The 288,358-nt window shown below is 46.1% G+C and overlaps 2 protein-coding genes across 7 annotated transcripts; one reads left to right on the forward strand and one right to left on the reverse strand.

Annotated features, from left to right (window-relative positions):
* The first annotated feature begins 70,334 nt into the window (after nt 1–70,334).
* On the forward strand, nt 70,335–84,431 carry LOC146859473 (uncharacterized). 2 transcript variants are annotated; one of them, XR_014980127.1, is made up of 2 exons: nt 70,335–70,471; nt 80,433–84,431. XR_014980127.1 is itself a non-coding variant. In XM_085650206.1 (2 exons), exon 2 carries the CDS (start codon nt 80,566–80,568, stop codon nt 81,598–81,600), a length of 1,035 nt encoding a protein of 344 aa, XP_085506332.1. In that variant the 5' UTR covers nt 70,337–72,035; nt 80,433–80,565; the 3' UTR covers nt 81,601–84,431. The 2 variants fall into 2 exon arrangements, 1 of the variants encoding a protein (XP_085506332.1); XM_085650206.1 differs by having other exon boundaries at nt 70,337–72,035.
* An 18,346-nt stretch (nt 84,432–102,777) lies between these two features.
* Nucleotides 102,778–235,408, reverse strand: LOC146859474 (uncharacterized). 5 transcript variants are annotated; one of them, XM_085650195.1, is made up of 9 exons: nt 235,162–235,335; nt 221,570–221,696; nt 208,959–209,069; nt 203,640–203,741; nt 141,999–142,112; nt 125,480–125,590; nt 116,305–116,415; nt 114,413–114,523; nt 102,778–107,151 (listed from the first exon to the last, which is right to left on the reverse strand). In XM_085650195.1, exons 1-9 carry the CDS (start codon nt 235,201–235,203, stop codon nt 106,424–106,426), a joined length of 1,557 nt encoding a protein of 518 aa, XP_085506321.1. In that variant the 5' UTR covers nt 235,204–235,335; the 3' UTR covers nt 102,778–106,423. The 5 variants fall into 5 exon arrangements, with proteins under 5 accessions (XP_085506321.1, XP_085506323.1, XP_085506322.1 ...); XM_085650197.1 differs by lacking the exon at nt 141,999–142,112 and having other exon boundaries at nt 235,162–235,341; XM_085650196.1 differs by lacking the exon at nt 114,413–114,523.
* Nucleotides 235,409–288,358: the final 52,950 nt, after the last annotated feature.

Genomic DNA, 288,358 nt, shown 5'->3' on the forward strand with positions numbered 1-288,358 from the left:
TCTTTCTCTGTCTCTTCCTCTCTCTCTCATTCTTTCTTTCTCTCTCTCTCTCTTCCTCTGTCTCAATCTTTCTCTATCTCTCTTCCTCTCTCTCACATTGTTTCTCTCTTTCTCTCTCTCTTCCTTTTATCTCACTCTTTCTCTCTCTCTTCTTCTCTCTCTCACTCTTTCTCTGTCTTCCTCTTTCTCTCTCTCTTCTTCTCTCTCTCACTCTTTCTCTCTTTCTCTGTCTTCCTCTCTCTCTCTCTTTCTTTCTCTCTCTCTCACTCTTTCTCTCTCTCTCCTTTGCTGGACGCATGACGCACCATCTTATCTTTCTTTTTTGTCTTGCAGGCTGTGATTTACAAATTCACTTGTATCTACTCATACATTACTGATTCCATACTATGTTTCAGATGACTAAGCTTGAGGGCTGCCCTATATCCCGGCACGTGGTTGGAGACATATCGGTGGCACGGAGGTGAGCTGCGAACATTTTCTCCAGTGTCAACACTCCCTCTCCGTCTCTTCCTTTCTCTCTCTCACACTTTCTCTCTTTCTCTGTCTCTTACTCTCTCTCATTCTTTCTTTCTCTCTTCCTCTCTCCCACTCTTTCTCTCTCTCTCCCTCTCTCTCACTCTCTCTCTCTCTTCCTCTCTCTCACACTGTTTCTCTCTTTCTTTCCTCCTTGTATCTTACTCTTTCTCTCTTTTTCTCTCACTCTTTCTCCTCGTCTCTCTCTCTCACTCTTTCTCTCTTTGTCTATCTTCCTCTCTCTCACTATTTCTCTCTTCCTCTCTCTCTTCCTCACTCTCACTCTTTCTCTCTCTTTCTCTCTCTCACACTGTTTCTCTCTTTCTCTCTTCCTTGAAACAGAGAATTACGCATGTGCAGTTGTATGTACTCTGCAATAACTAATTCTATACTATCTTTCAGATCACTAAACTTGAGGGTGCACTATGTCCCGGCACGTGGTTGGAGACACACCTGTGACACAAATGTGAGCTGAAAAGATTTTCTCCAGTGTTAACACTCCCTCTCTGTCTCTTCCTTTCTGTCACTCACACTCACACTCTTTCTCTCTCTCACTCTCTATCTCTTCCTTTCTCTCTCTCACACTATCTCTTTCTCTGTCTCTTCCTCTCTCTCTCATTCTTTCTTTCTCTCTCTCTTCTTCTGTCTCACTCTTTCTCTCTCTCTCTTCCTCTCTCACACACTGTTTCTCTCTTTCTCTCTCTTCCTTGTATCTCACTCTTTCTCTCTCTCTTCCTTGTATCTCACTCTTTCTCTCGTTCTCTCTGTCTTCCTCTCTCTCTAACTCTTTCTCGGTCTTCCTCTCTCTCTCACTCTTTCTTTCTTTCTCTCTCTCTTCCTCTCTCTCACTCTTTCTCTCTCTCTCTCCTTTGCTGGACGCATGACGCACCATCTTATCTTTATTTTTTGTCTTGCAGTCTGTGATTCATAAATTGTGCACTTGTATGTACTCATCCATTACTGATTCCATACAATGTTTCCGATGACTAAGCTTGAGGGCTGCCCTATATTCCGGCAGGTGGTTGGAGACATACCGGTGGCACAAAAGTGAGCTATGAAGATTTTCTCCAGTGTCAACACTCCCTCTCCATCTCTTCCTTTCTCTCTCTCACACTTTCTCTCTTTCTCTGTCTCTTACTCCCTCTCTCATTCTTTCTTTCTTTCTTTCTCTCTTCCTCTCTCTCCCTCTCTGTCACTCTTTCTCTCTCTCTCTTCCTCTCTCTCACACTGTTTCTCTCTTTCTCTCTTTCTTTCTTCCTTGTATCTTACTCTTTCTCTCTTTTTCTCTCACTCTTTCTCCTCCTCTCTCTCTCACTCTTTCTCTCTTTGTCTGTCTTCCTCCCTCTCACTATTTCTCCCTTCCTCTCTCACTTTCTCTCTCTCTTCCTCACTCTCACTCTTTCTCTCTCTCTCTTCCTCTCTCTCACACTGTTTCTCTCTTTCTCTCTTCCTTGAAACAGAGGATTACGCGTGTGCAGTTGTATGTACTCTGCAATAACTAAATCTATACTATCTTTCAGATCACTAAACTTGAGGGTGCACAATGTCCCGGCACGTGGTTGGAGACACACCTTTGACACAAAGGTGAGCTGCGAAGATTTTCTCCAGTGTCAACGCTCCCTCTCCATCTCTTCCTTTCTCTCTCTCACACTTTCTCTCTTTCTCTGTCTCTTCCTCTCTCTCTCTCTCTCTCATTCTTTCTTTCTCTCTTCCTCTCTCTCACTCTTTCTCTCTCTCCCTCTCTCACTGTCTCTCTCTTCCTCTCGCTCTCTTTATCTCTCTCCCTCTTCCTCTCTCTCACACTGTTTCTCTCTTTATCTCTCTCTCTTCCTCTCTCTCACACTGTTTCTCTTGTTGTCTTCCTCTCTGTCTCACTCTTTCTCTCTTTGTCTGGCTTCCTCTCTCTCACTCTTTATCTCTTCCTCTCTCACTCTTTCTCTCTCTCTACCTCTCTCTCACACTGATGCTTTCTTTCTCTCTTCTTCGTATCTTACTCGTTCTCTCTTTCTCTGTCTTCCTCTCTCTCACTGTTTCTCTCTTCCTTCTAGCTCACTGTTTCTCTCTTTCTCTCTCTCACTCTTTCTCTCTCTATCTTCCTCTGTCTCACTCTTTCTCTCTCTGTCTTCCTCTCTCACACACTGTTTCTCTTTCTCTCTTCCTTGTATCTTACACTTTCTTTCTTTCTCTCTCTTACTCTATCTCTCTTTCTCTGTCTTCCTCTCTCTCTCACTCTTTCTCTCTTTCTCTGTCTTCCTCTCTCTTTCACTCTTTCTCTCCTCCTCTCTATCGCTTCCTCTCTCTCACTCTTTCTCTCTCTCTCCCTATCTCCTTTGCTGGATGCATGATGCACCATCTTATCTTTCTTTTTGTCTTGCAGGCTGTGAATCACAAATGGACCAGCGATGACACGTCACAGCTGTACAAAGTTGTATTTGTTGTTGTTTTGTTTTAATAAAATGTTTTATATGTAAATCTATACATGGCGAAGATTCTTATTTCTCCAACCTCACAAGCATCTTTTTATTAATAGTTTGTAGAGGGACACTTCCGGGCCCAAGAAGGTTGCTGGGGGTATGCTGGTAATGTGGGAAGAGGATGCGTTACCTGCTAATGTGGGGAGACACAGAGTGAAAGGGGTATCTCTCACAGAAAGAGCTCCGATATGTTTTCAGAAATGCCTCGGACAGATGCCAGCTGACGGACTGAATCACAAAATGGCTTTTCAATGCTCATATAGTGTGACTTATGAACAGTTCGTACCCAGGCTTGCAGAGGGACAACTGCGACCCGTCCACTAGAGGCACAGCAGTGTACTAGCTCACAAAGGTAGACGGCTGCGAGCCGACGGACTGACTTCTAAAGGCATAGTTGCGAAGTGGTGATGTTAGGCACAGGGAGCGTGAAAGGGTTATCTTCCTACTGGTGTCTTGGAGTAGAAGTCATGCTGTCTGGCGCTCACCTGTTTCTCCTTTATTGTTAATAAATCTTAAACTTTCTGTTGTAATGACAACTAGTCTTCCACGTGCGCCTGTCCTCGGGCGCTATTTCTGTTCAATCACCACTTCACATTCTGGCGTTCTCGTCTGCTCTGCTCAAACTGTTTACGTTGGCAGTTACGACGAGAGCACCAGAATGAGCGGTTGTGGGTTGTTTCTTCTCCCATGCATTTTCTACAAATAAACACTTTTAAAAGTGCAGCGATTTCCGGATCCTCATTTCTACACCTTCACTGCGTCCAAATCATCATTACACAGAGCTCCGCTATATTAAATTGCCCCCGGAACCTTTCTTTTATATTTTCACTCGATGCGAGGCACAAGATGGCTGCTAACAGTTCCTGGTTTGAAGTGTTAGCAGCCAATCAGAGGACACTTCCTGCTTTGTAGTATTAGCAGCCAATCAGAGGCAAGCTCGTGCTCGGGAGTTAGTGTCGTGGTCAGGTATGAACGAGTGCCACTAACCTGACAGCCGGATACAGCAGGAACGATGCTAGGTAATCTCCTCCCCTCAGAAGTGACACCTGCGCGCAGCGTATATATATGCGGCACAGATAACACTCCTACCGGGGAAGGGAAAAAAGGGACAAAGGAAACAAAAACAGAGTTGTCGCCTGTACTGCGGACCCACTTGGCAGGAAGGATGAGGTCTTACTTCAGCTCCTCCCTCCAGTCCCTGCAATGAGAACACAACACACATTCAGCAGGTTCTACAATCAGGCGCTTTCCCAACCTCCTCCCACCTCCTCAGACTATAGCTCACAATGTGTATCCGCAAGGAAGCAGTCGTAGAAACAGGCGAGTTCTTATGATCAATAACGCATCACTAAACTTAAACAACAGTCTTGAATAAGGAAGTTGCTGGATACTTATCCATTTACGCCAAGTCGGCAAGTCTTGCACCGACGTTGTCGGTCTTCCAACGTTGTCGGTCTTCCAGCTGAAATCCAGCGCTATCATAAGCGCACCATGTGATGAACGTTCCCTCCTGTACCAAGGTTAACGGCACTCTGGCAAGGGGGACGCCGACGGCAACCAGGGATGCGTGCGGGGGAGGAGCGCGACAGTGTCGCGTTGGGAGAGTATCCGGCAGGAATTAGCTGTCTTTAATGTTCACTCCCCCCTGGGGCATAGCCACCGGTATGCCCGTAAAGACTGAGGTGTGGGGACGCAGGTTTGTGAACAACAGAAGGTTCACCCAGCCTCCTTCCGAAGTTTGGGCGGTGGAGGTAGCGGAGTAGTGGCTGGTGCAGGGAGCATGCGCAGCGCTCTCCTACTGTTCGAAGAGCCTGCTGCGAGTTCCGCAGGGGAGAGAGCGTTTCTCTGCTTCCCGTCGGGTCAAGGGTGCGCGGAGATATACCGCCTTCCAGGGAAAGTGTGGCGGATTCAGCAGGGTGCAGGTATCGCGGTTCTCCCGTGCTGCGGGGGAGTCTCTGTGGTGCGAAGCAGGGTGCGGGTGATTGCAGGCTTCCGCGCCGCAGTTCTTTCCTGGTTGGCTCAAGGTAAACAGCGTACTTGAAGCGAAGCTTCTCGGCATAGATTCGGAACTGGTAAACAGCGTACTTGAGGCGAAGCTTCTCGGCATAGATTCGGAACTTGAGTGTCAAGCACCGCCTTGCGTGGGGGCGGGGCTTATATACTGAAGGCATTTGTTCCCAGTGCACTGTGGGAGTTGTAGTGTACCGGCCCCTCAGTCATACGCATTCACGCCATTCCTGCTCTACGGCGCCCCCTCTGCTGGGCCATGACAGTACCCCCTCTCAATGTCCGACGTCTCGGCGGACCTCCTGGCTTAGAAGGGTGTTGGATATGGAAACGTCTCACTAACCCGGGGCAATGTAGGTTATTCTTTGGTTCCCAGGACCTGTCTTCCTGCCCATAACCCTTCCACTCTATTAGATAGTGGATCTGACCTCGTAGGATCTTGGAGTCTAGAATAGCCTGCACCTCATATTCATCCTCCCCTTCTACCTCTATTGCAGGAGGCCTATCGGGAAGTCGTGTGCTGGCACGGCATGGTTTCAGAAGGGACACATGAATTACGGGGTGGATATGCCATGAGGGGGGCAGAGTGAGTTTCATGGCCACAGGATTGATGATTTTGCTGATAGGGTACGGACCTATGTATTTGGGAGCTAGTCTACTATTTCCCTTGAGTCTCAGATGTTTTGTGCTCAACCAGACCTTATCACCGACAGAGTATGCGGGTTCAGGTGTCCGTTTTTTATCAGCCTGCGATTTATCTCGTACTCGGGCTTCCTCGAGATGTGTCTTAGCTGTGTCCAACACGGTTTTGAGGTGTGCATGATGTTCTTGAATCGAAGGGAGTCTTGAGATGAGGGGATTGACGAAAGGTAGCATGTTGGGATGGAAACCAAAAATACAAAAGAACGGAGAGCATCCCAAGGAGGAATGGGTGGCATTATTGTATGCAAACTCAGCTGTCCATAGGAGTGTACTCCATTCCTCTGCGTGTATCAGGGTGAAGCATCTGAGATATTGCTCTAAGGTTTGATTGAGCCTTTATGTTTTCCCATCCGTTTGGGGGTGATAACTAGAAGATAGTCTTGCGTCCACTTTCATTATAGCACACAGTTCTTTCCAGAATTTGGAAGTGAATTGGGTCCCTCGGTCCGTGATGATGACAGCAGGTATTCCATGTAGTTTAATCACTTGTTGGAGGAAGACGGAGGCAACTTCTGCTGCCGTGGGTAACTTGGGGAGGGCAATGAAGTGCCCCATCTTGGTTAGATGGTCTACAATCACCAGGATGGTATTGTTTTTACAGCTGGGCGGCATTTCCACTATAAAATCCATGGATATGGTGTGCCAAGGAGCCGGGGGCGTGGGAATGGGTCTAAGAAGACCGCTGGGTCTTTGGTGAGATGCCTTTGCCTGAGTGCACACGGCACAGTCTGCCACATAGGTGGCGGTGTCTTGGTGTAATGTCTCCCACCAGAAATAGCGTGACACCGCTTGTTCTGTTTTTTGTCTTCCGACATGACCGGCTAAAGTAGTGTCGTGGACCCAGTGTAAAGCTTGTTCTCTCAACGACTTACTGGGAACATACAGTTTATCGTCTTGAAATAGTAGCCCATCCATGTCTTTTCTCCGATGAGGCCCTTCCTGGACCCAGGCGGCTCTATCCATAGCCATCACCTGTCTTTTTACTTCGGAAAGGAAGAGCTGGGTAGAGATTGCAGCCGTGGACATCGTCGGGAAGGACGCCTTGTGCAAAATGATAGGAGGCTCTTCCTCTGTCTCAGGGACTGAAGGACCCTCGTGCACGGGCCTCGACAAGGCATCTGCCTTTCCATTTTGTGGTCCTGGTCGATATTTAATGAGGAAATCGAAATCCGCGAAAAACAGGGACCATCTTAGCTGTCGAGGGGTTAAAGCCCTAGCACTCTTCAAAAACAATAAGTTTCTGTGATCCGTATAGATTTCAACGGTGTGCTTAGCCCCTAGCAGATAGTGTCTCCACTCCTCACAGGCTCGTTTTATGGCCAACAGCTCCTTGTCAGTGGTGCTGTAATTGATTTCACAGCTTGTCAATTTCTTCGAAAAGAAGGCAACAGGGTGGAGTTGCCCGGTGTCCGGATGTCTTTGAGACAGGATTCCTCCTAACGCGTAATAGGACGCGTCTGTTTCCAGTATAAAGGGCAGTTGGGCATCCGGATGTCTCAGAATCGGGGCCCTGGAAAAACATCTTTTTAGTTCTTGGAAGGCTTCTTCTGCTTCCGCTGTCCAATTGAAGGAAACTCCTTTCTTCAGTAGATAGGTCATGGGTTGGATGGGGGTAGAGAAGTTCTGTATAAACCTTCTATAGAAGTTTGCAAACCCCAAGAAACTCTGTAAGGCCTTAATGCTAGAAGGGGAATTCCACTCTTGAATGGCCCGCGTATTCTTTGTATCCATGCACACCCCATTGGGCCCAATGACATACCCCAAGAATTCCACCTCCTGAGTGTGAAAGAATCATTTTTCTAGTTTGGCATACAGTGAGGAGTTCTGGAGCCTCTCCAATACCGCTGCTACGTGGCGCTTGTGCTCCTCTAACGAAGCTGAGTAGATGAGGATATCATCAATGTAGACGATGCAGGATACATCTAAGAGGCCCCTCAATACCTCATCCATGAAGTATTGGAAGGCGGCAGGGGCATTACAAAGACCAAAGGGCATGACTTGGTACTCGTATAGGCCAAACTTTGTTCTGAATGCCGTCTTCCATTCATCCCCCTGCCGCACTCTGACCAGATGATACGCTCCCCGGAGATCCAGTTTCGTAAAGAATTTGGCTCCTTTCAATTGATCCAGAAGTACCGGAATGAGGGGAAGGGGATACCTGTTCTTCTTGGTAATCCTGTTTAGGGCTCGATAGTCTATGCAGGCCCGCAATCCTCCTTCACGCTTCGGAATGAAAAATAAAGGAGATGACGCAGGGGAGGAGGAATGTCTAATAAATCCGTTGGCCAGTAACGAACTAAGATATTGCTGTAGGTAGGTGGTTTCCGCTTCCGTCAGAGCGTAAATGCGGCTACACGGGATACTGGCCCCTGGTTCCAAGTCAATGACGCAATCATAGGCCCTGTGCTGAGGTAGTTTATTGGCTTCTTGTTCATCGAACACGTCTTGATACTTGTGGTATTCGGGGGGTACCTGTGACGTACAGCCTATATTGGGGGAGCTACTTCCGCTAGCCAAGAATGCTGCAGGGTTGTCTTTCTTTGCCGGTTCTTCCTTTTGACAGAGAGTGCAGTGTTCTTTACAATACGTTGAATTCAGGGATACTGTGCGTGCGGCCCATTGAATGAGAGGGTCATGGAGGGTTAGCCAGGGCATCCCCAATATCAAGGTAAACTGAGGGGCGTCGATCAGATCAAATTGGATGGCTTCACGATGGTTCTCACCTATGGTCATCGTGAGAGTTTGTGTGTGATACTCCACTGGTCCAGAGGTTAAATCTGTGCCATCCACGGCTTTTACCATCTCGGGGATAGACTTTTTTACAGTTCAAAACCCCGTTTCTTTTGCGTATGTCTGATCCATAAAGTTACCGGTTGCACCGGAATCAAGTAAGGCGTGAACTGAGACCACTCCGACCTCCGTAGCTGCTAGTTCCACGCATACGTTCATATGAGCTACTGCACTTTGGATCGTATTGACGAGGGCAGGACAGACCTCTCTCTCTCCGGGCCTCAAACAAGGGGTCTGGTTCTTGTCTGAGCTTACTAGTTTTCCGACGGTTCAAACAGGGTGTCTGTGGTGTTCACTTTTTGTGGGCTTTTTACGTCTTTGTAAGGGGCCCGGGTTCTGGCCTTGCATTCCTTTATGAAATGCCCGGATTTTCCACAATAGAGGCACAGACGTAGCTTCCGCCGTCTCTCCCTTTCTTCTTGGTTTAGTGGGCCACGAATACCACTTATTTGCATGGGTTCTACCCCGTCCATAACCGGGGTAGGAGCGGTGTTAATAGTTCGAGGTCGCGGGGTGGTATAACGGGTTTCCATGCGGGTTTTATCCCCTCGCCGTTCTTGTAAGCGATGATCTAATTGGACTGTGAGGTCGATGAGTTCATCACAAGAAGTGGGGAGATGCACCACCTGTGCGAGGACATCTTTCAATTCGCCTCGTAACCCCTGATAGTATAAGGATGTGCGCTTCTCCTGAGGCCAATCTGTTTCGGAAACCAGTCTATTAAACGAGGTGATGTAAGTCAATAGTTCTTGATTCCCCTGTTTCAGGGTGATTAGTTCTCGGTCTAGGGAGAGGGAATGGGCCTTCCGGTCAAACAATTTGCGCATTTCCTCGCAGAAGGAGTCAAAATCTCTCAGAGCCGGGTCATTTCTTTCTATAAGCGGGAAGGACCCGCTGGCAGCGTCTCCTCCTAGATAGGACATTACAAAGGCGGTTTTGGTCTGGTCATCTGGAAATACAGCAGGTTTGCACATGAAATGTAGTTTGCATTGCCCCATGAAATTACCAAATTTCTTAGGGTCCCCAAAGAAGCGTTCAGGGGGGGCTAACGGCAAGTGTGCGGCCTGAATAACCTGGATGGTAGCAGGACCCCCGGCACCCCCGTCTGTCTGTGAGGCATGCCCTGCATGGGAACTGCTAGTGTGAGGCGGGGGTAGGGTCCATTGCCTAATGTACTGCGCTCCTCTCTGCGTGCTGGGACTTGGGCGAGATAGCCCAGCTACCTCCCGTCGCATCGTGCTCATCTCACTACGCAGTTCTAGCGCATCCCCCGAAACGCATCTACTTCCATCCTGAGGGCGGTCAGGGTCTCTAATACTGACGTGAGGACGGTGCTAGTGTCCATCGTTCGGGCTGTATAAATCCGTGGGCTTGACACTCTGTCGTGGTCAGGTATGAACGAGTGCCACTAACCTGACAGCCGGATACAGCAGGAACAATGCTAGGTAATCTCCTCCCCTCAGAAGTGACACCTGCTCGCAGCGTATATATATGCGGCACAGATAACACTCCTACCGGGGAAGGGAAAAAAGGGACAAAGGAAACAAAAACAGAGTTGTCGCCTGTACTGCGGACCCACTTGGCAGGAAGGATGAGGTCTTACTTCAGCTCCTCCCTCCAGTCCCTGCAATGAGAACACAACACACATTCAGCAGGTTCTACAATCAGGCGCTTTCCCAACCTCCTCCCACCTCCTCAGACTATAGCTCACAATGTGTATCCGCAAGGAAGCAGTCGTAGAAACAGGCGAGTTCTTATGATCAATAACGCATCACTAAACTTATACAACAGTCTTGAATAAGGAAGTTGCTGGATACTTATCCATTTACGCCAAGTCGGCAAGTCTTGCACCGACGTTGTCGGTCTTCCAACGTTGTCGGTCTTCCAGCTGAAATCCAGCGCTATCATAAGCGCACCATGTGATGAACGTTCCCTCCTGTACCGTGGAGAGGTGTGGCTCACTGATTAGAGGCGGCAGATCCGCAAGCAGAGAATCGGCCAGGGACCAGGGTTCAATTCCCGACGCGGCAGGGTCGTGGACCAGGGTCAAAACGGACTCGATAATTCTCGCCTCGGTACCTACTCTAACCAGGAACACACTCGGCAACTCTGGGCATTAGCTTGCCTCATCTCCACAACGGCCCCCCACATTCGCCGGGGATGCCTGGTTTCACCTTGGAGATACCCCGGAGGGACCATCTCACAGGGATAGCCAGGACGGGTTCCCCAGCGGTCTACAGCGCCACGACGCCTCAGGGCAGCAGTGCGCTTTACAAGAAACATACATTTACATTTACATTTACCAAGGTTAACGGCACTCTGGCAAGGGGGACGCCGACGGCAACCAGGGATGCGTGCGGGGGAGGAGCGCGACAGTGTCGCGTTGGGAGAGTATCCGGCAGGAATTAGCTGTCTTTAATGTTCACTCCCCCCTGGGGCATAGCCACCGGTATGCCCGTAAAGAATGAGGTGTGGGGACGCAGGTTTGTGAACAACAGAAGGTTCACCCAGCCTCCTTCCGAAGTTTGGGCGGTGGAGGTAGCGGAGTAGTTGCTGGTGCAGGGAGCATGCGCAGCGCTCTCCTACTGTTTGAAGAGCCTGCTGCGAGTTCCGCAGGGGAGAGAGCGTTTCTCTGCTTCCCGTCGGGTCAAGGGTGCGCGGAGATATACCGCCTTCCAGGGAAAGTGTGGCGGATTCGGCAGGGTGCAGGTATCGCGGTTCTCCCGCGCTGCGGGGGAGTCTCTGTGGTGCGAAGCAGGGTGCGGGTGATTGCAGGCTTCCGCGCCGCAGTTCTTTCCTGGTTGGCTCAAGGTAAACAGCGTACTTGAAGCGAAGCTTCTCGGCATAGATTCGGAACTGGTAAACAGCGTACTTGAGGCGAAGCTTCTCGGCATAGATTCGGAACTTGAGTGTCAAGCACCGCCTTGCGTGGGGGCGGGGCTTATATACTGAAGGCATTTGTTCCCAGTGCACTGTGGGAGTTGTAGTGTACCGGCCCCTCAGTCATACGCATTCACGCCATTCCTGCTCTACGGCGCCCCCTCTGCTGGGCCATGACAGTTAGACACCGACCAGATATATATTTTATGTTTTTCCTTTAATATCTCAAAAACTACTGAATGGATTTACACCATTTCTACAAAACTGTGCTTTCTGGACCAAGACTTTTCTCCCTGCCAAATTTGGCGTAATTCCGTTCAGCAGTTTGACCTGTAGCCTTGTCTAAAGTTTCCTATGGAGAATGCATTAAGAAATCACGTTTTGACACCCCCCTTTTTTCTCAGCCCCCCCTTGACCAATCACCCCTACACTTTCAAGATAGGAGCTGATCAAAAAAGAGAAACTTTTTGGAAAATTTCGTAAAGAATCGTCAAACGATGCCAAAGTTATACGCAGATGGAGGGCTCCAGGAGGGGGGGCGCGCAACCCCCCTCCCAACATGAGTGTAACCCCGAGACTGCGGGGACCCCAGCGGGCCCCCACTATTATTTTTTAAGAAATGCCCCCGGGACCTAGCCAACCCCGGGGTCTCATTAAAATAAAACACAGGAACCTTCAACCCCAGCGCGAATTGCGCCGATTGTATTTTATGTTTTTTTTACCCTGGAGGTCCATCTGGGACTCCCTGAGCAGGCCTAGGGGGTCAGGGTGTTTCTACCCTGCCCCCTTCTCTTCTTTTCTACCTTTGTTTCTCTGTTTTCTAGCGACTCGCTTCTACCGAGCCTCAGGATGGCTGCCAACACTTCCTGGTTTGGAGTGTTGACAGCCAATCACAGTGAAGCTCGTGCACGGGACTTAGGCCCCGCCCAGATATCGAAACTTTTATTTTTCTAATTTCTCAGCAACTACTGAACAGATTTATACCATTTAAAAAAAAGGTCGCATTCTGACCCACGCACTATCTTGTGCCAAATTTGGGGTAATTCCATTCAGTAGTTTCAGCTGTAGCCTTGCACAAAGTTTCCTATGGGAAATAGATTTTTTGACTCTTATTTTTCTAATTTCTCAAAAACTACTGAACGGATATTTACCATTTAAAAAAAAGGTTGCTTTCTGAACCAAGCTCTACCTTTCTGGCAAATTTGGGGTAATTCCGTTCAGCAGTTCGTTCAGCCCCCCCCCTAGACAAATCACCCCCAAACTTGCAGGATAGGAGCTGACCTGGATAGACTTTTTTTGGGGAGAATTTCGCAAAGATTCGTCAAACGACGCCAAAGTTATTAGCAAATCAAAAAATGCTTTTCCCATGCAAACCAGGTTGTAACTATAACTACCTACTGGTGACCGCCAGTAGGTAATATATATACATACATATATACATAAATCTGAGTTGCCGTTTTCGTGAGCCGCACTCCAGGCTGTAATCGCTGATACACACAGGTGCATCACCTTTCTCTGCCAACGTGTTTCGGGCACACGCCCTTCTTCCCAGGCAGTTCAGACAAGAAGAGGCACACGCCGGCTGGCAGTTAAATTCCCTTTAATAAAATTGCTCTCAGGTGAGTTTCTGCAAAGAATTATGGGACTGGTAGTCTCTATAATACCCAAGTGGGTTGGTACCAAGAATTATCTTAAAAACAAAAAGTTAGTATTTTGCTGAGGCTGCAGTGCGTGTCTCTGTCCTCCGCACCTGTAATAACACCAGAAACAGCCGCTCACCATAAGGCTGCCCCAATAAGCAGCCAGGGACCCACAACGATAACGTGAGGGTGCATGCTCGTCACCCCGGCTGGTCCACATTATCCATAAATCTGACTTGCTGTTTTCGTGAACTGCACTCCAGGCTGTAAACGCTGATACACACAGGTGCATCCTGTCACGACACGTGCCTCACCTTTCCCTGCCGACGCGTTTCGGGCACACGCACTTCTTCCCAGGCAGTTCAGACAAGAAAAGGCACACACTGGCTGCCAGTTAAATTCCCTTTAATAAAATTGCTCTCAGGTGAGATTCTGCAAAGAATTATGGGACTGGTGGTCTCTATAATAGCCAAGTGGGTTGGTGCCAAGAATTATCTTAAAAACACAAAGCTCGAATTTTGCTGAGGCTGCAGTGCGTGTCTCTGTCCTCCGCACCTGTAATCACACCAGCAACAGCACGCTCACCATAAGGCTGCCCCAATAAGCAGCTAGGGACCCACAAAGATAACGTAAGGGTGCATGCTCGTGGACCCGGCCGGACCACATTATCCATAAATCTGAGTTGCCGTTTTCGTGAGCCGCACTCCAGGCTGTAATTGCTGATACACACAGGCGCATCCTGTCAGGACGCGCGCATCACCTTTCTCTGCTGATGCATTTCGGGCACACGCCCTTCTTCCCAGGCAGTTCAGACAAGATTAGGCACACGCTAGCTGCCAGTTAAATTCCCTTTAATAAAATTGCTCTCAGGTGAGTTTCTGAAAAGAAGTATGGGACTGGTAGTCTCTATAATACCCAAGTGGGTTGGTGCCAAGAATTATCATAAAAACAGAAAGGGGCAGATTTATGAAGCCCTTGCGCCTCATTTACGCCGCCGTTGCGTCACTTTTGTGACGCAGCAGTGGCGCAAATCCTGCGCCATGGTGCGGGGTATTTATAACGTGACGCATCTGGGAGATGCGTCACGTTGTAAAGCCCTGCGCCACATGTAGGCGTTCCAGGGCAGGTGGGGGCGTTCCGGCGCAGGAACGCCTCCTAAAAGTAACTGAGTGAAATCTACAAGATTTCACTCAGTCACTTTTGAGCCCATGCTGCGTCAAAACCCTGCGCCTGCTTGAAGCAGGCGTAAGGATTGACGCAGCATTGTGCAGATAGGGCACCCCCGAGCCTTGCTGGAGCTGCGTCGCGCTTGCGTCGCAACTCCAGCAATGCGCCACTTTTACGGCACAGATGCGTGACGCATCTGTGCCGTTTTTGCCCCATGATGCGCGCATCCATGATGGCGGAGCTGGGGCGCAAAATAACTGGCGCATCCCTGCTGATATGCAGGGATGCGTCAGTTATTATAAATATGCCCCAAAGTTCGTATTTTGCTGAGGCTGCAGTGCGTGTCTCTGTCCTCCGCACCTGTAATCATACCAGCAACAGCCCGCTCACCATAAGGCTGCCCCAATAAGCAGCCAGGGACCCACAAGGATAACGTGAAGGTGCATGCTCGTCACCCCGGCCGGTCCACATTATCCATAAATCTGACTTGCTGTTTTCGTGAACTGCACTCCAGGCTGTAATCGCTGATACACACAGGCGCATCGAGGATTAAAGCGTGAGCCCACCCTGTGTGTCTTATGCTGTGAAGTCATGTGCCCTGGCCGCTGCAGTACAGTTGTGGAAGTAGTGTCAGCATGTGTTTATATCTACTAGGATGAACTACTGACCTGTAGTGGTGTGAAAGTCCTGGGGACGGAAAATATGTGAGGTATTGTCTAGAGTCTCATGGAAGGAGGAAGTGTTGGCCGCCATTTTGTGATTCCGTTGAAGCGAGTAAGGGGCAAAAAGGGTGAAAAAAGTGGGGGGAAATAGGAGGGTAGGAGCACTGTAACCTCTGTGGTGTGTTTAGGGTGTGCTATAGAGGGGGTGCGAAGTGAACTAATCATACCTACCGGTGTGAAAGTGCTAGGCTACAAAAATTAAGTGAAGTATTGCCTAGAGTGTGATGCTGCTAAGGTGAGGTGGTGCGGGACTCGGGAATTAGAGCGTGAGTCTAAATTGTGTGTCTTATGCTGTGAAGTAATATGCCGTGGCCGCTGCCGTACAGCTGTGGAAGTTGTGTCAGCATGTGTTTATAACTACTAGAATGAACTACTGACCCGTACTGGTCAGAAAGTTCTGGGGTACGGAAAATATGTGAGGTAGTGTGTAGAGTCTCATGCTGCTAAGCTGAGCTGCTGCCGGACTCGGGATGAAAGCGTGAGACCAAACTGTGTGTCATATGCTGTGAAGTCCTGTGCTCTTGCCGCTGTGCCACATCTGTGCAAGTAGTGTCAGCATGTAGTTATAGCTACTTGGAGGAACTTTTGTTTCGAACATTGTAACTTGTGTATGGTGCTTAGGGGGTGTTATATAGGGAGTGCGAAGGTAAATTTGTGTGTATGAAATGAATTTGGTATTTGGAAAGTGGAAAGCACTGACTCCTACGGGTCTGATGGCGCTGGGGGCGTAAGATGAGGTGCTGCTGGAGTTGGGAATAAAGCTGATGAACTACTGACCCCTATTGTGAAGTTTTAACATGCACGTGCCGTTGAATGTTCGATAAAATGTTGCAAAAGTATATCGTTAGGTTAAAAAAAAAAAAAGAACTTTTAACCTGCAGGTGTCGTAGAAGGTTCCAGAAAGTATGGTGATAAAATAGGTTGAACTTGTGACCTGTATGTGGCGCGGAATAATAAGTAGCTTTTTGGAAGGAAAATTAAAAATTAACCAATGGAGGTAAGTTTTGGAATGTCGTTGAGAATTAAGTATTCTGATTTGTTCTTTACATGTATTTATGTGTGGAGCGACAGAGAAATTGTGCCATTCCTGGTTTCATTCTTGATGAAGTTGGAGCTTTACATGTACTATGTGAGAAAGAGAGAATTGTATGCGTGTGTCATTTGAAATCTGGATAACAACTACAAAGGTGAGTTAGAAATGAACAAGGTGTGTTATGTGTTTTATAGTATTGATTAAGTATTTGAGGTGATGTTTTTAATTTTGAAAGTTTTTTTATTTCAAAGTAATTTAGTGTTAGTAAAGTGTGGTGTTTGATATTGGTTATGAAATATGCATAAAATTTGAGCTGTTGTTATATACGTATTTTATATATGTTTAGGAATTTATCACAGAGAAGAAGTGTAGTTTGTCATCTTTATAGCACTGTATTGTTTTGAAAATGAGGAACAGCGTTAATTTGAGTCTGTAATGTATTTGGGGAGATAAAGAAAATGTTGCACGTTTGCAACTGATACTTTTTGTGGAAATAGTCGGGTGGGGGTTGGCGGTAGGAGGCGTATGTGTTATTAAGTTAAATGCGATAAAATGAAATGCAGAAATGTTATGTGGCAGGTTGTGGTCTTATTTTTGACACTGAGAGGTAGGTTTGAATGTAAGTCAGGGTAGGTTGTTGTACAATGGGGCCGTGTTCAGTGTTTGGAGATTACATGGAGAGGAGACGGAGATAGGAAAAGTGATCTGTTCCTTTTATATGTACGCATAGTTTGAATCATGTGATCCTAAATTGAGATAAATATGAATATGGTTTCTGGTTTGCATTTGGGTACAGTGAATAGTTTTTAGGTCTCGCCTGACCCATCGCATGCGCTGGTCTGGCAAGACTTATTGAGAGGGCTCCAAAAAGTGCTACCAGGCCAGCCTAGAGCTACAGTGCATGTGCGCGGGCGCGCGCGCCGCGCTTTGCCGCGATTACTTTCAGTTTCGCGGCCGCTTTGATGTTTAATCACGATCGCGATCACTTTCGCGGCTGCAGGGCCGCTTGGCATAGCCAATAGGTCTCGCTTTTGGGACCTTATAAGTATTTAGGTATGCAACTGTTGCATGGCTAAATACTTATAAGGTCCCAAAGGCGAGACCTATTGGCTATGCCAATGCTTGTTGTAGTTTCTGACTAGTAAATAATAAAAAGGTAGATATACTAAAATATATGGTAGTAAGCATATTAATTATTGTTTGTTCTTATAGAGTAGAAGTAGTTGGGGAGTGCTTCTTTAGAAGAGATGTTTTATAAATGAGAGATAAAAAAATGTAAATGTGCGGTATGTTTTCTGTATGAGTTTGTTGACATTAGAGAACTACATGATACTATTTGTCAGGCTGTGTCGCTGTGGCGGATATATGTAGGTGTTGAAGTGGTTCGTGTTTTACTGATGGTGAGCTTCACTATCCCTTTTGAGACACTCGCCAATTTATTCATTCCATTTAATATCTTTAATATAGATACAGTAAAGGGACTGTATATCAAAAGTTTGGGAATTAGAACTTTGTTTACTCTCCCCATGCCCTCCTATACACTCTACAGAGTGTTTAAACGACTTTCGTAAATAGATGTCTAGCTAGTAAAGGTGGTGTAGTTCGACTGGGCCCATTTATAAATCGTGCTATGGGATGGTTTATGTTTTACCCGCCAATTTGCATGTTTGAATACTTTTTGCTGATAAGTGTTCCGGCAGACACCTGTTAAAATATACGTCGTATATGGGTATAGTGGCGCTACTGGGAATGGTGGGGGTTTCTGTTTGATTTCGTATGGTTAAGCAGGGGCGGGTGGGTGTGGGGGAGGTGGTTATGTTATGTTATGTCCATTTGTAATGCGCTCGGCTACTCGTGAGTGTCCCGGCGCGAAATCCAAGGGGTATAGGAAGGGACCATCATACAAAGAGATGTGTTTTAAGCTTCTTTTTAAACGCCACAAGGTCTTGAGCGGAGCGAAGAATGAATGGAAGTGCATTCCAGGCCATGCTAGATTTAACCACGAGGGAACAGCCCCCCACCCTCTGGAGCTTGAAACGAGGAACATGGGCAAAGCACAGGGACGAAGAGCGCAAGGCCCGCGAAGGGACATAAAAGGAAAAGCGCCTCTGAAGATAAAGTGGACCATGACCATGGAGGGCACGGTGGGCCAGGACCAAGAGTTTGAACTTGACCCTAGCTGCCACAGGCAGCCAGTGAAGAGAGCGCAGATGGAGAGCAACACTCTTCCTTGACGAAATGCCCAGAAGCAATCTGGCCGCCATGTTCTGGACCACCTGTAGTTTCTTAAGCAGGTAGCCAGGAACCCCGGCATAAAGAGCATTGTCGTAGTCCAATCGAGAGAGAATCAGCACACAGGTGACAGTTTCTCTAGCAGCCTGCGGAAGGAGTGGAAAACAATTCCTAAGAGTTTTTAGAAGGCCAAAGCAGCAGCTAGCAGTTTTCTTGATGTGAGTAGAAAAGGAGAGATTCTCATCGAACCAGACTCCCAAGTTCTTAGCGGGCTGGCCCGAGGACAGGGGTAGTGGAAAGTCGTGCAGCCACAACTGCTCACGAAAGTCAGCGGGAAATTTGCTAAAAAGCAAAATCTCAGATTTTTGTTCATTGCACTTAAGCTGTGCATCCGCCAACCAATTGAAGATGGAACGAAGGCAATGTTGCGCCGCAAGGAGTCTGATGTTTTATCCCAGGTGAACAGCAACTCGGTGTCATCCGCATAGGCCAATACCTTAGCCCCAAGATCTTCTGCCAGATGGATCAATGGCGTAACATAAATGTTAAAGAGCAGAGGGCTAAGGGAAGATCCCTGCGGGACTCCAGTAGTGACCGAATGGAGAGAGGAGTAAAAAGGAGGGAGCCAAATCTGCTCAACCCGCTCCTCCAGGAAAGACCTAAGCCAGCCCCAGACAGCCCCTGACACTCCAACCTCTGCGAGACGGGCCAAAAGAAGAGCATGTGGGACCGTATCGAATGCCGCTGAGAGGTCCAGCAGAATTAAAGCTGCCCTTCCCCCGGCATCGAGGCACTCCCGAATAGCCTCCACCACCTCGACCAAAACAGTCTCGGTGCTGTGAGCAGCTCGAAATCCTGATTGAGCTGAATGCAGAAGTGCCTCGGTCTCCACAAATTCTGGTAATTGCTTATTGACCACCTTCTCACAGACTTTGGCAATGGCTGGTAGAAGAGAGATGGGCCGATAGTTGCCTGGATCAAGAGGATCCAAAGAAGGCTTTTTGAGAAGGGGTAGAATCTTCGCCTGCTTCCAACCCTGAGGAACAACCGCTGACTGAAGGGACAGAGTGATGATAGAGTTAACTTTTAGGTTGTTGCTGATTGAAACACAGAATATAGTAACGTGCAGATGTCGAGCTACTAAAGGTGATCTAGTACCACTGGGAGCACGTATAAAACAGCATATGGCATGGGATATGTTTTAGTCGCAAATTTGCATGTTTTAATAAGTTTTGCTGGTGAGCATTTCGGGAGACATCTGTTGAAATTAAGCCTCTGTTTGGCTATAGTGGCGATTCTACGTTTGCTGGGGCTCTTTCTTTTATTGCGTAAAGTTAAGCAAGGGCGGGGGTTGAGGTGGTGTAGTGGTACTGTGACTATTTATAAACCGTCTTATGGTATGGTGTATGTTTGAGTTGCAAAATTGCAGGTTTTAATAGGTTTTGCTGATGAGCGTTCCGGCAGACACCTGTTGACATTAAGTCTATGGATGGCTATAGTGGTGGTAACAGGAGTGCTGGGGCTGGTTGTTTGATTTCGTAAGGTTAAGCAAGGGATGGGTGGGGGAGGTGCGTATGTTGCTGATTATAAGACAGATATTTGTAACGTGGGCATGTGCAGTTATTAAAGGTAATGTAGTTTCACTGGGCCCATTTATAAACAGTGCTATGGGATGGTTTATGTTTTACCCGCCAATTTGCATGTTTGAATGGTTTTGCTGATAAGTGTTCCGGTAAACACATGTTAAAATTAAGCCTGTGTATGGGTATAGTGGCGCTACTAGGAATGGGGGGTTTCTGTTTGATTTCGTACTGTTAACCAAGGGCGTGGGTGGGTGTGGGGGAGGTAGTTACGTTGCTGTTTGAAATACAGAATCTAGTAACGTGGAGATGTGGCACTACTAAAGGTGATGTAGTACCACTGGCAGCACTTATAAAGCGCCCTATGGCATGGTATATGTTTTACCCGCATATTTGCATGTTTTAATACGGTTTGCTGATGAGCTTTTCAGGAGACATCTGTTGAAGCTAAGGCTGTGCATGGCTATAGTGGCGCTTCTACGTTTGCTTGGGCTCTTTCTTTTATTGCATAAAGTTAAGCAAGGGCGGGTGTTGAGGTGGTGTAGTGGTACTGTGACTATTTATAAACCGTCTTATGGTATGGTGTATGTTTGAGTTACAAAATTGTAAGTTTTAATAGCTTTTGCTGATGAGTGTTCTGGCAGACGCCTGTTGACATTAAGTCTATCTATGGCTATAGTGGTGGTAACGGGAGTACAGGGGCTTGTTGTTTAATTTCGTAAGGTTAAGCATGGGTATGGGTGGGGGTGCGGGATGTGCGTATGTTGCTGATTATAAGACGGACATTTGTAACATGGGCATGTGTAGTTAGTAAAGGTAATATAGTTTGAGTGGGCCTATTTATTAACCGTACTATGGTTTTGTTTATGTTTTTACCGTGAATTTGCATGTTTGAATACTTTTTGTTGATAAGTGTTCCGGGACACACCTGTTAAAATTAAGCCTGTGTATGGGTATAGTGGCGCTACAAGGAATGGTGGGGGTTTCTGTTTGATTTCGTACGGTTAAGGAAGGGCGGGTGTGGGGAAGGTGGGTATGTTTCTGATTAAAACACAGAATTTAGTAACGTGCAGATGTCGAGCTCCTGAAGGTGATGTAGTACCACTGGCAGGACTTATAAAGTACCCTATGGCATGGTATATGTTTTACCCACAAATTTGTATGTTTCAATACACTTTGTTCATGAGCGTTCCGGTAGACAGTTGTTGAAATTAAGTTCTTGTATTGGTATAGTGTGTTTACTAGGTCTGGTGTGGCTCTTTCTTTAATTTTGTGAAGTTGAGGAAGGATGGGGAAGAGGGTGGTGCGGTGGCAGTGTGCCCATTTATGAATCGCTTAATGGTATGGTATATGTTTTTCTGTCAAATTCCCATGTTTTAATACGTTTTGGTGATGAGTGTTCCAGCAGACAGGTACAGAAATTACACAACATTTCTGTGGATAAGACATCGTCGTGCTGATAGACACTCTTGTACCGTGGTAGAAGGCTGATAGCGTTGATGGAAAATTATGAAACTTGGTGCCATTGTAGATTTTAATGGAAGGTTACACTATTTGTTTGTTACTATGGTGTAGTTAGGGTTCTAAGTGGGAGAAGAAAAGGTGGGGGTGCTCTAAAAGGGGGGTCCAAAGCTCTTAAAGGGGTGTGGGCTATGCAAGTTGGGGCGTGGTCTAAATCAAGATAAGTATCATTGTGTGCTTTAGAAAATCCTCTCCAATTATCGTAGGTTCAGAAAAAAAACTTGTTTAAAGGATTTCCCTTTCTTCTACAACATGGGTAACCCTGCATGATGTCTCCAGTTCTCAGTAGTGAGCAAAATAAGCATGCGTACATCGATGTGCATGCTGTCACTGAAGTGTAATAATTTTTTTTTTTAAATTGACTATCTTTGAGAGGGCCGAAAATAGAGCCTGGTAGAGAGTCGTTTGGAGGCTGCCTGAAAATAAGTGCCGGTCCCCAGACCCAGCCCAATTAAAGTGCACTATCCATGCATCCTAAGCACTGCGCCATTCAACAATCTTTTAATTGATGGATATATTCCTACTTATATAGATACATAAATCTGTTCGTCTGCTTATCTTAAGCATCTATGAGCGCACTCACCTATAGTAAGCACTGTGCTATTCATGCAGCGATACGCCTATATATGCATAGATATATCTGGCCCAGAATCAATCCTAAGCATTTATCAGCCCACCCGTCTTATCGTAAGTACTGGTCTTTGCATTCATTCATCCTTCCATCCATGCATACATTGATACATTGATCTATGTATCTATCCATTGATGCATCTGGCCATGCATCCACTCGCCCTTTATTCAACAATACGTTCTTATTTCCGTACATCGTCCGCCCCCGATCTTAAATATGATGTATTATACTCATCCAGCTACCCTCTTAAGGTGTTGAAAAGGCTTGCGAAAAGCATTGACAGGCAGATTTTTTAATAAAGAATAACAAAACTTTGAGTTACTCTTTGTGGAGCATACTTCAACACACCTTCTCTGGTAGTGTTTTAAACAAAGGTACATCTAGCGAAAGAAATGTAAAGGAGCTTTTAAGTGTAATACGTTAATATAGAAACATAATGTTTTGTCTAGTTGTTTATAGGTACACTGTTTTATAGTGGCCGTAACTTTCAGATACTGAATACCTGTACTTCTTATATTTGAGAAAGTATACCAGAGAGCTAATTTGTGGTGGTTAGAACCTTGAGTTATATATTTCCATGTGAAGTACAGTATAGGAATATAAAAGTAATTGGAAAGCTTTTATGTTCATATTAAAGAGGGGGGTGAGAACTTAGTGAGGCAGGCAAAGTGTGTGTTTTTGTAGCACTAAAACAAGACTGTGTGTAAGGTGAGAGCAGGTTCGTGCTGGACTTGCCTTGTTGTGGTCATTTGCAGAGGCGCAACCAGAGGGAAATTTCGGGGGAGCCTAATTCTTTCAGCAATAGGCAGGGTGGGTATGTAGGGGTTGTAAAAAGGGGTGAAAAAGAACAGAGTCTCCTTTACAAAAAAATGATGTTTTGAAGACCGGTGAAGTACTCGGGTGCGGCTCTGTGTGTGCGCCCAGGAAGCTGTGTCAGAGAGTCCGGGGCAAGGCGCGTTGCACGCCTGGTGGTCTGTCTGCTAATCACCCCACGATGATGTTGCTGGTGCATTGCAAAAAGAGAAGGGAAATACAGAGAGAAAATGGCTCTCTTTAAAGGATTTCCCTTCTCCTACAATGCAAGTAACTTGGCATGATGTCTGCACTTCTAAGTAGTGAGCAATGTGCATGCTCTCACATTGTCACTGTAGTGCAATAAAGAAACAAAAAACGGATTGCGTTTGTGAGGTCAGAAAATAGAGCCCTATAAAGACCCGTTTCGAGGCTCCCAAAAATAAAGTGCTGTTGGTCACATCCCCACAGACACCCCCTCAAGTTAAAGCCCTGGGTGCAGTGTTATGTTTGCGAAGTTGTTGATAAAATTGTTAGGTAATAATGGAAATTTTTATGTGTGCTGTTTGGTTGATAATATCATTCTAAGTACATAGATTAAAATTTTTTAAAATACTATTTATAAAGTTGTGTGCGGTGGGTTGCAGAGAAAGTGGTGTGGGGTGTGGCGGAGAGGTGAAAAGTATGAGGTAGTGCAGTTATATATAAATTGTAAAGGAGTATGTAAATAATTAAATAAATACTTGCTGTATGTTCTATGGCACTACTTGTCATCCTAGTACTCATCTGTCTTGCTCCATCACGTTGCAGCACTGGGTCTGGAAGTTGTTAGTGGAACTTTTGCAATTGTATGTTATTATTTTAACATAGTGAAGAAATGTGAAAAATAATTGAATCTATTTTTTGTTTTTCTGAAAATTATTTCGTTGGGATTGAAATTTGGAAATGCCTAGAAGAAGTGAAAAAAAAGAAAAGAGAAGAAAATTGACGAAAAGGAACGATCTTGAAGTCGAAAAAATGTGAGAAATAGAGAAACTGTTTTTTTGAGTAAAAGCAAAAGACAATTTTTGAGAAAAATATTACGAACATTAAATGAGAAAAACATCACACAAAGCAAAAAGAAGAATTTTTCAAGTAAGATGAAGAAGTGTTCAATTTCAAATACGAGGAAAAGGAAAGATGATAAAGAAATAGTATCTGGTACTTGGAGACAAAAACTATTTCATGAAATTCGTCAGAGACTTTTTCGATCTAGAGTGATTCAGAATTTATTGAAAACATGCTGCACATATAAAAGAAGAATGTTCCAATTCAAAGAGAAGCAGCGTATTGAAAGTATAGTGGATACTGCTTTCAATTTGAAACAGAAGTTGTTCATTTTGATTTTAAAGAGATTGAAAATATTGGATAAAATAGTCAAAGTATTGAAAGACAAAAGTAGAAAAAAAAGACTTGTGAACAGAACCAACTTTTGTAAAATCTTTAGTGGACATTGGAGACATACTTCTAGTACTGAGCCTTTTTTTAATGAGGAAAGTTACTTCCAGGAAAATAGTTTATCATCTGCAGTTGATACTGGAGGTCGTTGCTACGAAGTTCAGGATGGTGTTCCTCTTCCAAAGGAGGAAATGGTTGGTGAAAGTGCAGAAGAGTTAATAGCTGAAGAAGTGCAAGGGAAACGTCCACGAACTCCTGTAGCTAAGTGGAGTTGTAGTAGCATTTGTAGTATTCGACTGGAATCCATTGATATAATGAAAAATTTGCTACGAGAATATACCCAGAAAAGTATAAAAGAGAAGATTAAGTTGTTAAAAGGACTAGATCCATGTAATGTAAGAAAATATACTGAGAAGTATGGGCAATCTCTGGCTTGTCTTTCAAGAAAGGTTTTTAAAAGTGTTTTTCATCATTTGAGGATATTACCAGTACACCATTCACAAATGCGGAACTTTGTAAAGAAACTGTACTATGTAAAAAGTCCTGCATTAAGTTTAAGTGAACTGAATGGAAGTCTTTTATATGGTTCTTTATCAGATGTTCAAAAAAAGTGTAATGATATTGAAATGCAATATTTTGGTTCAGAAGAGCAGTTCATAGAAAGTGAAAGTTTGACAATTACAGATGTTGAGGGAGATGAGAAAGTGATTAACACTGATCAGTTTGAAGAAGAAATTGGAAAGTTTAATGTGGTGTGCTCTGAAATACCAAACTATGTTTGTGTTTGTTGTCGATGTACTCATTATAAAAGTCAAAGTAGGAATGTTGATTTGTATTTGAAAAGTGAAAAGGAGAAGAATGGTAAGTGGGAAGAATTTGCAACTTACTTGTTTGTTGAAGGTCGATTTGAGTTAGGTAGTGATCAACGTATATGTAAATATTGTTACAACAAATTAGAAGAGAACAAAATGCCTGCTAGAGCAGTGCATAATAAGTTGGAGTTCATAGCTATTACGGCGGAGCTGGCCAAATTTAATACATATGAGTCGGTTCTAATTCAATTCATTAATCTTTTTCAAACTATAATTCGGATGGAGCCTAAAACAAGTAAACTGCCACCAACGGACTTGCAAAGAGGGCTGAAAGGAAGAGTGGTGTACTTACCTTTGGATTTTAAGAAAAACATTGAAACTATTGCTGGAGAGAAAGAGGTAGATGAGGCAGTAGTTATTTTAGTAAATAGTGTACCCACAAAGAGTCGGAAAATATGGCAAGAATTTGTGGATGTTAATAAAGTTGAAAAGGCTACCTTATATCTTATAGAGAGCAATATTTATTACGAAAATGTAAATGTGGATTAACAGGTAATACGTTTAGAAGATGATTTTGAAATTTCAAGTGGTCAAATAGAGAAAGTGGACAAGTCAAGGACTGAAGAGATTTATGAACATTATACAATATGTCCTTTGCATTCAAAAGAAGTGATAGGAAGTAGCATTGAGTTATTTCAAATGAAAAAAGCACAGGGAACTCCAATGAGTGTATGGGAGAAAAGCTTGGAAGCTCGTTGTTTTCCACAGTTGTTTCCTACTGGAGAAGGTGGACGATATGATGACCGACCTGTACGGATTCCAGCTTCAGAAGATAGGTCAACAAGATTATATTCTGAAAATCCTAGATTTCGACAGTGCATTCCATACATATTTCACCTTTTGTTTGAAAGTGATCTGTCTTCTCTCTCGTATGCAGTGAATCATATACTTAAAACTGGAGTTCATGAAGCACTTCTTTCTGCGAAAGAATTTGTGGAGAAAGTTCAAGACACAGATGAAAATTTAGAAGCACAGTTAATCAATTTGAAGGCATGTCAACGTGGAACAAATGAGTATTGGTATCGTCGTCATGGAGAACTCAAGTGTATGTTACGGAACCTAGGTACACCAACATGGTTTGTCACACTTAGCTGTACAGAGTATGCATAGGAAGATTTGCTTGAGTTTTTAAGAGAAGCGAATTCTAATATAAAAAATGTTGAAATAAAGACTCTTGGTGAACTGTGTTCATTGGATCCTGTAAATGCGTGCAGATATTTTAATCATAAGTTTCAAGGTATGATGTGTTTTATCTGTAATAAAAAGAATCCACCTCTTGGAGAGTTACCGATTTCTTTTGGAGAAAGGAGTACCAAGCAAGAGGTGCACCTCATATACATATGCTACTATGGGTCAAGGATGCACCTAAATTTGGAACTGATTCTGATGAAACAGTATTGTCTTTCATCGAACAGTATGTGACATGTGAGATTCCAAGAGAAGGAGGAGATAGAAGCTTGAGACAGCAAGTTTTACGTTTCCAAAGTCACCGTTGTGGAAAGTACTGCAGAAGAAAATACAAGTTTAAAGGAAAATTTTACACCAAATGTCGGTTTGGTTTTCCCTGTCCAGTCATTTGTAAAGGAAGAGTAAATTCTTTTTTTTCTTCTGCGAGGCACACAATAACTTGGAAATCTCCAAAGAATACCTACAACTTAAAAAGAACAGAAGTGTCAAAGTATATCAATGACTACAATCCAGTCATTTTAAAAATGTGGAATGCGACATGGGCATCCAGTATGTTGCGGATAACTCAATTGCTGTTGCACGTTATGTTACATCGTAAATAACAAAATCTGAAAAAACAGAGATGAAACAAATGTGGGAAGAAATTGCACAAGAGAATAGTCTTAGCAAAAAATTGTACAGCTTTAGTTTGAAAATGCTTTCCCACAGAGAAATTGGATCGTATGAATGTTCAGACCGCTTGTGTTCTTCAAGTTTATATTCAAGGTCACGAGGAATCATTTGGGTAAGTTTAGGTTTTGCCTGCAAATCAAATAGAGTGTTGAAATCACTGGAAGAAATTGAGCAATTAGCAGCAAATGAGCCAGATAGTACAGACATTCTTAAAACTAATATGGAAAAGGAGTCAACATCTGGAACAGCTACGTCTGTATGAAGTACTTCAACATTACAGCTTCAAAAGAAATGTTAAAGAGAATTTAAAAGAAGGAAAGTTTGCAGTAGTTGGATGTCATGGTTGTTTAGTAAAACATGCAACGGGTAATCTTATAAACCACAAGAAACTTAGTTGTAAAACTCCAGATAAGCGAGAATTTTACTATTTAGCACTTCTGCAGCTGTTTAAACCATGGTGTAGCGAAAGTGAATTACTTGGAGAGTTTGACTGCTACGAATATTCTTTTAATGCTTGTAAAGATAGCATTCAATGCCCAATTTTCCCTGCATATTTAAAAATGTTGAATGATGAAGTTGAACAGGAAAAGACTATTATAGCTGATGAAAGTTCTCAAGATAGTCAAAGTAGTGGTCCATGTAGTCAAGATCCTCTTGGACAACCAATGCTGGAAAATGAAGCAGCGATTGCTATGCATGAAGTCGAAATTGCAAAGCAACAAGCACACGAGGAGAATATAACATTGGAAAAGTTAGAACAAGTAAATGTTGAACAGAAAGAAATATATGTGCAAGTGAGAGAACGGATAGAACATGGTTTGTTGTATGAAAAAAAGAAAGTCTGTGTTCATCTTTTAAACCTCTTCTGATGTACATCAGTGGTCAAGCTGGAACAGGTAAAAGTTTTTTAATTAAAGTTTTGACCAGTAATCTTCAAAAAACTACTGGTTCACATTTATGTTGTGTGGTAACAGATTCAACTGGATTAGCTGCACATAATGTTAAAGGAGTTACTTTGCATAGATTATTGATGTTACCGGTGGAGCATGATAATAAATTACAATATCAGAAGTTGTATGGAGAAGCTTCTTATGAAGTGTCAAGAGTGCTGAAGAAAATGAAACTTTTAATAATTGATGAGGTGAGCATGGTCTCCAACTTAATGCTTGCTTTTGTACACTTAAGAATGCAACAGGTATTAAAAACAGATTACGACGTTCTCTTTGGAGGAAACATTTAATTGTATATGGAGATCTGCTACATCTAAACCCTGTAAAAGGAGAACCAGTGTTTAAAACTCTTCTACATGAAGACACTAAGAAATCTTTGGGAAGTATTGGAAATGTGAATCTGTGGTTACATTTTGAATATAAAGAACTCACTCAGAATATGCGACAAGCAAGAGATGAAGATTATGGAAACATTCTAAAAGATGTAAGAATTGGTGTTCTAAGCAAACATGGTAAACAAGCTTTTCAAAGTCGTCTACTAAAGAACGTGTACAAATGAAAACACATCAGCAGAAGTAATGTACAAGAAAATGAAAGCAAAAAAGACTATAGTTTGCTTAATGCATACAGTGGAAGAGTGTTATACATTTAATAGAGAGCTTATGAAATTGGAAAATCAAGAAATAGTTCACATTGAAGCTATTGATAAAATAGAGCATCAAGGAATAACAATTGGTGTTTCAGAAAAACTGCAGACTAAATTGGATTCTTTGGAAAAGTCTGTATCAAAAACTGCTGGGTTAGAAAAAGTTTTAGATGTATGTTTAAACTGTCGGGTAATTTTGAAGCGTAATCTGAATGTAGAAGAAGGTTTAGTGAATGGAGCAATGGGGAAAGTTGTTGATTTTGTGAAATATCAAAATAGAAATGGAATTGAATTTTTGAAAGTTAAATTTGATCAGATTGCAGAGGTAAGACAGATTGCACGTTCTGCCACACTTTTTTTGCTTGTAAAAGACTTGTATGTCCGTAGAAAACAGTTTCCCTTCTGTTTAGCATATGCAATAACTATTCACAAATCAAAAGGTTTAAGTGTAGATAATGCTTTGGTAAATGTTGGAAAAACTGTGTTTGAAGAGGGAATGGTATATGTTGCATTATCTCGAGTTAGAACGTTGTCTGGTTTGTATTTAATTGATTTTGATGAGAACAAGGTTAGTGCTGATGTTATTTGTGTAAGATAATATAATCGTTTGAGAAGGCTTCATGCTCCCCATTTCCTATTTATGAGAAACGTGTTGTGTGTTCAAAACGCAAATATGTTGAAGAGTTAACTATGGTTGAAAAGCAGAAAGAAAATCAACAGAATAGAAAAGATGTAAAGAAGCAGAAAATAAAAACAAGTGATGATGTTGTTGGATACCAATTAGAAAATGCTTATGGTGTCAACTGCTATGGTAATGTCATTCTAAATGTTATATTCTATCTTGAAGATGTTTGTGGTGAAATTATGGAAAGTCAGGAAAAAACTTTATGTTCTGTACTCTACACTTTATTTCAAGAATTGAGAACTGATAGAAGTAAGATTCATTCTGCTTCTGGTATTCGCCAACTGTTCGATACATGTACTGGATCTTTAACATTCAGTGCTAATATACAGCAAGATGCACAAGAATTTCTGATGGTTATGCTTGGAGTATTAGAAGATGAAGGAATTCAGATTGAGAGTTTATTTGGACTAAGTTACAAATGGGAACATAAATGTGAAGAGTGTTCGTTAACTTCAAGTACTATAGTTGACAGAGAACGATTTTTATATTTAACAATACCTGACTGCAAATCTGTACCATTGCAAAATTGTGGTTCCAGACAACGGCGGACACAATGACCGCACTTCCCTGTGTTGTTCCCTTTTTGCAAACACATATAGGTTGAGCGTGCACAAAACTGCTCCAGCACTCGCAGTCGTTGAGTGCCAACTGCTATGCAGAAAAGTGAGAGAATAGGAATTGTGGAGTGGTGCACTGCTCGTTATCATGACAATGGTGGTCAATTAGTCAAAGAGCCTTGATGTTAGTAAGTCTTTAGTGATTCTTTATTTTCAAAAAGAGGTTGCCTGCCAAAGCGTTTCGTTCATGAACTGAACTTCTTCAGGGCATGTGTTAGCATTCTATGTTGATCAGAGCAGTAAAATAGTAAGTATTTCGCGCTGGGGGGACCACCTTGGTAAGGGCCTGTATGCGCATAATCTGGAATGCGGACTGAAAGTCAAGCGGACAGCTCGACTTTCAGCCCGCAATACAGATTATGCGCATACAGGCCCTTACCAAGGTGGCCCCCCCAGCGAGGAATACTTACTATTTTACTGCTCTGATCAACATAGAATGGTAACACATGCCCTGAAGAAGTTCAGTTCATGAACGAAATGCTTTGGCTGGCAACCTCTTTTTGAAAATAAAGAATCACTAAAGACTTACTAACATCAAGGCTCATTGACTAATTGACCACCATTGTCACGATAACGAGCAGTGCACCACTCCACAAATCCTAAAATCTGTACCATTTTCCAAATTAGTAAAAGAAGCTGATCATGAGATGGTGTGTTCTCGTTGTAAATCAAGAATGCTATCTGAATTATGCCTACAAAGATATGGAAAATATTTGATTATAATGCTGCAACGCTGTCGACCAAATGGAAGAAAAGTGGAAACCAAAATTAAAATTTTTGTTGCTAATCAAGTATGTATTTCTGGAAGAACTTTTGGAACAGTTGCTATTGTTTTCCATGCTGGAAGTACTACTACAAGTGGACATTATACAGTTTATTTAAAGTGTAATAATGGTTGGAGTCACTGTAATGATACACACTTGGAAATGAAACCGAGATTGCCTTATGAATTACCCAACTCATACTTAATTTTTCTGAAACAAAGATTTTAGATACACTATTCAGCTTTAATGGGAAGGTGTATAGATCTTTAAGGAATTCATACTGGATGCTTTCAATGCGAAATTTTTGAAATATTATCTGGCGTATTGGGAAAATGTGCAGAGAAACTACGTAAGATCTTGAAGGAATTCATATTGGATGCTTTCAAAGTAAACATTTTTATACATTATCTGGCGTATTGGGTAAATTTGAAGCCAATCTACGAAGTAAAGGTAAGCTTTGAACAATTGAAGTACTATTGGATGTGTTATTTGTGTTGATTTTGTATTATATTTGAGAGAATTAGGGTTTTTATTTTTTTTAACAATCTAGTTGATTGTTTTTTTCCCCTGCTGTTTATGATGAAATTACACTGGCAGCACTGTGAATAGTGAAGTTAGGTAGTAGCTGATGACAGCAAAAAAAGGGAGAAAAATTGTTATCTGAATGTTAAATTGTTTTGTATTATTTAAAAACTCATTGTAATTTGTGAAATGTATTACGTTACGTAGCACTTTTGCAGTTTATTTTATGTAGTTGAAAAGTTAGAAAAAATAGTATTAATGACAAATACACAATAGTAGTTCGATATTTAAAAAACCTTTGAAATTCATTGAAAAAACCATAGGTTTCAGAGACGTTATACTTAGAAATTAGCATTTAAAAAACCTTCCAAATTCACTGAAAAAAACCCATAGGTTTCAGGCACGTTATAGTTAGAAATGAGCATTTAAAAAAACTTTGAAATTCACTGAAAAAACCATAGGTTTCAGGCATGTTATAGTTAGAAATTAGCATTTAAAAAACCTTAGCAATTCACTGAAAAAACCATAGGTTTCAGGGTCGTTATAGTTAGAAATTATCATTTAAAAAAACCTTAGAAATTCACTGAAAAACCCATAGGTTTCAGGGACGTTATAGTTAGTTGGACATTTCACGTATATAAAACCAGAGAAATTCGCCTGTTATAGATAGTTGAGCTAACTATAACTCGTGCCCCCGCAATGCACTGCTGATGACGTCACATATTACATCACTCATGACATGGTGAGTGACATCACAGATGACATCACTGATGACATCTCAAATGACATCACTGATGACACCACTGATGACATCATCCACGTGAAAATCAGATGCACCCTAATATAACACTTGATACACCAAGTCTAGAATACAGACTATAATTTTTAAAACCGTGAACACACCAATACCACTTAGTGCATATCCACTCTCTAATGTGTAGGTCTACACACATCCATTCATTCACCTATACACGCACTCATACATACAGTCAGCCATCAATACAGCATTATCATATTCAGTCACATATCTCTACAGACACTCACACACTGCCTCCCATTCTTAGAGTTAGTCACACACCTAGTCAGTAATGGAAATAATCAATAACACTTTCATTTACTCACCTGTACAGTTATACACATACCACATCACTTATTTAAACATATACTAACACATACCTACACTCTAATACAATAACTAATACAAGGACACACTGATCCATACAGGCACTCTCACAATCACTAATTCTCACATATATACATTTATAAAGTCCAACACTCATATAAACTGCCTTACACTTATGGAGTTACTCACATATACCACTGAGGCATCCATTCACTCACGAGACACTCATACACACACTCACTCAGCCATACAGACCTTCATAGATACAGACTTGAACACATATACCTAGTGAGTTAGCCTCTCACACATCTATGCAGAGAGTCACACCCCCCCCCCACCCACCCACGCAGACACTCAGGTACTCATACAGGTACTCAGACAAGCAATGAATAGCTCATATAGATCCTCATTTAGTTGCTAACCAAACCATGGAACTGCTTACACACCAACTAACAACCTAAACTGTGTGAATGTCTATATCAGTCGCTAACACATGCATTAAGCAAGACACAATTAATTAGTCACTTATACAGTTAGTCACACACATACTTAATCATCCATCCTGAGTCTTATACACTCATTCATTCTTCAATACACCTTGGCATATATATATATTTATAAAACATATTCAAACTTTACAGAAACACACATTCACTGGATGATGTCATCAGTGATGTCATACGTTAACGTTACGTTAAAATTATTTGTAACGCGCACTATCACCATCGGTTTCTTGGCGCTCATTGACAGGTAACGTGATCCAGGATGAGAGGGTTAGTCATATGCGGATTGAAAAAGCAGGGTTTTTAAAAGTCTGCGGAAACAGTCGTACTTTGGGCAGAGACGGAGTGAAGGTGGCAGGGAGTTCCAGGTGGAGGGGGCCTGGACACAAAAGCTCAAGCCACCGTGCTTTTTTCTTTTGAATTTGGGGACCTCAAGGAGATTAAATGATCCTGAGCGAAGAACTCTAGAAGGGATATGACGGGTCAAGCCCGAAGAAATGAACGCGGGGGCTGCATCCGAGAGGGCCTTGAAGGTAGAACATGCCAGTTTGAAAGTGCAACGTTTGGAAATAGGGAGCCAATGCAGACTACGGAGGAGGGGAGTGACGTGCTGATGTTTGGGCTGGCGGAAACTCAGCCGGGCAGCTTGATTCTGCACCAGCTGTAGTCGGTGAAGGTGGCATGCAGGAATTCCCGCGTACAGCATGTTGGCATAGTCGAGCCTGGAGGTGATGAGTGCAATGACAACTTGGATCAGGGCTTCTTTGGTGAGAAACCTGCTGATCTTGCGGATCCGCCTGAGGTGAAAGAAGCAGGCTGAGGTGACCGCGTTGATTTGCGGTCTCATCGAAAGATCTTCAGAAATGATCACCCCCAGGCTTTTGACTGAGCTCACAGGAGTGGGTGCAGTCCCCAGAGATGTTGGCCAGAAGGTGGAATTCCATGGGTGATTGGGGCCTCCTACCAGGACGAGCTCAGTTTTGGTAGGGTTCAGCTTTAAGTGGCTGTGGTACATCCACTCCGCAATGGTCAGCATGGTGGACTGGAAGTTAAGACGGGAGGAAGGAAGGGAGTCTATGGGAAAAATGAACTGGAGGTCGTCCGCGTAGTTAAAAATTGTGACCGGGGAGTTGCGGAGGGAAGCTAAGAGGGGTTGGAGATACAAATTAAAAAGAAAAGGGGATAGTGCAGAGCCCTGTGGGACGCCGCATTTGAGATGTCATCAGTGATTTCCTCAGTGATGTCACTGACCATGTCATGAGTGATGTAATAAGTGACATCATCAGCAGTGCATTGCAGGGGCACGAGTTATAGTTAGCTCAACTAACTATAACAGGCAAATTTCTCTGGTTTTATAGAAGTCAAATGTCCAACTAACTATAACGTCCCTGAAACCTATGGTTTTTTCAGTGAATATATATATATATAGCGTGTTGGGGGAGAGAGAGAAGTGACAGCATGTGGTAAATATATCAGGGAGCCTGTAAGTTGCACGTTACTGGTACTAATCACAAGGACATGTCTCAGCCTCAGGCCATTTTTACTGCATCCTTCACTAACTGTCTGCGGGACATGCTGCACAGTGTTGAGAGTCTGTTTCTGCAGCATGGTGATTCTATGTCAGGACCGGAGGCGAGGATTATGCATTACTTTCTTCACTCTTTATTAACAGCATTTTCAAAGATAACGTAAAAAAACACATCAAAACTACAACTCCCATGAACACCGGGCGTAACCATGGTCACCAACAGTCCAATCATGTCACGTTCCGACAGTCCATATATTATAATCAGCAGCATAGTCCTTCCTCTTTCTTGCGCTTGGGGTAGGTGAGCGTTCTCCGCTCGTGCCCCCTTCTTCCCCAACCCTCGCCTGACACAGCGTGTAGGAGAGTAGGATCTGCTTTTTGCTGGTGTTTCACTGTTTTTCGACTTTAGTCTGGCTGGGACCCTACTATTTAGGGCCCCAGCCTAGCTGCTTCCTCTCTAAATTGATTGCATGTACTTTAGGTACACCACAGATTGGATCCTGAGGTACCCTTGTAAGTCCCTAGTATATGGTATACTATGTACCCAAGGCATAGGTACCCCAGAGGCCTACCAGTGGCTGAAGCATGTATTATGCCACCCCTGGAAAGCCCTCCAAAATGACACCACTGGTCTGCTACTGCAGCTTGGGTAAGGTGGTGCATGCACCCCTTACTGAGGTATAGGTTCACTATACCTCACCTATCACTGCACATACAAACCTATCAGTCACCCCTATGGCAGGCCTTATCAATCCTGAAGGCAGGGTGCTTGGTTATATGTGACAGGGTGCCCAGGCATGAGCTGAGCCCCTCTGCAGCCTTCGGAGTCTCTTCTCTGGGGTTCTCAGTGGTGCAGCCTGATGGTTGTATGACTTTACAACGCATTCCGTTGTAACACATGCCATTATCACGCATGAGTTACAATGCGAATGCCATCCCCACGCATATCCTTTACCACGAAAATGCCTTTTACACGCATACTTTTACAACGATTTTCGTTGTTAAAATGTGCATTTTAATGTCATTTTCATGTTAAAGGATATCACCCTAAAAATGTACCCTTTAAATTTACCCCTGCTCGACACCACCCCCCCATTCCTCCTTACCTCTCCTCTCCTCGATGTTCCTTGGTGACGTTGCACGTCGTTAAGAGGAAGCGGAAGTGTCCTTCCGTTTCCTTTAACGATGCCGATTGCCTCCACATCTTTTTCTTTAAATGACGGAAACAGGTGCGTTTTTTTAAATTTTATTTTGGGGGTGCCCCCCCAAGCTCCCTTTTTTAATCCCACGCTTTTTTGGGGGGGAGACCCCCACACCCCCTTTTTTTTTCTTTTAACTTTAGCACACATGCCTTCACTACTCACGTACTAAATGTATGCATGGTAAAGGCTATTCGTTGTAACCAAGCGTTGCGTTGTAATGCATGCGTGGTTATGGTTATGCGTGGAAACGGCCGCGTTGTAGTGGCCGTTTCCTAGCCTGACCATATACTCATAAGTGCATTATATCTAAAACGGTTAATGCTAACTTTGGACTGGCTGCACGGAAACATATCGTGTTTGATGTCAAACACCTTGGAATCATACCCCCACATCAATTCCTGATGTGAGGATTTCATCCCAATCCCACTCTTCTAGAGGGAGAGACATGGCAGTACTGATATACTCGGTAGAAACTTAACAGAACCCTGGCATCACAAAATGGATGCTGCAGCCACAGACACGGGTCCGGCCTCCTGCTGCTGACCGAAACTCCGGCAGGGGAGGCCCAGACAATAGGTTTCCTGTCACAGGGAGGTGTAACCACCTCCCAGACAGGATGATGTGTATTGGGGCTGGGTGGGAGCCCTCTCAGAGTGCTTTGAACTCCTGCACTGGGGGCACATTTGGTGTCCCTGGTAATAGTCCAGCTCAAACCAGTTCAGGGGCTTCCAGGCCCTGCTCTGGCATGAAACTGGACCAAGGAAATGGGTGTAGCCACCCCTCTTTCCAAACCCTCCCATAGGTGGGTCCCCAGAGTTAGTCCAACCCCTTCCTTATGTATAAGGAAGGAAACTCTGTAACCAGAACTTTAGATATCCCTGGACGAAACTCTGAAGCTGAATCCTGGAACTTCGATGCTCTACTAAAGACTAGAGGACTGAAGAAATCACCCTTGGGGTCAAGGAGTGACTCCCCTGCTTGGCAGGCACCTACGAAGCATTTTGCCGGTCTGCATCTCTGAAGCTCCCGCCGGACTCCAAAGTATTTGCAGCCCAGGAAGAGGATTTTCAGACATCTCTGAGGCCGACCCGAGTCCCCAGCAAAGCGACTCCCCAGCAAAGCTGAGACCTGCAGCTCTCGTGAGTAGCGTGGAACCGGAAATCCTGGTCACCGTGCATTTTTGCAAGTGCATTGACTTCTCAACGTCTCTTGAAGTCGTACTTGGGGTTACTTGTAGCCCTCACCTCGAGCAGAGAATCCACCAGAGATTGTCAGCCTAGTCACCCCGAGTGACCCATGGGCCGCCATTTTGTGTTTCCTCTCGAGGCTCCTTTGCGATCCCTGGTCTGTCGACTGGTGGGTCCATGAGAAGGCAAGTTTGATTTTCCTTGGGCTTCTCTGGATGCTCCAGACGTGCCCTGACTCCCTACCAAGTGGTGAGTCCCTCAGACCTTGCTGGTCTGCACCGAAGCATCTTTCTCTTTTCTGCGTGGGTTGCTGTTGCCAAGGCTTGTTGTGTCCAATCCGGGCACCACTGCTGCAGCACTCGACATCCTTCATGGGACAGCTCAAATCCAGCTCCTGGTTGTCCTCAACGCCTCCTGGTCCTCTTGGCTGAAGAGTCAAGCTTCACCTTCTTCACCTGAAACACCGGACATCGGTGGGCATTCGTCTATCATGCCCCTGGTCACTGGCAAGTGACCCAGACTCTGTCCCCTCTGCTTTCAGGCTCTTCACATCTTCAATCCAGACTTGGATCTCTTCGGACACTTGGCATCTTCCCAGCAGCAGCACTTCTTTGCCAGCTCCCATTGAAAACGATGACACGACGCGATACCATTTGACACCTATGCGCCCGGCTTCCCTGGGTGAGGTAACAGGAGTACTCCAGTGCTCCCGTGGGTGTTGACCCTAGAACTTCCTAAGTTCCAACGGGTTTGGTCCTAGTCCACCTCTAAGTGTCCTTAATCTTTAAAAATCTAACCGCGACTTTCCCCTTAGAAGCTACACACTGCACACGGCCCCCGTGGGTCCTCTGTGTCACTTCCTTGGGTGGTTCCTTGGGGTCCCAGCGATTCTACAGGCTCTAGGCCTTGTGCCTTGTTAAGTCATGGTTCTTATACCACTATTTTAGCATATGGTTTGGCTCGCCCCTAGGGCCTGATGTATATTTGTGCTATTTTACTGTAATATTTGAAGTGTAACTTATGTGTTTTGACCTCTAGCCTCATAAAGAGACTAGGAGGGTGTGTTTAGAAATAAATACATATATTTTATATATATATATATATACCTGGTGTGGTTGTCTTTCATTTAGCCATTCAAGAGATTATAGACTGGAAAAACAAGCTGCTTTACATTCCTTCAAGACTTAGCCTGAAGGCTGCTCTCCATAACTACCACTAGGATAGCTTTCAATAGAGGTTGTCTTTAACTTATCATCAATAAGGGGTTGTTTGGACTGGTACAGGGTCCCCACTATAATTAATGGACAGCATATACCAGGCCAACTTCTCACACCGCGCTGCAGTTGGATTGAAGGGCATAGCTCATTATTATTATTAAAACGTGCTAGTTCTGTCTCAGAACATCATTTCTCTTCACACTCTGCTCTTGGCAGTTTAGGTATTTTTTGGTTGACTTCTGCTACTGCCCCGAGCAGAGCCTCTCATAAGGAGCACCGGCGAGGGGGCTGCCCACTATACCAAACGGGTGTATTTTTCTGTATTCAGTGCTCCTGCCCTCCGTTGATATGCAGGCCCAGAGAGACCACGATTATGCGCGCTCACATTCCTTGGCGGAGGATAGGGCCCCCCCTCATCGCATTCCTGCAGGTGTGGACAATCTGCTTTCTAAGGCCACTGCGCAGGCTTTGGCCCCCCTGCAGGACAGCGTTGATAAGTTGTCGGCCCATGTCTTCAAGGGCACAGGAATACTGGGAGACAGGGGGCTGGGCCTAGTGGGGTGACTCCGTCTCGCCCACATAAGGCTAGTTAGCACGATGCGGGGCACCTTGAAGGCTTCAGTCGGCTGACTGAAGTCTTTCTCAAGAGTGCGCAAACACTTAAAGAAGCACCCTGCCGGGAGGAAGAGCTACCCGGGATTAACAGCGATGAGGTTGCCCCAACACTGGGGAGGGCGATTTTGAGGCCAATGAGGGCTCCTTGGTGGAGACTCAGGATTCGGGCTGGTTTTGGCACCCATAATCCTCCTACTCCGAGGCTGGGGACAGGGAGGGTGCCCCTCCTGACATGTTTGACCCTACGGGTATTTTCAGGCCAAGCTCTGCGGATTGGGTCCCATACAAGAAAGTGGCCGACTATGTGGGTAATAAAATCAGACAACCACTTACTCAGGAGGTGAGGGCCGGCCTCAGGTCAGAATGCCCCCGACCATCTCTAGCTGACAAGGTCACAGCTACGCCAGAGATAGATCCGAAGTTGTGCACCTTCTTTAGTAAATACATAAGGGATCCCAAGAAGGGGATAGATAGATCATGGAGGGCCTGTCAAGACAAGCTCCTAGATGTAGTGGGACCACTAACTAAAATCATAGAGCTGGCAGAGCAGTACAGGGAATCAGGTCAACCCCTTATCAGGGACGACGTTGCGGGATGGGTGCAGAGAGCGATGTGTCTTTTGGGCAATGCAAACTGTGCCCTCTCCGCAGAACGTCGCCGCTCTCTTCTCTTGAAGATAAATCCTAAGTTAGGGGAACTCTCTTCTTCAGAGGCAGGTCCTGTGGCCCAGGGCTCACTTTCTGGCGATCCCTTCGTCAAGGAGCGGCAAAGGTTTTTTTCGACGTTCTCAGCTCTTGACAAGGCGCAGGCGCGATGAAGAAAATCTTCCCAGGAAAGGTTTTTGGAGTGCCTAGAAGAGGCAGGGGTCGCTCTTCCGGCCTCCAGTCCTACCAAGGCCCTAACAGAGCCCAGGCAAGAAGAAATAATGGCTGGCAGGATGGTCGACAAGGAACGTTCTACCCCTCCCGGGGTGGCAAAGGCAAGAACCGGGGCCGCGGAGGGGCCCACAACAGCTCCAGCGGATATAGTGGTAAGCACCAGTCCTTTATGTCCTTGTCGCTTAGGAGGGAGAATAAGCATGTTTTCTCACAAATGGGCAGAGATCTCCTCAGACCCTTGGGTTTTGGAGACGGTAAGGGGGTGTCAGGGCTTGATTCTCTAATTAACCACACAGGAGCAGAATGAAGCCTTTTCCCAACTCTCCCCTCAATACTTTTCCGCCAGGTTATTCTACAATCCTTTGCGGGTAAGTACTAAGGGGGGAAAGGGGAATTGGATAAAGAAGAGACTGCCCTGTTTTCTTCTTGAGATCTCTGTCTCTGCCTCAATCTTCCTTCTTCTTGTAGGCTGCAAGTAAAAACATTACTAAGTACAATTGCTCACCATCCTTAAAGTTTTTTAATATTTTCTCAAGTCTTTATGCATAAGAAATTAGTAAGGAATTTTTGTCTTACCAGATGTCTTCTATGGGCTTGCCTCTCTTCTTATGTATGTTGATTGAAAGAATGTTTTGTTTCTATTTTGTTTTAACAGGTTGTACTGGATATCTTGATTCTATTCCTCCAGGAGAGAGAACAAAGGTAAGTGTTCATTCACCTCTTGTCACTTTCTAACTTCCTTCCAAAATCTTCTTCACTAAGGTAAGTTGATAGTTTATCGAGTTAGGATGCTCTGGTTCTCAATGACTGGATCCAACACTAGACAAATTGATCTCTTTTGTTAATGTGATTGGTAAGTTTCTTTTATTTCTTTTCCTGTATTCCTGTTCACTTAACTCTCCTATGGATGAACCCCATTATACTCAGATAATTTTAACTAGTCTGGAATATCTGTAGCTATCAAGTTCTACAGGGTGAAATAGATTATATGACTTGCGTAATTATTTCTAGTTGATTTTGACTAATTACTGTGCCGGCTTATCTGCGCTACCTCAGATTCTTGCAATGACTGGTTGTATATTAGCGAGTTGTTCACTATCTTTGAGGAATGTAATTAGTTTGATTATACACTACTTTTCTTTAGGTTGCGCATAGAGGGCATACCGGAACACTACTATTTTTGCCCTGCGCCTTCACAAGAAAAGCGTACTGGCTGTTCGCTGGGTAGCGTCGCCTTTCTAATTCGAACGCTACTCTTTTGGTCTTGCGTGATATTTTCCTATTGAATTTCTAGTCACGTCTTACTTCAGTTCTCAGAGCATGCGTGGACTTTGAACACTAACCTGAAGGTTTTCGAAGAGACGGGAACCGACGCAGGATGACCGACGGCCTCCGGTACGCTCCCTGACTAAACTTTTATCCGACGACTATGAGGTAGGTCTCACTCGGGAGAAGCTCTCGGTGAAGTGCGCCTCGGAACGTTAGCGCGCGCTTCACCTGATTAGCTCAAAACACAAGGAAAGAACTAGACTGCTAGACAACGAGTGTGCTGGCGGCCATCTTAGATGTCCAACGTTGCCAGCACACTCCACAACTAATCTTTGGGCAAGACCGCTGGGGGAAAGAAGTGGAAGTGATAGCCACCACAGGGCTGCGAGGAGGAAACCTCCCATGAGCCCTGACAGGGGGTTTCAAATAGTGTTTTCGGAACCCCGGTACAATCCGTCAGACCTTAGCCACTGTTTTTTCTGCTCAGGACGAATTAAAAATTTGCGAACATTTGTGACAAGAATTTTCAATTCTATTAAGGACACGGAGGCGAGGATTATGCTTCTCATTCTTTGCATTTATTTTTTACAGCAGCCAGTAAAAAAACACTTATTCAGAAAGCTACAGTACCCATGAGCACCTAGTGCCCCATAACAACCATAGAGAGTATCCATATATAAGCCATGTCCGAGGCCACCACGTCCTCTTTTTTTGGTGAACGTAGAACAGTTAAGTCTGACAAATTAAGAACTCAATCCGGGAGAACCTTTCTTTGATGATGAAGGAACCCTTCACGAACCAAGGCATCCGGGAGCCCAACAGGGCTAAACTTCTGAACCTGGGGATTCGATCCACCATATGCGATCAACCACTGGATAGCCATGTCAAAGATCAAACTGGATAGACACTCCAAGAATTCCAGCGTTTAAATTTCTTCACGCTTTATTTGTTATCCGTTCCAGCAATAGAAAAGAAATTCCGTAAAACCCATACCCAATCTGATTTCGTAGTCATCACAATCAGACATACGGGGGGAAAGAATACAACATAATCATTATACAATATTATTACAATACAGATATTTAATATAAATACACATATTCTGGGTGGGATAATACTCGCCTCCGTGTCCCTATTAGAATTGAAAATTCTTGTCACAAATGTTCGTAAATTTTTTATTCTATGTCAGGACCGGAAGCTCCGATTATGCTTGTTCAAAGCTTAGCCACCACCATTAACACTACATCCACAATAGGTTTATAATAGAATGACTTGAAGGTGGTCTCAGTTGACCAATCAGCTGCATTCATTATATCAGAAAGACTGACCCCCAGAGAAAAAGACTTGGACGCCATAGCCCCTCAGAACGGGCACCATACTTAGATACATCAATGCCTGCTTCGCTCATGAGCCAACGCACCCATCTAGACAAGGTGGCCGGGGTCACTGGACGAAAGGGCTTCTGCAATGCAATCAGTAACTGACCCTTCATATCCGAACTAAATTCAGTTGTACTTACCTCGTACGCCTTCAGACATTGAACCACACAAAGCTTAGGATTGTCGTCAAAAGCAGATAAGACACTGCAGAAGTATTGCACTTAGTACGTTTTGATATAGCAAATGTGACCTCTTCAGGTGAGAATCTACGACCTGCTAGATCCAGAGCTCGGACGTCTGAAACCTTTTTGCATGAAACCAGACTTAATAACATGGTGAGTTTGGCAGAAAGTTGTTTTCATGACAGGTATTTGTTGGCGGGCCAGGTTTCCAAGAACTGCAAGACTATAGATACGTCCCATAGAAACGAATATCTAGGGCAAGGGGGTTTTACCATCCGAATACCTCTAAGCAGTTTTCATACCAGGGGATGCTCACCAACTGGTTTGCCATCCACTGGAACATGCCCTGCTGAGATGGCCGACCAGAAGTTATTTACTGTTCTGTAATCTAGGCCAGAAGTTGCCAGGGTGGCAAGAAAATTTACGACTAGAGAGACATTCGCTCTAGTGGGATCCACTTTCTGTTGAGAACACCAGCTAACCCATCTGTTCCATGCTGATGAGTACCGTTTATGGGTGTTAAAGGACCATGCCTCACTAATGAATTTGTGATTGTCTCTCGAAAGTCCCGGGACCTCACATCTGTCCCTGAAACCCGCCATGCTACCAGGGGAAGTTGTCCTGACTATCAATGGGTGTGGAGCCTTTTGAGGGTCCAGCAACAGATTCCATCTCTGAGGGAGGAGAATCAGCACAGCACAAGACATCTCTAGAAGGACAGGGAACCAAGCTTGCGCCCTCCACAACAGGATGATTAAGATTATGTCACGATTCCCTGGCCGGGTGTTACGCTAGCTGTGATCGCGTATATCCGGCCAGGAACTACATTCCCCAGACTGCCCAGAGGGACGCGACGTGCACACGTAGGGGCGGAGCCGGGACCCGGAAACGGGATATAAGGCGGCTGAGTCCCGGGCGGCGTTGCCGATTATTCCTCTCCGTGGTTGTTCCAGTGCCAGTAAGGAGGTCTTCGTCTCCGTGGTAGCGGTAAGAAGGTTCTGGAGAGTGATTCTCTCGGAACCGCCGTGTCCTACGCCTTTGGTCCGGCAACGGACATTCCTAGTTCCCAGTTCTCCTCTGTTGGCTGTAACGGGCTATCCAGCCGTTACGTGCAGAGGGGATTCGTCGCCCATAGAGGCGCGTGGGTTACCTTCTCCCTGTTGGAAAAAGGCCAACTCGAGGTCCTTTATTGCAGGGAGGGTGTGGTGCCCGCGAGTTATCTTCATTCTGTATAACGCCTTGATTTGTGAGCGTGCAGTGAGCAGTGCCTTTTGTATACTGGAAAGAGACAGGCAATTTCGTATAAACAAGTTGTTGGTGAGCGTGCAGTGTGCATTGCCTTTTGAACTTTGGGAAGTGCAGTGCATACCGGAGCGACCGCTCAACGCAGTGAGTGTGGGTGTGTGAATAGACTTACGAAGTGAGGAAGAAACACACCACCTTGAAAAAGAATTTACTTTCCGTCATCATCATCCTTAAGTTTAGTATATAGAGAGAGTGAGAGTGTGGTTGGTAATCACACAACTGTTGTGGCCAGTGACGGCGACCTCAGAGTTCCCTTATTTCACAAAGCTCCAGGTGGGGCCATATACCTGCATAAGCGTGCTCCGATATTGTGCAGGAGTGTTGTTTTCTCTTTTATTCATTTCCTCAGGAACGAACAAGAAAACCTTGTAGAGAACCCTGGCTTCCTGGGTCTGATTGCTACCTTTCCACATTGGAGATTTCTGTGAATGTGTTCCAGGCTGCCTTTTCTTTTCTTTACAGGTAGGAACAGAGACGTAGAAGGGTTGAGTGTAGTAGAAAGGGGGATTGGAAGTAGGAAGAAAGACTTTGCTGTTTGGGTGTTATATTGTTTCTTTCTTTCTCTACACAGGTCTCCCTCCCCGCAGTCCCCATCCTTTCCTTCCCCCGCTCAATTGCCCCAAGAGTCTGTGTATTCTACATGTGCCAGACTTGGGTCGATTCAGAGGTGGGCACCCATAGAGCATCGACACAGCCCTGAGGACTCGGATTTGGAAGGCACGACAGATTAACTCTGCTTGTTGATGCCGGGTCTGAGCCAGTACCCTGGGGATCATCATAAACGGAAGGAATGCCTAGCACAGGGCCGGGGCCAGTTCTGGAGAAATGCGTTCAAGGCTATCGCCCCCAGATCTGGGCGCCAACTATAGAAGTTTGGAAGTTGCCTGTTGAGTTGAGATGCGAATAGATCCAACTGGCATGGGCCCCAAAGTTGGTCCAGATATCGGAAAACTTGTGGGTGAAGTCTCCAATCGCTGAAATCTTGGCGATATCGAGAGTACCAATCAGCCACTTCGTTGTTGTGTCCTGGGAGATAATCTGCTGCTACTGAAAGTCTGTGAAGCAGGCAGTAGTGCCAAAAATCCTTGGCAATCTCCGCCAGAACTCGGGACCTCGGCCCTCCGAGTTTGTTCACATAACGAACCGCAGACACGTTGTCCATGCGCAGCAGGATACAACAGTCTGTCTTCTGAGGTGAAAGTCTGCGGATCGCAAATGAGCCTGCCAGCAGCTCCAAACAATTGATGTGTAGTGAGAGTTCCTCTTGTGACCAACGGCCCCCTGTGGATAGCGAACCGCACCAGGCTCCCCAGCCCCAATGGCTGGCATCCGACTCGATCACTACCTCGGTAGTAGTCCCGAAGATGGCCCTGCCATTCCACGACTCCAAGTGGTCCAGCTACCACAGCATTTCCAACCTCGCTTCCCCTGAGAGGAGAATCAGTTCCGCAAATCCAAGACCTTTGCAGAGATGCTGAACCTTCAGTCTCTGGAGTGCGCAATAGTGCAGAGGACCCGGGAAGATGGCCTGATTCAAAGAGGCCAGTAGACCCACTAACCGGGCCACTGACCGCAAGTATACAATCTGCCTGCTCAGAATCAATCTCAATTCTTTCTTGATCGATCTGATCTTTTGGGATGGAAGGAGAAGCTAGCAGCGCCGTGAATCAATCTGAAAACCCAGGAACTCGATAGATTGTGCTGGAGATAGAATTGACTTCTGAGGATTCACAACAAATCCCAGACTCTGTAGCAGGTCGATTTACCATTCTAGGTGCGTAATCACAAGCCGATGTCAGCGAGCCATGATGATGATGTCATCCAGGTATACGATTAGTCGAACCCCGCGTGCCCTCAATGATTCTACCACCGGGCGGAGGAGTTTCGTGAAGCACCACTTTGTACTCGTAACAGGTGCCCTGCCAAAGGAACTGAAGAAAACGCCGGTGTGGGGCGTAGATGGGAACGGATAGGTGCGCATCTTTTAGGTCTAGACAGACCATCCAATCGCCTTCCTGAAGAAGGTCGCGCAAAATAAAAATATGGATTCCCTCCATCTTGAAGTGTCGGTAAATTACCCATCCCTTGAACTCTTTGAGGTTTAGGACTAACCTGGACCCGTCCTCCTTCTTCTGGACCAGGAAGATATTGCTGATAAAGCCCCGGGGGTGAATCTGTGTGGCGACTATGGCCCCTTTCCTCAGAAGAGAAAGTATCTCTGCTGTGATAAAACTCTGCTCTTGTTGGGAAAAATATATTGGGAGAGGGAGAGATTCCTAAATGGGGGTATCGTACAGCTCCAGTTTGAAACCCTGTACCGTCTCCAAGATTCATGCGTCTTGAGATATCGTCTGCCATGCCTGTAGGAAAAATTTGATTCTTCCCCGCAACACTACCTCCGAACACAAGATCAGCCTCACCTGCATTTCCGGCATCGTGCTGGTTGCCCTGATTGCCTCCGAACCGGCCCTTCCGGAAACGGTTCTTTGCCCTCCGGGTTGGATAGAAGGAGGAGTTGTTTGAGTAGTTGGGGTCCTGGTACACTCCTCTCTGCTAGTGACGCTGACCGTGTGAGGCGTTCTGGTTGTACCCCCGGTCAGACCATCGCCCTCTGTATCATCCAGCCCTGCCGAAAACTGGCCGGAAGGCACGCTTGAGGGATCCCCGTGCCTTGTCTAAGCCACTGAAGGTGGCCACAAACTTGGTCAATTCCTTCAGGAAAGGTTGTCCTAATAAGCGGCCTCCGAGGAGGGCAATTCAGCCAGCTTGGGGTCAAGCTTCAGAAGGATGGAACGTCATCTCTCGCTTGACATGGCGTAGTTAGCGTTGCCCAGTTTGCACCCATCGGATCAGCTCAATGAGAAAATTTGACAGACTCTGGCATCACGAGACGACCGACATCGATCGGACGATCCTGCACTGCGCCCTCAGATTGAAACGTTTGGGCAGGCCAACTACGGTGGCCTTCTACTGGATTTTTCCTGGAAGAGACAAGCGAGTTACTCCCCCTTTGTCATTTGTATGCCATTCCGTTCTTTCCACTGTGGAGCCCACGCGCCCATTTGACCATGTTTACCCCGCCGTGAGTCTCTTTCACAATGCCCCACCTCCTCCTCATCACCCCTTTGTCGTGAGGAAGACCCCCATTAAGGTTTCTCAGCTACCTACGACACTGTGGGGTCGAAACGTCGACAGCTTTCAAACTGGCCAGCTTGCGCTTCAGCACAATATGTTTACGGAGGCTTTCAAGCATGGTTATGTAAACTCATGACATCTGTTGCATTTGTTGCATTTACTGTGGCTCACTGAGAAGCCGTGTATCGATTCCGTTTGATGAGGATCACGAGACCTGCACTATATATTACCTATCCATTTGCACTCTAAATCCCCAGCACTCTCCCTCCTTCCCCATCACTTCCAACTTAACTCTTTTGGGGCACTAATGCTATTAGAACAAGTGATACAATCTGTATGAATAATGTATCTGCGGGTTCATTGTGATTAAATAACAGTGGAGCATCATCTATTGTTTTTTTTGTTTTTCTGTTTATGTTTTCATAATTTACTTTACTATTTTGTTTCTTGGTTGAATAAATGCGTACTGGGACAATTTTCTCATTGTACCACTATATACCCAGGTCCCAGCGACACTATTTGGGTTTACCCTTTTTCGGTAACGCATCGGATCAGCTCGTCAGGATCTATCACCATCGCTGACTCATTTGCCCTAAAACCTAGTTCTAAAATCTTTGTTAGTGGGCCCGATAAATCTAATAATTTATCCTGACAGGACCTGCATGCCCGATCAAGGCCCTCCTTAGGTTCTTTGGCGTACTTCTTTCAGTACGTCAGCATGCTGGGGTCCACTTCGGGGATTTCTGCCACCTTTGCCGCCAGGTCAGGTCGTGGGCATTCCGACCGTAGTCGTGCCCTGACGTCTTTATCGAAGGCCTGCCGGCACTGCGTCTGAACGTAATCCCCCACCTCCTGTGGCGGGAGCTATGCTGTTGAGTTAGGGTGGACAATCTCCACTGGGTCGAAGGTTAGGAGTTTGGGTTGGGTTGGGCGGGCGTCTCCAAGTGATGCTCCTTTTTAGATTTCTTGGCCCATCTAGGGGCCTCCGCCTGCTCGGAGTCTTGATCTGAGAAAGTGTTCCCTTCATCTTGTTCGTAAGATTCTGAGGTCCCTGCCTCTTTAACAGGGGTAGTATAAGCGTGGTCATTCGCCATGGCCCTGGCGAGCCTCGCAAAATTGTCTGCATGCGGATTGGTTACCTTTTTGCCACTAGATTTAGGACTTGAGCCTGTGTTGGGGAGCCAGCCCTGCTGCCGGGCGTAGCTACATAGGTGGCGCTTCAGGGGTTCAATATTTATTCGATATATTTACTCATCTCTATAGTGCTGAATCACCCCAATGGGTATCTCTGCGCTTAGGATGGTGGGCTGCAGCCAAACCCAAGGGACTCAGAAAAGAAAGGTTTTTAAAAGCTTCCTGAATTGAGGGAGGCTCTGGCAATCGCGAAGCTGGAGGGGCAGTTTGTTCCAGAAAGTAGGGGCAAGATGTGTAAATGCTTTGCCACCCTTGCAAGCCTTTTTAATTCTAGGAGTGCAAAGAAGTCGCTTGGATCCTGATCCGAGGGGTCGCGGGGGAGTGTACCTGGCAAGTTTGTCAGACAAGTAGGAAGGCCCCTGACCATTAAGGGCTTTACAAACAATGCAGCCGTTCTTGTATTTCACACGCTTTCTCACAGTGAGGCAGTGGAGTTTGTTAATAAGTGGAATAGAAGCCGTTCTGGGGGGGGGCGTTTGCTACTAGTCGGCAGCCGTATTCTGTACAACTTGTAACTTGTTTAAGGGAGCCTCGTTAGCCGAGACTAACAGGGCATTACAATAGTCCAGACGGCTTAATTCTAGGGCTTGCATCAATGTGTTTTTTGTAGAGGAAGGTAACAGAGGGAAGACTCTTCTGAGTAAACTAACTGAGTGTGTGGAATCAGGTGCCAGCAGTGGTAGTGGCGTAAGCATAGAGTGTGAGGTTCTGGTCGATCCAGATTCCTAAATTCTTGACCACTTCTTTAGGACAGGGGGCCGTGCCCAGCTCCTCTGGCCACCACCTGGGAGTCCTGCTTATGGCTGCTCCTCCAAACAACATGATCTCCGATTTCTCGGCATTAAGTTGGAGGAAGTTGGTCTTCATCCAGGCAGCAATGGTCTTCATGCCCTCAGAAAAGATGAATTGGATATCAGGGCTGGTTTTATCAAAGGTGAGGGGGAGCTCAATAGCCCTCACTAGGGCTGTATTAACAGATTGTTGAACCCCTGCATCCAGAGCTTCCACCAGGTCTTGCTCCACAGAACCAGATGGTTCTAACTCGTAATATTCTTCCTCAAAGAAGAATTCAGCCATGGTGACTAGGTGTTAAAGACAGTCGCAACAGTGCGCAGGACTTTATTTATCTGAGGGAAGAACCCACAATCAAGGATCCCATGAGGGAAGTTCAAGAGGGATAGGTACATCCCCGGCAAGCCAAGCTGTAATAAGGCAATTATTTGGTGGAGGGAGGCTTGCCAAACCTCTCTGGGCAAAGCCTATGCTTAACTATGCAGCCCCCAGCAGATACAATGCAGCGGGCGTCAGCGAGAGCTTGAGACGAGCTAAAATGATTTCAAAACTGAGCGCTGTTTCTGTGCTCTGTGACAGCCTGAAACTGACAATAATAATGCCACAAAACGGCCACCGCGCATGCACAGTGCCGGCCGCTCGTCACAGCAAAAAGAGGATTGCGCGACTGCCTGATGCGTGACCAAGACCGAGCGCGCAAAGCAGACCGCCAACACTGGGACACAAATCCAATCGAAGCAATGACAAAAAACAATCTGCCAGGTGAAAATGCACTTAATATCTAATGCGCAAAGCCGAATCAGCAGTACAAAGTGTAAACACAGCAAGCGGTAACAACCTTAACCCATAAGCTACCCTACCACAAGAGTAACAGTAATAAGGGAAAGATACTTAACAAGCAGCAAAGAAAGAGGACGTGGTGGTTTTGGACATTGCTTATATATGGATACTCTCTAAGGTTGTTATGGGGCACTAGGTGCTCATGGGTACTGTAGTTTTCCGGATAAGTGTTTTTTAATTGGCTGCTGTAAAAAATAAATGCAAAGAATGAGAAGCATAATTGGAGGTTCCGGTCCTGACATAGAATCACTCTTAGATCGGGAGGTCCAGGATTCTATTACAGGACCGGAGGCTTCGGATTATGCTATCTCTCTCTTTACTGTAAAACAAACAGCAACCAATAAGAACATTGTTTACATTAAAACTAACATTCCCAAAATGCTTAGCGTGTGTTCCATAATGGCCATAGAGACTAGCCCTATATATGAGTCTTGCTTCGTGAGCACTTCCTCTTTCTTTGCTGCCCGCAGCCAAGATAAGTGCTTCGTTTTTTCTTATGCCAATATCTCTGATAATATTCATGATGTATTTCGCTAAATGAGTTTATTGCTTTACGCTGATGCATATATACTTTGTCTAACCTTGTTAATCTTGTTGAAATTGGTTTGAGTGCTGCAGCGCTTGTGTGAATTGGTAGCGCTTGTTTCTTGTTGTAGCGCGTACTTCAATTTGAGCCTGTTTGAGTGCAGTAACGTTTGTGTGCCACAGTCTCGAACTGTGGCGGGAGCTGCACTTCCGCCGCGCACCCCCGTCCAACTATCCTGCTTTCCCTCATTGCCATTCACCGCAAGTCCCTGTAGAGGACGCGGCCCCTTCCCTTGTTCAGGCCCGCGTTTCAGAAATGTCAGCCGGGAGCGCGTAGCCCAATTGGGCTCCTTTTGGGCTCCATGTAGCCCAAACTCAGTTTTTTCTCCACGCGCGCTCATTTTGAAGTAAGTTTTCAGCACTGGTTGTCTCCTGAGTCCCGTTGCTGGCGCCTATCCAAGGCTGGTTATAATTTGGAGGGCCCAAGCATTGTGCAGGCTTTTATATCCATATTTTTTGGCTGGTGACGCATTTAGTGAGCTGCATAATACTAATTACAACTTTGCTGAGGAGCATACTTGAAATTTAAATTCAGTTGCACGCAGGGTGGCTCCCCCTTGACTGATCCCTTTGAGATTTTTGATATTCATTTTCAATTATTTCTCTTTTGTGATGGAAGACTGGGCCTATTTTGAGGAGGACGAATACGGGTACTATGAGGAGGCGCATGCAACTCCTCTGGAAGACAACCTTGAGGATGCTTTGGATTCATCTGTGCAGCAGTCTGTGAGTAAAGCAGTGGAAGTGGCAGTTCCCCAGACCTGGCGCTAAATCTAAGTCTTTGACAGCAAGTTGGCCGCATGCCCAAGCTTTAACTAAGTTGCCCCAGCCTTCCGCAAGTGACCATCAGTACGCGGAGACGGCTGGACCCAGTCATTCTTCATCCAGCAGGGTTTACAACACGACAACGGATACGGATAATGATACTGATTCTACAGGGAAAACCATCTCCCCTAAAAAGAAAAAAGCTAAGAGGCATTCTAGCGAACCCCAGTCAACGTCCATGTACCAATTTACGACTCCTTTTGATTTTAATCCATTGGACATTATCCATCCTAGGTCGTCAGATTGGGCTCCTCCACCGGAGGTCTCAGATTATCTACACCAAAACCTCAGATGTAGCTTTGATAGAGAAGCCAGAAAGCGGCTACGATCTGAGTATCCACACCCAGACGTCCCAGACAAGGTGGTGGAAACACCAGACATAGATCCCAACATGTTGGCATTTCTGAAGAAGTTTGCCAAAGATCCTAAAAAAGGTATTGCTAGAGCCTGGCGCGGATGCCAAGACAAGCTCTTGGATACCGCTGGTCCTCTAGCAAAAATCTTGGAGTTGGCATTGGTAACCAAAGAAACCGGAGCTCCCATCGATCCTGACATCCTTGCGGGATGGACACAGCGCGGTATTTGTTTCTTAGGAAACGCTAACTGTGCCATCTCCACCGAGCGGAGGAAATCGATGCTCATGAGAATGGATAATAACCTAACCGAACTTGCAGCAGCAGAACCCGGTCCGTTGGCAGAAGGGTTGCTATTCGGTGACAAATTTGTAAAGGATATTCCAAGTATGTGGGGACCTTCACCTCCCTAGATAAAGCCCAGACCAGCATTAAGCGAGTATTTCAAACTGGCCTTTTTGGACGGGCCGGGCGAGGCAGTGGCCGCTTTAAAGGCTGTCCTTACTATCAAGGCCCTACCAGAGGAGGATATGGCCGCGGTCGAGGGGACTTTCAAGACACCACCAGGGGTGGCACCTTTTATCCCTCCAGACGCCAAAACCGACGCAGATTTCATCGTGGCGGTCCAACAGGGAATTTCCAACCCCAAATTACAGCAGGTGAGCCCAATGTCTCTATTATCTTGTGCTCTGGGGGGTCGAGTTCGACAGTTTCTGCACAATTGGTCACAGATAACTCAGGACTCCTGAGTACTGCAGACGGTGCAGGGTTTCCGCATAGATTTTTGCCAAACACCATTGCAAAGTGTACCTCCCCCTCTTCTGTATTTTTCCCAACTAGACATGACTTTTATAGATCAAGAAATAGAAGAATTGCTGTAAAAACACGCGGTGGCCTACTGCGAGTACAAACCTGGGGGTTTCTGCAGCAACGTCTTCTTAGGTTATTGTTTAGTCCTCAATCTGAAGGATTTCAATTGTTTTGTCCTCTACAGGCACTTCAAGATAGAGGGAATCCATGTTTTAGCAGACATTTTGAGGCAAGGGGACTGGCTGGTCCGCCTAGACCTCAAAGATGCCTACCTGACAGTTCCAATTTTTCCCCCACATCGGAGATTCTTACAATTCCTATGGCGAGGCAGATGACTGGAATACTTGATCCTGCCTTTCGGTCTTTCCTCAGCTCCTTGGTGTTTTACCAAGCTGATGAAACCAGTCATCGCGCTCCTACGGGAGCAGGGTATTCGTCTGATAATATATCTCGACGATATCTTGATCATAGCTCCCTCCGAGGAACTAGCGAGCTAACATCTTCACAAGACAATGACGCTCTTGGAAAATTTGGGGTTTGGGATAAACAGGATGAAATCGGTTCTGAATACAACCCAGTCGATAGAATTTCTGGGGTTTGTAATCAATTCCCAATCATCCCAGCTACTCTTACCCAAACACAAACTGAGAGATCTCAAGAGGGAACTGCGAAAGACGCTGGATTCCCAGATGATGTCACTCCGAGCGATTGCACGGTTAGTGGGTCTATTAGCCTCCTCTATACAGGCGATATTTTCCAGACCCCTTCATTACCGAGCCCTTCAGCGCCTCAAAATACGGCATCTTCAGAAGGGCCTCTCTCTCACGAACCAGATTCCCCTCACGGAGGATGCCCGAGAAGAGATCAGGTGGTGGTTAGCACATGCAGAAGCCTGGAACGGGCGAGCAATCTTCAGATCTCGCCCGGAGATAGTGATAGAATCGGACGCCAGTCGGTCGGGCTGGGGAGTCCGATGTGGGACCATCACAACAGGGGGCAGATGGTCACTTCAGGAATTAGAGTTACACATCAATTGTCTAGAGCTCCTGGCGGCATCGTTTGCGATTCGCACACTCTCCCCCAAGAAAGTTTCTTGCTGTATTCTTTTACGGATGGACAATATCTCAGCAGTGAGATATATAAACAAGTTAGGGGGCACCAGATCCCCGATGTTGGCGTAGATCGCCAAAGACTTCTGGCATTACTTCCTAGCCCATCAAATAACGGCGATAGCGGAATACCTTCCGGGCAGAGACAATGCAATAGCGGATTGGAACTCTCGTCACTGGAAAGACTACAGCGACTGGAAGCTTTATCCGTTGCTCTTCCAAATGACTCAGTCAATTTGGGGTCCGCTCCACATAGATCTGTTTGCTTCCAGACTGAATCGTCAGCTGGAGACATTCTTCAGTTGGAGACCGGATCCGTTGGCGACGGCCACGGATGCGTTCACACAGGATTGGTCAATGTCCCTCAATTATGCATTTCCACCCTTTGACCTGATTCCCAGGGTGACCAATCAGATTGTTCTACAATCGGCGGACGTTGTGTTGATAACTCTGATCTGGAAGTCGCAGCCTTGGTTCCCAGTACTTCTGGAACTAGTGTGCGACTTCCCTCTCCTATTTCCGTCTTTTCTGACGATGCTCCAGGACCCTCAGGGGGAGTTGCAACCTCTAGTTCTCGAGGGACAACTACACCTGATGGCCTGGAGGCTTTCAGGCAACAGTGGTCATTGCCAGGACTTTCGAAGGAAGCTTCAGAGTTCATCCATCAGGCCTGGGCTCCTTCCACCAGAAAACGTTATTCTTCCGCATGGAGAGTATGGTTTGGTTGGTGCCTAGAGAGGCACCTGGATCCTGTGGAGGCAGAACTCTCCCAAATTGTGAATTTTCTTTCCAAAAAGGCGGCAGATGTTTTATCTTACAGATCAGTCAATAACTTCCGGTCAGCCATCTCAGCAGGTCATACGCAATTAGACGGCAGACCAGTGATTTGTAAACTCCTGAAAGGAATACGTGTAGCGAATCCACCTAAAATTCTTCTTTATGGGATGTTTCTAAAGTACTAAATCTGTTTGACACATGGCCTGATAATGCAAGTTTATCAAGGAAACAATTGTCCGCTAAGCTGGCTATGCTCCTTTGTTTATCTGCTTGTAGACGTGTTTCTGATATTAGAGTGTTGGATCTGGAGGGTAGGATCTTTTCTCTTGAGGGAGTTGTTCTGCTTGGGTTTTCGGATCAGATAGAACCCGCTCATCAGAGCCCCTCTAACCCAGCCAGAACGTTACCCTCTCCCTAGGGCCTATTCACAACAAGTAACCACAGATATATATATATATACCACCTAAGGACAGGGAATTCCTACTATATATATATATATATATATATATATATATATACATACATATATATATATATATATATATATATATATATATATACACATATATCTAGACCTCTTATAATACAAGTGGCGGCCTCGCGATCCCAGACGGACCCAGGACTTCCTACCCAGACGGCAGCCTTAGCCTCGCGGTCCCAGACGGACCCAGGACTTCCTACCCAGACGGCAGCCTCAGCCTCGCGGTCCCAGACGGACCCAGGACTTCCTACCCGGACGGCAGCCTCAGCCTCGCGGTCCCAGACGGACCCAGGACTTCCTACCCAGATGGCAGCCTCAGCCTCGCGGTCCCAGACGGACCCAGGACTTCCTACCCAGACGGCAGCCTCAGCCTCGCGGTCCCAGACGGACCCAGGACTTCCTACCCAGACGGCAGCCTCAGCCTCGCGGTCCCTGACGGACCCAGGACTTCCTACCCAGACGGCAGCCTCAGCCTCGCGGTCCCAGACGGACCCAGGACTTCCTACCCAGACGGCAGCCTCAGCACAAGTTCATCCTATGATTACCATAACATACAACTATTTATCAGATTACACAAGAACTGCCAGTTTGAGCACAACCTGTTCTCTGGTTCGAGGGGCTCCTCTCTCCCTTATTCAGTTACCACTTACCTGATCAGGGTTAACATCTGTTCATGTCAAGTCACAGCTGACTAGAAGAATAGGCTACCCTCTTATACAAGAACACGCAGCACATGTTGATTCACTACAAACTGGATACTTTATTACTCATTACACATACAATCACATAACATTACGATATAACACATAACCTGCAAGGAAAAGTGTAAGATTAAGTTGTACACTCTAATAAGAAAGGGTCGACATCACCTTAGTAGTATGTAGCCTGCACTCAGTGGTCATCTAGGCTCCCTTCTCGTCTGTGCCTCGGCTCGCCTGGAATCACCCTTCTCCGAGTCACTGGGACCTCTTCCTTATCGGCTACTCTCTCCTCTCTGGCTATTCTGTTAGGAAAGCATCTGTCTCTCGATTCTTCTCCGCCTTCAAGATGGCGTCTGTCTTCCCTGGAATAAGTAGTAGCTCTACTGCTAACGGCTAGATGCCGCCTACGGACTGAACATGTAACTGCCTCAGACTTTCACTAATATAGAGGTGCATTTCCTCATGGAAAATTCCGGCCCGTAACCTGCCGCCCACCAAATTCTTGTACCTCCCCGTACCAAGGACACGTTCCCAGCCGGCCGGCCTGATGTAGTGTCTTCGGCATGAAGAAAAATACAATCCTTCGATAAGGGCCGGCCTGAACCGGTTCTCTCCAAGCGAATAACACCTCATAACTAAAACATTACCCTTAACCTAGAATCATCTCAAGCTGCCGGAGCAGGAAGAAAGATGGAGTCTCTCCCGTTTGAGGCCTACCAGGCCTGAATTCAGCACGGCTCCATGAAATACCCTCACTACAGGACAGGTTATCCCTAATACTAACGAATCTATCCCCTAGGATATGTGTGCAAGCCCTGATCTATGGGGAAGAACACAGGATCATGTCGAAGTGCCTAGTAAATAGGCTCCATTCACTACTCTAACCCTTAGACTTGGATGGTAAGAGACTGTAGTCACACTAGTCACCCTTTAACACAAAAAGGCCGGGAAAATCGAGCAGTCCATTTCACCCTTGACTTCAGTCTATTATACATTCATTAAACAGAACTAACATCGGTGGAAGAATAATATGAAACAAAACTAACTGATCTATGTCTAGTACCAAGTGTGCAGAATTGAAGTAGTGAAGGAATACACTGAATAAAGCAACAGATAGAAATCAAAACAGCGATAGTAATCAGAATACCTCCTAATATTTGACGTAACAGATATAAATCAGGTAACCAATTAAAGAGCCAGTCAAACCAGCCCTGGTCAATGTGTTTTCTAACTTCTTCCGTCAAGTCATGTAACTTGTCAATATGAGCGCGAATGGATTGTGTATGATCAGACAAGTTAAAACAACAAAGACCCTCAAAATAGGAACAATCGTGTCCATGTTTAAGCAAAAGATAATCAATGGCCGCTCGATTTTGCAAGATGGCTCTGCGTTCACCCTGGGCGTCTAATAGCATGTCAGACAGGACTGTAGAAGTATGATTAATGGATTTTACCATCCAGCAGGCCATTTTCCCAATAGATTTGGCATTATAAACCGCCAAAGCAGGAACACCAATAATTGAAATAGCCAGGCTAAGGTATTCAGACTTGGAATATAAATGCAAGGACGAGTCACAATCCTCCTGTAACATCATTGCATCTCGAATCACACGAGAATTGGCATTCGGATGTGACGAGAACATCAGTAAACTGAGTCTCGTAATGGCACAAGCGCCTCCAGAAATATTTGCGGGGACATATGGCCAGGAAGTATTACCACATGAGAAAAGCCATCCGGCAGGTAGTAACATCGTGCGATAATGACTGGGGGTAACTACCAAGCTCTTGCAAGTCATATTGTTCTGGACAGAAGCACATGTTTTCGGTGTCCTTTGAAAGCACAAAGTTCGCTCATGAAGGGTAAAGGAAGTAGCACCTTTCAATTTTAGACGCAGACATTCAGAAATTGCATTAGGATTACACGTAAGGAAAAAACACAAATCTCCTTGTGTTATATTATAGGTAACTATTTGGGACTGGATGGGGGTATCTGGTCTGGTAGTACATAAGGGGCAATACGCATGGGTGGCAAAATCGCCCAGAAGAACATTGGGGCGAGCCTTTGAAATGTTGAAAATATGAGTCAAAGTTTCTAGCGAAGCAGGGACAGCAACCAGACAGGTTGCCAAGATGTCGTGTACAGATCTCATCGGTGTCAAACAGAAGTGAGGGGCATCAGTCACCCTTTTTGCCAGTAATGTCCAAAAGTTCGATGACGAATCCCACGCAGCGAAGGAGCGCGACACTCGGGTGCGTAAATCATCCCGGGTTGATGGGATCCCTCCTCTCTCGTCGAACCAACCCGAAAATAGTCCGACGCCGACACATCCTGCAGCAACAGTCCAAAGAATGATCTGAAAGAGAATCAAATACAGGCATTATTCATTCTCGTAAGTAACATTTGTCAGCCGGGACCGCTTCCCAGCTATCTTTCCCTGGTCTCATAACTAAAATGGTATTGTCGTGACCGGTGGCAATGACCTCTGCTTGTTCAGGGGGATTCTTAGGCGACTGCACCCAAACCCTGGCCCCAGGGTTATCTGTGGAGCCAAAACCTTTCTGGCCTCGTACAGTTAGCAAAGTTGGGGCAGTGCCTTTTGTGATCTCTCCACTGAAAACAGGCATTATGAGTAATTGAGCCACTCGGTCAGTTTGATGTATCAGTAAGTCAACCTCACTGCTGTTCAGTAGGAGCACCTTAATCTCTCCCTGATAATCACTGTCAATGATTCCTCCAAGCACCTGAATGCCTTTTACAGCCAGCCCCGATCTAGGGGCGATTAATCCGAAATTCCCGGGTGGTATATGAACACCAACACCGGTCGCGATGATGACCCGATCTTTACCTTTTATAACGGTGTCATCCATGGCATGCAAGTCTAAACCCGCCGACCCTGGGGTCGCTCTACATGGAGCCAAAGCTCCGGGAGTAATTTCCCAGTACATCACAGTCTCTCTGATTTCATTTGGCTGAGCATTAACATTCGGAGGAAACAAACGCATAAGTGGAGATTCAGCATTTAGAAAAGGACGGTTATTCAAAATTAATAGCGCTTGGGGCAAAAAGTCTCGCCAATTCTTATACTTGTCATCTGTCAATTTGCGCAGTTGCTCCTTCAGCAGACCATTCAATCTCTCCACAAGACCCGAGGCCTGTGGATAATATGGGATATGAAATACCCAGTCAATATTGTTTTCCACACAGAATTCCTGTACCAATCTTCCACGAAAATGGGATGCATTATCAGATTGAATTTGGAATGGCACACCATAATACATCATAATCAATTCCAATGTTTTAATGGTATTCAATTGGGTAGCTTGCTTACAGGGAAGGGCTACCAACAGGCCACTGTATGTATCAACAATAGTGCAAACATATTGACAATTTCTACTCATGGGAAGTGGACCGATGTAATCAATCTGCCAAATTTGAGCGGGCAGTTTCCCGCGATGTAAATGACCTTTAACAATTTGGGGCACTTTGCGCTGTCTGATATGCTAACAAACGGGACAATGTAAAATAACATTTTTGATTAAATCTAGGGGAATATAAATTCCTCGATCAGCAGCCCACCTGCTAGTGGCTTTCTCTCCAAAATGTCCTGCCTTCTGGTGGGCCCATTTTGCCAATCCCGCAATATCAGAATCTTGCCTGTCCGCCACTGCCTCAGCAATTTTAGATTTCTCATCTGCAATGTTATGAAAAGAAAACATTTGTCAAGAGAATCTATCGGGGTGTGAGCATCCACATGGAAGATTGTAACAGTACTCTGTGGGAGCATCTCCCAAATCTCCTGCCATAATTCTTTTCCCCACAATTCTTTTGAATGCAATTTCCAATTATGGGAATGCCAAGTCGGTAACCAAACTGCCAATCCATTGGCAGTAGACCAAGAATCGGTAAAAATATGACATGTGCCAGGTAACTCTTGTTTCAAAACTTGATAAACAGCATAAAGTTCAGCAAATTGACTGCTCTTCCCTTCACCAGTTGTGCTCAGCAGTTTTTGTGTAATCGGATTATAGGACACCGCCTTCCAGTGCCGTTTCGTCCCTATGAACCTTGCTGAACCATCCGTAAACCAGACATGGTTTCTGTCCTCTGCGGACAAATCATCAAAAGGTCTACCCCACTTGACCGGAGACTCCTGTACTAAAGGTACGGAACATTCACTCTCAGTCTCAGTCGATGGCGCTCGCGCCACCTGCTCATGTAAAGATGCAACTCCTTTTTGTCCCACACGCGCCCTGTCTTGTATATACCATTTCCATTTAATCACACTTGCCTCTTGAGCATGTCCAATTCGGTGAGTTTTCGGCGAACTCATAACCCACTGCATGATAGGAATTTCAGGTCGCAAAACTATATCATGTCCCAAAGTCAATTGCTCGGTATCCACCAGAGCCCAATAACATGCAAGTAACTGTTTTTCAAAAGGTGTATAACGCTCACCAGCATCAGGTAACTTTTTGGTCCAGAAACCTAACGGTACTCTACTCCTGCCTTGCTTCTGCCACAAACTCCAATTCGCATAAAGGCCCTGTACAGACACATTTAAATCCACATCACCATCACGTACGGGCCATAAATCCAAAGCATGCTGAATTGCCTCTTTTGCTAGGTTGAACGCATCTTGCTGTGGTTTATCCCATTCAAATGCATTCTTTTTACGAGTGACACGGTACAAGGGGGCTAATATTTGACTCAAATGAGGAATATGCTGACGCCAAAAACCAAACAAACCAATGAAGCTTTGGGCTTCTTTCCTATTCCTCGGAACTGCAAAATCAAGAATTTTCTGTTTAACCTGAGGGATCACTTCACGGTGTCCTTCATGCCAATTAATACCCAAACATTTTACAGCCTGGGACGTGCCTTGTAATTTATCCGGGTTGATTTCCCAACCTTTCTCACGCAGGCACTCAATGACTCTGTCCAATTGGGTCTGAACTTCCTCTTGTGTTTCGCCTTGGATCAAAACATCATCAATATAATGACACATCTGAATTTGTGGATGAACCGGTACCTCAGCCAAATGCTCTGCCACCAGCCGGTGACATATCGTAGGACTATGCACATAGCCCTGAGGAAGACTTCTAAACGTCATCTGACGCCCATTCCACGTAAAACTGAACTGTTCCTGACACTCAGGGGCAATCGGAATCGAAAAGAAAGCATTAGCAATATCAATGGACGCATACCATGTACCTGGATGTTTTTGTATTCTTTCAATTAAAGTAATGACATCCGGTACTGCAACAGTCAAAGAGGGTGTGTGTTTGTTCAATTCTCGATAATCAACAGTCATGCGCCAAGAATTATCACTCTTACGTACAGGCCAAACAGGATTATTCCAAGCAGAAGTAACTGGGGTTATAACACCTGCATCCACCAACTCCTGAATAGTGGTACTAATCTCCTCATGACCACCTGGAATACGATACTGCTTCTGACAGACCACTTTTGTCGCCTGAGGAACTTTTATGGGGGGCATTCTTAAACGACCAACCCGTATAGGCCTAGACGATATATAATGCGTAGTTCCAAATTGGTAACATCCATCATCTAAATGCAAAGTCATTCCTTTCAAAATATCAATTCCAATTATGAATTCTAAGAGTGGCACCACTAGTACAGAGTATTCTTTTCTAGGGATTCTACCTATTCTCATTTCAAGTAAAGTTTGAACTGCAGGAGTTTCCTTTCCACCTAATCCGGTAATTGTAAAAGGCTGACCTGTAAACTTCTTTGATTTTCCATGAATAAGAGTGGCCTCCGCTCCTGTATCTACCAATGCTCGGGCCCTTTGGATATTACGATGTCTCCAATAAATTTCAATATCTACATAGGGTCTATTATCTCTGTGAGCCCATCTGTGTACTGGAGCTTGACCTATTTCCTAGTCATGCTTACTGCATTCTGTGTACCAGGATAAATCAGGATAAAGACTCTCACGTTTCTTAGGTATCGGTACCTCCTGTTCATATCCATTCCCAGTACGAAATGGATTTGTGTCTTCTGCATTGTACTGCGGGTTTCGATCGGCCAAACTATGACGATCCTCTCTCCTCCTCAACTCAGGGGATTGATCCCTATCATCTCTACGTCTGCTGTAAACATAATCATTTCTCCCCCTTTCTCTTACCTCCTCTCTCTCTCCGTCTCTCTCACGACGGGGGGACATATCACGTACATAACGTTGATCATCGCGACGAACAGAGCGCCCACGGCGGTCGTCATCACCGCTACCGTCAGAACCACCACGATCACACTCAGTCGTCCGAACACGCCGGGCACCCTCCTTCCGATCCAAGCCACGTTTGCGAAACAACTCCCACAAACGAGCAGTAGTCTCACCGTCAATGTCCTCCCTCCGCACACCATCGGCCAGAAGACCAGAAAAGATATCACGTCTAGTAAGTTTATTGTCACCAGGAGTACGAGTGTCAGGCCGGGACTGACGTTCAGGTTTAAACCACTCACCCAACTCACCGAGTTGGCGTACCGATTCCAGTACCGTAGATAACACGTTACCAGTTTGATTAATCAATAAAGTCATCATGACCTGCTTATAGGCAACAGGGGAAGAACGAATGATACGATTCCGCACAGAAGATGTCAACAAACCATCAAGCAACCTGTCAGCAGTACCCAGAAAAATTGCCGTTTTCATCACCTCCTCTTTGAGACGTTGTGCAGCGTCGCGCAAAGTATACCACGGTTTGTCATTCACAGGCCAATCAGACTCAGTAGGATACTTTTGATTACAACCCTCAGTCGCCAATTGAAGTAAAGAAATTTGACCACCACCATTATAGTTACGAAAATGATCCTGTACAGTAGAATCCGAACTCAAGGAACAAAACTTCAAACAATCGCCATTATCTAACATAATGCCAGCAGCGCCCAGTTCATAAAGGCGCACCATCCATGTGAGCAAGGTCTCACCAGTTCGCTGCCGAAATCGCTGCAAAATATCACTAATTTCTTGTTGAGTAAAGTCCTCTAAAGAGTCTAAAGAAACACCCTGCGGAGCAGCGGGAGACTGCTGCAACTTCCGACGAAAAACTGGATGCGCCGAGACCGCGGGATGAGCATCACAAGGAGCTCGACCAGTACACGTAGAGGAACAATCAGTGGAAGAAGCATCGACCCCGCTCGAAGGACGAGCGCAATCACGGGGTGCACCATCAGAGGCGCAAGAAGCAGACTTACAAGCACGGCCGGAGCGAGAGGACTCGCGCTTGGCAGACTCCTCACCCGAGGAAGGAGAATCACTCGAGTTCCAGATATTACCATCCCATTCATCAGGATTCCAATCCAGTCCGGCTTTCGCCACGACCAGACGCACCTTTCGCGTCGAAACCCGACCACGCCGATTCTTGTATTTATAACGAGCAATTCGCACAGCCGCTCTCTCGGCAATAGTCTGGTACGTCTCAAGTTTGTCAACGAGCAACTTATTTTGACACCGTAACAAAGTATGAGCATTCTGAATCTCAACAAAGTTCGCTTCCAAATCCTTATGCAATTTCTGCAACTTCAACAACCTCTCATGGAGAAGCCTGTACGCAGACAGAACAATCCAACCTCTGCGCCCTAAAATGGGAAGCTCATCACCCTTAGATACCGGCGCCTTCTGTAGGCAAGTAATCACATTAGCCGGCTCCGCCAGCTCCAAAGAAGAATTCCAATTCTCACTCAAACCAGTAGAATCAGCCCACTCACGGGCTAAGGCTTCATAAGGCGTTGAATCCCATCCGGGAATATCAACGGGCAACTTAAAAGTAGATTTAGATTTTCTAGAAAACATCGTGAAAAAGAAAGAAGAAAAGAAAGAAAAAGAAAAGAAAGAAGAAGAAAAGCTAGACACACAAGTATACCACAAAGAATATACAAACCAAACCACGCACACGCCGAAAGCAAACACGATACAACACGACGCACACAGGTTTCGAAAACGGTTCGTGACGCCAAATGTTCTGCTTGGGTTTTCGGATCAGATAGAACCCGCTCATCAGAGCCCCTCTAACCCAGCCAGAACGTTACCCTCTCCCTAGGGCCTATTCACAACAAGTAACCACAGATATATATATATATATACCACCTAAGGACAGGGAATTCCTACTATATATATATATATATACATACATATATATATATATATATATATACACATATATCTAGACCTCTTATAATACAAGTGGCGGCCTCGCGATCCCAGACGGACCCAGGACTTCCTACCCAGACGGCAGCCTTAGCCTCCCGGTCCCAGACGGACCCAGGACTTCCTACCCAGACGGCAGCCTCAGCCTCGCGGTCCCAGACGGACCCAGGACTTCCTACCCGGACGGCAGCCTCAGCCTCGCGGTCCCAGACGGACCCAGGACTTCCTACCCAGACGGCAGCCTCAGCCTCGCGGTCCCAGACGGACCCAGGACTTCCTACCCAGGCGGCAGCCTCAGCCTCGCGGTCCCAGACGGACCCAGGACTTCCTACCCAGACGGCAGCCTCAGCCTCGCGGTCCCAGACGGACCCAGGACTTCCTACCCAGACGGCAGCCTCAGCCTCGCGGTCCCAGACGGACCCAGGACTTCCTACCCAGACGGCAGCCTCAGCACAAGTTCATCCTATGATTACCATAACATACAACTATTTATCAGATTACACAAGAACTGCCAGTTTGAGCACAACCTGTTCTCTGGTTCGAGGGGCTCCTCTCTCCCTTATTCAGTTACCACTTACCTGATCAGGGTTAACATCTGTTCATGTCAAGTCACAGCTGACTAGAAGAATAGGCTACCCTCTTATACAAGAACACGCAGCACATGTTGATTCACTACAAACTGGATACTTTATTACTCATTACACATACAATCACATAACATTACGATATAACACATAACCTGCAAGGAAAAGTGTAAGATTAAGTTGTACACTCTAATAAGAAAGGGTCGACATCACCTTAGTAGTATGTAGCCTGCACTCAGTGGTCATCTAGGCTCCCTTCTCGTCTGTGCCTCGGCTCGCCTGGAATCACCCTTCTCCGAGTCACTGGGACCTCTTCCTTATCGGCTACTCTCTCCTCTCAGGCTATTCTGTTAGGAAAGCATCTGTCTCTCGATTCTTCTCCGCCTTCAAGATGGCGTCTGTCTTCCCTGGAATAAGTAGTAGCTCTACTGCTAACGGCTAGATGCCGCCTACGAACTGAACATGCAACTGCCTCAGACTTTCACTAATATAGAGGTGCATTTCCTCATGGAAAATTCCGGCCCGTAACCTGCCGCCCACCAAATTCTTGTACCTCCCCGTACCAAGGACACGTTCCCAGCCGGCCGGCCTGATGTAGTGTCTTCGGCATGAAGAAAAATACAATCCTTCGATAAGGGCCGGCCTGAACCGGTTCTCTCCAAGCGAATAACACCTCATAACTAAAACATTACCCTTAACCTAGAATCATCTCAAGCTGCCGGAGCAGGAAGAAAGATGGAGTCTCTCCCGTTTGAGGCCTACCAGGCCTGAATTCAGCACGGCTCCATGAAATACCCTCACTACAGGACAGGTTATCCCTAATACTAACGAATCTATCCCCTAGGATATGTGTGCAAGCCCTGATCTATGGGGAAGAACACAGGATCATGTCGAAGTGCCTAGTAAATAGGCTCCATTCACTACTCTAACCCTTAGACTTGGATGGTAAGAGACTGAAGTCACACTAGTCACCCTTTAACACAAAAAGGCCGGGAAAATCGAGCAGTACAGGAGTGTCTTTTGTGATTAAGGCACGTACAAAAACCTTTTCTAAATTATTTGATTACAATGCTTTTCCATCAAATGCTAAATTGTGTGTAGTGAATTGCCTCAAAGCATATGAAGAATGTACCTGGTCCGTCAGGCCGGTAGGTTGTTCAATATTGTTAATAGCTTTGCAGAAGCCATTCAAGCCTCTTACCTCTGCTACGATTGCCAGGTGGCTCAGATTTATTATGTCAGAGGCGGGTGTAGAGTTGGAGGGCGCTAGGCCCACATACTCATAGAATGATCACACAGACACAGATAGTATGGGTGGATAACTGGCCCAAAATGCAACACAATAACAATGACTTCCACGTAGTCTCTTCCACTGCTGGCCAACCGCTTACGAGGGTATCCTTGCAGCCGGGACCACTAGTTCTCCTTGGCACCATGTCAGGGCGCCCTGTGGATCTAGTCTTTCTTGGACTCGTAGCGTGGAAGTGTGCTCTACAGTCTCTCTCTTCCCGTTCCACATACAGTGAAGGTGAAGATGGAATGATGGTGGATCAGTTATGTGTTGTTTTCCACTGTACAGCCCTGGGTGAAGTACTTTATCCAGCTGGTGATTCTCTACCTCCAACGGGATTTGCAGTTGCAGGACGTCCCTCTCACAGATGCCCCTCTCTCGTGGATGTTCCCTCTCACCGGACGACCCTGAGGCCTTTTGCTGCCAGGCTTCCACTGGACCAGTGGACTTCCGCCGTGTCGCTCCAATCAGGTTGAAGGAGTCGCTACAGGTCACCTCTGCGTGTCCTATGTTCCACCTGAAAGGGTGTTGTTGGCACTTGCTCCTTTGCATGCTACCTTCGTCCTCCTGGGATTCTCAGAGCGAGCTTCAAAACAGTCCATCTCTTGTGTCGGGACCCGCTGCCACTGGTGTCCCAGAGGCCTCTGCCCCTTGGATATCCACGGTCCTGTGTCCGTTCCATCCCAGAGGTGGTTGTTACCAATGGACCGGCCTGCTCGCCTCTGTCGTCACCGGGTGATCTTGGGATTCGCAAGTAGATGTGTACTTCCAGTGATACTGATGTTTTCCAGGCATCGTGTTCCGATGTTCCTGCACCTTTTTCAATTTTGTCTTCAGGTGTTCCCCTTCTGGTTTGTGTGTTGACCTGTCACGCACACCTCTTTACTCTTCTCCTCTGCTTCTCTTCTTTCGCCATGGCATTTTGCCACTCAAGTTCTGTCTTCTCTTGCTTTCCTTCACGACGCGGTCTGGTCGTCTCTCATGCTGGTCTGCCCTAACCAGGCCTCTCCGTGTAGCATGCACTCCACACGTGTCTCCCTGGTCTTGTCCTCCCCTAGGACACTATCTTCACCTCGATCTATGACTGGACCTGCCGTCGCTACGTTCTTTCGTTTCATTAGTTCTGACTTCTAGTACGTCTTTAAACTTCTCTTCTGTCACTTCCTGGTCCTCTTCACGGACCTGTCCTCGGTCGTTCACTTCACGGACCTCTTGTCAGATCTCTTCCCTCTCTCTGACCTCTTCGCAGGTCACTTCGCTCTCTGACCTCTTGTAGGTCGGCGTCGCCCTTGCGACCATCTGGTAGGTCGGCTTCTTCCTCTTTGTGACCATTTGGCAGGTCGGCTACTTCCTCCTTGCGACCAACTGACAGGTCGGCTTCTTCCTCCTTGCGACCATCTGGCAGGTCGTCTTCTTCCTCCTTGCGACCATCTGACAGGTCGGCTTCTTCCTCCTTGTGACCATCTGGCAGGTCGGCTTCTTCCTCCTTGCGACCAACTAGCTGGTCGGCTTCTTCCTCCTTGTGACCAACTAGCTGGTCGGCTTCTTCCTCCTTGCGACCAACTGACAGGTCGGCTTCTTCCTCCTTACGACCAACTGCCTGGTCGGCTTCTTCCTTCTTGCGGGTACTCGTGCTTCTGGTGGTCTGCTCGACCACTTCTTCTCCTTCGCTCCGCAGTCTCATTGCTTTGGCGCGCTTCTGACTGCGCCCTTCGGTCCCTTTAGAATCTTGCTGCTTTGGGCTGTTGTCTTAGCTTCCGCCCAGCGTCTGTGTGCAGTGCTTCACTGTCATCTTTACTGCTGCAGTGACCACTTCTCGCCAGTGGGCGTCACCACGTTCCTTCACTCGCACCTTATCAGCTTGTCCTTTGAAAGCCTTACCGGGACACATGCGGGGGTCTGCCCCCCTATCCGCTTATGCAGTCGCACATTTCCTCGTATCATCTGTACTGTTCCTGGTGTGTTACTCTTTCCTTCGTGTATTGGGAATGCTGTAAGGTTTGTGTTCATATGTGTTTTGATTAGCAGTGCTTTCTTCTATTTATACTTTCCTTGGAGGCAGCTACCTGCCAGCAGGTTGGCTCTCCGCTGGTTAACCCCTCTCTGTGGGTCACCAACAGCCTAACTGGGCTGCAGGTCCACTTCCTCTACGTGGCAGGTCATGCTGCCTCTGTTACTCAGCACTGTACACTGTCAAAAGGGTAAACTCCTTGTGAGCGCAGTGGGGGTCGAATCTAGTTGACTGCAGTCCCCTATTCAATGACTGTCTATTTGTCTCATGTTGCCACTCAATCCCAGTGTTGCTCACTTTTTATGTGTGTGGGTGCAGTGGCGATAGATGGCCACTAGATGGCACTGCAGGGTTTCTGAGGCAGTCCACGGTTGTTCTCTTTCGGTTCCTGGAATCTCCGTGGGTTCCATGTTGCTCTTCATTACTCTGCCTATCTGGGCATCGGCTAGGCAGGGGATGAGAGTGCTCCATCGGCGATTTCTGCGCCGCTATGCCTCCCTCGCACCGCTCCTCCAAGGCTGTAGATTTATCCCGGTAAGTCTCCTTAAATCCGTCGCGCCACTCGCAGCAGGCCTCTTTCTCCACAGGCTGCGCAGGGGGGGTGCTGATGCCGCTCTGATCAGCCGCGGGCAGCACGCATTCTTCCTTCTGCTCCCCCTCCCACCCACAGCAGCTTCGTTCAGTTCTCTCGCTGCACGGGGTGGGGGTCGGAGCTACAGCCGGGCACACAGCCGCCTTACCGGCTAATGTTCACCTTTTTGCCGCCTCGCAGCCGCCAGCTCTCTTTGCCACGGGGTGCGCGCTGGGGCTGGCGTCACTGCCGATGACTCTCCGGATTTTTTAGCATTACACCCGCACGGGCTCACCTCATGCCCCGCGGGCTTTCACGTTGTTCATACGCGGGGTGGGCTCCCGCTCTGATTCCTGGACAGGGCCGCGGCAGGTCGATAGCACCAGTCACGCCACGGCTTTGCTGGTGCTCTCCCTTTCGCCCACACCCGAGGCAGTTGCCATAGCCTCTTTCTCTCACCGCGCTCACCGCCTGCTTGGCCGGTGGTTGCGGCCGATGCGGGTGGGCTACGATCGGCTCGCACTTCTCACATGGCTCCTCCATGCCCCGCGGGCTGTCAGGCACCTCGTCACAGGGGCGGTTTTACAGAAGGCACATGAGGTGCAGGGTGGTCTCCCGACCTCCTCACCTTCACCCCGGGGCACTTCACACGCCCCGCAGGTCTTCACTGGATGGGCTCCCGAACACCTCACATGCCTGGGGCTCTTCACATGCCCCGCAGGCGATCAGGCTCTTCTCTCGCCTACTCACTGGGGGGTGCCCCTCACACGGGTAGCTCTCTCACCCTTTTCCACAGCTTCTGGGCTGCTGCACGCTTGAGCACAGCCCCCTCGTCGCCAATGTAGAGTTGGAGGGCGCTAGGCCCACATACTCATAAAATGATCACACAGACACAGATAGTATGGGTGGATAACTGGCCCAGAGCACGTGCGCTCGGCCATTTTTATTCTCAGGTTCACCTGACTGGTGACGCCTGTGGTGGGTGGGTGTTCAGTGTGTGGTACAGCAGGGTGCATCACTAGAATGCTGAACGGACGATCACTACAGCGGGCATTGAGACAGAGTTGTTTGGAGCGCACTTAGTCAGAGGCGCCATGGCCTCAAAGTCTTTTATGCTTGGTACCAGTATCCATGATATCATGAAAGCGGCTGATTGGTCGTCTAGTTCTACGTTTAAGCAGTTTTATTATAAACCTGTGGGCAATGTTGCTTCTGTGGTTTTAGATAAGCGTTAAACTAGCATAACCTGAAGCCTCCGGTCCTGTAATAGAATAAAAAATGTGCTAGCATTCGCGTCAAGAATTTTCAATTCTATTAAGGACACGGAGGCGAGGATTATCCCGCCCACATTGCAATTTATAGTGTTATTGCCATGTTCACCCTCTCTGTGACAAAGGTTAAGGCAGTTATTACGATTCTCACTTCTATTTCAGGTGCTGACCAGAAAGGCAAATAATCTATCGTTTGCAGCTTAATGGACGACTTGTTCTACTGTCTCCAGGATTACTAAGGATGTATTTGTTTCACGGTTCCAGTTGATGTTCTGTTTCCAAAAATCATCTGTGGATGATGGACACTTTAAGTTTGGACACTGCTCGTTGGGCAAAGAAAGAGGAAGTGCTCACGGGGCAAGACTCATATATAGGGCTAGTCTCTATGGTTGTTATGGAACACACGTTAAGCATTCTGGGAATGTTAGTTTTAATCAGACATGCCAACCCTCCCGATTCAGGCGGGAGACTACCGATTTCAAAGCTAGTCTCCCGCCTCCCGATTCAAGCATCCAGAAACCCGGTTCCACGGGGTTTCAGCTGACAGGGCTTCTTGGTATTGTGCAACGTGCTAATTCTTCCAGCAATAGTCAGAGTGGGGATGCGGAGGCTCTAGAAGGGGTGAAAAACCAACAAAGCCTCGTTAACAAGCGAATGGTCTTTAAAAGACCTGTGAAGTACCTGGGGTCGCTGTTTCAGCCCGGGTTGCCACACACGGGGGGGATGGGAGGGGGTGAGAGTGTTGGTGTATGCACTGCCAGCAACCTGCCAGGCCAGTGCACAACACTTGCATCACCCTCTCTCTTCCTGCCATTGCGCTCCATGAAGAAAAACATGTGCATTTGCGTTTCAAATGTCCGATCCTGCAGCAGCACACTTCCAAAGCCCATACATGACAGTAACCCGATTCAAGGCCCCATTTTCCCGATTTTTTCTAAAAAAATCTCCCACTTTGCTCCTCTGAAATGTATGTTGGCATGTATGGTTTTAATATAAAAAAAATACTTATTGGCTGCTGTTTGTTTTACAGTAAAGAGAGAGATAGCATAATCCTCGCCTCCGTGTCCCTAATAGAATTGAAAATTCTTGAACCGATGCTAGCCTAGCAAATTTATTTATTTCCAGTACCCGTCTTCGAAGTATGCGCAATAGTGAGTACGGATACAGAGCGTGCGCAGTGTTGTAATTGTCTTTAGAATACGGGCAGGGTGCTGCAGTCTCCGGAACATGCGCATTGTCGCGCGCCAGTCTGCGGAGCATGCGCAGTGTGTTGTATATGTCTCCGGAACATGGTGTTGACTACGTCTCTCCTGAGAATGCGCACTGTCTTGCGTCTGCCTCCGGAGCATGCGCAGTGTGTTGTAGGTGTCTCCGGATGCGCATTGTCGCGCGTCTGCCTCCGGAGCATGCGCAGTGCGCCTGAAGCGTCGCCCTCATGTCGGCACTGTGAGTAGGGCTGGCCCGCCCCTCCCGGCTCGCGTGTCCCGCGCCCTCGCTGCCCGGTGCCGCTCCCTGTCCCGGTGGCTGCAGCAGTGCCCCAGCACGGTAAGTGCCCTCCCTCCGGTGTTAGGACGCAGGAGCGCCGGTGCCGTTAGGAGCTACGGTGCGTTCTTAGGGCGGATGTGAGGGGTGAAGCAGCGCGTGCAGGGCCCGTGCCTGGCAGCAGCACCTCAGGTCTCCAGCCTCGGTGCAGCCTCCGTGCTGCCCGCTGCGCCCTGGGCCGGCCCTGTCCGCTGCTGCAGCCTCCGTGCACCCTCACTGCTGCCCGCTGCTCCCTGAGCCGGCCCCTGCACCGGTCCCTGCACCCTCACTGCTGCCCGCTGCTCCCTGGGCCGGCCCCTGCAGCCTCGGTGCACCCTCCGTGCTGCCCGCTGCTCCCTGGGCCGGCCCTGTCCGCTGCTGCAGCCTCCGTGCACCCTCACTGTTTCCCGCTGCTCCCTGAGCCGGCCCCTGCACCGGTCCCTGCACCCTCCGTGCTGCCGCTGCTCACTGGGCCGGCCCCTGCAGCCTCGGTGCACCCTCCGTGCACCCTCCGTGCTGCCGCTGCTCCCTGGGCTGGTCTCTGAGCTCCCTCTCGGTTACGGGTGGTTGCTCCTCCTTGTGGACTCTGAGAGGCACATCGAATGCCCATCGATAGTATAGGGGTGAGGTGCTGCTTCCCTCCAGTGATGAATCGGAACTGTAATGTTCCATGTCCACTAATAGCCTCAGGCTGGTCCCTAAAGCTTATTCGCACATTGCACTGCAGATGTCCGGAGGAGACCTGTCCAAACATGTCCATGGCTGAATGTTGTGATGACATCTGTCAAACGAAAATGAGAGAGAATAACTGAAAGGCACTGAAAGAGTGGGGAACAAAAACAAACGAGGAGGCCTGTTTGAATAAATGGAGTAGCTGGGCCATTACACCCTGGAATAGCATGGAGCACTTGTGTAAGGTACACAGAGTTTATCATCAACAGTCTTACAGTCTTCCTGCAGCCTTCCAAACCTCAAAATACTGATTGCACACAGTTTAGTCAACCACCATCCTTATTAACTCCTAAAACATGCAAAACAGCAGTACCATGCACTTGATCTGGCACCCACGAAAATGTCTAGGCCAGATTGTCCCACTCCGAGAGAAACCTGCTCTTGATCTTTTTGACCTCACCAGCTACCAGCCCACCACTCACCAACTATTCATCAGCATTATCATTGAAATAACAATCTTTGTTGTACTCTCAGATCACATCACTGCTTACCATCTCCTGCAAGAGTACTAGTCTGGCTTCAGGTCATGCAACATGGATACCACTACTTTAAACACCATAGACCAGGCCCTCTTCAGCACAGATGATGACTTTTGCCTCTTGGCAGCTGACTTCAACACGGTCGAGCACCCAACCCATGACATCTTGAATCTGATTTACAGCTAATGTCCTTCACTGGTTCTTTTACTTTCTTTTTAACCAATACCAGTTTGTTGACCTAGGTGCCGCCACTACCCCAAAAATCCATATCCTGTCCAAATCCCCTAGGGTTCCACACGATCCCCTGCAATCTTCAAACTCTGCAAGGAGCCACTTGGGGTGTTTCTCACTGAAAACAGCACAAAGAACAATCGCAGGTTGGTACCAGTTTTCTCTTCTAAAGAAAGTGAAACGGTTTTCCCCAGAAAACAACTTCATAACTGCTGTTCAAGCCCTTGTACTCTTATGCCTGGATGGTGGTTACGCCCTGCTCCCTGGCTTTTCATACTCCACACTAGAACCCTCCTATAAGCTGCAACACGTCTTATACAGGGTCTGAAGAAATATGATCACATCTAGCCTCTACAGAAACATTTTACTTGATGAAAAAAACGAGTTAAGGATAGAGTAGGGAATCTGGCACATCTCGTAGTGAGAGTCATACTTTTCTAACCCAAAAAGATTGTAGGCTGCCACAGTTTGAATATGCTACAATCTAGATAAACTGAATTTCAGAAGTAGAATTGAAAATTGACATGTGTATGGATGTGTTTTTCACTAAGATCTAATGGAAAAATCACAGAAAAGGAGAGGATTCTCCAGAGAAATCTCAAAGAATAAAACAGTTGTTAAAATTGAAGACATTTGATTAACCAAACTTAAGATCCTATCAGTGAAAGCCCATAAATTCCTCACTGCATCAGATGAGGTTGAACAATCACCCATGGCACTAGGCTATAAACCTCCATCCCAGGAGCTACAAATATTTTGAGTTGAAAGAATGTCTATGTTGACAGGATTCTCTTTGTCTATTTACATTCAGCCACAAACACATTTATTGTGAGGAGGCTGAATGTCTCCTAGCTGGAATGTGTTCCCTATACAAACATTAAACAGTATGTTTGTATTGTCCGCATAGAAACAGAAGGAAAGCAAACCAGAGGTGTCATATAGAGGTTGCGCATAAGTGGTGAGAGTGATGACACCAGGCAACACTCCAAGTAACAGACTTGAATGAAGATGTAAATTTACCTAACAGGACACTTGCCAGCTATCCACCAACAATGATCTAATCCAATTAATTGCACCTCCAACTATATACAGATCCTTTAAATTGGTCCTCTAACTGGATTTAAAATCTTTAGTACACACGCCTGCTGGATCCATTGTTCCCTAAAGTGGCACGTGCAGGTGTTCATCACTAATCCTTAAATGAGACAAACCACTTCTATTGCCAACAGCAAGGCTTTTTACTCAGACAGATATATACTGGAGAATCTGTAAGTTAATTTCTGGTTAACATTTCTAGCAATCTTGCAGAACTACTCACAACAAATGGAGGTGCACTGAACATAAAATAGAGAGTCCAAAGTGTTTTTCTGTTTGACTTTTATTTCATAGCTGATAAAAACACAACAACAGCCAACGCGTTTCGTTCCTTTAAAGACAAATTTTAACGGAACTTCTTCAGGGCTCAAAATGACAGCAAGTCAAGTATAGGCTTTTTATTTGATGATTGGTAAATAAGAAATAGACAGCAAATCCCACATCAGGACATCCAAAATATCAGAATTAATCTTCGTCGGTCGCAGAAGGTATAAATGTGTCTAGAGAGCCAGTGATTCAATATTGAAGATGAGGAGGTCCAATATAATGATGGCTATCAGATTTCTTAATAAAAATCTGTACGATAGCTTCAAATGGTTGTGTAAGGCGGAAAGTCTTAAGTCTGAATCGGAGAGAGAGCAGGAATCACGTATCAAGGTGTTTGATCGATATTTTGCTGTTCAAAAATTGAGCGTCTACTTTTGTAAATTAAGACTTTCCGCCTTACACAACCATTTGTGTGTCTCTCTCTCTCTCTCTCTCTCCCCTCTCTCCCTCCTCCGTTTCTCTCCCTCCCTCCTCCGTTTCTCTCCCTCCGTCTTCCTCCCTCCTCCGTCTCCGTCTTCCTCTCTCTCTGTCACCCTCCCTCTCCCTCGCCGTCTGTCTCTTTGCCTCTCTGTCTGTCTCTGCCTCTATCTGCCTGACCCTGTCTCTGTTAGTCTATGTCTCTTTCTGTCTCTCCCTACTGCCCTCTGTCCCCTTACCCGACTCACACCCTGCTGTTCTCTTGTCATTCTTTGTCACCTCTCCCGCCCCCCCGCTTGTGTGGCAGCTTCCCTTCAAGGGCACACACACAGCCCCACCCGAGTACTTCACATACTACTTTATTTATTACCATGTTTAGTGTCAAGACAAGCAATTTGCAGGCTGTCTAAACACCACATGGCTGGCTTGCATTTTGCGCGCCTGCCTGTGTAATTTTAAAATAAACTTTCAGGGATGTTTTAAGGATTTTGGGGGCCCCTGTTCGGACCAGCTTTGATTTTATGATCCAGTCTCAGCTCTTTCATGCCTTCTTTGGTCAAATACTAAATGTGTGTACATATGATATTCAGGGATAGTGATGTGTGTTTTCAGTATGTAACACAACAGCACTTCACTAATATTACTGCAAATAATCTCTGTCACACCCTCCCATTTCTCATATGCGAGGTCCTGTATTGATCTAAAATAACTTTTTATATGGATGTTACATGACGCATAAACAACATTTGGCTGCAAAATGTCTGTAATAGACTCTTCTTACACATTAAAAATGAATGATAGAAAAACGCTATTTACAACATTGTGTTTAAAAAAAATGTCAAGGTCATGAGGGCAAGACTTTGTAGAACCGAGCTGGCTCTTTCAGCACCCCCTCCCCCCGCTTTAAAAGGCTGGGGCCCTGGGCCAGAGCCCACCTCACCCATGCCTTAAAACATCCCTGGGAACTTTGTCTCCTTTCTCGTAAGAGCTAACTCTCCCAGGAGGGGGTTAATTCATAGACCTGAAATGCTTCAGCTGCAGTGGGAGGCAAGGGGTCTCCTCTGCTGTGATATTGAACAGGAAAGGAACAGGACTGTCTGTTCCTTTGCTTTCGGTTTTAGCAGAGGAGACCCCTTGCCTCCCACTGCAGCTGAAGCGTTTCAGCTCTATGAATTAACCCCCCCTGGGAGAGTTAGCAAAACAAAAGCATGGGATCGTAGGGAAAGATTAGAGAGGAGTGCGCGCCACCCCTGAGATGGCGTTGCGCCCCCCCAGGGGGGCGCGCCCCACAGATTGAAGATCTCTGGTTTATGAGATGATTTCAGGAATATTTTTTCTATAGCTTATGAATTGCACGAAATATGAGACTTATAAAACAGCAAAAGCATCAAACAAATACTGATATCCCAAACAAACTGCTCCACATAATTGGGGTGTTGTGAGCCCCTCACACTCTTTGACTCCAATGCAGCTATACCTGCTGCACTAATGATAACTGCAGTCCTGAGTATCAGACTATCTACTTTGCCTTTTTTACCTCTTCCCCTCCAGGATGGATCATCACCTCTGTCCTAATGCTTGAAAGGACAATAAGCTCTGATGCCCCCTTTTTTTTTTTAAAGGTAGACAGTCATAATTGTGATGCAGTGGGCCCCCCAAATCCCTGGGCCCCAGTCCTGCTGCATCTGCTCCTTTATGATAACCAGCAGTGGCCACTTACACACTTGGCAGCAGTACCAGCTTCACTAATGAATGTCCTTTTTAAAAAAAAAAACACTTGCATTGTCCCCTTCTTTGGGGTATCTCTCTGAGGAAGGGGTCTCTGGCCATTTCTAAACATAAAAATGAGTCCGCATACATTGCTCCCTATTCTGGGCCTTCTCTTTGACAATATCTATGAATCGCGCTCCTTTCCTCTGTCTCCTGGACTATTACTGTGAGGCCCCAAGGATCGAGAGGATTAGGTCTCTGCATCTGAATGCAACCCTGCTGGCCTTCTACCTGTCACCCCATGGACCCAGCTTTCACAAAAAAAACTGCCCCTGAATGGTTAATACTGACTTTGAGATGCCTCTACCTGAAATCAAAGTGTGGGTGGTTGTGCAGAAAGTTATAAAAGAAACCATGGAATTATGAGTTTCTGCAGCAGCAGTAGAGTTTTCCACATAATTATCAGTTTACTGCATTTGCTACTTAATCTGCAGATAAAAAAAAAATCTTGATTCTAGCTCAAACGGAACAAAAGTTACTTAAAGCGTGACAAAGTGTTCGGGAGCAGTGGAAGGCCCTTTGCAAAGATTGACTGGTAATCTTGTAGTTGCTTACTGCTGTATTTGGGTGCTACACTGGTGCTAATGAGGTGAAGTATTTCCCCTGACAGCGTTACCGTGAGTTAAAATGACAAAATAATGAAGTAATGCTAACCGCAAAATGTGGCGCATTGTGCCGCATAATTTACCTTTTCTTGCTGAATAATTTAGTCAAACCTGCTGCATAATGTTGTCCTCTTCTGCTGAATAATTCCAGTTGCTCTGCTTAAAGCTTCATGGTGGCAAAGATCTATTCTTTTTGAGATGTAAGGGTGTTATCAGCTGGGATCTGGACTAGTGGAGACACTTACAAAAATGTCTGCATTAGATACAGTTTGATTACTTATTACTAAAAGTATGTTTTGTAAGAACTTGTTTTATCTCAATCACTGCATCCTTTTGCAGCAGCCTAGCTTAGAGTATGTAAATACTGTTTTAAAATAATGACATATTCACAGTGCTTTCTGCCACAGGCTGGGACCTCATAGCACTAGAAACAGGGCCATTGGAATCATGCGGCAGGAGAAGGCCAAATTATGCAGCATGGTTGACTAAATTCTGCAGCAAGCAAAGGCGAATTATGCTGCATATTTTGTGATAGCATTACTGCACTATTTTGCTATTTTTACACTTGTTAACATTGTCTTGGCCTTTATTGCCCCTCATAAGTACCACATTAACACCCAATACATAGCAATAAGCAACAGAAAAGTGACCAGTCAACCTTTAGAAAGGGCCTTCCACTGTGAGGTAACATTTGTTGCTGCATTTTTTAACCTGCAAATTATGCAGCAGACGATAGATTATGTGGCAAATGCGGGAAAACCATAACTATGCGCTGTGAGTGCAGGGTGAGCGTGAAAGTGAAGGGTGAGAATGAGGAGTGAGTTGTCTGAATGCAGGGTGAATTCCCAGACACTGCAAGTTAATCAGCATGTTATTGACGGGGCATAGGGTTTCAGATTCAAGTTAAACTATTGCTATTATGGAATTAATCAGGGAATCGTGGGTGACGGAAACAAATAATGTGCTGATCCTGCAGCAAACTTCCAGTCTTATGATTAGGGTTGCCAGTTCATTATTTTGATGTTGCAGACGGTACAAAAATAAACAGTCACCTAAAGCCCTATTTTCAGAACTTATCTGTGCGTACTCCGAGAAGCAAACATAAAGCACTTTTAAATGTGTTCTAGGGCTGCCTGAATGTTTCATGACTGAAAATAAAAGGAACAGACAGAAAGTCAAATTACAAATGAACACATACTTCCTTATTTAAGACCCTATTTAGTATCAAAGCAAGGTCTTTGCAGGCTCTTTAAACATACAAGGCTGGCATTTTTTCTATTGGCAACCCTTTTTTATATTCCTTTTCATGAAATGCATTTTCACACTACAGCAGTAAATTTAAAATATAAATGTAAGGAATAGGCAGAGTCGGGGCCCAGGGGTACTGGAAAAAGAATAAAGCTAAGCCTCCGTAACCAGTTCTTTGAGATGTGAGATAATTTCTCCTCCTTCACACCCATCATTGTTTTTAACCATGCCCCAGGATCTCTTTAATAAAAATGCATCTCTCAATTTGATTTAGTATCCTGGAGGTAGTTTTAAGGTCCACGCTCACTACACTCACCTATTCACTCCAAGAAATTCAAGCTCCGCTGTAGTCAGGCGCCAGAGCACACATAGGAGGCAATTGGCCACCTCGGTGGGAACCCAATGATGAAGCATGCCACCAACTAGGTTGGTGGGTGAGGGTTCTTTTAAAAATCAGATTTTCTTTTGTGTAAGGGTAACTACTTCCATGACTGATTAGAGGCTAGTTGTTTGAGACCATTTAGCTCCTTCTTGGTGTTTATTTATAGAATTTTGTGAAAACGCGCAAGCCTACTTTGTTCACTCCTCTCTCGTCTTTGTTTAGCATATTCATTCTATTGCCCTGATGGAGTGATAGTTAACTGATCGTGTGGAGGCACTGACTGGTTCAAGACGTTTGGTGCGAGATGGTGTTGTGGAAGGAGATCAACAGATTAGAAGGAAGGTGACTTCAACTGGTGTGGAAGTGGCAAATGGGATTCCAGAGTGTTCAGTGTTGATGGTTACTTCAGGATGCACATCCAAAAAGGTTTCTTGATGAGCTTGAAGCCGCCTGTGGTTTGCATGTCTGGCTGGTCATTGTATCCTCGTGTCTCTAACGTATATCGGCTGGTTTCCACAGTCTTGACGCACAGCGCTGCTGCACCATTTCTGGGCTTAAAATATGTAATTCATAAAACGGTGAACATACTACATCATGCAGGCGTTTTCAATTCATAATTAGTGGCAACGTGTGTGTATTTGTGTGTATACACTCACACGCTTGATTTTCTCTGCCTTTTGATTTATCCGAAATTGTCACCATCTATCATCTATTAAAACTGGGATTTTAGCTATTATATTAATAGCTAATGTTCCATAATACTATTTTACCAAACTACAACACTCCAGCCCATAAGGGCATAGTAGATTATTAATCACCAATAGAGTTCAAGCACCAGTTCAACCATCTTGTGTTACCAGTGGTCATTATACTGTGAACATTCTTATGGAAGTACAACCATGTGTTCCTTTGTTATTTAATTTTGGTTTTATGATTTGTTTGGTTGTCACCATTAAATTCTCTGTGTGAAAAGACAAAGAATTGGTTTGCTTCTAAGTCTTAAATGATCAAGATAGCCACAAAGGCAGGATGGTTGCTCAAATGAAATAATTTTCACGGTATTATGACCCTTGGTGATACAAGAACTGGTGCTTGAACACTGTTTGTGATTGCCAATCTACTATGCTGACTTAGGCTGGACTGGTGTAGTCTAGTAAATTGTAGATAAAAGCCCAGTTTTAATAGATGAAATATGGTGACAATTTAGGATAAATCAAAAGGAAGAGAAATCAATTCTCTGTATGATTGTGTATTTATCTATATACTTTTTCACTGTTTATGAGCCGAACATACCAGCGCGGTGTATTATGTTCTCACAGTATATAAATTATATGATATTGTAAGCCCAGTAATGGCGTTGCAACACTGTGTGATCAATGACGTGGAAATTGTCCAAAACACGTTCCAGACGCGAGCATGAAGTAACAATAATAAAACTTTGAGAACAAGTGCTGCTTTTTTAATTGAGAAGTAACGGAATTTGTAAATAAATATATGTTATGATTTGTAAAAAAAAAAAATTGCACACATGGGCTCTACAATTCAGTGCTTATGATTAATAATGAATACTCCTTGGCAGCGAAGAAGTTTTGAAAGTTCTGAGAGCCACTACAGTAAGTTTAATGGAACTGAGGAGGTGTAATGTGTGGTTGTGGTAATATTTGTTGCGTAATTTCTGATTATTGAAGGGGGGTGTTATGTTTAGATTGATTTGAAGGTCAGCCACTTTTCATGCGATGTGCGTTTGTTGTGAACATTCTTATTATATCATTGGTTCTGCAGTATATTAGTGAATATAGTTTCCGGCTTCTTGCCATTCGTCCACATAGAGTTAAACTTGTACTGTCCTTTTAGCATAAACTATCTTTAGTGAAACATTCACTTTGGAGATTATTTCAGAGTACTCATGGAAATAGTTGTAAATTACAAGAGTCAGATAGTGTAGTAATTATGCAGGTGATTTTATACCTCCTGCTTTAGAAGGGATGCCCCCTATATAACAGTTGTTTATATGCTAATGCCAATGTTCCTCAATACGTTACTGTACCTCAAGTGGGTTTAAAATAGTTTTTTGAGGGCACAGACTACAAATTAGTCTAAAGTGTCCCCTACACACAGTGATGTAATCGGTGCATCCCTAAAGCCAGCAATCTAGACCATCATGGAGCAAGGGTGGTGCTATCAAAATGCACCAGCTTCATATTGAAATGTGTGAGCTTCCACCCTAAAGGTATAAGGATGTGGGGCAAATGTGCTCTGCTTGAGGAGAGGATCGGTGTGTTTTGTGTAGTGTTTTTTTTGCCTTAAAAGCAATACTTTTTGGTTATAAAAATGTGTTTTGCTCATGTACAAGGCTTTACATAATTGTGTTCTTTCCACTTTACAGCATAGCTATGCAGAGGTTTGCCATTGAGAAATTTCTAACCATGCCACCTAAACTACAGTGCCCACGTGGTTTTCTCAGTAGTGCTCCTGCTCTGCCACACTTTCCATAATAATTGATTCATCTTAATATAAGCAGAGTTCCCCTTGAATCTCCCAAAAGCCATTTCTTTGAAGCCCACACAGTGTTCTAGTTACTTCTATTTGTGCTGATACCCTGGTGTTTGTTGATAGTAGCGTTTCCATGTAGTAATTAATTACTTTATACACTGTTTGGTCAAAAAGTTTTTGATTTAATTCTTCTTTTGGTCTTGCAGGTACTGAAACAACGAGCCTGGAAAATGGTGCAACCTTTGAAAAATATACAGAGAAGGCGTTCAATTTAGAGCTTTGTCAGGAACAGTAAAATTGAATGGTCTCAAACACAAGGACACTGGTGGTCTAAGGGCAATGTGGTCAGAGAGTAATACAAAGCTTAAAGGAGATGAGACTTTTCCAGGCCAGAGTGATTTTAGTAACTCAGTGTGTTTGAGTTTACATCCAGTTTTAACAATAGAACGTGAACACATTCTAGGTAATCCTAAAGTTCTAATAGATCAGAGAACACATCCAGCTACAGAGCAATATGCATGTTCTGAATGCAATAAATCCTACAGCATCAAGGCAAGTTTCTTGAGACATGTACTTAGACATAAGTCTCCAAAACTACATCAATGTACTGAATGTGAGAAAAGATTCCGAACACGGAGACAACTAATTGATCACCAGAAAGCACATTCAATCATGGGACCGTGGAAATGTAACGATTGCGAGAAACGATTTCATACAAAGGGACGACTTAAAATACACCTGAAAAGCAATTGTCATGAAATAGTATTTCATTGTACAGAATGCGACAAAAGCTTCACTCACAAGGGAAATTTTAAAAGACACCAGATGATGCATTCGGGAGAGAAACCATTTGTTTGTACTACATGTGGAAAAAGCTATACTCGAAAGCAATATCTTATAAGCCATCAGGCAGTGCACACAGAAAATGTTTGTTTCAAAGCAAAGTCCTATCACTGCGTTAAATGTAAGAAAAGCTTTACCCAGAAGAGGCGTCTTATTGGCCATCAGAGAATGCACACAGAGGCAGCATCCATGACTCCTGGACAATACCAGCATCCTAAGAAAGAGACCAATGGTGTACAAGGTTATTTCACTGATTGCCAGAAATCACATTGGACAAAAAGAGAGGGCCAGTGCAATGCCTGCGAAGACACCTTAGTACAGATCACTAATCATCTCAAAGATCACAGAACACCTAACAGGGAGCAACCAGAGGAATGCACGGAGTGTGAGAAGAGCTTTGCTAAACATAGTCATCATATTTTCCAAGAGACAAGACACACAGACCGGAGTACTGTGAAAACACACACAATTATGGCTAAGCTCTTACAAGTCTCTGTCCCTAATGAGTACTTCATTCCGCACCTCTCCTGATGGACAGTACAATGATTATGTAGCATTCAGGAAAAGCCACTGCACCTCTCAACAACGTACCCTGCTTGTGGCAAAGCTGTAATTCTAATAAAAACAATAGAATCCAAAATATCTTGCCGACCCATAGAGAACTGGAATGTGGTATGAAACACTAATGCAAATAAAAACAATAAATATAAAAACTGAAAATACAACCTATAACCTGTCAAATCTGTAGAATGCTCATTAATGAGTAGGATGAGATTGTGGTCCATGTAACAGTTGAAACACATTGCCATCAGTTATCTAGGTGTAAAAGCCCATTGCCTCTATTTGTTAACACCAATGAGGGGGTTGTCACACTTTAATAACCACCATTAGATGATAAATCAAAGTATCCCCAGTTACTAGCCATTACTGAAATGCAATCAGCAAAATGCCTGTGCATGGGACGCTTCATAATTGTGTTCAATTAGTAGTGGTAAATGCATCCTCTAAAACACCTTTTTAGCATAGAGAGCAGTGTGCAAGAGTAATAACATTCTCTGTCATGATTGGCACTGCATATATGATATATTGGCAAGGTTCAATAACAGAGTGCTGTAAATGTATTTGTAGCATTTCTCCCTAGAAATATTGGTTTTGAGTGATCTCACCCAGTGTGCAAAGCGTGCTCTGGGCCTCACTTTTGTCACCTTGTATTACCATGCCCAGAGTGTAAAGAGTTATGCACAAGTGTTACTTATAAGCGATATGGGCAATTTATCTATCAAAAGTCTGGTCACTTTGCCTACCCACTCACCTTCATATTGTATTTTAGGTGCAATGTAATGACCATGTTTATCTATGATTGTTCTTTCACTTTCGAAAATGTGTCCGGATTCATTAGGGCATATAAAGGAATGTGGCTTCAATTAGAAGCTAACCCATGAGCAAACATCTAATTATATATAAAAAGTGTCAGATGTAATCCCACAACTCATTAAAGTGGGCTTATAATGTATTTACTTCTAACATTCTTTTTTCTGACTATCCATTTTAGTTATGATATCTGTTTGGAATAAATGTTGGTTTATCTGGGTTCAATTGTGTTCACTTAATACCCACCAATATTTTATCTGTCTACCATAGTCCTGTAAATCTTCTATGATGTTTATTTTTCAAACTGTTCCAAAAGATAGCAGCAACGCACATATTTGTAATTCTGAGCGCAGAATTTAGAGCCTGAATTAGTTTGGCGGATGAATTACTCAGTCGCAAACATGACATGTATCCAGTCTGCTTTAGTACAAGTGCATTCTAACCTGTAGGTACTTGTAATAAGGCAAACAGAATCTCTGTCACGTGACACAGTACACGTCCGCCAGTCTCTAAATTAGGCCCTTAGTCTAGCTGATAAGAATGTTATGAAAAACTTAATGTAACTTATTCTTAGCATTATAAGCATTCCAAATCATACTGTATAATACACTACCTGTCGGAGAACATCAGGAGCATAACCAATGATAAACTCTAGTATTTAAGTATCTAATGGTTCAAGAGAACCAACTGATTTGAAAATAATTTAGAAATATTTATTGTCTTGCGTTTTTAATCTTGGAGAAATGCGTTCGCAGATACATCTTTGAGCTCATTGTTGCATTACCTGCAATTTCTAATTTTGATGAACTCCTCATTTGTTCAATTTAATTTCAAATGTTAATAAGAACACTGCTCCATTTTAAATTAAATGTGTTGCTGGGGTTAAAAAAAACTATTTTCTGTCCATCTGCAAAATAGCACTAAATTCACGTCTAAATTCTCTGACCATTTAACTGCCTCCAAAATTTGCTGTCCAATTTACCAGTTATTTATAGTAGATGGCCTTTTGGACAGCCAGAAAATACAGTATTATCTGTTTTACATGTATTTCTGTGTTTAACGTTTACTAAGTAGACACGGTCCTGCATGTTTTCTGGATGATTCTTAGGACGAGAGCCTTTGGCAGAGAGATTAGAAGATAGAGAAATGTCCTCAGGAGTAGAAGGGGATTTTGTCTCCGATAAGAAAGAGGTAGTCATTGGTACTGCTAGGCAGAGGCAAGGCTATAGTGGAGGGCAGGATGTAACAACATTTCAAGCAGGGTTGTCTGTGGGTCCACTCTGTTCACTGGTCATATAAGAAATTGGTCCCTGTGTTCCCATGGATGTGGTGTTGAGTATTCAATGTAGTGTGACGGCATTCCCACCACATCCATGTCAATCCCCATTAGCTGAGAGTTTGGGAGTGCAAATGTAGTGCAAGTCTCAGATCAATCCAAGGAGTATGAGGTATCCTTCAGCAACATTAGATTAAAACTATCTGATCAGAGGGGATTTCCATTTAGTTTAGCTGGTGCAGATGTGAGGTCAGAAGTGGAGAAATTATGGTGGTTAAAGGGAGGCCAATCCAGGAAATGCCTTTCTAAGCAAATCGTGCTTAGTCAATGGACACACACAGTACCTCAGCCTCTCCCTATTACAATAGGTTCACCTATGTACATTGGGCACCACTGACCAGATGGACTATAACTGGCATGCATGGACTTCTAGACAAATTATGGATCTGATCCTATTCAAGGTTGGAGAAGGGGAGCCGACTCACCCATGGCAGACTCAGTGAACAGTGCTCCATGCAGAAATGGTCTGTCCTTCACACCGGCCCTGTGTGGGGCTGAAATTTCAAGCTGCAGGTAGCAAGCGAGGCAGTGTTGTGGTAACCGGAATGTTTCAAGGAAATAAGCTAGCCATCGTGTAACGAAGGATGAAATGTGAATGTAACGCAATTATGCGAACACTAATTTGTTTTAATTAAATATGAAGGTTCTTCACCAACTTTGGGTTGCCTCTGTTTATTGGGGACAAATCAGAGATGGTTATATTCACACTTGTAACACATCAATATCAAGTGCTTCAACTTCTTCAAAACCAGGGGTTGCATTGTTCTGACCCAAGAACATGCAGAATTATAGCTGCGAAGGTCTCAATAATGGAGTTGCTTTCCGCCATGGGGTGCTAAATGACACCAAATAGACACGGAATTTGAGGAGAAAAGCTCTGTGTATTGACCAGTACCACATCTACATTATTGGGTATGCCCCCCAATTTTCTTTCCCCCCTTCTCTTAGCTGTGTAGAGGTAGACAAGCCCAGCACAACATGCTCTCACTTCGCTATAGGAAAAACCCTTTTTTAAAATTCACTGCCAACTGTTCCGAACAGGAACTACCATTCCTTGACCTGACTATTATTAACAACATGGGCAACCTGGAGACTATCACTTATAAAAAACCAACTGACAGCCATTGTCCCCTACAATACAACAGTTTTCATCCCAAGGCACTTAAGGACAATCTTCCTTATGGGCGGTTCCTGTGTATTCGCAGGAACTGCAGCCAGATAGAAAACTACAAACAACAAGCATCTGAACTTAGTGTCAATCTAGCTCAGAGAGAATATCCTGCTCGCATCATTAGCAACGCACAAAAACGAGCACGCAACACTAACAGATCGACTCTTCTTGAATCACAGACTAAACCTGAATCAGACCTTATCACATGTGTGACCACTTTTACCACAGAATCTAATTTGTTAAAAAGGAACATCAATAAACACTGGCGAATACTAGACTCGGGTGAATTGTCCCTACAAAAAACGAGATTTGCTTTTAAACGCACATCCAACCTCAAGGATCTCCTCATTAACACTAGACCCAAAAAAACAGACCCTGCAGCTCCTACCACCCTATGGAACCTACCTCCGGTTAGTGGACATTACCCTTGTGGTCAATGCGTGGTTTGCCCACTAACCCGAGCTACAAAAACAGTGCAACTCACTAGCAACTGGAGCTGGACCCAGAGAAAACACACGAACTGTAATACACGTAACTGTATTTACCTCATTACGTGTCCTTGCCCCTTACAATACATTGGGATGACCACACGCCCAGTTAAAACCAGACTTACTGAACACAGAAGTAATGTACGGTGTAAAAAAACCAATACCAAAATGTGTTCACACTTTGCGGAACATAATCACACGCCTAATGACCTAAACTTGACTATTCTAGAGGCCTTCCCTACCATCACAAAAGAAGCCCTGTTTAGGAAAGAACAATGCTGGGTGTTCAAGTTGGGGTCACACTCAAGGGGTTTGAATGATGACATACCTTGGGCTGAACTGAATTTAAATAGCTAGCCCTTCTAGGCAAATTCGGTATGATGTCTACTTCAACGCCCCAAAATCTCCAACTTACATTTCATTTTATTAGCTGATTACGTTTGGGTTTTCAAGTGGGACTACTCTCAAGGGTTTTGAATGATGACACACCCTGGGCTGAACTGAATCAAATAGCAAGCCCTTCTATGTAAACTTGGTATGATGTCAACCTCAACTCCCTAAATCTCCAACTGACACTTCATTCCATAGCAGACACTGTGGGTACGTTCCTTATGAGCACTTCTGGAAGTGTTCTGTTTTTTACCATTCTCCCATGGTAACATCACGAATTGTAAAATATTCTTTGAGAAAATATATCTCGTCGAATTACTAATAAATCATCACAGTAAGGTTGTCTACCCTCCTGTTACAAAGAATTCACTCCTCCCTTCTTATCTGTTTAAACACCTACACTGGGCATACCCTTCCTCCCCGTTACAATATGGCTGCCACGAAACAACTCGGGCAACTACTACTTCCCGGATGTCATCCTGATTGAAGCGCGAAGATAGCCCTATCCAAAATGGCCGCCACGTTCGGGGACGTTCCTCATACAGCGCTATTTAAGAACTCCCCCCGGAAGGTTTCCTTACGGGGCCCAGAGCGAGGGTAGGACACCGGCAAGTAGCTCGTCTACCGCTGTGAGTACTCTATTGTTTGTCTGGATTTAGACGGTAAGCCTATTTTTCGCCGTAGTGTTGTCACCATTTTGATGTGATCTGACCTCTCTTGTTGTTTTCCTAGACTCCGGAGCAACTAATGTGCTCTGTTCCTCCCCGTCAGCCGGAACTAGGTTATTGGGGGTGAGTCTTTAGCGTGTGCCCGGCGCGTTACACTTTTGACACCAGCGCGTCGAGCTTGCATGCTTTTATATCAGTCACTATCATTTAATTTTTAGTCTCCTTTGGCTGCCTGGTTTTAAGCCCCTTCTTTCATTTGTCAGTGTTCCTCAGGCTCCGGTTCACCCCGACTTTTTTAACTTTGCTTAATTTGTGCTGCCAACACATGTGCGCAAGTGATGAACGTTGAGAGTGATCCCCACTAATAATGAGTGATTAGATTGGTTCCTCTACCAAGTCACATGAGATCGCTTATTTTTCGTACACGTTACATTGGGTCTTCAGCCAAGTAACCACTTCTGGCACCCTAGCACTGTTTAAATCACGTCGCATCTACTTAGTCAACCTGCATCCACTGGCCGGCTTTGGACGTTATACAGTGAATTGAATCTTATTTTGTGAATCACAAGTGTGCTTCTCACCGTACCACCCACCAGTATATGTATTATATGCCTCCCGGCAGGTTTAACCGCTGGTTCTGTTTTCTTTTTCTTCTTTTTTTCCCCTTTTTTGGTCTTCTCTCCCCTCTCCCACAGGTCGCTGTACATCCCAGTACCAGTTCTTAATTAATTACCCCCTACCGTAATTAGCAACTAGTGCTATACGGTAGTGCACTCATTTCACACTCACTTGGTCCTGACGAAGTGCCATTGACCCCTTCTGGGGCAGCTGGGGCACGAAACATGTTGACCACACTCGCGCTTGATTAGCCCTTAGGGAACATTATTTCCTACACAGGGCTTCTACATTTTTATTAAGGTTGGAGCTACCTCAAAAATTAAAACTTGAATTTAGTAGGACGGCTCTAAAACCTTTTTTACCTACCCCACTCCATGTGCACTACCTAGCCCACGCACCCATAAGGCTTCTTCAAAAGATCCCCGATAAAGAGCCCCGGTTTCGGGAGCCCGTCAGGCATTGCAGCGCCGGCCTGACGAGGGGCAAATGCCCAAATGATGAAGCATGACATCCCTTGGGGTGTGTGAGGGCTTTTCGAAGAAAGACCTGTTCTTCCCCTTTCCCCCCCCCCCCTGTCCTAGACAGTAACCCCTAGGAACTGCTCATTCCTTATATAAAAGTGATGGAGATTCCCCCCTTGACTGACCAATCATATTTGGTATTTTACGATATTGAAACTTTAGTGGGTGGTACATGAAGAACGAAAGGTATAATTAAGATAGCTTTAGTTAGTTGGACGAAGAAGACACAGATGCTGTGAGTCGTGGATGCTGTAGTTGCTGGGAGAGGTGCAGCGAGATGCTGATGAAGAGCCGAATGCAGAACTATCTATCCTAATTTAATTGGGTTAGATCAGAAGATCGCGTTAGAATCTCGAGGAGGAAGAGCATGTCAGAGAGGGGTGCGGCGCAATCATCAATATTCTAGAAAGGTCATCTATCCTGTCCTGGAGTCTTTGTCTCCTGACCTGTTCCCGGGGGACTCTTACCAGTGGGGGTTGGTCTTTCACACCATCCTTGGTAAATATAATTCTTGTTATTTGCAAATGTTCTTTTCTCTGTCCTCTCCCTTTCTGTGCATTGATTATTATATGAGTTCGAAGTACACGCATGAATTTTCTCTCCTTTAAAAATGATGGTGACTGCACTGTATTTTGGAAAGGTTCACATACAATTATTTAGATAAAGATTAAAAAACTTCCTGAGTCTGTGGTTATTTACTTTAAATGAATAAGTTAGAGTCAAGGGTTAATTATCACCATCAACTAGTTCAACTAATGGTCCATTTACCAGAGGAAAGAACATCTTGATCAGTGAAAGGTTAGTTAGGAGTATGAAATAACTAATCCTAAACATTGTGAAAAGTACAAACTTGACCCCAGCGGTTTTACGCACTGTGAGTTTATTGGCCCAGGTGAGTATATGGTAGTGGAGTATCTGTTGTTGGTGAACTGCTGGATCAGTTTTCTGGTAGCAAAATTATGGCTATTATTAACTAGTATGGTGATAAATATTGTTATTGATTTATGTTTAACAAACAAGTTAGTGTCTTGTTTTATGTTGTCTAGAAGCACAGGTACAGTGGTTGTCTGGGCATCCCGGGAATGGAATAGCGGGTGGTGACAGAAGCCACACTGCAGGAGGTTACTCGTCTGTTGTCATAACACTGAGAGGCTTCGGAGGGCTGGCCGTGTTGTATTAGGGACTATATCGTGTAAAAGTGGAGTGCGAATGATAGCAAAAGGGGTTCGCTGATGAAACTTTGGTCTCATTTTCCAACACGGGTGACACTGAAGAAGTAACTGGTTCTCTGAGCTTGAAGGAAGGGTAAGCAAGGATTTTACTTGAAGTGAAAGAATTCTGGAATAAATTTAAATCTATCCTGGTTTAGTGAAACAGACAGAGTAGCGAATGTTTTTATGTCGTTACTAAAGAAATTTTATTTTGAGGAAAGTTAAAGAAATACGTATAGCCTTATAAAAGGAGGATCAGTCGCAGGAGTTGACCTGACGTCACAAAGAGCCGCGCTGGGATTGGTTGGAACAGCGGGCGTGAGAAAGAAGCAGATGGTAAAGGGAGGGTCAGTAGTGAGGAGCAATACTAATGTCACAAAAGGCCGCGCTGGCATTGGTCAGACCACGAGTGCCAGCCTGATTGGTTGATAGATAGAAGCCGGGCTAGGATTGGTGGTAAAAGGATTGTATGTTGAGCTCTGATTTGACTGCGGGTGTGAGCCGTGCTGACATATGACAGGACGTGGGTAATAGAGTTTGAAGGTATACGAAAGACTCTTTCCTATATCGTCCGTCTGAAATGTTTGGAGGACAAAAAAAAATTATGTTAATGAAGAAAATTAAAAATTACTTTAAGAAAGACAAACCTGTAATGACTAGAGAGGGAATTCCTATTCCGCCACCTAAGACACCTGCTTCATTTATGATGATGGAGAAAGGATATTACACCTGTGTATGGTTGGAGAATTGGGTGGCGTATACGAAAGGTGATGGTGTTTTGGCTTTTCCGGATCATGGTACTTTTAACATAAAGATACTACAGAATTTGAGTGATAGAATGAATATGTTAGAACCAAGTCCTAGAATGACACAGTAGGAAGCTTTGGAAGAATGGGAGATTGAGGCATTTGATCGTGAAAATTTCAGAAGTGGTCAGAGATTTAGAGGATTATTGCCTAGATATCCGTATGAGTCGAGTGGAGATCAAATGAAGCGTTCGAGAAGAGCTGTATATCCAGTATTAATGGCTGAATAACAGGGAGCAAGTGTAAGGAGATAAAGAAACACACAAATACGACAGGATATGGTGAATCGGGTGATGAATTGTTGGAGGATATTTTAATTAAGAACCCTCCACCGTACCAAGAGGAACTTACTAGAGTCACCCCAAGTGCACCGATGATAGGTACGCCTTTAATCCCACAAATTTTACATGATACGTCAGTTAATAGGGTGTTGCAAGATAATGAGAAAGAAGCTTTAACTAAGACTAGGAAATAATTAGTTCAGAAAATAAGCCAATTAAATTTAAATGCCGAAGCCTTGACAGTACCAGTGACTATTGGTCCTGTTATCCCATTATATGGAGATAAAGTTTGCCCGAAACCTCAAGCTATGACACTTCCTATGAATAACCTTAGAAAGGAAGTGGTGATGTCCGATCAGGCCAGTGAGAGTTATTCAGCCATTTCATTAATGGATCTTCCAATAATGGAACCTTTAGCAGAAACCCCAAAGAGAGTTTCACCCAAGATTTTGAAAGAAAAAGAGTCTATGGTCCTTACAAGAACAGGGGGTTCAACAACCGTTACTCCTGAAGAATTAGAGAAATGGGCACAGGGAATAGAAAAACGAAGCTCACAATCAAAGACTCTAGATATCAGCAGGTTGAAAGTGGATTTGGAAAAAATGATAGCTGGTAATGTGAGTACAGAAAGATTGAACATCTACGATGATGAAGAGTTGCTATTTTTATGCAAGAGTATAACCAGGAGATCAAAGGTATTTCATGAGAAATTAACAGAAGTAGCTTCAGAGATTGGAATAGACATAGGGAAATCGAAATTGTTGCAAAAACCATATCGAGTGGCGTTTACTGAAAAGGATTTAGAAAGTAAGACGGTTTCTGGTAAAAGATTAGAGATAAAAGAGTTGATGAATATTTTGCGAAATGGGGATATATGGACAAATGAAGGATTAGGTGGACGAGGAAGTACAAGCAAAAGAAGTGTCATCTGTATTTCCAGTGAGAGAAACAGATAAGGTTGAGAGGATATGTCCAATGAGAGACGTTCCTGGTGGTGGATATGTTCATATTCTTTGGAGTAGACAGGATATTTTGTCATTTACGAATGATTTCCCTAGGTTAAGAGAAAAACCAGTTGAATGGTACAAACAGGTGGAAAGATTTGTGAAAGTTTGAAAGGTTTTGTTGAAGGTTTTGGATGCTTTATTCGATATTGTGGTACCAGCAAATTTATGGACAGAATGTAAGATTACAGTTGATTGGCTAAATGAGGAATATCCAAGGGATTCCAAAACAGGAGCGCCATCAGAGGAGGTGATGAAAGAGTATCACCAAGTAATTACTTTCTTGAAAGGGAAAATCACTCCCAAAGAGACTGATTGTGTTAAGCTAGATAGAACAACTCAGGAGCCAAAAGAGTCTGTACACGCATACTATGAAAGGTTGTTACAGGTCTTTAAACAGTATAGTGGATTTGAACATTGGTGATAAGGATATGGGACATTTTGTATATCGGTTTGTGTATGGTCTGAAACCAGAGATTAGTCAGATGATTCAACAGCAAATGCTGTGCTTGCAAAGTAAGACAATAGATGACATATTGAAATATGCAAAGTACTGTGATGACATTGAGGCAAAACATAGAAAGCTAAAAGAGAAAATGATGTGGGCACAGGTGAAATTGGCAGAACAGCAGGAAGCAAAATTAATTTCCCAGACTGATAATGAGATAAAAGACCAGAATCAAAGTGAACAAGTGTTGAGTGGTGGTAAAGGACGAGGATGAATGAATAGAGAGGAAGCAAGGAAGGAATGTCCTTGTCATTCGTGCGGAAAGCTTGGACATTGGAAGAACAAGTGTAAAAATGTCCAGAATAATTATGGGCCAAATCAAAATTTAAATCCGCAGATGCAGAATGAAGTGGTTGTGAAACAGCAACAGCAGCAGGTAGTTACTCCACAGTTTCAGGTGCCACAACCTCCTATGCCAAACCATGTGAATTTTCAAAAATACAGTGCGAACACCGGATTTCACGGAGAAAGTGGTAAGAATAACCCTGCGGTTTTACAGTATTTTTTGCAGAATAATAACGAATCGGACTATGTGCAATGATGGTGCCTGAGGGGGGAGGAAGAGTAGTGCAAGCTTGGTGCATCCTTGCCGGTAGATCAGACAGGTCCATTTATTGATGGGAAAGTTGAAGGTAGTGACATTACTTTTCTATTGGACACTGGTGCTACCCGGTCTACTGTGAGAACAGCAGACATCCCAAACCTACCCCTCTTGGGAGAAACTATCCAAGTTGTAGGAGTGTCAAATAAACAGATTAGAACCCAGTGACAAAACCAATGGAAGTGTATATAGAAAATTTTAAAGACATACATCTGTTTGTAGTTTGTGACTCGAGCCCAGTAAATCTGTTGGGAAGAGACTCATTGTGCAAGATGAATTGTACAATTTACTGTAAGCCTGATGGTGTTGCTTTCCAAACTCCTGACGAGGATGTGGTTTACAAGATGATGTTAGCTAAGCAAGGTACAGAAGTGGATGAAATGTTTTCATTAGTAACTGAAAGTGAATTACCAGAATAGTTGAGAGACACTGTTAATCCAGAGGTGTGAGACTTTACAGGAAAGGTTGTGTAGGGCTAATGGCGAATGTACACCCCGAGAAAATAGTGGTAAAAGAAGGTGCAGTTTATCCAAACACCTGACAGTACAAAATGAGTCCAGAAGTAAAATCAGGAGTTGCTCCAGTAATTGATCAAATGATTAAACAAAGAGTTTTGAAAGAAATAATGAGTAGTCCTTGTAATTCGCCAATCATGGGACTCAAAAAGCCCAGTGGAAAGTACAGGATAGTGCAGGATTTGCGAAAAATAAACAAAATTGTAGTGCCTTGTTGCCCAGTGGTGCCAATTCCAGCAGTGATTCTTTATCAAATACCCTGGAATGCAGGTTGGTTTACAGTGATCAATTTGTACCAGGCATTCTTTTCCATTCCTTTACACCCAGACAGTCAGTATCGTTTCGGTTTGAAGATCATGTTTTGGCATGGTGACGAGTTCCTCAAGGGTACACAGAAAGTTCCTCAATTTTCAATCAAATCCTGAAAAAGTGTCTAGTGTCATTAATTATGCCTGGGAAATCCGTTTTGGTTCAGTACATTGATGACCTATTGGTGGCATCAAAGACACAGGAAGATTGTGTCACTGAGACAATTGCATTACTGAACCATTTGGCTGAAGGAGGACTCAAAGTGTCTCCAGAAAAATTGCAGTTTTGTCAACCAGAAGTTAGATATTTAGGGCATTAAATAGAAAGAGGAGTTAGAAAAATGACACCAGAAAGAATAAAAATAATCAAACAGATGCAACTACCTCAGACACAGAAGGAGATGAGAATGTTCCTGGGAGTGGTTTGGTATTGAAGGCAGTGGATATATAGCTTTTCCCTTCTAGCGAAACCATTGATACAATTGACTCGGAAAAGAGCGAAAGATCCAATTGAATGGAATGACGAATGTTTGGAAGCATTTGTGAAATTGCGAAATTCTCTTTGTGAGGCCCCTGCCTTAGGCATGCCTGGTTATTCAAAAGAGTTTGCGCTGTTTTGTTGTGAGAGAAAATTGTGCACTTTCAGTTTTAACACAGAGACATGGATTGAGCCGACGTCCATTGGCGTATTTCTCTGCCACCTTGGATCCAGTGGCTTCAGCCTTACTTGGCTGCTTAAAAGCAGTCGCTGCCACTTGTATGAGTCTGGAGCAAAGTGAGTCACACTCAGTTGAGATTCTTTTAAAAAGAAAGCAAACACAGCACCTCACTCCTAGTCAGATGACTAAGTATGAAAGAGTGATTTTGGGAGCAGGAAATGTGGCAGTGCTAAGATGTACAATAATGAATCCTGCCACATTATTGCCATGTTGTGAGGAAGTGAAAGATGAGATTGATCATGATTGTTTGGACGTGACTGAATTATGTACTAAGCCCCATCCAGATATAAAAGAAGCTCCTTTGAAGGAATCTGATCATGAATTGTTCGTGGATGGGACATGTCTGAGAACGGAGGAAGGAGGGTTAAGTGCTGCATGCAAAATTTCAGGAGTCATTGAAGCATCCTGTTTACCGGGAGTCAAGTCTGCACAAGCAGCCAAATTGGTGGCCTTAACAAAGGCATGCAACATTGGGGAAAATCTGGATGCAGAGGAGATTTCTGACTTCTTCAGGATCTCCTATCAGAAACAGTAAAAATTTAAAAGATTTGTTGGTAGCATTACAATTGCCAAAAGAAATAGCGATTGTTAAATGCGCTGCACATCAGTCAGGAAATGACCATGTGACGGCAGGTAATAGGTATGCAGACCAAATTGCTCAATACTGTGCGGAAAATACAATGGCAAATAACAGAAAAGTTAAAATAGGTGAAACCAGCTGCCAACTTATGTTTTTCTCAGTTCCAGAAACATGGGATGAGATCAGACAGTTGCAGGAAGAAGTTGAGGAATATCAAATCTGGATAAAGTCAGGTTGTACAAAAAGGACAGAAGATGAAGTGTGGATGTAATTAGATGGCAGACCAGTCATGCCAGATTGCTTACTCTCTCAAATGGCAAGAGTATACCATCGGACAACACATATTGGCAGGGATTCAATGATCAGACTATTCAGACAGAGTTGGTACAATCCAAAGTCTAGGGTAGTCGCAGAGAGCCCTTGCCAAAGATGCTTGATCTGTCAGCAGCAAAACCCAGGTAGAAAGACAGTAGTTAGTTGGGGAAAAATTGGAAAGGCAGAGGGACCATTCACCAGGCTACAATTAGACTTCATAGAGTTACCTCCGTGCAACAGATTGAAGTATGTACTTGTCATAGTGTATCTATTCTCGAGATGGGTAGAGGCATACCCCACAATAAGAAATGACAGTCTCACAGTTGCTAAATTATTGTTGAGGGAGATGCTAGCTCGTTTCGGTTTTCCAGTTACTTTGGAATCAGCTAGAGGACTTCATTTTAATAATGAGATAATTCGCTTAATCTGTGCTGCATTTGACATTGAACAAAAACTGCACTGTGCTTATCGTCCAGAGGCTTCTGGAACAGTTGAACAGCTTAATGGCACAATCAAGTCAAGGTTAGGGAAGATGTGCGCATCCCCAATGCTAAAATGGCCAGATGCGTTGCCTCTTGTATTGATGGGTCTCAGAAGCATTCCTGACAGGAAAACAGGCTTAAGCCCTCATGAAGTGCTCATGAGAGAAGCATTTATTCCTGGAAATAAATTGATGAATATAACTGATGATCTGGTATTGGACTATTGCAAAGGAATGGCTAAAATAGTGCGTTCTGTCTCTCATCAGGTCGGAGAAGACGCAGTTGCAAGGCAGCCAGACCAGGCGCATAAGTTGAATCCTGGTCACTGGGTGTTAGTGAAGAAACACGCAAGAAAATCGTGTCTAGCACCCAGGTGGGATAAACCACTTCAAGTCATACTTGTCACTACCACAGCAGTGAAGTGTGCAGGTTTACCCAATTGGATTCATGCTAGCCATACCAAAAGAATTCCGAGCCCATCTGAAGAATAAGAGCAGCAACTGACCAAATCAGCTGAGACACCAGAAGCTGAAGGTTGTGAAGTCGAAGAATCAAAGGTAACAGATTCTGAAAGACAAATAGACTATGAACAACCAAGTACAAGTCAAAAAGGGTACTAGCTCTAGAGCATTGTGTTACCTTATAGTTTTGAAAAAGGGCAGCCTGGCTGGTGCTGGTAGCGATCCGGGCGCAGACGGGCTTGTCTTTGACGCACCCGCTGCGCGGCTGTGCTGGCATCCTGTTTAAATAACCCCCGGTAGCGGAAGTGAGAGAAAAAACCAGGGCGGAGCCACGTCCCTCCACTCAAACAGCACAAGCTGCGGTGGAACGGGGACCGGCATCGGGAAATGTGCAAATAAGCAGAAGCAGTAGGTAGCAACTTTAAAATGATATGGCAGTATTAAAAGCACATAAAATACATTAGCAGCAGCACAGAAACCTGGTTAGTTTAAAATCGCAGTAGTGATTTTGCCAAATGGCGCGGTCACCTGTCGCTGCGCGGTCATGCTGTCATTCTGTTTAAATAGCCCCCCGGCAGCGGAAGTGAGAAAAAAAAAAACAGGGCGGAGCCACGTCCCTCCACTCAAACAGCACAAGCTGCGGTTGAATGGGGACCGGCGTCGAGAAGTATGCAAATAAGCAAAATCAGTAGGTAGCAACTTTAAATGATTTTGGCAGTATTAAAAGCACATAAAATATATTAGCAGCGGCACAGAAACGTGGCTAGTTTAAAATCGCAGTGGTGATTTTGCCAAACGGCGCGCTGTCACCTGTAGTACACCTAAACGTATATATTATATTTTCATTTGTCTTTTTTATACACATACTAAACATTAATCCCCACCCACTTAGAAACCTACCCACCCCTATCCCCACCTAAAAACAGATACATAGTAAAATCTATAAAAACACCAAAACTACCCTAACCTACCTCTATGCTAACAACTATCCTAACCTAGGATAACGTCTACACTATTACTATTAAAACAATTAAGAAGAACTGGTGAGGGCAGGAAGTTGGAGGAAGGGCCTACATTTTATACTCAATATGGCCCACAGTCTGCTGTAAAGTCTGTAAGTCACCCTTTGCATGAGGGTTGCCACATGCAACTGCAGTCTTGCCAACCTCAAGGCATTCTCTTGGTGGCCCTGCAGCAACTGCCTCTCTAAGTTGTCTGCTGTGAGGTAGTGGTGACTGGCTGTGGTGCCACTGCTGTGGGGCTGGGGAGGGTCCTGGATCCCCACCATGGGAATCCTCCACTTGACGCCTGCTGCTTGCCCTGTCAGTAGTTTCCTGTCCCTGAGGTGGCGACTTCCAGGTCCCTGCTGCCTTTGCTCTCTCAAACTTGTGCTACATGAGCCTGAAGGTGTTGACAATGTGGCGTATGTGCCGGCATCTCTCCAGGCGGATCCAGTATGCCTTTTCCTGCTCTGGGGACATGTTGTCTGTTGCAGAGGACGGACACATGAATCTGACCAAGCTTATTTGTCATAATTGTCAACATTTTCATGCATTAATTACTATTAGCAGCACAAGTGGCATGGCCTGCCAACAAAAGTTACATCTATGTAACATATCATGACAAGCATGTACTTCCACGAATTTAACATTGGTAAATAAATCAGTTTTTGACTATCTATGCACAGATATGAATTCAGCAGCCCACATGCCTCGAACATCAGTTTTTGACCTTGTAGGTACAGGAAATGGCAGTACCTATCCTCATTACCATGTGCCCATGTGCATTGAAGACAGATTTGGATCTATGGATATACACATGGAACGGTACACATGGTCCATCCAGGTGCTCCATGGGGAATTACATGCAAGAGGCTAAAATCCATGGCCAATCACCTATGTGAAATGAGTGATGTGTAGCAAGTACACATATTGTGCCTCAGCAATGCTTCACTGTTATGGCATTTACACAAAGCCACACACATAGCAGCATAGATCGACTCAGTGCCAAGTAGTTGAAACATAGCCAGAGTGTGGTTAGCTACCCCAGATTCGACAGACCATTTGGATACTTCTCCTAGAATGACACATGGACATATCTGGAACATTTGAACATTGAGCACCTAATGAAAATCAGACAAGAGCATGTGCTCCTTGACAACCACAATAGTCTGTTCCAACCTCCCTGTATGGATTGTTACCGAGAAGCACATCCACTCATATTGACTCCTTGTGATGAGTGTGCACATGCGTGCTGTAGAGTGAAGATATTTGAGACTATTGAGCTGTATCTTTCAGGTAATTGGCCAGAAATTGTTCAATGGAGAGAATTCCTGGGGATGAAGTATGGGTAACGACTGCATTTGGTGGAATGTGGAATGGCCGGTATGCTGACATCACAGTGCATACATGCCTGTGATACTTAACACATGGGCCTTATGTCTCACAAAACAGTACAAAGGTATAGAAATGTATCTATTACAGGCTACTGGATCGAGTCAGGCATGTAGCAGCATTGCCATGTATGGACTGGTGACATGTCCCACATCCACTCATACCTATTCAGTCTGCACTGGTGTAGGATTGTGGACCTGCCACAAAAAGAGCTCCATAAATTACCATGTGTATGCAAGAGTAGCAATGTGCAGATAGAAGTTCATCCCTACACTTCCATTTTTAAATTAAGTTTAATCACAACTTCCTTTGTACCACCATGCCATTTTGCAAATCTCTCCTCTGGCACCCCATCTCACATGTCACCGATAGGCTGTACATATTGCCAATTTCGATCCATTGTATGACTGAGAGAAATTAAAACTAATTACCATCAGTTGATTTTGGGGCAGGTGATGGTACATGTGCTATACGTATCCACATCATAACTGCCACTACAGCAGCGCATCATATTAAGAGGCATCCCTCATGTGGGCCTGCAAACATTGCTAATGATTCCAAGTGGGAATTTGGCCCTGTCATTTGCCATGCAACTTCGTCCTACTTCTGTAGTAAATCCACATGTAAGGTGTAGTTCCTTTTTGCAGAATGTCGCTACCCCACCAATGGTGTATGGGTGTGGGCCACCTACAAGATAAAAACATGGTACATAGCTCTGTGAATGGTGAACATGTACGCTGTGTACATATGAAGCACAGTACATTTAGAAATGCCTGGTATTGTCCGTAAGTTAAACTTGTAGCACAAGGCAAAGTTGGAATGCCCTCATGATGGACATATGTATGTCATATTGCAGTGTATTCAGATGATAACAGGCACATCATGTATGAGCTGCACATAGTGCAGACAAGGTATAAGACCAGCCTTGTTTGCAACATGCTGCAAGGGTGCCTGGCTTTGCTGCCCAGTGAAAAGTCCAAATTGCTTGACCGCCTGTGCACAGTATGATAATGCAGGGCCCTTCTCACGTCAATACATGTTCTTTTCAATGCTACACACATCACAGTACCCATGTTTGTCTCCTTCACTTAGCTCCTTACATGTGAGCAGTGCACCGTTAATTAACATAAACCTATCAAGGCCCATATAGGCCGTTGAGAGTATTTTGCTACAGCCACACATCTACAAGCTCATGGTATATAGGAACTTACAGACAGGCCCACCAACTTCTATCCCCAGGTGATCCAGGAGCTCCTGTTCTCGGCTGACGATATCTGCCCAGTGCTGCTTGTATTGATGGATGGTCTGCTCGACACCAAATACTCTGCTCATCTGGAACCGCACCTTCTCCCACTGGTGCCACCTCTCATTGACAGGGTAGCCCTGGATAACCCTGCCTGCAATTTCAAGCAAGTCAGGCACGTACTGCACCAGCTTCCACAGCAGGCCTCCAAACTCCTCCTCTGTCAGGCTCTTGGCCCTGCTCCTACCCGACATCTCCCTACCCCCACTAGTCACCCTAGACCCAACAACAGAAACACTATCCTGTCCACCGCCCCTATAACCATTAACCCCTATTAAGACAAACACCCTATAATACAGTACACAAAACATCACAATATACAAATAAACAACAAAAGTGACAATTTAGGGACACGACACAGAAAGCACAGACACCAACAAGACCAAGAAACAACACCAAACTCTCCAGCAAACAAAAAACACCTCCACCAGCCAGCACAGACTCAAGACAGTAAGTGAAAGGAATTTCACACATCCTACTTTGCAGCATGGCTGAGCCATTGTATAATTTCCTGTGTGGATGCGTCATGTTTCGGATATATGCGTCATGTTTCCTACAAAGCGTCGTTTTTTCTGATCCTTCGCTTGAGAAATAGACAAGTCGCGAGTTACACAATGCCCAATGCATTGTTTTTGACGCTTGGCCATTGATGCGTGGTTTCCACCACGAACGCGTCACATTTCCTACGAAAAAGTCACCTTTCCTACTCAAGTGTCACGTTTTGTGGTAACGCATCACTTTTCCTACAAAAGCGTCATGTTTACTGATGAAAAGTCACCCTTCCTAGAAAAGTGTCACCCTTCCTGCTCGAGTACCTCATTTCCTACTCAAGCATGGCGTTTTATGGTAAAGTGTCAATTTTCCTACAAAAGCGTCACGTTCATTACTAAAAAGTCACCTTTCCAAAGTGTCAGCTTTCCTACTGGTGTGTTTGTTTACTGAGATATTGCTTGGGAAATAGGCAAGTTACAAACACGTGACAATGCACAATCAAATGGATCCCCCTCGAGCACAGAAAGACCGTCACTCACGCCCTCGTCACCAGCAGACTCGACTACGGCAACGCACTTTACCCCAGAATAAACAAAAACCACACCAGCAAGCTACAAAACATCCAGAACTGGTCCTCAACTTGCCAAGACACTACCACGTCTCCCAGCACCTGCGCACACTCCACCAGCTCCCCATCGAGGCTAGAGTCACCTTCAAGATTCTCACACATGCACAAAAGGCCCTCCATGAACCCAGATCAGCATACCTGAACAGCGGACTCAAATTCCACGCACCCCAAAGGACCCTACGATCAGCCCAGCTCTCCTACGCCGTGGTCCCCCGCACCAGAAAGACCAGCTCGGGAGGCCGCTCCTTCTCCTTCCTCACAGCCAGAACCTGGAACGCCTTTCCGCTTCACAGACAAACCACATCGCTCCCCGTCTTCGCGAGAAACCTCAAAACCTGGCTCTTCGACAGACCCCCTCCTTGATGGACAGGAACATGCACGCCCCTCCCCCCCAAGCACCTTGAGACCCTTACGGGTGAGTAGTCGTGGTTAACAAACCCCTTATTGATTGATTGACAGTGAATTGTCTCTGACACTTTGACATTGATGCCCAGCTTCCGACCCGATTGTAAACTTCTGAGGGCTACTATTAGTCGATGTGATGTGTGTAAGTAGATATTTCCTGGCACAGTGACAAACGCAAAGTCAAGTAATGGTTTCAAAAATGTATTGTCATGTTGCACCTTCATAATATGCTGGTTAATGTTCCATTCAGAAACATGTAGATCAATAAGTCACCTTGTAAATATTGAGTACTGACAGCGCTGCCACAGCGTCAAAATGTTTGATGCATTGGTGGCTCAAGCTCCTTGTAAATGAGCCCCTAAGTTCAAAGTACATGAGGATATATTTATGACGTTTGTGGCGCATGGCAGCATAGCAAGTCACAGGAAAAGGGCAAGATTGCACCATATATTTTTCCAATGCAGTGCATTCTTGTCATTTTCCCTTGTGCTGGCGCTGTTTTGACATCCTAGCACCAACGCAGGCACCCTTGCTATAGTGCAAGGGTTCCTACATTGCAAGGAGGATTGTTTTGTGCAGGAAGGGGCAAAAAGGGTTTTTCCTCTATGTGTCCTAATTTTTTTCCTTTCTATGTGTGCTGCAGAATGTAGACAAGGTATAAGGCTAGCCTAGTTTGCAACATGGTGCAAGGGTGCCGCAGAATGCAGCACATATAGAAAGAGGAAAAAACTAGGGCAAATATATTTCTCCATCTTAAGTTTCTCCTGGTGAGGCGTATTCTTTTTTTGTGTGTATTCCCAGGTTTACCTGTTCTTTTAAATCAGGGATTGCGTCAAATTCTATGGAAATTCAGAGTAATGCAACGCAGCGATTTTCGCTCCGTTACATTACTCGAGATTTAGGAAACGCAACAGCAGCCCAAAGGAGCTCATAAATATGTCTTCTGATCCTTTATACCTCTGTACATTGACCAATCACTACGCAAAAAGACAACAAACTCACATCATACATCAGGGGTCTTCAAACTGGGGAGCGGGCTACCCTACGGGGACCTCATGTGATTCCAGAGAGGGGGGGGCGCCAGGCTCTGACCAAAAGAAGCATGCTGATAGCAGTGCTTTGATTTAAGCAGGAAATAAATGAGCGGCAGGATCGCTCTGTAATGGGCCATCACTGACTTCTTTTATCATTGATATCCTAGCTGGGAGTATGGTTCAAAAAGGAAGAGGCTCCAAATATTCTTCAAACAGTCCACCCCCATTTTTAGCAGTCACACTGTGGATACTTTTACACGTTAGTACGGCCGGCCTGACCAGAATTGTATATTCGGCAATCATGTATTTGGATGCATTTTTAAAATGGTAACAGAATTTACTAGCAATGTTGAAACGTTTTGTGTTTAAATAAGTTGAGACATATTTAAACATTGCCAATTTGATAGAATAATTGTGAAATATTCTGAGGGGGCCTCATGAATTTTATTTTTACACTAGGGGGGAGTGCGGCTTTAAGAAGTTTGAAGACCACTGTCTTACATCAACAATCAATCAGCCCTTCCCAACCTTCAACAAACCACTGAAGGGAAAACTACTCACATCAGCCTGTTAACCACAACAACAAGCAAACAGCAACAGTTCCTCCATGTGAGCGGATGAGTGTCGCCCACATTCCCCCCACCCCCTCCCCCACACACTGCTGCTCAGAAAGTGTGAAAACCTAAATTGGTAATAAAAATTATTTTATTACCATTGTATTTTGTGCTCTCTGGCAGCAAACGAGTGGGAGGGCGGGGCCAGTGCGTCACTGCTTCCAATGATTGGCAGCAGTGAGGAGTAGCCACTTAAGTTTGAAGTATGCTTGTTGGTTTGGCTGGCTACCTTGCTACAGCCAAACCGGCATGCGCAGTTCAAACTTCTCCACCCAGGATGTCTTGGACAGCTGGGATGGAGAGAAGGCACAGGCCTATAGTGCCTTTGGTTGTGTAGAGCATTCCCACTGCAACCAATCAAGATGCTAGGATGTGGTGGGAGGTTGGGTGGCAAGTGAGCTATAGTACACATACCAGACAGTACGTCATAGGAGTAAAACACACTAATCTCTTGAAAACAGAAAAGGACCTCAATACAAAGCATGCCACAGACAGAGGCAAGTGATGTCATTTATTTTTAGCGGTGCAGTAGGTATAAGAATATACAAGTTAAGCTTTGTACAACATTCTCACAAACAGTAACTCAAGCGATACTGTGGAGAACCCCAATTTTTAACAGTTGCCCATTCTGCACCACAATATACTGCTGGGTATTTGCGATCCATAAATTAACACTAAAGCTAAATTCACTTCTATTACAAAGGCAGGTTCATAAAAAAGCACATGATTCCTAAACAGTCATATCATATAGTACAAAATGTAAATAAACAAAATTTTGAAAACCCAGGTTTGTGTTAATTGTGCTATGTGCCTTTTGTAGCTTCAGTGCCGCACACTTGTACACTAACAGAGCTTCATTTCTAATACTTAAGGCGCCTTTCTAGAAAAATGAAAAGCACGTCTAACTTTATGGTCCAATTACCTAAGTAAGCTTTTAAAATCACCTTAAGAGAAATACTGAAGGTTTCAAGCTTTACAATATTTTTGCATCCTTTGTCATGTGTTATACAGCGTGCTAGGAGATGTTATGCCTTACTGTTCTAGCAAGTAACACCATGTGCTGTACTTCAAGCAAGTATTGTGCCACCTGTGGCTTCTTTCTATAGAGCACATGGTGCCACTGATGTGAGCTGCACTTCTTTTCGCGCCTCAACATTTGTTTAGTCTACTAAATCTCAAGAAATTGAGAGCTTCTGTGATTCGCGCATGTTTGATTTGCTTTAATCTGAGGCGTTGGTAGCTCATCCTTTTCTCCTTTGTAGAACAGAACAGCTCCCAAAAATTAAGTCTGAATCCAGGCTTCAATATGTGTTTTCTTTTGAATCCATCATCCATGCGAGCTGAAGTAGCCCAAGTTGCAACCACAATGCACAGATAACAAAAGCCTTCACTCTGGGCTGCTCTGGGACATTCTCCTTGCCATGGATTCAAAGGATCACATCAGATTGTGATGCAAGTGAAGTCTTAAATAAATAACCTTTCATATTTATGTACTACTTGATATCAAACAAGATAAGACTAAAACTGCTGTTCCGATAAAGACAGAAAATAAACTGAAACGTGTCCGCATCGTTTGACAGAGGAAGGATGTCTAAGTCTTTTTTTTTTTTAACTTATGCATGATACAACCTCTTCAGAATAAAACAATAACTTGACAGCTAACCCTGACATAAATGTATTCTCCCCTGACTAATAACTTGAGGCTAGGAGGCTATGCTTGCGTATGTAATAAAAAATAATGTCTTACTGAGCTGTAGAATATAACAAACACAATTTCCAACTTCTGGCAAAGAACATTGCTTTAAGTAACTGGCTCCTACCCAGCAACAGATTGCTCCTATTGCACCTAATGTAGTTCGAGTGGTGGCTGCGGACACTCTTTCAATAATGTTACTGAGTTACACACATTACACTTGGAGACACTGGTTGAATCAACTTGATTTTACTCTAAATTTCTTAGATTGGGTGATTTAGGAGGAGCTTTGGCCAAGATATCTTATGTTCACTTACATTTATTGAGTGCACATTCACAAATATCCATATATACTTTATTGAAAGAAAAGTTGATCATAAAGATGTGGAAAGCAGAAAAAAAGGCCTGATCAAAAAGCTAGGTTTTAAGGAGACGCCTAAACCAATGAATTTGCTGAACAAACAAGGTGCGGAGGGAAGGAGACTCCTGGAATTATACGTTTCAGGATCACTCTTCAATACTGATGGATCAGCTCCAGGATTCCTCAATAAGGGAATGATGGCAATATCTTTAAAGGAGAAAGGAACAAGTCCACATTGGGTAAATCATCCACTGTCTCGATAACTTGAGTTTCCTGCGAGTATTCTTAGGGAAGTCTCTCGCCATTGGAAGTGTCTCATAAGACTTTATCCAACTGTATCAATTTGTGACACATTTAAGACCCCCATTTGCATTCTGGTGGCTACTAATGACCCCTCTGAGCTCAAAGGCCCGCAGCTTGGCTGCGTTTCTGCCGCAGCTGTGCAACAAAGTGCATTAATCACCTGTCTTGGAGTACAGGTGGCAGATCCACGTCGGAGCGTTTGCTCCAGTGCAAACACTGGTCACAAGATAGCAAATTACCACTGAGACAATCCACACTTAAATAGTCAGGGGAGTGGGACGTGGTTCCCATGCTGCACTTTACAACCACTTGCACAGCAGTCATTTCGGTGGAAGAGCCATACAGAAGGGGACATTTATATCTAGTTGTGAACTAAATATATGTTTAAAATCGAGCCTAGCAACGGACCAGAATTGGCTGTTGTGAATGCGGCATGGATTGCTGTCGGACAGTCAGGGTGGAGCAGCACAAGACGACGTAACATTGCTGATGCAATAATGATGCACAGAACGATACACAGGTGACTTGATAGAATTCAAGTCAAATGATGATACCTTCAGTGGAGGCAGTTTAGAAAAAAGATCTCTTGTAAACATGGTCTGCGTCAGCTCTATTTGAACTTTATGGAATATATTCTCTGTGTGCTGTTCATTAGCTCAAAAGCAATGGCTGCTAGGATGAGGTTTTCCAAATACGCGCAGACAATAAAGGATGCCTTCCCTTTCAATTATCCTGCAAGAATAATATTTGGTGTAACTTGTTCTTTTTACTATCAGTAACATATTTTGAAATTTGAAAGGAAATTATTTTCAATTAATTTACAATTATTATAATATATTTGTATTATTTATTGGCAACATTTTATCTAATAAATGAAAGATGCAAAAGTTATTTGTCCAAGATAGATTTTTTTTCCTGCCCAAATTAGAGGGATAAAGTCAGTAGTCTACTGTTTTATTTCAAACTCTCTCTCCCTAAAGAAAGGAACTCTACCGCAAAGTATATCAATAAGTCTAGGAACAGAAAGGCTGCTGTCCCAAGGAGTCCTCTGTCTGACCTCACTGCCCAGGGCAGTGAACTTCAAAGGCCCGCCCTGATAATGTAAATATTGATTAACTCTCAGGCCGCTCTGCACTACAGCAGTTGATGTAAAAAGCATGGGCACTGCACACATGCAGCTGTCAAGATGTTCTGAGCTTTGAGAAGATATTTTAAAGCCATGGAACTACTCCAGGGGGAGAATTTTTAATTTGGTGTTGGAAGGAACATCCGCAAGCCTGGCATGGCAAGACCTGCACAGTTTTCTCTAGTTACTGTGATATGAATGTTGTTAGGTTGCCTCTCTCTGGACTAGAGTTGTCTTTGCTTCTGCACCTACAGAATGTTAAAAGTTGACCCAATTCAAGTACTATAGTGTGTTAGGTGACCCTTTTGCTTTATTGTGCTCATATATTAGTAGTAATGTTTCCTCTTATCATCGTTATTAAGCCAAAAATGCTTTTGTTCTGAAGTTCATACTGTAAAATTTTCACCGGCTTGTGATCTGGAGTAGCTTGGAAATTCAACTTGGTATATCTTCTGCCGCTAAAAGGAGTGACACTGACATATTTCACCAGTTTGTCTCTTCGAATGGAGGATGTTGTATTCATTGGAGACCAATGATCGTCTGCTTCTCCCAGGTCACACTGTATAGTACCTTCCGTTTTAGTTGGTACTTGTTTAACCAATGTCTTTATCTTTTGCAATTTCATTTTGCTTTTCATCTGCTCATCTGTTACTGGAATACTGTAGTGCTCGCAGCTCCCAAAGGAGCAGTCTCACAGAGCTGCTGCACTTTTTTATGTATTTTCTGGTGTCCAAGAAGATGGTGCTTTTGATTGAATTTTTTTCCGCATGTGTTGCATTGGTAAGGTCTTTCACCAGTGTGCATTTTCTGGTGTCTATGAAGAACCCCTGTTTGGTTGAAGCTTTTTCCACAGATAGTGCAATGAAAAGGTCTCTCTCCTGTGTGTATTCTTTCATGTGTAATAAGATTTGACATTGCAGAGAAGCTTTTCCCACATTCGCTACATCTGTATTTTCCTTTCAATTCATGTGTACGTTGATCTCTAGGGTGGCTTTTCTTCTGGCTGGTTTGCTCAGTCTCAGGAGGAATATGTTGTCTGGAACTTTGTGCTGGATTTGGTTCACACTGGATAATGTTGTAATTTCTTATTGCACTCTCAGGAATATTGTATGTTTCTGGTCTATGTACGACAGGTGATACTTGATGTACCCCTGAGTGAGTTTTCTGGCTGCAGTCACCTTGCAACAGCTGAGTTTCCTCTCCCCCTAGTTCTTCCTCACTTCCTGACCAGAACTGGTGCATAGAATTTGGGTTTTCAAATATGTTCTTGACCGTGCTTCCTTGAAGACGTTTCCCCGTAGGTCTGTTGAATGTTGATCTATCGGTACATTTCAAGGAATTACCCGTGATTCTCTTTCTGTTCATGCTTCTGTTACCTGTTGGATCATATTTAAAATAAGAGCATTGCATTATCTTTCTTTAAAAACAAATGCAAACTTAAAGCACATGATTTGTTCATATATATTCTTAAGCATCCCACATGTTACGTTATTAATATCCCTTAAAAAATCTAAGATTTAATTTACTCTGCTGCAACATGCAATGAACTTCCACACTTCTGTGCATTACATAGGCATCATCATCTAAAGTGAATGCATCCACAATCTGGTGGTCTTTCCAGTCAATAGTGGCATGTGATCAAAGAAATATTAATCCAATCAGATGGGAAGAAGACATCCTTCCAACAATCTAATTTATGCATGGAATAACCACGCATTTAGGCACTATCAGAAATTCAGATGATTTGCAATTGGATGGAAGTCCAAAGGTAGGCTTTCCAACATCCTAAAGATTGAACAAGAACACTTTACCCCATCATCACCTGCCTGATTGTGCAGAGCAGACAGAGATAACTAGACAGATCTCAATGTTCTTCCGGCCTGAGAGAGACGCAGCTTCTTATTCCAGATTGTCCTTTATCTTATGCAGGGGCCTCTGAATATTATTATTTTTCTTGCAGGCCCTCAGTTTGGGGGAATGGACAACACACTGTCATGCAATGTGCTGGTGCGAGATGAACCCTCCACACATAATTTATTGATTAATGAGGCAGTCCTGGATAGATTCACATATGCGCCACTGGATAATCTAATCTGGGCGCAAGTGCCATGCCTGCTAGGAATTTCTGGTGAAAGATCAGCTAAGGTGACACTATCTTAAGACTATGCAGGTGAAAGACATTTACTTTTTCCACCCTTTCTACATTGGGTGGCGCATGCCAGGTTTTTGTCTCTCATAAAGGGTAGTCTCCTCTACCGTACTACTGGGCCCGGGCATGAGTCTAATTCCTGTGCCAAACACTGATCCAAAGTCACATCGCTTAATCTAATCTTACTCCTGCAGGCTCATGTTAAGTCAGCTGTCTCCCATCCAACATTTTTATTTTAATAACCAATTTTTATTGTGTTTACAAAGCAAGCAACATCCAAAGTAGTACAATTGCTAAGAGCAGAGCAGTTCCAGGTTACAACAATACATGACAGTTATATCAAAAAGCAGTCCCCTCATGACGGTAATCCATAATAAGAACACCACGTCCCTCACACTTTGATGTTTATGAGGGCAGCCACCTGCCTCATAAGGAAAATGCTACTTACCAGTATGCATCTGTTCTTGGCATGTAGGGCTGCAGAGTCACACACTAGTGCATAGATCGCCATCTGGTGGTGGGCCCGGATGATTACACTTTGTTGTTGTCCTGGAAGAGTCTTTGTATGGTAGATGACTCCTCCTCTGGAGCATAGTGCGCATGGGCATCGACTCCATCTTCAGACTGTTTTTCACCATTACGGGCAATGATGGTGTGTGAGAACGGAAAGAGATGCCCATGAATAATATATCTAATTAAGATAATACTGGAACAGATAGAGGTAGCCGGGGAGGCGGGTGGGCGTGTGGGACTCTGCAGCTCTACATGCCAAGAACAGATGCATACTGGTAAGTAGCATTTTCCGTTTGAGGCATATGGGCTGCAGATCACACACTAGTGCATAGATTGCATAGCAGTTCTCTCCCTTAGCGGCGAGTACCAGTACCCGTTGCAGTGGTTTAAAATAGTGTTTTGAGTACAGCCTGGCCCACACTAGCTTGTTGTTTTGCTTGCACATCTACACAGTAGTGCTTTGTGAATGTGTGCGGTGTAGACCATGTAGCTGCTTTGCAGATATCATCTAAGGGAATGTTCCCTAAAAATGCCTTAGATGCCCCTAGTTTACGGGTGGAATGAGCCCTAGGGGGAATGGATAGAGTACGTTTTGCTTTTTGGTAGCAAATTTGAATGCATTTAACAATCCATCTTGCAATCCCAGTTTTTGAAATGGGGTTACCTTTGTGCGGGGGTAAAAAGGACACAAAAAGCTGTTTTGTCTTACGAAATGGCTTTGTCCTATCAATATAATTGAGGAGAGCTCGTTTGACATCTAACGTATGGAGAGCTCTCTCAGCTACTGTTTGAGGTTGGGAGAAGAATACTGGCAACTCAACAGACTGGTTGAGATGGAATGGTGAAATGACCTTTGGAAGGAATTTGGGATTTGTCCTTAGAACCACCTTGTTGTGATGGAGTTGCAAGAATGGTTCTTGAATTGTTAGTTCCTGGATCTCACTCACCCTTCTGAGTGATGTAATAGCTACTAGAAAGGCAACATTCCATGAAAGAAATTGTAATTCACCCTTATTCAAAGGCTCAAATGGAGGGCCCGGAGCCTGGAGAGAACAATGTTGAGGTTCCATACAGGGGAGGGTGGTACCCTGGGAGGAATTATTCTTTTGAGGCCTTCCATGAAGGCTTTGATGGCAGGAACTTTGAATAATGATAGATGCTGTCTGTTTTGGAGGTAAGCTGCTATAGCTGCAAGATGGAACCTGATTGAGGAGTATGCTAAAGTGCATTTGTGTAGATGCAGCAAACAGCATATGATGTTCTGGTTGGAAACATCCAGTGGCTTGATGTTGTTATTGGTACAGTATATAACACATCTTTTCCATTTAGCTGCGTAGCAAGCTCTAGTGGTGGGACGTCTAGCTTCTTTGATAACATTCCATTCATGCAATCAGGTGGGAGGTTGGGATATCCACATTTTAAGACCTCAGAAGCCAAATTGCTAGATTGACATGCATGGGGTCCGGATGCATGCTTTCTCCATGGTTCTGTGTTAACAGCTGTGGTGAGAGTTGCAGTTTTTGATGATGCACCACTGAGAGTTCCAGTAGTGTGGTGTACCACGGTTGCCTTGCCCATGTTGGTGCAATTAGGATCAGTGTGAGGGAGTGTTGCTGCAGCTTGCGCACCACTAACGGAATGAGTGTGAGAGGCAGAAAAGCGTACGCAAATTTGCGTGATCAACTCATCCATATCGCATTGCCTTTGGACAATGGGTGTGGATACCTGGCGATGAAGCTTGGGCATTTGGAGTTTAGGTGTGTGGCGAACAGATCTATCTGTGGCTGTCCCCATACTTGAAAGAAAGGTTGAAGAACTTGAGGATGAAGTTCCCACTCGTGAATCTGTTGGCTCTGACAACTCAACAGATCCGCAATCTGATTTTGAACTCCTGGCAGATGTTCTGCTAGTAGGTAGATGTTTTGAGGAATGGCCCACCTCCATATGCTCTGAGCCAGCCGGGAGAGCTTTAAGGAGAGTGTTCCTCCCTGTTTTTGGATGTAATACATGGCTGTCATATTGTCTGTGCGGACTAAGACAGTCTTGCAGATTTTAGAGCTAGAAAAATGGCTAGCAACTCCAGATGGTTTATGTGGAGTAGCTTTTGTTGTGGTGTCCACCTGCCTTGTACTGTGTGTTCTGACAAATGAGCTTCCCAGCCGATGAGGGATGCGTCTGTGGTTAGCACTACCTGTGGAACTGGCTCAAGGAATGGCCGTCCTTTGGAAAGGTTCTTGGTGTTCCACCACTGCAGAGAGCGATGTGTCCAGCCGTCGACCACCACCAGATCGGTTAGTTGACCATGAGCTTGGTTCCACTGGCTTGCTAAGCACTCTTGCAGGAGACGCAGCTGGAGTCTTGCGTGTGGTACTACAAAAATGCTAGATGCCATCATTCCAATTAGTTGCATGAACACTCGAACTGGTAGGGAGTGTTGCGGTTGAAATTTTTGTATAAGAGCTTGCATTATTATTAGTATTAGTAGGTTTTTGTAAAGCGCGTAGTCACCCGTAAGTATCCCAGCGCTAAGATACGGACAAGCCAGAGGAAAACAGGGGGAAGAGAAGAGGAAAAGTAAATCAGGGAAACAGGTGAGTTTTTAGCCGCTTCCTGAATCGGAGATATTCTGGTTCTGTCCTAAGGTCACGGGGGAGGGAGTTCCAGAGGCGGGCTGTGTTGACAGAGAAGCGCCGTCCGCCAGTGCGTACCCTCTTCACTCTAGGGATAGTGATGAGGTATTCATGGTCAGACCGGAGGGATCTTGAAGGTTTGTAGGGCCTGATGAATTTTTTTAGGATGGGGGGCCTTTGTCCTGTAGGAGTTTGTGTGACAGGCAGAGAGCTTTAAACTTAACTCGCTCTCTCACTGGGAGCCAGTGGAGATGTTTCAGGGCTGGTTTGGCCGAGGATCTAGCCGGGGTATTGGTGAGAATCCGGGCCGCGGCGTTCTGGATCATTTGCAGTTTATTAAGGGTTGCCTCGGGAGCGCCCAGATAGATGGTATTGCTGTAATCCAGCCTTGATAGAATAAGGCCTTGGATTAGCAGTATGGCCTGTATTCTTATTGGATTGGGGGATGCAAGTGAGCTTCAGGCAATAACCTGACTGAATTATTTGTCTCACCCACCTGTCTGTTGTGATGGAGTTCCAGACAGGTAGGAACTGTTGTAATCTCCCCCCTACAGGAGTGGAATGGTCTGGGGGGAAGGGAGGGAAGTCACTGCTTGGGGGCGGAGGCAGCACGGGTGTTGTTACCTCTGCCTCTACCTTTAGTATTATTGCCTCTGTATCCTCCTCTGTAATAATCTCTATTGGGCGAGGATTGGGTGGGAGTTTTGTAAGAAGAGGAGGCAGTGTTGGTAGGAAAAGTTGGTGAGGCGCCCCTGTATGAGGAGCGACAAAAGGACGCTCTGGGAGTTTGATTTTGTAAAGCTCCAATGGATTTTGCGGTGTCAGTGTCCTTTTTCATTTTTTCAAGAGAGGTATACACTGAGGGGCCAAACAGATGTTGTTGGTCAAATGGTTGATTAAGAATACTTGTTTGTACTTCTGGTTTGAAACTAGAAATACGCAGCCAGGCATGCCTGCGTAAAAGTATGCCAGTATTTATTGCTCTTGAGGCTGTGTCAGCAGCATCTAGAGCGCACCGGATGGAAGTATTAGTAATGACCTCCCCTTCCTGTATTAGATCAGTAGCCCTGGTCTTGTATTTGTCTGGTAGATGCTGAATAAGGGTTTCAAGCTCATCGTAGTGAGCCCTATCGTATCTTGCCAACAGAGCTTGGGTGTTGGCAATTCTCCAGACGTTGGCTGCTTGAGATGTCATAAGTTTTCCTGAAGCATCTAAGAGCTTGGATTCTTTATCAGGGGGTGGAGCGTCCCCTGTTGTTTGAGAATTTGCTCTTTTTCGTGCGGGCTGGAGACCACTTAAGAGTCTAATGGTAGGTGGCCCTTTATATAAGCCGGGTCAGATGGAGTGGCCTTGTATTTTTTCTCTAACCTGGGGTTAATTACCCTGGCCCTGAAGGGAACTTTGAATAAATCTGGTGCGTGTTTTGTAACCCCTTTAAGCATCGGTAAGATGGTTGTGGTTTTATGAGAGGTTAATAGTGTGTCCATAAGGAAGTCGTCTTCCACCGGGTCAGTAAGGAGATCGTCCCCATGAAAGGCTGCTGCTCTGTGAATTAGTTGTGTAAACCCTATGGTGTCATCTGGAGCGGATGGCCTAGAAGGGTATACATCATCTTGGGGAAGATCGGGGGCATCTGGTGCATTGTAGTCTTCCCAAGGATCAGGAATATCATCTGGGTCCTCTAAGGATTGCTCATCTTCTATTCCCTCAGAAATATCATCATCTTCAGGGATATGTGGGCTTAGTGGTGAGTTTGTGGGGAAAATATATGGATCTGGCATTTCTGGTGAAAGTACCCTTAAGGGAGAAGTCTGAGCATGTTTTTTGAGTGGAACTGAAGGTGTTGGAGGAGGTTCCAGTGTCCATTTAGAAGGTACAGTGATTATATGTCCAGTCTTTGGATGAATAACAAGAGTCTTTTGCTTTGGATCTGGGCGGAAAAGCTCTTCTATGGAAGAATCCTTCTTCGGGACCGGCTTGTCGTATTTGGAATCGAGCTGTTTGCTGGGTTTACTGATGTCTGGTACAGTTTTAGGAGCGGAATGAGGCTTGGGTTCCGAAGACTTGTGGTGCCACTAAGTGCATAAAAGCAGCAGGCATGCACTACGCTCTCCACAGCTCAATGACCACCAGGAGAGCGGCAAGGGTCCTTTCTTTACAGGGCCCGCGGAGCACGCTAGTATGCACACTATAGTATCCATCCTGTATCACGTGCTCTGCCCTCGCTCATGAAAGGATTTGTCGTGCATCCGTAAGCCCACATTAAATCATTCTCTGTTTCCCGTAGTTTCCAATCTCAACACCACTATAGAGATTATGACACAATGACGCAGATTCTGAAAATCTAAGGTAAATGAACGAAGGATGTCCCAATATTACGTAATATGCTGCTCGCATCAGTAGGTCTAGTTTAAAATTCATAGTTCTTTATAATATGGCCTTCAGTTTTCCTTGATCCTCAGTATTCAACTTGATGTGCTCCCCATTCATAAATGTGGCTAGCAAAAAGTACAACAGGATATGCTTCAACCCTTTGGATTCCACAGACGCGGCGCTGTGCGTCTCACGTCTGCTCAGGCCTCTGGGCAGAAGGTGCCCCAAGATCGCTGGAGTGTGTCATCTTCAGCAATAGGGGAAAAGAAGAGGACGGAGAGCGAAGAGGTAGAGATGGACCGTTTAATTGATGACATCTGTACTTATCCATACTCTGAGCTCCCTGGGAGCTTGCATGGGGCGAGAAGGACAGGGGATAAACAAAACTCCTGTTACCTAAAGCTTTCCTATCACTCATCTCTTGGGCCCTCACAGATTTCACATTTGTGAAGAATCATTAATTTCTCACTGAAGAGTTGCTCCGTGTTGTTGGCGTAGTCTCCAATAAAGCAGAATACCACCTGTGTAGTAAAATATGTCCAGGTAATTGTAAAATAAATCATACTAATATACTCACCCATTTTCCTGAAAGAACACACTATTCCCACCAAATGTACAATATTTACTTGTATTGTGTACTGAACTTCCAGGGTGTCCGTCGGCCTTTGCTGCACTAAGTGCCAAAGATTTGCACCTGGAGACTGCACAACATCTTCAGCTGCCTTTCAAAAGCAACGGATCTGCCAAATGTTCAACCTGCCTCGTGTGTCAGTCCCTGTTCCTCGTCCATGGAAGCTTCCACATGGTTTCAACACAGAAGGACATTGATAGAACCCGACCACGACAGGAATCATATATGAATCAGGGAAATACATCTGCGCCTCCATACACAAATAACACAGTAAAGAAGTGTCTTAAACAATATCTAAGCTACTGTCACCATTTATAAGCAAAGTAAGTGGTTTACACACCTGCAGGACAGTAAAACAACTCACTCCTCTGAAAGCCTTGGACACACGTGGAATATGACTTTTCTTCTTCAGTAAATCTGATCGATGCAACAGGTGTGGAAATGTCAGGCTCTGTTATAAAAATACATTTTTAGGCACAAATACTGACTGTCCCATTCTTCAAGAACTCACACATGGGTGGAAGAAACCCGTGCAAGAGGAGCAACATAATGGAATTATCTTTAGCAAAGACAAAGAAAATTCAAGTATGCTTGAAATTTAGAAAGAAACAAAGAGCAGGCTCTTTCCCAACAGATCATGCTGATCGCATCAGCCTGGAGCCAAAGACTATCTATAAAAAGAGAGGCCACACTGAGCGACCAACCCCAGCGCTTGCCATCACACCAGTAAACACCTGACCCCCAATTAGAGAAATGGATTATCACACGAACGGACGATAAGAGGCTCTTGTCCGACATCTACAGCTTTCTGAACACAGCACTTTCTCCGACCAAGTCGCTGGTGAAAAAGCGATGGGATTCAGAGATGGACCACCACTTCACTGACAAAGAATAGTCAGATATCCTCGGGCATGGCCATGCCTTTGCTCACAGTGCATCTCGCAAAGAGATCCTTCTCAAGATCACCCACTATTGGTATTACACCCCGCCAGGGTGGCAAAACGAAGGGCGGGCTCATCTGATAAAAGCTGGCGTAACTGTGACGAGACTGGAATGCTAACTCATCTCCTCAGGTGCTGACTTGAGTTAAAATGCTACTGGCAGGAGGTACTAAGGGACATTGATGGAATCTTCAACACGCCCTTAGTTGCTTCCCAGGTTACATTTTGCTAGGCCTGCCCAACATACTGACATACCAGCTACTCTCCCTTAAAGGAAAAGCAGTGGCCCTACGTGCAGCCAAACAGGTCGTTCTGGCCAACTGGACAAGGACAGAGTACGAGCCCATCTAGAATGGCTCCATAAGCTAGGGATCTGGTGGCAATGGAGAAACTAATGGGCTCTCTTGAAAACAAGATCCAAATTCGACAAGACATGGGTGCCATGCATAAACTACCTGGCGGAAGAATTCTGAGAGCTGGCATGCCCCATCTACCTAAGAGCCCAACAGCTCCCAACATCCAGGAACTCAACAGCACCACAATGAACTGAACTGTCACCAGGTGTTGGGACCAGTAGCCCGTGGCAACAACCCACCTTCACAGCTCCTATGTGACGACATACACATCGAGGCCCAACTTCTCCCCAGTCCCAAATTACCCGCTTCACTCCATCCACGTCTGCTGCACGCCCTCACTATAACCCTCACCAGCCCCCAGAATTTAGGTGAGCAAAACTGTTAAACCTTCAACCTCAATAATAAGATCTGAACCATAAATAAGAGAACAGCAATATTAGACATCTCAGCAGGATTCCCGCCAAGAACCAGAAGCAATTTTCACACAAGTATGGTAGATAAAATCACAGGCACATCTATCGCTAACTACTTCACACTCCCTGCATAAGTGCAGCAACATGAAGACAGCAAGTACAACATCAAATAATTCCCAAGAGAGGCTACACTCACACCCAAGACCCTTTAAACCAGACCCAATAATAATTAATGTAAGTGTTCACAATGAAACACAGCAACATACATCACAGTAAGATGGCCAACGGCATCATGTACAACCAATACCAAAACACTTCACATGTACGTTCCACTACAAACCCACATCCTACCATCCAAGAACAACCTATGGAGGACCACGAGACCATCTACCAGAGCGTTAGAATGAATGAGTAACCTATAGCCCATTAGTCAATATAGCCGACTATAAACCACTGCTTCATTACAGAGGACCACAAACTCTTTTTCGATAAATGCTTCCAAGCCGTCGGTGATTTACACACCTGTAGAACTGCTAAAATGGTCCCTTCTCTGGTAGTCTTGGATGTCGATTGTGTACGTCTCACCCTCTTCATTGATACCAATCGATGCAACTGATCCAGCAGCTTCAGACCCTGTTATAAAAACATTATTAAACGTAATCATATCATGATAATATCTCAGTCATGATCAGTCTCAACAATGTTAGTTTTGTGATTCATTGTTACTTTAAGGGTGAACTCCCTATTGGTCATCCAGACTGAGATATTAATAAGTTGACGCTGAATGCCCGCGAGCAGAGGCCTCGACTTTGGGTCAGAACAGGCTGTGGTACGTTGCCGTTAGGCTCCTCAATAGGAGTTGTCCCCCCTCCCCCATTCCACGGGTAGGAATCTTGGTATCTGCCCTTGGAGGAGCAAGTGACCTCTGTGACCTCCCGCTGGTTCCACCGGATGAGACCACTGAGGACGCCCTTCCCTTTCATGCTGTGACATCTCCGGGCCCTGTACTTGGGTTGGCATCAGATTGGGTGTCTCCTTCCTGGTGCAGTCAAGTGACTGGAAATAGTCCACAATATACCGATCAGAGTGATTTTCAGTCTCTGCAAATCAACTGTGTCTCTGGAGCCCTCGTTCTCTACTCAGGGTCCCTTTCGAGCAGCGGATCCTTTTTAAGGCCATGTGTCTAACCCACCTGGGCGTTTACCAGACAGTTCCATACATCCCCAGCTCTTTTTCATTTGACTCCCTCCTGTTTACGACCCTCTGCTTTGAACGCTCCATCAGCCTAACCTTGTCCCACTGCTCTGTCATAAACTTTACCTGACTCTACGTTAAATTGAAAAACATGGAGCATTTTGCAAGGCATTTCAATCTGATTTGTTTATTGATTATCTTATGAATGTTTAGTTTGTTTTCTTTTTCTCTCAGTTCAAGCGCCATAAACTGCCCTTGGCTGAATGCTGCGCACAATGAGTAAATCACTCATGTGACCGGGTCATAGCTGCAGGCATGACTGTCAGTAGTTGTGTTCTCTTGGACTAAACAATTTGATGTGACAGGTGAGGGAGAGGACTGTTAGCATGCAATGGAAAAATCTACCACAGCTACCGTGAAAGCAAAACTATGACCTATTTTTAAATTACCCACAATGATAGCATTTTGTTTCAAATATCACTAGTACAGAAGAAAACAAGTTACTTACCTGTAACTGTAGTTCTCCAGTATTGGAAACTTTCATAGATTCACATGCTTGAATCATTCCCCGTCGTCGAGATGGGAGTCCCCGGTATATAAAAAATGCAATGCTTAGATAATTACGAAACCGAAAAAAGGCCTAGGCCCATTCCCATTTTGTAACCTATAACACTCATTATGTAAAAGAGAGTAAAATTGTCCCAGAGCCAATAAGGACCTCTCACCCTCTAGAACAGTCCTGAGAGAACCTTAGCCCTTCAGATATTCGAGCACTTGTGCCAAAGATAACGTTTGCGCAAAAAATTGGAAGGTGAACCTCTCGGGGGAGGAGGCTGGGCCGCTTGTGAATCTATGAAAGTTTACAATACTGGAGAACTACTGTGACAGGTAAGTAACTTCTTTTCTTACTCCAGTATTGGAACTTTCATAGATTCACATGCTTGAATCAGAGTAGCTAGCAGTAAGTAGCACGTTTTATTGTGCTTGAACCTGACATAAGCCAGAATGTGTCTTGAAACTGCACCATACATATGCTCTATCTTAAAACTCACAGATATCTCATTGCCTAGACAGATTCTTTGACAACAACAATTCATATCCATCTTAACATATGACAAGAAAAGCATTTACAATAAAATGTGAACATGCAGTGTATAAAGGAAAGAGGGATGAGAAAGAGGGCTCACCGTCACTGGAAAAGGTTTCTCAGCACCGCTTGTCCCACTGCCACATCCTTGTCAGCGGCTGCATCCAGGCAGTAATGCCTGGTGAAGGTGTGCGTACTCTTCCAGGAAGCCGCCCTGCAAATGTCTTGGACAGGTACTCCAGCAAACAACGCAGTGGAAGTAGACACTGCTCTCGTAGAATGAGCACGAACCTGTGCATTCAACTGCTTCCCTGCAGCCTCATGGCAATATTGTATTGCACTGGAAATCCATCGAGCAATTCCCCTTTTGGATAGAGCAAAACTCCTTCTGGGTGCACTGATGGATACAAAGAGCTGTGATGACTTGCAAAAAGGTTTTATTCTTTGTAAATAAAATTTGAGACAGCGCTGGACATCTGGCGAATGGAGAGTCCTTTCCGCCGCAGTAGTGGGTTGAGGAAAAAACCTCTTAAGAATCACAGGCTCATTCAAGTGAAAGTCTGATGGTACTGTTGGTATACACTTTGGATTAGTTCTAATGACTATCCGATTCTCCTTGAACTGTAAGAAAGGTTCCTGTATGGTGAGAGCTTGTATCTCCCCCACTCTGGCCGAAGTGAGCGCTACGAGAAGAGCCACCTTCCAAGACAAAAATTTAAGATACGCCCTGTGAACGGGTTCGAAGGGATGCTTCATTAGTTGTGATAACACTATGTTTAGCTGCCAGAGAGGTGGTGGAGGCTTTACTGGAGGAAAGGTTCAAAATAACTCCTTCATGAATTGCTTGACGAGTCTCTCCCACCACAACGATGGTCCCGAAGAATTTCTTCTGTAACGTGCTATAGCGGCTAGATGCACTCTTTTAGATGCATGAGCTAATCCAGATTTTGCCAAGAGCAGGATATAATGAATAATCTCATGAGCAGCAGATCTCAGAGGATGAATATTAACCTCCTGGCACCATAAACAGAACCTTCTCCATTTCATCCTTCATGTTTTATTTGCACTTTCTGCCCTGGCCTTTGATAGAATATCCCTACATTCAGATGAAAATTTCAGATTCTGAAATTCACAGTGTTCAGGAGCCATGCCGCTAATCATAGTGATTTCGGATCCGGATGAAGTACTTGTCCCTGGGACATCGTCAAGAGAGATGGGATTGGTTGAGGGAGAATCGCCTGAGCCTCCGACAGTAGGAGAAGCTCCGTGAACCAGTGTTGTCTGGACCACCATGGGGCTATCAGGATCATTTTGCACGGCTCTGTCTTGATCTTTATAAGAAGACGTGGTAGAAGGGGAATCGGTGGAAAGGCGTAGGCAAAGACGCTTGACCAGGCCATCAAAAACGCATTCCCCCATGATCCCTGTTGGTGAAGCCAACTTGCAAAGAACTGGCATTTCTTGTTCTGAGCCGTCGCAAAGAGACCCACTGTTGGTTCTTCCCACTTTCGAAAAATACTTTCCAGAATTTCCTGATTGATCGCCCACTTGTGGCAGGTTGACTTGAGCCAGTTCAGAGTGTCTGCCTTGACATTCTGATCTCCCGGAAGATGTTCTGCTTTTAGGGATATCCCATTTTGGACTGCCCATTTCCAGATCTTCTGGGCTTTCTGAGACAGGGGAAGCGATCTCGTACCGCCCTGTTTGTTGAGATAATGCATTGTTGTTATGTTGCCTGTCCTGATTAGCACCGCAGAGTCCCTTATCCTTGGCAGAAATGCCAGCAATACTAACCTCACTGCCCTGAGTTCCAGCAGATTGATATGAAGTTGTTGATCCTGAAACTTCCAACGACCGTTGACCTGGGGGTCTTGAAGAAAAACCCCCAACCTTCCAGGGATGCACCGGTGGTAATAACAAGTGGAGCTGGTGCAGTGAGGAAGGAAAGGCCTACTGAGACATTCTGTCGATGGGTCCACCAGGCTACTGCCTGAACCATGGCTGGTGTGATTGTGATAATGACTTCGAAGGATCCCACCGCCTGACGCCATTGTTGAACCAGTTGCTCTTGCAACGGATGCATCCTTAATCGGGAGAAAGGAACAAGAGGGATGCAAGAGGACATTGTCCCTAGAAGTGACTTGTAACGGCGTACTGAAAGACTTTCTTTTTGCGAATGCTCGGGATAGGGAGACTAGCCTCTGTTGTCTCTTGATGGACGGAAACGCTTTGTTTACTGTGGTGTCCAGAATCGCCCCCAAGAACGAGATGTTCTTCGCAGGATGGAGAGATGATTTTTCTGTATTCAGTCAGGCCCAGCTCGGCAAATAATTTTACACGTCATTGTCGACGACTGAGCAGCTACCTGTGCAGGTGCCTTGATTAACCAGACGTCCATGTAAGGAAACACTTGATGTCTTTGTTTCTTTAGAACAGCTGCCACAAGAGCCAGACATTTTGTGAAAATCCTTGGGGCTGACTTGAGGCTGAAGGACAGTACCTTGAACTGGTAATGGCCTACGGCTACAGCAAACCGAAGGTACTGCCAGTGGGAAGGATGTATGGGGATGTGGAAATACGCATCCTGCAAGTCTACGGCGGTCATATGATCCCCTGGGTTAAGAAGTAGCAGAATGTCTTGAAGGGAAACCATCCGGAAGGACTGGTTTTTGAGATAAGTATTTAGAGTTCTCAGATCTAGGATAGGACGTCATTGGCGAAGACTTTTTCGAACTAGGAAAAAACTGGAATAAAATCCCCTTCCCCTCTGGGAGAATGGCACCGGTTCTATTGCTCCTTTTCAGGGCATTGTTTGAATCTCCAAGTGCATAAGATGCAGATGTTTTAACTCCTGAAGTCTCGGAGGGGTACAAGAGGGAATTTGAAGGAACCCCAAAGTATGTCCAAATTGTATTAGATTGAGGACCCATCGGTCCGTGGTTATCTTCTGCCATTGGTAAAATGAAAAGAAATTTGACCACCCAGGGGAACTTCTGGAGAAGGAGGGATAGATGTAACCTGGAGCCTGAAGGTTGTCATTGTCGTTGTGAGGTGTCCTTTCCCCGACGACCTCCTCTTCCTCTAGGGACAGACTTGATGAGTATCCTCCTGTTTGTTGCTGCCGTTGAACATACTGTTATCTGTATGGTTGCGAAGATGCAGAGTAAGAGGGATATCTGTACTGCTGGCCTCTGTAGGATGGTTGGCCTCTTCCTCTAGCTCCTCGAAAGGGCACCTTCCGATACTGCAGTGTCCCTAGAGCATTTGCTGTATCTGTATCTTTTTTGATATTCTGCAACGCCTCGTCAATATGCTTCCCAAATAAAGCTTCCCCATCAAAGAGAAGATCCAAGATCTTATTCTGGAGCTCAGGTCTGAAAGATGTTGCTCTCAGCCATCCCTAATGGCGTAAAACCGCTGCCCCTCCTAGCGATCTGAAGGCCGTGGTAGCGATGTCCATCGCACAATCAATGACTTCAGCCGAAGCCCTTTCTCCTTCCTGAAGGATCTTCTTAACTGCCTGTCGACTCTCTTCTGGAATTTGATCAATATAAGGCGCCACACTACATCTGTCTATCATATCTGCCCAAGATGGCAAGGGCATTTGCCACTCTGACCAGGAGAGCCGACATTGCAGAAAATCTCTGACCTGCGTTATCCAGGCGTCTACCCTCCCTGTCAGGAGGTGTTGTAATGGGAGCAGACTGGTTTCTGGACTTCTGTTGAGCTGCCTGAGAGATGACAGAGTCCGGCTAGGGATGGCCCACTAGACAGGCTAGAGCGTCCCCTAGAGCTTTATACTTCTTCTCCAGTCCGGAGAGTACCGGTGTAATCGTCACCGGTGTCCTCATGACCTTAAGGCCTTTCTCCCAAACATGACTAATTATAGGGATGGCCCTAACTGATTTCCTGTATGGTTCTTTGAAATCGTATAGGAAACACACTGTCTGAGTAGTCGCCATAGGAAAGTCAAATCTCTTTGCTGCTCTTTCCAGCAAGTTATGGAATCCGCATTGGCTGTGGTGATCTCTGCAAGGGCTCTAGCAGTACCTCCTGGCTTCTACTGGAGTAACTGGAATGGAGCATGGGCGCGGAGCAGACAGTGGCACCTCTTGGGATGTAGGAGTTGGTGGAAACCTCTTTCTTTAGTCCGCCAACATGAACTGCAGGTCCATCAATAAAGAGGATGGCATGCCATCTTCTTGGTAACTCTGGTGGTATTGTTGTTGCTGGGGAGGGTACTGATACTCCCCGTATTCTTCCTCATAATCCCCCTCCTGACACTTCACGTGCAGTTGTGAGGGGCTACTAGCATAACCGAAAGGGCCTTCATCCTCCTCCTCTGAATCCTGCTCCTCTAGCAGGTGAAATGGTAAAAAAAAGGCATAACCTTGCTAGGGGAGGTGATTTCCGGCGTAATCCTCCTCTTTATGATGACTTCTGATCCCTCCGGTGTTCGCCGACGAGATGGCCGACGACACCGTCGTGGTAGATGTAGCCGTCGACACCATCACTGATGGCTTACCAGTCATCGACGACGTAGCTATCGTCGTCGACGAGCCCGTCGTAGGTGCTGTCGTCGCCGTCGTCACTGTAGCCGTCACCGACGATACCGGCGTCGACAGTGACTTCGTCGACGGTGGCGTCGTTAACGGAGAGCCATTCGCCGTAGACGCTGAGGCTTTCTTGGGGACAAAACGAACCTCAATCTTCGTCGTCGACGATGAAGAAGTTCTCTTCGTCGACGATCCCGTCGACGATGTAGATTTCGTTGATGATTTTACCTCAGGCGGCACTAACGAAAGCTTCTTGAGGGACCTGAGGGGGTGACTTAGACGGTTCAGAACCCACCTTTTTAGAAGCTTTATCACCAGAAGCATGTCCCTTACTCTCCTTTTCTTGAGTCTGAAGAGATTTTGAAGGACTGCGCCCATAAGACCCTTGAGTGGTCTTTTTAAGGGCTTTCTCTGGACGTTCCTCTGAAGAATGAACATGAGGTGATTTCCTTCTTTTCTGGGACCTCCTAGATGAGGAAGAGGACGCCTCATCACTGTCACTGGAAATAACCTCCTTTCTGGCCTTGAGCTATTGAAGCCATATTAAAGGGCGCCCCTCGCGGTCCCTCAGTGTTTTACTGGAAAAGGTACGACATACCTTGTAGTCTTTAGCTTGATGGTCCGGATAAAGACAGTAAATGCAGTCAGCATGAGGGTCATCAGTGTAGAGCCTCTTCTTGGAACAGGTGGCACAGGCTCTAAACAAACCCTTTGTCTCCTTTCCAGACATCTTCAGGCAGCATGAATCAGTAAACAGCAAGAAAGATGATAATTGCAGATGAAATTCCCAGAAAAAAATCCAAATCTCAAGTAACAAGAGAACATTTTGAGCAGAGCTCAAAGGAGACTCCCTAGCACAACGTGCAGTAGAAAATCTGGAGGGCTACGGTTCTCTCAGGAGTGTTCTAGAGGTGAGAGATCCTGATTGGCTCAGGGACAATTTTAGTATCTTTTACATAATGGGTGTTATAGGTTACACAATGGAAAGGGGCCTAGACCTCTTTTCTGTTTTGTAATTATCTAAGCATTGCTTTTTTATATACCGGGGACTCCCATCTTGACAACGGGGAATGATTCCAGCACGTGAATCTATGAAAGTTCCAATACTGGATTAATTCCACATTTCTAGAGATATTCCAAGATGCCCCCTGTCAAGAGTGAATAACATGCCGGGTCCTCTTTTGCCTTTAAATTTTGAATTTAAAATGAGGGTGAAAAAAGTAAATGTACCGAAACATACAGAAAAAATGGACTGGATCGGGCACTCAAACCCACCCCAAGACAACCTAATTCCTGTTGTCTTATGGCAGGCATGAGTAACCCCAAAGCAAGTACGCGGACACAAGCCGGACAATACAAAACTGCTCCCATCACTACATTCAACGATAAAGAAGTAATATCTGGGTCATAACAGAATGCTTGCATCAGACTTCACAAACTACCTGACCTTAGCAGTTCCCCCTCCACCATACCACAGCTGCTACTTGTCTTCTGTTTGACAGCTAATGATGGGGCAGAAGTCACTGTGTAAACTCAGCAACATTGCAAAGCTGAGCCGGCCTCCTGCTGGAAGCTTACTCATGACCTGCGGTGGGATTCCAAGCTGACCAGACGGATGCACAGGTCTCTGACTGACTACACTGGCCTCGAACGACCTTCATTATCTGCTCCTTCTTTCCATACCGCCCTAGGGACAGAGCCAGCGAGGGCAGAAAACCTACATCATACATAACACACTCACCATTGCACACCAATAGCCTTCAGCATCATCAAACACACAAAACGTGACGGGAGGAATGCTTGCAATAAGTATAACCACTGCCAATTGCCAAGGGTAGCATTGCAACCCACTGTTCTTTTGCTCACCACCCCACCTCAGAATAGACCAAGCCATGTGCAAATCAGTCTTGACCCTACTCCACCAGGAACAGTCCAGCCCGAACTGGTTTACAGAGGTCCTGGCCGGGTAGTTCAGGCTGGACTGTTCCTACTGGAGCGACACCACGACTGAGCTGTATATGGCTGGATCTAACATGAGGTGGCATGGTGGGCAAATAATTATAGATTTGATAAAAGGTGTTTGTTTGTTTTTTTAAATCAGTCTGGTATTCTTAGAATGACTATTTGACCTGCTGCCAATCCTGCCAATCACACTTTCATCCGGCTGAATTAGTCCACGTGGTACCGACCCGTTAAAGTTTCCAGACATGTCCTGATGCTTTCTTTCAGAACCCACAACTGGTTCAGAATGCGGCCTGCCACGGTCTTTAGGGTTTACCATCACAATTTTGAGTTCACCACTTTCAATGCCTTAAGGAAAGGCGTTCAGCTCCAACGCCCTGATGGCTCTCCTCTTGAACGGAGTTCACCTCAATACGGCTGCGGGTCTTTCAACGTTTGTTGCACTCACTCGTCTTTGTTCCCTCTTAAGCAGCTCGTAGCAGTAAGCCCTGGCTTCAGAAACCAAGGCTGTACATTGCTATCCACATGGTTACATACACACCCCACATAATGATTGCTAGAGCCACACAATATTCAGGGAGTTTGTGCCATGGGAGGTTTGGTGCTGCTCGACATTTGCCCATGTCTAGACCAAGATGATGGCAGCCTTTGCTGATACACCGAGGGATATAAGAAGTCAAGTGCACAGTATGTGGGAGAAGCTGGGTAAATTCTGGCATTTCAAATATTTGCAAGTTTCTGAACTCATAATATACAGTAGAACAGCAGCAACTTCTCAGGAAAGGTCTGACGCTTGATAGGTGGTAGCCCTTTACGCAGTTGCCCCAGTATGCTGGCGTTTTGACAAGCACCTTGTAGGTGTCTTTGCCAGTAATGCAGGCGAGTACTACTCACTGACCTGTGGGACTGGAGTCCTTTTCCCTTCTTTCAGAGCGGACGAGACCTTCAGGACAAGACTTGTTTTCTGATTTAATGTTGAATGAAACGCCTGGTGCCAGATCCAAATCTCCTGTTATAAAACAATACAAGACAAAAATCAAGACATCTTTTTAATAGGCAAAAATGGTGTCTTTAACTACCCCACAATTAAAGCCATTCAACTAAAATTGGTGAACTTGAGAGAAAATATATCTTCAAAAGCTAGAACAAGGACAGGTATATGTTATTTCTATCAATCCTAGTTGAAAAAACAAAAATGATTTTATAGTACGAAGCAAATACTGACAAATAACATCTTAATACTCGTCAAGAGAGCATATGCCAATGGTACATACAGCCAGTCCTTTAAGTGGGTCGGGTCCGGCCAGTGCTCAGCACTGGCAGTTCCAAAAGTCAGGTGCTCAGACGGGTCCCTGTATGCCTCTCCATGTATGCCCTCAGGGTGAGAAGCAAATCTTAACTCTGCAGCAGTCCCACTTCACTGCCTTTAAGTTAACTTCGAATAGACTCGTTATAGTTCTTTCATAGTCTCACCATTTATATACAACAGAGACATAGTTGTTGCTTATTTATCTTATGCAACTAACAACCATTGACAAAGCCAATAGTTGTGGCTGTTGGAGGTGTAATGCTACTTGTATTATATTTCTCGCAAGGACAGAAGCATCAAAATACCAGTTGGGCAGCACACTATGCTAAGCATAGATTTTTAGTTTATGTGTTTTTAAATCACACCCTTAATTACACGGGCCACGCCCCTTTCAGAGACCCCCCCCACCAGTTTTTCATCATACTTAAAGCCCTGCATATAGCAATCACCAACAGTAAGATCATCAGAGACTAGTAACTATAAAACCTCCAGAATAGTCTTTCTGTACCAGGGTTACAGTTCAGTCACCCCAAGTTTTAGTACGCTTACACAGGCATCTGCGCGCCTTGTATAGAGGCACCCCAAAGCCAAACATTTGCCCATGCTTTTGGCCCAAGACTCCACCCCTGTTCTTCCGTTGTTTAGCCTGGTCTCTCCTAGACACCACCAAACCCAAGTGAATGAGAGACATCTTGTATCTTTTCGAGTCCATAGCACTAGCCATACGCGTTGAAGCCAATTTGGGACTCTCATGACTTTTCAAAGCAGTAACCCTTTCAAGAGTGTTCGAAACCATCTTCCAGAACAGCTTTAGACACGGGCCATCCCATACATTGTGAAGGAGCTCAGCCCTAGGATTATTACAGTGGAGACATGCGGGAGAGCGAGATCCCCCACCCAGCCTCAGACTATGTTGGGTGAAGTATGTTCTGTGGATATAGCAGAGCTGAATAATGCTGACCTGAAAAGCCACTACCACCCCCCCACTACCCACTCACTATCTAGAGACACAACATTGTTTGTCCAGCTCTCCCTTAAAGGAGTCATGAGTGTTTATAACAAGTAATAAAATATTGTGTTGGCCATGTCTCCCACCAGTGCCTTGCCTTGCAGTGGGTTGAATTCGGAAAGCTCTGAAGAATCTCTAGTGACAGGCGTTAAGAGTGTGTCTTACAAGTGACTAAACAAAGGAGTTTTGTGTATTTCAAAATGATCTTGTGAATAGGAGCCTAGGCCGCAGACTGTCATGACATCCCCTCGCATAGAAATGGCGATGTCATCAAATCATTTGGAATCCTGTAATGAATGAACCGACCTCAAAAGGTGACCCATTAATAAAGGAGTTTTCTTTTTTTAACCTTTTCTGCCAGTCCATATCCCGAAGGGAAGAACTGCAGATTTCTGAGCCTGTTTTAGTTGTGGGGGTCACTCAGGGGGAATCTTCCATCCATACAAGTAATCAGCGAGGCGCACAATCCCGTACACTTCTCTGGAGAAAAGGCGGAGTCATCAGTAGCGTCGTGTAACCATTTGTAAAATATTATAAGGTGTGATTCACAATGATATGCTGAACCCACCGACCCTTTCCCACAAGCGCAGGGAGTTTTATAGCAATTAAAATCGATATGTGGGGTACAGAGCCACCCCACATGAAAGTATGTACCATCACCACAATGAGAGCCATATAACCTTTAGAGGCATGTAGATAGTTTTGTAGCTAGATAAAGATTTCTGACAATGACTCCATCTTGAATATTGCTGCTCTTCCCAGAAGGAAGGTCGGACCCGTACTTAGGTTCTGTGTGCAATCTGTCGATTTAAGAAGCCAAATTCGGGCAGCAGCGGAGTGCGTGCTCAGTTGTTACTTAACTCCAGGTAAAGGAAACCCTCTCACAAAACATGAAGTTTTGATGCCCAAACGACATCTGCCCGGGATGCCCTGCTTGGATAGACCTTTGGCTTATTTACATTTATTAACAGGCAAGAGTTTTCACCCAATATGTGGAGTATCTGGAGGACCCGGAGTCGCCTCCAGGCCAGCCTACTCATTTGAACAAGCAGGTCATCAGCATATAACGAGACTTGATCATGGGCTATGGGTGGCCACTCACACCCGTTCACCAGCTCATCACACTGAAGCCACTATGCTAAGGGCTCAACTGGAATGGCAAAAAAAGTGGATAGAGTGGCCCCCCCGCACATGGAAAAGGAGCCCGAGAAGCCCCCAGACCCTTATCCTGACGTAATGAATAGTGATAATAGGATGCACTTGATAAGGTGATCTCCAACGATCATCCTCTGACGCAGTCCTAACACATATTCCCAGCCAAACAATTCAAAGACATGCTAACAACAGCCATGAGGCGAGTGAGCAGGTCTTTCAAAAGACACAACATTGAATTGTGGAGGCTTCTAATATCGTGATGTGTAGCACGTGATGGTATTAAGCAGTACTTTAAATGGGGAAAAAAAAGTGCAGGTACTCATCAGATCGAGCTGGGGGCGTGGCAAGGAGGTGGGGCTAGAGGCGGGACTAAGGGTGGGTCTAATGAAAAACATTTGAAAGGCTCAAGAATTTTTGAATGATGACAAATTGCTTCCCTCAGCAATTTATTGTTGATGCCCTTGCATGTATTAAGTTGTACTAGTTGACAGACTATTGAAAGGTAACTATCACGTTTTCCTTTTTGTCAGAGGCACCTGTATATTAAACAAAACATTAAAAGGTGCAGAGACTTGTTTTACTGAAAATTAATTAAAGGAAAAAGACTACATCCTAAAATGCAACTCTGACTCGCATCGGGTGAAAGGAAGCCATCAGTTGTCATGCTAGTGATCCTAGGAGAAGAAAGTTATCTGGTTACAGAGCAATAATATTTCACCCTTTCATTCACTTTCAGATACTGTGCCACCCATATAACCATGTACATATGACCACAGTGTCACTGATGATGGTGGTCAGCAGGCCTGCTGTAGCCACGGTTCCAGATATGGGAGGCACCCTGTGCCCACGTGTGTTGGATGCTCAAAGCTTCCCTTAGGCCTGCTCCTTCTCCTTAAGTCCAAGGCTTGGCTTCCTCACTTGGGTGCTTTGGGTTCCCTGGTGCTCCCACTCCTACTATGTGGCTCACTTTTTACATGAATACCAGATACAGCCAGCTGTTGTGTTCAGAAACCCATCAAAACACCTTAACCACTGTAACACTTCCCATCAAGGGCTTGTAGAAGTTGGCCAAATCCACCCACACTGAAGGTATTGTATTGTATTGTAATTGCATTTATATAGCGCTTTCTACCCCTGACGAGGCGCCGAAGCGCTTTTTCGGCGAGTAGCGCACTACTCCGGAACCCAAGAAGGATTAGTGTTGAATTAGTATAGTGAAAATCTGAAAGTAATTTGAGTGGTGGATAGGTTAGTCAGTTATTTGGATTCAGAAGGATAGCAGAGAGATAGAAGAGGGGAAAAAGGTTTGCATTTATATAGCGCTTGTTACCCCTGATGGGGTGTTGAAGCGCTTTTGTTTGGAGAGTAGCACTTATCGGGTTTAAACAACAAAGAAATACCAAAAAGTGTGACTGAGCATGTGTATGACAGCAAAAAAGCGTACTTGACAATCTGGAATAGGCCTAGTTTCTGAGAAATGCTTGATATCAGACACAGGCATTTTGGAAGCAATTCAAAGTGTGATCTTACATCATAGAAATGAATGAGAAACGTTCACCAAGCCATGGGATGTCATGTCTTAGTCGTGTTTGAATGCTTATATTGTTAGCTACATTCAGTGTTTTCTGATAAATGCGCATTTTTAACTCCGTGCACATTATTCTTCCCCTTCCAGTGTGCCCTAGTAAGGTCTATACTGTGTTTAAGTATTTTGATAAATCCATTCTTCCTCCAAGTATGCGATCTGAATTCTTATGATTGTTTGTTGAGCCTTTCATTGTTTAACTTTGTTACAAAAAAATGAGTCACATTATGGTAAACTTTATATTAGCTGCTAAAAATAAAAAAAACACGACTTAAAAATACCACTGTCCCCTCAAAATTATTTTTCTATTCAGCTGCCGCCCCCGCTTTAGATAACACTCTTTTGGATGACGAGATACTCTCCTACCTCTACCCTCTGATGTCCCTAGCCCTTACTTACTTAGCCCCATATCCCCTCCGATGCCCCATTTGTCTCTTTAAATTTTCTCTTTTTTCAGGTGGTCACGCCACCTTTCATCTTAAATGTCCCCTTGTTCATCTCATCAAATTCCTTCTCTTGCTTTTCTGGGATACCCCTCCCCGATTTAAAATACCAGTCTCTGCCACTGTAGCTGTCGCTCTGTCCTCACACAACAGGCCCCTTCCACCGACCTGTGTCATTCTCGAAAGCATTGGCTTTCTTGGGACACCTACCCACCCCCGACTCTCATCAGATGATCCCCATCTCATCCATCAGGTGCTTTATTTTAAACCCACTGCCCAAGGCCGGCTTTAGTGCTGGTGGCGCCCTGTGCGACAATGTTTGGTGGCGCCCCCCCCCCCAATGACCACCTCCACCACGGATTTTCTCACTAGCACCCTTTAACAGTGACCAAGTCACCATAACCACACTCTCTCAGATGCATTGAATTAGTTATATAGCGCCACTCATACCAGTGTAGGGTGTCCGAGCACTTTGCATCACACACACATTACACAGAGACAATCAATCATACGAGTGTAAATCAGTGTATAGGAAATGTTACTTAAGCCAAAGGACTGAAAGTGTAGGAGTCACATGTCACCCATACTGGTAGGCAGTATAGTTTAAGAGTGCTTGGTGTGGAGAAGCACATACGCAGAGTCGAAAAAGAAACAGCATAGTTGGGAGTTTTCTTTAATAATAAGGATCGATTTCTAACCAAATTAATCCTTTTTGCAACATTGATCAATGTTCTAATAATGTATACTTTGCAGTGTGTATGCAGTTCTAGGATGAAAGTTAATAGCTCACTATTCTATATTAGGACTTTAAGTTATAAATTGCAAGTAACAAAAGGATGTCTCTTTTGAAAGCAGTAACCTGCTGATCTGTTTACATCATACGCACTCTGTAATCTACTTGGAACACGTTCTTTGCAGCAGGAATATTAACCCTCTGCACTAACTTCACCTAAGTCAAAACCTCAACTATACAAAATGCTGATCTCTCTCCAGGACGTTAATTAATCACAGGAGTTTTCTTGACATTTATGTGAGGCCTGGTAATTGCAGGCTGAAAGAAACGCTGCAGCAGGTGCTTCAAAAGCTTAATAAACTTTCAAACACGGCGCCCCCAGGAAGCCAGCACCCGGTGCGGTGGCACCGGTCGCACCACCCTAAAGCCGGCCCTGCCACTGCCCCACGCCCGCAGTGTATTCTCAAATATCTTTGCTTGCCCCTTTCTTCTTTTTCAGATAACCCCTCGATTTATTTAGCTGACTGTGCTTATACCCCTTCATTTCTGAAAGCTCTCCTCAGTTGTCCCCTTTTTCACCCGCCAGCTGCTATGCTATCCTCCCCGTCTTTTTCGCACAGAAGAAAGGGAAAGCCAGAGCAAATTGGGATTTTTAAAGAGCTTCCCTTTCTTCCCGCCGCATAGCTTCCTGGCGAAGGGGGGGGGGAGGTCACACCTGATGCACAACTAGAGTCAAATTTCGTGTGTGGTGGGGGGTCTGATTCTTGTAGAGTGGAGGTGCAGGGGCTCTAAGGGGTGAAAAACATCAAAGCCTCGTTAAAGAGCAAAAGGTCTTTTAAAGACCTGTGAAGTACTCGGTGTGGCTGTGTTTGTACCCGGGCAAACTGTCTCATCCCGGGCTGCAACACATGAGGGGGGGCGAAGGCCTTTGAGTCCAATGGGCGTTGCGCGCCTGGGTCACACGTTGCTCTGCTTTGGCGCCATGGCGTCACTGCTCTCCTTGTGAAATCACCAATATGTGAGCATGCGCCGCAGTGTAGAAATGCGATGCATTCTCACATGACTTTGTGTTACAGTGAGTACCGGTACTCTATTTAATAACAGAGAAGTGCCGGTACTATTGGAGGGGGAAAAAATAAGTGCCGGTACTCCGTACCGGTGAGTACCGGCCCATTTAAAGCACTGGTATTAAGCCACTGTAGTTTGGGCGAACAACTGGGCCCGTAGTTTGTATCAGGCGCACTGTTCATGTTTCCGTCACTGCACACCTTTAAACAGGTACGCTGGACACAAAGATGAACAGTGCACCCGATTACAATAAATGTGCTGCCCCCAGGGCAGCCCCAAACTTAACCAGCCATTCTGTGTTTCTCTGTGCAGGAGGCATTCCACCTGTGCTATGAAGAGTGGAGATATCCTTGCCGGAGAGTGTAGTGAGTGACTGCACCCGCCTGTATGGGGAAGTCTGGGGAGTTTATGAGACACACTTTGTCCCCTTCAGACAGCTACCCTCAGGGGGGCACAATGACAGTGCATTTCTGTAGCACACGGTCAGTGTGCCTCCTGACAGCTTCTTTGCCTTTGTGCCCATGTCCATACTATGATATGCAACGGCCATGGGCCAAGCGGAGAGACCAACAGGAAAGTCAAGATTAAACCAATTAACTTATCCTGAATTGAACATATCCAAACCAGCCTCCTCATCCTAGAGATCGGGGGTAAGGTATTACTTTTAACAATATGGAAGAGAAAATGAAATGGTAGCAATACTTATCACACACTAAGAATTAAATGCATGGGCTCTTTTATATATGTGAAAATTGACAGTGAAGTTTCAATTATTTTCATAGTCGAACCAAACAGAGTAAATAAAAGAAAGAAGTTGCTCAAAGAGCCTGACTGTGGATGAAATGTTTGTTAGAGAACGAAAAGAGGAAAAGAACCTCACACATATAACATAGCTGTTACAGGGAAAGTCTTAATCATAATTGTCTTTTTCATGGATAGGTACTCCAGTCCAGGCCATGTGAATTGCCAACGTTTCGACCCGGTAAAAGGGAGAGGGGCCTGTTAAAGCCACAGCAGCGGATCTTCATCAGGACTTGGCAACAGGTAGGAAGGGGAGCGACCTGGAAAATGTAGTCCTCAGGAGAGGAAAATTAGCAGAAACGTATTCAAAGGATAAGGGCCAACTGGCTTCTCGCCTCAGAGGGATCACGAATGTGATGTGATGTGAAAAGTATTTATAAAGCGCCGCGTACACTGTACAGTTTCTTGGCGCTGAAGTAAGCAACTGCCTGGGGGATGAGAGAGGAAAGAGAAGGTAAGGAAGGGAACAGGGAATAAAGGGGAGTTGAGTTTAGTAGTATAACCCTTCATGTCAACTGGCCTCGGAGAGGGAGTTTATTATGTAGTTAAAAGAATACTCCGTGGCTCCAAAGTGTATTTCTAATGTGTGTCAGCCTCTGAATCGGATAAACACCTCAGGCTCTCCATCTGGTTTAATTTATTACTCAAAGGAACGTGAACACGGCTCGTCGTTGTTGCGTCTCACACTTTACACCGGTCCTTTGGCTATTGTTGGGTTATCCCATTGATATGTCTTAGTCATGTCCATAATATGATATGGGCACAGCGGCAAAGAGATTCTCTCATTTGCATGAGGCCACGCCCCCATGCACATAAGGGAATGCCCTCTTGAGATAGCGCTGGTGCTACATGAGCACAAGCGCTATTTGTATTACAAAAGGGGCTGCAGAAGCGCTTGACGCCTCTGCTGTAATACAAAGGAGCCCTGGGGTTGCACAAAGTGGGCCCACAGAGCATTGTGTAATGCAGCCCAGAGAGGAATACTTTAGCCACTCTGTCAAAAGTCCTTCACCTCAGTGTTTAAAAGGAAAATGGGTTGATACGAAGTGACCAGTTCCCCCTCGTTGCTGAGTTTGAGGATCAGGACTGTCTCAAGTTGGCGAAAATTGGAAGAAAGCTCTCCCATCTCCAGTGCCTCATCAAATAGTTTGTGAACGAAGGGAGTCCTGCCCTTCTGGAGAGCCTAGAAAAACTCTGCCAGCAACCCGTTGGGCCCGGGAGCTTGCCACTTTAAAGTGACTGTAGAACCCACAAAGATCATTTTCTGTTATCTCTTGACTTAAGAACTCCCACTCAGAGTCAGAAATAATGTGTAGGAGAATGCCATTCAAAAACTCATAAACGTCCTGCAAGATGGATATGCCAGTTTAATTTACACCATTTCAAAATGAATCGCAAGTGTCTGAGCTGTATCTGCGCTGAACAGTAAGGCGGATCCATCTAGGCTTCCAATGTAAGTTAAGAGACATTTGGGGTTATGTTCCTGGCACAGTCTGTGCAGGAATTAACTGGATTATCTCCCTTCCTACCTCGCCAAACCCACATCACTCCACACCTCAAAGAACCTCACTGAATCCCCATACACAAACGCACCCAGTTCAAACACTTCACACACGCACACACATACATACAAAGCACTACACATCTTAGGCCCCCCTGCCTCAGCAGCTGCATACACTTCCATATTCTAGGCTCTTCTGCTCAGCCTGACTCTCACGTGTACCCCACATACACAAAAACAGGAATGACCTCACACAAATCAGAGCCCCCTTATCGCTTCTTGAGTTCTGCAAGACATTTCAACTTTAGGGTGGTCTTCGCCAAAACTTTCTCTTCTCCTGTTTTTGCTGAAATTTGTTTTTGTTGGTTTTAGGACACTGTGTAGCACTGCTAGCCAGTGCTAAAATGCTTGTGCTCACGCCTTAAAACATGGTACAATTGGCCTACCCCTGAATGACACTTTATTCACATGCAACTCCCTAGTAACATGGTACTACACATACCTAGGGCCTGTAAATGAAAAGCTACTAGTGGGCCTGTAGCACTTATTGTGCCACCCACTTAAGTAGGCCTTTGAAACGTGTCGGGCCTGTGATTGCAGCCTGTGTACAGTTTACAATTGCCAATTCACAACTTCAATTGCCAATTCGAACTGGAAAAACAAATCTCTTGCCAGGTCTAAACCTTGCTTTTTAAATACATATACATCACCTAAACAGTCCATATGGCTGGGTGCAGTGTATTTTAAAACTTGGGCATGTACTTTTAAGTTTTACATGTCCTGGCAGTGAAAAACATCTAAATTCGATTTTCACTCCTGTGAGGCCTACCTCTCCCACAGAACACTGGTTACCTTATTTAGAACTGATTATCTTTGAGAGAACAGGCAGAAATATCATGTTTGCTCTATAAAGAATTGTAATTTAAAATTCTCTTAAATGGTAAAGTCGGATTTTGAGTCACAATTCTGAAAATGCCACACAAGAACGTTGCAAACACAACAAGATGATGGACGGAGTGCTGATACTTTTCAACAGCTAACCCCAGTCAGGAGATCTGGATTTAATCCATCGTTTTTTAGCTCACTTAACCACCCGAGTTTGGACCGAGCCAATTGGTCTTGACCCTGCACCTCATGGAATAGCCCAGCCCAAACTGCCAAGCCAGGTCCTCCCTGGACCCACTTCTGGGCATACAAGTCCCACTCTGGACGACAAATGCAAAAAGAACAATTGCTGGACAGAATGCCGTATGTCAAACATTCACCCCCATACGGAGATCTGGGCCTAAATTAATCTTTTTTTGCTTCCCCTGCCATTCCAGTTTAAACCAAGCCATATGCAAATCAGTCTAGACCCTGCTCCCCCTGGGAACAGTCCAGCTCGAATTGCCATACATACATATTTTTGTTAATTTTTTCTTTTAATAGAAAATACGTTTATGTCATCCAGTACAAACAGTCTACAAATTGAAAGGTTGTATTGAGGGTAACCAAGGCAAGGGACTGAGCAGGGCTGCCTCCTTGTGTGTGCGACAACAAGGAGTCAGTGAACATTTAGCACAGTCCCAAAAGTGCCCTTTGGGAGGGAGCAATGAGTTCCAGTTTTCTAGCCCCCTTCCAAGAGCAGGGGCTGCACGGTCAGAATTTGCACCTCAAAACCATGGCATCTCTGCACTGTAGGAGTGATTGTAAGGTCCACACGTGGATTGGTGTAATCTGAGATTGTAACTGTGATAGCACCATCTCTTGCGGAAGCATTCAGGTCCCCATTAAGGGTTAGGGAACCAGGCCAGAAGCCCACAGGACTTTCCACGTATGTGGTTTGTGTATATGCTTGCACATCCTTGTGTAGTGTGAAGAGTCCAGTACAAGGGCATGATGATGCCTGCCCAAGATGTAGGCAACCAATGAGATTTGTCACATGGCTGGTAGGGACATTGTTGACATCGCTAAATTAACATGGGCCCGGCAACCGATGCTGCTTTTGCGCACGTTACTCCATGGCTTTATTTTTTAAAGACTCTGTGTCGCCTTTCACATGAGAACTGGCTGCTTTGTTCGTTCTCTGTCTGTTCCTGGAGTTTAGTCTGAACACTGTCGGCAAGGTCGATAAACAATGCCCCTTGTTATTCTGTTCTGGTCAGTCCCTAGCACCGAGACAAAACATGCTAAACACGGCTGCTGCTGGAAACTCGTGCTTTGATATTATGGGAATACATGTTTAGGAAACACACACTTGGAGAGGGACCTTTTGAGGGAGAAGAGCAATGTGGTTCCTATGATGTAGATATACTGTCTAGGCAATTAGGTATGGGGTCTGCTGACAAAGCCCAGAGATCTTCTATTATATAATAATACTTCTTCTTACCAAGGGTAGGGTGGTTAGGCCTTACAGTCCTTTCTCCACTGTCTTTATACAATGACATCTCCCTGTATGATACATGGCTAACTGTATTGATATTATGCACTTTGCTGCTGGTTGTGGCTCATATACTGCGTTTTAGAGCACGATAGTGGAAATAAACATTTTAAACTATATTCGTGTTTCGATCAGTTCTTATTGTGGACAGATGCGAGAGTGTGAGCAAAAAGGTGTGTCTTGACCTCGACACCGGAGGGAGAAGCATTATCGGGTGAGCCAGGATCACGCCCAGCCACGCTCCTGGAGGAGCGTGGCTCAGACAGGTACGGGAACATATTTTGGGGCGGGTTGGGAGGAAGGCGAGCGCCAGCGAGTAAGACACCTTCCGCTGTACTCAACCTTACCCGGTTCCCGGCACTGACACCCACGACCTTAGTAGTTCGTTAAAGCACCATTGGTCCCTCACTCCCTCCCCTTGTAGTTGTCAGTACGCATATAGGCCCTCACGTTTCCTATACTTTCTCTCCCTCTTTCCGAGCATCCTGAGGTGCCGAGATGGGACACGAAGACGAGAAGGGAAGAAGACAAAAAGAGAAACCTGTGAACTGAACAGGACTGGATAAGGAGTATTATCCGTTGTTAATAACTCTGGCTACCCACAAGAAACAAGTATATTCAAGAAAACCTAGTCTAAACGTACCTAGTGTGCCACGTGATCCTTGTCTACCGTTACAGAAGGGTTCTGAAAAATCGGCATTTATAGTCTGTCAGGCCTGGTGAGGTTCTGCTGAAACAAATAACTGACCGAAACTGGTTTCGGTGCCTGGGAAACCCTGTTTCAGGAATGCTAAGCGGTAGCTTACCTTTCCCTGATCAGTGACTGCCCGATACACTCAGGGACATGAGCTGGTGGGTGGCTAGTTTTTTAGAGTTTGTTGAAGGTTTTTTAGGAGGAGCATTTTGACATGTCTTCAGGCATCAGGGAAAGTGGCTGTGTTGATCACGTTGTTCAGGATCGGGTGAGAGCTGAGTTGATGGGGTCCAGTCCATTTATACGTGATGAGGGTAGGAGTCCAGTCTGATAGTGCTCCGGAACGTATGGTGCACATGGTCGCTGTATTTTTTTTTGAACAGTGATGGTGCCCCAGGTGGTCAAGGTGGTCCTCTGGACATTGGAAGCTATGAGTAAAAAAGCTGTAAGGGTGGCGGGGTCTGGTTGGGGCTCAAAGTTGTCGTAGATGCTGGAGATCTTGGTGCTGAAGAAGAGGGACAGCTGGGTGCAGATGTCTGGTGGAAGGTGGAGGTTGCTGCTGGAGAGGTCGAATTCTTTCATGATGGCAAAGATTTCCTTGGCACTGTTTGAGCTGCTTACAATGCGCTTGGTGAGGGTGGAGCACTGGTGGCTCTAACTGGTTGGTGGTATCGTCTGAGGGCTAATCTGTAGTAGCTCGTCAGTGTGGTTGTAGATTTGCCTCCATCTATGGTCTAGTTACTTGCAGTGGTGTTTGATGAGTTTGAGCTCTACTGTCGACCAGCTTGTTCGTGGTCTGGTTTTGTGGCAATGGTGGTCTTGAATGGGCCATGGTGTCTGCGCAGGAATTGATCCAAGCATTGAAGTTCTCGGAGGGAGGTTACAAAACATGTCTGTAGACCGGTGAACAAGTAGTCCGCCATCCTCGCATAGAAAAAGATAGTTGAGATGGCTCATGATCAGGGCTTGGATGACAGTCTTCCTGCAATGCAGTGGGAGCCAGTGGAACATTTTGCAAAGCATCTGCAAAATCCCATAACATGTGCCACAGATATGGATCCCACATGCATGTGGCCACGTTGTTTAGACAGTCTAAGAACTTTGATCTAGTTGTTTTAACATTGTCTTCAAGGAAGGTAGCATTTGCATACGATACAAATTTAGAAACCTTCGCTCTCACAATTTGAGCCAGGAACATTATATAAATTATAAATACATTTGGACTGAGGGATGAACCCTGGGGTACATCACATGGGAAAGATACAAAGTTGGTTTTAAATGGAGGGAAAAAAATGACTGGGATCTGTCTGTGAGGCATCTGAGAGCCTTCGTAGACAGGCCCAACTCATGTTGTCTCTTTATCATACCTGCGTGGGAAATCATGTCAAACACAACAGATGAATCTAGGAGGATGAGGGCCGCAGTCTCGCCCACATCCAGAATGAACCTGACGGAATCACTGGCAGATAATAAGGAAGTTCCTGTTCTATGTGCTGCTCTGCATGCAAGGAGTGAGGGATCCAGCAGGTGGGAGGTAATGGAGGAGGTAGAGATGCAAGAGTACAAAGGAACTAACTGGACAATTCATGTGGAGTGCAACAGTACCAGAAGCATTGGAGATACAGAAGTAAATGTCAGTATTTACCACAGATCCTGGCTGATAACCCCGTTACCACCTCCACTTCCTTTTCCTACAAGAGTCTATAGGCCGCATTTATCAAGCTTTTTTCCAGTGTGAATCGCCTGTTTGCAACCGCAAAAAAGCATTTTGGTATGTATCAAACTGATTTCAAATGGGTCACAAATTGAGAACTATGTGTGAGAGGCTGGTTTGATATATGGTGTACACCTATGTAAGTGGGCACCGTGCACCAATCCAGACAACCCTTAGGGTGATTTTAGTGGTCTTCACAACCTTAGAAAGCTCTCTAAGTGGTAGCTGTGGAGAGCAGCCTTCAGGCTTAGTCCAGAAGGAGTGTAAATCAGCTTGTTTCATCAGAACATAATCTAATTGATATAGATTAAGTGAAAAAGAACCACACACTATATTTATAAAAATGTGTACTTATTATAAGACACTCACTAACACATACAGATATCTCCTAGCCGGAGATAAACACAATGCACACAATACCTTTCAATAAAAACAGCAAGTTGCATGAAATACACAGGGGTCACCAGGGGGAGACCAAACCATATACCAAAATATTGGTATGCGAACCACGACTCGAGTCAGGACTATACCCAGAATACGTACAAGTGCCAGAGACCCAAGGAACCACCCGATGTAAGTAACCAGGAGCCCCACAGAGGCCATGTGCAGAGTGGGAACACGACCGCGGGATGAATACAAGTCAACGGGTAAGTCGCGGTTGCAATTTTGAACAAAAAGGACACTTCCCAGTGGACCCAGAAGATACCACGTGGAAGCCAGAAGGTTGGAGTGCCACCCCACCTGTGGATACCATAGGAACCAGGACACCTACACCAGGGAAACCGGGTACACAGGTGTGAAGTGGGGTCGGAAACAGCTGTCGGTCTCAATGGAGGACTTCAGGAAGATGCCGCTGCTTGAGAAGGTGAAAGTGTCTCGTGGAGCCTAAAGGTGTATTCAAGTCAAGAAGTACCAGAAAGCAGAGGGGACAGAGTCTATGCCACTTGGAAGTGACCGGGAGGCCCGGAAGATGAATGCCCACCGAAGTAGAGTGTTGCAGGATGGCTGAGAGTGACCTTGAAACTGCAGCAGTGCCGACCAGGCGATGCTTTGGAAGACCAGGAGCCGTGCACGAGCTGTCCCACATTGGATGTTGAGAGTTGAGGGGTCGGTGTCTGTCGAGAGCACCAACAAGCCTTTGCAACTGCAACCAACGAGTGAAGAGGGTACAGTGTTGGGACCAGCAAGGTCCAGGCGACTCACCACAAGCAGGGGAGTCAGGGCAGGCCCCGAGCAATCAGGGGAGCCCACAGAATTCAAAGATGACTGTCAAGAGGACCCACAGGCCGGCGGCACCAGAGTCGCGAGGTGACCTCAAGCAGCTCACTAAATAAGCAAGCCCACGATGCAAGTGTTGCGGTGAGTTCAAAGATTTTGGTCACAGGAGATGGTTGAGGTTGGGGTTACTTGGAGCGTGAAGATCTTGGGGGGAGGAAGCCAACAAGCCTTTGCAACTGCACGTCGACGCGGTGCACAGGGGTTCAGTTCCTGCGGCTCCGACGAGGGATACTGGCCTCAAACTAAGTGGGAGGGCAGGCCTCGAGGGAAGTACCACCTCCTGTGTTGCTGAGCCTTTCGGAGTTCGTGGGAGCCCAGGATCAGCAGACCGGTCAGCTTAGGTGCGGTGCCTGCAGATGCAGGAAAAGGACTCCTTCACTTCAAGGAAGATTCCTTCAAGGGTCTTGGATGCCCACAGGCCTTGGAAGGTTCCTGTATGGAGCACAGGCACGGACTTTGCAGCAGGCGAGCAGGGCAATGAGATCAGGAGCAGCAGGAGTCTTTTCAGTTGCAGCCTTGATGCCCAAAGCCAAGTTCAGCGAAGTCCAGAGTGCCCAGACGGTCGAAGTAGAAGTGGTGTCTTGAAATTAATCTTGTCCCACTACGAATATAGGGGCCCACCCTCAGGTAAGCCCTTAAGTACCCTAAGGAAAGGGTTTGATGGTTCAGGGTTCCATCAGTAGGGAGGATACTCCCATGTCCTTTGTCCAGTTTCGTGCCAAAGTGGGAGCTCACGGCTCTCTGAGCTGGTTTGAACTGGATTATGCAAGGAGGGCGCCAAATGTGCCCTACAAGCCGACTGAGTGGCCCTGGCAAGCGCTCCCACCCGGCCCCAATACACTAAACCCTGTCTGGGAGGTGGTCACACGTCCCTGTGACAGGATACCCATTGATCTGCCTTCCCCTGATCGAGCTTGTCTCAGTAACAGGAGGGCAGAATCGTCTCTCTGCTTGGCAGCAGTCATGTTGTGCTGTCCGGGTCAAGAAAACTGGTACCAGGAGCACTGTGGGCTTCCCGGAGGAGATTTACAGTGCATGTAATCATACCTCCCACACCATTTACACTTAAAACCGAGCACCGTGCCTTCAGGATTGAAAGGCCTGCTTTAGGGGTGACTTATAGGTTTTAAGTGCAGTGACCTTGGATATAGGTGAACCTATATCTTTCGGAAGTGGTGCTAGCACCAGCTTACACAGGCTGCAAGGCAGGCCTGTAGTTACAGTTTGAGTGGTCCCTCATGGGTGGCATAATGCACGTTTCAGCCCTTGGGGTACCTTTGCCCTGGGTACCTTAGTAGCCTATACTAGGGACTGACAAGGGTACACCAGTGTCCAATCTGGGATGTACCCAAGTACTTACCATACCAATTTAGGGGAGAAAGCACAGAGACTGGGGTCCTGATTAGCAGGATCCCAGTCAGACTAGTCAGAAACAGGATAGCCCCAGGCAAAGAGTGGGGGTAACCATAAAAGCATATCCTACTTTCCTACACTACCTCATTAATATTCATGAGGTATGATGATTTAAGACCTACTAGGAATCATAATCATACATTAAAAATAACGATTTCCAAATTGAAATTCGCAGGAAAACTCAATTAGGTCATCACCTTTTCTAATATTAGTAGATCTGGCCCTGTGTCTCAGCTCATGTTTAGCTCGCCACAAATGCTTTCACTCACGCACTCAATTCAAGCATGCACCTTACCCAAGCTTGGGTCAGGGCTGAGCTCTCCCGCTTCAGTGTCACGATGATCCATCGGAGTGGGCCTCAGCTCCTCTTCCTTCTTCAGCATATTGCCCGGAGCGGCAACTTGACGTCCTGTTTGAAAAGCAGACCAGTAGCCTCAGATTCCAATGATTGTTTTGGGGAATTGAAAAAGCTTTCCTAAAACTTGAATTACCTATACGAGACAGATGATAAACAGAATTAATATATTTATCTTCATGATTTTCTGCACACGCTGTAAGTCTTTATAGAAAGAAGAGTTTGAAATTGTTACAGACAGAGATGAGGAAACATATTAAAAGGTGGAGCGACCAGGTCCAGTGGAGTAGGCATCAAGAGGCTCAAAGCAACTGTTAATATATGTTAACTTCCGTGTCTAGGGGGCATTGTCATACCTCAGCAGGATGGTGCCCTACAACAATGAGGTATGCGATGTTGAAAAGGCTTTTAAAACAGAAGGGAACAAACATGAGCCGGCAGGTTGGGGTCCACGCTAGAATGACTGGAACACAACAGTCTAAAAGTATGAGTCAATTTTACAAGTTGTGCACTCCATTTGGGAGGCAGTACAATGCTGTGGAGGAAAGAACAAGCATTGTATAGTTTTAGAAAATAACTAATGTTACATCCAGCAAGTGAGTCGTGCTATGAATGAATGATTCCACCTGTCATTTGTTTAGTTTACCCCACATTCAAGGGCGAACAAGCTGCAAGCTTTACTTCAGGTCAAACCCACACATCTTTCTTCTGGCACCCCTGCACACAAATATTGCCATCACAGTGGACATGTGTGTTCTCTCCAGGCCCAATCAGGAAAACAAGCAATCCCTGGTTCTCGGATTCCCTAAAACAACACAAGAAACAGTGCTGCAACTTACAATCTGCCTAGCAAATATCGCAATTCTAAGCCTTCTGACTGGTACTGAAAAATGATAGGTTCACCCACTACACTCTATCTTAGCTGAAATTAACAATACTCTGGTCAACAGCTGGACTCAATCAACAGACCAGATGACCTATTGTTAGACCTGGCACCATTGGCGTGGGTCTCCCTTCCATTTTTCGCTGTTGTCTCCTCTGTTTTTGCTGGTATTAGATGCTCTGGGCGCTGTGCCACTGCCATTCAGTCCCACAGCGCGAATGCTCCCTGTGTAAATATGACATGTGAATTGGTATTTCCATGATTGGCTTATTTGGTTTAACTGTTAGTTCCTAGTAGCGTGGCCGGTGTGTGCCCAGGGCTGGTAAACCAAATGCTGCTGGTGGGCCTGCAGCGCTGGTTTGCGCCACCCACAGAAGCAGCTTGTAAAGTGTGTCTCAGACCTGCCACTGCAGGTTCTGTGTGCAGTCAAGAACTGCCATCTTGGCTGTGAAGTGCACCCACTTCCCAGCCCCTGAACCTTCCCTTGGCATCATGTGAGTCACCCCTATGGTAGGGTGCATTGTATGTGTAAGGTAGGACATGCCCTGATGTGTGCAGCATGTCCTGGTAGTGAATTACACCCAAATTCGTTTTTCACTACTGTAAGGCTACCTGTTCTCCATAGGCCAGAAAGGGAGGTTGGACTATTACATTCTATAGTCCTAACTGACCCAAAGAACATGGTAGAAAAACAAATTTAGTATGCTTGAGCTCAGAATGTTAAAATACATCTTTTAGTGAAGTTTATTTTTATATTCTGTGTTTAAAAATACCACTTTTAGAAAGTAGGTATTTTCTTGCCTAAGCCTTCCAGTGTGCTCTGCTGTTATGTGTATTGGCTGTCTGGTTTTGGAGGGACAGGGCAGGCTGAGTCAGACCTGGGTTGAATAGAGAGATCTGCATTGGAGTATGGGGAGGGGTAGCTCCTTGACCTGAATAGCGCTGTGCCTGACAAGGTGAATGCTGGCTCCACCTCCCACTGTACGTCTGATGGCAGACCCCCTCTTTCTAAAAGGAAGGATGCAGCCTGGTAAACAAAGTGCTCCAGGACTGGGCAGAACTGGTTCTGGCTGGGTTCAGTGACTTGTAGCTTCTGAGAACAAAGACTTTTGGGGTATAAATATCTGTGCTGAAACCCCTACAATTTGTATTGCTCCTGGACAACAAGGGGAACCTCTGTCCGTGTAACTGAAGGAATCTGCAGGAGGTGACTATCCTTGCGCTTGTGTGCTGTTTCTTGGATTGGCCTGCAGTGGTTACTACTGGACTTGGAAGAAGAGGAAAAGGACTTTGAAGGAACTTTTATTTTTGCTACAGCAATCACCCAAGGGCTAGAAGAGAGCTAGCCTCCTGCTGGACTCCCAGGCACATCAGACTCCACCACCAGCCTCCTGTTCCTCCCAGCGAGGATTTCTATCTGTAGGTGAGGCTCCTGTGAGTTCCAGGGCCTCTAGTTTTACTACAGAGAAGAGAGTGCTGAAAAGGGCCACTAGTTCTACTACAGAGAAGAGAGTGCTGAAAATCGTCGCTAACGCCAGTTTGCGAGCCGCCGCAGCTGAAGCGCGTACGAAAAATCATTGCGCTGCTGCCGCTGAGTGCTCGCTACCGGAGATCATTGCATCACATGTTTGCGGGCCTCAAAGTGCTCGCTAATCAAAGATCATCGCATCAAGTTCATCGCTTCACGACATCGCAGCGCAGACGCCGGGCGTCCGCCATTTTCTTCACATCGCACCCGGATCGTCGCTCCCTTGCGGAGCGCCAATTCTTCTCATCGCAACAGGGTTGCACACGCAACAGGCTTGGCGCATCCTCCTCCCTTGCGGCAAGGATTTCAACGCATCGCCGGCTTAGCGTGGAGCAGTTTGCCGCTTTGTCCCGCACGCATCTGTAGATCAGCGCATCATCCTCCCTTGTGGCAAGGATTCAACGCATCGCTACAGCTCCTTTGCGACATTTTGTTTGTTTTGCTACAGAATCCAGGTACTTTGTAAGTAAAAGGGTCGCAGAGACCACTGGTTTGAACTGAACTCCTCTTTGCACACTTGAACTATTTTTGCAGCATTTCAAGAGTAACCCTCTTTTTCTAGTATTGTGGCCTTTTACTGTTATTGGTCCTGTGTTAAGTCTATATATAAAGATACTTATTTTTTATAACTACTTGTGTGGTGTCCCTTTGTAGTGTTCCTCACTGTGTTACTCTGTATGGTCATATATGCTTCACACACTGCCTCTGAGATAAGCCTAGCTGCTCGTGCTACGTTACCATAGGGTTGAGAAGGGGTAATCAAAGGGTGTAGCCCGCTTACTCTGACTTAGGAAGAAGGGTCCCTACTGGGACAATGGCCAGCCATTGCCAACTAGAGACCCCCATTTCTAACACCTATCATAAGCGGTCCAAACATTCACCAGCGTTCAGTGCACCAGGACCATCTCTCCCCTGTCTTAGCAGTACAACTCCCTAAACTACTGATCAATGAAGAGGTGTAAAGCATCCAAGACGACATTGCTCATTACTTCCACAACCACGAGAGGTCGCCTCCCGAAGGGACTAAAGAAATGCCACTACAGACCTTAACCTTTCAGACACCTCAACAACAAGATCGAAACCGCCATCATGACGGTCTGGGACGGAGTGCCAGAGGTGCCGGACCATGGATAGTGTATGCTAATGCTCTTCAAGTTATACGCAGCAGAGATATAGTGGGCAAACCTATTGCCCTGCACAGACTACAATCCTTGGCCCACATCTCCAAGCCGTGACGTCAAATCCTTTCTCAAAGCATGGTCACATGAAGTAGTTTAGAGGCATGTTTATGTCCCTCATGGCAGTGACAAGCGAGATACCTCAAGCTACCCCTTGTGGCAAATAGAAGTTAAACTGCTCTTGGGCCGCATAGATCTAACTTTCTCCTACTCCGGCTCACATGCTGAAAACACGCAAATATACATGTGAGTCACTGGCAAAGAAAAGCAATTCTTAAATGGCATCAAAGCAACTGAAACTCAGAGGAGGCAGAACAATCTAAAACAATAGCTCCATGACTGAAATCTGGGCTTGGGGTCCATCCCACCACTTCCAGACACTGACTCCAGCTGCCCCCTCCAACTTTCCAAAACAAAACTTAGGTTGGAAACTCAACCAGTGGTACTCTTTTCACTATCTAAAATAAAAAATACAATCCCATCATCTACCCCTCACGCCTCCCACTGAATACAGGCTCTTAGTTGGAGCTCTAGCCCTGCCTTCAGTTCAGCAACTCCATCTACAATGGACTACAGTAAACAGAAAATGCTACATACAGCAAGCCTCCTTTTCAGGCTAAGCAAACCCAAGAATATCACCCAGCACCACAGAACCCTTCACTTCCTTCCAGTAAATGCCCCAACATAACGAAGAGAAAAAATCAAGAGATACACTGCAACCAGAGCCCTCAAATGAAACAACCGCAAGGCGTCATAGCTGCAACACCAGTGGAGTCTCGCTTCTCAGTAGTCATCGCACGCTACGGAGAAATCGGCACAAACACAACTCCAGCAACCTTCCTGCTTTCAAAAATAAACTGGAATCTTATGAGAGCTCCTTCACTTCTCTCCTGAATCCTCCCTTTAGAATTCAATCTTTTACATGCACTTCCAAGCAAAAGCATTCTGGAGTGTGCAGCACATAAAATTCTCCCTTCCTCCATAATGCCATGCCATGTAGTATCAATAAGGAAGAGGAAATGGGATTTCATCTTAGAGCAATAGATTTGACTCACGAGTCTAAGTCTCTTCTGTGTCAAAGAGAATGCTGATATATTACTGTTCCAATTACTTCATCACTATTACTGTTCTGGAATTTTAAATTGAAACCAGCTATTCATAGGATGAAAATGTAATACTGAGCTGGTCTCCAAGGGAGAATGTTTCTCCCATTACTAACAATTAAGCACTTTTTAAGTTTTAAACCATTACCTCATATTTGAGTCTTCTGTACCGGAAACATCAAGAAACACATTTAGATCCTGGTGGGCTGCCTCGTCGGTCATATTTAGATTTCCCAGTGGATAACTAGGGTGTATTTGATCGAGTGTTCCCACCAACACGGCGGCATCACTTCTGGAGAAACTGTGCAATGTCGACTGGCTTGTGATATCAAGATTACTGTCTGGCACTATTTTGATTTTAGAAAAGAAATCCCCACATCTCTGGGAAACAAAACAGCAATATCCCTACATGCCTGTTTTTCCCAGCAGGGAAAGTCTGGTCCGAGAAGAAAAATTGATACCACGTAATTGGTGTTTCTCTGGCAACTGCCAGTGCTTTTGTCTTCAAAGTCAGATGAGGCCCCTCCATCAGAAACAAAGCTATTCCCCGATCTTTAAATGAGAGAACAGGGAAGCGGGAACAGGTCATGTGCCATTTTCAGGTCTCGGCTCGAAGGCTGCGCTAGCGCAGTCTCGCTCCTAGATTTAATGTTAGGAGTGGGGCTTTAACCCGCCCCTCTTTTTTTACCTCTTCTCCATTGGCTGGCCTCTGAAATACTGGTCAGCCATTGGAGAAGAGCATTGTCTCTCCAAACAAGCCCCGTCTTTTTCGGATTGGGGGGCGTGTTTTTTCGATTCTTTCTCTCCTCTGGAATGTAAACATTCCAGCCAATGGCAAGAGGAGAGAAAGAAAAACACGCCCCCGAATCCGAAAACGCCACTGCGTTTCTCCGAGGCATTTCTGCTTGACCTCGGAGAAAGGCGGTGGTGTTCATGGCTCTCGCTATCCAGGTGCAATCCAGACCGAGAACAGAAGACCTTGGAGGCAGTCTGATGGATAGATCTATTGCAGTAAATGGTGCCCCTCCAAACGAAAGTAAGCCAGAGACATGGGCCCCTACGTGCACGCTTGTGGAGATACCCTGTATACAGAGCTGATTGTGGACGTTTAACTAGCTGAACATGAATGCCCCCCTCTTAACTTCAGGGCCCGCCCAGTGTACTTCCACCGTAGTCCGGCACCGCTCAGCAGCGGCTAGCACTTTCAGGCAGTGCGGGAATCCCGCGGAGCACACAGTCAGCTACATGATCAACTCTCTCTCCCTTTCTGACTACACCAGTTCCGAAAAAGAACATGCAGTGACAGCTGATGCAACGCAAGGAAACGTGTGTTCACAGGCTTACTGGGAGTCGTAGTTCAGTATGCAGCCTGTGGTCGTTGGTGTTCATGATACCCTAGATAACAAAACTACATCCACCGGCGTCCTATATGAGGGAGGCATGTCAAAGTAAGGGAAGGTAATGACTTTCGCGCAGGTTGATGGGAATTGTAGTCTTATTGGTTACTCAATTATGTTAAAAAAAAAAGCATTTTAATCGTGCAAAAAACCTACATATGTCAATATGCACATGATGAAAGAAGCTCCGCAAATTCGGTGGGGCGTAGTTCTTTCAGGTTAAGATGTTCGGGAGTGCCCCGAGGTCCTTGAGTAGAGGTTCAGACGATCTATAAATTAAAAAAACAACTATATATTGCGTGCCGACCCTAGAATGCCGAGACCATTGCATTGTAAACCACCGGTGTTTTTGTCCCGGCGGTAGCAACACAAAGAGGCCTGGTGACTCACCGGGGGATGGCGCAGCTCTCGCGGGCGGTGCCAGGTGGACGGCAGAGCTCAGGGCCCTGTCTCCGCAGGAGGCACCGCTGCACCCAGGCCTGCAGCTGATAACGCTGTAATAGTCCTCCTTTGAGGATCGGGGCTCCTGCGCGCTGATTAATCATTTATCACACCTGGCAGCCCTGCTGATCTATAATTACTCTTCCCTTATCCGGCTGCACTGTCATGTCCACGCGCAGAGCAGAGCCACTGCGAGGCAAAGGCTCCTGCTAATGACACATTACCCTCCTGACAAGCACTTGAAGGTTTTATTGTAAATATTCACGATATAAGGCATCCAAGATTGCCTTTTTAATTATAAAAGTAGAAAAGAAATCTTCGGTGCGTTCCCATCCTCCCACGCTGCCCTGGGCGCCTCAAAACACAGTATTTTTAAGCTAGGCCTGGCTCGGCTTTCTGCAAACAAGTATAGGCTTTTTTTTGTTACATTAACACATGACTACAACCTCAGTATCTCACTGCAATTATCAGACATATGGCCCAGGACATTTGTCAATTAAACAGACATCCCTTGCCAACAAACGCTAGCTTCCCAACCAAAAAGAAAGGTTGGCTGATTTTATATGCCACATAATGCATGGAAATAGCTCTCTGTGAATGTAGAAGCGTTCACCAATGGTTTAAAAAAAAAAAAATCAAATAATTTTTCCACATATTTGTGAAAATGGGAGTTTACAGAGAGAAAGCAGGGCCTTTAACCAAATCAAAAATAAACATACATACGTTGGCAAACAGCTGTGGAGAGAATTGTGTGTGGGTTGCTCTGTGTGTGTGGGTGGCTTTGTGTGTGTGGCTCTGTGTGTGGGTGCAAATGCAATAGGTCTCGCATTTGAGAGTGATTAAGCTATTGACATTGTAAATAACAATGCCGTTTCTTTAAATGTTTTAAAAACAAAAACATAAACAAAAATAATGTCATGAGCTATGCCAATAGCTCTAACTTTAACAATGCCGAGACCATTGCATTGTAAATGCTTGTTGGTAAATGTTCCCGTTTACTGAGATTTGTTTTGCAACCTTTATTATGAGTTTCAAATGAGGATTCACAGATCTGATTCTCATTGAGCAAATAATACAGAAAGGAGTAAACACTGGTGTGAGAAGTTGGCCTGGTATATGCTGTCCACTAGTTATAGTGGGCACCTTGTACCAGTCCCAACAACCCCTTATTGATGATAGGTTAAAGACAACCTTTATTGAAAGCTATCCTAGTGGTAGCTATGGAGAGCAGCCTTCAGGCTAAGTCTTGAAGGAATGTAAAACAGCTTGTTTTACCAGTCTATAATCTCTTGAATGGCTAAATGAAAGACAACTACGCCAGGTATATATATATAAAATATATGTATTTATTTCTAAACACACCCCACTAGACTCTTTTATAAGGCTAGAGATTCAAACACATAAGTTACACTTCAAATATGACAGTAAAATAGCACAAATACACGTTAGGCCCTAGGGGCGAGCCAACCATATACTAAAATAGTGGTATAAGAACCACGACTTGACTAGACACAAGGCCTAGAGCCTTTAGAATCGCTGGGACCCCAAGGAACCACCCAAGGTAGTGACACAGGGGACCCATGGGGGGCGTGTGCAGTGTGAGAACACAGCCGCGAGCTCCCGTTAGCTTCTAGGGGGAAAGTCGCAGTTAGATTTTTAAAGATTAGAGATACTTAGAGGTGACTTAGGACCAAACTCCTTTGGACTTAGGCAGTTCTAGGGTCAACACCCATGGGAGCACTGGAGTACTCAAGTTACCTCCCCCAGGAAAGTCTGGTGCATTGGTGTCAAATGGTGTCGGGTCGCAGCGTCGTCGTTTTCAATGGAAGCTGGTGAACAAAGGCTCATTCGTCCATTCATAATCCGTCCATTAATCAACTGAGCCTGTGGGAGAATACCTAAATCACAAGTATACTCAGTTTTAAAACACCAAATGAGAGGGCAAGTAACTAGGGCTACGGAAGTGGGGGTAGGGGCAACAAGGTAGACATCAGCAAGAACAATTATAAGTAAGAAAAATGAGGAATGCCTCAAGGGAACAAATATACAAATATCACCATAACCATCGCTCCACTAAGTGCACTCAGAGTGCATAATACATGCGGTATATGTCAAAAAATTTATCAAATATCATCTGTGTAAGCTGAAATGTTGCCTTTAATGTTTAGGATAAGGGGTTCCAATGCTAGAAGGAAAAGGATGGGGAAAGCGGGCTTCCCAGTCTGGTATCTTTTTGTAGCTTAAGTGGGGCCGATAAGGATTCTTTGATGTCGATACACGCACTTGGAATTGTATGTAGAACTATGGTCTTTTTATAAATTTGTTCCCTTGGTTAAAAGCGTTAAGGTTTGTTCGAGGAAGGCCTGTGATACTTTGTCAAACGCTTTTTTGGCATCTAGTGTGATCGCAAAAGAAGCTGAGGTAGCTGATGAAGCTTTATCAAGGACATGGCACAGGAGACGCCCAGCATGAGATCAGAGTGCTCATATTGTTTCTTTCTGTGTTTCTTTGTTTCATTTCTAGACAAGTTCCAGCGAGATTGAATCCGCGAGTGGATGACTGGTTTAGTTATATTTTTTACAATATATTTTTACACTTTATTGCAGCAGCTTTATTTTGGTCCTGACGAAAGCCAGACATACTTTCTAGATGGTTGATCGCTGAAACATGTTGACCTTGTTTTCATCAGGCAGTTTTCAATAGTCACTGCTTTGCACTGTTTTTTATTCCTGGCAGTGCTAATGAGCTAATAAAATTATTTTCATCAGCACTAGCCAGTTTTAGATCACATTCACCAATTATTATTATTTTTTCGCGCTGCACCCTCATATCACTCAATTGCTCCTCTTTGGGATTTTAGCATCCTAATTCTCCATATAATTGAAAACATCCCTGAGCTCCCACCTCTCAGTGAGGTGGTTGTAGCCCTCAGTGGGACTAGGATTTCCCACTGAGAGGAGAAATCCCAAATGATGAAGCATGTCACCTTTCGGTGAGTGAGGGCATTCATCCTATAAAGGGATTCTTTCCTCATTAGGGTACTGCTATCTTAGACACAGATTGACCTTTGCATTCTTCTTTTTCCATGCTTATGCTTGAAGCCGGTTTAGACCCGAGAAGTTGATTGTGTTTTTGTGAATATTTATTGGGGTAAAACTTCTTGCAGGTCTTTAAACGTATTCCCTTGGACCCCCTATTCGCCTTGTGTGTTACAAAATTGCAAGAGTGTCTACATACATGAATGTGTACTTGTATTAGTGATTGTATAAGAGAGTAAGTATGTGTTAGTATCTATATAAATAATGGTGTGTGTATAAATTAGTCAGGTGGTGTGTATATATTTGCATAGGTGAGTACATGGGTGTGTGATTGATTTTTGGCATGACTGAGTAGATGTGTGAGTAACTCTATAGATCAGTAACTCTGTGTGAATGTATGTATAGGTGTATGAGTGGATTATCTTGATGAAATTATGAGTGACAACATGTATGAGTGAATGTATGAGTGTATGTCTAGCTCACAATATATAGATAGGAATCAGTGGATGGGTATCTAGTATCTGCTATTGGTGTGTCTATGGTTTCGAAAACGGTAGTCTGCAGTTTAGAGTACGTGTTTTAAAGGTTATATTAGAGTGTGAGGAGGTGTGTCAGACTATCACGTGGATGATGTCATCAGTGATGTCATTTGAGATGTCATCAGTGATGTCATGAGTGATGTCACTGACCATGTAATGAGTGATGTAATATGTGACGTCATCACCAGTGCATTGCGGGTGCGTGAGTTATAGTTAGCTCAACTAACTATAACAGGCAAATTTCTATGGTTTTATATGAGTACAATATCCAAGTAACTATAACGTCCCTGAAGCCTGTGGGTTTTTCAGTGAATTTCTAAGGTTTTTTAAATGCTAATTTCTAACTATAACGTGCCTGAAACCTATGATTTTTTCAGTGAATTTCTAAGGTTTTTTAAATACTAAATTCTAACTATAACGTGCCTGAAACCTATGTTTTTTTCAGTGAATTTCTAAGGTTTTTTAAAATGCTAATTTCTAACTATAACGTGCCTCAAACCTATGGTTTTTTCAGTGAGTTTCAAAGGTTTTTCAAATGCTAATTTCTAATTATAATGTTCATAAAACCATATGTTTTTCTCAGTAATTTTGAAAACAAATGTGATATTTTGTAACTTTAATATCCTAAAAATTGTTTTTGTATTTTTTTATTTATTATTTAAGGTCTTCTTGTTTTTTAAATATTAAACAACTACATACAGTATGAAAGGGAGTCCAGCCCAGAGCCATATCTGAAGACCAACACATGTCATAGACCTACTGTTGAAGCAGCTCCGACACCCAAGAACGCCACAACACCCACCACACCCTCAGGACCCCCGCCCCCCCCCTACCACCGAGGCAGCGCAGAACAAGACAGCGAACTTTCCGAAAACCACACAATAGCTGAATATTGGGACAGGTGTCAACAAACTATATGTGAAGGAAGCAATTCACCCAAGAATAACAATGCACACAATGCAAAGTGTAGCGGTGATGTGCTGGACACATCTCAGTATGCAGAACACACACCTCTCCATGTGCACACATATTACTGGTGCTTGTAGTGTTGTGGACAGTGGACCCAAACATGTTACGTCAAACACTAGGGACGATCTCAGTCATGTAGCTGTATCGTCCCCCCCTGTAAGCATAAGGGTAACCGGAGTGGGCTGGTCCGAAGTACGCCACTTCAGCGTAGGAGTGTGAATAAATAGGCCGGGGCTCTGGGCGTGGTTCACTTGTGAACTGTGAAGACCAACGACTGTGCCAGAGCGGCGGGCCTCACCCTGCCATGAAGCTGCCGCCATGACCGCGGCTCTCCTCGACACAGGCCCCCTGCGAACCCAGTGGCACAGCACCACAGAATTAGGTCTGTACAGACTACTGTCTTCGATCTACACTGCGGACAGCAGGCCTCACAATTCAGATGGAGTAGCGATTGCAGATGACAGTGTAGTACGCAAAATACATTGCTCCCAGTGCGGCCCTCTCGGACCACGCATCATCGCAGGGTGCGCCCACGCTGAGTACTTCAGATGCCACTAACTCACTGCACCATAAGTCATCGCCACGTGGCCTTACTGGGCAGAATTCAATAGACAAAAGACATTGGTCCAAGTGTGCCCTACCCCCGGACAAAGCATAATCGCAGGGTACGTACACGCTGAGCGCCAAAGGTACTACTAACTCAGTGCACCATAAGTCATCGCAAGGAAGAATGAACAGTTTTATGTCAGCAGTGAAGCATACTTTCACTCGAAAATCACACAAAAATACTTATAATATAAAAAGAATAGAAGAATCAAAGTACATTAATGATTACAATCCAGTAATTTTGAAGATGTGGAATACAAATATGGACATACAATATGTTGCAGATAGCTCAATTCCTGTTCCTCACATACTATCTATATAGAAGTCCATACCTGGAAAGGAACATGCTACTTACCAGTATGCATCTGTTCTTGGCATGTAGAGCTGCAGATCTACACACTTTTGCACAGATCGCCATCTGGTGTTGGGCCCGGATGTTTGCAGTTTGTCTTTCCTCTTGGAAAGTCTTTGGAAGTCACGAGGTTGGTGACTCCTCCCTTGGTTCGTATTGCGCATGGGCTTCGGCTCCATCCTCAGATTGTTTTTCGCCAACAGGCCAAGATGGAGCGTAGTAATAACAGTGAAGAAACCCATGTGTGTTGTATCTAAATAAGATAGACTGGTAGCCGGGGAGGCGGGTGGGCGTGTGTAGATCTGCAGCTCTACATGCCAAGAACAGATGCATACTGGTAAGTAGCATATTCCGTTCGAGGCATATGAGCTGCAGATTACACACTTTTGCATAGACTATATAGCAGTTCCCAACCTAAGCGGCGACCACCGGTATTTGTTGCAGTGGTTTGAAATAGTGTTTTCAGTACAGCCTGGCCCACACTAGCTTGTTGCTTGGTTTGCACATCTACCCAGTAATGTTTAGGGAAAGTGTGCGGTGTGGACCATGTAGCTGCCTTGCAGATATCATATGTGAGAAGTTGGCCTGGCATATGCTGGTCAAGAGTTATAGTGGCCCCCTAGCACCAGTCCAATTCGACTCTTGGTAGATAGGTTTAAAGACAACCTTTTAAAGAAAGCTATCCTAGTGGTAGCTGTGGAGAGCAGCCTTCAGGCTAAGTCTCTGAGGAATGTAAAGCAGCTTGTTTTACCTTATAATCTCTTGAATTACCAAATGAAAAGACACCACACAGGTATATATATCAAATATATATGTATTTATTTCTAAATATACTCTACTAATCTCTTTATGAGATTAGAGCCAGGTAAACATTCAAAAGATCAACAGTTCTCAATAAATTAAGCACAAATATGGCTGTAGCCCTAGGGGCGTACCAGACCATATACTAAAAAAATGGTATAACAAACTCGACTTGCAAAATGAAGAGGCCTAGGGCCTTGGGAATCGCTGGGGCTTCACTTCTGCAGTGTTAGCAGGTAAGTAATCAGCCCACAGGAGACGCGTGCAGTGTCTAAACACACACGCGGATTTTCAATGCGTTTCAAAGGCAAATGTCGCGGTTTGTATTTTACAGTTTCAGGGCACTTCGCAAAAGTCAACAAGCAAGCAACTTACAGGGTAAGTATTTCGAGAGCCAACACACACTTGGGCACCGGAGTGCACGAGTTACCTCACCCAGGGAAGCCGGGTGCATAGGTGTCCTTTGGTGTCGGGTCGCGATGCTGTTTTCAAAGGAGATCACTGAAGACTTGCTGCTTGTGACGGCTGGAGAGGTGTCCGCTGGAATCCGAAGATGGATTGGAGTTGCAGAAGACCTAGAAATTGAGGGGACAGAGTTCAAAGTCACTTGCCAGTGACCGGTGGCCAGCAAGATGGATGACCACAGCTGTCGCGTCTCTTCAGGTCGATGATGGTGTTTTGTCTCTTCGCTCACGAGGTCCAGGAGAGTTCGACGGTGACCAGCAGCTGGATTCGGAGGTTCCCACGACGTCTGCAGCTGATGACGGTGTCGGCACCCGGATTGGAGCCAACAAGCCTTGGCAACTGCAAGTCTCGTGTGGAGTGAAGATTGGCAATGGTGCAGACCAGCAAGGTCTGATGGACTTACCCAGCGAGGGTAAGTGAGGGCAGGCCCAGAGCAACCAGGCGAGCCTTGAAGTCGATGTGGAAGTCTTCAGGTGAGTTACTAGCCAACGGGCAAGCAACCGCGAATACGCCTTTGCAGGAAAAGTTTAACAACAGCCCACGGTCACTCGGGACGGGGTAGGCCGCTGATTTTCGGTACTAGACCTGCTAGGGACTTGGACAACAAGTGGTCCAAAGCACAACTTCGTTGGACGTAGATTAGGGCTTGCACTCGAAATCAGTGCACGGTTCCCTGGTATTGCTGTTCCTCGTCACGAGTGGGGTCCAGATGCCACAGCTTCGCTGGGGACTCAAAATGGCCATCGAGAGGTCAGGAAATCCGCTTCAGGGGACGCAGGGACTTCGGGCTCCGGCGGGAGCGGTAAAGTTTGCAACCGTTGTCGAAGAGTTTTGGTGCCTGCCAAGCAGGGGAGTCACTCCTTGACTCCAAGGGAGATTCTTCAGTCTTCCAGAGATAGTGGAACGTCGAAGGGCCAGGATTCTTCTTTGTAGAGCGTCGTCCAGGTGTAATCTAAGTTGCATTGGCAAGCTTTGGTATCTTATAGTAAAAAGATGGGAGGGACTAGCTCTATGACCACTCCTCTAGGAGGGTCAGGGTAGTGGGTGGTTACACCCACTTCCCTTTGTCCAGTTTTGCGCCAGAGCAGGGGCAGGTAGCCCCTGAACCGGTTTGAGCTGGCATATGCACAGAGGAGCCTACTGCTCCCCCAGTGCAGGACTTCAAAGCACTCTAAGAGTGCACCCACCCAGCTCCAATACACTAAATCCTGTCTGGGAGGTGGTGACACCTCCCTGTGACAGGAAACCTTTTGTTGGGCTCCCTCCACTGCGAGTTTCGGTCAGCAGCAGGAGGGCAGCCCGGTGTCTGTGCTGGTGGCATCCATTTTGTGATCAAAACAAGAGAGAGTATGTAGTTCCTTATGAGAGTCTTGAGCAGGTACGAGAGCCAAAATAACTATTACTATAGGAGTAGTCCAACTGATATTACAAGGGGATAGGGAAATTCCCTTGTTTGGAACTAGGGCCCTCACACACCCAGCCAGCTAGGTGTCATGCTTCATCATTGGGCCTGCTCCTCGTCGGGTCGGCGCTGCAATACCCGACGGGCACCCAATGTGGGACTCTTTGGCGGAGATCTTTTGTTCCATGCCGTATGATGTAGTGGGGGTGAGGGGCCCAATGTGAGTAAATGTGGTGAAAGTGTGTGCAGTGATTAAAACAGGTAAGGGAATCCAATAAGAGACCTTTATTCAGAAAGGTTCCCTGCCTCATTAAAATGAAGGTCGAGTGGCGTATATGTGACTGTGGTAAATCAAGATATTTACGCTCTACTCGTAATTATACAGGTCAACATGTTTCTTGCCTTGCTCGTCAGGAGGATCGAATAGCAATTCTTCAGGACCAAATAACATACATCTGCACATCGTGGCAAGGTGGATACACCTACCTCCCAAATAATCAGACTGTGGGAGAAGTGACCACAACGATGGAGGATGACCTAGTTTGAGGACTGTGTGCCTTGCAAGGCAGTCTCGGACACCAACATTGAAACACAAGGCAAAGTCCACCTCGGTGATCGTTGGATTTTCGTCCATTTTGTGATGCCAGGGCTCTGAAAGATTTCTACCGTGTAGTACAGTGGGTACATGTCGTCCCCTCTAGAAGGGTGGGATCCTACTCCCACACCAGTTACTGGTGTGGGGGTAGGATTCCAAGTTGTTTGACACCAAACACGACATGTTTTGATGCAGTCATTCCAAAGTTAGCATTTACCGCAAGGTTATAATGCACTTAAGAGTATATGGTTTAACCGCATCCACAAACAGCAGCAGAGAATAGACTCTGCCAGCTGCAGAGGGGTCCTGCTCAGGCAGAAGCACCCCCTCACATAGTAAACCAAGCACCCTGCCCTTGGGATTGATAGGGCCTACCATAGGGGTGACTGATAGGTCTATATGTGTGTATGGTGAGATATAGGAACCTATACCTCCGTGAGGAGTGCTAACACTACCTCACACAGGCTGCAGTAGCGGGCCTGTGGTGTCAGATTGTGAATGCTTCCCAGGGGTGGCATAATACATGCTGCAGCCCCTGGTAGGCCTGTGAAGTACCAATGCCCTAGGTACATAAGGTACCATATACTAGGGGCTCATAAGGTACCACAGTATCCAATCACTAGTGCATCTAATATGCACACCAAGTTGTTTAGAGGGATCAGTTAGACTGGGGCCCTGATTAGCAGGGACCCAGCCAGACTATAGCCAGAAACCAGTGTATACATCAGAAAAAAAGTGGGGGCAACATAAGTGCAGATCCTACTCTCCTACATCATCTAATGGGATGTTCCCTAGAAAAACCATAGAAGCCGCTATCTTTCTTGTAGAGTGGGCTTTAGGGGGAACAGATAGCGTGCGTTTTGCTTTGTGGTAGCAAATCTGTATGCATTTTACAATCCACCTAGCTATCCCTGATTTAGAGATGGGGTTGCCTTTATGAGGTGGAGAGAAAGAGACAAACAGTTGCTTTGTCTTTCTGAAAGTTTGTGTTCTCTGGATATAGTAAAGCAAGGCCCTTTTAACATCCAGTGTGTGTAGAGCCCTTTCTGCAACAGTTTGAGGTTGCGAGAAAAAACCCGGTAATTCTACCGATTGGTTTAGATAAAAGGGTGAGATGACTTTGGGTAGGAATTTTGGGTTGGTACGGAGGACAACCTTGTTCGGGTGCATTTGGAGAAAAGGTTCTTGTATAGTAAGTGCTTGTATTTCACTGACCCTTCTAAAGGTGATGGCTACCAGGAAAGCTGTTTTCCATGTGAGGAATTGCAGTTCGCATTTATGCAAGGGTTCAAAAGGCGGTCCCATTAGCCTTGTGAGCACTATATTTAAGTTCCACACAGATGAGGGTGGCACTCTGGGGGGAGTTATTCGTTTTAGGCCTTCCATGAAGGCTTTAATGGCAGGCACTCTGAAAAGTGATAGGTGCTGTCTGTTTTGTAAGTAAGCGGCAATTGCTGCGAGGTGTAGCCGAATGGATGTATATGCTAGGTTACTTCTTTGTAGGTGTAGTAAGTAGCATATGATGTTCTGTATGGATGCGTCTAGAGGGTTGATTGTGTTGTTATGGCAATAAACAACAAATCTTTTCCACTTGGTAGCGTAGCAGGCTCTAGTGGTAGGACGTCTAGCTTCTCTGATAACATTCATACAGTCGGGGGGAAGGTTAAGGTATCCGAACTCTAGGATTTCAGGAGCCAGATCGCAAGGTTGAGCTGAGCTGGGTCCGGGTGTCTGATCTCTCCATGGTTCTGGGTTAGGAGGCATGGTGAGAGGTGTCATTTTTGGTGTGGCACTACTGAGAGTTCCAGCAACGTGGTGTACCACGGTTGTCTGGCCCATGTTGGAGCTACTAGAATGAGTGTGAGGGAGTGCTACTGTAGCTTTCGCACCACTAATGGAATTAGTGGGAGAGGTGGAAAGGCGTATGCAAATTTGCCTGACCAGTTCATCCATATTGCATTGCCTTTGGACAATGGGTGTGGGTATCTGGCGGCGAAGCTTGGGCATTTTTTGTTTTCGTGGGTGGCGAATAGGTCTATTTGTGGATACCCCCACATTTGAAAGAACGGGTGAATAACTTGCGGGTGAAGTTCCCACTCGTGGATCTGCTGCGTCTGTCTGCTGAGCTGATCTGCCATGGTGTTCTGGACTCCTGGGACATGTTGGGCTAGGAGAAAGATTTTGTGTGGAATTGCCCATGTCCATATGCTCTGTGCTAGTTGAGAGAGCTGTGGAGAGTGTGTGCCGCCTTGTTTTTGGATGTAGTACATGGCGGTCATGTTGTCCGTGCGGATAAGGACTACCTTGCCTAAAATCTGTGTGTGAAAGGATTTTAGGGCTAGAAAGATTGCCAGTAGCTCCAGATGATTGATGTGGATTAACTTTTGTTGCGGCGTCCATGTGCCCTGCATTGTGAGGTGTAGTAGATGAGCTCCCCAGCCGGAGAGCGATGCGTCTGTTGTCAGGATTATTTGTGGAACCGGGTCCAGGAACGGTCGACCTCTGGAAATATTTGTGGTGTTCCACCACTGCAGAGAGCGATGGGTGCGACCGTGTACCAACACCAGATCTGTCAGTTGCCCCTGGGCCTGGTTCCATTGGGGCGCTAAGCACTCTTGGAGAGGACGCATCTGAAGTCTTGCATGAGGCACTATGAAAATGCAAGAGGCCATCATCCCTATCAGTTGCATAAACACTCTTGCTGGGAGGGAGTGTTGAAGTATGAATTTTTGACGCAGAGCCTGGATGCTTGCAATCCTGGCAGGATAGGATAGGCTATGGCTTTTGAGGTGTCTATGGTGGCACCGAGGAATTGCTTTATGTGGGATGGTGTTAGTTGGGACTTTTGGTGGTTCACCGTGAAGCCTAGTTGGTGAAGTAGCTGGATTGTAGTAGCAGTGTGGTGTACACATTGGTTGTAGGACGCGGCTTTTATGAGCCAGTCGTCCAGATACGGGAAGACGTGAATGTGCTGTCTTCTGAGGTGCGCCGCCACTACCGCTAGGCACTTGGTAAATACCCGTGGTGCTGTTGTGACCCCGAATGGGAGCACCTTGAACTGGTAGTGTTGCCCGTCCACTACGAATCTGAGGTACTTTCTGTGGGCATGGTGTACCGGAATGTGAAAGTACGCGTCTTTCAAGTCCAGTGTGGTGAGAAAGTCATTCTGGGAGAGGAGCGGAAGTACCTGCTGAAGTGTTACCATGTGAAAATGGTCCGAATGTATGTATGTGTTTAGAGGCCGGAGATCTAAGATAGGTCGTAGAGTCTCGTCTCTTTTTGGTATCAGAAAATATAGGGAGTAGACTCCTACATTTTGCTGATCGTGGGGGACCTGTTCTATTGCGTGTTTTTGTAGGAGGGAGATCACCTCCTGTTTTAGTAACGTGGAATGTTCTTGTGACATTGGGCGTTGCCTGGGTGGTATGTTGGGGGGGGTAGATGTGAGTTCCAGGCAGTACCCTGAACGAATAATTTGGGTCACCCACTTGTCTGATGTGATGGACTCCCAGACTTGAAGGAAATTTTGTAGTCTGCCCCGACCGGAGTGGGATGGTCTGGGGGGAGCAGGGGGAAGTCATTGGGTAGGCGGTGTGGCAGAGCGAGCGGTATTTGTTTTGCCTCTGCCTTTATTGTTATTGCCTCTATAGACGCCTCTTTGATAACCTTTTGTGAAGGTGGACTGAGGAGGGGATTTGTAGGACGTGGACGCGCTATCTGAACAGTAGCCTCTGCCCGTGCCCCGAAAGGAAGAGCAGCGAAAGGAGCGTCTAGGAGGGTGTGACTGTAGGGCTCTCATAGATTTCGCCGTATCTGTATCTTTTTTCATCTTCTCGAGGGCCTCATCTATCTTTGGACCGAATAAATGTTCCTGATCGAATGGATGGTTTAATATGGAGGCTTGTACCTCGGGTTTAAAGCCTGAATCTCTCAGCCAGGCATGTCGACGGAGTAGGACACTGGTGTTAATGGCCCTGGAAGCTGTGTCTGCTGCGTCTAAGGCACAGCGTATAGAGGTATTGGTTATGGTCTTACCCTCTTGGATTAATTCATTGCCCTATTTTTATATTTTTCCGGGAGATGGTGCATGATGGTTTCTAGTTCATCATAATGCGCTCTGTCGTATCTGGCCAATAGCGCTTGAGTGTTGGCGATACGCCATATATTAGCTGCCTGTAACGCAGTGCGTTTTCCTGATGCGTCCAGGAGCTTTGATTCCTTGTCAGGTGGTGATGCTTCGCCTGACACCTGGGAATTTGATCTTTTTCTTGCGGTGGATACCACTAGGGAATCCAGTGGCACTGGCCCTTTGATGTAGGCAGGATCTGTAGGGGCAGCTTTATACTTTTTTTCTATGCGTGGGTTTAGGACCCTAGCCCTGACTGGGTCTTTAAAAACCTCTGGCACATGTTTTATTACCCCTTTGAGCATAGGTAGTATAGCAGTAGACCTATGTGCTGTATCAAAGGTATCTAGGAGGAAATCTTCCTCTACTGGGTCAGTGTGTAGCTCTACCCCGTGATAATGTGCCGCCCTCTGAAGTAGGTGGTGAAAACCTAGTGAGTCTTCTGGTGGCGATGGCCTGGATGGATATAGGTCATCTTGTGGGACATCTGGAATGTCTGGATTATTATAATCATCCCAGGGGTCTGGGGATCCTGTAGGGGTGGGGTCTTGTGGCACATCTGCTGGGTCGTAGTATGGGTCCCCCTGATCATCACGGTCTGGAGACTGGGTCGGAGAGCGATGAGGCAGGGGTGGAGAAGGTGGAGGGGGTGGAGGTGGAGAGGGTGGAGGAGGTGGAAGAGGTGGGGAAGGCACTCTGAAAGGGGAGGTAGCACAGTCCTTCCTCTTTGGAGGTGGAGGAGGAGCCGGTTTGTCCAAATGTCTCTTTTTAGAAGACAGTGCCAAATGTCCAGTTTTGGGATCCTTGGTAAGTGTCTTTTGCAAAGGATCCGGAGTAAAAAGACACTGGTTGTTCGGTCGGGGCCGACGGCTTCTTAGGCTTGTCTGTGCCGTGCTTTTTGGGAACCTCCGATTTTTTTGTTCGGTGCCGAGACAGGCTTCGGCGCGGGAGTGTCGGTGCCGAGGGCCTTATGATGTTTGGTCGGCACCGAGAGGCTGGGTTTGGACACCGAGGGTTTTGGTGTGGAGCTCGGTTTCGAGGTAGAGGCCGATCTTTTCTTTGGTGCCGAAGGGTGTTTTTCGGCACCGCTGGCAGGCTGGCTCGAGCCCGAGCCGCCGGAAGGCTTACTTGGCTTCGTCACCGGGCCTGAAGGTGGGGTGTTCGAAGCAGTGTCTTTGGTCTTGCCTAGGCCCGAAGGCGTGACCGAAGCCTTTTTGGGTGTTGGCGCCGGCGTGGGAGGGGGTATTTTACTCACGACCCTCTGCGCCGTGGTGATGTCCTCCACATCCGAGTCGTCGGCTTCGGAAGCACTGACGAGGTCCTCTTCGGTGTGCTGGTGTCCCGGAGCTTCGACGTCGTCCCCGAAGATGTCGACTGGAACGGCGGTCGAGGAGTGCGCCATTTTTCGTCTGGCCCTTCGGTCTCGAATAGTCTTTTTGGATCTAAAAGACTTGTAGGCAGGACAGTCTCGAGCCTCGTGTTCAGGGGAGAGGCAGAGGTTGCACACCTCATGAAGATCGGTGTGGGGGAATTTGGACCCACATCGAGGGCACTTCTTGAATGGAGTTATTTCCATCAGCCGGGACCGGAGCCTGGATAGGCCCGAAGGCCGCCGTCGATGACTGGAATCGAAGGTGCGTCGAAGAAGAAGGTGATTGAGGAGATCAGTATCTAAACAATACCGCGGAGAGCGAGGATTCCGCTTCGATCGTCGAACTGGAATGTTCGGAACCGGAGCGCAAAGTATTACATCCGAGCCCGATGGCGGAAAAAAACAATCTGAGGATGGGGCCGAAGCCCATGCGCAATACGAACCAAGGGAGGAGTCACCAACCTCGTGACTTCCAAAGACTTTCCAAGAGGAAAAACAAACTGCAAACATCCGTGCCCAACACCAGATGGCGATCTATGCAAAAGTGTGTAATCTGCAGCTCATATGCCTCGAACACATATGTCTACATGAAATTCTGCAACATTATAGTTTTAAGAAAATTTTTTACAGACAATATAAATAAAGTGAAATATGCTGTAATTTGATCTGATGGATGTTTCTTAAAGAATACCATAGGAAATTTGATTAATCACAGGAAATTAAGTTGTGATACTCCAGATAAGAGAGAGTTTTTCTATTTAGCTCTTCTTCAACTCTTCAAACCTTGAAGGACTGAAATGGAATTACTTGGAAATTTTGACTGCTATGAAGATTCTTTCAAAGCATGTAAAGACCTTGCTACCAGTGAGGCCCGCCCGGACCACGCATCATCGCAGGGTGCGCACACGCTGAGTGCTTGAGGTGCCACTAACTCACTGCACCACAAGTCATCACCACGTGGACTTATTCAGGCAGAATTCAACGCAAGCCGCAACACATGGTGCCACTAACCCTGTTCAACACAAGCCGGCGACACGTGGTGCCACTAACCCTGTTCAACACAAGCTGATCCCACATTTGTAACTGTGTCCAGAGTCCTGAATGGCAGTGACCCCAAGTCTGTGGCAGCCACCACAGCAGCATTCTCCCTTTGCTTAGTTAGGTATATTTCCATATGCAAGGCCGGCAACACAAGGTGCCACTATCCCTGTTCAACACAAGCCGATCCCACATGTGTAACTGTGTCCTGAGTCCTGAATGGCAGTGAACCCAAGTCCATGGCAGCGACCACAGCAGCATACTCCCTCTGATTAGTTAGGCATATTTCCATATGCAAGGCCGGCGACACGTGGTGCCACTAACCTTGTTAAACACAAGCCGATCCCACATGTGTAACTGTGTCCTGAGTCCTGAATGGCAGTGACCCCAAGTGTGTGGCAGCGATTGCATTGGAACAAGTGCGGGCATACTGAAGGATATTCGCCAACAATTGGCGTCATGTGAGCAGAAAATTAATGTGCTAGAGAGAGAATATGAATGTACACAAAACACAACACTACTGGCCGATATCCGAAGCAACATAACTGAATACCAAACGCTAGCAGACGATGAGTTAAAATATATATCGAAACGACACGTGGCCAGGAATTACGGCGAGGGTGGCAGGCCGGGTAGAGCGTTGGCGGCCAAAATATGCGCGGGGAAAATGCCACAGGTGGTACGCGGGGTACGAGATGAGCATGGAGACATGAAATATGGGGCACAAGACGACGGAGGAGGAGACAGGGAATTATCTGGAGGAGGTAGCGATAGCCTGGCTATCGGATGACCATAGAGAGTATTTGGCGGCACCTATTACAGTGGAGGAGGTGAAGGAGGTGATAAAAACTCTCCCCAATGGGAAGACACCGGGCCCTGACGGGTTCACGGGGGAATTTTACAAGGCATTCATTGACCAAATAGCCCCACATCTGGTGGAGATGTACGGAACTGCCCATGACCAGATGCGGTTGCCGCCCACGCTCCGTGAAGCGCTTATTATTGCCCTTTTGAAGCCAAAAAAGGACCCTGAACACTGCGAATCGTATAGGCCACTCTCCCTCATTAATGTGGACGTCAAGATTCTGGCCAAACTGTTGGCGCAACGGCTACAGCCGCTGATGACCCGATTGATTCTACCGGATCAGTCGGGATTTATCCCCACCAGATCAACTACGCACAATACGCGCACCCTCTTTGCACTATCACACTGATGCGGCGGATGGGATTTCCGCTGCGCTTTCTGCAATGGATACAGCTACTGTACACAGCTCCGGTGGCTCGAGTGAGAGTCAATGGATATGTGTCAGACCCGATACATATATGCAGGGGGACGAGACAGGGCTGCCCACTGTCCCCATTGCTATTCGCACTGGCGATGGAACCGTTGGCTTGTAGAATACGACAGAAACATCACTACTCGGCGTTGCAGTTCCCGCAGCGCCCGCTCCACATATCGCTATATGCGGACGATATGCTCCTGTATGTGCGAGATCCAGAAGTGCATTTAAATGCATTGCTGAGGGAGTATGTGCGCTTTGCACAGACGTCCGGGATAAGCATTAATTGGGCGAAATCGATCATTGTTCCGTTATCGGACACTACTCGGCCGCATCAACTGGACTACCCAATAGAATGGCAATCTGACCCGGTGCGATATCTGGGAGTGTGGTATCATAGGGATCCAGAGGAGGTGATCCGGGCGAACTATGGTAGAGTGGTGGGAACGCTGGAGGGGAAAATAGAGGGCTGGATACAATTGCCCCTCTCGTTAGCGGATAGGCTGGCCATTGTCAAGATGGTTGTATTACCCAAACTGCTGTATCTATTCAACAATATACCGATACCGCCACCAACTGAAGTGTTTCGTAGAATCACAGCGATGGTATTACGATTGATTTGGGCGGGCAAACATGCTAGGATTGAACTGAGGACGCTAACGTTACCATATGCGAAAGGTGGGTTTAAAGTGCCGGATTTTCTGTTATATTATTTATGCGCACAGGCGCAGTTTGCGCACTATTGGTATCATCCTGTACCGTTCCTGACACACACAGCGGTAGAGGAGGGTGATGCAGCTCCTGTTCCGCTAAAGGCAATACTTCCGCATAAGCGAGCACCGCTGCATAAGCGAGACATCAATACAATAGATACGACGAATAGAGCATGGCAGGCAATGGGGAGGAAAGCGGGTAAACTACCTCAGTATGCGCCGGATTTGCCCCTTTTACAACATCCAGCATTGTCGGTGACCCAGGAGGAGGTAGGGATGGGACTGTTAAAACGGGTAGGACTGACCACAATGGGGGATCTGTTCCTTAATGGGACGTTTCAGGAACTAAGCGATCTTACCTATATTAGTAATCAAACATTGCTGTTTAGATTTACATATTACAGACTGCAAAAAGCCATGAGGGTGCTCTACCCTTCGTTCCCTGAGGAACCGCCACAAATGCAAGCGTTGCAGTTGGTGTTGACCACGCCCTCTGCCACCAAACTGGTGTCGAGACTTTATAGTAAATTGCAAGAAGATATTGCGTACACTACGCAGGCATCATTGGACAAATGGAACAGTGCGCTAGAGGACAACTTGACACTGGAGGAATGGGAGATGGCCTGTTCATTAACTGAAATGCTGACACCTAATGGAAATTTAAGAATGCTACATTACAAATATTTGCACCAGACCTATTACAGGCCGGCTAGGCTTTGCAAGTATGGTTTAAGGGAGGACTCGCGCTGCCGTAGGTGTGGGGAGGAGGGGGCAGACTTCTGCCATCTGGCCTGGAGGTGCGCAGGGGTGGCGGCTTATTGGGTAAAAGTGACGGAAATGTTGGGAGAAATGATGGGAATGAAATTGGGTTGTTCGGAAAAGATTTGTTTGCTGGGGATAGTGCCTGGTCTGCGAGCTATGAAACGTAAATTTGCTGTGATTGCGCTTCTGATGGCCAAACGGCGTGTATCGCTCTGCTGGAACAGTAGGATTGCACCATCTATTCAGCTGTGGCTCAAAGATCTAACTTACTGTAAGGACACACTCAAAACATATGAGGAAGAGCTTCCGGGAGGGTCGAGACCACGTGATTACTGGGTGTACCTGATTGACTATTTACAAATGCATCAAAATGTGTGATAATGTTGGGAGACGGAGGGAGGGGATGGCTGCTTAATACCATAAAGATACTACCTGAGGGGAGCTGGGGAGGTCCTAGAGACCGAATGATATTGTACCACGGCCTAATTGTTTTGGTTTTGTATGTTGAAATGTTGATTGCATTTCCAAAATGTGAAAAAAAAAAAAAAAAAAAAGTGTGTGGCAGCGACCACCAACCTATGCATGTGGCTGTGGGCCCTTACTCACTGCTACCTCTGGCCTACACTGCGGTCAGCAGGACTCACAATTCAGATACAGTCATGATTGCAGATGACGCAGTAGGCAAGAGACATAGCTCCCACTGTGGTCCATTAGCACCAAGCAGCATCACAGGCTCATACACTTCGACAGTGTATTCTATACATATTTCATCTTTTCATGATACGCCTACACTGCGGTTAGTAGGGCTCACAATTAAAATTAAATCTTTGATTCATTAATTACAGAGTCCACTAGGCAAGCAACTATCACAGGCCTAAAACCTACATAATATCCTTTTAGTATCCTTGCTCCAAGAACTTTTTTTATATCAGTTATACCTTTAGTACAATCAACAAACACTCAACAACAGTCTACACTGCGAGCAACAGAGCTCGCAATTTGAAATTTTGACACGTGGTGCCACTAACCCTGTTCAATACAAGCCGCGACACGTGGTGCCACTAACCCTGTTCCACACAAGCCGATCCCACATGTGCAACTGTGTCCTGAGTCCTGAATGGCAGTGACCACAAGTCCGTGGCAGTGACCACAGCACCAGACTCCCTTCGATCTGTTTGGCATATTTCCATATGCAAGGCCGGCGACACGAAGTGCCACTAACCCTGTTCAACACAAGCCAGTGACACGTGGTGCCACTAACCCTCTTCAACACAAGCCAATCTCACATGTGGAACTGTGTCTTGAGTCCTGAACGGCAGTGACCCCAACTTCGTGGCAGCGACCACAGCACCAGACTCACTTCAGTTTTAATTGTGGTTGTTTTCTTTAAATAAAATGTTTCATATGTAAACCTATACAAGACTAAGATTCTTATTTTTCCAACCGCACAGGGACATTTCCGGGCCCAAGAAGGTTGTTGGGGTTATGTTGGTAATGTGGGAAGAGGGTGCGTTACCTGCTGATGTGGGGAGAGGCAGCGTGAAAGGGGTATCTCTCACAGAAAGAACTCCGATATGTTTTCAGAAATGCCTCAGACAGATGCCAGCTGACGGACTGAATCACAAAATGGTTTTTCAATGCTTATGTAGTGTGAGTTATGAACAGTTAGCACCCAGACTAGCAAAGGGACAACTGCGGCCCGTCCGCTCGACTCACAGACGCAGTACTACGAGCCGTCCGCTACCAAAGGAAAAGCACCGTACTAGCTCGCAGAGGTACAGGCACAGTAGCGTACTAGCTCGCAAAGGTAGAGAGCTACGAGCCGACGGACTGGCTTCTAACGGTGTGAGAAAGTGCCATCTTTCTTGCATGGTATGCCCCCACTTTTTGCTAACTTGCTGAATGTACTTCGATTGAGTGTACCCTGGGCTCCTGCCAATCAGGTGCCCAGGGCCTATGTTCCTTCCTTAAACCACACGAACCCCAAATTGGCAAACCCTAGCCACATGTCAGCCCCTAGTAAATGGTACCCTAGGTACCCAGGGCCTTGTGACCAGGGAAGGCCTCTAAGGGCTGCAGCACTCATTGTGCCACCCTCAGAGGCCCTGTACCCTTACACACACACACTGCCCTTGCAGGCTGAGTGTCTGGGTGCAGGACAAAACAAAGAGTCGACATGGCACACATCACTGTGTACCATGCCCATCACCTACACTGCCAAGGCATATGTCAGCCACCCCTCTAGCTGGGTGCATTACGCCTATGGTGTGGGCACAGGAGCAGGAGCCCTGTGCCCCTACAGTACCCAGGTCCATTCCTGGGCACTGTAAGTGCAGTGCTGTCATTTAAGAATACATGGTGCTGAGAGCTTGTCAAACACGAGCTCCACAGCACCATATTGGCAACACTGAAGCCTGGGAAGTTTGGTATCAAACTTCTCAGCACATTGAACCCACACTGATGCCAGTGTAGGATTTAATGTACTAAGCGCCCCAGAGGGCATCTTAGAAGATGCCCCCTTACAGCTAACTTGCAATCCACGTCTGCTCTGAGGCTGCCCAGGCTGCCACACAGCAGACACGTTGCTGGACCCCTGGGTGGGAGAGCCCCTGCTCTCCCGGGCCTGCAACAATGCACATCCTGGGTGAGGTGAGAAATCTCCTCCCCCAGGATGAGCAAAGGGAAGCTTCAAAGGCATGCCGCCAGTTGGAGTTTCCCCAGGCCACTGCAACCCCCCACTCTGGCGGGAAGCTTGGCCGGAAACCCCATACAAGGACAGGGGATGTGCCAGCCTGCCCACCCCACCCCTCAGGTGGGGGAGGCGAGGTGAAGCACATCTCCGGGCTCTCGCCATCTTGAAGATAGGAGGCCCTACCCTATCAGGATTAGGCTACTGCCCCCTCCCACAGGAGAGAGGCAGGATAGGGGGTGTACCCACCCCAGGACAAGGACCCATTGGTCCCTGGCCTTCACCTACCTGTAACGCCCCTAAATCTAGTATTTAGGGGCCCCCTGAACCTTCCTTCCTCAGATTCCAGATAGAAAAACGACAAGAAGAGCAAGAAGAACAAAGACCTGCCCTGCAGCTGCTAAAAAGAGAAGAAGACACCAACTGCTTTGGCCCCAGCCCTACCGGCCTGTCGACTCTCGAACCTGCACCAGCGCGGCATCCCACGTGGCCAGCAACCTCACCAACCCCGGAGGACCTGGCTACCTTTTAGCTCTAAGCCCCTGGGACTCCCACGAGTAGAGGCTCTACTCAAGAAACCTACTTGCTATCCCTGGCACCAGCCCGGGACCGCGGACCCAACACACTCTGCACCAGCCAAGCCTGGCCAGTGCCGGAGTGGACAAAGACCCAGAGGACGACCCCACGGCGACTGTGACCCAGAGTCCGGCACCCAAGGACCCCCCTCGACATCCCGGAAGAAGCCTGCAGCCTCAGAACCAAGTGCCACCCCAGCCGCGATCAACCAGAGGGTAAGATTCCCGACGTCAAAAGGCACCCCTGCACCCGGCGCCCTGCGACCCCCTGTGCCCAATCCCGGGGTACCCACCTAACCTACAACTACCCAACTTACCTCTCGAAGTGGTGGTGGCACCTGAAACATCCTCGTCCCCGAGCCTGCAGCCTCTTTCCAAACCGGAACATTCCCATTGATTTCCATTGAGCGCCCTAAGGCTCAAAAGCACCCTGCACCCAGCCGCCCGAGTGGCCCTGGCAGTGCCCTCTCTACACTAACCTACTTCCCCACTTGCCCTGAGTAAGTGACCAGGAGCCCAGCTCCCACAGCCGCGTGGCTTGCCAGACAGCAGCCACCAACCAAGGCCCCCCTATCCCTCATAGGATAACATTGGGCCCAACTCTCTCTGCACCCGGCCGTCCTGAAACCGCTGAGGGTGAACCAACTGTACCTACCTGACACTGGGGGACCCCTGAGTCCATGCCCGGAATTTCAACACTACCAGTCGAGTACTTACCCTTAAACCGCTAACTTCATTTTCCTCATAGGGTAACATTGACTGGCTTTTTCTTCAAAAATCTTCCAAGTGTGAACTTTTCAAAACTGCAAAAATTCACCAAAAATCAGCCAAGTGACAAAAACGAATTTACTCACCTGCTCCTAGGTGAGCTCCCAGTGCTGGATCTTGGTGCCCAGCCCTGACTCTGAAAAGTGTTCACAACTATACTTACTTCTAACTCATTTTTCTCCCATAGGAAACCATTGTCTGCTTTTCTGTGAAATTTCTTCTAAGTGTCTACTTTTGCAAATTTGAAATATTCTTTTAAAATCGTACCATTTCTGCAAACGAAATTACTTACCTGCATTTGATAAGGACCCCAGTCCTGGGTCTAGGCACCCAGTCCTGGATTACTAAAGTAACGATAAAGTACTCTACCTGCAATTTGAATTTCTTGCCATAGAGATCCATTGAATGTTTTCTGTGAAATATTTTCTAAGTGCTAACTTTTGAAATAGCTAAATATTATTTAAAAATCATTACAGTTATTAAGTCGACTTTCATCACTTGATTCTGAATACTGACCCCAGGCTGGTTCTAGGATCCAGACCTGGAATTCCAAAAGTAATCTGAAAAGTAATTTATTACAAATAACCTGAATTTACCATTGAGCTCAATGCATTGTTATGTTTAGGAAATAGGATTGTTTATTGCAACCAACTGTGACTGTTTACACAAATTTATTGCTTGAAACAAAAGTATTTATATTCAACCTCTCATTCTGAGAAAGTATATTTTTACCCCTTGTGGTTCTAAAAATAAAACAAGCATATATTTTATATATACAAACCATTGGCCTAGAGTTCAGTTATTGAGTGTGTGAAACCATTTGCTGACTGAGTGTGTACAATAAATGCTTTACACTGTCCTCTGGTACTGCCTTACTGCTCGACCAAGCTACCACTTTTGAGAGTAAGGTCATACCTAACTTTGACCTCTATCAGCCTCTGGGGGACTGTGGACTCTGTACACCCTGTACCTATTAGGGAACATTATATACAGAGCCACTTTCTCACAAACGGCATAGCTAGGAAGTGGTGATGTTGGGCAGAGCCAGCGTAAGAGTGTTATCTTGCAGAAACAGAGCTCCGGTATATTAAATTGCCCCCGAGACCTTTCTTTTATATTTTCACTCGATGCAAGAAAGCCCGCTTTCTGGACCAAGACCTTGCTCCATGCCAAGTTTGGCGTAATTCCGTTCAGCAGTTTGACCTGTAGCCTTGTCTAAAGTTTTCACACCACCACATACCTACTTGACGCAGGCGTACTCGCTGTTGCTGTGCAGGTCAGTGCTCCAGTTGTCAACATGTCACGGCCACTCCCTGAGGGCAGGTTTGCACACCCACACACCACACCCATCCGGCACATGCGTCACAGGCCATGTGACCACGCAAATATAATGCATCGACAACGTCACATCCTTTATTGCCGGTGGTGACTGGATGGCGGACGTTCCACGGGTCTGAATCATAAAGAGTCCATGAAGAGTTGCGCAGAGGGTTAGTCGCACCCTGAGCTGCATGGCAGTCAGGGGCCTACTACCATGTGGCGCGGATTTGACTTGCACAGGGTTAGTGCCACCCCAAAGCCGATGTGGCCGTCAGGGGCCTACCACCACGTGGCCCCGACTTGAGTTGCACATGGTTAGTCGCACCCTAAGTTGTATGGCCGTCAGCGGCCTACCACCACGTGGAGCTGACTTGCGTTGCATAGGGTTAGCGGCCCCAAAAGCTGATGTGGTCTCCACCATTGATGACTCAGCGACATGTGTGGGATCTGCCAGGCCTCGGAGAAGTTGATGTGGTCTCCGCCATTCACGACTCAAGACTCAGCGACATCTGTGCGATCTGCCGGGCCGCGGAGCTTTGACGGGCACGTGGAGTGCCCACTGGTAGACACTCCGGTGGCAGAAGGTAATTATTTGGTCATGGCTGCGCAGGGGTGGCAGTGTCTCTCTCTCTCACTTCCCTCACTCTCTCTCACTCTCTTCCTTCCTTTCTTTCTATCTCTCTCTCCCTTCTCCCTTTCTTTCCTTCCTTCCCTTTCTTTTTCTCTCTGTTTTTTTTTTTTCCTTCTCTCTTTCTCTGTCTCACTCCTCTGATATGCGCATTACAGACGTCCTTATTTTGTGCTTAATTTTCCCGGCTGTGTCGTCGACATTGATGGACCCAACAGGAGTCTTCCGCCTTGTTGTGTTGAGTTTTTTAAATTTCAATAAAGTTTTTGGTTGTTAAGTGCTGTGTCACTCTTTCTCGTTCTTATTACTGTTATTTGGTGGTGTCCACCATGGTGTTAAATTTTGGGGCAGTTATCGTGGGAATACTGGTGATGTCTGCCGTTTGCACTAGCTTCTGAATAGAGTGTTAGATTCATCTCAACTTTAGTTGCATTAAAGTGCTGATAATGAGATGCAGAGTAGGCGTTCCTGTGCAAAAACACACGAGGTGCACTGTATTGAATTGCACTGTGGTAGTGGGTGCATTTACAGTGTACACACAAAATCAATAAAGAAATCTCATTGTATTTATATTACTTGGGAATAGTGGGTCAGGTGCTGGATCTTGACGGGATACACTGCCCAGTTTGTTTATTTTTCTGTACACGAAAAAACCACATCACAACTTTCACAACGAAAGCCAAAAAGTACGAAGCAAAAAAAATTCTGTTGATAAGCCGCGTTAGCACCAGAGATTTTACTCCTGCTTTCTGCTGGTGTTAAGCAGGACGACTACCTGCACCATGAAAAGGAACACAGCCAAGAGCCACACCTGGACACCCACAGGTGTCATAGTGTCAATGGGCATGACACACGGATACCCATGAGGGACATAACACTCCTCGCAACAACCCCAGGACCGCCAACGCCCCCCCCCCCCACCGAACTCGCATCTGAGCAAGTATGTCCGTGTGGTCATTGTGTTAGCATGACAGGCACCAGCCCTGCAACATCACAGTGTTCTGTCTTCTGCGGATGTTACCATGTCACCTCAGCGTTGGCAGTGAGCCTGGAGATGTAGCTATGCACCCATACTCCTGCATGCACAAGCGGCAAAAGGAACGGGGTGTCTCACACATGTCCGTGTGCAAGAAGTGCGGTAAGTGTGTCTCTGTGTTCTGCTGTGGCCGCCACAAGGGCCGCAGCAGTCGATGTTGTAAAGTGGCATGCACCACCTCCAAACGGCAGTGTCACAGTGTGATTGGAATGCCGCAGGACATGCGCCAATAGGCATTACAAAGGTGCGCCATAGGAGTGAACAGGATACAACAGCGCAGCGCACAAAAGTGTGGGGGCTCGTTGGAGGGAGGAGCAGCTGTTTGGCAACGTAAAACACAGTGAACCCGCCCAAGTGCAACGTGCTGGGCATCTCATCCATGATGACCAGGGTCGCAGACATCCCACAACACTCACGACCGGCCTTTGTACACATCCTGTATGAATGCACCTGGAGAAGTTACTGTAAGGATGAAAGGTTCTGTGTCTGAGCTATCTTGCGCTAACACATCTGCTGCTCCGAGAAGGAACTTGCAAATAGCCAGCCCGCCCTGACAGATACGATATTTGCATCCGTCTCCCACACTACCCACTGCCCGATTTGAGAACGAGTGGACATCCCACACTCAAAAGTCCTTCATCGTAGTTAGCGTGCGTGAAATGGCCTTCACACGTACTCCCACCACAACCCTACCCTGCACCCATTGCACACAGACCCAGCTCATTGCACCAAGCTGTGCCATTTCATCCAGAAGACTGGCACACGACAAGCCAGTGCAGCTACAAGCAGAACCACTGACTCATAGCAGGGCATCCCGAACACATGGACGGCTCCATTCACGTCCACCTATACCTTGCACGTCTGCTGCATGCCCTGGTGCACTGCCTTTGCAAGTGCTGCGGATCACTTAACAGCACCATATACAAGTTACCGTGTTTCAAACAAAACTTCCTCCTACTAAGTATAAAATATTGCTGACACTACTTGGACATGTGTGGCACAGCGCCCAGAGCACATGACTTCACAGCATAGGACACACAGTTTGATCCCCGAGTCCAGCAGCAGCTCAATTTAGCAGCATAACGCTCTAGGCAATACCTCACTTAATTTTCGTACCCCGCACTTTCAGACCGGTAGGGTTCAGTAGTTCAGCGCCTTTATCCCCAAGTCCGGCAGCAGCTCAGCTTACGCCCCCAGCGCCATCAGACCCGTACGAGTGAGTAGTTTACACTTTCCAAATACCGAATTGATTTGATACGTGCGAATTTACCTTCGCACTCACTGTAGAACACCCCCTAAACACCATACACAACTTACAATATTCTTACAATATTTTAAACAAAAGTTCCTCAGAGTAGGTATCACTACATGCTGACACTACTTGCACAGATGTGGCACAGCGGCCAGAGCATATGACTTCACAGCATATGACACACAGTTTGGACTCACACTTTCATCCCAGAATCCAGCAGCAGCTCAGCTTAGCAGCATGAGACTCTAGACAATACCTCACATAGTTTCCATACCCCAGCACTTTCAGACCAGTAGGTTCGCCCTAGTAGGTTTAAACACATGCTGACGCTACTTCCACAGGTGTGGTGCAATGGAGAGGGCACCTGACTTCAGAACATAAGACACACTGTTAGAAATGGGATTTCTGGTTGGCTAAGGCTTGCGCCAAAGTCAGGCAGAAACCACCACTCTAGTCAGGGCAAGGAAGTTACACGCCAAAGATAACCCCTGCTCACCCCCTTGGTAGCTTGGCACGAGCAGTCAGGCTTATCTCTGAGGCGATGTGTAAAGCGTTTGCGCGCGCACCCAGCAACAACACCCAAGGCCCACCACAAAGGAAACTCCACACAAGGTATTCTATAAAAATAGCCTTTGTATTATACACAACACATTAGATAAAAACACACACTCTACAATGGGCCAACAGGCACGGGCAGAATTTACAAGGGATTATATATACAGGGGACAGGGCCACCTGGACCGCTGTCCGGAATTAGCACTCTTAGAACATAGGAATAATATTTTAGAACATAGCACATACAATCACTGTAGCACTAAAAATAGAACATATGGCACACAACCAGTACCTACTGGCGCAATAATGACCTCAGCGTCATCACACTAGCATCAGGTAAGTACCACCTACGCAACCCTAACCACCTTTAGAAAAATATTGCGCAGGGAATCAGGACCTCACTAGCACCACCTGTACTAGGGAGAAAACAACCACCTAAGTATCACAATACCTGTAGGGGTCTAAGCACCTAAACACATGATGCATAACATTCAGAGGTGTAAAGCAAAGCACATGACGCAAAAACACATTCAGAGGTGCAGAACAGGTACAATGGCGCCAAAACTCACATAAGCCACTACCTGTGGCAGTCCCTAGGCCAACTGGCCGTGAAGGGGCAAGGACGCCCGGTGTCCCAGTAAGGTTAGGGGACGACTGCGCAGGGGGGGCAATCCAAAACGCAGAGTCAAGGCAAGACTGCGCACGCAGTCGGCGCAAAGCGCAACGGGCCCCCAACCTAAACGTTGCAGCTGCCCACTAAGTGCTGGGCAGCTGTGGAACTGAACTGGGGCACCACTGGGCCTTGAACACCAGGATTGTAGTCACGTGGGGCCTCTCGGGGCTCTCTGATACGAACAGTGCGCCTTTTTGGAGCCTTCTAGGCTCTTTCAATACTGTGCCCCTCCGTTGGAGCCTCGGGGCTCAAAACAACAACAAAAGCCCCCTAGAGCCTCTGTGGCTCTGTAAACTAATGTGGGGCAAGGTGGGAGTGGCCCGCTGCCATCTGGGGCCACTCAAACGCTGAAGAAAGGCCCCGGTAACGTTGGAGCGCTCTGGGCGCTCTGAGCAATCACTGCTTCGTTGGAGCCTCGTGGGCTCGAGTACACGTTGGGGCGGCCCGCTGCCTTCCGGGGCCGCCCGACACCTGCACTGCCCCGGTGCCTGCCGGTGGAGTCCCGCTCGGGGGACTGGTGAGCCTCGCAGGCTCGTGCAGCAAATGGGAGAGGGCGAACACGGTTCCCCCCTCAGCCCCCACTCACCCGGGCTTCTCCGGACTGCTCCGGTCTGGCGATGGGGACAGCTGCCAGGATCTCGCAGCGCTCCTACCTCCTCGGTGGCTGCGGGGCTCTCCTTTCTTGTCTGCCGCTTCTTTCTTGGGCAGAGTGCCTCGGGGCGCAGGGTAGGCTCCTGCCTGCTCCGGGGCTCGGATCAGCCGCGACGCTCGGTAGGAGGCGGGGTAGGCTCCCGCCCTCCTTCTTAAGTTCCGGTTGTCCCGGAGGCCCGCCCTCGGCCCGCCTGACTTCCGGCTGAAGCCCGGCTGCGGCGGTGATTTCTGGATTGCGGTGATGCGGGGTGGGCACCCGCGAAGGCTGGCAATACGGGGTGGCACCCGCGTTCGTTGTCAAGGCCAAAGGCACGCAATGAGGCGGGGTGGGCACCCGCTATGGAGGTAACAATGCCGGGTGGGCACCGGCTTCCAGAAATACAGCGCTCCTAGCGCTAGGGAGAAAACGTGAAAGCGCTCTGAGCGCTAAAAGGCAATTACAAGCGCTTCCAGGCGCTTGAGGGACAAATAAAGCGCTCCCAGCGCTTTGGCAAATTAAAGCGCTCCCAGGTGCTTTGGGGAGCAGGAAAGTACCAAAGTCCAGCAATGTTCTTCCCTGCATGCAGCAGGGCAGGGGTGGGGGGCAAGGCTGGACCCAGAGCCAGCTCACTGGGCCTCCAGGCAGGGAGGTAGTCCAGGTGGCGGTCCTCTGGTCCAGCAGCAGCAGCAGCCCCCCTCAGGTAAGATCCTGGCAGAGAACAATTTCTGTGGGGACACAGCCCCATTTTTATACAGGCAAACCCTTTGTTCTGGGTTCAGGGTGAGGGGGAAAACCAGTCGCAGCTGGTTGGGGAGCACCCTTGATGTGCTCAGCCCCTCACTCTATTCACTGGCAGGGCTAGGGTCGTCAGTCGCACCACAGGGGGCGGGGCCAGCATTGTGTGTGGAAAACCCTGTCCTATTCAGGACCCAGGTGTACTCCTCCCACCCATCTAGCTGCTGATCTCCCCATTCACCACTGGGTGACTCATCCTGACTCTGGGGAATCCCTAGCCCGTCACATGACACGACCAGCCAATCACGCGACAGACACACTGCACACAGAAGTGCCCACTTCTAGAAGTGGCACTTCCACACTAGGTACATGCATGCCGCACACATCATCGCGCAGCATTCACTCCCACGAGTCCGCACATACCAAACTCGGGCCTGCACACCCCACGCATCAGGAACTACTAGGGACACATACATTCCCCATGCATTCCTATGGGAGGGCAGGCCTATCTCACCACATGCACTCAGAGCACGCACGCACTTTACCCTGGGACACAGGGAAAGTGCGCAGAGACCAAACAATCACCATACCAAGTCACCAATAAAAAGCCAAAAAGTCCAGGGGTGAACCTGCCAGAAGGGCCAAGTCCAACACAACCCCCTTCCAGCCAAAACGCAGGGCAGACCAATCACCACCGTGATGGACTTCCCTGCTTGGGGCGATAGAACACGGACGCGGGCCCGCAACTGCATGGACACCCTCCGGTTCTACGCCACGGTGAACCCATGGAATTCTTTTTAACACCACTGTCTGGACCAACTGGGCTAGCCCACTGGTACTCCCAAGCTGTCCGCGGCCAAGACCAGGCCCTAGGCCACCCAGGTGCCACTGGTCTTTGCCTAACCACAGAGTGGGGGGTAGTAACCCCTGGCACATAGCGGCCATTCTCCACTCTTCCTCTCTGAAAGACAGGACTAGACTGCCACTGGTTCTCCAGCCTAGGGTCTACACCCTCAGGCGGACCAGGAGTCTCAGGGAAAGCTCTCCTCCCCCTACCTCTTCTCCTAGGGTTCCTCCTCCTCTGGCGAGGGGTACACCTAGAACGCCATTTCAACCCAGGGTTTAACCCCTCAGGTTGTACCGGGGGCAGAGGTGGGCTCTCCCACCCTCTGCACCCCCTTCCAGAACCCTGCTCCCTACCAACTGGGGCGGTACCTCTGGAAGAAGAACTGGTCGGGACGCTGGTTACAGACGTCCCACCCTTCAGGTCAGGCTGATCCTGAACCTGGCCTCCCAACCTCCGGCCTAGAACCTTTGGTGGAATAATTGCCTGGCACTCCAGGACTTCTGGGGATTTCCACTCCATCCCCCTGAGGCTATCAAAGGACACATATGTCGAGCGACTGTCTGTCTGGCGCTGATCTCCCGTCCCCGGTCCACCTGACAGTGCGCGGAGATCCCCCAGAACAGAAGTGGTGCCACCCTGGTCACTACACGGGATCCTAGCCCAACTGGGTAGTCCCTGACCCACAGGCTCTTCCACTGGGAAACTCATCCCCCAATCACTCCTCACACTGGACTCCTGTACCCTCCCTACCGGAGCGGTACTGCCAGACTCTAGAACCACAGGAGCCCTGGTTACAGGTGCTCCAGGTCCTCTACTCACCAGGAGATCTCCCTCAAATGGGCTAACAGGACAGCCTAGGTCCCCAACTTGGTGTTCCCTCATGGAACCATCCAAGTCCTGAGGCAGGGTTTCGTACGTCCGGGGACCCTCGGTCACCCTCTCACTCCTGCTCCACTGAGCCAGGCAGTGAGCCCCTACACCCTCCTCGCTATCCTGGGACCTAGCTGGGCTACACTGAGCCTCTTCCACCACGCTGGGCTGGAAGATACCTGACCCACTACTTTTGGAGTCACTCCCTAATGACTCTAGAGAACCTCTAGCCCTTTCCCAGCGCTCTGCTTCCTCCGCCAGGTCAAATGGCTCAGACAATCCACACCCCAACAGGTGTTGGCGCAACCCTGGCACACAACAACTGAGCAGGTGTTCTTTGAGAACCAGATTACACAGTATATCAAAATCACTTGCTGTGGAAATCCAATCAAATATTGCATCCTCACATCCATCCACAAACTCCTCCCAAGTCTGGTGAGACAGTTTCCTACTGCCCCTGAATTTCAACCGTAACTCCTCCTCCTGGGGAACAGGTACCAGACTGGGGGAGCTGGGACTGGGATTTCCTACACTGGAATCTACATCGCTACTACCACTGGACTCAACCCTCCCTGGGGAGCCCAGAAAATTAAAACTGCGCGCAGGGGATAGTCTACCCTCCAGAGCTACTTTGCCTCTGGTGGAGGCCCTCTCAGCCTCCTCTACCCTCTCCCGCGCCAAGACCCACTCAGTCTCTCGCTGTTGCTTCCTGGCCTCCAGCTGCGCCATAGCCTGAGCATGCTCTAACCTGAGCTTCTCTAACGCCAGCTGGTGCTCCCTTTCTTTCCTCCTATCTTCCCACTCCTCTGGGGACAGGGAAAGGGATGAGGCGCTGCCTCCTACGCTGGACCCAGCAAGGGACGCCCTACCTATGGGGTCCTCACTCTCTACTGGCGTCCAGGTATTGTCATCCTCTACCTCCTCTTCTGACTCTTCCTCTGTACAGTACCTTTCTAACGCCTGCCTCTGGCGCCAAGCTAGCTCATAGGGATCACAAGCAGGCTCCATTCTGGCGGATGTTATGGTAACAATTATACAGGGAACCTAGGGGTCTGAGTTTCACACAGGAGCACAATTCACAAAAAGATTCAGCAAGCTCTCTAACCCAGAGAACTCACACTCACTTGCCTAGTGCCACACACCATTCATCCACACACACAACCCTCCCCTCGGACTGGTAAGGCAGTTTCTACCACCCCTGATTCCTCAACCTGACCACCACGTGACACAGGTACCAACTCTGGGCGCAGGGCGGGGGACAAATGTACAGGACACTATTACGCTGCCACCACTGGATCCCACCCTCTGGTGAATCCAGAAAACACAATGCACTAAGGGGGATGATCTACCCTCCCGAGCTAGGGACACCTAACTCACAGTGCACAAAACCACATTTCCAAAGAAATGACAATTAAAAACAATTTTAAAACAATAATCCCTATACCATGTGATTTATCTAAATGCAGAGTTTTGTAGTGCGGCCAGTTGCCGCTGCGGTACAGCGCAAACGCAAGTCCAAATCCCACCGCTTATCACCAATGTTAGAAATGGGATTTCTGGTTGGCTAAGGCTTGCGCCAAAGTCAGGCAGAAACCACCACTCTAGTCAGGGCAAGGAAGTTACACGCCAAAGATAACCCCTGCTCACCCCCTTGGTAGCTTGGCACGAGCAGTCAGGCTTATCTCTGAGGCGATGTGTAAAGCGTTTGCGCGCGCACCCAGCAACAACACCCAAGGCCCACCACAAAGGAAACTCCACACAAGGTATTCTATAAAAATAGCCTTTGTATTATACACAACACATTAGATAAAAACACACACTCTACAATGGGCCAACAGGCACGGGCAGAATTTACAAGGGATTATATATACAGGGGACAGGGCCACCTGGACCGCTGTCCGGAATTAGCACTCTTAGAACATAGGAATAATATTTTAGAACATAGCACATACAATCACTGTAGCACTAAAAATAGAACATATAGCACACAACCAGTACCTACTGGCGCAATAATGACCTCAGCGTCATCACACTAGCATCAGGTAAGTACCACCTACGCAACCCTAACCACCTTTAGAAAAATATTGCGCAGGGAATCAGGACCTCACTAGCACCACCTGTACTAGGGAGAAAACAACCACCTAAGTATCACAATACCTGTAGGGGTCTAAGCACCTAAACACATGATGCATAACATTCAGAGGTGTAAAGCAAAGCACATGACGCAAAAACACATTCAGAGGTGCAGAACAGGTACAATGGCGCCAAAACTCACATAAGCCACTACCTGTGGCAGTCCCTAGGCCAACTGGCCGTGAAGGGGCAAGGACGCCCGGTGTCCCAGTAAGGTTAGGGGACGACTGCGCAGGGGGGGCAATCCAAAACGCAGAGTCAAGGCAAGACTGCGCACGCAGTCGGCGCAAAGCGCAACGGGCCCCCAACCTAAACGTTGCAGCTGCCCACTAAGTGCTGGGCAGCTGTGGAACTGAACTGGGGCACCACTGGGCCTTGAACACCAGGATTGTAGTCACGTGGGGCCTCTCGGGGCTCTCTGATACGAACAGTGCGCCTTTTTGGAGCCTTCTAGGCTCTTTCAATACTGTGCCCCTCCGTTGGAGCCTCGGGGCTCAAAACAACAACAAAAGCCCCCTAGAGCCTCTGTGGCTCTGTAAACTAATGTGGGGCAAGGTGGGAGTGGCCCGCTGCCATCTGGGGCCACTCAAACGCTGAAGAAAGGCCCCGGTAACGTTGGAGCGCTCTGGGCGCTCTGAGCAATCACTGCTTCGTTGGAGCCTCGTGGGCTCGAGTACACGTTGGGGCGGCCCGCTGCCTTCCGGGGCCGCCCGACACCTGCACTGCCCCGGTGCCTGCCGGTGGAGTCCCGCTCGGGGGACTGGTGAGCCTCGCAGGCTCGTGCAGCAAATGGGAGAGGGCGAACCCGGTTCCCCCCTCAGCCCCCACTCACCCGGGCTTCTCCGGACTGCTCCGGTCTGGCGATGGGGACAGCTGCCAGGATCTCGCAGCGCTCCTACCTCCTCGGTGGCTGCGGGGCTCTCCTTTCTTGTCTGCCGCTTCTTTCTTGGGCAGAGTGCCTCGGGGCGCAGGGTAGGCTCCTGCCTGCTCCGGGGCTCGGATCAGCCGCGACGCTCGGTAGGAGGCGGGGTAGGCTCCCGCCCTCCTTCTTAAGTTCCGGTTGTCCCGGAGGCCCGCCCTCGGCCCGCCTGACTTCCGGCTGAAGCCCGGCTGCGGCGGTGATTTCTGGATTGCGGTGATGCGGGGTGGGCACCCGCGAAGGCTGGCAATACGGGGTGGCACCCGCGTTCGTTGTCAAGGCCAAAGGCACGCAATGAGGCGGGGTGGGCACCCGCTATGGAGGTAACAATGCCGGGTGGGCACCGGCTTCCAGAAATACAGCGCTCCTAGCGCTAGGGAGAAAACGTGAAAGCGCTCTGAGCGCTAAAAGGCAATTACAAGCGCTTCCAGGCGCTTGAGGGACAAATAAAGCGCTCCCAGCGCTTTGGCAAATTAAAGCGCTCCCAGGTGCTTTGGGGAGCAGGAAAGTACCAAAGTCCAGCAATGTTCTTCCCTGCATGCAGCAGGGCAGGGGTGGGGGGCAAGGCTGGACCCAGAGCCAGCTCACTGGGCCTCCAGGCAGGGAGGTAGTCCAGGTGGCGGTCCTCTGGTCCAGCAGCAGCAGCAGCAGCCCCCTCAGGTAAGATCCTGGCAGAGAACAATTTCTGTGGGGACACAGCCCCATTTTTATACAGGCAAACCCTTTGTTCTGGGTTCAGGGTGAGGGGGAAAACCAGTCGCAGCTGGTTGGGGAGCACCCTTGATGTGCTCAGCCCCTCACTCTAGTCACTGGCAGGGCTAGGGTCGTCAGTCGCACCACAGGGGGCGGGGCCAGCATTGTGTGTGGAAAACCCTGTCCTATTCAGGACCCAGGTGTACTCCTCCCACCCATCTAGCTGCTGATCTCCCCATTCACCACTGGGTGACTCATCCTGACTCTGGGGAATCCCTAGCCCGTCACATGACACGACCAGCCAATCACGCGACAGACACACTGCACACAGAAGTGCCCACTTCTAGAAGTGGCACTTCCACACTAGGTACATGCATGCCGCACACATCATCGCGCAGCATTCACTCCCACGAGTCCGCACATACCAAACTCGGGCCTGCACACCCCACGCATCAGGAACTACTAGGGACACATACATTCCCCATGCATTCCTATGGGAGGGCAGGCCTATCTCACCACATGCACTCAGAGCACGCACGCACTTTACCCTGGGACACAGGGAAAGTGCGCAGAGACCAAACAATCACCATACCAAGTCACCAATAAAAAGCCAAAAAGTCCAGGGGTGAACCTGCCAGAAGGGCCAAGTCCAACACACACAGTTTGGGCTTATGCTTTAATCCCAGAGTCCCGCAGCAGCTCACCTTAGCAGCATCAGACTCTAGGCAATACCACACTTAATTTCCGTAGCCCAGCACTTTCAACCCGTTAGGGATGAATAGTTCGCTTCGCACCCCTATATAGCACACCCTAAACACCACACAGAGGTTACAGTGCTCCTGCCCTCCTCTTTCCTCCCTTTTTCCCCCTTACTCGCTTCAACAGAATCACAAAATGGCTGCCAACACTTCCTAGTTGCAACCGCTCGCAGCCAATAAGCAGCAAGCTCGTGCTCTTAACGCCTCAGCCAATCAGATGGCAGAATTCCCAAATATCGATATCTGTAAATTTCGATATTTCACCAAAACTACTGAACGGATTTACACCAAATAAACAAAAGCGTGCTTTCTCAACCAAGACCCTTCTCCCTGCCAAATTTGGGGTTATTCCGTTCACCCGTTCGACCTTTAGACTTGTCTAAATTTTCCTATGGAAATTAAAATGGCGAAAACACGGTTTGGAATCACCATTTTTCTCAGCCCCCCTTGACGAATCAGCCCCAAACTTTCAACATAGGGGCTGATATGAACAAAGAATTAGTTTGGAAAATTTCATGAAGATTCATCAAACGACGCCAAAGTAATATAAGCAAAACAAAAATGCTCTTCATATGGAAACTTGGTCCTAACTATAACTACCTACTGGCGACCACCAGTAGGTAATATATATATACTAGCTACCACCTGCGAGTATGGGTATTCAACTCCAGGACTTCTGACACGTTATGTAAGATAGGCAGGTTCAGAAAGTTATATTCAGAAGGAGTTTAAGCATTGCAGATGAGACCATATCTCTTCCCAATAGGATTCTAGAGCCAATCAATCAATATTTGTATAGAGCAGCTTATCACCCTTCGGGGATGGTAATCCAGGCACTGAGGAGTGGGGAGCCTTAGGGGAAGAGCTGGCTCTTGAGTTCCTTCCTGAAGTCAGAGTGAGGGGAAGAAGTAGAGTTGGAGCGGGGGTCGTTCCAGGACTTGATGGCGAAGTAAGAGAAGGAGCAACCTCTGCTGCGGCTCTGCCGGATGTGGGATACAAGTATTGTAGAGGGCTTTATAGGCGAGGCTCAGCAGCTTGAACTGCCATCTCTCCTGGATGGGAAGCCAGTGGAGGTTTCTGAGTTGGAGGGTGAATCTGGTTCGTTTGGGTTGCCAGAGTCTGGCTGCGGTGTTCCGTTTGGTCTGTAGTTGTTTGAGGAGGTGGGAGGTTGTTCTGGCATTTAGAGAATTTCCATAGTCCAGTCGGCTGGTGACAAGGGCTTGAGTCACTGTTTTCCTGGTGTTGACGAGAATCCATCTGAAAATCCTACAAAGCATGAGCAGGGGGCAAAAGCAGGAGAAAGCTACTGCGTTGACCAGTCGCTTCCTGGAGAGATCATTTGCCAGGTTGAAGCTGAAGTTTCGGGTGTGGCTGGTAGGGGAAGGTGAGAGTCCGAAGCAGTGGGCCCCCACTTGTCGTCCCACTGAGAGGCGTTCTTCCTGAAGATGAGCACTTCCGTTTTGTCCGTGTTCAGCTTCAGGCGGTTGGACCGCATGCATGCGTCGTCGATGTTGGTCATGGCGCTATGTAAGTTGATTGTGGCAGTATCTTCAGTGAGAGATAGGATCAGTTGGGTGTCGTCAGCATATGAGATGATGTTGAGTCCCTGTGTGGGCAATGTCGGCCAATGGAGTCAGGCATTGAAAAGGGTGGGGCTAAGAGAGGATCCTTGTGGGACTCTGCAGATGATGCTCTTCGGTTTGGAGGTGTAAGGCAGTAGGCGTATTTTCTTGTTGCGTACTGTGAGGAAGGAGGTGATACACTTGAAGGCATTTCCTCTGATGCTGATGTGGTGGAGTGGAGTCTGGTGATGAGGGAGTGGTGGGAGACTGTGTCGAAGGCCGCCGAGAGGTTGAGGGAGATCAGGGCTGCAGTTTCGCGACTGTCGAGGAAAAATCTTATGTTGTTGGTTGCGGCTATTAAGGCAGTCTCAGTGCTGTAGTTGGGGTGGAAGCCGGACTGTTTGGCGTTGAGAAGGTTGTGTCCCTTCCAGGTGGTCTATGAGCTGGCGGTTGATAGCTTTCTCCAAGACTTTGCCCGGGAAGGGGAAACGTGAGATGCGGCGGTAATTCTTAAGCTCGTTGGGGTTGGCGGAGGGTTTCTTCAGGAGGGGTTTCACCTCCGTGTGTTTCCAGGCATCAGGGAAGGTGGATGTGGTGATGGATGAGCTGAGAATGTCAGTGAGGGCGCTTTTGATTACCTTCTGTCCCAGGTTGTAAGGCATGGTGGTGGCAGGGGTCTGTCGGTGCTCCGGAGTGGATGGAGGTCATGATCACTGTGGTGATTGGTGCGGTGAGTGGTGTCCATTAGGTGAGGTGGCTGTGGGAGTTGCCTGGATGAGTCAGGAGGTGGGGGACGTTGGTAGGCTGCGGGTCAAAGTTGCTGTAGATGTCAGCTATCTTATTGTGGAAGTTGTCCGCCAGGGAGTCACAGATGGTTTGGGTAGGGCGAATTGCGGTCTCAGTGTCCGACGGACAGAACTCTCTGACGATGCTGAAAAGTTATTTGGCTGTGAAGATAGGGTCAAAGGTGTGTTCTGAGCGGTGTGTGGGGCTGGGGACCAGTTGCATGAGTCTGATGTTGCTCATGCTATCTAAGAGGTTGGAAGAGTTAGTGCCGTTGGGGTCGAGATGAAAGTTGAGGTCGCCAAAGTGGATGTAGTGTTTGGAGTCGATTGCAAGGGGGGCAATGAGTTCGGAGATGGCAGAAGTTGAGGTGTTCCAGGATAGAAGTCATCTTCAGTGGTGGTGCAATGGAGGGTCTCCTTGTAGATGGTGGAGATGCCTCCTCCATGTTTGTTGGCCAGGTCTCTGTGTATTACCTTGTATCCGTGGGGTGTTGCGGCCGCAATGTCAGGTGCAGAGGATGGTTAGAGCCAGGTCTTGGTGATGAACATCACATCTGAGCTGTAGGTGGTGATGGTGCCCCTGATTTTGGTGGCATGCTTGCAAAGGGAACGGGCCTTGAGCAGCATGCACTGGAGCTGTTCTGGAGGTTTGGAGGTCAGATGTGGCGGTGCAGCGGGGGTTTTGCTGTTGCGGGTATGAACACAAGATATAATGGAAAGCGCAATTATCTTTATATTTCAGACACTGATCATTTCAGCTTTCATGGTGTTCGATACCAGTGATTCAGGGTCTTAAAATAAAGAAGATTTAATCTAGATTCTCGGAGCACGCTATAGTGGCCATGCAACAAAGTCGCCCAATCGTGGGGCAAATAATCCTTTCCCAAGACTGCATGCCAGGTAAGCCCGGCCGCAGAAAGGGTGGGGACAGAATGCAGAGCTTTAATGATGGTTCTGTAGTGACCAGAGACCACATCTCTGAATTTGCTCCAAGTCCTCAAGTACTGCATCACGAGGAAATAGTAATTTAACCGGTGAGACTGCCAGTGCAATGCAGAGACAATGTGCTAACTGGAGATACCACCAGTGATGAATTTCCTGGAGACCCAAACTCAGTCTTCACTACAGGAAAATATTTAATATGTCCTTCAATAGAGGAGACGTGCGGCGAAGCGGCCAGGGCGGCTGACTCCGGAGCATGGGGCTCAAGGTTCGATCGCCAGCACTGGCGTCAGATTAGCTCAACATCATGTGACTCTGGGCAATAGCTCACTTAATCTCTCTGACGGCCCCCAACACCTTCAGACCCTTAGCGGTGACTAGTTTGCACTTTACAAGTACTGGGTTTCAATATAAAACTGATCTGTGCTTCAGACTGCTCATGTGCCAGCACGCCCAAAACATTTGTGTGCATATAGCGACATTATGCCTTTTCAACACCATTTTTTGAAGGAGTGGGGATATACCCATGAGCTTGTTGATCGGGTGGGTCGTATGCCGTGAAGGGAGTCATCTGTGCTGGGAGCATATATTGATTCGAACATGATGGTCCTAGCCAGAACGTGCAGTTTGGCAAAGACCCAGTGGCCCTATCTGCCCTATAGGGAAGCCTTTTCCTTATGAGAACCACTAAGTCCAACATTTATTGAAACAACTATGGAAGGATGCGGCATTGCCTTGGACGTCGACTGACTTACTACTGCTGACAACAGTCCTCACTCAATCTCTGTTAAGTTTCTAAAATTCCTCCAGAGACAAGTGGGTCTCCTGGATGAGAGTAATGTCAACCTGTTTCATGTGTAGTTAATGAACAATAACATCACATTGGCATTCATAGTGCTCAGAGACAATGTTTCTGACATTATGTACCACAGAAAAGAGTGATATAGGGTATGTAGTTGGCAAGGAGGAGCACTGTCCATCTATTTGCCAAGTGGCTTGAAAAGCAGGACAAGGAAGTAAATTTGAACACAAGAGCTTATGATAGAAGCTGCGATTCGTGACAAGAAACAGCGCAGTGGGTGCGGAGCACCATGAGCCTAGTGAAGTGTACTTCTACATACTGTTAGCCTTTCTCTGGAGGTAGAGCGAATCAATACAGGGGAAAAACTGTGGTCTGGTCTAATCCAATCAGGCCAGCCAGACAGGTGAAAAGAACCCCCAGATAATGCAAAGCTGTGGAAGAAAAGGATACCTCGAACTGTGAATCACAAGCTACATCTGCACCGCTCTGCATCACCCTAACTTACCGCCCTGCTGACTACATCAAGAAATGACTATATTTGCTCTTAAAAAAATTCAGTAATGGGCATTGGGCATGTGGCAGATTGTGTAAACGAAAGGTGAAAATGAGATGGCCCCAAAACACCTGCAGAACACTGAACACAGAAGGCAGAACCCTGACCCTTATACAGTACGTAATTGATCGCATTCAATCAGTGATACCATACTGGAGTGTTTCCAGAAACGGTGATAATAGACAATAATCGCATGGGCTAAAATGACCATCGAAATTACACAGGTAATAGAGAACACGTTGTCACTTGAAGTGAAGCACCAATGGGTATACTGTCTCATTAGTAACTTCTCCTGTGTTGGTCTTTTCTTCTGGTATAAACTTTAAAGGCGAGAGGGATTTAGCTCTGTGTCTGTGGAGTGCCTCCGATCAGATTCACGCCAGACATGAGATTACCCTTATTTTGGGTGGGCCAGTCTTGCGGAATAACAGTGTACATTTCAGAGTCATGCAGCGTGTTGGGAAAAGTTTCCAGGTTACATGCATCCAAGAATTCTTTTCTCTTGCCATCCAGGGTCTCTGTCATACATGCAGGGTCTAAGAGTCCGTACTTGAGTTAGAGCCAGAGCCGGAGTGTAAGGAACTTCTTGCTCTTAGTTTTCACGTCTACTGAGTAATCTACCGAGAAGAAGATTTGATTACTTTCATAGAGGAGTGGGCCTTTGTTCCATTTTGCTTCAAGGAGTATAGTGTGCTTACAAAATAAAACACAAGCTATGTTTGGACGTGGCTTCTCATCTTGCAACTTAGAACATATTCTGATTTGGTGAGTCCTCTGGAATTGTTGTTTAGATCCTATAAAACCTATATAGATCTACACGTTTAGATAACATACACTGTAGGATTGGTACCAGATTGTTTCTATACACGCTTACCCGGTATGATTAAGTGTATACCAGCTAGCTCACAGTGCCAATAGAAAACCCTCTTACCAAGGAGAGAATAGTTCTTGGTAACTATCGAACATGAAAAACCGGATCTCTCAGGACCTTGGAAACAGTGCAATACTTTTTGCTCAGTCACTAGTGCTCACTTTGTTTCAGAGAGATACACAGAATAAACGATATGGACTTTTTCAATAAGCATTTATTGAACAGTTGTCATTCTAGTGTAAAATAGGTGTGCTGAAACAACCACTAGACAGAAACAGATATAAATTATTAGAAGTACTATGAAAGTAAAAGGACGGTAGATTTCTACCATTAGGCTAAAACCATGAAAACAGGCCGGTATATAAAATACATGACCATAAAATGTGTACTCCTACAATGCAATCCTAACTAGACGTACCCAAGTGTACCTAGCATGTGTGTAGGTGTTATGCGAAGAATCTATTTAGGATAAAGTCAACCCCATTACCTAAAGTGAGAGACTTTGGGCCCCTGACTTGATTTCGAGTTGGACACCCTGTAAGGGATGGTAGACCACTGCAAGCTGGAGTATCTGCCTGCACGAGCCTCAGCGTCTTGCGCCAGTGTGTCGGCATGGAAGTCCTTGTTCTCCTCTCCCTATCTCAGCAAGATATGATGTTTATATATCCAGAGGTCTCCCCAGGGGTTCTACCTTGCTGTGCCATTGTTAGACTTAGGATGACATTGCGAATGAACTTTATACATAGTTATTAAGCAGGAGATGGTAGTTCTGCTGAGTTTCCAAGAACCTCATGCATACTGTATGAGGCTTTTACTAGGGAAAATCCCGGGTTCTGTGCGCAGTGTCGTATCTAGGTAAAAGGTCTGTCCCCAAGAACCGTTAAGTGTGTAATATAGGGAAGAATATAGGTGAAAGGTTAGGATGTTACCTGAACCTATACTGGGGTACCTATATGGAATATAACATCCACTCCTCACCCGACTTTTTAAATTTGAAAAGTACTACTAGGCTGTCTAGGCACTGGTACACAAACAACTATAGTAAAAACAATAGTTTTGCTAAAAAATGGTTTAAAAAAACTCTAAAAAATGCTAAAGATAATTGTCACTCAAGCAATAGCTCTAATGTGTCCATATATATAGTTCAAACAACTACAAGCATCGGAAAGCCAAGCAGGTCATAAAAAGTGTCAATTGTTTCAAAGCTGTAATTTGAGTTGGTTTTTTAAAAGGCTGAATTTTTCCCAGCACATGACGAGCCAAATATTTATATGTCCTTGCTGGTAGACGCTTGCTGTTGCCTGCCTTTGCAGACGACAATCCCCGTAACACCGCGCAGATTTTGTCAATTGAGCACAGATGATCTTCTGTACTGCCTGCAGCCGATGCTGGGGCCGCCTGTGCGCCCTCCAAGGCCTGGGTGTTGGTGGACGACCAGGTATCCAATCCAACAGGAGCCGAGACTTCCTGTGGTGGCTCTAAGAATGCCACCATCAACATGGAATATGCTGGGGAAACTGCAGAACATAGGCCGTTATCGGGTCCAGATAAGCATCAACGTCCAGTTGCGCAACTGATGGAAGTGTCAGACAGAGATCCAACACGCTTTCTTTCCCACAGAATAGGCATCGGAGAACAGGTAGGACACAGTCCATCCAGAATGGTCCAAAAGACAGGAACCAAGAGGCGCTCTGTTCTCGTAGGCGAGGTGTGCCCAGATGTTCTACCATGCGATCACTGTATTTATGCTCCAGGAGTGCTTTTTCCATCTCCTCGGTGACTGGGATGTCAATTGCGCAGCAGAAAAATTACAATCAGTATATCTGCTATTAGAAACAGGATCAGCGGAAGCCCTCCAAAAATGCTTCTGAATACGGAGTGTATAAAGTTTGGTATGACTCTGAGGACCGTCTGAAAGGTGCCTAATAGTCCAGAACCTATGGTCTTAAATAGGTGGACTATAACCGTCGTATCAGACATGTTAAAGATAAGATTTACCATTTCTGTGAAACGGAAGGGACAGTTCGTACATACGACTGCCTGTATCTCAGCCGAGGTCTGGAGGAACCAACCTTGCGATCTGGAGGTCAAAAGTCTCCCGGGAGGAGGTTAAGGGCACTGTTTTCTGTAGAAGAATGGCTTTCATTTTGCTCAGAGTATCAAACCATATAAAGGAAACATTCAAAGAAGGCCATAGTGGCGCCTCCCTGACTGCATGTGTGGGAGGAAACAATGCTTGCATACAACAAGTAATCCTGAAGCTCACGGTGACTAGATATGCGATGCCCGGAAGCATCACACAACAACTCAGCATCAAGTAACTCCCATTCAAAAGTAGCTTGACTATCGGGGTAATCACGGCTGCTGGGGTACCTCTCAAGTAACAGGATAGGTTCGCCACCGAACCTATACAGGCCCCGAGTAGCATAATATCCTAGCATATGAGAGATCAACTTAAACCGATTGGACCACTAATAAACACTTCCAGACCCCTACTCCTGCATCAAAATCTGTATGGTAATTCCCAAGATTCCTTGATGAATTCCCTACCCATTTCTTCAAATCTGCCTGCCTGTTGTTTTCCTAGGCAATACTGAAACTGGAAAGTTGTGACCAGTAATATTATATGGCCATGGATTAACCATTCTGTGGATGGTGATTCTGCCATCGTAAAAGGTATATTTTGCTCATCTTTGTGCCATTGTTATCTGTTTTTGCGTCAGATTGTACGCAGAAAACAAGGACGTACTGTTGATAAAACGCAAAGGTACGTAACCAGTGCACAATGATTGCAGCGTCCAGCTGAGTAACATAATTGAACGTAACTCTGGCTGCCCGTGCTGTAATATGGACAAATCTTGTTCTAGTAAATCAATGTTTCCTAGTGAATAAATCCTGGATGTTAATGTAGTCATACCATTGTCAACTATGGCTAACGCCTTCTCTAGGTTCATTCTATCAATTTCACGAAGTCTCACCCCTGATTCTTGTTGGGAGATATTCCAAATTTCGTTATAGACAGATTATAAAAAAAGTTTAGGACGTGGCTTTCTGGGATCTAATAAAAAATCCCATAGGTCCACATCCTCCATTAGTGAGGATAAGTGCTGTTTCACCTGTGGTAGTGTTGAGGTTGTAGCCAATCGAGGCATAACTTCCCAACACTGTATGATGTCACCACACCTGGATTTTCTCTTTGTACATAGCGTGGGTCTAGCCTATGGATACTGAACTCTTCGGTAGCACCCCTGAATCTTCCTTGACATCTATTTGTGTCTGTGGGTCAAACCAACCATCCCTTTTAATTAGGGTCTGATCTATTGTACTGTAAAATGTCATCTATTGTAGACCCTTCTTGCTATGCAAGATTTTCCTTGGTATGTGATGGTGTTAGAATCCGAGGTGTGTTCAAAACCTTGTTCTTGGCTATTCCTAGACAGGAAGTCTGTTGCACAGTATCATTCAGAAATATCATCTGCTAAGGAATGAGGCATGCTCTAAATAGCACTTCTGTTCCCTGGACTTGCCAGTCTCTAGAACCCAGAATAATTTTAAGTCTATAGTGTCCTTCCATAAGTCCAAACCCTGTTCAGACAGTTGGGTAATGAAGGAAGCAAAATAAATCTGTTTGGTATTAGCATATTTTTCTGTGCGGATGTAGGTGCAACCTTATAGTAATATGAGGTCGGGTCTAAAATGTTAAACCCTGAAAAATATGAAAATTTCTGTGCAAAAGTTTTCAAACTACTTTTTGAAGGTGTAGGTCAATGTCACTATTGGTTATATGTGAAAACATTTCTTGGGGTACTAGATTTGTGTAAAAAAATGATGACCATAATGTTGATAACAATACATGGTGTTAAAATCTGATGTGTCTTCTAACATTTCATTGCTAGAAAATGCAGCAGATTGTTTTAAATCAGACAACATATTATTTACAGTTTCAAAATACAAAACATCGGGAAATGTACTGGAGGTAATGATATAATTTAATGGAAATTTCAAATAAATTAGGTATTTTTAAAAGTCCTGTCTGGCAAAATATATCATAATCCACCTTGTCCCATACTATACCGTCAGAACTGCTGAAATGTTCAAGTAGGACAAGTCTCTTTGTTCACGATGTGATGAGACATGAGGTTTCAGGATCAAATTCACTTTTGATACTGCAGAGCGTTGGCGCAGATAAGTTCCATAAATAAGTAAGCAGAAAATGTTACTACGCCTATCCAGAAAAGAAAGAACAGTATACCGGTTATTATCCAAAGTTCTAACCAAGGTAACACCAGGTATGTCTTTTTAAGGACAATGAAGAAGTCTTTGATTTGTTGTTGATGAGATATTGGGGCTGGCATTGTTTCAAGTTCACTTGGATCCAAGGAAAAGGTATCAAAGTCGGTGAAATAGCCAGGTGCAGTTCGATCTATTTTTGGAAGTTCAGTAGGTTTTGTTGAACTTGTAGATGGCTCTTGTTGGGGCATGTTTATGTAGACATCAGTGTTAGGTCGAATTTAAATTTGGCTTTCATTTTGGTTTTGAATATCTTGTTCAAGAGGAACCAGTTCCATGGCATTTTTGCATAGTCCATCATTCCGTTTAGGAGACTCTTCGAATGTGATGAACCTCTCTGTCTGAAATTCTTGTATGGTAGTGAGCGGAGGGCGTCGGCTAACCAGGTGTTCACGAGGCCTACTATTCCGTATCAGCCACATAGTGTGGTTTGATTAGATCAATGGAAACAATATAATTTTTTCCGGCAAGAGGCGGTAGAATTACAGTTCTAGTTCCTTCAACAGCCAGGACAGGTACAGGCATTCCGTATGATGCCCCGAATTCTTTATTGTCCACCATCTTTTCTCTGACCAGATCCCTGACTTTAGTGACCCAGACAGGTCTTGCCGTGACTAACTTGACTTCGCCAGTGGCGGTCCTTTTCACCTGTACGTTACTTCGTAGTGCTCTGGATTTATTGAGATCCTGTTAGACAGCCAAATGTTTATGGATGTCAAAAGGTTTTTCATCCACAACTGTGCCTTCACAATCGAGATTAGGTGTCCACATTCTTGTCCCAAAAAGGATCTTGTAAGAAGTGACACCCCCTAAAGAACTTCTTGGCATGTTGTTAATGGCTCGCTGTACTCCATACAAATGATTGACCCAACTGCCACCCACACCCAATACTCTTGCTGTTAAAGATTGCTTTAAGTCCCGGTTTCTCCTCTCCACAACCGAATTTCCCTCGGGATGGTACGGAGAGGAGTACGGCAATGCAACACCCAAACTTCCCACGGCTTCCTTGTAAGCCCTAGAGTTGAACGCGTGGCCACGGTCAGAATGTAATGTGTCAACTGCGTATGTCCCTACAAAGACTCGCAAATCTTTTATAACAGTTGGCGCATTAGCCAAGCGCGGAGGCCATACCCATAGAAACCTTGAGCAGGAATCCACTGCCACCATGATGTACTTGTAAGCCCCACCAGATCGTAAGGGGCCGCAGTGGTTCAAATAGACGCACGTGAGTGGTTGGTCTGATATTAATAATGGTGTCTGCACAGGACCAGCTATGGTGGAACCCTTCATCTGCTAGCAGATGTCGCACTTTAAGACATAATCTTTGGTCTGCTTTGTTAACCCTGGCCAGCAGTAGCGTTGTTTCAATAAAGAAACGGTTGCAGTAACTCCTGTGTGCACAGAACCCAGACCCTCGTGTGCAACTAGTATTAACCCTAATTTGAGATCCATGTTTGGTATTACTCTATCCCCCACTCCAGGAAGCTGAACAACTAGAACGTTATTTGCATCTAACTTGTAGGAGTACTTGAGTGGAAAGCCTTTCGGCAATGCCTTGTTGTCTTTGCGTGCAGCAATGACAGCTACCATTATCTGTCCATCTATTCTCGTTTTTGAACGAGTGATTACAGCTACAGGAGCAGTTCGCACTGCCCCTTTCGCAGTTTCATCAGCCAATGAGTTCCCTTCAACGTGAATGCCATCACATTGATGACTCAGCGTATGTACCACGTGAGCTCTTGGTCTGGAGTTTTTCAACTCAGCCACTTGTTCCCATAGCATTTTATGCTTAATTGTGACACCTTTTGAGTCCTTAAACCCAATTTGTCCCCAGTAGTAAAGATATTCATTGTATGACTGTACACAGTAAAAAGAATCACACACAAATAGTGTGGGGAATTCTCGATCCTTATTAATAGAGCTTGTAATTCTGCCAGCTGAGCCATGCAGTTTCATAGAGACTGTGTTTTTGTACAGCTTGGATGGAACTTGCCGTCCTGAATACAACTTTTTACAAGCGCACATGCACCGCTGTATTGTTGTTAACTTCCAACGGCCGGCTGAGCAGATCCAGAAGAGTAAATTATGTATTCATACTGATCTAGAGGCATTATTATTTAATTTGGTAGAGGATATTCTTGTTCATATTGCAGAAATGCTTGCTTTTTCAGACTTGGGTCGTATCTGTATTCTACATATGTTGCAGTGAGAGAATTAGCCTGTTGCATCCATCTCAGATTTAAGGCTTTAGCATTTGGAACGCTTGCCTTTGTAGCAGCCTCTAAGGCCGGTACCGGAGTCACAACAATTATTAGTTTCCCCTGAGCCAGTGCTCTTTCTCTCACTACAGAAGTCTGTATTGCGGTCAGAATTTTTTCTGTGGATGCAAAACGCATCTCAGCGTTCATGTATAAGTGTGATTTGTATGCTATGGGTACTGTTTCGCCTTCATTGTATGTGAGGTACGTGTACCCATATTGACCCGTAACTATACAGATCACCAAGTTGCAGACATTTACACGTGTCTGTAAGTGTTTAGACACTATCATGTCAGCTTGTAGGGAACAAAGGATATCTGTGTGTTCCTGTGTCCATTCACAAACTGAAAAATCAGGTCTTATTGATGTCGTAGAAAGGTTTAACCCTTTCTGCGTAATTCAAAATGTATGTTCTGCCAAAATTCAGGAATCCCTGCAAGGATTGTAAATTTTTTAATGATTTAGGAGGTTGGAGCAGTGCACATTTTTCTAAAACGATTAGCTGCAAGGCTTTTCCCTTCACTTAAAAGCTAATGTCCTAAAAATAGGACATTGGGGTGGGTATTTTGTATTTTTTACGTAGGACAAAACCTCCTTATCCAGATTCTGAATTAACTCAGTGACCCTAGCTGAGAACAACCCAGGGCTGTTCTTATAACCCTGCTCTGAGAATGCTGTCAAATATCTGCTTTCAGTCGCTATATTTTGGCAAAAAACTCCATTTGAGATATCTAGTGTTTGATTTGTATTTTTCTGCACAAGGTTATTCATCAGTGTACATTCTGTACTGCAAATGGTTTTGTGCAAGAGCTCAGATGTCTGTAGTCTAAAACTAGACGATATGTTTTGTGAGGTTTCATTACGGGAAACAAAGGATTATTCATTGAAGAGGTGCAAGTTTCAATCACCCCCTGGTATTCAAGTTTATCTGAGATCTCCCTGACCTATTTTTTTAGCTTCTTGTAGAGTTGGAGTAGATTTTAGTGTTATCATGTTGTGAGTTGACACTTCATCCCACCCAACATAGTTGCAATATAATGCTGGAGCAAGGACTACTGCCCACTCCTGTGCATATGTGTGTTTTAAATGTATGGGAACGAGGTCGGAAAAGGCTGGGAAAATTACAGTTTATCCCTTTGAGCAATCCATAACAATAGCAGGCGGCAAATCTCTTTCAGCTAAAAGAATGTCTTTGCCAAAAGTTAAGTTCTTCCAAAAAAGAGCTTTAATTTTTCTGTGCTTGTCCCCCTCCATTGTAACCTATGTGGGACGCTCACCCTCGTATCAGGTGTTTCCACCGTGAGCTATTCATTCAGCTCTGTTGTCACCAGAAATACCATCAGGTCTGGCGAGCTATTTTTACTTGTGCTGCACTGTCTAGCATCGTCAGAGCCCATTCCCCGTTCAGTAGTTGAGTCCTCAGGATTCTGGGTATGTCTGATGTTAAGACCTGCTACTTTCTTCTTTTTAAATTGAGGTTTTGAGTTTGGTTTTTCTTCTTTCTTTGAAGTGTATTCAGGAGCATGTTGCGTGTCTCGGGACTTTGTGCGCTCTTCTTGTCTGTGTTCTGACCTTCTTTCCCTCTCTGAGTTTTTCGATGAACCCTGAAAGGAATGAGAGGAACGTGAATCAGTGTCCTGATACCTGTCAGGTTTTCTAATGGTATTTCTATTCCTAACGTTATACCTCTTTTCGGAGGGCTCCTGTTGAGGAGACCTACCTCTGGATTAAGATCTATTCTCTGTATTCTTTTGCGGTTTGTTATGATCCCATTTTTTCTTTGAAGAAGCAGGCATTTTCTTGATGTTATCCTTTTCAGGACCACTCATCAGTTGAGGTATTACTGCTCTAGCTCCCAAACTATCTATACCTAATTCTACATAAGCGGTTTCAGTAATTTTGGGTAATCCACGTTCCTGTTGTAAAGGAGTGAAATCCCTCAGGCATTGGCGTATTGCCACCGCTGCTGCCTCCCCCTTTAATGTTTGCTAATATTATAGCTGATACCTGGACAAAATGACCTAGTAATTTCATCCCTAAGTTCAGAGCAGGTTCTGCTCTATACTCATTCTGTATTTGTCTTAAAATACGTTATACCATGAGTTCTGGTATATATGGCAGCTAAGACTGTAACCCAAGTGGTATAATCCTCTATCTGGGGAGTTATCCCCATGGGCAAGCAGATTGTTAACATTCTGTGTTTTTCTTGCGGGCTGGTGTGTGGAAATACTGCCACTAGCTGTGTTATTTTTTGAGCTACCCAGAATGGCATTTGTTCACGTTTAGTGGGCATCTTGCCCATGACTGCGTGTAACGTTTGTGGTGTTATTTTAGTTGTGGTTGTTTGAATTGGTCCTATTGGTATAGCCGTGGCTGGCTGATGTGCGAGTGTTATCATCACAAACTATCATGTTTCTGTAAAGTCTTATTAGTTCTTTAAGAAGTATACGTAAGTCTCCTACTGGCATTGTGTCAATCTCTGGATTTGGTGTATAGGCCGCTAGTACTGGCCATGTTGCTCCGTTTCATCCGAGCAGACCGAGTCTTACTTTATCTCTTGTATGGAGAAGGGGGCCTGTTAGAAATGGGATCTCTGGTTGGCTAAGGCATGCGCCAAAGCCAGGCAGAGACCACCACTCTAAGTCAGGGCTGGGGAGTTACACGCCAAAGATAACCCCTGCTCACCCCCTTGGTAGCTTCGCACAAGCAGTCAGGCTTATCCCGGAGGCAATGTGTAAAGCGTTTGCGCGTGCACACAGCAACAACACCCTAGGCCCACCACAAAAGAAACTCCACACAAGGTTATATATAAAAAAATAGCCTTTGTATTATAATAAACACATTAGATGATAATCACATTATTTACACTGTGCCAACTGGCACTGGGCAGAATTTTACAGGGGACTATTTACACAAGACAGGGCCACATGGACCACTGTCAGAATTCGCACAAATCACCAATTGTAAATGTAGAACATATACCAACTGTAACACAAATTATAACTGTAGAGCACAACCAGTAACTACTGGTGCAATAAATGACCTCAGCATTATCACAATAGAATCAGGTATAAGACCTATCCTGTATACATCACAGGGGCATAAACACATTACGCAATCTCTCACAAGTCTAACGCATCAGACCCTACCTCCTAAGTATAATCACACTACGGGCTTATATCACACAGGGAAGTATAATCTCCCTAACATAAACCTAAACAGGTAAAACAACCTCCTATGCCGACATCATATCTAGAGGTATGAAACACAGGGTGCGCAAAACATAATACACACGGTACATTTCCTAACACCCAAAGCATTAGTTTATACATCGTAATAGCACCTAAATCACATTAGGGTCCAGGTTGCACCAGAACCTAAACGTAGCAGCTACCCACTACTTGCTGGACAGCTGGGGACAAGAACAGGGCCTAAACGCTGCAGCTGGCACTAAGTGCTGCGCAGCTGTGGAAGTCAAATATGAGGAAATCAATGGGCCCCACGTTGAAGCCATCTGTCTCAGAAAACAACCAAGTCCCCATGGAGCGCATGGACTCCTGCAATCAATATGCGCCAACACAGCAAAAGAAGGACTGGCCCTGAGCACTGGGGCGCGCACTGGCGGTTTAAATAAATGAAATGTGCCCCCAAAACGTGGAGTGCCCTGGCCATCGGGGCAGCAGACAACAAAGAATAGGGGACTGGCACCTCGGTGCCCCCTGGCCCCTACAGGGCTTGGAAATAACTTGCGCCCAAACGTTGGAGCCATCTGGGGCTCTAGAAACAATGATGCCCGTCGTTGGAGTGGCCCGCTGCCATCCGGGGCCACTCTGGAAAACCTTCTCAAAACCGGAAGTCCCGCCCGCCGTCAGGCACCTCGTTGCCTGATTCCGCCCGGTCCGCGACTCGGGTTGCAGCGGTGATTTCAACAGCGGCAAATGAGGGGTAGGCTCCCTCGGTGGGGAAACACAGTCAACAAGCGGGGTGGGCACCCGCAAGGGCTCACATCAGCAGGGTGGGCACCCGCGCAATTAAATACAAATAAGCACGGCGGTCATGCGGGGTGGGCACCCGCCTTGGAAGTCAAATGAGCGGGGTGGGCACTCGCGCTAGAAATAACGAAATAAGTGGGGTGGGCACCCGCATTGGAAATAAGGCAATAAGCGGGGTGGCACCCGCTCTGCAATGATGAATGCGGCAATGAGGGGTAGGCTCCCTCAATATAAAGAGCAAATTAAGATGGAGCGCTCCCACTCGCTAAGGGTAAAAACACCCAGTCTCAAAGAGCAAATGGAGCAAAAGGTCCCAAAAAAAATGTCGTCCAAGGTGGAAAAGGGCAAGGCAGGGCCCAGGGCTACAAGAAATCCAGCAAGATGTTCCAGGGCATAGCTTGGCCCAGGGAGGCAGCCCTCCTGGCAAGTCCTCCTGGGCCCCAGCAGCAGCAGCAGCACGCCCTGCAGGAATCAGGATCCAACAGCAAGAACATTTTCATGGGGTCACAGCCCCTCTTTTATACACAAAATCCTTTGTCTCCAAAGGTGCAGGGAAGGGGCGAACCAGATGCAACCGGTTCCTGAGCACTTTGTTTTGCTCAGCCCCTCTCCCTATTCACAGGACAGGCCAGGGACATTAGACGCACCACAGGGGGTGGAGCCAGCATTGTGTAGGGAAAGCCCAGCCCTATTCAGGTCCCAGGTGTACTCCTTCCTCCCATCAACATGCAGCTCTCTCCATTCACCACCGGGGCAGACCCATCCTGACTCCTGGAGCCAGACACACCAGCCAATCACAAGCCAGACAGTCACTGCACATTTATTACACAGTCATGCCAGCTTCTAGAAGTGGCATTTCTACACTAGACACCGTAACGCCGCACCCATCATCGCGCAGCATTTAATCTCACGAGATCGCACATACCAAACTCGACCCTTTCACATCACAACTTAAAACGGTCACTCAGATCCCCCATGCATTCCTATGGGAGGGCAGGTCAGTCTCCCTAAAACATACACAGAGCGCACACACTTTCCACTGGGACACAGTGTAAAAGCGCCTAGAGGCCTAAAACCACTAATACAACATAGGAAAAAGGCTAGGATAAATGCAAAATGTTTTAGGGGTGAACTTGCCAGAAGGGCCAAGTCCAACAGGGCCTTTAAACCAGCTTATATGCTCCTGGTAGGTGAGCGGAACTTCGATGTCCTCATACGGACGATATTCGTTTGGTATGTCATCTTCCATATAATAATGGAATGTGTTTGTTCGTGCATCTGCTTGTGGGAATTTTACAAATAACTAGAATACCTTTGTTCTATGTGATTCGTGTGCCTCAATCACGAACGTTACTGACCCACCCCTAGCTGATAAACCATATGCTGCTTGTTTTAGGGTGATGGCATTTCTTACATTCTCAGAAATTTGTATTGCATCTGCATCTTCTTCATCTTGGACTGTGATATGTAGAGTTTTTCACGAGAACCGAGATAAGGTTTTATGCTCAATAGTAACAACGTGTCCTTCAAGCTTGATCAACCAACAGCCAATACATAGGATTTGTCTACTCAGCTGCGGCGGATTTTTGTTCCCTCCCACTCCAGACGTCTCTGGAGAATTGTGAGTAGGGGTCTCTGAGAATGGTAAACACGTTTACCACGCATGCGAGACAACGAATGCCATTACAATGCAGTCGTTACAACGACGCGTTGTTACACTGCATACCTTTACAACGCAAGTCGGAACAACGACTTGCGTTAGAGGCAGAAGGTGTTAGATTTAAAATGCACCACTTTCCCTACTGTTGCACAGACTGGAGTTAGAATAGTAAATTATACTACTCCAAAATCCAGCGCCCACTACAGCAAGTCGTCGTTCCGACTTGCGTTGTAAAGGTATGTGAAGTTAACAATGCAGTCATTGTAACGACCACGTTGTAATGGCATGCATTGTAAAAGTATGCGGCCTAACGTCACATATTCCTGAGAATAGTACGACTGAACTACTTAGATTTGAGTATATTACCCAACCAACGTTGGGTGCCATGTCGTGTAGTTCCTATAAAACCTATAAAGGATCTACGCATTTAGATAAAATACGCTTTAGGATTGGGGCCAGACTTATTCTAGACACCCCTACCGGGTATGTTTGCCTGTATACCAGTTAGCTCACAATGCCACTAGAAACCCCTCTTACCAAGGAGAGAATAGTTCTTAGCACCTATCGAACATGACAACCCTGATCTCGCAGGACCGTGGAAACAGTGCAATACTTTCCGCTCAGTCGCTAGTGCTCACTTTGTCTCAGAGAGGTACACAGAATAAACGATATGGACGTTTTTCAATAAGCATTTATTGAACAGTTGTCTTTCTAGTGTAAAATAGGTGTGCTGAAACAACCACTAGACAGAAACAGATATAAATGATTAGAAGCACTAGGAAAGTAAAAGGATGGTAGATTTCTACCATTATGCTAAAAACTATGAATACAGGCAGGTATACAAAATACATGACCGTAAAATACGTACTCCTATGATGCAATCCTAACCAGATGTACCTAAGTGTACCTAGTATGTGTGTAGGTGTTAAGCCAAGAATCCCTCTAGGATAAAGTCAACCCCATTACCTGAAGTGAGAGACTGCGGGACCACGTCTTGGTCTCGAGTTGGACACCCCGCAAGGAGTATCTGCCTGCAGGAGCCTCCTCTCCCTAGCTCAGCAAGATGTGATGTTTATATATTGAGAGGTCTCCCCAGGGGTTCTACCTTGCTGTGCCATCGTCTGACTTAGGATGACGTCGGGAATGAACTTTATACATAGTTATTATGCAGGAGATGGTAGTCTTGCTGAGTTTCCAAGAATCCTCATGCATACTGTATGAGGCTTTTACTAGGGAAAATCCCGGGTTCTGTGTGCAGTGTCGTATCTAGGTAAAAGATAAATCACCAAGAACTGTTATGTCTGTAATGTAGGGAAGAATATAGGTGCAAGGTTAGGATGTTACCTGAACCTTTATTGGGGCACCTATAGGGAAGGCGGAGTTAAAGGCCCAGCACCCAGGAGATCAGGGATTAAGGGAGTACAGTGGTCATCTCACGGGACTCCGTCAAGCAATCTCTTCTGCGCAGGTTCTCTTGAGCCGGGTCCACGTCTCTACCACTCAAAAGTCCGGTGTGTCATTGACCCACGTGGCGCCACAGATTCCCCAGGATGCGCATCAGAGCTACCTCTCTGTGCAGCAGGCAATTGTGCTCCCGCTCACCAAACACTTATCATGCAGGGGCCACCTTTGAAGCCTGAGCAACCTGCAATAGCCCTCTTCTTTTTTTTCACCTCATCCTGAAGTTTATCAAGGTTTTCAGTACTATCTGTTACGCTTACACTTTAGTAGCGAGTCTTAACCATGCGCTAGATAGGGTCCTACTGAAGAACAGAATTGTACTGGTTCCCGTAATTAATGGCATTTTTCCTCCCGCAAATCTGACCTTGTGAAATTGGCCAAGGGTACTGTGGGGGCACGCGAGTTACAATACCCAGTAAATACCCTATGCAGTGACCCTTGCAGGGCTCGGAACTCCAATCCCTGTGTAAGCATGCGTTAGCACCGGAACCAGAACTCGGTTCCATTTTTGTAGTCAAGTCCCATGCTTTTGAATCGTGGCTCTGATTTTCAATTAAAATTCTACATCCCACACACACTTTCCTTAGTAACACATTCAGAAAATATACACGAGAGAATGAAGCCTTACAGGCACAGATAAGCCTCCAGTGGGTTTTACTATCAAACTAACATGCGAGATTAGTTACCATATTTAGAAATCAGAAAATAAATAATTTCCAATGAACTTTTCCTGACCTGTGCTGGGGCCATCACTGCTTTCAGCTTCATCCATCTCCTCAACATCCTTAGAACGCTGGTTTCCGCTGAATAATCCTCCGGACTCGGCAGCCGTAGTGCCTATTATTAAATAAACAAGTTACATCATTTTTACTCTTATGAGTATGAATTGATGCTGGCATTCACCTTACAACAAATACTCAAAAAACGAATGAATATACAATTGTGCACAACTCATTAACATTCACGAATGCAATTAAGCATGAACTAAAATGTACATAATAGATATATTAAAAGACAAGTGTGTCGAAAGGAAGAGAAGAATGTGAAATACTGAGTGAAACACAACTGCGGACAGACTACAACTGCAGAATACTTTGTCTATTAGAAGGGAGACCACAGCTGAACCCCACTGTCCTGCTCGGAAGGTTTGGTCTAAAGATGGAGCTAGAGAGACTTTCCAGCGCATGAATAACCCCAAAAACCCATGAATAACCCCCCAAACCCTGGCCTGGGATCGTGGAAAATGCAAGAAAAAAATACACCCGTTTGTTTTCCTTTACTGGCCCCAAATCACCTCTCAGTTTTCTCTGGCTTATTTCATTTGTAATGGAAAATTCTTGAGAGTTTCAGGTTGTGTGTGAGAGGAAGAGTGAAAGTGTGTGAGGGAGAGAGTGTGAGTGTTTATGCACAGGCACTGTCTGTTGGACTAATACAAGGAGAGTCACCCTTCACTGCCGAAAGGGACAGGGTAGTGTTATGCTTAAACCAGAAAAAATCCCTTTTGTGAGGACTCATTTCTGTCGGACCTCAATTATACTACCTGTGGCTAAATGGAAAAGCACTCAATAACAGTATAACATCAACACATTAATTTCAATAATTGACTGACTCTCCTTATTATACAAGATCATTCATATTTATTTACAAAAAAACAATACTGTTAAAAACAATAGAATATATCTTTCATATATATTACATACTCTACACAGATTAAATACATACATCAGGAGGAGGAGCCAAGATGGCGACCGGGACGGCAGCGTAGACTCCCGGCTCCGTGAACCTCCGCATCCCGCACGGATATCCTGCCTGAGATCCTTAACCTGTGCTACGTGGTCGTGTTTCTGAAGGAGGGGGGCTCCCGACTGTCTGACTCCGAGGTTGCTAGCTGCGGTATCGCCGGAGAAAATCGCATCTGAACTTTGCGGCCGACGCGGCCCTGGAGCCGGGACATCGAGTGGACGCCGTGGCCGGGTGGCAGTGCGACAACAGCGGCCAGTGGTGACTGGGTGGAGTCGGTCACCGGAGCGGTGCCGGACCCGGCCTACATTTCGACATGGTCACTTCTACTGTCCAGCGTAGCGGACCGAGTGCATGACCGGGGGTGCAAATTTTGGATCCTCCGGTGGCTGCCCCTGCCTTGCTGGTGAGCTGCCCGGCCGCCGTCCGTATCCTGCCCCGATCGCGGCGGGCCGCCCCCGGATTTCTGCGGGGACTGGTCCGTGGTGTGGACGACTGTTGCCCGTGACCAAGGATAGTTTTTTGCTTGCCCCCGGAACCCGGCCACCCGCGACGTGGACACCGCGACGTTTGTCTCGGCCCCGGTGAGGGTCGGGCATACTTGGCGGCCATCTTTGGGCGATGAAGCCTACCATCCTGTCCGCTGGGTCGCGGCGGGCCTGTGAGCGTACGACTTCTGGGAGTATGGCGGCACGAGCGCAGAGAGCTGAGCTGGGGTACGGCGACCTCCTCGAGGCTCTTGGTACTCTTCACTCCTCCTTTGTTCATGGCTTCGTGATCCTAGGGAATAGGCTCGATGGTGTTGCGTCGGAGTTGGGGCAGTGGCGGCCCGCCTGTTCACACGAACGCAGAGACTACCCACACTGCGCGCAGGATGATGCTGTGGCGGCCGCCCCTGAGGTTAGTGCACGACTAGACGCCCCGGTCAGTATGCTACAGTGTGTTCGACCTTCTGAGGGCCTGATCTCTCCCGGAGGCGATGGACCTGTGTGTGCTGTGGTGGCCTCGTCCCGTACATGCCCTCCCACGACTCAGGGACAACTCCAGCAACTAATGTCTGCTTTGGCTGCTTCTGCCTCCCGGAACCCTGCATGCAGTACAGATCCTAGGGCAGCCCTGGGAAGCCAGTTTCTTCACGCGGCGGACTGTGTTCCTCAGAGACTCCCACCCCACCTGTGTGTGTCGCTTCTCGTTCGTTGTTGGACATTTCTCTGCCTGGGAGCATTGGGTGTGATGCTGGGTCGAGGGGTTGACATGGGCAGAATTCCGAAGAGTGGTCAGGGATGAGGCTGCCCCCTCCGGGGCGGTCGCCTGGTGGACGGGCGGGCTTAGGGGTGGCGTGCTCTCCTGACGTGGCTACTGGCACAATAGGTGCATAATGCTCCCCATCGTGGTTTGAGAAGATTGTCTTGGTGCTGTTCCTTGCTCACTTTAGGGGAACCTTACCGTGCGGGAGGGAGAACGCCGGGGGTCTGTTATGAAGGCCCTCCTCCAAGTTTATAAATACTTTCTCTACCCCCCCGCCCGGTGGGGGTCTTTTCCTACCTCTTTTTCCCTACTCTTCTATATTTCGGGTCTGGTTCCAGGGCGACAGGCACACTGCTGGGGGGGGGGGCCGTACTCATTTGCAGAGGTGCAGGGTGGGGGGTTGGGGGAGGGGATTCTGTACTCTTTCATCTTCTTTTCCATGGCCTCCTTTTTCTTCTCTGACTCTCTTTGTTCTTTCTTTTTCTGGGATCAGCGTGATACACTCCCTGTAGTTATGCCTCGTTGCCGTGCCATGTGTTCACAACTTCCGAGGTGTTCTTGGGGAGTTTCGGCGGGGGCCTGCGGGCGCAACTGTATATTAAGTTCTTCCCCATCCTGATGTTCTTGTGTTTGCGCCATCGACCTAACAGATTGCTGTAAATCGCTAACATTCATTACTCTGCAGATCCGTGATTGTTGTTTTAAAATTGCTTGTCACCTGATCCTACTGCCTTGTCTCATTATAAAATGAAAACCTTTTCTCCTGGTGCCCTACTTACGCTGTTCACTGTAATAGTAGTACGATTTTGCTCCCCGAAGTGCTGCCTGTGTTTGTGCTTGTCGTTATTGCCCTGATTGTTTAGCGGCCGGCCCTGGGGGGTTGTAGGCCCATACTTGTTCTTATTGAACTGTTAAATAAAGGTTTTCAAAAAAAAAAAAAAAAAAAAAAAAAAAAAATACATACATCAATAAACAGTGATTTAAAAAACAATATCTTTGAAGTTCATTTTTCTTAAATGCATCTATAATTCACTCAAAATCAATAACGTACATAGAGTATTTTAATCTCCTAAACCACATTGAAAGAGCTGTCTAAGCATATCTAAATCAAAGATTATAACACAATAAAGACTCCTATCAAGCTACATTAAAAAAAAAAAATGTTAAAGATGATGTTGAATCTTCTTGAAAAATATGCAAAAATATTGTTTTTTAAATCATTGATTATTGATGTATGTTTTTAATCTGTGTAGAATATGTGATATATAAAAGACATTCTATTGTTTTCAACAATATTGCTTATTATTTAAGTGTATATGAATGATCTTGTATAATAAGTAGACAGTTAGTCAGTTGCTGAAATTAATTTGTTGAGTGTACACGATTATTTAGTGCATATCCATTTTGCCAGGTAGTATAATGGCGGTCCTACGGAAATTAGTCTGCACGAAAGGAATTTTTGTCTGGTTTCAGCACGGTCTGTTTGGCAACGCAATCATTGATAAAGGCGTTATAAGATGATTTCTTGTTATCGATGTGTTTGATTTCAAAGGTGTCTGTTCTTGCAATCTATGGGTGAGGTGGCATATATCCTGCAATCACAGGAGTCAGTCCCCTTGGGAATGAAGGGACCTAGCTTCAGAGGTGGGGGCGATGCTGCGTGAGCGTCTCAGGACAGCTCGGGTTACCTACACATCAATGTTTGCCTCCACTGGATGTAGGGCCCACATATAATTGTGTGGATCAGAGATTTGTAACACAGAGGAATAAAGCGAGTGTGGCCTAAGTGTGTAATCGTGGTTTTACACTCAAGAGGGGAGAGGAGGACAGCTCACTCAGTTACAGAAGACGGAAATCCACTGAGAGGGCAAAGGGTGCAGTGACTACCAACCACCGCCTCAACAGCAGCAGGAGGCGCGGGTCCTGATGCACTGAAGCGGCTTCTTTGTAGAACGGTCAAGAGTGCGCTGGGCATGGAGAGGCGGCATGGGGCGCTCCCTTGTCATGGTTTCGTTTTCTTCAGCGGGAAGGGTCTTCGGCGTCCCTCCATTGGAGTAGGGCTGCAGCCGTTCCAATGGATACAGCGATATTATTCTCGATCCTGGGTAAAATAAATTGATAAGGCCAGTCTTTGAAATTTTTTTTTGCACTTCTTTGTGTCCGGTCTGATGATGTCCTGGCTGCAGGTGGGCCTCAAGAGACTGGACGTTGGGAGCTTGTCAGACACATAGGCTTTGAGGGCTCTGTAAACAAGCAGCTGGCTCTGAAGACGCTGTGGGCCAGCAAGGAAAGCTAGTGGAGATCCGTTAGCGCGTTACTGTGGTCGTCATTTTTACAAGTAGTAAATTGACGGGTAAGCCCGATGTCCGTTAGCACATGGGTGGGCAGAAATGTAACAACAATGTGGTTCATTCGAGGAAGAAAGACTGCTCTTTCAGAGAGGACAAGTGTTTCTGCGCTGTGGCTTGAGCCACCGGCTTGACTCCGGCTTCAGTTCTCATGTGGTTCTTGCTCACGCCGAAGTCCCAACACACTCGGTCTTTAAACTCTTCCAAACATCAAGAACTTTAAAGCAAGCTTTCACAGAGAGTGCAAAGAAAGAATGGGATTCCACAACTCCTGCTAGGAGCACATGATCGAAGAATGGGATTCCACAACCCCTGCTAGGAGCACATGATCGAAGAATGGGATTCCACAACTCCTGCTAGGAGCACATGATCCGATGATATGTTTTAATAGGAACTGTCGGATTTCAGCATCAAATCTACATATTACACGTTACAAGAAGAACTCCATGGACAGGGAAGGTTATGTTGAACTAGAGTGAAATAGGAAATGCTATTGATATACACAGCTCACAAGCCTCTGCTTACTCCATTATGTTCACTGCAACACTGCACAGCTTCGATGCAGTCTCTGCGTCCTTTTATACTTCGCTAAAGAGCTCTGCTGCCCAGGACGGTTTGGTCAATACCACATGAAACTGTGAATAGATACATAAATGTGGAAACAACTAGGAACTCCTCCTTTTCTCTCTCGAAGAGCCCCTCCTAGCTTCATACTCACTTGAGCGCGCGGTGATCCTGCTGCGGATCTCCAGGTCCTGGTGCTCCATCGACAACAGATCATCCTTCTCTTTTGGTCTCAGTGAAAAGATGGAGGTGGCGATCAAAGGACCTACCGTGGGACATAAACCAACGTAAACATTATTCACTGGGAAAATATGACACGGAAACACCATCATCCTTGAAGAACAATATCACACGTGTGTGGCAACAAATAGCAAGGAAAAGGTTTGAGGATGGTACCTCCAGGGGTACGGCACTGATCTGGAGCGGGCAGCTCATCGATTGGCAAAGGATCCAGATCCCCATCAGCGACACCACAGTTAACCAGATCCTCAGGTCAATGAACCCACAGGAAGCGTGTTAGTCATTACAAATGCTGAACTCCCTGAAAAGCTCTTTGGAAGCCAGCGAGCCACCATTAAAGTATCTGTGTCCTGCTGCTCGGGTGCTACCGGGGCCTTAAGACTTTGATTGGACTCTGTGGAAACACTGTGGTGGATACATTTTTAGGCCCCGTTTGCTCCACCGCTAGAGTTCCACCCATGATGGAGTAAGAGTGTATATTATAGAAAGTTTCAAATCTTTCACAATGCCCACAAATTAAAAGGATATCTTCCTCAAAAAAATCAAAACAGTGAGTAAATATTAATGCCATATCTTTTGAAAAAGGAGGTGTGTATGACCACGCTCAGAGACGGCAGGTTCAATAGGTGCAGCTTGCACTGGTTGGTTGCTAGTGAGAGACGCCCAGGACATTCTGGTGCCGATCCCTTGGCAGGAGACCGCTGGGATCCCCCAGGGCACCTTGTGATGGGGCATGCTTGGCATGTCAGATAAGGCAGCTTTCATATCTACTGAGCCAGCCCCAGGACAGCCTTTCACCCAAATCTGTTACACGCCCCTCCATGTTTAAGTCAGTAGCTTCTTCTATGCGTTTGTTGCCTTTGCAGATCTTCAGAAAGGTAAGCTTTTCAGCAAGAACTCTGCGCTGACCTGTTAATCAATCAATCAAGGCATTTGTAAAGCACACTACATACCCGCAAGGGTCTCAAGGCGCTAGGGGGGTGGGGGGTGGAAGCTGCTACTGTTCGAAGAGCCAGGTCTTGAGAAGTCTTCTGAAGGTTAATGCTGTAATCACAAATACAACATTACTAGCTAATAAAGTTCTAGACTGAAATTGATAGTTCTGGCTTTTAACATTGCCATTTCATACTTTTTCACCTGGGTTTGCTAAATCACTTCAGCTTTGTGTCTACAATTGGAGCACCTTTGTTTGTTGAAACCAGCTGGTGGGTTTTTTTTTTTTCACCTGGGTCATTTTTGATAAAGCTTGGTTTTGAACTTCAAACCTTACAAATTATGACTTGGCCAGTGTTTATTTAGGGTTGCGCAAATGTAATGCTTCTAAACTTCCAGAATGTGGTCAGAGCCAGACAATGGATCAGACTCCATGCACCTAGCCTAGAGATTATGTATAAACACTGAAGTATCTAGAAAGAAACATGCTCAACTAATAATGTGGATGCCAGAATGTCCTCTGTTTGCTACAATTATCCCTCACGTTTGGAATGTTTACACCAACCACTTGTATTTACCGTGGGGGGGTTTGCATGAGATAGGGGGCACATTGCCAATACAAGATGTCAACAGATGTGTCTTACACACCGAAGCAGGTTTCACGGAGCGGGCATTACAACACACTGTGCATTGATGTGCTCCCTAGCTACCAACATTTTTGTTTGCTCAGGGATGCAGATCTGGTGTTTTGCATCTGTGCAGTTTCATATGTTGTTGGCCTCATCTTGATCAAATGGCAAGTTCTGGATGGGCTGATCGCGGTCAATCAAATTTCTTTAGCATAATTTAGCATGGCTTAAATGAGAATCCTACCCTTCCAACAAGGAAGCACATTAATCTGAATTGTTAGGAAATATATGTCCTATTGTGGCAGTTTTTAATTCCATCCTTCAAGTCTGTCCCTTACACACAGGTCCAGACACGAGGAGCTAGGTGGCCCCTCGTCCAGTCCCACAGAAAGGAAGCCCTGAGTGAATTCATGAGGGATTAGGTCACACAGACACTTTAACCAAACTATAACCAAATCTCCTGTGAAGATCAGATCATGAGACTGGCCAACTCTATATACTCAGCTGTGCCCTCTGTCCCCTCCTTACTTAACAGTACCTCCTCCTTCCCTGCCTCCTGTGTACTCTGCTGCCTGAAAGCTACTAGTCAATACATAAGAAACTGCCCTACATGCAATACAACATCATCGATTTGGAACTCTGATGCAAACACCCTCGGGGTCATGAACCCGGTGATGCCTTTTCAGTATCCCTCATTGTCACCTGTAATATTACACATAACAAAACCGCTGGCTCCGAAATATGTGTTGTGCACACGATGACTGCATACAGACTCTGCTGCAATGTTTGTTGGAAATAAATAAAAACAAAAGTTTATTAAAAAAAAAAGAAGAGTTGTAGGGATAAAGATGGGCAGCACTTGGAGTGTGGTTCAGTTCTTATGTTTTTATGTTAAAATACTTATAAGCGAGAACAGCTGTCCACACAGGGGTTCCAGGCTATTCAGCAACAGACAGAGTTTATCTCCGGTCAGATGGAATCAGAACAGCCACGTCTCAAGTCGTCTACTGAAGGAAAGGAGCGAGAAACAGAATCTCGAATGATTCAGCAGAGTGCTCCAGACCCTAGGGCCCAGGACCATAAAGGAGCGGCCTCCATCTGAGGAGGTTGAATCACGGGAACAGCGCACAGAGAGAGGTAAAGGAGCGGCCTCCCAATCTGAGGAGGTTGAATCACGGGAACAGCGCACAGAGAGAGGTAAAGGAGCAGCCTCCCATCTGAGGAGGTTGAATCATGGGAACAGCGCACAGAGAGAAGTAAAGGAGCGGCCTCCCAATCTGAGGAGGTTGAATCACAGGAACAGCGCACAGAGAGAGGTAAAGGAGCGGCCTCCCAATCTGAGGAGGTTGAATCACGGGAACAGCGCACAGAGAGAGGTAAAGGAGCGGCCTCCCATCTGAGGAGGTTGAATCATGGGAACAGCGCACAGAGAGAAGTAAAGGAGCGGCCTCCCATCTGAGGAGGATGAATCACGGGAACAGCGCACAGAGAGAGGTAAAGGAGCGGCCTCCCATCTGAGGAGGTTGAATCATGGGAACAGCGCACAGAGAGAGGTAAAGGAGCGGCCTCCATCTGAGGAGGTTGAATCATGGGAACAGCGCACAGAGAGAGGTAAAGGAGCGGCCTCCCATCTGAGGAGGTTGAATCATGGGAACAGCGCACAGAGAGGTAAAGGAGCGGCCTCCCAATCTGAGGAGGTTGAATCATGGGAACAGCGCACAGAGAGAGGTAAAGGAGCGGCCTCCCAATCTGAGGAGGTTGAATCACGGGAACAGCGCACAGAGAGAGGTAAAGGAGCGGCCTCCCATCTGAGGAGGTTGAATCATGGGAACAGCGCACAGAGAGAAGTAAAGGAGCGGCCTCCCAATCTGAGGAGGTTGAATCATGGGAACAGCGCACAGAGAGAGGTAAAGGAGCGGCCTCCATCTGAGGAGGTTGAATCATGGGAACAGCGCACAGAGAGAGGTAAAGGAGCGGCCTCCCATCTGAGGAGGTTGAATCATGGGAACAGCGCACAGAGAGGTAAAGGAGCGGCCTCCCAATCTGAGGAGGTTGAATCATGGGAACAGCGCACAGAGAGAGGTAAAGGAGCGGCCTCCCAATCTGAGGAGGTTGAATCACGGGAACAGCGCACAGAGAGAGGTAAAGGAGCGGCCTCCCATCTGAGGAGGTTGAATCACGGGAACAGCGCACACAGAGCGGTAAAGGAGCGGCCTCCCAATCTGAGGAGGTTGAATCATGGGAACAGCGCACAGAGAGAAGTAAAGGAGCGGCCTCCCATCTGAGGAGGTTGAATCACGGGAACAGCGCACAGAGAGAGGTAAAGGAGCGGCTTCCCATCTGAGGAGGTGGAATCATGGGAACAGCGCACAGAGAGAGGTAAAGGAGCGGCCTCCCATCTGAGGAGGTTGAATCACGGGAACAGCGCACAGAGAGAGGTAAAGGAGCGGCCTCCCATCTGAGGAGTTGAATCATGGGAACAGCGCACAGAGAGAGGTAAAGGAGCGGCCTCCCATCTGAGCAAGTTCAATCACGGGAACAGCGCACAGAGAGAATTAAAGGAGCGGCCTCCCATCTGAGGAGGTTGAATCACGGGAACAGCGCACAGAGAGAGGTAAAGGAGCGGCCTCCCATCTGAGGAGGTTGAATCACAGAAACAGCGAACAGAGAGAGGTGAAGGAGCGGCCTCCCATCTGAGGAGGTTGAATCACGGGAACAGCGCACAGAGAGAGGTAAAGGAGCGGCCTCCCATCTGAGGAGGTTGAATCACGGGAACAGCGCACAGAGAGAGGTAAAGGAGCGGCCTCCCATCCGAGGAGGTTTAATCACGGGAACAGCGCACAGAGAGAGGTAAAGGAGCGGCCTCCCATCTGAGGAGGTTGAATCATGGGAACAGCGCACAGAGAGAAGTAAAGGAGCGGCCTCCCAATCTGAGGAGGTTGAATCATGGGAACAGCGCACAGAGAGAGGTAAAGGAGCGGCCTCCATCTGAGGAGGTTGAATCATGGGAACAGCGCACAGAGAGAGGTAAAGGAGCGGCCTCCCATCTGAGGAGGTTGAATCATGGGAACAGCGCACAGAGAGGTAAAGGAGCGGCCTCCCAATCTTAGGAGGTTGAATCATGGGAACAGCGCACAGAGAGAGGTAAAGGAGCGGCCTCCCAATCTGAGGAGGTTGAATCACGGGAACAGCGCACAGAGAGAGGTAAAGGAGCGGCCTCCCATCTGAGGAGGTTGAATCATGGGAACAGCGCACAGAGAGAAGTAAAGGAGCGGCCTCCCAATCTGAGGAGGTTGAATCATGGGAACAGCGCACAGAGAGAGGTAAAGGAGCGGCCTCCATCTGAGGAGGTTGAATCATGGGAACAGCGCACAGAGAGAGGTAAAGGAGCGGCCTCCCATCTGAGGAGGTTGAATCATGGGAACAGCGCACAGAGAGGTAAAGGAGCGGCCTCCCAATCTGAGGAGGTTGAATCATGGGAACAGCGCACAGAGAGAGGTAAAGGAGCGGCCTCCCAATCTGAGGAGGTTGAATCACGGGAACAGCGCACAGAGAGAGGTAAAGGAGCGGCCTCCCATCTGAGGAGGTTGAATCACGGGAACAGCGCACACAGAGCGGTAAAGGAGCGGCCTCCCAATCTGAGGAGGTTGAATCATGGGAACAGCGCACAGAGAGAAGTAAAGGAGCGGCCTCCCATCTGAGGAGGTTGAATCACGGGAACAGCGCACAGAGAGAGGTAAAGGAGCGGCTTCCCATCTGAGGAGGTGGAATCATGGGAACAGCGCACAGAGAGAGGTAAAGGAGCGGCCTCCCATCTGAGGAGGTTGAATCACGGGAACAGCGCACAGAGAGAGGTAAAGGAGCGGCCTCCCATCTGAGGAGTTGAATCATGGGAACAGCGCACAGAGAGAGGTAAAGGAGCGGCCTCCCATCTGAGCAAGTTGAATCACGGGAACAGCGCACAGAGAGAATTAAAGGAGCGGCCTCCCATCTGAGGAGGTTGAATCACGGGAACAGCGCACAGAGAGAGGTAAAGGAGCGGCCTCCCATCTGAGGAGGTTGAATCACAGAAACAGCGAACAGAGAGAGGTGAAGGAGCGGCCTCCCATCTGAGGAGGTTGAATCACGGGAACAGCGCACAGAGAGAGGTAAAGGAGCGGCCTCCCATCTGAGGAGGTTGAATCACGGGAACAGCGCACAGAGAGAGGTAAAGGAGCGGCCTCCCATCCGAGGAGGTTTAATCACGGGAACAGCGCACAGAGAGAGGTAAAGGAGCGGCCTCCCATCCGAGGAGGTTTAATCACGGGAATAGCGCACAGAGAGAGGTAAAGGAGCGGCCTCCCATCTGAGGAGGTTGAATCACGGGAACAGCGCACACAGAGCGGTAAAGGAGCGGCCTCCCAATCTGAGGAGGTTGAATCATGGGAACAGCGCACAGAGAGAGGTAAAGGAGCGGCTTCCCATCTGAGGAGGTGGAATCATGGGAACAACGCACAGAGAGAATTAAAGGAGCGGCCTCTCATCTGAGGAGGTTGAATCACAGGAACAGCGCACAGAGAGAGGTAAAGGAGCGGCCTCCCATCTGAGCAAGTTGAATCATGGGAACAGCGCACAGAGAGGTAAAAAAATGGCCTCCCATCTGATCAAGTTGAATCATAGGAACAGCGCACAGAGAGAGGTAAAGGAGCGGCCTCCTATCTGAGGAGGTTGAATCATGGGAACAGCGCACAGAGAGAGGTAAAGGAGCGGCCTCCCATCTGAGCAAGGTGAATCATGGGAACAACGCACAGAGAGGTAAAGGAGCGGCCTCCCATCTGAGCAAGTTGAATCATGGGAACAGCGCACAGAGAGAGGCTGCTAGACCGCAGATGGAGAGCAGGCTGATGCAGTTTGATCATGACATTGAAGTGGTGAGGGGCAGTTCCAGCCCTTGACTTGAAGACATAGCATAAGGTCTTAAATTGAACACGTTCTTCCACATCCAGCCAATGGAGCTCACAACAAAGAGACGTAGCCAAGGCATATTTTGGCAGTCTGTAAATGAGCCTGGCTGCTGCATTCTGCACCACCTGCAAGGGTCTCATGGAGGCTTTATCAGTCTCAAGTTAAGAATGTTTCCATAATCCAGACGCGCTGAAATAAGTCCTTGGTGATGAGTATTGGAATAAAATGGACATCTAGCCTTAGGAGGGTATTTTTAAGCTCTCACATATCCACAAAGAGACTGGTCCCCTTTGCTACACTAATAACATCCCTCACTGCCAATTCCACCGCCCTTGCCAACCCTCGTTATGAGCAGTGTCTTTTGCGACAATCTGAGAAAAAAACGCAAGGATGAGACAGCCCTCCATGCTGTACATACCAACACACCATGCAGCCAGGGAATCAACAGAGTTGGTCAGAACTAAAATGCCAAGTTCGGATGGGGTGACAATCCATGGCCTTCAGGCAACTTCTTTGCTTGGACTGAGTACCAGTCCCTGCAACCACTTCCAAAGTTAAAGCCTAAGAATGTGAAGGTCTTCGCATACAGTAACAAAATGCCCCTGTTCCTGCATGGTATTCGGCCACTGCTTAAGTGTTCGTCATGCGAGAACAATCTGAGACTCTACAAGCTGTTAAACCGCTGGGCATCTCCAGAGGATAAGCTTCAAATAAAGTTTCCATAGTCATGAGGAAGATACCTTGCAACACTGGATGTTCACACGAGCAGTATGAAGCATTCAATACGTAGTTTGACAATCAGTTGTAGTTCAACACCGGTGAATGGCTTCTTATCTCTGCCCGAAGGTGCAAACACAGCTCTGGAGCTTGAATGGTCGGTAACGTAGAGAGAGTGAAAGGCCTCACCTTGTGAGTCCCTCTAACATGGTGCCAGGAATCCTTTGCATTCATAGGAAGTGTGCACATGTGCTAATATGCACCTCCCCAATGTGGCTACTGCAAGGGAAGGTCATCTGGTGCCAACCTTTGACAGCCTGGTAGCCGAGGTCAATGGCTCCAAGTGCCTTCAGAAAGGGGATCTCAACTCAGCATATCACCAGTGACTTTCTACATCCCCAATCCATATATAAAGCCACTTTCTCAACACTCCTTGGTTTTCACTAGAACAAACGCCTCAATTTCGGGATATCAAGCCCTGGAGAAGTGTTTCAAAACACCATTATAAGAAAAACTGAGGGGGCTTGTGGGTGTAATAAACGTTCACGATTACATTTTGGTCCACACACAAATTACTGAAGAACACCGTGCCTGCTTACTGCAAAGACTGAGGCGTTGCAGACTGACCCTAAATAAAATTACATTTAGATTTTCAAGGTCAGATATTAGTTTATTTGGGTATTGATTATCACCAGAATGAGCAGGACCCGGTCTTTAGAGGTTGCAGGCATCAGAGCAGCCCAGCCGTAGTTCAGGAACTGAAGTCAGAAGTTTTTTAGGGATGGCCATTTTATTCAGAATCTCACATCACTTAATGAACCACTTGAATGATCTGACCAAGTCTTCATAGACGTGGAGTTGGACTGCACACCCAGCCTCAGAATGATGCCCTAGTGCTAGCTCGATGAGTGTTAATCAATCAATCAGGGGTTTATACAGCGAGGGTCTCAAGGTGCTGGAGGGGTGGTGGGGCGGCTCTGGATCAGTCGAAGAACCAGGAATTGAGGTCCTTCCTGAATGTGTGCAGGGTCGGGGATCGTCTAATGTTCAACTGGAGCTCGTTCCAGGCTTTTGGAGAGAAAGCTCTCCCACCGATTCTGTTTCTGCGGATGCGGGGGACCACTGTTAGGGCGAGGTCAGCGGAGGTTCCTCTTGGGTACGTGGAAGGATACTCTCACGTTGATGTTGAGGGATTTGTAGGCATGGGTGAGGAGTTTGAATGTGACCCTCTTCTCGACGGGGGGCCAGTGGAGGCCTTGTAGGTGTGGTGTCATGTGCTCGTGGCACGGTGTCCCGAGGACGAGTCTGGCTGCAGTGTTCTGGATGGTTTGGAATTTGTGTAGAAGAGTGTTGTTGATTCCGGCGTAGAGATCGTTGTCGTAGTCCAGTCTGCTGGTAATGAGTGCGTGGGTGATGGTCCTTCTGCAGTCGGGGGGAATCCATTTGAAGGTCTTACAGGAGGATGCGAAGGCAGTTGAAACTGGTGGAGGCAATGGCGTTGATCTGGCAGTTCATGGAGAGGGAGGAGTCAAGGATGATGCTGATGTTCCGAGCGTGGTCTGTAGGGGTGGGTGGGCTCCCAAGAGTGGAAGGCCACCAGGTGTTGTCCCAGGCGGAGGCGCAGGAGCCGAGGGCGAGGACCTCGGTCTTTTCTGAGTTTAGCTTCAAGCAGCTGTCCTTCATCCAGGTCGCCACGTTCTTCATCACTTCCTGGAAGCAGAGTCTGGTGTCTTTGGGATTCTTTGAGAGCGAGAGGATGAGCTGGGTGTCGTCGGCATAGGATACGATGCTGAGCCCATGCTGTCTGACCATGGCAGCGAGGGGGGTAATGTAGATGCTGAAGAGTGTGGGGCTGAGTGAAGACCCTTGGGGTACTCCGCAGTTGATTTCCATCGGTTTGGAGAGGAAGGGAGGGAGTCGGATCTTCTGGGTTCTGCCGGAGAGGAAGGATTGGATTCAGTCGAGGGCGGCTCCTTGTATTCCTGCGTCGTGTAGTCTGGCTGCGAGCATGCGGTGTGAGACTGTGTTGAAGGCTGTGGAAAGGTCTAGAAGGATGAGGGCCGTGGTGTGTACCTGATCTAGGAGCATGGGAGGCGTCCAGGATGGAGTTCTCTTCTATGAAGGCGGTCAGCTGGGCGTTTACGAGTCTCTCTGTGACTTTGGCTGCAAAGGGGAGGAGAGAGATGGGCCGGTAGTTATTCAGGTCCGTTGGGTCGGCCATTGGTTTCTTGAGGATGGGTTTCACCTCCGCCCGCTTCCAGTCGTCTGGGCAGATGCCTGATCTGAGGGAGGCGTTGATGGTGCGTCCTAGTTCGGGTGCCATGACGATGGCGGCCCTGTGGAAGATGTGCGGAGGGCAGGGGTCCTGCGTGGGTTTTCTTCATGGTCGCGGTGATGAGTTCGACGGTAGCAGGAATCCCAGGGCATGATGGTCGGCTTCTCGGCGGCAGTGGGTAGGGTGGTGGTGTTCGTAGTTGGTTCGCTGAAGTTGTCGTAGAGGGCCTTGATCTTCAGAAGCAGGAGCTGAGCTTGTCGCAGAGTTCCTGGGAAGGTGTGACATCCATGGCTTCGCAGGTGGGCTTTGCGAACTGCTGCATGACGTTGAACAGTTCCTTGGCATTGGTCACGTTGGTCTGGACTTTGCTCTTATGAAGGTTCGTTTGGTGTACCTTATGCGCAGGAGGTATTCCTTCAGGGTGCTCTTGTGGCTGTTCCGTGCTTCTGTGGTTTTCAGGTTTCTCTAGGCATCTGCAGGAGCGTCCGGCTTCTTGAAGTTCTGTGGTGAACCAGGCAGCTTTCAGTTTGCGTTGTTTGGCAAGGGGGGTGGGGGGGAGCGGTGTGAGCTTGTCGGCGCAGCAGGAGACCCAGCAGTGAAATTGCCTGGCCGCGGAGTTGACGTCGTTCGCGGCGATGAGGAGTTTTTGATGGAGGGTGGTGTTGAGGTGCTCTTCTGTGACCTTGCTCCAGTTCTGTCGTGGCGGGCGCGGTGTGGGTCTGTGTGCGGTGGTGGTGTTGAAGGTGAAGTGGATGCAGTGGTGGTCAGTCTAGAGGGGCTGGGTAGTGTGGCAGAAGCGGATGTTTGTTCCTCCCGCAAAGATGGGGTCGAGGGTGTGGCCCGTTCTGTGGGTGGGCGTGTTGACCAGCTGCTTCAACACTAGGTTGGCGAGGATGTCGAGGAGAGTGGTGGAGTCGGGGACGTTGCCATTGCTGAGGTGGAAATTCAGGTCCCCGAGTAGAATGTAGACTGTGGAGGTGATGGCGTGGTGTGCGGCGAGCTCGGCGATGGTAGATGCGCGGTGAGTGCGAGGTCCGGCAGTCTGTAGATGAGGGTGCTGCATGGCGTGGTCCTGGGGCTTGTCTGAATCTGGAAATGGAGGTGTTCTGTGTTGGAGTGGGGGTCACTCGTGCTGGATGTGGAGAGTCAGAGGGGGGAGTCTTGTGTACGATGGCAAGTCCTCCTCTCCTGGGCGGTGCAGACGGTCCTTTCTCTGGATCTTGTAGCCGTCTGGGATGGCGGTGGCAATGTCGGGACCAGAGGTGGAGTTGGTCCAGGTTTCTGTGAAAAAGGCGACGTCGGGCGAGAGGGTGTCGATCAGGTCCCAGATCTCTACGGCGTGTCGGTGCAGGGAGCGCACGCTGAGAAGGATGCAAGTCAGGGTTTCGGTGGTGTGTACATCGGGCGTTCCCTCGGCGGTCGTGGGAGCTTTGTCGATGGTGAAGGATCTGCGGCAGGATCTGCACGAGAACTGCCCGTGGGTGGTGCTCGGCAAGGATCTCGCGCAGTCGGTGTGTCTTCCGGGGTTGACTGGGCGGTTGCATCGTAGCGGTGGGGTCTAGGATAACCAGGGGTCCTGGCGCTGGTCGTGGCCGGGCGCAGACGAGCTTGCCTTAGGGGCCCCTTCGGCGCGCTAGCAGCACGACCACTGCGTGCGTCCGCTACGCGATTGTGCAGCGGCCACCATTATGAAGAGGAGGGGGAGGGATGTGTAGCTGGGAGGCGGGAGCGGGGTGGTAGGGGGAGGGGCACGGGTCGGGGCACGGGTCAGCGGCAGCTGCGGGAAACAAGCAAAAACAAAACACAGTACACAGCAATGGACACTGAGCACGCAAAATGAAACAAACAGTTGCAAGCACAATCAGCCTAAAATAAACTTAAAATAAGCCACAGAGTGCCCAACAGCGAAAAACCTGAATCAGGGTAGCCTCGAACCCTGCAACGGAGGGGGCTGGCCTCAGAGGCGACACAGAGCACAGCGGATCTGCCTGGGAGAGTGTGAACACAGGACCGAGGTCTGTGGACTCACAACACAGTTGTCAGAAATGATCGGTTACCCGAAGAAGAGCGAAAGAATCATCATTTCAAGTGGGTGACTGAGTCCTTCTGAGAGACCGATGTCCCGGCAGCAAGTCCCGGCTTCTCTTTGAAACATTACCATGGACTGTGACTCCCATGAGAAAGAACACAGCAAACGACCCAAAAAATTGTTGAAATGATCAGCAGCAATGTGATTCTTTACAAAAATTCTGAGAGTGGTGTAGAACAAGAGGGGGGCTTTACTGAGTCTTGAGTTGTGAGATGACCTTCTCCTGACTTCAGCTGTGGTGCCAGTGCCAGAGCCCGAACCATTAGAAGCTTCGGGTAAGAAAGTAACAGAGACCTTTGTTGAGCCAAAGACAATTTCAGAGAGTACAGACTCTGAGGGGTTTGAGTCCCAAACTTCTTCAGATACAGCTCGACAGCCCAGCCTCCATCATTGCCAAAATAAAGGGACTGTGTTTAATAGTCGCTGCTTATTGCGGTGTTCAATGGTACAGTATTGAAATCTTTATTTCTTGCTCCATTTTGTTTGCTTGTCTATGTTTGAGAGGAACATAGTATGCACATGCATGATACAGGTGGTTTCCAACTCGGAGACCTGTTTTATTTTGCAGTTTGGTTGAGTCCTTGGTAAGGAGTGTGTTGCAATAAAAGGGATGAGCCCGTGCTGGAGAGGGCAACCAAGCACACCCACTAAGTCCAGGTCTTACTTTCCGAGAAACTTATACCTGGGCGTACAGTGACATTTCAGGGGCCATGGTTCCCTCTGAGCTACACTAATCAGCCCAAATCTGAATGCTCTGCGTCATCGGTGAACAGGGGACAAATCGTGTTAGGAAAGTTAGGTTAGGTTGAAAAAGCCTGGGTAGCACTTGATCCGACCACTCATGTAAACCTGATAAATGTAAGTAATTGTAAGAGAACTGGGCATGGACCACACTGGACAATTTCATCACCAACACGATTACAGAAAGTGGACATTACCCAGGGAACTGAAAGCTTGGTGTATGTCCTGCATCACACTTCTGTAAAGTTCCTTCTGCCACTGGTGTAAGAGTTTCCATTCATCTTCTGAGAAACAGGCAGCAACATCGTAAAATGTAAATGGGACCTGCAACAATAAACGTGAAAACACTGACTTAATAACTTCAGTAACTGTGATATATGTTAAGGAACAAAGGTAGCAGGACGTGGTAGATGCTCATCTGTACAGTGGAACAGGTGTGATGGGATAGGCCCCTATGGTTCTGTGTACTACCCGCAGGCTGTGTATGTGAAGGAGTGTATGTTGTCACAGGGTTTGATCTGACTGAATGAGCCACCAGGCGCCATTTAGAGGCGTTAGTAGAAGGAGAGATGGGCGTGTGTTTGCGGAGAACATGCATGCACCTGTACACAGTTAGCCAACCTACACGCGCACACAGTGATTTTCACTATGCTGAACGAATGCATGTGTGTGTGTTTGTGTATATGTGTGTGTGTGTATGTGGCTGTGGCTGCTATGCAAAGTGTGACTGACAGTTCTTTTGTTGAGGAGTGATAAAGTGACTACGTAATTATGAGAGGATGGTTCACTACAGACTCAGAAGTCATATAGTTTTCTTCCCTCAGTAAGAACTAAGTCAACAACATTTGAAAATGTGAGCACTGTTTCTCTCAATGTATTTGTCCGGGTCGCTACTCGCATATCGAGCTGCTCTTATTTTGTATAGAAAGTGACTGTGAAGCTTGAGTTGACGTCAAGTATCTGGAGGTGTGATAATATGATTATGTCTTTGAGATGAGAAGTGATAATATGAGTCTCAGTTAATGTTTGTTTTCTTGTGATGTTAGCATGGGTACCGAGGTCTCTGTAATGAAAGATATGTACTGGAATTAGATGTGGCAGGGAGGGTCATGGAGCACCCAGACCAGTGAGTGCCAGTGAGGTGTGGTAACCCTGAAGCCGCACATTTATGTTGTGCTGTGCTAGTTGTGAAAATTTGAGGAACGGAGTCCTTTTACATGCACTACTTCTACAATGCAGGTGTGAGCAAGCTACAACACAAAATCATTTTTTGTGATGTTATGTAGCTCAGTAGTTTTTAACCTGTGGTCCAGGGACCCCTGAGGGTCAAAAAAGCATAATCAGGGTGTTCGCAAATGCTTCGAAAAATCAATATTAACAGATTATAAAAGTGTATATAAATAAAGAAGCTAAATGTAAAACTGAAAATGTTTAAACGTTCTGTAAATACGAAGGAATTAGAAATGGGAGGCTAGAAATGTAATTAGTGTCCTCAGATTGATTCATGGGAACAGTGCAGGTGCATCAAACAGAATACAGCAGGGGCAACGAGTGGCTTCAATTGAACCATCCTATTAAAATTTTGATTGTTATTACGGAGCCGCTGCTGTTCCTGGGAAGGTAACGCCGCCTGCAACGCGCCACGCACCTACCTGGTACCACTGTCGCCACCATCACAGAGCCTGCAGTCCTGGTCGCACCCGCCGCCGTGCTTTACATCTCGCGGCCGCGGAGCGGCGAGGACCACAAGTCCCAGCTCGCCCTGAGTCTCCGCCCACTGCCAGAATCCCGCGCCGGAGGAGCTACAAAAGAGGGCTGCTCCCACTGGGGAGCGGGGGAAGTATTACGGAGCCGCTGCTGTTCCTGGGAAGGTAACGCCGCCTGCAACGCGCCACGCACCTACCTGGTACCACTGTCGCCACCATCACAGAGCCTGCAGTCCTGGTCGCACCCGCCGCCGTGCTTTACATCTCGCGGCCGCGGAGCGGTGCGGACCACAAGTCCCAGCTCGCCCTGAGTCTCCGCCCACTGCCAGAATCCCGCGCCGGAGGAGCTACAAAAGAGGGCTGCTCCCACTGGGGAGCGGGGGAAGTATTACAGAGCCGCTGCTGTTCCTGGGAAGGTAACGCCGCCTGCAACGCGCCACGCACCTACCTGGTACCATTGTCGCCACCATCACAGAGCCTGCAGTCCTGGTCGCACCCGCCGCCGTGCTTTACATCTCGCGGCCGCGGAGCGGTGCGGACCACAAGTCCCAGCTCGCCCTGAGTCTCCGCCCACTGCCAGAATCCCGCGCCGGAGGAGCTACAAAAGAGGGCTGCTCCCACTGGGGAGCGGGGGAAGTATTACAGAGCCGCTGCTGTTCCTGGGAAGGTAACGCCGCCTGCAACGCGCCACGCACCTACCTGGTACCAGTGTCGCCACCATCACAGAGCCTGCAGTCCTGGTCGCACCCGCCGCCGTGCTTTACATCTCGCGGCCGCGGAGCGGTGCGGACCACAAGTCCCAGCTCGCCCTGAGTCTCCGCCCACTGCCAGAATCCCGCGCCGGAGGAGCTACAAAAGAGGGCTGCTCCCTCCGCCTCGCGGACGCGCGCGGGCGGCGCCGGGATGAGCCCGGGCAGAGGGCGGGCCGTCTGTGGCCGTCCGAGGCAGACAGAGGCAGGGCTGGGCCACCCCCCTTAACTTTGCTGATCTGGGGGTATTCGGCTGAGAAACAACTTCTGGCCACCCGCATCGACATCTGCTATGGGGAAAAAGACGACAGCTGCATCTAGAAGAACGGGTAAGGCTAAACAACATGCAGCACCTACTACCCCACTGCCAAGCCTAACGGCCATAGACAAAATGCTGCAAAAAACAATAGGGGTCGTTGCTACGGCTATTCAGAATACCGAAAGACGCCTTTCGCTACCACCAAGCCTGCCCTTGTTTATGCATCATGATAATTCTTCTGATAAATCCCTTGATTCCCTACTCGCGACATCTTACGCAGGGCTTCCGGGTACAGCTACAAAAGAGAACCACCCTAATGGAAATACAGCACCTCATGACCACCTGCCCACGGATACCAGGTTATCGTCAACTCCGACTATGTTAGAGTTAAGGCCAAATGGGGATTTGGATCTTCTGCCATCTCCAGTTGACAACTCGATTCATATTGAAGGGATTGACTTATGCCATGACTTTGAAGCCCTGGACTCAGGTGGGGATAAAAGCACTAGTGGACCTATGCAAACAAGGGGCCAGAAAGCAAAGAGACAAAAAGCTAAGAACAAACGGAAAAACATTGAGCCTGTACAAAACAAACAGAAGGGTGGGAACAGTCAATCACGGAGATCTGTTGCCCCTGCAGTATTAGATAAGTCTAAAGAGGCTGGCCTATCCAACAGGATGGATTCGTCCATTATAGAAATCAACACAGTGTCAGGGGCTCAGGGATTCTGGGGGAGACTGGAGACATTGATATCTACTCTCTTGGGTCCTCTGAATCTACACGTTTCAAATATAGAAAAAAGGATGAGAGTGTTGACTGATCATGTTGCTAAACTAAGTTCTGGGCGCCATCAAGAAATCTTTCCCTCTCTAGGGGCAACTACCACTATTGATGATGTCCAAACAAATCAGCCCAAAATGTCTAACAAAACTAATAACAGGGTCCCCTTGCTGCTCCCAATACCAGGCACAAGTAAAAACCTACCATCTGTGGAGCACCGTGCTAAACGGGTACCTAAACCAACATCACCCAAGGCTGCCACCCCTATAGTCACGGCTCAAACTGGCCCCAAAAGTAATTTGGCATATTTGGGTCAAACTAATACTGATGTGTTATCTGATTCATCCCCCCCCTCACCTAAACCGGATCAAACTATCTTAACAATTGCCAAGCAAATTCCGGCTCGTATTAGTCTACCCCCAGAGTGTGGACCTTATGTCCTGGTTTTAGCCAATGTCCCTAAGCTAAGGAAAGACCAAGAGGAAAACTTTGTTAGCTTAAAAAACAGAACCCTCCATTGGCTATCTAGATATTGTCAATTTCCGATGGATGGCGCTGGAGAAATTATTCACACCCAAAGAGTGGGGTGGGTGGGCCCCCTAAGGAAAAAGTTTGAAGGGGACTGTATAATTATAAACTTTAAGTCCCCTCTATGGGCCCAATGTACGCTAGCAAAAGCCCCACAGCCCTCCCATTGGGAATATAACACCACACTTCTCCCTCTGGGGTATTTCTATAGGCATCTAATAGATCCGAATCCTAGTCTTGGGACTCATTTCTTGGGACACCGCCAGGACATTAATACTGATTTTAGAATCAATAATCGCCGTTACCACCAGGGCCAACATCCTGATATTAGTAATGGCCTTCCATTGGACAATGTGATTGCACCACCTGCACACCAAATGTCATATCCCCCTTTCTTAGTCGCTCCCCAGCAAATTCCAAGGGTGAGGCCGTATGCAGTGACCAATCAAAATATCTACCCGGATGAGCATGAGAGGAGGTACTTGTATAATGTCCCAACATATAATCGATTTGAACACGCTTTCTCAAATCTAGAGGAATTGGACTGACTGGGGGACAGTGACAGGGACAGTGAATGTGCAGAGGCAACTAATGCAACCGAGGGCCCTTTAGATCTGGTAAAAACTGTCATACCTCAAACCACGGCCGTACAGTCTGCCTTGGTTGAATTTCCAGTTGTATGTGAGGACATCATAACAATCCCCCAAATTAACCCCAGGCAGATAACCAGGGACAAGCACTTAAGCACCCCAAGCGGCTGTGATTTGTCAATCCTCAGCTGGAACCTTGCAGGCATAGAATCTAGACTGTCCGATCCTCAATGGGTCCAGCTATTGGATGGCAAAGATATCATCATGTTCCAAGAGACCTGGGCCGTAGGGAACGTGCACATAGAGGGTTATCATTGTTTTAGTGTGTTTGCCTCTAAGTCTGTCTCTGGCCGTGCAATGGGAGGACTTTTCATTGGGATTAGAATATTGGCAGGTGGCACTTTTAAGGACTTATCATTCGGGAACCCAAATATTCAGGTCCTCGAATACAAGCTAAAGACCAAGATTTATTTAATTAATTTTTACAATAACGATTTTAACTCAAGACCAAACAGGAACTATATAGCACTTTCTAATTTATTGGTACACCTTGAAACTAACATGAATATAGGCACAGACGAGAAGTCAGGGATCCTTATTGGGGGTGATTTCAATGCGAAGATTCCTGAAAAGCACCGATTCGAGGATAAAAGCTGCCCAGATTTAGCAGATCGTAGAGGCATTGAGCTTGCTAAGATATTAAATGAACATATTCTTAGCAATGTAATGGAAGCAAGCCAATCCCCAAGGATGATTTGTGCCCCAACGCATAGAGGGAGAGATTCCCACTCAACGATTGATTTTATTTTCACATCCCCCTGCCTAATAGACCGTGTTACTGACTCAAACGTGGTTGAGACAACATATGGAGACCACAACCCCCTTATAGTCACCTTATACTTGGGACCTAGCCCAGCGTATGCAAAATTTAATGGCGCGAGAGATATTACGCCATCAGGTGATGGTCTCCGTCTAAAATGGAGGGGAATTGATTGTGAAGCCCTAATGGATCGTGTAAAAAATGATCACCTTGCATTAATAAATTCTTGCTTACTGCCCGACGGGGACTGCCACAGAATAGTCGCCGATTTTGGTAAACTATCCGTGGCAATTAAAAACTATTTGCTAGTCCCACTACCCACCAAGGCAAAAGACCCAAGATGGTTCGACTCCGCCTGTTCCATGGCAAACAGGGAACTGCGCAGGGTATTAACCACTAAGCCAAGGAATATAGTGGAGGTACAATCAGCTAGGAAACCTTATAAACAAAAAATAGCTGAAAGAAAAGCGGCACTTTTGATGGAACAATGGGAGTCCCTGGTTGTCAGCGCTAACATGAAGAGCAGTGGACCATTTTGGACCGCAGTTAGGAAAATGCGCGACACGGGTAAACACCTATCCCCAATTGGCTGCAATATAACCAGCAACACTTGGGAAGCCCACTTTTCCAATATATATGCTGCCCCTTTTGAAGAAACAAATACCCCAGACTTGGGACAGTTGCGAGACTTGCGGATCGATCATTCCGAGGTGATGACAGCCGTCAGAGAGAGCCTTGGCAACAAGGCCCCTGGACCAGACGGTCTTCCCATAGATATTATAAAGCACAGTCCAGATCTATGGGCACCAATTTTACATAATGTTTTCAACAGCCTGACAAGAGCACCTATCCCTATGACGTGGTCTTCTAGTATTATTGTCCCAATTTATAAAAAGGGCGATAGGTCAGACCCAGCTAACTATCGCCCAATCTCGCTCTTGGACAATACTCTAAAAATACTTGGGCGAGTCATTTATAATAGGGTGGTAGAGTGGGCGGAAGATTCTGACCTACTGGATCCATGTCAGATGGGATTTAGGAGCGGGGTGGGCACGGTCGAGCAATGTCTGAATTTAAAACTAATAATTGATAAGTATACCGTCGCTCGATCGTCCCCTATATACCTCGCCTTTATGGATCTTTCATCTGCGTTTGATCTGGTAAACAGATCAAAACTGTGGCCCATGCTTCTCAACTATGGACTGGATGAGCCCCTAGTGCATTTTTTGGCGCATCTCCATACTGACCTTAGGGCTCAAATTAGAAATGGGTCGGGGGGCGAAGTTTCCGGAGCCATAAAAATTGGTAGGGGGGGTTAGACAGGGGTGCGTTTTAGCACCCCTGCTGTTTATCATTTACATCAATGACATAGCAAAAGGTTTTAAAACAAGTAACCAGAAATGTCCCAACTGTCCAGGGGCATCCCTTGCCAGTTCTGCTATACGCAGACGATGCGGTCCTTATGGCCCGCACCCCTAATGCCCTCCGTTTGCTTGTGGAAAACTTTGTCCATCATATGGAGGGATTAGACCTGCGTGTGAACTTTAAAAAATCTTTTGTTATGTCATGCGGACCTGGAAAACGGAAACTTAATGCCATCCATATCGGGTCTGACAAACTTGACTATGTAAATTCTTTTATATATTTTGGGGTGGCCTTCGCTGCGAACAACTCATGGAGTGGGCACTCTGCCCACGCCACGAGCAAGTTCTCGAAGGCCATCAACTCAATATTGAGTCTCCCACGCCCTAAAAAAATTAGGGGCAACCAGTGCTATTTTAAAAAAAATTAGATTGCAGTGTATCCCTGTTGCCACTTATGGGGCGGAAGTTTGGGGCCCTGCTAAAAATCCCGGTATCCAACGAGAAGAGACACGTTTTTGTAGGAAAGTATTGGGTGCCCCAATTTCGTCCTCTGAATTTATTTGTCACAAAGAGTTGAACCTCCCTTATATTAGCGACTTTATCAGATGTAGACCAGCCCTATTTTGGCTGAGAATCTGGAGGAATAATGCTGCCTCCTTAACACAAGACATAATTAAAGATTGTCTTAAATGTGATCACGGCCTCTTAATTCCATGGCTTGCTGGGGTCCTAAAATCATTAAGCGCCGTGAACAAAGGAGATCTCTTTTCAGATCCCTCCAGAATCGGATGTCAAGATAAGGCTGAGGTTAAACAAGCATTATACGCACTCTTTGAAACTGAAAGGATGGAAAGGGAAATATCCAAATCAACTGTTGTCAGATACATGGAGGATGACCTGTCCAGGCAACCCCTCCCACTCTATCTTACCTTGCCAATGTCCAGTTGGGAGAGGTCTCTGTTATTTCGATTAAGGGCAGTTTCTATAAAATTTTCGCTGGGCTTTCCTTTGGGTTATAATCACACTACAGAATGTAACCCCTGCCCCTGTGATGGTACCAGCAAACAGAATGATCTGCACTTTTTATTTTTTTGCAAATTTTATTTAAAATATATTAATTGGTTCTTAACACCCTATTTTAGAAAACAAAGACCCCTCTCCTTGGAGGAGTCCCGCTTGAAGTTACTCTCCCTGGACACAGAGGAACTGACCTTTCGTACCAGTACCTTTTTAAGATTAATAATTCGTGTACGCAATATGATGGAAAACCCTTGAAAGATTTCTGTCTTAGTTCCTTTTTAAAATTTTTAAAAATATTGTATCTTGTATATTGTATTAATGAATTGTTTTTATGTCTGTACTTTTATGAATTCAAGTAATTCGAATAAAGGTCTTTTGATTGATTGATTGATTGATTGTTATTTTTTTTGCAAATTAGATAAAACGTTTGATCAATTGTGTAATTGTTTGACGAAGGATTGTTTCTGTATTTTTTTTGCATTGTTTTGTGGTGTAAATCATCGAAAATGCTTCGGCCGGGTCCCCGGCTTCCAATAATGACTCAGTGGGAGTCCCTGGGTTTCAGTGATAATTAAGAGGGGGGCCACGTTAAGAAGTGCTGTTGTAGTTCATGTCAGACTGAGTTATAGGGTTCCTGGAATGCAGGTATAGCTACAAGCCTCAGCAGGTTGTAGGAGTGTAACTACATGTGTTCTCTGTGTTGTGAGTGGAGGTGTTCATCTTGGTGTAATGTAGCTAGAGATGTGGATTAAAGTGTTTCTGCATCAGGGGTCATATCTCTGCCTTTCCTGTAGTGAGGTGTTTGCCGAGTACAGTAACTCTTAAAACAATCCAAATTGGATACAAGATGTGTTAGTAGTAGTAGTAGAGTTGTCTTCTGTTCTTCAAATGCACCTTGAATGAGGCAAAAGTAGTAGTTGCTACTTGACAAAGTTTCTTAGTACACTTTTGTCTCAAGTTGCCATTGAAAAGAGGGTAAATATTTTATATTTAACCTCAAACCGAGTATAAAGGAAATATAAAATTATCAACACAGTGAGTCATTTTATTATCTATTTTTTAAATAGAGAACTGTCGATGGTTACTGATTTAAAGAATTGAATTTAAAGTTACATGGATACTATATAGGCTTGAATACTACGTTCCAATCATTCCCAGAGAGGTTATTGACTGAGAGTAATGGTGTTCATCTATTCTTCTGGGACCCATCCCAGAATTCCTCCTTGGACTGGAAAATTGAGAGGAGGAGCTAAAGGGCCCACATGTTGTCCCCTTTCCCTTCACTCATACAGTTTACAGGAGCAGAGAGTAAATCGGCAGCAGGATAAGGCGGATGCATATCATCAATGTAACATCACAAAAAGGTCTAGGGGCAGTCTTGTTGTCTCAACTAAATTCTCTGAGAGAAACCCGTTCTCAGTTCAAGCCACCAAGCTCTGAAATTCACCACCAACCGGATTGTACGCATTCAGAAGCATATGCACTTGAGAAGAAAGTTGTAACATAGCTTATTCCAAGATAGCTTCACCGTCCCACAGCCCTGGGATGAAACCTGAAACATTAATTGCATTTCTACGAACATCCTACAAACCACAGATATGGAACACCACCAGGACAAAACTTTCTATATCACGCTAAATTATGAGAATGATACAGGGCGTGGCTTGCTGCGCAGCGGAATGGCCGCTCTGTGAGTGAGATCCGCCGGCCGGGGATTAATCCTATCAAAATACTTCCTCATGGAGAGTTAGTGATTTGTTCTACACCACCTTTAAGCAGCGGAGAGTCTGGGGACCAGGGCGCTGCTCCTCCCGTGGCTGTCCCGTGCACTGGAGCTGAACTACTTGGCCGCCTGTAAACTGGCCGGAGGCTCGAGAGTCCCTGGATATGCTGTGGCGGGCGGTCCTGAAAATTGAGACCGTGGCAGTTGACGAGGTTCAGGCCGGAGACTTGTGAAGGCGCTGCTGAACCCCTGCCTGCAGTGGGTCGGCAGATTGAGGTACGGACATTGCTCACAAGGTTGGGAGAAACCGCTGCACATTCAGTGCCCCGCTCGGAGCTGTGTACCACGAGGGCGGAGAAGGAGGACGAAGGGCTCTGTGAATTGCGGCTGACATTTTGTGGCCGCTCTGCATCGGAACTAGGATCGGGCGCGGAAGGGGGGGTGGGGGCGGCTGCCCTGGTGAACAGATGCTCTCACCGTCGTTCTAATACTCAGCTGTGGCTGCTGCATATTTCGCCACGGGCACCTGGCTTGGTGCGGTGAGGCCTGGGTGCACAGCGGAGGAAAGAAATGCCCTGTATGTTGCAACCGCCATTTTGAGGCCACGTTTCATCTGCACAGGACCCGGGCGTGGTTGAAGAGGCTGGCTACCCTCGCGGTTCGACTCTCATCATTGTCGCTCTAACCCTCAGTTGTGGCCGCTGCATTTATCATCACAGACCCCTTGCCTGGTGCGGTGTAGCCCGGAGACGAAGGAGGGTGGTGCCCTGCACACTGCGACTGCCATTTTGTGGCCGAGTTATACTTGGGCTAAGTTCGGATGCTGCTGGGGGAACTACTGCCCTTGAGGAGGATCATACTTGCAGATGCGTGGTCCTTTGGTTGTGGCCCCTGGGGGCCTTGCACGCACGGTGCCAATGCCCTGCATTACAGTACATGCTGCATCGCCCCTGCAGCCCTGACCATTGTTGAGTGGCCGTTCTAGAGCAGCAGCCTTTAGTGGTGAGGCCCTGGAGGAAAACATTGGTGATGTGCAGACGGAATAAGAGTCTTCTGTGAGGTTTGTGTGCGCTGCTAAATTGCACGGCCGTGAAGGAGTGAACTGTATGGTAGCGGGGGGGTAGTACCTGGCCGCGGTTAAGACAGACGGCGCATAGGGAGAGAACCACGGGCGCTTGTCACACTGACCTTTGGGAGTTGTACAACATCGTGCTGCATTGGGTCCTACCTGGCTTCCCTTGAACTTCACACATCTACGTTGCCTTCGCAAATGTGGGCAAACAGGATGCTAAACAACTGAAGCTTACTTTTGAGAACAAACGAGCCACGCGACATACAGAATTAGACCCGGATGCACATTCGGAGAGTCAGCATGAAACGCAGGTGGAGGATCATGGCGAGAACCTACGGATCCTTATGTTGGAAATGCGCTCCAGCCTGCGGAATATCGACACAAAGCTGGATACCCTTACTACACAGCTAGATTCGGTCAAGACCCAAGTGGCAGCACGAGACCCGCCTCGACGTCCTGGAAAACCGACACACTGAATTCCACGAATTTCAAGTCGAAACAAAAGAACAGCTGCTGCATATGGACAAATTGTTGGGAATTATCCGAGCCAAGAATGAAGATTTAGAGACTAGGTCACGCAGAAACAACCTACGCATTACTGGGATCCCGGAAACGACTGCCATATCTAAGATGGAGACCTTCATAACGGACTTACTTCATGAGCTCTTTGATCCCCACCTGTCATCCGTTTTCGTTGTGGAGAGGGCCAAAGCCTCCAATTGGGGCAACACCCAGACCTGTATTGGCGAAGCTCCTGAATTATCAAGACAGGGATCTTATCTTGCGACTGGCTAGGGAGAAGGGCCAAATTTCACACAAAGGCAATACCATATTGTTCTATCCCGACTTTACTCTGGCTGTGCAGGCAGCACGGCGTGAATTCCTCCCTGCCAAATGTATCCACTTGCAAGCACAGATTCTATACTCCTTGCTGTATCCTGGAACTCGCTTCCCCCATTGCTCCGTGCCACCATCTCTATCCGGATCTTCAAAGCTGACCTCAAATCTCTTCTCTTCCAAAGACACTTTCAGAACTAATAGCTTAATTCTTTGATCCTTCTAGGAAGTTCGTTCATCATTGTAAATTTGTAATATTTTATTGTACATTCCCCACCCTTGCTTGCTGTATTTGATACTGTGTTCTTGCCTTCTATGGTTTTACGCTACCTCTTCTAGTCTCCTGTTTATTTTTGTAACATTCTATTTTGTAAGATTTCTCTCATGTAACGTAACTGGTTCTATTGTACAGCGCTCTGACACCTTTGGGTAAAGTCCGCGCTTTATAAAAATGCATCAAATAAATAAATAAAATCATGCATGAGGGACGGGAGCATGTAAAGGCTTCATGGTGAGTGACGGGAGCATGTAATGGCTTCATGGTGAGTGACGGGAGCATGTAAAGGCTTCATGACAGTGTCGGTTGCATGTAAAGGCTTCATGGTGAGTTACGGGTGCATGTAAAGGCTTCATGACTGAGTGTCGGGTGCATGTAAAGGCTTCATGACTGAGTGTCGAGTGCATGTAAAGGCTTCATCGTGATTGACAGGTGCATGTAAAGGCTTCATGACTGAGTGTCGGGTGCGTGTAAAGGCTTCATGGTGAGTACCAGGTGCATGTAAAGGCTTCATGGTGAGTGACGGGAGCATGTAAAGGCCTCATGACTGAGTGTCGGGTGCGTGTAAAGGGTTCATGGTGAGTGACGGGTGCATGTAAAGGCTTCATGACAGTGTCGGGTGCATGTAAAGGCTTCATGACTGAGTGTCGGGTGCATGTAAAGGCTTCATGGTAAGTGACGGGAGCATGTAAAGGGTTCATGACAGAGTGACGGGTGCATGTAAAGGCTTCATGACTGGGTGTCGGGTGCATGTAAAGGCTTCATGGTGAGTGACGGGTGCATGTAAAGACTTCATGACTGAGTGTCGGGTGCATGTAAAGGCTTCATGGTGAGTGTCGGGTGCATGTAAAGGCTTCATGGTGAGTGTTGGGTGCATGTAAAGGCTTCATGACTGAGTGTTGGGTGCATGTAAAGGCTTCATGACTGAGTGTTGGGTGCATGTAAAGGCTTCATGACTGAGTGTCGGGTGCATGTAAAGGCTTCATGACTGAGTGTTGGGAGCATGTAAAGGCTTCACGACTGAGTGTCGGGTGCATGTAAAGGCTTCATGACTGAGTGTCGGGTGCATGTAAAGGCTTCATGGTGAGTGATGGGAGCATGTAAAGGCTTCATGGTGAGTGACGGGAGCATGTAAAGGCTTCACGGGTGAGTGACGGGTGCATGTAAAGGCTTCACGGGTGAGTGTCGGGTGCATGTAAAGGCTTCATGGTGAGTGTCGGGTGCATGTAAAGGCTTCACGACTGAGTGTCGGGTGCATGTAAAGGCTTCATGGTGAGTGACGGGAGCATGTAAAGGTTTCATGGTGAGTGACGGGAGCATGTAAAGGCTTCATGGTGAGTGACGGGAGCATGTAAAGGCTTCATGGTGAGTGTCGGGTGCATGTAAAGGCTTCATGACTGAGTGTCGGGTGCATGTAAAGGCGAGTGTCGGGTGCATGTAAAGGCTTCATGACTGAGTGTCGGGTGCATGTAAAGGCTTCATGGTGAGTGACGGGTGCATGTAAAGGCTTCATGGTGAGTGACGGGTGCATGTAAAGGCTTCATGACTGAGTGTCGGGTGCATGTAAAGGCTTCATGGTGAGTGACGGGAGCATGTAAAGGCTTCATGGTGAGTGACGGATGCATGTAAAGGCTTCATGAGTGAGTGTCGGGTGCATGTAAAGGCTTCATGGTGAGTGACGGGAGCATGTAAAGGTTTCATGACAGTGTCGGCTTCATGACCGAGTGTCGGGTGCATGTAAAGGCTTCATGACTGAGTGAGGGGTGCATGAGTGTCACAATGGCTCACGTGACCAGTGGGGGCTCTGCAGGAGGGGGCTGAGATCAGAAGGGCAGTAGCTCCTAGAGGGGCGTGTACAGCGATGCACGTGCCCCTCCTCGGGTACTAAGGGAAGGCGCGTGCACTTAACATCAGGTGACCTTTGACCCCATGCTCTCTGCACCGGGTAAGTAATGTGCAGAGATTAACCTCAGTCCACAGAATAGACACGAGGGAGCTCTGGCGTCTTGGTGCAAAAACACAGTAATGTTCTAGTGACCCCGTGACCCCCCGCGCCCCCTCACCTCGGCAGGATCCCGCGGGGACATCTCTGGCCTGGACTTCATTCTAACGGCGCAGACAGGGCTCAGAGACGGGACCCTAGGGACAGGCAGAGGTGTGCGAGGCCCGGAGTCAGACAGACAAGCACCCCCGCTACAGCGCCTCCCTCATCACCAGGCGCTCAGTGCATGAGGGCAAAGGGCAGAGTGCACCATTCTGACCCGAGACGAGAAGGCAGACTGAGCATGTGCACTGATGAGGCACGCCGAAGAGGAGTAAGAAAGAGCATGCGCAGAGATGGGGCACTCTGATGAAGAGCATGCGCAGAGATAGGACACTTCGCTGCTGATCTGCGCAAGGATGATCACTTCGACGAGGAGCCTGCGCAGAGATGGGGCATACCGACGCTGAGCGTGCGCACTGATTGGCCTCTCCATGCTAGGCCACGCGCCGAGAGGGCCTTTGACAAAAACTGAGCATGCGCGCAGATGGGTCACTGCGGGACTGACTCAAGACAAGGAGCAAAGAAGTAACGCGCATGCGCACAAAATTGCACATTAACGCATGCGTACAAACACAGTACCGGGTGTACAAAAGACAAGGCCTTTTTCGCCTTTCATTTTCAGTATTGTTTTTGCATCTTTTATAGAGCGCGAACTCGACCCGAAAGTATTGGAGCGCTTTAGATAGCACCGTATTTACATTACACATCCAGGCACGGGGAGATTAAGTGATTTACCCAGAATCACAGGATGTAGACGCGACCTCGAGGCTCGAACCCTGGTTTCCAGCACCAAATTCGGCAGTTTATGCCGAGGGACCACATCCTCTGTTCCTCACGTAGACGAAACTAGGATAAAAGGCAGAACAGGCCCTTATGTGGTGAACACACAGGCCTGATTTTGATGTATACACGGAAACTTAAATCCATGGGTATCAACTGAACTTCCTAAGAAGGATATGCTTATACTGTGTCCGTTGTACCCCCCCCATGTGTATGATTATTCAAAATAATATATTAAACAAACAACCACAGACATGCCAAAGTATTCCCAATTGTTACACATTACGGCGCCATTATATAGGTTTCACACTTTTCTCAATATTCACATTTAGTTGAGTTAGGCCACTTATACTTTTGGTCGTGAAAGTGTCGATAATGATAAAGTGAGAACACTGGTGAGTACCTACCTACAGCTCTATGGTGTTTGCTTACGAGAGGCACTTTCTGACCCACCTCACTTTTTTATTTATTTATTATTTTTTTAATGTTTTTACACTGCATGACAAACGTGCTAGTATCACCTGTAATTGTACCAATGTAGTTTACCCCACAAATGACTCTGGCTTCGTTGTGGAGGAGTTAACCCTTTATTATTAAATATACGTGTACGAGCGCCGGGACACATCCGTCCGCTAGCTCTCCTCGCGGCCGACTGGCGCGAAGCCGCGCCTCTACCCAGGATGCGCTGGGGCGCCACAACCACTAGAGCGTATCACTACATATCTCCCCCCTTAAACCCCTTTCAACACAGGGCCAACAGTTGCCCCACATTCACAGTCTTACTTGCTTTGCGTGTCAAAGTCCTCAAACCTTCTTGGCATCTTGATCACTCTGCCCGATCTCGTGCATTTCTGTTCTTGCTCTGGGGCCGTTCTTTCCCTTCTAGTCGGGGATTCTCCTCTGGCCTCCAACTCTCCTTGTCCCTCTTCTTCCTTTTCCTGAATCCCTATTTTCGTGAGGTGATCCTGTCTGTTTGTTTCTCCTTCTCTGCTCACTCCTACTGCACTCTGATTCTGAATCCCCCCCCCCCCCTCTCCTGGGAGAGGTCGGGCTTGGTCCCTCAGCCACTAGACTTCCCTCTCTTTCCAGCTCACCTCCCTCTTCAGGTCTAGGTGTTCTTCTGTCCTCCGGGTCTTGCCACTACATGATTCTATTGCATTTCGCCATCCTGTCCTGCGACCATACCTTCCCATCGCTCAGCAAAGCCGACCTGGTATATGTTTCTATCACTTGAAGGGAGGGGGCTAAATTTACTCTCTCCTTTCCTTTTTAGCGTAGCATGTTTTACTCTTACCCACTCCCCTTTTTCCAGGGTTACTTCTTTGGTGTTGCGCTGTTTGTTATAGTACTCTGTGTACAAGGCTTGCGCTTTGTCAAGGCTACGCCTCACCACCGCAGGAGACCACTTGCTTTGCACCATGAGGTGTTTCCACGCCACATTGTCCTTCGTAAACGGTTCACGTCCTCGTAGGATCTTGAACGGACTATACCCAGTGTTGGTCGGGGTAATGCGGTACGCACAGAGCATGCGTTGGAGTTCTTTCTCCCAGCTTAACCCCGCACTTATTGCCGCTTGTATGGATCCCATGATCACCCTATTAAATCTTTCCGCTAGTCCATTCCCTGCAAGGTGGTAGATAGGGGTATGTTTGACTTCTATCCCATTCCTGGTCATGAAGGCGTTCCACTTTTCTGACACAAATTGTGGGCCATTGTCACACGTTATCACCTTGGGTATTCCTTCTCTCAGGAATGTGGCTATGAGGAATGCTAACACAGTCTCGGTGTCTGCACTTTCACATACCTCCACCTCTGGCCATTTAGAGTACCTGTCCACTCTTACTATGACGTACTTGGGTACCCCTTCCGCGCTCAGGACTGGACCCAGTATGTCCACTGACAGCATTTCCCACGGGCTGGACAGCCCCGTGAATTTCCCCAATGGTGGACGTAATACGGTTTGTGTTTTATCGGCCCTATTGCATTGTTCACACATCCTGACGTATCTTTCCACCTGTCCATCCATTGCTGGCCACCAGTATGCCTGCTTCACCCTCGCCTTGGTTTTCATGATCCCCAGATGTCCCTTGTGTAGGATGGTTAAAAGACGGTTCACCAGTGATATCGGTGGGACCACCTTGTCTCCTCTCAGTAGAAACACTGGGTTGTCTCCTATGGACAGTTCTTCTCGGATCTCCCAGAACTTCCTCAGCTCGCTGTCCAGATGCTTTTTGTCCGGCCATCCTTGTGTCACATAGCCTTTCACTGTGCCTATTGTCTCGTCAGCTGTGTACGCCTCCTCCCATTCATGTGTGCTGACTGCTCCTTCGTAGTCTTGCGTGAGTGCTACCATGTAATCCTCCCATTCCGAAGGCTCCCGATTTTCCGCAGGCTCCATGGCGGCTTCTCTGCTTAGGAAGTCTGCTACCTTGTTCTTGGACCCTGGGATGTACTCCACATCATATACGTAGTCCAACAGCCTCAGGCTCATCTTAGCAATGCGAGGGGTCGCATGCGCATGTCCGCTCGAAGTCAACACCTTAACCCGTGGTTTGTGGTCGGTACGGAGTAGGAATTTTGCACCCCACATGTACTGTCTGAATCGTTCCATTGCCCAGACGGTCGCCAGCATCTCTTTCTCAATGACGCTAAATTTCTCTTCATTCGCCGCAAGGGCTCTCGAGGCAAAGCTGACGGTGGTGACTTCTCCACCCCGGCCTTTCTGCATCAGGACCGCCCCCAGGCCCTTGTCACTGGCATCGGTGGTTAGGATGGACAACGCTTATTGATCGAACCCTTCAAGGGGGATTGCTGTGCAAATGACCTGTTTAATTCTCTCGAATTCTTCTTGTTGCTCCTGCGTCCATTTGAAGGCGTTCTTCTCCTTTAAGAGTTGCCATATGTGGTGCGTTTTGGTCGCGAAATGCGGGACAAACTTACTGTAGAACTCCGCCATGCCGAGGAAGGAGCGGACATCTTCCTTCCTTGTTGGTGTTGGTGCGTCTTTGATGGCCGCCATGTTCGCTCTTTTCGGTTCTATTCCTCTTCCACTGATTTCCTGGCCCAGGTAGGTCACCGAGTCCACTCCAAATCGGCACTTCTGCCATTCCGCCGTGAGTCCATTTTGGGCCAAGATCGCTAACACTGTGTGTAGTTTTTCATGGTCTCCCTTGGTTTTCCCCATGACCAGGATGTCGTCCTGAAAGTATTGGACCCCTTCTACCTTCTGAAACAGCTTATGCATAAGTTTTTGGAAAACCGCTGCAGCCGACGCTAAGCCGAAGGGCATCCTGAGAAACTTGTAACATCCAAAAGGCGTGATGAATGACGTCAGGTGGTTGCAGGTGGCATGCAGCGCGATTTGGTGGTACGCGGAGGTGAGGTCTATGGTTGAAAACCATTTGACCCCCTTGGTCTTCGCCAACATCTCACTTATCCGGGGCAACGGGAACTTGTCTACTAGAATGTTCTTGTTGAGTTCCCTCAAGTCCACACACAGGCGAACCTTCCCATTCGGCTTCTGGGCTACCACCAGCGGTGCTAGCCATTCTGCGCTCTCGATCGCTTCTATGACTCCGTTTACCTCCAGACGTCTCAGTTCCTCCTGGACTGCCTCTCTGCTTCGGAAGGGAATATTTCGGGCTTTGTGGCTCATTGGCTTCGCCCCGGCCTTGAGGCGTATTTTGTGTGTGAATTTCGTCATCCTTCCAATGGTTCCCTTGAACACCTCCGGGTACTCTGTCATCCACCTACTCCCTTCGTCCGCTTGGTTTACTCCAATCAGCAGCACTTGCCTCGATCCACCTGGGTTGAGTTGTATTCCCAAGTTCCCTTGGTCCTTCCATCCTAGTACGGAGGGTCCTTTCTCTGCCACGTACAGCTTCCCTTCTGCTCTGCGTCCTTTGAAGTCAAACATCAACCTTCGGTACCCCACCATGGGTATGGGTTCTCCGGTGAACGTGACTGGGTGGATGTCGGTGGGTAGTAAGTCGTCCTCTATTTTGGGTTTGAATTCGTTTTCCCATATGGCTCTTTGGATGATCGTGTATGGGGAGCCAGAGTCCGCCACTATATTTATTTGTACCCCGCCGATCTTCATCTGTAACGCTGGTTTTCTTGGATCGCGTGCAGTTCACTCCCAACACCTGGTCATCGATGCATAAGATTTCGTCTTCTTCTTCTTGGGGTTCCTCTGGTGCAGATTAGAGCTTCCGAATCCCCTCTACTTCCACGGACGGAATGATTTCACAGTCACACACGCATACACACATCACACGCTGGTGGGGCCCATTACACCAACATTCACCCTAAATCACTCTATCCGTGCCCTGCAAAGGAGAAACACCTTCCAAAGAACTCTTTATCTAATCTGCCTGTACTTTGAGGTCAATGCGACCAGCTAGTTGCTGTAGATCTAACAAAATACCTTTCAAAGAATACACAATAAAATCAATAAACATGACCAGAAATAATCACCCGAGACAGAAATTCAAACAGATGGTTCATTTATCTAAAATTTCATGAAAAGCCAATTAAATGCAAAATTCATTTCTCTCATATTTACCTATTCTGTCTAAATGTCAGATCCTAAGTCAGAACCGGTCCTTTGTAGAAGAATCAGAGTCTTCTGTCGTCATGTAGAGTCATCGTCCTCTCCGTCAGCATAGGGACCTCGGGAAGAAGTGGCGCTAGACCTCTCTAGTCTACTATTATTTATACTAAAATTTACATTCTATAAAGTTACATTTCTTTATTCAGAACGAATGAATGGCGGAAATAATGTCATCTTGGTACTTTTCGATATTCTACGAGATGTTCTCACGCATAGATTGTCCCAAATAATGAATAGCAGAATTGAACGTCCATGACTAATTCGTTACTTTTACGGATGTCTCTACTAGGTGAATTTGTTTCAATTTTGGGTTCACATCAAGTTCGTATCAACTTTTCCGTCTTCCAGGGGCTTTTGGCAGATGTCCCGGACTTGTCATCATGCTTATGGCTTTTCAGTTCATCGGAGGTGCAAGATCATAGGCAGAGCGAAACCTTTTTGTAAAATTCCATCTACTCGAGTGCAGGCTGTAGGTGGCAGCCATTTTCGGGTAGGCCACATTGGACAACTTAAGCAAAAATAAACATAAAACAGAATTGCTGCACAGAAATGATTATACAGTGTTATTCCCCTGCTAATACCCTTATGTGTGTGTATTTATCTAGCCATTTGCGACATCAAAAGCCATTAATGCATATTAATTATAAGCGCAAAACACCATAACATCACATAAGCAACATCGTTTTCTTTCAGTTTGCTCACCAACTTAGTTCACTTATTATTTAGCCATGCAATAGCATTCCCACGTGTAATTCTCTTGTTAATAAGGTTGGTTAAACATCATTCAACAAACTTTTAATAATTAATAATTAATCAGTAGTACTTTTAGTTATAACATGCGAAAATGAAACAGGTATTCGGTTTTAAAGTAAAAAAAACCCTGCTCCATCAATCCCCCCTTTGGTGATATATAATCACCACAAAAATCAAAACCCCAAAAATCTATTTAGTTTCCCCTTTTGGAAGAATTTGAAGTATCTTCTTGTTCTTATTCATGTTTTTAAACCCTAGTTTCCATCTCATCTTCCTTTTTAGTTTCTATATATATGCTTTCTCTTAGCTCTTCTAGTTCTATTTCTTGTGGATCTCTTTCTGGTTTCTTTTGTCTCTTTTTAACATTTTCTTTTGTGATTTTCTTTTTATTTCTTCTATATCTACAACACATACATCCTAATCTAAGAATCAATAATGCAACAATTACACATGTTAATGGAAATAATATCTTACCAAATATGGTACTACCTATCTTAGCTACAAAGATTTTAATATCAATCATCTTATTAGCCATTTTAGTCCATATACTTTCAGCTTCCAGTGGTACTAATTCTTCATGCAAATCAGTAATATTTTTGATATAAACTTTTAGATCTTTACTTTCGTCAGGAATGTAAGTGCAACAATGTTGAACTTTCAGCATTCCACAGACTCCACCCTCTTTTGCCAAAAGAATGTCAAGGGCAAGTCGATTTTGCATCGCCATAGCACGCAAAGCAACCATTTCTGTATTAACCAAAAGAAAGCCTCCAGCGGTGCTTGTTGACAAGCGATCTACCACTGTGGACAGCTTCCGAATGCCAAATGCATTCAAAGAAATTCCCACTGCTGGAATTAAAGCTCCAAAAATATCTCCTACAATTTCTGTCCATGTTTCTCTTCTATAACGCGTTAATGTGTTAGAATGTTCAGCATCATCTACTCTAGCCATGTGAAAAATCTTTGGAAAGACCAGGCCAACATAACATGTACCAAACCAATGGTCAGGCAAACGGTAATAAGCCTTGTTCCCACAAATATAATACACTCCCGGAAAAACTGGATCTTCTCCTCCTCTAAATCCCCATCCGGTTGCAATAAAGTATGTATCATGGCACTCACTAGTCCCTATGAAATACTAATCATATTGGGATCTCTTCCTGGTAATGCACAGTTTCCCTTTCTGTGGGGCATCTATAGCCATAGTTTGACTGGCTCTATCTTTCAACTCCTTTTCCTTCTCAATATCCCACATTGTATCACTCATTTTATGCCCTTCTGCTTTCTTGTGCATGTTCAACCTTCTTCTCTCAACCATGTCTAAAAAATTCTTCTCTTCTCCCTTCAAACTGCAAGTTAAATTGTTTCTGAAAACATATTTAATGTTAATTCTTTGGTTTCTAAAATAATCTCACCTAAAGTGTTAGCTTCCTTTGCAGGATTCAATTCTTTATTCATAGGCAATTGCCCAAGAATATTATCTACATTAGACATATTTTAATCTAATTTCCCTAACTGATAAAATATACTAATCAACACACTACAGGAAATTCCATACGTAGCCGGAAGATGATGATAAGTCACTCTTTCCGAAACAGAGGCAGGTAATTGCATGCAGACGTAGCAATCCCTTACTTCCATTGTCTTTACGTACTCATACAACAATTTAGAAAAAACATTGCTAGAAAAGTCATTAATTGACCTATCTTTATGTATATGTACATTACTAGTTCTAGTTGGAACTACCTTTAATGGACTCTTCCCTATATTAGTCTTATTCTCAATATGACCTTCTAAAGTGTCTATAGTGACTCTAAATGAAATCAGTAGAGCAAGCACGCTCCAAAGCAGCATTAATAAACCTGTACAGCAGCAGCACATCTTGCACCATCCTTTCAGAAAGGTACATCTACTTTTATTCTCAGTGTTAGCCATTTTGTTAATTTGACCGTGTCTTTTGACTTAGCCTCTTCTACTCCTCTACTGAACTTTTAAGGGCATCAAGTACCCAACTGATTATTACAATCTACTAATTTTAGTATTTCTTTTTCTTCTCTTCTCCAAGTGATTTTCCTTGGATTTACTCAATTTGGATTTTCATCACTTTTCACTGTCTCTTCATCATCATCAAACTGTATCAGGTCCTGAACATCAGTCTCTTCTCCAATGTCGGACAAGATAACTCTCAGGATTCCTACAGCTTCTTCTTCAGCAACCTCCTTCAGTAAAGACTCCTCTGGACTTCCTTGGCTGTCCGCCTCTTCTCCTTCTTCAGGCAGTGCCACATACGTCCATTCCGGTGACTTGTACCTCTGGTTTGGTTTTCTTACTCTTTTAGTTCTCTCAGGTATCTTTGTTTCTTCTTCCTTGGTAGGATTTTGACTTGACACTTCGTTCACTTGTTCAGCTTTCGAAGAGTTAACTCGTGTCAGTCTGTACCTTAGTCTCTTTATCTTATTTGGCCAAAGACCTCCTTTAGCATTTCTCTTTTGCTTTCCTTCTTTATTGTTTCTTTCTCCAAGCCAAGTTCTCTTTCTCAGAACTCGTCCTCCATGAATCTCATTGTCACTTTCATCAGACTCTGTTTCAGTTGCTACTGGTTCGTTAACAGCTTTCTTTTCTTTAACAACTTCTTTTTCTCCAACAGTCTCTTTTTCCACCAATTGAGATTTCCCTACTTCTGTCCCTCCTCGGGTCTCCGACACGCAATCTTCTTGCTGTCTACTTGTCCCTTCACCTAGTTGATGTTCCCTACACCTCCTCGGGGTTTTTCTGCAATCTGTCCCTCTCTGTCTTTGTCTGTCCCTTTTTCTTCAATATTTATCTCAGGTGGAATTTGTCCAATTTCCTCATGTGATTCAGGTGTCTCTTCTGATGGAATGTTCTTTTCTTTTCTTTCTTTCTTATTCTGTTGGTCACTGTCAATTGGAACCTCAGGCAATTCTTCTGAGTCTGAACTTGCTTCTGCAGTTTGCACTGTTCTCTTCAGAACCTCTTCTGGTGGGATGAAAATTTCTCTTGACTCACTTTCCCCACTTTCAGGATTCTTTTTCCTTCTTACTGCCTCACTGTCTGCATCATCACTGGAATCTGATTCTTCAAAGTATTCTTTTCCAGTACCATCTCTTGGATTTGGAACTCTCAGTGTGTGGCTTGCATGTATCCAATTCTTCACACCAGCGCACTTCACAGCAGTCGTTGTAGTCAAGATGACTTGTCTTGGTCTCCCCCACCTTGGAACAAGGCAATTCCATCTTCTGTGGACTTTTATCCTTACCCAGTCCCCTGGGCTCAGATCATGGGCTGGTTTCTTTTCAAGTGTGGTGGCTTCTTCTCCAACCTGGTGAAACACAGAATGAACTGCGTCAGCCAGGCCTTTGCAATAATCCAAAATCATGTCATCAGTTATAGTCATCAGCTTGTTCACTGGTACATATGCATGCCTCATAGCACGTCCCATGATAATTTCATGTGGACTCAAACCTGTCGTTCTGTCTGGAGTAGACCTAATGGTCATCAGGACTAGAGGCAAGACATCGGGCCATTTCATTCCTGTGGCTAAGCACATTTTGCCAATTCTGTTTTTGATAGTACCATTCATCTGCTCAACTACCCCAGAAGCCTCTGGTCGGTAGGCACAATGCAACTTCTGCTGTACACTCAATGCTTCACAAATTAGACCCATGATTTCATTATAAAAATATCCTCCACTGTCTGATTCAATCGTTACTGGGAACCCGTACCTTGGGATGAACTCTCTTAACAGTAATTTGGCCACTGTTATCCCATCATTTCTTCTTGTTGGGTACGCCTCCACCCACCTTGAGAACAAACAGACCACCACCAGGACATACCTCAACCTGTTGACTGGGGCATTTCAATGAAGTCTATCTGCATTCTTGTGAAGGGTCCTCCTTCCCTGCCTATTGTTCCTAGGCTCACCACTGTTTTCTTTCCAGGATTGAATTGCTGACATATCAGACATCTCTGGCAGAGGCTTTCTGCTATCAGTCTAAACTTTGGACTGTACCAGGTTTGCTTAAAGGCTCTTATCATAGCATTCCTCCCCAAGTGTCCTTGGCCATGATACATCCTTGCCATTGTTGATAGCATGCTGTTTGGCATGACTGGTCTTCCATCCCTATAGACCCACACATGATCTTTTTCTCTAGGTGCACAACCTGCCTTCACCCAATCTCTCATTTCGTCATCTTCTGCCTCATCCTGCAGCTGTTTTACTTCCTCCCATGTCCCCACTTCATTAGTAAACATTAATGAACAAGAAGACGTTTCCCGTTCTTTACTCCTGTTAATTGAGTGATTGTTTCTTGCACAATATTGTGCAATGTCATTTGCAAACTTGTTACCGACTGTCACAAAATCGTCACCATGACCATGAGCAGCACATTTTACAACTGCTAGTTCTTTGGGCAGCTGTATCGCCTCTAGCAGTTTTCCAACCACTTCAGCATTCTTTATGGGAGTTCCACTTGAGGTCAGGAAACCTCTTTGTAGCCATAGCTGGCCAAAATAATGGACAACCCCGAAGCCATACTGGCTGTCAGTTATCACAGTTACTCTCACACTTCTCCTAATCTTGCATGCCTTTGTCAGTGCCACCAGTTCTGCCACTTGAGCGGATTTAACTCCTTTCAAGGGTGATGCTTCCACAACTTCCGAGACTTTGCACACAGCATATGCAGCACTCAACACTCCTTCCTCTGTTCTCAGACAAGATCCATCCACAAACAACACATGATCACTTTCAGGCAGTGGCAGATCTCTTATGTCTGGCCTTGGCTTTGTGCAGTAATCAAGTACATCCAGGCAATCATGATCAACATCATTTCTCACTCCCACACATTCAGCATCAGGCAACAGTGTCGCTGGATTCACATTCACACATCTCTCCAGACTTACATTGGTTGCACCAAGAATGACTTTCTCATATTTAGTCAGCCGACTATGAGACATGAACTGTGTCCGGCTCCTTGTTAAAAGGATCGCCACATCATGAGGTACAAATACCCGTACAGGGTATCCCATTATGATTCCCTCACTTTGTTCTAGACTTTTGCAGGTAGCAGCTACTGCTTTCAGGCAACCTGGCAAACCCACAGCTACTGGGTCAAGAGTTGCGGAGAAATAGGCAATTGGCCTTCTCAGACGTCCGTGTTTCTGAATTAACACTGAAAGTGCACATCCATTTCTCTCACTACAGTACAGCTCAAATTCCTTTTCATAATCAGGCATTCCTAGGGCAGGAGCTTCACAAAGTCTGTCTTTCAGCTCTCTGAATGCAGCCATTTCTTCTGGGTTTAGTTCTAATGGGTCTTTCACCTCACTTTTGGTCAATTTAATCAATGGTTTGGCAATCAGAGAAAAATTACTTATCCACTGACGACAGTAACCCACCATTTCCAGGAACATTCTCACCTCTCTTTGGGCCTCATGTAGGAAGCCAAATACCGGTCGGTAACGGCCGATTTTCGGTAATTATACCGTTACCGACCGGTATTTTGGCCATTGGTATGTAGGGGGACAAACTTTGCTTTCGGAATTTACCGAATCGGTAAAATTACCGATTCGGTAATAATACCGAATCGGTAATGTTACCGAATCGGTAACTTTTCCGAATCGGTAATTTTACCGATTCGGTAAATTCCGAAAGCAAAATCGAGATGTAGGGGGAGTGTGTGTGTGTGTTTAAGAGTCGGTATTTACCACCAACTTATAGTTGGTGGTAAATAATGAATGTATGTGTAAATGCATTTTTACGCGCGTAGCAGTGTGCAATGTGGCATACATACATGCCCTTAGGGCATGTATGTGTGCCACATGTGCACACATGGCCGAATCAGGGGTGCAACAGGGTGTCAATGTGACACCCTGCCACCCTTGTATGTGTTCCCCCCATTACCGAATCGGTATTTACCGATTCGGTAATGAGGCATACCTTCCCATCAATGGGAAGGTATGCCTCATTACCGAATCGGTAAATACCGATTCGGTAATTACCGACTAGTAACGATTCGGTAAAAAATACCGACTCATTACCTACATACCAGTTACCACTTCTAAAATACCGATTCGGTATCGTTCGGTATTTTAGAAGTGGTAACTGGTATGCTACCTACATGAGGCCCTTTGTGTCATTGGGGCTCTCATTCCCCTAATGATTTTGATTCTGTCAATAGTCACTTTTCTCAGGCCTTTCTCAATATTGTGTCCCAGATACTGGACTTCTTTCTTACAGAACTGCAATTTGGCTGGAGATACCTTTAACCCTCCATCTGCCAAATGATTCAGTAATGCAATGGTGTCTACTTCACAAGCTTCACGTGTTTTTGATGCCACAAGTAGGTCATCAATATATTGGACCAAGACTGAATTTTCAGGCATTGTCAGACTTTCCAGAGATTTCTTTAGCAATTGATTAAATATTGAGGGGCTCTCTGTATACCCCTGTGGAATTCGGCACCATGCCAAAATCCGTTCTCCAAATCTAAAAGAAAATATTGGCTGGCTGTCATGATGCAATGGGATTGAAAAGAAAGCATGACACAAATCAATTACCGTGTAATATTCTGCATCATGGGGAATCTGATACAAAATCACTGATGGATTTGGCACAATAGGACAACATGGCACAACAATCTTGTTAATCTTTCTCAAATCTTGTACTATTCTGAACTTTCCATTAGGTTTCTTCAGTCCCATTATCGGTGAATTACATGGGCTGCTCAATATTTCTCTTAACACCCCTTGCTGGATCATTTTCTCAATTAAGGGTGTTATTCCTTCAATTATTTCAGGTGTTAATCTGTATTGCGGTATGTTTGGATAAACCACTCCTTCTTTTACAGTAATCTTTACTGGATCTACATTTCTCATCAGACCCACATCTTCTCCAGTAAAATCCCAAACTGCTGCTTTCACTGTCTGTTTCAACTCTGGGGGTAATGCATCAGGATTAAATATTGCATATGTTCCCAGAGCCTCACATTCTCTGTTATCCATGGTCATTCTGTATAGAACATCTTCATCAGGTGTCTCAAAGATTATACCATCTGGAGTACAGAAAATAGTGCAATTCATCTTGCACCGCAGATCCCTGCCTAGCAAGTTCACAGGACTTGTGTCACACACCACGAATCGGTGCATATCTGAAAATTTCCCTATTCTAACCCTTACTGGTTCAGTAAGTAGTGTTTTTATCTGTGTGTTGGACACACCAAACACTTGGATTGCTTCGTCCGAAAGAGGAAGATTCTTTATATCTGCTGACCTGACAGTTGTTCTCGTGGCCCCAGTGTCAACTAGGAAAGTGATACTTTCACCATTAATTTTCCCATCTACAAAAGGCCCTGCCTGGTCTATTTCTAGAGTTGCGCCAAGTACGCACTCCTCCTCCTCTCTTCGGCACCGTCAGAAGTCTCCCTCAGAGTCACTTCCCTCATTTTTCAGCCAGTACTGAGATACAGCGCTTGCGCGTTTTGGTTTGATTACCTGCTCTTCATCGTAGAACCCCGATTCTTGACTGTACTTCTGGGATCCTTTTCTCTGTGGCAAGGGTGGTTTTGGCACCTGATTCTGCTGCTTATCAGCCTTCTGCTGTTGCCGATGCTGACCACACCCCTCACTCTGCACCTGCGAATTCAATGATGAATTATCATCGTTAGTAGACGGTGGATTCTTACACTCGGATTTCCAGTGCCCCAATTTTCCACAGTTGTGGCATGGGAACTTTTTCTTCGCTTCTTCAATATTCCCTTTTCCTTTTCCTGGACCAAACCTGGGTTTATTTCCTGAGTTATTTGCCTGTTCAACCAGCTGAGCTTCCTGTCTTTCTGCAACTTTCACCTGTGCCCACATTGCCTTTTCTTTTAGCTTTCTCTGCTTTGTCTCAATCTCATCACTGAAGTATTTTGCATGTCTCAAAATCTCATCAATCTTCTTACTCTGCCAGTCCACGGTGTGCTGCCGTATCATTTCACTGATTTCAGGCCGCAAACCGTACACAAATCTATACACAAAATGACTCAGATCCTTGTCACCTAGGTGTTCATCTCCACTGAACTGCTTAAAAGCTAGTATCAGTCTTTCATAGTAAGCATGGACTGATTCTTTCAATTCTTGATGTGTTCGGTCTATTTTAACCCAGTCTGTCTCCTTGGGGAGTACTTTATTTTTCAAAAAGGCCATAACCTGCTCGTACTTCTTCATTACCTCCGGGTCTGGAGCTCCTGTTTTTTGATCTCTTGGGTATTCCTTAGTGGGCCAGTCTATGACTATTTTACATTCTGCCCACAGGTCTGCTGGTACAATTATATCAAACAGACTATTCAGGTCAATCCACAGTACTTTTGACAGCTTTACAAATCTGTCGACTTGTCTGTACCACTCAACAGGTTTTTCCCTTAGTCGAGGGAAATCATTCGTAAATGATAAAATATCCTGTCTGGTCCATGGGACATGTACGTTCCCACCTCCTGGAATCTCCCTCATGGGGTAAGCTGTCACTGCCTTCTCTTTTTCTTTCAGGGGAAATGCCGAGTAAGTTCTATCTGTCCCATCCTCTCGCTTTCGATACCATCTGTCTTTCCATCTTTCCACATCTCCCCATTTCTTCAACAAGGCAATCATTTCCTTAATCTGTCCTGTTCGGCCTGCATTGTTCAGATTCTCAATATCCTTGTCTGAAAAATCCACTCGGTATGACTTCTGTAAAGCTTTCACCTTATCCATGTCAATTCCCAATTCACTAGCTATTCCTTTCAACCTGTCATGTATGTTCTTTGCTCTCCATGTGATGCTTTTACACAAGAAGAGGATCTCCCCTTCCTGATAATCCTTCAGAGTTTCTGTAGGTATAGTTCCTACTATCAACTCCCATTTCCATACGTAGCCTAGCTTCATCAATTCCCTGTGACTCTTTCTCCTTTTTCTGTAATGTTTTCAGCCAATCATTCAAATCCTCAGCAGTTATCACAGATTTTTCCGCACCCCCTGGTTCTGTCACCCTTTGTGGTTCCAAAATTGATCCTCTGTTCCCTTCCATACATCCAGAATTCAAACTTGAGTTAGTCTGCACACTCATTTCCCCTCCACATAAGGTATGTCTCCACTGATTTTCTCCTGTTCTCCACTGTGTTTCTCCCGCTCTCATTTCCGCCTGCTCCGGAGGTACAATCAACCTATTGCCCACATATGGCACCGTCAAACCATTTTCACCCGTCCTCTGCTTGTCAAAAATCGGCATATTGTCACGGGCACTGTAACAGCCTCAAGGTTCTTAGTCAGCTCCCTGATTTTCTCTGTTAGTTCAGATGTAGTTCTTGCTAGTTCTCTGGTCTTTTCATTTTCAAGTTCATTCTCCCTTTCTATCTCTCTTTCTCTCTCTCTTTCTCTCTCTCTTTCTCTATCTCTCTCTCTCTCTCTCTCTCTCTCTCTCTCTCTATCTCTCTCTCTCTCTCTCTCTTTCTCTCTCTCTCTCTCTTTCTCTCTATCTCTCTCTCTTTCTCTATCTCTCTCTCTTTCTCTTTCCGCCAGAGAACAACTGCTTTTCAACTCAGGGGCTGTAGCCTCTGTCTTTATAATCCGCAGGGTGTTTCTCATTGGGGTAACTGCTGTTCCTACCTCCGGTTCTCGTCTATACGGGGGTGGTCTTTTGTAGAGCATGTCTTCTAAGACATCATCATCAGACTCATTTGCCCCATATCTTCTGGTTTCTACATTATGTTCTTTCTCTGTACATTTTCTACCTCCTGATTCCTCTGCTGTTCTTACAGGATATAATCCCTCAGTCATACTGGCATCACGCCACCTTCTCATTCGGTCATGATGGGTTTCACGATCATATTTCCGCCCAAACATGTACCTATAACTACCTCCACTCCTCTGCTTTTCTCGTTCATGCATTTCGTCTTCCCATTCAGTCAATGCCTCAAATTGCGTCGGCCTAGGCCGAGGCTCTAGATTCATCATCTGCTCTCGTAAATTCCTCAGTATGGCCAGATTAAATGAACCATGTTCTGGGAACGCTAACACTCCATCGTCCTTAGTGTACTTTACCCAGTTATCTAACCACATACAGGTATGATACTCATACTTCACAACCATGAAGGATGCCGGTGTTCTTATCGGGGGCAATAACTGTCCTTCCCTTGTCACTATGTCTTTATCCTTGTCAAACCAGGTTTTAACCTTACTAAGCAAGGATTTTTTCTTCTTTTCCTCAGCATGGTAATACATCTTTCTTATTTTTGCACTAGCTGTTTACTCTTACTACAGCTGTACGATCTTTTGTCCAATTGCAGCGCGACTCACACCAACGCACCAATCGTGGAGCGTCTACATCACTGACTCAGTCCGCGAATCCCAACGCGACTCACACTAACGCACCAATCCTGAAGCGTCTACGTCACCCTGTATGTCTCCCAATCCTAGCATGGCGTACACTAGCACACCAATCTCTGCGCTTCCACCGTTCTAACCCCCTGTCCAATCACAGCGCGGTCTCCCTGACGTCAGCAGTCGCTGCAGTTGCTTCTGCTCCTGTCTCCTGCCTCTCGCGTCTACCCCTCCTTTACAAAACTACTCGTTAGACTTTGTTTCAACTTCTACGAGTCTGTTGGTTACAACATACAAACATCTCCAATGTCTGCTTCGCTAGCCACAGAACAGCAAAAGACCTTTCCCACGAGAATTCTGCCTTTCCCGAGAACAGCGCTTACCTCTGCCCTACTACAGAATCGTTACTTCCGTTGATAAAGTAGCACATCCCTCTACTTTACCCTTCTAACAAGCATCAATTAACTGTTTCCCTCCGGAATGCTCCTAAGAGTTTCACAATTAACCAGAATGCCTTCTCACACACACACACACCAGAAAATGTAGTACATTCACACAGAATTCTGTCTTTCCCGAGAACAGCGTACAGTCTGTCCTACTACAGAATTATATCACACGTTAACAAAGCAGCGCTTACCTCTGCCCTGTCCTTCTAACAAGCTCCGAGAATACCTATTACTTCTCCAGCGGTAAGCTTTAACGGAATACCTTACGGATCCCTGGGACTTAAGACCAGAGTTTCACAGATAACCTTCGCTATCATATATACTTCTTTCATACAGAAAATACGTTTCTAATGGCAACACACGGCGATGCTACCTCATCGAACCCAGACAATGCGACGCGCAACTTCAATTGTCACACGTTTTCCCCTGTCTGCATACAGGGTCAACAATCCCGCCTTTTTCAGAGAGCAACACTCCCTTTGCTCTAGTACGGAACTGTCACCGACTCCCTACGTCCCAGAAGTCGTTCACAATACATAGAACTCAACACGACTTCAACATATAGTGTTAGTACAAATATCAATCAATAATCAACAAGCCTATATACACGCAATTTTGCCAGATCAAGACAATAGCTAACTATCATTCTGCTACCAAGAAACTGGTGCAGATCAGAGCTTCCGAATCCCCTCTACTTCCACGGATGGAATGATTTCACAGTCACACACGCATACACACATCACACGCTGGTGGGGCCCATTACACCAACATTCACCCTAAATCACTCTATCCGTGCCCTGCAAAGGAGAAACACCTTCCAAAGAACTCTTTATCTAATCTGCCTGTACTTTGAGGTCAATGCGACCAGCTAGTTGCTGTAGATATAACAAAATACCTTTCAAAGAATACACAATAAAATCAATAAACATGACCAGAAATAATCACCCGAGACAGAAATTCAAACAGATGGTTCATTTATCTAAAATTTCATGAAAAGCCAATTAAATGCAAAATTCATTTCTCTCATATTTACCTATTCTGTCTAAATGTCAGATCCTAAGTCAGAACCGGTCCTTTGTAGAAGAATCAGAGTCTTCTGTCGTCATGTAGAGTCATCGTCCTCTCCGTCAGCATAGGGACCTCGGGAAGAAGTGGCGCTAGACCTCTCTAGTCTACTATTATTTATACTAAAATTTACATTCTATAAAGTTACATTTCTTTATTCAGAACGGATGAATGGCTGAAATAATGTCATCTTGGTACTTTTCGATATTCTACGAGATGTTCTCACGCATAGATTGTCCCAAATAATGAATAGCAGAATTGAACGTCCATGACTAATTCGTTACTTTTACGGATGTCTCTACTAGGTGAATTTGTTTCAATTTTGGGTTCACATCAAGTTCGTATCAACTTTTCCATCTTCTAGGGGCTTTTGGCAGATGTCCCGGACTAGTCATCATGCTTATGGCTTTTCAGTTCATCGGAGGTGCAAGGTCATAAGCCTTTTTGTAAAATTCCATCTACTCGAGTGCAGGCTGTAGGTGGCAGCCATTTTCGGGTAGGCCACATTGGACAACTTAAGCAAAAATAAACATAAGACAGAATTACTGCACAGAAATGATTATACAGTGTTATTCCCCTGCTAATACCCTTATGTGTGTGTATTTATCTAGCCATTTGCGACATCAAAAGCCATTAATGCATATTAATTGTAAGCGCAAAACACCATAACATCACATAAGCAACATCGTTTTCTGTCAGTTTGCTCACCAACTTAGTTCACTTATTATTTAGCCATGCAATAGCATTCCCACGTGTAATTCTCTTGTTAATAAGGTTGGTTAAACATCATTCAACAAACTTTTAATAATTAATCAGTAGTACTTTTAGTTATAACATGCAAAAATGAAACAGGTATTCGGTTTTAAAGTAAAAAAACCCTGCTCCATCACCTCCTCCCCTTCTGGTTCTTGTGCCACGTACTTCACCTCCGTCCTGCTAAGCTTGCGCCTGCACACCTTCTCATAATGCCCCATTATGTTGCAGTATGCACACTTGGCCCGGAATGCGGGGCAATGTTTGTCATGACCTTGATGTGAATGGCTGCCGCACCTGTAGCACATATTTTTGCGTTCTACCTGTGGTTACTGGTTCTTCATGGCCTTCTGAGGATACCTTCTCTGATACCTTGCGTTGCTTGGTGTCTGTTGTTTCGGGGCGTCTGGTCTGCCACTGTCTGTTATCCTGCAGACTGGTGTGCGGTCGCTGCTCTCTCTTTTGGCCGCCTCCGCGCACCGTTTTGATAGTTCTGCCTTCTTCACAAGTGCCAACACTTCTTTCAGCGGGGCGTCACCATTGACCCATAACTTCTCCTGTATAGCCGTGTTGGTGGTGTGCATGATGATCTGGTCTCTGATGAGCTCATCATGAAGTGTGCCGAATTTACATGTCAACGCCATCTTCTGTAACGCCGCTACGTACTCGTCTATGGACTCTCCCTTATTCTGTTTTCTCTGGAAGAAATTGCATATGTCTATGGCCGTGCACACCACTGGCCTGTAGTGAGCATCTAGGTCTTCCAGCGCGTGTTGGAACACTTCCGTGGTGGGCCGCCGGTCTGGTCTCTTTCACTAAACTGTCGTATACTCTGATACCCTCTGGGCCTAGGTTGTGCAGTAGTATTTTCTTTTTCCTTGCACTTGAGAACTCTGCTTCACCTTCCTCTTCTAAGGCTTCCAGATAGTTCAGGAAATACCGCTTCCAGTCCTCCCAGGGCATCACCGGGTCCCCTCTTTTGGGTAGGAAGGGCACTAGGTTGGTGAGAGACGTCGCTTGCCCCTATCGTGCCCCTATTGTGTTGAGCTGAGCTCCTTCTGTCGTCTGTCTCTGGTGGACTCCCTGGAGCCTGCCTCTCACCTGAGCTGCCTGGTTGCGTAAGTGAAAGGCTGCTTTGCCCCCTCCTAGATGACCCTGGGGTCGCCAGTTCTGTTTTTGCCTTCACTAGTCGGGCATGGGTCGCTTCTTAGTGGCGCGCTCCCACATGCAGCTACTGCCTGCCACGCCCTCCTGTCCCCAGTCGTTTGGCGCGCTTCGGTGCTTCTAGGCCTCTGCGTGGTCGGGTGACAATCCCTCGAGGTGTTGGCCCCTTGTGGTTGTGTGTGGAGAGGGGATATCCTAAAAGATTAGTGAAGACCTCAATGAAGAGAGCTTGGTTCAGTCCACGTGAAGTACTACTCACAAAAACCGAAAAAGACTGCACCAAACGTAGTGTTTGCGTCACCACCTTTTGTCCTTTGAGTACCCAGGTACAGAAAACCATCAAAAAACACTGGCCCACATTGAACACATTGAACTCATGTCAAAAATTACCGATGTTCTCTTTCAAAAAAGGCAAAAATCTCAAAGATCATTTAGTGCATTCAGACACTAGTGTCATCCAGGCTAAGAGCCCCATACGTGAACTTTGGTCACTTCCCCCACTGACAGGACACTATAAATGTGGAAATTGTGTAGCCTGTAAGTTCTCCTTAGAAACTAAACAGTTTATCCATGGCAACACCAAGATCACGCTTCGCGATTTAACAAACTGTTCAACACCTAATGTGATCTATTGCATATGGTGCCCCTATTATCTGATATACATAGGCCAGACCACACAACCAGTGAAAGCGCGCATTGGCCAACATCGAAGCCGAATCCGATGCCAAGTTGAGAGTGCTCCCTTGGTAGATCACTACAAAGAGAAAGCACATTCAGCAGACGACTTGAAATGGAAAGTGATAGAAAAGGCTACATTACCATCTAGAGGTGGAGACATTTCACTCATTTTACAAACATTGGAGTGTAAATGGATCGACAAATGTGGCTCTATTCGAAAAGGGTTAAACAGCCTTGAAGAATGGCGTAGATTTATTAGCTTGCATTAAGACATTGAATCCAACACTAGAATCAGACAGGGCCATGTCTACATTTCTCTACAAACACTGTATATACAACATGTGATATGTAGAAAGACAATCTAATTGTAATGTTTCCATTCACTATATATGGAATATCCCCGAAAAACAGCTCTTCGTGTAACCATGCCATGAAATTGGCCAATATCATGGCCTATTGTACAGATATTTAAATGTTATTTTGTGTTTTAATTGTTTATTTGTGCATATGTTTTATTGATTTGATTTCAGTATTTGTATAATCGTCACCGTGCGTCTTTTGTGTTATATATGTAAATTCATCTTAAGTGCACGTGTGCCTCTGTGTGCACAAACGCTTATCTGCCGTTTAGAACAGTGCCAGGGATAACAGTACGAAATATATTTGATTAATCAGCAATCAACGGATAAGAGGTTGTACCCTATTAGAAATGGCCAAATTAGTTACTAGTTGAACGAATATGCCTACAATGGCTTCATAGAACTTTCAGTTGTAATAAGATGGCCGCCACTCGATTGCACAAATAGACACGTACCTCTTGCAAGGTTTACCAATCTCGGAAACAGTTAACTCTCAGTAACCCGGCTGTATAATGACCGCTGCTTCATGACATTATATCGATTTTTTTAAACTGTACAAATACGGCATTGTCCTAAAAATCAAAACACTACAACTAGTCAGTTGAATTTAAGTGCATATGTGCGTCTTTGTAAACCATTGATCTTATTACAACGCCTTATACTTTCTGAGGAATACATAACTTGACGTATTAGGCGACTATTAAGCGGCCGGCATTAGATCATGCCCATTCAAAGATGGCGGCTACAATTACTAGGTAAAACCCTCACTATCGCGTGGCAGCGTGACTTGTTTCCGGTCACGTATTTTGAATATCATGCTACAGCCACGGCCCCGCACTCAAGGAATATCGCTCGATTGAGAGGTCCCCATGGCGACGCTTTAGTAAGTAGACTATAGACGCTTCTAATGTGATAATTAGTGTCAGTACATGACTGATAAGGCCTTATTATTATCGTGGTTGGTGCTATGTCATTTGTACATTTGTTCTTGCAGTTCGTCCCGGCACTGCATTTTGTGAAAAACATTGCATCAGGCTATATTCAAGGGTTCCTTGCAATCAACAGAACCTTCCAAAGTGAGTTCTGTTTTTTACTATTTTTAATTTTTTTTTTTACATACAAGCTGTATTATGTCAATATAAGGTACTAGATTGAATCCTTCCTTAATATTACAGGTTCAGCTATTATGCTGACCAGACCCTCGGTTCCCTAAGATTCCACAGCAATTATCCGTTCTGCTAAGAACCTTCCAGAAATAGATGCCCTGTGCTGTACTGTAAGCAATAGTACACACAATCATTGAGCCCTTATCACTATTACCATGCATTCCACCTCCATAATGTAATCTGTTCCCCTCATTCAGTCCCCAGAAACGCTGTCCTGAAGAGACCCCGTATCAAGAGAGGGTCGAAACGTCGTCGACACAAAAACAGAAGAGAGAGCCTATAATAATGTATTCCTTATTGTATACAGCTCTCCTTTTGATGTTGTTTTTCCAATAACCAATTCCCCATTTCTTCACTTGTTTTCACTTAATGTTCACTAAGTTAGGTTATGGTCACTTCAATGGGACTCACGTATCACACACAATGTGCTATTATATGCATAACTACCAAATGCTTTTTGTATAATGCGATTACATTTGTGGTATAAGTCGTGAATGCAAAATAAATGTGACTTACTTCGGCTGAAGTAAGAAAAAATTGATTTATTGATGTGATGGGCTTTTTTAGAGACAATTTATGGTAATGCGTACCTGGACCTATCCAAAGGTCGTATTGAATATTAATAGTGTGATTTTGATTAAGTCTGAGCAAATAATTCTATTTTGCATATCAAAAATTGTTTAACCAAATGAGTTCCTTGTGAACATTTGTTTTTCTGGCATTAATGTATAAAAGATAGCAGGTATTTTCATGTATGTTTAGGCATCAGAGAAAAATTGTGCAGGTAAGTACGTTTTTAAATATAAATTCTTTTCAGTTCAAAAAGTAGACAGTGCAATGTTTTAGTTCTGTAATGTTATACTATGGAAGGAAGAACAAGGTCTGCAAACAAGTAAAGTACAGGGACTTACGGGACCAATCTCCAGGAGTTAAGGTGTGTGGTGGGCAAGGTCCAAGGCAGCACCAGCACGGGTGGGCAGGTGCAGGGTGCAAAATAACGTCCGGAACCCAATAGGTTTCTATGGAGATCAGTCACTTCAAAAAGAGGCTGCAGGCTCTGGCCTGAAGGCCAATTGTGTTCAACCAACAGGAGGGGGCTGGTTCAAGTCTTGCAATGCTCGGAATTGTAGGGACACCTGGGATCCTCTTCTCCGTGGCCAGGGGGCGACGTATGCAGAGGTGACTTTAGACACCGGGTTTTCCTACAGTGAGCGGTCGAGGGGGCAAGCATGCAGAGACTGCAGGCGACGTCGGGAAGTCCACAAGGGGTGTAAGCATGATAGACTCAAGCTCTGGGGGATGGGGGACCTAGTTGACACAGTTGGCCTTCTTCAACTCGGGCCGAGGGCATTGGGTGCAGTGGTTGCTTCATGTTTCAGGTTTTTGCGGTTTCGGAGGCCTCAGAGTCTTTGTTTCGGAGTTCCTGCAGGATGAAATAGATCAGGTGCATTGTTCACTGGAGGTCTTGGGTCTTTATCGAAGGCAGGCAGTCCTCCCAGGTTTCTGAAGTCAACAGCTATAGGACGAATTGACTTTGGCACAGTTTTAGATGAGGGATGCAGACAGGCCGGCAGGGTTGGTACCAGGTCAGCTACTTCTTTGCTCCTCTCTGCTTTTACGGCTCTTCGGTGCCCTTACTCTTCTTTGGCCATCAGGATCTGTTCTTCGGATACCAGGGGCTCCCCTAAATACTGAATTTAGACATTAGGGGACTGTAGGGTAGTAGCCAATGGGCTACTGACCCTTGGGATCACTACGCCCCCTATATGACCACTTCCTGTAGGAAGTGGGCATACCATTCAGAATTTCTAAGTAAGCTATCACAAAGATGGCTACTTCGGAAAAACGGTGTCTACCTCAGTTTAGCCCTTCTTATGGGTGGTACTAGCTTGGGAGAGGCACGCCTACCTGACTAGCTAATTTTCCCACCTGTCCATGTGCCAAAGAGGCCCTGCACAAAGGAGTCAGCTTCCTCTCCTGTGAGGGGGAGCCAGGTTCGTATTTCAAAAGCAGCAGCCCTTTGAGGCTTACTGTCCAAGGAAGACTAATAAGCAGATTGTCCTGTGGGAGGGAATGTCACACCCTCTTCCCGGATAGGCTTTTGTTGTGGGTCTCCTGAGCACTCTCATCCTAGGAGATCAGAACAGTGTCTTGGGTGGCAGGCACTAGTGAGCAAGTATACCAGAGGCTGGCAGATTTTCAGGGGGCACCTCCAAGGTGCCCTCTGGGTTCATGTATTGGTAAATCCAACACTGGTGTCAGTGTGGGTTTACCAATATGAGATGTTTAATACCAAACATCCCTATTTTCAGTGAAGCCATCATGTAGCTTGGGAACTCGTTTTCACCAGTGTACAGCACATGTCTTAAGATGGCTTCCCTAGTCACTTGTACTGGCAGTAATAGGATTGACCAGCACAGCGCCATATCTGCTCATGCAGGTATGCCCTCACATGAAATATTCAGCACCGTTTCTTAAGGCTGTTAGGCCTGCTGTAGAGGTGACTTACTAATATTACATGTGGTGATAGGGTACATGGCACACAGGGATGTGTGATATGTTGGGTTTTCACTTATGTCTGCACCAAGACACTCAGCTTGTAATGGCAGTCTTGCATGTGCGTGGGGAAGGGTCCCTTAGGGTGGCACAATTTGTGCTTCAGCCCGTAGGGACCCTTTTTAGTACCTCAGGCACTAGGTACCAGGGTACCATTTACTAAGGACTTACAGAGGATGCTAAAGGTTTTGTTAATTGGGGAAAACAATGGTACAGTTTTGGGAAAGAACGCTGGTACTGGGGACCAGGCTAGCAGGAACCCAGTACACTTCAGTCAAACTTGCATCAAATAACAGGCAAAAAGTGTGGGGGGTACTGCAGCAAAAACCCAGTTTCATACATTCTCAATTAATGGAAATCACAAGTAATTGTCCACAATCACTATCAAGTTATGTCCATTGTCTAGTGGACTGAAAAAGTCAATGGCTGTTCTCTCCCATGCATGCTTCAGGAGTTCGGACATGTTTAGAGTGCGTTGAGTAACTTTTGTAGATAAGCAGTTTCGTAGATGATTGGCCTTTAATTCGTTCTCAACTCGCTTATCGCGATATGGAAAACAGACTGTCTCAGAGAGCTCTTTTTGTGGCAACAATTCCCCTATGTCCTTCGTGGGCCACTTCAATCATTTTCTGTTGCACAGATTCTTGACCCTCACATTATTAATTCCTATTGAGTTAGGGACAGTTCACCTTTGACATTTCTGTAGTTTTGAAATTCACCCTCACTGGTGAGAGGTCAAGTGTGCTGGTTCCAAGACAGATGTGATATTATATCTTTCAACTTTAGCATGTCACGATCGTGGCTCATGGCAGTGATAATCTGGGTTCACGAAATGGCAGTTGGTATGTTTGATTTTACGATGAAGTTAATATAAACTTTAGCTGACTTGGAGCACCATGACCTTCAATGGGCACTCTAGAAAAGTAGTCAGCAGGGTTCTTATCCTCTCCTAGATGATGCACAATGTTATAATTGTACTCATGTAGCCGTATTCCCCAATGTTCAATGCGTGGAGGCATTTTAGCCTTTGAATTGCCAAATATTGTTAGTAAATCAGTTACCAGCTTATAAGGATTTCCATACAGGAATACATGGAAGTGTTTGACTCCCATACCATGGCTAAACTTTCTTTTTCAGGTTGTGAGCAAGTACGTTCTGGTTGGGACAAACTCCTATTTGCATACGCCGCAATATGCCTTCAAGCCATCAATTGGCTGCTGTGCTGAGCCAGGATAGCACCTAACCCAACGGGGCTAGTGTCAACAACCTCTGTATGAGGTTTTGGATTTAAATATGCCATTTCAATAGCATTCTCAATGGCTTGTTTGATTTTCTTAAAACTGTTCTCCATTCATGAGACCACTGAAATGAAACATTCTTTTTTGTCAACACTCTTAATGGAGCACTTACAGTGGCAAAGGCTCGTCTATATCTAGGAAAGTAGCTGGCCATGCCAAGAAATGAACATACCATTGAAACATCTTGTGGGGTGTCAGCATTTAAAAGCGTGTGCACTTTAGCAGGATTGGTGCCATAGCCCCATCAGAAAAGATATGGCCAAAGAATTTTTACGTTGTCTTATGGAACTCCCATTTATCTGCATTCAAAGTCAAACATGCATCAGCCTTATCGTGCTCTTTTTGGGTAGCTCTGAAAACCAATATGCCATAACTATAATTGAACCCATTCATAACAGGCTGAATGATACGTCAAATGACATCTTTAAAAAGTTCTGCGGCTGCTGACACGCCACATATCGAAACAGACCAACATGTGTAAAAATGATTGTAATGTACTTGCAGTTTCCTTTGAGTTCCAACTGATGATAACCTTTATTCAAATCAAGGTGAGAGAAAATCTTTGCACCATTTAATTGTGCTATCGTATCAGCACTGTGTGACCCTGAATGTCGTTCTCCTTCAATGGCCTTGTTCGTCTGGCGCATGGCAACGCATATGCGTACCACTCCTTCTCTGTCCTTTTTGGACACTACCACAATGGAAGAAAACCATTGCTTTGGACCAGTAGAACGCTCAATGGTATCATTCTTAAGTAACAATTCAAATTCTTTTGCCACAGCATCTTGTAAATTAAAAGCAATTCACTTATGTATTTAAGCGACAGGACAGATGTCCTCATTAATATGTAACTTTACTTACATATTCCTAAGCTTTCTCAAACCATGAAACAACGGAGGGAACTGACTTACTATTTCATGGTAAGCATTTATGTTGCACGCACTTGACGCAGTCCCTTGAAGCACATGGATGGGTGCTTGCACCTTCTTTATCTTGTGTTTCATCATCACTACAAATAAACCATGACGATTTATGGGTGTCGATGCAGCCCATGTATACACTTTGGTCTTTGACGGCATAAGTTGTGAAAAGGGATACAATTCATTATATTTCTTCTCAGGCATAATGTTTATTGATGCACCACTGCCAATGATGAAAGGTTTAGAACAACCATTTAGTTTCAATATAATTTTGGGACAATTTTTGAATGACTTTGGTATGTCAACTTTTCTTTAACGGACATTATCCTTCACATGTGGCCAGTCTAACATGCGCGAGGTTTTCTGAAGTAAACATCGAAATGGCACAACCATCTTCTTCACTTTCACTTGATATTGATATGGAGGATCTGTTTGATGATGATTCAGATGACAATCAACTTCGTTCAATGTCGATTCGTCTTACCTGACGCCTCTGCTGGGCCTTCTGGATGTGCGTCGAACTTTGCTTTTGGAACGTTCCAGTGGTCATATTGCCTTTGCACCTTCACACACTTGCTTTTCCCTCTGCTTTGCAAACTGCCAGGAAATGGTTCTCCTTCCCATAGCTTTTACATATCTGTCCAATGGCGGGACATTTGCCTTCGTGTTGAAATGAAAATCCACATCTAAAACATCACTTCGTTTTACTTGCAGACACCGCCTTGTGTCCTTCAGTCTGTTGCATGGACTTGCTTTTCACACTCATGACTGACTCATTCTGGGCCCCTCTGGCCTCCATGTCGGCATCTTGTCGATCGGCACGCTCTGCAGCACTAGCAGCCATTAACACTCATTCTAGACTCAGAGTTTCTTTCAGCGTTCACCGTCTGGATGAATCAGACAAGTATCCATCAATGACAGTGTGATATATGGCTACTTCGTCACTAAATTCAGTGAACTTAGTGTTTGATGAGTGTGTCAAGTCTTCCCACAAATCCATCTATGGTTTTGCCAACTTTCTGTTGTTTTTGATTAAAAATATATCTTTCATAATCAACATTTAGCATTGGATTGAACTTGACATTCAATGTTTCTTTAATCTGATTGTATGTTATTTCTTCGTTGGTTCAGGACACATTCTTTACAACTTCCTTTACCCCATTACCAGCAAGATGTTTGAGGTATTTGATCATCTTTTTATCAGTCTCTTCAAGTGTATCAATGAAGTCTTCAAATGTCTCTCCCCGCCAATATTTTGCTTTTTGGCGGTATTGAATGATGATAGTGGTTTCAAGAAAGTAGCAGAATTGTAGACCAGTGTGGAACATAATGAGGCGGGACGTGGCGGTCTCTTGGCCAATGTTTCTAGCTCATTCTCTCGGAGAGCTTGACATACTGGCCTCTGGATCCTCCTTTTTTTTTTTTTTTTTTGAAACCGTTTATTGCAGGTTGTAAAAGTTACAGGTATGGGCCTACAACCACCCGGCCGGCCGCTAGAATGACAAAAGCATATTGCATACATACAGTAAAAGTCTCTCGGCAGTGTAGAGCAGTGAAACAGGAGTAATCAGTGGTGCAGGCCACACAGCTCCAAGCCCATAGTACGGTTCCCTTTTCTTGAAACAAAACAACACCAAAAAACCACACCCGCAAGGCAACCCGCGATCTAAAGTGACAGCACGTGCTCCATAAGTGGGGGATCCAAACCAGCAGCAGAACTCTGAGGAGGGGAATGGGAGTAGGTCAGGGACTGGGGGGACCGCGCGCCCGCGGCCGAGGGAGGGGGGCCGTCTAGGGAGACGGAACAGGTGAGGCAGCCGGTAGCAGTGGTGGCTCACAAATACCCCCGCGGTAGGCGTTCCAGGGGCCCCAGAGTTTCACCCACGCCCCAGGCTTACCCCTCGCCACATACACCACCTTTTCACGAAACATACACCAATCCATATGCTCTTTCCAGGCCGATACCGCAGGGGGCCTCTGGGATCCCCACAATTGAGCAATGTCACGCTTAGCTATCATGTATCCCAGAGTCACCCACCGCGTCTGCGGGACCGAATAGTCATTCGGTTCCCATACATTCAGCAAGCATCTCCTCGCTTCAGGCAGCAGCGCGACACGCGTAACCACACGCAGGACCTCATGCACACCACGCCAGAATCGCTCCACCTTCGGGCACTCCCACAGTATATGCATGAAAGTCGCCAGCGCACCGCAGCCACGCTTACACAGTCCGTCACCAGCAAAACCCATACGCAGAAGCCTTGGCCCCGTCACGTAAACCCGGTGAAGGATCTTGAGCTGGACGAAACGAAGGCGAGCCGGGATGGCCACCTCTTTCGGGGAGGCCACCGCGGAAATCCAATCCTCGCCGTCCAGCTCCAGCCCGTCGGCAACCCAGGCCTCGCGGAGACTAGTCAGCAGGCACGATCTATCGTTGATCAGTTTTTTATATATGAGGGAGATCGTGCTGTCCGGTACATGGCCGTCCAGCACTCTGTCCTCCAGGGGGGAAGACTCCGGAATGGATGCGACGTCCGGGAAGACGGAGCCCAGCGCATGGCGAACTTGTAGGTACCGAAAGTACTCACTGCCCTGCAGCTGAAACTCCGCCTGCAGCGTCTCAAAAGTTTTGAATCCCCCCCTCGTCCAGAGATCTCCCACCGTACTGATTCCGATCGTGTCCCACTTCTCGAAGCCCTTCGACGTCCATAGGGAGCCCAACCTCTCAGACGCATACAGCGGTGACGCCCGGGTCAAACGGTTCTTCCACCCCATAGCTGCATTAGCCGCGTGCCAGACACGCACCATAACACGCGTCGGTCCCGTCAAACGGGAGTCGGGCGCGCCAGAGTAGAGCGCGCGATTGTAATCGCCACCGGGTAGGAGCATTTTATCCATCTCAAATGCCGGGTTCAAGGCGGGCCCATAAAGGCCATGATTAATTGCAGCTAGTTGGGAGGCCCAGTAATACCGTTTAATGTCCGGGAGGGCGACCCCCCCATCGTACCACGGGAGCGTCAATTTAGCCAGAGCAATGCGCGGCCTCCCGTCCCAGAACAGGCGCCGCTGGAGGCCCTCCACCTCACGGAAATAGCGTGCCGGGACCAAGTCCATAGTATTCTGGAGGGCGTAGAGGAATCGCGGCAGGGACATCATTTTGAACAAAGCCGCTCGGCCGAGCGGCGAGAGCGGCAGACGCCGCCAGCGCACCACGTCCTCCCTCAAGCGCTGGAGGGGGGGCAGCAAATTCCGCTCATAGCGGGCCTCCGGGTCAAGTGTGATGTAGATACCCAGGTACCGAAAACCGTGGGGGGCAATCTGGATCGGACAATCCCGTGGTAGGGCCGGAGCCTCCCCGGAGAGCACATAGACACAGGATTTCGCCCAGTTGATGACCAGGCCCGAGTTGCGACCGAAGGAGCGCAAAACATCAACCAGGACGATCAGTGATTTACGCGGGGAGGCGAGATACAGAAGGATGTCGTCAGCGTAGAGGGACACACGGTCCTCATGCTCGGGGGTCCAGCGGAGACCACGGATAGAGGGGTGCCACCGTAGCCACTCCGCCAGGGGCTCCAGGGCCAGGGCAAACAGGAGAGGCGACAGGGGGCAACCCTGTCGCGTACCCCTCCCCAGCGCGAATGGGGCCGAGGCTCGCCCATTCACTACCACCTGCGCCAATGGGCCCGAGTATAGCAATTTGACCCAGCTAATGAAACCCGGGCCGAACCCGAATTTCGCCAGCATCGCCCAGATGTATGGCCATTCAAGCGTATCAAACGCCATGGTGGCGTCCAAGGATACCAAGATGGCCGGCTCCCGCACAAAGGGGACACGCGCGAGCACCCCGTGCAAGCGCCGCAGATTGAGCGCCGTGTTGCGGTGCGGTATAAAGCCAGATTGGTCTTGGTGGACCAGGTCGCCCACCACGCCAACCAACCGGTTGGCCAACACCTTGGCAAGGATTTTGGGCTCCGCGTTCAAAAGCGAAATCGGCCTATAGGATGTGACCCGTTCACGGGGCCTCCCCTCCTTGTGGATCACCACAATTGTGGCCAGGCGCTGGTCCGGCGGAAGGGAACCCTGCGAGTGGGCCGCCAGGAACATCGCGCGCAGGTGGGGCGCCAACACATCCGGGCGTAGCTTGTAGAGCTCGATGGGAATACCATTGGGGCCCATGGCCTTGCCGGATGCAACCGAGCGAATAGCCAAGGCAATTTCGTCCGAGGTGGGAGGGGCGTCAAGCGAATCCCTGTCCTCCACCGTTAGGGAGGGCAGTGCGATGTCCCGAAGCAGGGCATGGGAATCTTCCTCCGAGCAGGGGGAAACCGGGGAGTAGACTTCGCGGAAATAATCCGCGAAGCAGGAGACAATGGCTTCCGGCTCGGTGACACACGCACCATCAGCACTCTCAATCACAGGCACCACGCGGCTCGCTCTCTCCCTCTTATCCAACCACGCAATCAATTTGCCAGCCTTATCACCCCTCTGGATCCTCCTTGATCGTGACTGGAAACATGATCTTATTCTTGCTCTCCATCGGAACAACACCATGCCAGTATTCCGAACCCCTCGCTGGCTTTCACTCTTTAAAGACCTGTAGAGTTGTTCTGTGCTCCACTCAGTGGCTTTGGTGGCTCGCCTCTTCAGGTATGGACAGCTCCATAAGCACAACCCTGGGCACTTTTCCTTGGGCTGCTTTGCACAGTGCTGCGGTATGAAGACTCTTTAATTCCCTCTGGTAAGGAGACAGCCTTTCCTTGCATCTGGGCAGCTTTGCATTTGGTGTCTCTATGCACTTGCTTACACCTGGTTGATCTCTGCCTCGCATCACTCGCATAATCGTAGCCTTATCTTGCACTTGGCTGTCGCGTTGTACTTTTTGACCCTGGGTTGATCTCTCTTAAAAAAGCACTTGTAATCGCAGTGTTATCACTCCGTTCTAGGTATGGCTCTATGCTGCATAGTAGAGCAGTACCTTTATGTATGGCCTGACCATCAGGTTCTCGACCAACGACGTGCAGATTCTCTGTAAATGCTTTCATTTTCAACTGCTTCACAGTGGCTGAAACTGTGCTTTGACTCCACATGCATTAAACGCTGATTTCATACGTTGAAAACGACACATGTGGCACGCACAAGCAGTTTGCCTGGACCACGGCAAACTCTCTGAGAAAGCGCTGTCAATCTTCAGGTTACTTATACCCATCTAGTAAATGACTATGCCATACACGAAGCTTGGCATCACACATCTTTGTCTGCATGTAACTGCAAACCCAACATTCTAAAGCAACCATCACTGCAATGCGCTCTATCCGTTATGTGATAGTTCTACAGAGCTCATCAGGAGCCAAAAGGGTTCCATCACTGTCAACTCGCATGGCGCTTTGTAAGTCAAAACACAACAGCCCCTGGACTCCGTTGGAGGAGCAGAAGAACTTGCAGGCTTGGATACTCAGTGGCAGGAGGATATGTGCTTTGTACTTCTTGTCAGTTTTACAAGTGCAACACCATGCCACAAATTTGTCCCATCGCCAGACATAAACTCATTTAATTGAAGAATGCCTGGCAACAAGGATGACATCCACCACCTCAGGCGACAGATCAAATGCAGGAATTTACCACCGCTTCATCTCCATGCATGTAGGTGTAGACAGTGCAGATTCATGTGGAGGACCCTGCCCTGTTGTTTCAATGAAAGATCCTCCAAAAGCAGCAGCCTGATCGCTGGACAGATGCTCATGCCCAGAAGTTCCAGGTACTGTACTTTCCTGGCCCAGTACGGAGCTACTAGGATGACGTAGGCCTTGCCGTTCCTGATCCTATTCAGAGCTTGAGGCAGGGGCTGGAAGCTGTACAGGAGTCCCATGTTCCATTCCATCTGGGAAGCATCTTCTACAGAGTATTGTTGAGAAGACACCAACACACAAAATGTGTGACATTGAACATTTGTAGCGGTTGAGTGTGGCAATCTAGCCACGGTTCTCCCCACTACTGGAAAATGCCCTGCACCACCTCTGGATGTAAATAAATCTGCCAGATGCAGCCTGCACAGCTTGTCCACTCTAGCATGCAGGGCCCCTGCCAGGGGATTCTCGATCAAGGAAATGCCCTGGTGCTCCAACCATCTCAAGAGGCACAGTCATCTGGCATGGTTATCCAGGACCCCACTCCGCCCCACTTGTTGCAATAACACGTATCAGAGATGATGTCTGTGAGAACCTGTACCAGCCTCGCCTTGATGGATGCCAGGAAGGGCTTCATAATTTCAACAGATTGATGGGGAGCAGGGCTTCAGTAGGAGACCAAATCCTCTGATCTCCACCTTCCCTAGGTGAACTCAACCCAGCAGGGACATGTCTGTCACCACCATCAGCTCAGTGGGCAAGTGAGAGGAGCCTGCCGCTGGACCACAGCCACCACTGCAGATCATGAGCCACCTCCTTCAAGATGTAGATGACATCTATCAGATGTTCTTGGTGCTGGGCCCATTAGAACTTCAGATTTCATTACAGAGCCTGCATGTGCGACATAGTGTAGCCGACACAGAGGATGCATGAGACTAAGATGCCTTACACCTGCTCTTACAGAGATACAGAACCGACGCTGAAAGATTAGAATCAATGTCCGAATGTCCTGGACTCAGTGCGGCGGAGGGAAGGCCTTAAACTGCACTACGTTTGGGATCGTTTTGATGAATTGACATTTCTGTGTAGGAGTCAGGTGCGACTTCGGCTCATTGATAGTGAAACTGAATTTTGCCAGCAGGTTTGTCATTGTTTAGAGGTGGTCTACAGCTGACTGGAGGTTAGCCCGTCAAGGGAGGGGAAAACTGGTATCCCTGACCTCCAAAGGTGGACAACCACTACAGTCCTTCCGCTGAACACCGAGGGGCGCTGGTGAGGACGAATGGGGGGAGCACAGCAAACTGACAATGCGCCTGGCCTGCCTTGCTATGGGACATGTATGGGATGGGTATGCGTCCTGCAGGTCTAAGGACACCATCCAGTTACTCCGGTCCGGGGCAAGAAGTATCTGGACCAGCAAGAATATTTTAAATTCAGAAGCCAAAGGTCCAAAATAGGCCAGAAATCCTTCTGGACAAAGAAATAGCAATAGTAACAACCCTCTCCTCTTTCCAAATCTGGTACTCTCTAGATAACACCCTTAAACAGAATTGCTCACACACGTTGCAGTACAATGGTCAGGTGCTAGTCTGGAATTCACTCTGATGAGGGGGGGAATATTTGTTAGAAAAACAAAAAGGCACGACATAACAGTGTTAAACATTTTGTAAGATGCATCTGTTAGACATGAGAGATCGACATCCTAGGAGGACATAATGGATTCTGCCCTCCACTGGATGGGAATGCGCCCCCAAGCGCAAACTAAAGCGGTTTGGTGGCCGTCGCAGCAGGGGGAGAGGAATGGGAGGTCTAACGCCCCGGCTAGCCAGACCCCCGTCCACAACCCAGAAGGGACTAGGGTGACTGCAGTCCCATTGGGGAGATTATCTCTGCCTATATCCAAGTCCTCTGGAATAGCAGCTGAACTTTTTGAATTGGCGTGGAAACTGATTGGCAGGGAAATCTTTAGTTTTGTCACAAACAATTGCTCTAGACACTGTATGGTGTTCGGGATAGACACCACATACAAATATGTAAACTAGGGGAGATTGCTGAACTCAAACAGATCCTTGGTGACCAAGGTTTTACAAATGCTAGAGAACCTTTTAAAACAAAAGCACAGGTGTACCACACGTTAATTACAAAATACACAAATGGAATTTGTATACAGTCCAGTTCTTGTACAAAAATTTCTTTTTATTCCAAATTTCTTTTTCTTAAAACGTAGTCATATACATGAAAGTTTCCACATTGATACAGCCGACGCGTTTTGTCCTACTGGAGGACTTCTTCAGGGCTGTTAATTTAAAAGACAATAACAACAAATATATAAACAACTGAAAAATACACAAAAAACAAGCAACACAGCACTTAGTATACAAACATTTAAAAGAATTGATCTGTTCCGCTAAGAGGCTATATTTGCCATCCCAAGTTCATATAACAGGCAAGCCACGGAACAGCAAGAACATAAGTCCAAGACAGACAGACAAACTCATTCAATATAAACATATTCAGAAAAATCCAATAAGCAAAATAGAAAGCAACATTTATCATCCAATTGTGTTCATATTTGCATTATATCAGTTGAGAGATAATTATCTCCATAAGTGTTACAACCGATTTGACTGGAGATATTCAAAAAGGAGAACAGAGAGAGGGGGACAAAGAAAAAACCAGGAAGGAGGCAACACATTGAGAAATTGAGAATCAATGAGAAGGGAATATCTAAGAGAAACACATTCGTTTTTAATCAGAATTTTGGTGGGTTTAGAGATTGTGTTTTACTGAGATTATTGCTAGTGATTAGCCGGAATACCCACCATAAAGTAACTTTAGGTGGAATGGTCACCATCGGTTCAAGAGATCAACAGAAATTCCAAAAAGGAGCTGCCAAGGGAACTACCTATCCTATGTTCCCCCCGTAAATCACAGTTATGCCGATAACCTACAACAAGATAATTGAAGGTTTATATTACACGAAATGGCTGCTTAATCGTTTAAATCCCAAGCCCACAATAACAAGGCTCAAAAAATACTCACTTGAAATCAGAAATATAAAATGTCATGTTCCAAACATATTCTAAACAATGAAAGGATGTAAATGGCAATAGATTCCAAACCGATGTATGAGATCTTAGAATCAGTTTCACAAAAGTCAAATACCAATAAGAGAATAATCAATCCTAGTTGAACAAAACTGAAGATCTAAAGAAAAAAAGAAAAAATGGCGAAAATGAAAATGATAAAAACAAACATTGGTAAGCACGTTCCATCCCAAAATGATAACTAGATCGACAGAAACGGGATTTAATCATAGCTACTCAATAAAAGATACTTACTAGATAGTCTTCAATCTGTGAGGTCGGGTGAAATAAAGGTAAGACTAGAATCCCAATAGAACACCGTGCATGTCGTTTGGGAACTTGTACTCCTGATGCCACTAACCTGAGTCATTTACCTAAAAGAAAAGAATGTTTTTTTGTGTAATAACCATAGTGCCTATTCCTATGTAAAACTGCTGGGCCAAAGCAGAACTGCTTAACACAGTCATTTGTGGGATTACCCTTACATAGGGATAACATAAGCTACATATTACTTAATCACCGCAATGCGGCTTCACGAGGTCATCCATGTGATTACTCTTACACAGATCAAAGGGACATAAGCTACATATTAATTATTCACCGCACAGCATTGTTCCCAAAGGGATTAATCCTATATATGCTATGATCTTTCTCAAGACGCTCTACTAAATATAAGGCTAACACTATACGTTTAAGTCCTCTTCTTGTTTCCAACATTAAACAAACGTCAGAGGCTAGCAGAGATAAAAGGCTTTTTTTCTTTTTAATACTTACATCTGTATCAAAAAACAGTCCCCAATGGAACCAAAAGACTTCAAGTTCGTGATTTGAAAGTTACACTGCAATATATATATGCCGGAACAGTAACCGATAATCTAAAATAAGGAGGAATATTCAGAGTGAGTATAAATGGCCCAGCCTCATGTGAAATTGTATAGTAAAGAGAATACAATATTTGCCCCAGAGGAATAACGGGCTATAGTCTCTTTCCAAAAGCTAACAATTCCTAGTCGTCCGGTAGTTGTGCCATGGTAGACTCCAACATACATCAAGCATTTGTTCTGCCTAATACAGTTCACACGGATTCTGGGCAATAACAAGTTAAAAGAAAAGAACACCACTCAATGGAAACGGCAAGCTCCCAGGATAAACTTTGTCTGTATCAAGGAAAGTAAGAGGTCCTATAACTTAGTAATCCTGTTCTCATGCCAAGACTGTGCATATTATGACCTATGGGTCACTAGTAAAACGTCCCTAGTGTGGAAATATGGATTTTTCTGGTCAGTTATGTCCCCTATCTTGGACCCCAACGGTTCTATGTGCATGTTACAAGTACATGTATATTCCCTCCAGTTCTAGTTATGAAGACGCAAATACATGTGCGTCCATCGTTAACATGTCCTCTTTCAGATCCGCCATGAATGGGCCGGATATTCCATTCCTAAGTACAAAAGGCCACCGCCTTTATATGGTTCATTTATGCCATTTTACAGTCCAGGCAAGTAGGCCCTGATTCTGTCATCAAGCTTTTCTTGCTTTCTGTCTCTGAAGCTCCAGTCCGAGCCTGCATCTGTGACCATGAACTTTGTCTCATTCCCTGCGCGGCTCACGATGCCTGACATCAGCTTGCTGCCTGCCAAGAACTGTATTTCACCTTCGAAAATTATCTGCTCCGCTCCCTGCCCAATTCATTCCTGTCTAGTAGTTTGAGTAGGCATTCTGCCAGCTACCGAGCAAAGGCCCGGCTTCTCTGTCTTCATACAAGTAATTCATAGTCCTGTTACTATGGAAGATTCCTGCCCTCGCATCTAGTGTAGACACTTAGACGCTTGTACACGCACTAACAGTCAGTATAGTCAGTATAGAATAAGATTCTACTCCAAGAAGGCCTCTCTTTTGGATAACATAGTTCTTTAAACATAGGATGTTAGATATGATTTGGGATTAGGTTGACTTGACCCTCCAGACATCTGTCGCCACATGTAGAGCTAAATGTCAAGTCCCCTTCACCCCCTAGCTGCACGTCAATCACACGTCATGCTGCTGCGCGCGCATCTCTGCCAAGTATTTCTGCTGACATTACGAAATTCTTTCATGGAACCACCCCATTATGACATCATGCCTGATGACGTTCCTTTGTTACGCCCAATCACGCCCATTTTTGTTTACGCATGAATAATGTTATCTTCCTTATCAATTGTTACGCCTCTCGCATTTGCTCCACTGTAATGCCTATTGTATAAAAGTGATTAATTATCAATAATGTATGTACTTCACTTCCTGAACCTCCGTGGTGATGGAACTTGGAGGCCACGATTTCGAAATCGTCCATTAGAATAAAGCCCATTCTGAACCTCTAATACCACGGATTCTGCCTCTTATTTACTGAGCTATTTTTATTATGTTCTGTATCAAATTAAGTCCCGGTAATTAAATTATTTACCACATAAATGGCGCCCGAACAGGGACACTTTCTCATCTCACGCGCCGGCGGTGCGTTGCAGGCCCGGTCTCCTGCCACAGCTGGACGGATAACAACGCGTACCAGCAGGATTTCCTGTATCTCCCTCCGGTCAAGCGGGGGCGACTGAGGCTGCGATCAACACCCAGACGAGGCGGTGAGAAGTGCGAAGTATCCCGACCAGAGCCTAGCTGAGAGAGCAAGATCCGAGGTATACAGAGGCCCACCAGGTTTCCGATGTCCTGAAGTGCCCGAAGTTGTCGAGTCGAGTCCAGTCCGGTCCAGTTCAGTTCAGTTCCGAGGCCTTCCGTTCCGAGCTACCCGGTGAGTACCATTACTGGGGAGGCGTTCTGGCGTGCACATAAGTTGTGCCGGTCCAGACGGGTTTGGGTACACAAATCCGGTCTGCACTGTTCCAGCAGTGTATCTGTACTGTTTAGCAGTATATCTAGTATATCAAGTATATAATTTCAGAATAAATCAGTTAAATGCCGAGTATTATGTTTAGTGATTAAGTTTTCTTAGATCATCGTCATCATCATCGTTGCTCATGTAAATGTTAAATGTTAAATGTATTGATATGTCCTGCATGTGGTATGAATGACTGTTCATTATTGTGTTTTATTGTATTAAGTTTGTTCAAAACCAAGTATCAGACCAGTTCTCAATATGCCGCTCTTTTCAAAACTAAGACAGATCACAACTAGAAAAGGGGTACTCGAAGAAGCTGTTCCCATTCCTCCTAGGGACACTCCAGGGTACTTCATGTATCATAAACACGGCCTAGACGCTATATTATTTCTTGATCTATGGGTAGACTACACTAAGGAATTACCAGAAAGTCAGAGGTGGCCCGCAGCTGGGACCTGGGATGCAGAGTGCATCGTGAAAGTAGAGGAAGAATTATGGAAAAAGAAAGCTAGACAATCACAGAAGGACGCCATTGAATTAAAAAGCATCACTGACGGTTTTACAATTTCTAGCCGAAAAGGGGCACAAGGTGTCCCCTTCTAAGCTGCAATTCTGTGTCCAGCGAGTTATTTACCTTGGTCACTCGCTGTCCAAGGAGGGAAGGCAGCTTACACCAGATCGTATTCAGCTAATTGCAAATATGCCAATACCCAAGACACAAAAGGAGGTGCGGGCTTTCATAGGCCTCACTTCATATTGTAGGCAGTGGATCCCTCAGTATGCGTTTCTAGCAAAACCACTCATTCAATTAACAACACAGGAGGCAGCCACATCGACTGTCCTCCCTTGGACTCAGGAACACACACTAGCTTTTGAAAGCTTAAAGAAAGCTCTATGTCAAGCACCTGTTTTAGCAACACCATGTTACAGAAAACATTTTACACTCTTTGTTACAGAACGAGAAGGTACTGCCTTATCAGTACTCACACAGGAACAAGCAGGATCACACAAACCGTGTGCTTATTTTTCCAGTACATTAGATCCCGTAGCTCAGGCTCTGCCTGCGTGCCTGAAATCAGTGGCAGCGACAGCTTTAGCAATCAGACAAAGCGATGCCATAGTGTTAGGACATCCATTGACAGTACAAGTACCACACGCAGTAGAGGTTCTTGTGAATCGAACGCAAACACAACACTTGACTATAGCGCGACTTACAGGTTACGAATTAACATTGTTTCAGCCACATATAGAAATCAGACGTTGTAACACATTGAATCCTGCCACACTTTTACCTGTAAATGGAACAGACCCACTAGCTCATGATTGTATTGATGTTATTACAATAACGACAAAACCCAGACAAGACTTGACAGATGTCCCATTGTCAGATCCAGACTTGACGTTGTATGTAGATGGTTCATGTATGAGAACAGGTACAGGAGAGTTAGTGGCCGCTTACGCAGTCACAACAGACACTGAAATTATTGAAACCAAGTGTATAAATACCTTGTCCGCTCAAGCAGCAGAGCTCGTCGCTCTGACACAAGCCTGTATTCAAGCCACAAATAAAAGAGTCAACATATACACTGATTCACGTTATGCATTCGGAGTTGTACATGACTTCGGCGTGCTGTGGCGAGAGAGAGGTTATTTAACTTCTCACGGTGCCCACATTCAGCACGGACCCCTCATTCATGCCTTATTAGATGCAATACATTTACCCATTGCAATATCGATCATGAAATGTAAAGCTCATACGAAAATTACTGATATCATTTCTCAAGGCAATGATCTAGCTGACAGAACAGCTAAACAGACTGCTCAAACTCAAACATCCGACATGACAAAGACAATAGTCCAGACACCAACACATTGCATGATGGTTAAGGATCCCGCTCTTGATGTAATTGACATACAGACACATGCTACTCCAGACGAAATAAGGAAATGGACTGAATTAGGAGGGATCCAAACGGATCAAGGATGGATGACGAAGGAAAAATCTGTATGGTTCCTTCCTGATTCAATGGTCCAAGTCATTATTAACACTGTCCATAGTCCAGCGCATCTAGGAGAGAAAGCTATGCTAGACAGCATTCAACACATTTGGTTCAACAAACATTTACGAGCAGCAGCGAAACAAAAAGTTCGTACCTGTATGATCTGTTGTCAGTTCAACCCAGGAAAAAGCATCCCCGTAGAGCAGGGTGGATTTCAGCCTCCTGATCACCCTTTTGAAATCCTCCAGATGGATTATATCCAGATGGAACGATTTCGAGGATTCAAATATGTTCTCGTAGTTGTCTGTGCTCTTTCCCGTTGGACAGAGGCATACCCGGTTTCAGATTACACTGCCCCGACTACTGCCAAACAGTTAGTTCGAGAATTCTTCCCACGATACGGTTTACCACGTGCTGTCTACTCAGATAACGGCCAGCCGTTCTCATCCGAACTAATGAAACACGTTTCACTTTTATTAGGCTATCAGTGGAAATTCCACTGTGTCCGACACCCCGAGGCAGCAGGTCTCGTGGAAAGACATAATCAGACCCTGAAAATTAGATTGTCCAAAATATGCAGGGAGAAAGGTGTCGACTGGGTAGTAGCATTACCAGTTGCACTCTTTTACATGAGAATTGTAGCACACTCTCGAACAGGGCTATCTCCGTATGAGGTGATCTTTGGTAGACCACCAAATATGTGGGGGACGCCTATACCACATAAAATAACTGATATTGACTGTAATATGCTGACAGATTATTTGGCTTCCTTGATGTCTGCACTACAATCTTGTCGTTCACAGGTAGCTGCAGCTTTTCCTGACAACACTGAAGTGAAACCCCATGACGTAATTCCGGGGGATCTCGTTTTAGTGAGGAACTTTGATCGAAAGACTCAGCTGGATCCTAGGTGGAGGTCGCCACAATTGGTCTTGCTCACCACAAGGACAGCCGTGAAGATCGAAGGCAGAAAAGGCTGGGTACATTCAAGTCATATCAAGAAATTTTATGGACTACCATCGGATATAAAAACTACACCTCGTGTGTCTTCACCCATTGACTCAAAACTTCCTTTGGTTGACTCAAGTAGTCACGGACATTATAAACTAAAACTCAGATCTAATCAGTCGGGAAATTTGATTGTTTAAGTCCTCTCCAAAGTGAAGCGGTTGAATTTGTCTCCGACATGTATCCCTTAGATCTGAATAGAGAAAAAACCCGAAAAATGTTGAAACGACATACATATTGTAAATCACTGCGTAGTCATTGCACAGTGACGTTATTAATTTTGTTTTTCTTAAGTTTTTTTATAATTATTGCAAGTATATTGTTGCACATATATTATCCTATTTCTAGACATGTTTATAATATTACTGCTGAACATTCTTTTAGTGAATTACCCCCGCATGAATTGTCATACAGATTTGCGCTGCGCAATAACACTTTTATTAGTATGTTACATCATTCCCATCAGGTTAGCAATGCTACAAATTGTTGGATATGTGGCCGACTCCCTCCCTATCAGAACTATAAAGGAATTCTACCCCTTTTTCCATACCCGTTCACACACAACGGCTCCTGTGGAGCATGGTTTAGTTTAATTAATTCCTTAGATTCAAATTCTGCAGTTTATCAAGACAACTGGGTATGGGGAAATCTGAACTTATTTTTACTTAAAGTCTGCCACCCCAACAAGGAGGGACTCCCCAAAAGAACAGGAACTGATCTAGAAAATGAAGTATATGGATTAGGTAACTTTACGCTTAATCTTATGATCCTAAATATCGAATCCGAAGCTACTCCAATTTTGCCCGCCATGTCAGTATTTCCAGTAAAAGGTGAATTATGTGTAAGAAAGAATGGTTCCATACATATGGGCCATAGTAGATGCACCACTGTAATAGAATTCAGTGATCAAGGCAAGTCGACATTCAGAGCTTCCCGCCATTCCTATTTTATATGTGGTCAGACGGCATATGTACGTTTGCCTCTAGATTGGGATGGTACCTGCTACATTGGATTCCTTTTGCCACCTGTTTTCCTAGCTCCTCCTGATTATCACAGAAATACTCATTTAGTACACAATAGAGAAAGGAGAGATCTCCCAATAGTCGATTACACTGAAACAGCATGGGAAAAATACACAGATTTCAATAAAGGTCTCTTTCCCTATATAGGTACCGTTACTAATAGTAAGCTGATACGTAGATTGACTAGAACCCTTGAAGCAGTAGTGAACGAAACTATTTCCGCCTTAGGCAATTTAACAGAAGAGCAGTCTGCTATGCGGATTGTTGTGCTTCAAAATCGTCTTGTCCTTGACGTCATCCTGGCCGATAGGGGCGGAGCTTGTAGGGTCATCGGATCAAGCTGCTGCGTATTCATACCAGAAAATTCGCCATCTGTATATAAAGCTATAACGCGCCTTCATAAGATTGTGAGCCAGATACACCAGAATCCAGGCACTTGGACTTGGTCCGGATGGTTTTGGAGCGTGTTATCAGCCTGGGGATGGAGAGTTCTATCCTTCCTAGGTATTGGCCTTCTCATACTATTCAGTTGCTGTTTATGCCTACAATGTGGACCAGCGATTTGTGGTCTGTGTGCCACATCGTGTATTCCACATCAAGATTTTCGTTCAAAATCCCGGAAGAAGAAAGAAGAACAAATGATGCTATATGAACAGATCAATGGATTGATGAAGATTGATATCTCTTGACGGGCAAGTAGGGGACAAGGAGGGAATGTGGAAATATGGATTTTTCTGGTCAGTTATGTCCCCTATCTTGGACCCCAACGGTTCTATGTGCATGTTACAAGTACATGTATATTCCCTCCAGTTCTAGTTATGAAGACGCAAATACATGTGCGTCCATCGTTAACATGTCCTCTTTCAGATCCGCCATGAATGGGCCGGATATTCCATTCCTAAGTACAAAAGGCCACCGCCTTTATATGGTTCATTTATGCCATTTTACAGTCCAGGCAAGTAGGCCCTGATTCTGTCATCAAGCTTTTCTTGCTTTCTGTCTCTGAAGCTCCAGTCCGAGCCTGCATCTGTGACCATGAACTTTGTCTCATTCCCTGCGCGGCTCACGATGCCTGACATCAGCTTGCTGCCTGCCAAGAACTGTATTTCACCTTCGAAAATGATCTGCTCCGCTCCCTGCCCAATGCATTCCTGTCTAGTAGTTTGAGTAGGCATTCTGCCAGCTACCGAGCAAAGGCCCGGCTTCTCTGTCTTCATACAAGTAATTCATAGTCCTGTTACTATGGAAGATTCCTGCCCTCGCATCTAGTGTAGACACTTAGACGCTTGTACACGCACTAACAGTCAGTATAGTCAGTATAGAATAAGATTCTACTCCAAGAAGGCCTCTCTTTTGGATAACATAGTTCTTTAAACATAGGATGTTAGATATGATTTGGGATTAGGTTGACTTGACCCTCCAGACATCTGTCGCCACATGTAGAGCTAAATGTCAAGTCCCCTTCACCCCCTAGCTGCACGTCAATCACACGTCATGCTGCTGCGCGCGCATCTCTGCCAAGTATTTCTGCTGACATTACGAAATTCTTTCATGGAACCACCCCATTATGACATCATGCCTGATGACGTTCCTTTGTTACGCCCAATCACGCCCATTTTTGTTTACGCATGAATAATGTTATCTTCCTTATCAATTGTTACGCCTCTCGCATTTGCTCCACTGTAATGCCTATTGTATAAAAGTGATTAATTATCAATAATGTATGTACTTCACTTCCTGAACCTCCGTGGTGATGGAACTTGGAGGCCACGATTTCGAAATCGTCCATTAGAATAAAGCCCATTCTGAACCTCTAATACCACGGATTCTGCCTCTTATTTACTGAGCTATTTTTATTATGTTCTGTATCAAATTAAGTCCCGGTAATTAAATTATTTACCACACTAGGGCGGTTAAATACCTACATAAAAAGACGTGGCCACAATATTACTAAAAACGAGACAGTGTGTTTCTAAAGTGCGCTTACCAGTATACGAAAATCAGCCGACCTCCGATGTGCCCAACATCACAGCAGGAAAAGACACAAGGTAAAAGACTCTCCCGTGCACGTTTAAATACTCGCGGTAACCAAATGTATTGCGATCAGCTGTGATTAATTGTACAGCGACCCGTGTTTGTAGGCAACTTTACTTGAAATCTGTGGCAGCCATCTTGAGTTAGTAAAAAGATTCTTAAGCCAAGTATATATGTTAAAAACACATATAGTCTAAAACTGCCATTAATTCCCCATCACTCCACATGTTATTTGTGAGATACGGGCACCCAAGATGATCAACGGTATAGTTTTCAAATGTAAAGTGTGTTGCGATCAGCTATGATTAGTTGCGCAACATCCCGTATTAGAAAACAGCTTCGATCCAATTCTATGACGGCCATCTTGAGATAGTAATAGTATCCAAACCAAGCATATATACTAAGAGCAAGTGTGATAAAACCCGTTATTAGTCCCACCTCACTCGGCGTGTGAAAATGGAAAAGCGGGCACCCAAATAGTTGTAATAAACAGAGGTATGATTTCATGAATATAAGGGAAGGAAAGGATTTTCCAGACCACGATTAAAATTTTCTATTATACACGTCAAGACTTGTTAGTGAATATATTTTAACGTTATCATTCGTAGCGACACGAACTCGCAACTATCTACTAACTCGGATGGCGAGGTCAGGTATATCTACGTACGGGGAACAAACCCGATTGGGGCACGTAAAGGCTTGTGTCTCTATCTGGCTATAGCAACTTGCTCTTAACGCTATTTTACAGAAGCGCTTTTTAAACTGATCTGGAACCGCGCTTTTACCCCAATTACCTCTAATTGCATAAAAACAAATAATAAACCAAATAATACAAGAAGAAGAAAGTGAATATTATTAAATGAGAAGAGAAGAGATATAAATCGTAAAATATATAATCCATTTCTCAAATAACAACACATTTAAATTTACAAATTCAAGCGTCCTTGATGGAAATAAGGAGAACATCGAACATAGGTATGAGTTCCCAAAAGCAGACCCTTATTCTGTTAACTTCCTTAATAGCAGCAGAAATATAGAGAGAACAGAGAGGACCTCAAGGCTTCAGTCATGTAAACATAGATATCCTACATTCAACATGTTTTATGAGTAAAACAACAACATAATTCCTTTCATATAGATCAGTATCTATCAGCATATTGGCCACATGGGCACAGCTTTAAACTAGCACAGCGTTTAACAGGATAGCTCAATGATATACATCAACTTAGTATAGGTATATTTTCTTTTTAATATGAAAAAGTTCTACCTAAATCTAAGTGGTACTCCAGAACCAATTTTACAGAAAATAGTGCATTTCATCATCACTATTATGCCCCAGTTCCACGCATCGAAGTCTACATATCCATCCAGCTTCGTTTTTCCTGAGGGCAAGTTCTCTATCCCCTTCTCTGCGGTGGACCGGGATATGGTCAATTCCCATAAACTAAAGTCCCTCACTACCTCCATGATTCTCCAGCATATGGTATGTGAGTGGGTATCTCAGACCTTCATTGCGAAGGGCACGAAAGTGTTCTTGAATTCTTGTTTATAAGGCTGTTTTGATACTTCCCACATAGATCTTATTGCACGATCAGCCCAATATATACGTCACATACTGTGTTTTATAATTAATAAAATAATTAATGTTGTATGTGTGATTTGTATTGAAACTAAAAGTTTTAGTTTTATTTTTCCCAATCTGCATACCCTACATTCACTACATATATGGAAACCAGTAATAGAAGATGTGAGCCAGTTTTGGGGTTTGAGTGTTGTAACGTAGCTGGGACATAGGATATTCCATCAGTTCTGACCTCTTCGATATGTCAGTTTCGGTTTGGTAGCCAGAGTTCCATGGAGGCTTGGTATGTCCATCAGCAGGTGCCAATGTTTCTGTAGAACATTGTATACCCTACTGCTCTGGTTATTATACTGAGTATAAAAAGAAAGGGGTGTCTTTTTGGTCTTTTTAGCTTGATTAGTAGTAAGGATAATTGCCCTGGGAACCGTCCTAACTCTGCTATATGCTTTGGTCAGAGTCCGATGGGGGTACCCTCTGGCCAGGAAGCGTTGTTCAGTCTCCCTGATGTTCTGGATGAAGAAATCCTCCGTACTGCAATTGCGTCTCATCCGGATCATCTCCCTGTTATCAATCACGTGATGAGGGTGAGCACTTTGAAAATGCAAAGTACTATTGCATGCAGTGCAGCTTTTCCGGCTCTCGATGCAATTGTCCTGCACAAAAAAGGTTATAGCCAGAAAGTCAATCGCTTCACTGCTGTAACTGATTGTGAATCTGACATTGTATGGATTCTCATTTAGATAAGCATGATATTCCAAAAGTACTGGGGCAGGCCCATCCCAAAGCATGATGACATCATCGATGTACCTGCCCCAGAAAATAATATGCTCCATCCATCTTGCAGCATGACGGCTTCAGGTATGCTCCCGCTCATACCAGCCCATAAAGAACCGGGCATAAGCGGGAGCAAACCTGGAGCCCATTGCCGTGCCCTGTATCTGTTGAAACCATTGTGAATTATGCAGAAACAAGTTTTTTGATAAGATTATATCAGTCATTTCCAATAAGACCTCATTATGTGGATAATGGTCTGCTGTCCTTTGTCCCAAAAAGAATTGTAATGCTTTAATCACAAATTCTTTTTTAATGCATGTATAGAGGCTAATCACATCCATGGGGACAAAAATTAGACCCTCTGACCATGCCAGACCTTCAAATTATCCCAAGATGTCTTTGGTGTCTTTTACGTACGCCGGCAAATTTTGCACTAAGGGTTATAAATAGTGATCTACATACTCCGATAGTCTTTCAGTGGGGGAGTTAACCCCAGAAATGATGGGGCGGCCAGGTGGAAAAGGGCCCCCCTTGTGTATTTTCGGTAGGATGTAGATACACGGAAACATAGGTTTCGATACCATTAAGTATCTACACTCCTCTTCACTTAGTAGGCCAGCTCCCGCCATTCAATAAGTCTCATGTTTATATGTATCCCTAAGGGTTTAATGGGATTTCCTGCAAGTTTGGTATAGCAGGAGGTATCTGCTAATTGGCGATCTATCTACTTCATATAACTAGATTTTTCCATGATCACCACATTGCCAGCTTTATCACGAATAACAATTGAGGGATCTGATTTAAGTCCTTTGAGAGCTCGATTTTCTCCTGCAGTCAGATTTTAATTTTTTGAGAACTGGGGAGTAGAGTGTTCTCGGAGTTTGTAAAAGCCCTGTGTTACCCTCTCATGAAAGAGATCTATATTGAAATGTGTGCCTGTCGGAGTGTATTTGGATTTTGGTTTTAAACCACTGTCTGTTGTCACATCCTCAACAATTTCCAATTCTTTTCTAATCGGATCCATCTCAACTGGTGTTTCATGTTCAATGGACATCATCATTTGAATGACATTTCCGTTACAGTATGTGAAGGAGGGATATGTTCCTCCAAAGGTTTGATACAGATTGACGGATTACGCAAGAAATGATCTTTCAATTTTAATGATCTTACACATTTAGACAAATCCACAAAAATATCAATGTCATTACCCATTTGATTAGGGCAAAACCCAAGTCCTTTGCTAAGTACGGAGACATCATCATCAGTCAATACTTTATCCGAGAGATTAACAATCATTAATTCCTGTGTGTCACTCTTCCTATTCACACCTAATCTCTCAAAGTCTCCATTTTCTTTGATCTGGTCAGCCTGCCCACTGGATCCTGACTGGCTTTTTTGTTGTTTCTGTTTGTACTCCTGCCATCTCCTGCCCCCCCTTCTTATTTTTGATCCTTGGGTAAAAGAGAACCTTTACTTAAGTTGGAAAAATCAGAACAAGATTTTAAAACATATACACTACTAAAGAAGCTCGACAAACTGGTAGAAGGTTTTAAGAACTAGGAGAAAAAGATAACAGACCCCTACCTATCACCAGGGCGACAGGGCGGTTATAACAATGTATACCATTTGGGGTGAGCATTGTAAGTGTGTTGAATCCCAAGTCATGATCACATCATTATTTTCTATGCACAAGAATTATTCAGTTTTTTCAAATCAACATGTTTAAAAATAATAATAATAATGTTAGATTTAGCAGTGATGACTTCAATAACAGGTATTTTTCCCGGGTGGTGTTCTAATAATTTCTATTTAAATCATTGTGGCGCTGGCACAAGCGTAGACACTCCAGCACCTTGTTCATAATAAGATGTACCATGCATGCGGGCGCCTGGTGCAGCTCGATTCAGAACCCTTTCAGACAGGTGCAGGATGTTATTCCCTCATCCGCTGTATTTTAGATCATCTATTGATCCTACCTGCCTCTCTTGGTTATTCCCTTCAATGGGCAATTACAAGCTCAGGTGTTATTTATCGCCAGGGAACAAGTCCTAAAAAAGAAGTGGGGGGACTAACCTAGTTAATCAGTGTGCAAGTGACATCACAGTGTGTGACATCACAGCATGTGACATCATGGCGCGTTTCATCAGCACTTAAGCCCTCACATGTATGTTTAATGTGTCTATCATGAGTATATTGGAGCGCATTTCGAGTATACAGGCAAACCTTCATGATTTAGGCAGAAGATTCACACTTTTGTGAAAATAGTGGGTGGGCGACGTCCACCCGCATGTACCCCCGACTTGTGCCCTGTTTATCGCCCCTGATAAAAGAACGATACCACAGAGTACGCTATTTCTATGGTGCGATAAAAAACCCCTATTACAAGTTTATGGGGAATAACATACAGATTTTGATGTTTAACACACCAAAATCCACATGCTATGGTAAAAAAAAAAAAATCTCCCTTTTACATTTTGGCAGGTTTAACCTGCTCAAATTTAACGAAGGTTGTTTTTTTTTTTAACACATCCAATAACTATTGAATGTTTTAAATAAAACCAAGCTCATAATTCTGTCCCACGTATAAACAGGGAGTTACACACGGGACGGAATTAACCACCCAACTTGTAATCATGCCCTATTTGTCTAATTATCATGGGGATTGTTGGCCCGATGCACACCTTGTGCTGGTGAGTACATGGGCACATTTTCTACAAAGAACAGCCCTTTAACTCACTGGGGGCGTCCTGTTTTTAAATCTATGTTTTAGAATCAGCAATACTACACTGCTCGCAAGCCATCGGGTAAGTTCATTCAAGACACTATAGTTGTCTTTTCAGTTACTTCAGAGGGCATACCATTTTAAATTGTACTCTCAAATATATTTTTCTCACATTATAGATATTTGGGGGATGTTGTAGGAAAGCGCCCCTTTTTGAAATGGTTTCCCACACTTTTTGCCTGGAAATTGATGCAATTTTGACCAAAAGTGCACTGGACCCTGCTATCCAGGCCCCTCGTGCCAGATCTGTTTCCCTAAAACTGTACAATTGCTCCCCCAATTGGCAATACGTTTAGCAACCCTGGAAGACCCTAGTAAATGGTACCCCGGGTTCCGAGGGCCTGGGTACTAAAAAGGGTCCCTAAGGGCTGCAGCACGATTCTGTGCCACTCATACTACCTGCCATCGTAGGCTGCATGTCTTGGTGCAGAGAAAAGTGAAGGCATGACATGGTGCACCACGTGTGTGCCATTCTTGCAAACACTGCATGCAATATAGGTAAGTCACCCCAACAGCAGGCATTACAGCCCTAAGGCAGGGCGCACTATGCTACATGTGTGGACATAGCTGCATGAGCAGATATAGCCCTCTGATAAGTCGATTCTTAGATATTATAGGTGAACAGGGAAGTCATTTTAGGGACATGTGCTGGACACTGGTAATGACAAGTTCCCCAGCTACATGAGGGATTCAGTGACAACCAAGATATTCGGTATCAAACATCTCATATTAATAAGCCCACACTGATACCAGTGATGGGTGTATTAATACATGCACCCAGAGAGCACCTTAGAGGTACCCCCTGAACATCAATCGACTATTAATGTACTGGCTGACTGGTGCAGACCAGCCGGCCACCACAGACAGGTTTCTGACCCTTTGCAGGTGAGAGCCCGGGCTCTCTGAGGGCAGAAACAATGCCTGCTCTGCCCAGAGGTGTTGTCACCTCCTCCAAGCAGGATGGCTAAGTAATAAGCATACCAAGGCAGGAGGCATCAAACCTTCGACTATCTTTTTTTTATTTTTTAGATTTATATAGCGTGGCTTATCAACCGTGAGGGTATCCAGGCACTGTCCATTGGCACGGAGAGATTAAGTGATTTGCCTAGAATGATAGAATGTTGTGCCGACGCCGAGATTCAAACCCAGATCCCCAGCTCCTAAGTCAGCAGCTCCTGCCGCTATGCCACATCCACTCCCCTGTGACTCAAGGTTTCTACAGACAAGGGAAAAGCCACCCCCTGTTCCAGGCCAATTTTACACCAGGACAGGTGGGAAAATTAGCTAGTCAGGAGGCATGCTCCCCATCCCGTAAGTTCCACCCCTAAGGTAGGCTGCCAGATGTGAACACAAAACCTAGAATTCCACCATCTTGGTTTTGGTGGGATTAGGTTTACTGGGTCAGGGTTATGCCCACTTCCCACAGGAAGCGATCATATAGTGGGTGTAAACACTCTAAAGTTAAGTACCCCATTGGTTACTACCAGTTACTCTCCTCAATGCCCCAAACTTGATTATTTAGGTGGCACCCCTGATGCGAGGAACTTAGATTCTACGGATCCAGAAGAAGAGGACAAAGAAGACCTGCAAGAAAAGTGAGAAGTAAAGACTGCTGTGAACTTTTGGTGCCAAACCCTGCCTGCATGCACCAAGTCCCGACAATCATGACCCAGCGCCTCGTCCTGTGGCTGAGCCTCTACCAAGAGCCCCAGTAGACTGCCAGCCCTTCACAAATTGCCAGCAATCTTCCTTGGAGTAGAGGAGCTACCCCCCTGCAGTCTACAGGCACCAAAAAGCAGATTCTGGTTTACTGTGTTGCCGCTCCCTGGCCAGCCTGACGCAGCAGCTTCCCAGGAAGAGGTATCTGTGCTCCTGAAGGTCAGATCTGTCGTCCCACCGGGTGAGAGGGCACCAGGACGGACCGGAGACCGCACAGCACCAATACTAGGGTACCAGACCCCTTACAGCAAACAAAGTCCACAAGGGTCTAATTTGGACTCCAACGACCCTCAGACCGTGCAGCCATTGAGGGACATCAGCAGGTCAGAGACCCACTGCCAGAGCTGCACTTTTAACTAGAAAAACCGAGAACCATGAGGACCTTAGACGCACAGAGCCCAGCCAACCTTTCCACTCTGCATGTGAGAGCCCCAGCATGGGTACCGACGAATCGGCTGTGCCCCCTTGTTCCCAGGACCCTTGTGATCCGAGCCCCCATTGGGAGCATCCTGGACTCCCTCTCAGACAGTTTCCAGGTGGCCCCCCTTCCTTCCATCGGCGTAGCGTGCAAAGCTACCAACCCAACCAGCACCTCTGCAACCAGACGCCGCAAGGCAGGTAACAAGTAACTGCTGGTGGTACTTTGGACCTTGGTCCTCTACAATCCTAAGTCCCGAAGGAGACCCCCAAAAACCGACTGTAAATAAGTGTATGCAACATATGCCTTTTTCCTATAGAAAAGCATTGCTGCGTAAAGACGCATTCAAGTGAACATTTTACGTACCTGGAAAAATCGATTTAAAAAAAAGTACTTACTTGATAATGCAATTCTTGGTATCAAAATTCATATAAAAATTCGACTTAGGGGCATATTATCAAGGGCAGGCGATAACATTATCGCTGCTTTAGCGTCCGTTTTCGGGTGAAAAGCGGCGATAATGTCATCGCTTTATTAACAAGCACACACTAGCGCGTGTTTCCTTGCCTTAGCGCCCGGTTTCCTATCGCCTCGCATCGCTAATGAGATGCAAGGTAGGCGTGCCCCTTACAACTACATTATAAAATATCGCTAATGGTGCTTCGCTGTATTTACAACGAATACCCGTCCGGTTTAGCGCTGATCTTTTTCGCGCTAACTATGCCTTAATGCTGGAATTTAACATCTGTTAAATTCCAGACTAAGGCATACCTAACAAGGGAGGTGGATTGTGTGGCTAAGACCACAGGCCCTATCATCAAGGATATCGCTGTTTTCCATGGAACATCACTGGCAAACCAGCGTTGTTCCATGGAAAACGGCTATATCCCCACTACCACTGGAATATTTATCGCCATGGCGCTGAGCGTTGTTAATACAGCGCTAACATGGCGATAAGTTCCAGCGATAGCCGGCGATAGGAAAATGCGCGCTAAGAGAGGCCAGCGATAATGATCGCTGCCGCTTGATAATATGCCCCTTATTTTTCTAAATTGGACTTGGATTTATTCACGAGTGTGTGTCTCATTTAGTGCCTCTGTGAGTACAACAAATGCTTAGCACTACCCTCTGATACTACCACAAAAGAGAGCATTTAGGGATATCAGTTTTGTCTCTGGAAAACAATAAGGGTTGCCTGGACTCATTACAAAGTGTAACTCGTTTTAGTCCACTATATAAAAAGCCAGCGTCCTACATATTTGATTATGCCACTTTACAATTTAATCATTGTGAGTTGAATTTCTTTGATCTCCTCTTCTGTCTGGCAAGCCCATTGGTCAGATTTTTTAAATCAACTTTAGACATCAGTCTTATACCCTTTCCTACTTT

Source organism: Triturus cristatus, chromosome 3_2 (genome assembly GCF_964204655.1).
Source record: "Triturus cristatus chromosome 3_2, aTriCri1.1, whole genome shotgun sequence".
NCBI classification, from domain to species: Eukaryota; Metazoa; Chordata; class Amphibia; order Caudata; family Salamandridae; genus Triturus; species Triturus cristatus.

Coding starts and splice junctions, on each gene's coding strand:
- LOC146859473 (XM_085650206.1), top strand. CDS start 80,566: ATGTGGTCAGAGAGTAATACAAAGCTTAAAGGAGATGAGACTTTTCCA.
- LOC146859474 (XM_085650195.1), bottom strand. CDS start 235,203: ATGAAGTCCAGGCCAGAGATGTCCCCGCGGGATCCTGCCGAG. Junction 114,524..116,304: donor CCATTTTAGCAGTTCTACAG/GTGTGTAAATCA, acceptor TTTTTATAACAG/AGCCTGACATTTCCACACCT. Junction 107,152..114,412: donor GTTGTTTTACTGTCCTGCAG/GTGTGTAAACCA, acceptor ATGATCCAACAG/GTAACAGAAGCATGAACAGA.